The following is a 285849-nucleotide window of genomic DNA, read 5'->3' as shown; positions in this document are numbered from 1 at the left end:
TCTTGATATGGGAAGGGTGTTGGGTCATGTCCGTCTGGATTTGGGAAGGGTGCTGGGTCATGGCTGCCTGAAATCTGGAAGGGTGGTGGGTCATATCCGTCTGGACAGGGAAAGGGTGCTCGGTCATGTCCGTTTGGATAGGGAAAGAGTGCTGGGTAATGTCAGTCTGAATAGGGGAAGGGTGTTGGGTCATGTCCGTCTGGATATGGGAAGGGTGCTGGGTCATGTCCGTCTGGATAGGGTAAGGGTGCTGGGTCATGTCCGTCTGGATATGGGAAGGGTGCTGGGTCATGTCCGTCTGTATATGGGAAGGGTGCTGGGTCATGTCCGTCTGGATATGAGAAGGGTGCTGGGTCATGTCCGTCTGGATAGGGGAAGGGTGCTGGGTCATGTCCGTCTTAATATCGGACAGGGTGCTGGGTCATGTCCCTCTGGATAGGGAAAAGGGTGCTGGGTCATGTCCGTCTGGATATGGGAAGAATGCAGGGTCATGTCCGTCTGGATAGGGGAAGGGTGCTGGGTCATGTCCGGCCGGACAGGGAATTGGACTGGGTCATATCCGTTTGGATATGGGAAGGATGTTTGGTCATGTCCGTCTGGATTGGGGAGTGGTCCAGCGTTATGTCAGTCTGGATATGGGGATTGTGTTGGGTCATGTCCGTCTGGATAGGGTAATTGTGCAGCGTTATGTCAGTCTGGATATGAGAAGGGTGTTGGATCATGTCAATTTGGATAGGGGAAGGGTGCTTGGTCATGTCAGTCTGGATATGGGAAGGGTGTTGGGTCATGTCCGTCAAAATAGGGGAAGGGTTCTAGGCAATGTCTGTCTGGATATGGGAAGGGTGCTGGATCATGTCAGTCTTGATAGGGAAAGACTGCTAGGCCATGTCTTTCTTGATAAAGCGAGATATCCTTGGTCATGCCTTTCTCGATAGAGTGAGATATCCTGGGCAATGTGTTTCTAGATAGAGCGAGATATCCTGTGTCATGTCTTTCTAGTGAGAGGGAGATATCCTGGGTCATGTCTTTCTAGATAGAGGGAGGTATCCTGGGTCATGGCTTTCCAGATAGAGCGAGATATCTTGGGTCATGTATTTCTAGATAGATCGAGATATCCTGGGACATGTCTTTCTAGATAGAGGGAAATATCCTGGGTCATGTATTTCCAGATAGAGGAATAGATGCTTGGTCATGTCAGTTTGGAGAGAAATAAAGGTGCTGAGTCATATCCCTCCAATATAGAGGGATAGATGCTGGGTCCAGTCTGTCTAGATTGAGAGAGAGAGTGAGTGAGAGCGAGAGGGAGAGAGAGAGTATCAAAAGAGGGAGAGATGCTGAGTCATGTCTCTCTAAACAGAGGGAAGGGTATTGAGTCTAGTCTGTCTAGATAGAAGGAGATACACTGGGTAATGTCTTTTTAGATAGGGGGAAAGGATCTGTTTTATGTATGTTTAGATAGAGGAAAAGATGCCCTGCGAGTCATGCTTGTATGAATATGTGGAAAGATACCGGGTTTTTCCCCTTTGGAAACGGGCAAAGAAGATCGGTTCCGACTGACTGGATAGGGGTTAAGTCTGAATGTACTGGGTTATAATTGTCTGGATAGGGAAAAAATATTAGCTTACGAGTTTCGAGAAAAGGGGAAAGGTGCTAATGTTATTTGTATCTTTATAGTAGCAAAGCCACTAGTTCAGTATTTTCTAAATAGATTTAAAGGTGTTCCGTCATGTCTGTCTTGATAAGGAGATGCTGCTGGGTCATGTCTGTTTCGAGAGGGAAAAACTGCTCGGTCATAACTGTTTAGAGAAGGGGATAGGTACCGGGTCACGGATGGTTAATCTTTATGTAATACGAAATATTTTTTTTATTTTTGATGAACTGATTATGTACTTTGACCGATAGTTGATTGTTCGCCGTTAATTAATTATACCCCCGACAAACGAAGTTTGAAGGGGGTATATTGGAGTCATCCTGTAGTCGGTGGGTCGGTTTGTCGGTTTGTCGGTCGGTCCGTTGCAATTAACCTTGTCCGGAGCATAACTTAAAAACTACTAGATGGAATAGGATTAAACTTCATACAATGGTAGAGGATAATAAGAGGAAGTGCAATGTACAATAACCATAACTCTATTCTTGCTTATTACTGAGTTATTGCCGTTTGTTTCTTTACTTTACTTCCTCCAGAGTATAACTTGAAAAGTACGGGATGGAATTCATTGGAACTTCACACAATGGTAAAGCACAATGAGAGGAAGTGCAGTGTTCAAGAACCATAACAGCTTATTACTGAGTTATAGCCCTTTATTTGTTTGTTTTTTGCTGTCAATTGTTTTTCCAGATATTAACTTGCAAACTACTTGATGGAATTCATTGGAACTTCATACAATGGTAAAGCACAATGAGAGAACGGCAGTGTTCAAGAACCATAACTCTACTTTAGCTTATTACTGAGTTATTGCCCTTAATTTCTTTTTTTTGCTATCAATTTTTTTTCCAGACATTAACTTGCAAACTACTAGATGGAATTTATTGAAACTTCATACAATGGTAAAGCACAATGAGAGGAAGTGCAGTGTTCAAGAACCATAAGTCTACTTTACCTAATTACTGAGTTATTGCCCTTTATTTGTTTGTTTTTTGCTGTCAATTTTTTTTCCATACATTAACTTGCAAACTACTTGATGGAATTCATTGGAACTTCATACAATGGTAAAGCACAATGAGAGGAAGTGCAGTGCACAAGAACCATAACTCTATTTTAGCTAATAACAGAGTTATGGCCTTTAATATTTTTTCTTGTCCCGAGCATAACTTGAAAACTATTGGATGGAATTTAATAAAGCTTCATACAGTGACAGATCATAATGAGAGGAAGTGCAGTGTACGGGAACCGCAATTCTATTTCAGCTAATTAAAGAGTTACTGCCCTTTGTTACTTTTCTTTTCCGGAGCATAACTTGAAAACTAATGGATAGAATTTAATAAAACTTCATACAGTGATAGATCATAATGAGAGGAAGTGCAGTGTACAGGAACCACAACTAAATTTTAGCTAATTGCAGAGTTATTGCCCTTTGTTACTTTTTATTGTCCGGTGCAACACTTGACAACTACCAGAGGGAATGTAATAAAACTTCATACAGTGGTAGAGCACCGATCAAATTTTTAATTAGATGAGACGAAAAAGGTTAAGAAGGACTGGAAATGCCACGATGATTACCAGCATATCTCCAATTTCAATTTCAAATCAGTGTAGTGTTGTATGTCATAAATTGTATACAAAGACTCCACAAATGCCAAATGTCTATAAACTGTCTTCTTCATAAAAAGGCCATCAGTGATAACAGTTTAAATAAAGTTGATGGAAGAACCAAGTTGATGAATACATAAAGTTCAGGCAAAATGGTTTGTTTATATTTCACATACATATTTAGTGCTCTTTTGTTTGTTTCTCTTCAATCAAAATTTTGTCCCTCAGCATAACTGGAAATGCCATGTAAACTTGTGCAATGCACAACAATTATAAAAGCGTTATTTTCTAATTTGAACAATAACAATCGGAAATTGTACAAAACAAAAATAACCCCATCCATAACATATTATGTGTATTCCTTTCTAAATATGTTTATATAAACCATTACTTTTAAACTACTGGTATAAAAAAGTAACTTAACTCATTTAAAGATGGTCATAGGCAATCGTATATTCTGTGCTTTAGAACATCAAATATATCAGTATTAACATCTCAGTATTAGCATCACTGATATTGTTTAAAGCCTTTTTTCTAACTTTTAAAAACATAATCAAAAAATGAATAACTGACGATAGTCCATAAAATAAAGTTGTCATTTATAGGTTGGCTTTCCAAATAGGTGACTGCAATTTCATATCAGAACGGCGTTCGGGGGTATTAATCACCTTCAGTGATAGCTCTAGTTCAAGATGTTTTTTGTACTTGAAATAATTATTATATTCGTTTTAACTATTAGGTCCACAATGCGGGATTTCATCATTTGCATTGTTCTGGCTATTGGATTAATTTTGGCGTCTTGTGTACGTGCCGAATCTTCAACACGTTTTCTTTTTCACCATTGACTTACTGCGGACCAGCAGAGCCAAATCGTAAATGGCTTCAATGCTGCCGAATTCATCGCTGATAAAATCGACAAACTTGATTTTTGGGGTGTTGCAGGTGCTCTAGTCGAAAAATACAGCTCCTTTCTTGGTGTTTTGGGTCCATTTGTAGGACTTGCCTTCAGTGTCGTTGGTGTGGAGTCTCCTGAATTAACGCTACTTAAAAAGTTGTTCACACAAGTTGAAAATCGATTCGATCATATTGATGTCCAATTTGGACAGCTTCATCGAGAGGTCGCATTTTTTCATACGCAGGTACAATTCCAAAGATTGGAATCAAACATTAAGGCCCTACAGTCGAAACTTATCACATTGTCAAAGGTTACCAATTCAGCGGGCTACAAATTTGAAGCAAATGCGTTCAAAAACACATATGACCACACCTACGACTCATCTGGCGTTCAACTTTTTCAATGGATTGTGAGTGCTGGCCTGACAACTGGCGAACTCTTCCAAGAATTCTCGGTACACATCAACAATGACAGAAGAGAAACCCAGAGGTTTATGCTTGGCACCCTGAACCTCTTGATGCCATATGCCGAACTCAGTAACAATCCACACCAAGCTCTCAAACAAAATGAGGAAAAATCGATTCAGACAATTTAAGGACTAGATGGTGGCGATTGATAATACCATTGTACGAAATTATCATGCACAGATCAACAGTGACATCAACGACATCGCAGCAAATAATACGCAAAGGGTGCTGAGCAATACGGACTTCTCCAATCACCTGTACAGTATGCTTACCAAAAAGGTATCGTAACTCAACGATAAAGATTGGGTCAATTTAACTTTATTTACACTGCATGCAATGTTACCTTTTGACTGAATCGCTACCATTACGGCTTGTGCAATAAACAGTCCACCCAAAATAACATAAGAACTTGGGAAAATGCATTTAAAACAGATTCGGCAGTTTAGAAGTTGACCAACTCAAAGTGTAGCTAGTTACACCTGTGAGCAGTATCATTGTAAACATGTGTACCGAGTTGGAAATAAATATCTTGAACTGTTTAACGGCTGGGGCCTACATTAAATCTTTCCAGGCACAAGCAGTAATTACGTGGATGAAAACACAAAGGTTATGGCACATCTATTTTTAAACTAAACAGCTAAGGAGCAGACACCAAAATTAAACTATGTTTGATGAAGGTACATTAAACGCCAATTTTCAAAGCCATATTCGTTTGCTTTGCTAAACCGGTAATAATCACGAGTGAGGTGTTTACTCAGTTTTTACTGACTGCGCTAATGCGGTGTTCAAAAAATTCACGATGACGATATTTCAATTCTTGTCTTATTTGTATTGTCTTTTTGCGTTACATGCCTCTGGTTTGGTGTTTATTTGGCTTTGATCATTGCACTTTTTGAAAATAATCTTGGTTTCAGTTAAGACATGGACTACCTTGTAAGTTTATATTTTTTTTTCTACACATTTGCATAGCAAATTTTAATTTTATCCAAATATGCATTAGGTATGGCCAATGTTTTGCTTAATAGCAATGCTGACAAGGACACCAAGTCTATGATTGTTGCTGTGTGTTCTATGGAAAACAAAAACTTAATGTGTATCACTTTTGTTTCAGTACTACTGGCGTCACTGGCAAGTGATTGCCGCGGGAACGTATGGCCAAGACAATCTCATCAACCACGCATGTGACTACAACCAGCAAAGTAAAAATGGACGTTCCATAAGTGTTGCTAGTGTTGACAAGACCAAAAAGGCTATGGACAAGAGCCATCTTTCGGCTACTGTTCTTGGTTTGAGTTTGTAAAGGTATAGTTTTTTCCCAGTTTTTATATCATGTATTGTGTAGACAATATAATAAAGAGCTTGTATTTATTAACTGAAAGTCTGTTCATCAATTTAAGAACACGGGGTTATGTCTACTTCAATGATCTTAATGTGTTATGTTATTTTTCATTGTTTTCATTAATGCTTTGAAATATACAGGGACAAGCCCAGTAGTACAATCATTCAAACATAAACCCTGTACAAGGCCATAAACTAGATACCCAAACATAGAAACACCACGCACACAAATAAAATCACCACAAAAAGACCACACACGCGTGTAAAAACTTAACCTATGAAAGACTTGATAACCGCCTTAGAACGGTCAGTGAAATGCGCGTTCACTGGAATACGAGTCTACTGGGGGCTTAAACTAGTAAATATTGCCTTAACGACACACTTTTCCTCAATGTTAATCAAAAATTAAAAAATCAAAACTAAATCAGAGCAAAGAAGTTGATGCTGGTTCTGATTAAGGTTTATCTTTTTGGCAATAAAAAATATATTGAAACGAGCCAGAGAACGGGTGGTTTGGTCAAGTATGAGGACGATTACTCAAATAAAGTTTTAAAACAAAACAGTGTTGACTGTTCTAAGGAGGAAACTCAAACATTTTATTCGATAATGATGTTTTAATGCATGTGGCCATCTGCGATGTGTATATTGTGTTTCTCACGTTCAGTGTCCCTCATACATGGCGTTGTGCCATAAAACGCATCATATCGTTTTCAAAAAAAAATGGTTACTGGGCTTGCCCAGCTAGAGCCCATTTATATTTTATTCTTGGAGGCTTCAATTATCACAAGTTGATCTAAGCCTACATCTACATTCGTTGTTGCTTTCATTGCCAAGAGTAAGGCAAGAGTAAAAGTAAACCATTGTTGACAACTTTGACACACCAGTAAGTAATAGTAAACCGTTGTTGACGACATTGTTAAGTCTTTACAGTAAAACAACCGTCATATCGAATTGAGGGCTTGATGGCTTTGACATAGCAAGCCCTTAATTGTGTTTGTTTTAGAAAATCGAAGAGCTTAAAAGGAAAGGCCTGCATTTAGCATTAGAAGTGCACCTGTGAGCCAGTTATAATAAAAGATATACGTGTATGGGAAATACCTTATAACTTGTTACAGAAAGGTCATAAGCCATGCAAACCAGCAACGCCACTTCTACTGTACGGATGCTAGACATGGATACGACGGGCTGTCTGACTTAGCACGGAACCACTGCACCACCTACGCAGCTGTCGGTGTCTACTGCACTCAACGAATCGACATCCACTTACATGCTCCAGCTGCCAGGTTATACTCGTATACGGCACAGGGAGCTAACCGTGTTTACTTTTTTGGTTAATTGTCTTAAAAGAAATATAAAGACAGTGGGCAATAAACCATAAACAAAGGCAGATTTGTTTTCATTGTAATGTTAAACATACATTATTAAGATCATTTTATTAGACATTAAAGCATTGTTTCGAAACCTTTTCTGTTCTAACTTTATTTTTAATAGTTGTTCAAACACTCAATTGATTTTTGCAAAAATTGAATTGCAATTGTCATAAATGTAATATATAAATCTCAGAAATGCCAGCCGTGCGTAAACGTTATGTCAAAGTAAGTTTTATTGTTTTTAATGTTGAGGGCGAAACTAAACAGCACAAGGGCAATCAAGTTAAGAATGAAGGCCTTAAGAATCACTGATGGTTTATTTTGTCTTGGGCTGCACGTCTTCACTTTCAAAAAAGGGACTATCCACTGTGCTACGAAGGCTTACCCTTACCTTTACCATTTGGAATATTTAAGCTTTATACATTAATTGGTGATATCACGTGATAACATCGACTAGCCAATAATGCATAAGAATAAATTATATTAGATATACGTACCTAATAGTCCTTTTTTTTTAAAAACTGCGACAAATTTATTAATTGTAAACTACGTGGTACTTCAGTAAGTTAGTTTCAATGCATTGTACACATCGGTACCAAGTTTATGTCAGTTTTTGACAATAATCTTTTTTCCTGCTAATTCATCATATGGTTCTTTGCCGCTTTAAAGGGGACTCGTTCATGGTTCTTAGGGTCAGACATCGAACAAATTAGTTTCGTATAAAGTATAAAAAAATGCTTGTTTCAATAAATTAACATCAAATGTTCAAATCAGAGCTGTGTTTTTCATATTTATTGAGTAATAAGAAAGGATGCGTGCGTGTGCATGCATGCGTACCTACGGCGGTGCGTGTGTGTGGGGGGGTGTTTGTGCGCGCGTTTGTATGTCTTTTTCTTCACATTCCTAATTTTGCAATACAGTTATATTGTTTGACGAAGACCTCAAACTTATCACACTGCTATGATATGGCTGAATGATTTAATCATACAGTTAGCTTCAATGTACTCAATATGCAGGACATTCTATCTTGAAATTAAAGAGGACACGTAAAGCACAGTTAACAATCTGATTTCCATTTTAATGCACCTTATGAACGAAATAGTACATGTTGTATTTCATTATAACTGTGACTTAAAGCAAAACATAAGTCCAACGTAAGCAACATGGTTTACATTGTCTACAAGTTTTCGTCAGCATATATAACGAGTCATTATAGTTGTAATGAGAAGGATTTATCTGACATTGTGTTGGTCGTCAAGCGGTCGGCAATTTCATTCCTCTGGTTTTTAAAGTTATTTCTTTATTTACATTTTAGTGGGTCCTTATTTCCAGAAATATAGTCACTGGGTCATTTCGATCTTCTATTAAATTGTTCAAATTGCCTATTGTATGTGTGGTGTATGAAATCGACTTCGTTGATTGCATAACAAAACATCATATACCATACGACATTATTATTATTATTTAATATCGGTGTTTTAACTAATGTTTTATCTAAAAATTGAGACCTGTAATGTCAGTTCGTTATATTAGAATATATTATTAGAAAAAAAAAAAGAAGGATGCTCAAACATTCACTTGAATTGATGTAAGCGACATGTACCAAGGTTGTGTTTCTTCGTCAGGATATAACTATTCTTATTTACTCATATTAACAAGCTATCAAGAGCTAAAAGTGTTATAAAGAGGACTATATATATCTAGGGATTCAAAGGTACTGTTGTTTAAACGCTATCTAATTTCTCTTGAACCAAAATTATGGAAAATAACATTGATCACTTAGAGGTCACTGACCAAAACAAACATGGCGTCCCGCTCGTATTCCTGATGAAATATGAACTATTCGGTTCGAGAAAACCCGAGAAGCATGAATGGATCGGTCATACAGAACTGTTCAAAGCCATTGCAACAAAGATTGAATCTACCCACATAAAAGGTTTACAGAGAATTCGCAACATGTGGCGTATATATCTTGATAATTTAGATGACAAGGTGAAGTTAATGGCAGATGGGGTTCCCTTTAGGGGCAAACAGTTACGCGTGCTAGCTACAAACCCGGGTAGATTAGACGGGGAAATCACTGTACGTGTACGAGTAAAGAACATTCCACTGTCTGCCGATGATGGAATCATTACAAGAAGCCTTAAGCTGCGTAACGCTGAGGTTATACAAATTATCCGCGAAAAATTGCGAATTGACGGCCGTTTAACAAATTTTAAAACGGCGATAGGTTAGTCATAGTAAAAGCCTCCTCCCTCAAGGAACCCCTACCAAATTTCATGTATTTCGGCCAATTTGTAGGTCGGGTCATCCACTATGGCCAAAATAAGACTGGCAACCAGCTAGAGCTAAAGTGCACAAAATGTCTTCAAACAGGGCATAAATTCAAAGAGTGTGTCAATGAGTGGGTTTGCTCCAAATCAATCTGGACATAAGCAAAACGAGTGTCAATATGAATCAGCGACCGAATCCGACGGCGAAAGTTCCGAGAAAGAATCATCAGTTTCGTCAGATGAAACAACAGTATGTTCCTCTCCAACGCGAAAGCAGAGCTCTCCAAAAAAGCAAGCTGCTAAACGTCGGGTAGCCAGTCTAAACAGAACATCTTCCTCGAGAACTCCGAGCGCAGGTCAGCATAAAATAGAACAGTTTGTAATGATGTCAAATACTAGTAACATGAATGACACTCCCAATAAAGGCAAACAAGGACTTGCTCCAGAACGTTCTCCCCCCACTCCTACGGAGGTTTTTCACGATCAGGCAGTCTCTAAGAAGACCAAGAAGAAGTAAAAATAGTGTGTTTTAAAAAAAAAAGTATATATATATATATATATATATATATATATATATATATATATATATATGTATGTGCGTGTATGTATATATATGTATATAAGTACATGCCTATATATGTATAGATATTAGTACATAGGAAAAAATATTAAAATATCCATGCGTTTATGCATCTATATCAAAATGTTTATATTAAATGAAGAATATGGGCATTCCATATATATCAATGTAAAATATTGCACAAAGATTTTTTTTTAAATGTATGAGTCATTTTGCTAAGGTAAATTTAAATAATATAGAAAAATATTGCAACAAGTTTATATATTGCACTATACGAACTTGTCTTGTTTTGTTGTTGTTGTTTTTCTAATTACAAAACTTGACCGACAAACAAACTTAATTTGTTTGGCCTTACGTTTGTCCAATATCTGTACCGATTGTTCACTCAGGTGGCAAGTACTATATTGAACCCAGCTTTTTCAACTGTTCTAACTGACATTAAATTTGACGATACTTAAAACCTTTTAGCACTGAATGCAAAGTTCATCGTTATTTATACTAAATATTGCAATAAATTCATACCAAACTCTGTTTTGTACAAACAAACCATTATACATATTTTGTTGTGACTATATTACTGTTAAACCGAATTGTTTACCTTTTGATAGATATCTAGATACGAAACGATACCTCTTAATAAATTGTACTTTGTATATTTTTCTTATTTCAGGAATTGCAATGCACATATCAATATTTTTATATCAAAATACTGACTGGTTTTGCTATGTCTATCCTATTGATGTTAAACCAAATTGTTTATCTTTTGACAGAAATCTAGATTCACATTTCTATACACATTTAATTTAGTTCATTCGAAGTTCATTTTTCAACTGTGTACTAGGAATTGAATATGATGGTTCCTTTCGCAATTCTTAACTTTCGCCTTTCGTATTAAGGTTGCTACTCTAAAAGACTTAACCAACGTTATGATTTAGATATCCGTCAGCAGCCAATTGTATAAAAGTTGGTTAGATTTAACCGATGGTTAAAGTTGTCCAGCGGTTAACTTTAACCAAGTTGGCCATTTTATCCAAACCGTTTATCCGTTTGTATAAAGGCAGAAAATGCGGCGGCTAAGTTAACCAACTTGGACAACTTTAACCTAACCAAAACTTCATAAAAATACCCACTATGCACTGATAAACAATGTTCCGGTCAGTGCGTGTTTACCGCATTTTTCTGTTAACATCATAGACTTGTTTGGCATATACAACGACATTACGAACAGGTTGTTGAATTTTAATGAAAAAATACACATCAAATCCATTACACATCCAATATCCATTAAGTAGCGTAAACATGTACCTATTATTTTAATATACACCAATATATAGGGCTTATGGTGTACCTTTGAAAATGAAAATGACAAATGAAAATCTAATATATCATGGTACAGTAGTACCAATTTAATAAAATCGCACTTACCTGTTTCAAGTGCATATTTCCTCTTTATAGGGTTCTGTGCATCGGCAGATTTAATGACAAACTTCATTAAATCTGCCCAGCATATTAAAATGGTAAATGTTCAACCAGTTATCTGAAAAAACTGTCAACAATGTATACCCTCCTTCTGTAAAAAATAGTTTGATAGATATTACACATGCACCATCTCAATGGATTAGCTCATTCCGGAAACAGGGGTGTTGAACTTTTACTTTGCACAATATGGTTGATATTGCAGCAAATAAAAATGCATGAGCATGCAAACATCATTCATATAATCTTCTTCAATATTCCGTAACAAGTTTTCAGGGAATACCAGCTGCCAATAAATTGTATTTGCTAACCCGAAATAAAAAGTATCACTTTCATTAAAATGCAATGGCTTCGTCCATTCAAGTGTGTTGTTTTTGTGAAAGATGCCATCTAAGGAATGTATAGTCAGTTTCAACTTTGTCCTTGAAAAAATCAAATGAGTTTTGTATGGGGCCATTCCTTTTGATACAAATTTAATAAAATTATCATGTTTTTATATGTTCACATTAAAACGTTTAGTTTTACATGTTATTCTAAATAGCTTTGACTGTAATAGTATATGGGTATTATTATTCAAATTTAAACTCAGTTATATTATAGGTAACTTGTGGTATCAGTATCAACACAGAGAAATTATTAGTTTACAATTTAACCATCTCAGCATAATATGATTAATAACTTATATCTATATGGCCTTATATAAACCATTGCATGATTCCATTTCCACTTACCAGGACCACAAAATCAACAGACAAATATACAATATTATTTCTTGTCTTTATTTTCATGAAACTATGTAAATAAATTCAAAGTCATTGTGTAACAACATACTCATGTATTTAAGATTAATCAAATCTTCAATGTTAGTGTTGAAGAGACATGCAAATTTATTTTACAAACAACAAGTCAATAAAACCACACTCTAGCAATAATGTATTTATTTTATCATATTTGTTATAAGAATTTTGTTTAAACCAACCATATATCATTTAGACAAAATGTTCTTTATTAAAACCATTTTTACAGTAAATGCAGTCCTGTGTCAATATATAAAAATGTCAATTACTATTGTTTATTTTCCAATCCAGCCATTTACTGTTAAATGAATAGTTTATAAAGAAAACTATTAATAGTGAAATTTAAATATAAAATGACTTTTTTGGTGCATTCCTATTAAAAACAATAGTCAAACTAAACATTGTTTCAACATGACAAGTGGTATTTATTATTTTTTTTATATTACACTGTTGGTACTACCCATTAGGATGATAATTTGAATTGTAAGAAAAATATCTAAGAAAACAAATCTGATGATTAATTTATAAATTTACAATAAACATTTATTATTTAACCCTGTCCATTCAAGATAGGACATTGACAATTAAGCCCGCTGGGAGCATCAATTTGAAACATTTTCTATTCCTCTCATAAACTTTTAAGTTCCACTTTGTGGTGTTTCCTAAAACAGGTGTCTGTCAGATGAACTTGATCATCCAGTGGCTACAATCTAAAGAATAGTAAAATGAATATATATTTTAAATCATAACAATCATGTATGTGCGTTTAGGCATTTGAACACATTTTAAAGGTAGATGAATGATAGTTTTGCCAATGAAGGGAAAGCCCCTTTAAAACACCACGAAAAACTAACCTATATAAGTAACAAGAACTTGAATGTCAAAACATGATTTTAATGCAACGAATGCAAATTTGTCTCTATAATACCCCAATGCTCAATTTAAAACTATTTAATAAGCAATAAAGCAGAAGTATAAATATCCATGCTTAACATTTGAATGTTCATGTAAAACTCCATTTAAAATGTTCCCATTTCCCTTAAGTGGAGTATTCAAGACAATTTGACACCAGGCAGTCAGACAGACAGACAGACAAACAGATATTCAATATCCTACCCATATTATGTGGTAGGGTAGGCATTCTTAATAATTCCTATTAAGTATTGCTCTCACTTAATTATATGATATTTATGTTAACTGTCATTAGTGAAGGTTGAATTATGAAGAACCCAATTAGCATATATAAATATATATATTTTTTCTTTTATTTAAATGACTGTACTGAGTATACTGCTACATGTGTATATGTTTTGGAATATGTCTTGAATTTCACAATATAGTTTTGTTAACAAACTAACCTGATAATGCTATGTATATCCTCACTGCTCTTGATGCATTAGATCTGATGTTGGTTCCATTCCCTACTGTAGCAGACATGTGTAGAACTTATCAACACTGGTTCTTTCGACTTTGGCTGGTAAAACCACTCAACTGAAACATAAATTTATTATATACAATATGAGATAAATAAATTATCTATATTTTTATCTATGACATTTTATTTGAATGATACAGTAAGGTCTCAAATCACAATCATGCTTACAATTACTCATTTATATCGATGTTATAACATTTGTTTTCTATTTAGGCAGTGTCCATGTGTCTGTAAAATCGTCGAAATAAGTTGGGAATCAAGCTTTTTTTATGTCTGGTCCGCCATCTTTGTTTTGGATAAGTCAGATAACCATACTCCCAGAGGTCGGTTAAATTTTGTCCAAAAGTTAGCTGAATCACGTGCTGGTTAGGATAACTTAATTTTTATACAATCGGTTTTCGGATAACTTGACCAAACTAGGAAGATAACCAAAAGATAACCGCCGGTTAGGACTTATACACGTTTATACAATTGGCTGCAGAATCCTTACTAAACGTCAGAAATAAGTAATAACGTAATCAATTGTTAAATATCAATTAGCTTTAAAATGCAACATCATATAATTCACTTTATATCGCTTAACGTTCAAGGTTTAAGAGATAGAAATAAACGTGCACGTGTAATTCAATGGCTTAATAATCAAAAGGCAGATGTTGCTTTTTACAAGAAACTCATTTTACTGACAATATAGACCATCATGTAAGGGACGAGTTTAATAATTGGAGACTAGTACATAGTTACGGGGAATCAAACAGTAAAGGATGTTCTACTTTAATAAAAAATGACCTCCACTGCAATATATTAGACCAAATTTGTGATTGTAATGGTAGATAAATCTTATTAAATCTTAAAATACTTGAAAATACATATACACTAGTAAATCTGTATTCGCCGAACAAGAAAAAAGAAAGAAAAGACTTTTACTTAACCTTATCAAATGTTATTTCGGAGAAATGCTTAGGGATTAAGATAATCGGCGGCGACCATAACGATACGTTAAACATAAATGACAAAATAACAAAATCACAACAATCAGATGTTGTAACTGCTAAGAACTTCACACGCCTTATCAAAACTCATAAATTGTGTGATATTTGGAGAGTCCTTAATACAAATAAATGTCAGTTTACTTGGCGACGTAAGAATGAGACAGAAAAAAGCAGAATTGACTATTGGCTTATTGACCACAACTTCACTCCTCAAGTATTTTCAACAGACATCAGACCCGCAATAATACAAACAACAGACCACATGGCCATTTCACTAAAATTTAAACTACCTAATACACGTGGTCCTGGCTATTGGAAATTCAATAACTCTCTTCTCGAAAACAAAGAATACAAAGCCAAAATTAACAAGAGATGTTTGTCAAACATTATGCCCCCCCCCCCTCGAGCGCCATGTTGTCAGGATTATATGGACAATTGAATGAAATATGCATGGACCGAAATGACAGCTGATTTGTCGCTAACATTGTATGCCGTTAAGGCAGTTTTAAGATTATGACCATTCAAAGTTTGAGGATAGAGTGTGTTATGACCATGACCTTTGACTCTATGACCTCAAAATCCATAGTAGTCATCAGCTGGTCACCAAAAATCTAAATGTTAAGTTTGAGGGCCATGGGTGCAGGCATTGACAAGATATCACACAGACAAGCATTTTTCGTTCAAGGTCACTGTAACCTTGACCTTTGATCCAATGACCCCTTAAATCATAAGGGGTTATCTACAGGTCAGACACAACTCCAAGTCAAGTTTGAGGGCCATGATTGCAGGCATTGTCCAATAATCACTTGAAACATTTTCGCATTCAAGGTCACTGTGAACCTGACCTTTGACCCAATGACTCCTAAGATCAATAAGGGACATCTCCTGGTCAGGACCAACTTACATGTCAAGTTTGATGATCATAGATTCAGGCATTGTTGAGATATCACTGGGAGAAGATTTGTTAACTTTTTTGCGTTAAAGGTTACTGTGACCTTGCCCTTGGCCTTATGACCCCCAAAGTCAAGAGGGGTCATCTACTGGTCAGGCCCAACCTTCATGTCATGTTTGATGACCATAGGTCCAGGAATTGTCGAGTTTGCTTTCAAGGTCACTGTGACATTGACCTCTGACCCCTTAAATCAATAGGGGTCATCTACTGGTCAGGCCCAACCTCCAAGTCAAGTTTGAGGGCCATGGGCGCAGGCATTGTTGAGTTATCACTCGGGCAACCTTTTATCGTTCAAAGTCACTGTTACCTTGACCTTTGGCCCAATTACCCCTAAAATCAATAGGGGCCATCTACTGGTCAGGCCCAACCTCCAATTCAAGTTTGATGGCCGTGGGTGCAGGCATTGTTGAGTTAACACTCACACAACCTTTTACCATTCAAGGTCACTTTGACCTTGACCTTTGACCCGATGACCCCCAAAAACAATAGGGGTCATCTATTGGTCAGGCCCAAACTCCAAGTCAAGTTTGAGGGCCATAGGTGCAGGCATTGTCGAGTAATGACACGGACAACCTTTTACCATTCAAGGTCACTGTGACCTTGACCTTTGGCCCGATGACCCCCAAAAACAAAAGGGGTCATCTACTGGTCAGGCTCAACCTCCAAGTCAAGTTTGAGGGCCATGGGTGTAGGCATTGTCGAGCTATCACATGGACAACCTTTTACCATTCAAAGTCACTGTGACCTTGACATTTTGCCCGATGACCCCCAAAAACAATAGGGTTCATCTACTGGTCAGGCCCAACCTCCAAGTCAATTATGAGGGCCATAGGTTCAGGCATTGTTGAGTTATCACTCGGACAACCTTTTACCATTCAATGTCACTATGACCTTGATCTTTGACCCGATGAGCCCCAAAAACAATAGAGGTCATCTAATGGTCAGGCCCAACTTCCATATCAAGTTTGATGACCATAGGTCTAGGCATTGTTGAGTTATCACTCGGACAAGCTTAAAATTATTTTACCATTAAAGGTCACTGTGACCTTGACCTTTGACCCGATGAGCCCTTAAATCAATAGGGGTCATTCACTGGTCAGGCCCAACCTTCATGTCAAGTTTGATGACCATACGTTTAGGAATTGTTGAGTTATCACTCGGACAAGCTTTGGTCTACCGACGGACCGACCGACCGACCGACCGACATACGACATGCCTGTGCAAAGCAATATACCCCTCTTCTGCGAAGGGGGGCATAAAAATATTCTTAATCAGCAAATTCAATCGAATGTTAACCCTCAAGCAAAATAGGAATTTTGTAAAATAGAAATTAGAAATCAAACAATTCAATTTTGTAAACGTCTTTCAAGACAAAAGCATAATCATCTGACTAAATTAGAAAAAGAACTTAAACTATTGTACGAGGATAACGATAAAAAACCACATGAAACTAGCATACAAATTAACATGATCGAATCAGAAATAAATGATATATATAAAAGTAAGGCGACCGGTGCTCAAATACGCTCAAAAATAGACTTTATTGTAAAAGGCGAAACAAATTCTAAATATTTCCTTAATCTAGAGAAATCACGTCAAAGCAGAAAAGTTATTAATTCAATACTTGTTGATGGAGACAGAGTCTTTGAAACAAAACAATTATTAGATGCAGAAGTTAATTTCTATACGGATTTGTACACCAAAAAATATAAAGACAATGTGGAATATACTCAATATATAACCGATGTTAACATACCTACCACTTTGGAACCAAATTTATCTGATAAATGCGAAGGCAAAATAACTCACGAAGAATCGACAGCAGCGCTCAATGAAATGAAACTGAATAAAAGTCCTGGACTTGATGGTCTGACAGTTGAATTTTGTAAAGCCTTTTGGTCTATAATTGGAAATCTTGTCATTAATTCTTTAACGAAAGCTATGAAAAAGGCGAATTATCTTTTACTCAAAAACAAGGAGTTTTTTCGCTATTGTATAAAAAGGGTGATACCGAAAACCTTGAAAATTGGCGTCCAATATCCCTTTTAAATATCGACTATAAACTAGCGGCAAAGATTTTAGCAAAACGCATGTAATTAGTCCTACCGAAAATTATAAGTTTTGATCAGCAAGGTTATATCAAGAACAGAAATATAGGTTTCAATATACGACTTATAGATGACGTCATAGATTATACTGATCTTTATAACAAAGAGGGTGCGATTCTATTTTTAGACTTCAAAAAAGCCTTTGACACAGTAGAATGGCCTTTTATGGTCGACATATTGAAAAAAATCGGCTTTAAGAACTCGTTTATAAGATGGGTTAAGACTCTTTATTGCAATATTACGTCCAAAATAGCAAACAATGGATGGATATCAGACTCATTTTATTTACAACGTGGCGTTCGACAAGGCTGCCCTCTTTCTGCTCTTCTTTTTATTATAGTTGTTGAATTTTTATCAATTAAACTGAAACATTGCGAAACATATGAAGGTATAAAAGTAAAAGAAAACAACATTAAAGTTACCCAACTTGCAGACGATATTACTTTATTTCTTAAAAACCATATAGAAATACCTATTGTTTTAGAAATAATTGATACCTTTGGAAAACATTCGGGTCTTAAACTTAACAAGATGAAAACGTTAGGTCTCTGGATAGGTAAATCAAAAAATCAACCCGTCACTATGTTACATGGTGTACAATTTACTACAAAACATGTTAAATCTCTTGGCGTCTACTTTGGAAATAATAAAAATGAATGTGTAAACCTAAGTTGAACCGACAAAATCGAAAAGTGTAAGCAGCTAATTAACACTTGGAGTAAACGAAAACTTACATACTTTGGAAAAATAACGGTCATAAAAACCTTACTTTTCCCAAGCTTGTTTACTTAGCTCAAAATATTGTAACTCCCGATAATATTTCTACGATAATTAATTCAATGATCTTCGTGTTTTTCTGGAACGGAAAAAAAGATAAAATCAAACGTAAGACAGTTATTGGTAACAAGCTTGAAGGTGGTCTAGATATTCCAGAGTTCATGTTATTTTCTAAAGCCATGAAAATAAAATGGGTTATCAACCTTATCAGTACAACAAGCGCAAGCTGGAAAACAATACCATCTCTTATGTTTGACCAATTCGGCAAGAACTTCCTAATTTTCTACATGAACATTGACTCTATCAAGTCCTTACAACCACTTACAAACAAATTGAGCATTTTTTATAAAGACTTACTTTCAGTATGGATCCACTTTTCACAAATGTCTGTTCATCAAGACAAAATGTCTAACACATTTTATAATATTAGGAAGGAAATAATCTGGGGTAATAAATTCATAAAATGTAATAACAATAGTCTCTTCTTCAAAACCTGGATTGATTCAGATTTGATATTCATTAGTGACATAATTTCAAATAGCGGTGACATAGAAATACATTTAATTTTGAATAAACTTAAAAACAAAACAAATGGGATGGCAGAAATTTATACGTTAAAAAATTCTTTACCAGCTAGCTGGAGATATATTGTTAAATCAAATGAATCATTAAATATTAGAGATAACACAAAGCTAGAAATAAAGATTCAAAATAAACCTCTAACCGAAATGACAAATAAAGAATTTACCAGCTTTTTATTAGGTAAGTTTTTGAAAAACCATTCATTCATGGTTACTGGAATCGCAGTCTTCGAGAAAAAGTAGAATGGAATTCATGGTATTATATAAATCATAAATGTATTGTTGACAATAAAGTTAAACGGTTCAAAATTAAACTGTTACATAATCTTGTGGCAACTAACCTGAATTTATTCACGTGGAAATTGAGAGACTGTCCTTTATGCATGTATTGCCATGAAGTAGAAAATTTTGAACATTTTTTATACAGTGTTCTACTTTATCAACTTTTTAGAACACCATAAATTCCGTGTTTAAAAAATTTGGTATAAACAAACATCTCAACAACATAAAATACATCTTGGTAGGATATAAGATATACCAAAAAGAATATAATTGCGTCAATATTGTATTGAGCCAAATCTGCTACTGTATTTATAAAACATACTTCATCAGTGATAGGAGAGCAAAACACATTGATATTTTGAATCATTTATTTTATGATTTGCTTACTTTACAGACGTTCTTAAAGAAAACAAATGTGAATGTTTGTTTTCTGAATGAGTTTATTAACAACATTAAACACATTTTCTAACAATATATTGAAGATGTGTATATTCATGACAGTTCTATGTATCATTTTATATGTATAGCTGTACGATTGTGTATTCGTCTAAAGACATAAACGGACTGTGAGTAATTGCAGTTCCAAAGAGAAAAAAACATTAACTTGAATAATTATTAAAAAGGATATGGTTATATGTTTTACTCTAACAAAGAACAAAGATCAACTGCTACATCGAACAAACAGGCGCCCGTCGTTTCGTTTAATTTCATAGATGGATTGTACATCATTTCTCTGTTTCTATTGTTTCTCAACTTAATCTCTTCTCTAATTTAACCTCTGCAAACTAGCATTATTACATATTTTGATAGAAACAAGCGTCTGCGTTCTGTTAAGACACATGTCTTAGACATTTAAAACGTCGAACGACAGACATTATTTAAAAATGGTTGTGAAATATATTTCTCCAAGTGCTATATGCCAACATATGAGTGAGTGAGTTGAGTGAGTTGAGTGAGTTGAGTGAGTGAGTTGAGTGAGTGAGTTGAGTGAGTGAGTGAGTGAGTGAGTGAGTGAGTGAGTGAGTGAGTGAGTGAGTGAGTGAGTGAGTGAGTGAGTGAGTGAGTGAGTGAGTGAGTGAGTGAGTGAGTGAGTGAGTGAGTGAGTGAGTGAGTGAGTGAGTGAGTGAGTGAGTGAGTGAGTGAGTGAGTGAGTGAGTGAGTGAGTGAGTGAGTGAGTGAGTGAGTGAGTGAGTGAGTGAGTGAGTGAGTGAGCGAGCGAGCGAGCGAGCGAGCGAGCGAGCGAGCGAGCGAGCGAGCGAGTGAGTGAAGTATTTGCACTGAATGCGGACAACATTTTGATATAAAATACATTGATATGAATCCCACACGTCGTGTTGTTATAAAGTAGTCTTGTCTAGCGACAAAAAGTTTTCAGGTTCTAAATGGTCTTTCTGACAAAACATATGGCAATTAAAAAGGAAAATCTGCATTTTATGTGCATCACTGAACTGTAATAATGCAATGTGTCTACAGTTTGCCATCAACAGAGAATTAAAGCCTTAGAAATCACTTATTTATTGCTAATAGCACATTTTGTATGGAAATTGCACTTGTTTAGTTTCTAATCATTCTTGCCAGTCCTTAAATATATAATTTTAAGCTGATCTAGAAAGTATGGCAAACAATGCATGTGATTAGCTAGCACGTTATCATTGTAGTAATCGTTATTCACTTTGGCAACAAGGAAAAGTTTGATGCTTTAAGCAGATGAATTACACTCTTTAGTGTTGCTGATTGCTAATGACCAATAAGAATAAACTATATAAGGGGCAGGGTTTCCTATAAGTATTTTTAATGTTAATAATTACTTAAGTTTGATTCCATATTGAGGTTATGTATCAATTTGATATTTTTCAAAAATGCATTGCAGGAAAGATAAACTAGTTAAAATGTACAATAAAATATTTGCATACGTCTACTGTTATACACTTGTGTAACCTACCATTAAATGAATCTGAATTTCATTTAACATATACAGACCATTAATATATAACAGTATCTCTGATTAATTTAAAACACACAGCGGTAAAGTTAATTCCATCTTCAAAAATGTTTTCACTGTTTCAACCGCCCATTGTTCTCAAACAGATGAATCCTTTTTGAGTTGACAGGAAAGTGAGATACTCTTTAAAGAAATATGTATCAACGACATTTCATTTCAAATGTTATTCGATCTAGGCCATAACAACTAGTTGTATCACTTTGATTCTTTTACAAGACTTAACTTTTCACTATTCCTTAAAAAAGTGTTTCTACTTTGACCTTAATCCACACCTATTTTCAATATTAGCTATGGCCAATATTTTAAGTTTCCAATTTTTGCAACTGGCTTATATTTAGAGCGTCATGACCAGTATATTGTCAAACAGTATAATAGAACATAGCATTTATTTGACTTAAGCATAAAAAGATCATCGTCACAACAATATGTATAGTAGTAGTAGAAGTAGTAGTAGTAGAAGTAGTAAAAGTAGTAGTAGAAGTAGTAGTAGTAATAGAAGTAGTAGTAGTAGTAGTAGTAGTAGTAGTAGTAGTAGTAGTAGTAGTAGTAGTAGTAGTAGTAGTAGTAGTAGTAGTAGCAGTAGTAGTAGTAGTAGTAGTAGTAGTAGTAGTAGTAGTGGTAGTAGTGGTAGTAGTAGTAGTAGTAGTAGTGGTAGTAGTGGTAGTAGTGGTAGTAGTGGTAGTAGTGGTAGTAGTGGTAGTAGTGGTAGTAGTGGTAGTAGTGGTAGTAGTGGTAGTAGTGGTAGTAGTGGTAGTAGTGGTAGAAGTGGTAGTAGTGGTAGTAGTGGTAGTAGTGGTAGTAGTGGTAGTAGTGGTAGTAGTAGCAGTAGCAGTAGCAGTAGCAGTAGCAGCAGCAGCAGCAGCAGCAGCAGCAGCAGCAGCAGTAGCAGTAGCAGTAGCAGCAGCAGCAACAACAACAACAACGACAACAACAGTTATCGTTTGGAAAATCTTACATGAGGGTTGAACAGTTCTGATTATAAAAGTAACTTTTTTCTACACTTTGGATAATAATCGTTGCTTTAATTTGCTTGTGTCATGAGTCTTACACAGTTTACTGTTTTAGGAAACCAATTAAGCGCTCAATGTGTGACTGGCGTAAATATTCCCTTGCAGACAATTTCCTACGCTGATAAATCTGTAGAAAACCTTAAACTGCTCTGATGTGTATGCCTTTTAATGTACTGGTCGTGTCTAATCTGCAAACTAAATGTACAGAGTTTCCTTTCCTCAATGATTTTTGTCTTGAACTAATTGCAAAGTGCAGAAATGTTGAAACTCCTAGTTGGTCTGTTAACGTATATGTTTAACCCCTTATAGTACTGTATTTGTTAAGGTGGGTTCAGCGAAGAATTTCTATGTATAGCTAGTCAACTAACATGGTTAGATACAATAATGTGATGAAAAGTTGTTAATTACAAGTTTTAAGTTCTAATATCAATATCGGCAATGCATCACCCTTTGGGTTAAAATTAAGCGGGTATAAGTTATTACCACTTTAAAGGTACAATGCCCAACCCACTAAACGAGACACGAATCGCCACGAAACACAAATAACATAACCATTTCAATAGAAGTATCAATTATCACGGTGGAGTGGGGAACATCGAAGCACACACACACACACTCAGTGCCTCCTTCGATACCGTGGACCATGATATTCTACTTGATGTACTTCACAGTCAGTATGGAGTCACAGATTTGGCTCTGAGACACGTTGATGCCGTGTGTGTCAACACAACCAACATCGCAACTCTTTAATCGCCGTATGCATTGGAATGCAGTGAGGCACAGGGCAGTTGTCTCCTTCACTGGCTCTATCTCACATATGCTGGAACAGTATTCAATGTTACCCCCGATCCATATCGATCTCTTTATTCGCAGTTGACCCCATTGCGAACAACCGTTGTCGGCCTACTTCTGTTAGCAATGCAGTAATTACGAACACAGCACTTGAATATTGTACAGTGACAATAAACAGTTGGGAATGAAAACAAATTTAATAAGAACATTCCAAAAACTGAATTACATGGTTATGAATTACATAAATATTGTACAAATGAAATATATATAGTCAAAAGCTAGCAGGTGACACAGTTTGGTCAGTCAGTGTTCTAAGGTACTTACATGCATTCTCGGACAAATCTTTAGCTCGTAAAAAACATTGTGGCAATTTTATATCTATAAAATGTTTAGTAAAACACTGAAAAGTGATGTTTTCTTTTCATTAGTATTTCTGTTGGGAGAAATTATTATGCACAGATGGTGTTATCTAAATTATCAGTATAAGCTTCTGAGTAGTAGCTGTAATGTCTACTTCTTGCCACTCTTATTCTTCCCAGGTCTCTAGAGAGAATATTAATCATGCATTTATGTATTCAGTGGCCTCAGTCAATGTTATGCAGTATTATATGATATTTGCCGGCTTTCTTCGGCCATAGTGTCCGGATTTCTTCGGCCAGAGTGTCCGCTTTTCTCGGGGCCACTATTATGTAATACTGTCGGCATTTCTTCGGCCACTGTCCGTTTAAAACTGGATATATGAACCGAGCCTTTCTCAGGAAAGGGGGTGTTGGGATGAGAGATTAAGATGAGGAGAGAGATTAAGTAGAAATTAGAGAATGACTTTTGGACTTAATTAAATAGGTGTATTTTTAAACTGGAAATATTAATGAAGACTTTGTGTATGTGTGTAGAAATAAAATGTTAGACACTTAATGGTTTTAATTGTTTTTCCAATGATATATTGAATGTTGGCAGCGGAAAGAAAAGAAAACAATTCCTAAATGAGTAAAAGTCCACAACACTGATTGTGGTGGAAATACCGAATAATTAAAAGCACCGATTAAAGTAAAAAAAAAAACGGCGACAGCATGTTAAAATCAATGCAGAACCGCAAGGCTAAACTATAAAAAAACATGGCTTTCGTTAGTTTTTCACCGTAGATGCTACACAAATCCTTGTACTTGCATTATTCATTTTTGCACTTTTTTGTAATTCTATAGCAGAATGTGATCTTCACTAAATGCAACGTATTCGACGTGTGTTTAAAATAAACTAGTCTTAAACCGTGGAAAATCGACACTTTTAAACAAGCTCTAAATGAACTACATTGGTTACCGATCAAGGCCAGAATTAACTTCAAATTGATATGTTGCATCTTCCAGTGTTCTGTTAATGATGCACAAGCCTATCCTCAGGAACTATTGTCTAAACACACCCAAAGGAGATCATGTGTAAGGAAATTAGATTCAATAAAAGTGCAGTTTGAGACACCTTTGCACATGTCAAAAGAAATTCCTTTAATGAAAGAAGTTTTGGAACAGTTGGCCCTAGGCTCTGGAACAAACTGCCTTTAATGATAAGACAGTCTGCCTCTTTAGACATTTAGAAAATCCTGAAAACGTACTTTTTTAGAGACATGTATGCTTTGGTTTAGATATCTATTTTAACATTAATTAAACTGAACAACGTGCTTTTGGAGGTTTAGTGTCGTGTCATTCATATGCTTTAAAATGTGTCTTTAATCTTTTTTATGTTCTGATTTTATTTGCTTTCAATATTTATTTATATTGTGTCCTTATCAAGGTTTTATTTCCTATTTGTATGTAGAATACATGTTTGATACTGATGAACAACACTATTGAATGTAATGCTGTACAAAAGTAGGTGCTTAATTAAATAAAGCGGTCTCAGTTTCAGTAATATTCATATGTAAGGGTATTTTTACCATATTAATCTTATTGAATCCAACAATTTGGTACAACAAAATGTTCACTCAAGAAACAGACACTCATATCAAATGAAAGTCATTGGGACAGACAAGTGCATAATAATAATGGTGATACGATAGTTAGATAATTAAGCTAATCGGCTGTACATTTAAATCTGTGGCCTCTACCTTTGAAAATGTGTACGCGTAAGGCTTACCCAGTTGGTATTTATTTTGGGATGCTAGATCCAAAGTCAATGTTGCAGTAACTAAAAGTAGAACCATGTTTTCCGCTCAATAATTTGAGTAAGTTTTAAAATATAATGAAAAAGGCGGTAAGTAGAAAGCAATGTGATGACGTACCCTTGTCCTCGTCATTTCATTTTACGTCACGTGTCAAGGTCAATGACGCTGTCATTTCACTTAATTAGACAATTATATTCAGATCAGTAAATTAGAGTGGATGTATTGGTAAAACTAATCTAGAAAACTTAAAGGAATCTGCTTTTGGAATCCGTATGGTCAATTTGACACTGTTATGAAAACAGTTGACGCATTCTTTAGAGCGGTTTCGAAGATGTCTGTTTTGTACAAAATGTGTTCTAAAACTACAGTTCAGGGGAGATAACTTTGCAACCATGTATCCAATTGATTTTCTTATTGTCTAATGCACAATTTCACATTGACTTCTTTAAACGTTCAACGTACCAACTTAATCCTTCGATTGTTGTTTGAGTAATGCTCTAAATGCATCAAAGTGTGTACCCCTCGTCAGCATAATGCACAATTCCATTAACCATGATCATGAAGATGTTAGATAACTGTCCAAATTGTAGTCTACTAGCGCATTGCCTATGTTGGTTTAATGAAATGGCGTATTTTAATGCGTAAGATCCTTAAACTACTTACAAGACGTTTCAGACAATACTGTGATGTAATATAAATATCCTCTTTTTGACTAAGACAAAATACGGATAAACAAGATGACCCTAACGTAGTGCGTGTAAGACAACAATGTGATAAATATATGAAGCCGAAAACAAGCTGGTGCCGAGATGAGCTTGTTTGTCTCATCAGAAACCTCTTAAAGCACTAAGTAATTACCTCGGATTTCAAAGAATTTAGCACGGGTGAATAAATGTTAGATTTACGACTGTTTATCAGGAACCCAAGGACTCTAGTTACTTGCTTTAAGAACAACGCCATCACAGAGAGTGATTTTTGTCAGACACAGGTCAATTTGATGTACAGACGGGTTTTTTTCCAACCTGATGCGTTTATATCCAAGCGGTTATATAGCATAACGTCAATATTACCTGACAGACACTGATGTATCGTTAGATTTAATATTGCATCCTTATTTCGATTAACGTTGACAGTGGATTGTTTATTGTCGTTTCGTGACATGGATTCATTTAAGTAAACTATGTGTGTCTCGTATGATATTATTAAAATGTATTTATCAGGGTTAATCTATATTAATAATTTTAGAATACTTTTTTCATGAATAAATGTTTTATAATAAAGTTGGGAGAAATTTCATGATAATTTTTAATTGGTATATATGGCAAACTTTTCTGATCCTGGTTATTTCGGTAAATAAAGTTTCTATAAATGTTTCACCAAATTAAAAAAGAAAACTAAAGACTTAAATATATTTAAATTATTTTGTGATAATTAACTGTTGTTAAGCTTAAATAGGGCTCATTAAGTGTGCTCAAATTTTCATTTTTTATGAACCAATTACCAATGATGTCAATTTATTCTGTTAATGCTTTGCATGTTTCTTGATAAACAGACTTTTGCAAACGTGTGTATAAAATGTTCCTTTTTGACCACACAAGTATGGTACCAGACGACCTTTCCATTATATATGAACGTGATTACCTCGGCACTTCAACATTTACATTTATTATACTGATACTAGAACAATCTGTCAACAAGAGAATATTCTAGGGAGATATTGCTGTACAATTCCAAACATGTTTCGAGTCTGAGGGATTGTTGTGCGACATTGACGTCTGGTTCAGTGTTAAATTGGTAGACCACGCGACACGTAATGCAACTACTCTGACACCACCTTTACGAGTGGGATGTGTTTACCATGCCATTTGAACTGAACACTGTCACCACCTTTACGAGCGAAATGTGTTTACCATGCAATTTGAACTAAAAACTGACACCTAGGCAATATAAAAGCCATATATATGCAGCCCACGCGTCGTTTTATTAAAGCATGTTTTTTGTCTAGCGACTGAAAGTCTCCCCGATTGCGCATATTTTTTAAGATCACTTACAAATTTAGACAATGAAAAATGGCAAATGTCTCTTATCGTTTGTCATATATATCTTTTGGTGTTGTAAACTCATTTCAACTGGTATATGTCTACATTTATTTGCATCAACATAACATGAATGTCTTTGGAATGGGTGTCGCTGCATAAAGTGCTACTGTTAAAAAATGTCATTGGTACAAAATCGCTATGTGGATTATTTGACCTCTGTTTTGTTGTTTAAAACATTATTTGACTCAGAATGGCACGCTTTCAGATTCAAATCCATTTACAATTACATGAATGTCAGTTGATTAAAAATCAAAAATTCTTTATTGTTGTATAAGTAAGCTTTCATCTAACCATTATATATCCATGACGTTTAGAAAATACATATGTGTTATTATCTGTTGTTCATAAATGATTGCCTCGATAGATTATTTAATTTCATGAAAGTTGAAAGGGAATACATTTTATTCTGTAATATCGGATGTTTTACATTGTTTTCCTTTTTTTCTTGTTTTTGCATTACTGCTTTATAAAAGTTTCTATTGTTGTTTTAAGTAGAGTGTCCTTAATGCCATACAACAATATCAAGTGAAAGATTGCACTGATACGAGATTGGTGGTATCATATTGTATCCCTACATGTGCATGTCTTGTAAGAAAAAAATATAGAAATATCCAAATGAGCAAATTATCTCTTGTGGGTAAAAACTTGAATACAGTAAACCGAACTGCGAACTTTTGGAATTCGTCTATAGCACAATTAGCATTTTACATTCTGGTTGTATTTTACTTTGGTTCCGTACAGTATATCAACAAAAATGTAGTGTATTTCCTTGTGTTAGCAAAATATTGAAAATACTACATTACGGGTACTACATTTTTGGTTAAAATCGTTCTATTAATGTTAATTCATATTCTCTTTTTGAAAATATAGATGTAAGTGGTGCCCATTATCTATATAATGGCATTGATAGAGTATGCGCACTTTCATCATTAAACGTATAAGAGAACTGTCAACTTGTTCGTAGTACCATAACACTTATTAAGTTATATAAGTATAACATACCAAAGCATATTATTATTTGTACTTGAGGCGTCTTTTTGCCAGGAGGTTGTAGTGTTTTATTTGTATCTGAATTTTAGGGAAACATGTCGAACATCGTTCTGCTTTGAATGAAGAACTATGGAACAAGAATATCGTGAGATTATTATATTCCATAACTGACATAGTAAGCTGATTATTCATTTGGTTGACATGCAAACATATCAAACGAAGATATTTATTTTCATGACTGTTTATTACCTTAATTGTTTAAAGATAGCCCTAACCATTTCAAAGTCCTCAATGGGGATGCATCTGTAGTAAATATTAAAGCTATTTAGCTGATGATGCAAACCAGAAACGTAAGAACTTGGTCTAGGTGACCACAAATTATAAACTTATACTTACTTTCCATGTTCTACCACAAACACAATTTTGCACGATAGTTTCAGTTAATAATTCTATTTCGTTAACACAACGTATAAAGTTACGTTAATTCTTTGAACCTAAAAAAGTATTTTCCCCATACGAAAAAAAATATAAAGCAAACAAGCGCTTAGTAATCAAGACTTACAGTAAGAAAGCGCTTAGTTAACCAGACCTACAGTAATAAAGTGCTTAGGACCGAATTAAGAACAACCACACTCACTCACACTCATTGAGTTGATTCTCTGTAATTACATACCTGTTCAGGTATTTTTGAGTGAAAGGTATATCCGTATTCACAGGTGTGAGTGAGACTCAAGTGATTTGCGTGAGTGGGACATTTGTTAGTGCTCGGCTAGGCCACTTGAACCGCCCTCGAGGATTGGTTGTGAATACGAACTGAATGAGTGTAAGAAATAGATGTACATGACAAGTAGAAAAGACGGAATATATCAGATATTTGGAACACATAATGACATCCTTTTTCCCAGACAATATTTAAGAGACCGGGATCATCCATTGAAGTACATGTACTTTAATAACGTGGACTTCTATGAAAAATAAAATTTTCAAAAGGATGCGCCAATCACATATTTGTTTTGTTTCGTGCTGATCTTGAACGCCCAGCAAACATGATGGTTGCAATTTATCGATGGCTGCATAAAAAGGCAACTTAATGTACCTGTATGAAGTTAGCGGCTTAGTTGAGGGAAGTTGGTGGCCCAGTGGCCTAAATTTGTTATTTATTTCAAAGTAATTGTTCATGCGTTTAGTTTGAACACAATGAAAAATCAATTATATTGTATTCATACATTAACATAGCGGTCTTAAATTGTTTTCTATTTCAAAGCATTTTTATATGAGTTTGTTCTAAAACAATGCTAAAATGATTGTTTATATGCAAAATTTATCACTCGGAGCGTTTTTATTTTTATCTCAAAAAACGATCAAGCAGTTAAGCGGCCTAGCGGCGTGAGGTTAGCGGCCTAGCGGCCTAAAATTCCCAAAAACTCAATCCAGCAGCCTTAAAAAATGGGAGGAAATGCTGATATTCGCTAAATGATAGTGATTTGTGAATAGAAACATTAAAATTTTAATTTATCATTGTTTAAGAAATATATAAAGCAAGAGTATATACGATTACAAATTTAAATCACGTGATACAATGGAAAACGGGAACGTATTTAAAAAAATGTATTTGTACTGGATTTGTACTGGAGTGTTAGCGATGAGTGTGAATACGAACAGATCACTTGAGTGTCACTCCCCTTATTCCTAACGGGAATGTGGTTGGATTGTGAGTGTGAGTGGATGATCTGAATTCGGCCCTTAGTAATCCAGACTTACAGTAAGAACGCGCGTAACGATCCAGGCTTACAGTTTGAATGTGTGTTGTGATCCAGGCTTACAGTAAGAAAGCGTGTAATGACCAAGACGTACAGTGAGAAAGCGTGTAGAGATCCAGGCTAACCGTAAGAAAGCGTGTAGTGACGCAGGCTTACAGTAAAAATTACCATCGTTTGATATAAAATCGTGTTTTAGTTTGGTAATACATTTTTTTATAAAATATTAGCATCTAGTTCACAGGGAGAGACTAAAAGTGTTGTCTTGCAAACAGGGAGAGTATAAGAAACTATTTATGTCCGTTTATTATTCCTCTGCAAACAATTTTGATGTCTGTACAAACAGTTTTCACCATACCGACGTTATATAGGACAGCAAATGGTGCTCAGCGTCTGGTAATTGCCTTTTTTAGTAATTCACATAGACATATATTGGCCTGCCAACGGCAAAATGATCCTATATGATTAGCCAAATACCCCGTGAAATGGGGTACTGAAGCAGTGAGACATATGTTTCTAAATATTTGGTTATGGTTGACATCAGGATATAACTCTTGGAATTTATTACACTTGCATACTGTAAACAATTAAATAGCACGAGGGAAAATACATGAACAAGCATACACTTTGATTCCTTAAGGCACAGATATCAAGGTCAAACAAACGCAAAATAAGAGACACACCGCTAAAAGAGGTACATAAATTGATAAATATCATACTGTCGTTATTGGTAGATGTTTAGGTAAGCGCCTTGGCATGTTTAATAAAAAATGTTTGAATGTCGCAATAATTGTTACCTGTCCTAACAATATGTACACTTAAGCATGGATATATATATATATTAATTAAGAATTTAGTGTTTACTTATCCACGTTTTAAAAATCAAATCTAAATGAAAGTAAGGTTTGTTTAAGCCACATCACTTGCATTAAATCCCATCAATGAAGCCAATATATGTTTCTTGTTGGTATTTACTTGCTGTAAAACGTCTATTTTAAACTTCCAGACTGTCTGGCACGAGTTTTCCAGCGCCAATAATTCGGATGATGCACATTTTTTGCCAACAGTATTGTTATCTCACGTTGTTTATTGTCAATGAAAACAGTTAATGTTTTATTAATGTTTTGTTTTGTTTCCAGATGAATTCCATTTATCGTCAACACTGCATTCCGGGATACAAATAAAAAAACCTCTACAGTGGAAAAGAGGACCCGATATACGTATGTGGGAAGCATTGAAACTAGCGAGCGCGATGTAAGGGTGAGATTATGTCATTCAAATGAACGAAATAAAGCGATTTAATAACACTGCCCTTCCCAGAATTGTAAATGTGCAAGCAAGCACGTATGCCCGTCCGCTTCTCGAATACATGCACATTGTATTTTTTGCTGGATGCCGTTTCAATAAAGAATTTGAGACGTAACTTCAATTATCTTAAATATGAATAAATATACAAATGGCAATATATTGATCATTTTATATCCTCAACTTTGTGTTCATTTTTAATACTGATTTAAGTTCAATTCACTTGTATATTTAGCAATATAATGAAACCATTTTAGTTCACGACTAAATTCGACTAAGATCTTTATTCAAAGACCTTCCTGGTGTATGACTAATCTATCCACCCAAGGTAAATGAAGCATTAACTATGCATCAGTTGTGCTCAATGTAGTTAAATGACACTTTAAGATTTTATTCGAAAAATAACTGACATCTCTGACCATTTTTATTTTATAAAATATCAATGAAATTGGTGAACGTTAGTTTCCTGGAGTGAGACATATTTGTAGCAAGTCATACGCGAAGGTTCGGGTGCGTCGAAGGCAAATTCAACACCTTCCCATATAAGAAATGTCCCATCCACATAAGGGCCGCACTGATTTCACTTATCATGAATAATATTTGTTTAACATTATCAGTGTCTTCCATAGCCGAGAGTGTAAGAAAGATTCATCCCAACCAGAGCGTAGTGTGTTTTGCGAAAAACGAGGTTAACCGGTTTATCTTATTCAAGCGGTCATGGTAGATGGGGGTGGTCTCCCGACTAAGTTAAACAAAATATAGTTGAAATGAATTTTAATTGATTTTTACATATCAGTATTTTTATTTTATTTTGCCAGCGTTCAAGGTGAGGACTTCCAGCATGGTCAAATATTTGGATCTACTTATCTGCGGTTGGAAAAATCTTACACCTTCTTTTAAAAAACATAATTTCGTTTTAAGTTGAAAAAACGAGGGTCAGTATTTATTTCATGCATAGCGGTGAAAAAATGAAAAATATTGGTGAATGATAACATTTGATAAATTCACTCTGCAGACAAGTCGGGACTACTTTACCCATCTTTTATAAGATTTGCTTCCCTTGACTTGAAAAAGTACGTGTATGTAACAAGTAGAGGACATGTTTGTTATCGTCTGTAGTGCAGTAATAGACTTATTAGCCGAATCATATAGACTTGTCAATATCAAATATGGAATGGTTTTAATAAAACAAATATGTTTTGCGATTTATTATAACTATTAAAGAAGAATAAACTTACCATTTTACGTATGAACTATTTCATGGAACATACTTTCACAACTAACCCGCTTAGTAGGTATCGGCATGTATGCACAAGCATTTTGAATTTGAACAATTTCCTTCAACTGTTTACCTTCATCAGTTCAACAATTCATTTTTCTTTTTAAAATTATGGCGGTGAATCCATGTGACCAAATGGTTGGTTTCAGTGCAAGATGACTCATTTCTCATTTTGGCTCGGATTTAGCCGAAAATGAGGTACTTGTTCGGGAAAACCGCATAAAACACTTAAGTTTTGTTAAAATATAAGAAGATCATGCATTTATAAACGAATATTTTAATGATATGAGAACGAAAATAAAAATAATGATACGTTGCAGCTTCGATTGTTAAAGAGATAGGTTACAGTTCCATTTATAGGTTGCCGTCTTAACTGCAAATTCTTTGACTTAAAGGAAAAGTCAAAGAGTTTTCAGTCCAGACGTCATAGGCCAAACTGAAAATATCATTTTTAGGTAGATGTTTATAAAAAAATATTTAATATACCTTCTTTGCCCTAACATTTCACAGCAAATAGCAATTCGTCCACTTATACTTTCACGTATTCTGAATTTTCATCCTACTAATTTCGGCTTCCTATGGTCAGTTAAAACTCTTGAAGTGGGCTTAGAAGAACTGGTCATACGAACAGCTGACCGGAACTAAAACATCAGGCGACCAAATAGCCTGATAAAATATCATATGATTGGGTCGATGTGTATGCAGACGACAGGATAAATTACTTGGCTTATTTGTAACACGTCTAGATATTTTCCGGGGCAAGTGTCCTAGTTTATTACCGTGAGGTGCCAATGGCTTTGTCAAAGTGGATTCTAATACTAGTAACTGAGGGGTCGGGTAGCCTTCCCGCCGTTATTTGAGTTTTTCGCTTGTTTCTGGTAATCTGAAAATGGTTGCATATATTATCTTTGTTTTACAGTATTTTTACCCTATCTCTTTTTTGGACACTCTTGAGTGGAATCGGGTTCACAGCTGGTCGCTTCATTTAAATTTAATTTAATTTGGATTAATGAAACACATGAGTTAGAATGTTCACACGTAATGGTCTTCCTTAATTATATAAGTCATCATGTATATGCATACACACATATGACACATTTCCTGCAAGACTTGATCAATCTGAATCCCGTGTATCTGTAGTAAGGTGAGTTGAATGGTTGTTTGTCATACAGCAAGAGGGCCTTTGAAACTTCAATGTATTCATTGATACAGATACCTCTTAGTGTTTAAGGCCTAACTGTTTTCGGAATATTTATCAACCTATCGTAAAATCTTCAATATAATTATTGTAATCACTTTCAATAGTTCTAGTAAAATTGTTTCTTATTTAATACCATAACAGTATGTAATGTCAATACTTATTCAGTTATAAGGTTTCTATAAATTTAAGCAAAAAAAAAAACGAAAATAATATCTGGCTAGATTACATTTAGTTTTCAAATTTCTGATGTATGAGTATATGTTGCAAGCGTAGGGTCTGTATGATCCTCAAAAGGTCTTTTTCCTCTATCAAAATGTTTTCTGCAATTGTATGTCCTCTTTAATTTAGCAACTGTGAAATCCTCTTGACCACGCGCACATATTAACCCTTTACACTTAAATTTCATTTGTTTAAGATTAAGGGAAAGGTATGAAATAAATATAGAGGCCAGGTCGTACAAAGTTTGTACTACCTGTTACAGTTGCTATGGACTGTGCTTATCAGTAAATCTATTTTTAGCATATTGGCTGATTAGAAATCCCTCGTACAGGTGTAAATTAATATTGTTTAAGCTACATGCGAGAGAAATATGTTTCGGACCAATTGTTTACTTAGTCAAGGGTCATTACTAATATTCGAATCAATAAAATCTCAATTTCGTTGATATCTCTATACCTCATTCTAAGATAAATGTTCTTCGTTACACACGAATTCATATATTTTCGGAAATTCCAAATTTCCCCATGGAATCATATCACCAGTCGTAAGGTTTCGTGTTAATAGCCATGGAAAGCTTAACACTCTTGAAAAACTAATAAGAGTCAGTAAATATAATTTCCCTAGAGACAAAAAGACGCTGTTTGCATACAAGTATAACGCAACAACTCCAGACGGATACTGGCAAATTCTGTTTACGCAAGTTGTCCCTCAGTTGATTATTAACTGTTCATAGATACATTTTGTAGACAGAACAAATGATATTAGGAAAGCATCATTCAGAGAGGTTAAGCATTGGAAGTTAACATTAGATATGTTGATCAAATAGCTATATAACTACAAATGCCGGCATCGTTTGACTATAATTTATTTGGTTGCAAAACATTACGTTTACGATTACGGATTGTAAAGTCCTACGTCATCCAGGTACATATATATGTTAAATCTACAAGTGTAAATCGTCTTGCAACTAAAGCTCGTACAAGGTAATTTTAAATGTTTTAATCTGTACTGAAATGAACAAAATCACGAAAACCCTAACCCTAACCCTATTGTTGTCAACGAGCCTAGCAAGAGATTTAATGAGTCAAACGGCAACTTAAACGTGAACAGATAGCCACACATACCAGGACGAAGTAGTGTGTGAGGGGTCACCTTAATCCGATGAGGGGGAGTCCGTAAGGCAAATCAGTCTTTGTATAATAGGACATTTTCAGAGTGAGTGATTCTGTAAACAAAAGTTTGAGTCAAGAGACAGCAAAATGTGAGTAAATGAGAACCCTCTGAGAGAACAGCTTTGACGGATTCAACATGTCCAAGACACAGAAAAGAATATATATAAAAATATGGAGGTTGAGATATACAACCACAGTTATGATTCGTACATCGTTTGTATTTTTTTAATTATATACCTGCAGTCATTCTACTTAATCCTATGTTAAACCCAGCATAAAACTCACGGATGCAATTATAACAGAAAAACAAAAGGAGCTTTTGCTCCATACAATGTGACTTTCTGTTGTTATCTTACTGACTCTGATTGCCACAATCTAAATATGAACAATTCATGTTATACGATTTCACTTGATGAAATTATTCCAGATATTTTGTAACGTCAATTATTAAGCAATTTATCGCTACCATGGCTGTAATCACCTCTGCGTATTGACGGACAAAAGAGATCTGCTTCTTCGAGAAATGATGGTTGATTTGAAGGATCAGCATAGCGCCTTGACGACTGCCGACGGCGACATGCCTATATCGCCACAGATCCCGCCGAGGGTTTCGGGACAATCAAGTTAGAATATCGAACCTGATGGTCGAACAGAAGCTTCTCGGCGCCATGTTTAACCATATTTCCGACCTAAGTATTTCCCCACAAAAACAAATAAATGTTGAAATGTTTCTGAGGCAACTAACATAATGATTGATTGCCTGCAAATGTGTTCTGTCATTTTAACTGACCAATACATCTATCTTACAAAAAGTCGCTATATTGCACAAGATTGTTCATGGTATTAAACTGAGCGAAAGGACACAATATGAACTTTAACAGTGGATAAGGGTTAGGTCTCTTGTTTATAGCCAGTTCGATCCTAACAGTCATCCGAAAATAATCAAAGTCAGAGGTATTATTTCCCAGCGGAAAAATAAAATGACGCTCTCTGCAAACATTGAAGAAACAATTTTGATTTTTTGAGTGCTCTTACGATTAAGTTACCGCTTAAAACATTTGTCTAGGGCTTGGCTTATGCGGGTGTTTTTTTCCAGATAAATGCGACATCTTTACAGACATGTAATGTGATTACGAATACATTATTCAAGGAGGTGGACTTGGCCTTTAGTCAAGTTGATATTCGTCAAACAAGTCATTGATTTTGTCGACCGATGAATGTCATTGTGTATCAAGATCAGGCTAAAAAACTTTCGTTGGTTATTGTCTTGAATTTTATTGAAACACTGTGTTTATCGAATTATGATAAGCATGCTTATATAAGCGCGTGTTACTAAAAAAACGAAATTCCAAACAGTATTTAGAAGAAAAAACCGCGGATTGAATAGGCAGCAAATGGTGAACGCGTATCTGGAAGAAGTTGTGCGATCGGGCCTTTGATTAAACTAAGACGAAATATGACAATAAATATTCTCAATTAAAATGAAAATGTGACGCGCGAATGAGGTTGAAGACGACGACGCCTGGCAACATGGCCAAATATGTCTTCTATGCTACGCAAGCGGCAAACATAGTTAGTTTATATTATATCTGAGCACAGTGCTAGTCCACTACACGATCCATTAACTGAGGTAGAATTTAGAAGCTAGTAAATAATAAAGGCTGTTGATAGGGTTACTCCTATCATAATGCACTTAAATTAATGCTGTCAGCTTGTCAACGAACGAGTCCTACGTTCAGTTATTCGAATTAAACATTTTATCGTGATGTGATATACTCTGAAACAAATGGTACGACTTTATACATAAGCCTATAAGAGTAAGAGTATTCATTTGATTCCTGACACTTGTTTTATTTTCAACTGAATTTCCTTATCTTATGATAAATGGTGATACGGTCGTTAATAATATGGCCTCTTTGTGTATATTAATGAGGTTCGATGTATATTGTCCGGCTAGTCTAACAGGCTGTAGAAAAAATTATAAAACGCAGGAAACGACCGAACGATTGGTAATGGAATACTTGTATGTAATTTTTTTGCATTTTATTAAAATCGTCTCAAAAAATCAACACTTTTACATTTAATATTTATTATAAAGGACATCATCCCAAAATGTCAGAAATCGATGTTCGATTGTACAAAGGAAATAACTCTATTGATCAATCAGAATTCAACTAGAAGGATTTTATATGATTGGATTGTCAGTTCAATCATAATGCCGAGTTAATTTGATTACTTTTTAGAGGTTACCAAACATTTCCCATTTGTATTGCTCAAATTATTAGCTAAGAATATTAGTTTCAGGAATAGTTCCCGTAATTTTTTCACAAATAGACATGAGAGTGGCAATCATCGCTTTTAGGGAGTCTCTACATATTCTTAACCGTTATTTGGAAAAATACGATCGAGAACGTACAATTAAACATTTTTAGTGAACTTTAATTTGTTCATTTAAAATATAATAAAATAAAGTAAAAATTTTACGATGATCGTCTGTTTACTGACAACTTTGTCCTGTCTATCATGTCAGTTTTTATCGTTACATATTTAATTAAGGATTCTAGTAATTATTTTTTCGTCCAACATTGGGTAATGTTTTTCTGGCCGCCTCATTAACTTTACGATTGCCTTCAGATGGTGACGTATATAAGTGGTGGTTATTTCTTAATCAATATCGAAGACATTGAAGAATCAGGTTATATAAACATTAATTGCATTAATTGCAGTGTCGTTTATTACTTACGTCATTTGTTTTTTTTTAAAAAGGTCATTTCGAGATGAATGCTCTCTGATAAAAAGCAAAAACAAATCGCTTAGTTTATATAACTAGTTTCAGCTTCAGTTCCAGGATTTTTAGTGAAGGGATGGGATGACATGTGCGCGGTACTCGAAACATGTTCCCCCTTATAATGAAAGCGAAAAATATAGGTTTTACATGTGATTTTCATGATTTCAGGGTTTACTCACAATTTTTTGTTTGTTTTCTTAATATATTCTTTTTTGTATTTTGTGCATATTAATTATATCATATTGTCATAAAAAGTTCACATGAACGATTAAGGGGGTTAACGCGATGGGTGCACCACCCCCGCAGTACTCGCTTATGACCCATTCAGCACAAAGACATTGGTCCGAACAAACGTTCGGCAAACAAGCGGCATCCGTCTGTATCAACTGGTCTGGTATCGGCCAAATGTTTTTTTTTCTTTTAATAACTAGTCGATCACTGGATACCACTGTTTGCGAACAAGTTCTGACCAACGCCAAGTAGCCAAGACCACTTGTGCGGCAACATGAGCAATAGATCTGAATGTACGTGATTTGACAATGTCAATAACGTCCAGATAATTAATATACAGCAGTACAGCTGAAGATAAAAACGCAAAACAAAATATTCTAAGTGTAAAAAACCATTGTCTATCTACGTTTGTATATGTAGAAGGAAAGGCAGTTTGCAATTATTCTTCTTAAGAATTGTAGGAAACAGAGTATATGTGGTTGCTTGGTTGTTTCAAAGTAACATAATTTGTTTATTATCCTGAAAAGGTTCAAACATTGTAAAAGAAACATAGTGTAATATGAATATATAGGGTTTCATTTTAATTAGCTTTTTATCTTTGGTTAACATAAGTTAAGGCTGTATTATATTTACGTGATGTTTGCCGTAAAATAGGAAATTTTCGTTCAAAATTGTTGGTCAGAATCAACTTTTGATACTTTATCGTGCAAAACCAAGTTTATTGTCTTTCGATAAAAGAAATCTATCATTTCTAATTTTATTTGAATTCTATAGGGTATCTACCGATTACACTATAAAGCATGAATACCGTTATAGGGTATCTACCGATTTCACTATAAAGCATGAATACCGTTATAGGGTATCTACCAATTACACTATAAAGCATGAATACCGTTATAGGGTATCTACCGATTACACTATAAAGCATGAATACCGTTATAGGGTATCTACCGATTACACTAAAAAGCATGAATACCGTTATAGGGTATCTACCGATTACACTATAAAGCATGAATACCGTTATAGGGTATCTACCGATTACACTATAAAGCATGAATACCGTTCTACATTGTCTGTTGTGTTTTTTTGTTATACTGCGTTGAAAGAACAGATGTACCTCTTCGATCTAAATAGGTTTGCATATACCCAGATTTCAGAAGCGTAGCAAAATATTGACGAAACTGTCTTATCGAGTAAATGTAACCGTAGGTCAACTTGTAAACATTGTGTATAGGAGTTGTAGCGTCTTATTTTTTTGTTCTATGAGCTGTTGCTTTGCATAGAAAAACATTCCTGGACTAAATCAAAACCTACATATCTATATATATGAGTATTTTTAATTGTTCGTCTCCTAAATTTAATGTGTAAAGTGTTTATTTGTGCCGAATATTACTACTTTCGTCTTGTCAATATTAGGTTTAGCTTCATCTCATTGCAATGTGTATTATGGCTTTTTAATGTTGTAAGTAGCATTTTTCGATTAATTGCTAACAGGACAAGTTTATTTGCATTAAATAGTATAAGCATTGTCATACAGACATAAATGTCTGCATCTTCATATTAAGTTTGATTCAATTATTACCTTTAGATACCATGAATTGCTATATGTGTTTTAATAAGAATACTAAAAATAATACAGGTGAGCATTTTTCACACTGCCTCGCGAAATAAAATGCTGTTTAATACTTTATTTTGTGAAAAGGGGGTATTTTAACAGTTGTTTAATAAGGGTCTTTACGTAGATTTTGGATTGATGCTGTGTGTTACGTGGTTTTCAAATCAATAGCATTATAGAACGATTTTTATTGGTTAAACTTTTAGCGAAAAGACATGAAATGGGTAAAACTATATAACTCCGCTACGTGTCTCTCATAAGATGATAAGCACGTCTCGTGTATTACTAGCCTGATAACAGAGCCACCTACAAAACAATAGTATAAACTCCATGTACTTACATTTGATCCTGCTTAATTTACCTACGAATGCGAGAAAATATTGCAAATGACCATGGACATATGTTTGTATAATAAACATGAATAAACGATAAAACGTTGTCTTCTTTCATTGTATGTGCTTTCAAGATATTCATTGATAAAACGTTTCAACCTGTACGACCCTTACACTAATGTCATGAACTTGGAGTTATGCTGCTACCGAAACAAGTCGAATCATAACCGCTTGCCCTGACCGACTACGATGCTTTCGGACCTTTTCGAAAAGGAACTTATGAATGGTGGCTGAATGAAGGATAATTTATCAAATAGACATTGGAAATAAACAGACATTGGTCTTTTTCATTTAGATCTTTAATGGGTTAGTAAGTTAAATGGCCGTATGTCAAATGTTGGTATTCCTGCTGATGCTAATTTAATTACCTGATAAAATTTAAAAAAGGAGTTTCTTGCGGCTAGCTTCAAATGCAGTAATCATTTCCAACCGTTTTTCTATAATAATTTGATTGAAGGCCTACACTGGTGTATGTTAACGAACTAGAGTGTAAGTTTGAAAAGAATGGTGAAGCACATCAAATCACCGAGAGCATATCATTTTGTATTATAATTGCCCGTACATTTGTCTGCTGTAGACTAGTGTTATTTCGCTTATTGGTGTGCCGAAGTGTAAGCGCTCAGGGTATCGGTTTCCTCTTTAATTTGAATACCGAATCTGGCACGACCACTGATTTTAATGAAATAAAATGGCAACATGTCAATGCCTATAAGATTGAATAAGATTGAATAACTTGAGCAAAAGAAAGCAATGCACACAATACAAGACAGGCACGATAAGGCTTGCTTTAAGGCATATTGATACCATTCACCAATGGCGCGTTTCTAACGCAATGCTACTCTAACCAATTATTTCCATATATTTATTTCTATTTTTGAGTTGGAAAACCGTGTATGAAAATCAGAAGTAAAGTATGTTTAAAACCTAAGAATGCTGGATGACTACATGCTTATTGATAATGTCAGATGTACTTATGTTTAGCAAATTATTTATAATTTACAGGGGGTGCTAATATTGAGAGATGACCAAATTGGCGACCGTTAATTGAAAGATTATCAAAGACATTGCATTTTTACATAAACAAATGCAATTATTGGCCAATAACGTGGAATATATAAAGGCATTAAGGTCCTAGGTAACCGATCTGTTGGAGGTATGACTTCTTATTTACGATTCATACTCTGTTAATGTTGATTGGTGTTTGATTTTTTGTGTGGGTTATTGTCAACCGAGGATTTTTTTTAATGTTCTGTTCATTAATTAGACGTAGAACGAATCTAACGAATGCACCGAAAAATAGTTTACTGAAGTACATTTAATTCAGTATAATGTTCTACCACCAAGGCTTATGTTAAACAAGTGTAAAAGGTAGCGTAAACTTGTATAACAATCAAATGGAAATGGAAATTCGGTTTTCCCAATGTGGCAAATCAGATTTAAACACCACGACTAATTAGGGGTAAGCTACCTCTCTGACAAAGAAACAAAAAACACTTTGAAGATGAAATAAAACAAATGCCAGATAAGGCCTTGCGTAGAAAAAATAAACATTATAAGCTAATTTTTCATACAGTGGGGACACTGTGGGCATTAACGATGTTTACCTGCAGTGTACCACATGAAGTATCACCACAATTTAACTTGACTAAACAAATTTAGAAACTTGCTATAAAAGGTGTATTAACCGCATTTAACATCACACAAGAGTGTACCAATACAAAACAATCACCATTGGCCAGGAATGGAGTCTGGGCTGCATAGCAGGCGAGCAATCTATTCATACATACGTTGCCTAACAAATACATAACACAAATTACAGTTTAATAGCAAGAAATTAACAAACTCATTGTTAAATGTAAGACTACTGGACAGTTTTGTTTATATATTTACATAGCTCATAAAACTTTTATCTAACGCGATCTTTCGAACAAATATCACGTGATCACCTCAAAGCTCTGCCTTCTTTGTGTGTGATTTGCATATAATGTATTGTGATATTAATAGATGAAATGGTTCAGTAGAGAGTTCAACAACCTGACTTGCGATATCTACCTACGGTTCCCCAACAATCTGTGTTACACGTCATTTACGATTTGAATAAAAGTATGTAAAATAATTGCTAAGTGCACGGACAACACATCATAATGAAAAAACATTTGTTTGAAACCCTCGCTTTGTGTTATTAAAGTATTCTTGTCTAGCGACAGAATGTCTCCAGATTCCAAATTGTCTTTCAGAAAAAATGTAAATTTTAGGCAATGAAAGACATCGTTTTTTGTCAAAGATCATTGCATGTTTATTATATTGACGGCATCACTGAACCACAGTAAAGCAATGTGTCTACATTTATTTATCAAAACATACATGAACGACTTGTAAATCATGAATTTATTGCTAAAATTAGATTATGTCCGGGAACTGAATATCTTCATTTTCGAAAGAATTCTTGCTAGACTTTATACCATTCTCAATTGATATAAAATAATGGCAAATATGAGTGATGGCTGCGTAAATAACCATTATAGATATCTTAATATATTCTTACCAAATAGAAATGTGCATTGGGATAGGAATTATATACTTAAGATGAATATCTTTATATTGCTGTTGATGCCTGGAACCCATTCACTGTGTAGGCTTTAAATGTTCTTCAGACAATAAAAATACAGTCGTCGTGTTTACTTATTTAAAAATACGTTTATTGTTTTTGTTTCTTTTCCTTTTTTGCTATTTTATCAGATTTTTCAGTGTATATTGCTGCCTTTACACAAACCAGTAGGCTGTAGTTGCATTTCACTGGCGAATACAAACTGTTCATGTAAGATGTACATGCCAATATAGAAGAAACAAATGCATGCATGATAACACAAGCATGCTATATTAAAGTGACAATCTTATTCAAAATCAATGCATGCACATGAATAACAAACATATATGTAAGTGATAAACAATTAATAAAAACATTAATTACTGATACAATAGTGTAACCATGTATTTAATTGCTGAAAACGCAAACAAATGATTGGAGAGTGCTAAAATATTATAAACATAATAAACTAATCAGACGAGTTCGCACATTATTTAATCCACAAATCGTGCAGCACGGAAGCATTCCACAGTACATCGGAATAGCCCCGTCTCTCAGGCGACTACAGAATGCCTAGAGAGACGTGAGTTTGTTTAATATGATTTCTCGCTATGTCAATTTATTATGAACTGTTGATTGCATATGTCTGCTATAAATAGGAGAAGTGTTATATTTGCATTATTTTAGAAATGAATACTAAGTTTATGTATAAAATTTTGGCAACTGAGCTTGTTTTTGCAGTTTTCCACATAAGTTTTATTCATTTGCTACATTTCTACGATATATGTTCAGTTTTAAAACAATAAACACATCTGACAAGTAATCATTAAATGAAATCATTAAATCGTTAAATTCTTAATAAACTAGGTTCTGATAGGACCAGTCAATCTTACATGTAAGATGAACATGTCCAATAGTTGGAAAGGAACTGACAGAACGACCGACGTAACTGTAGTTTCATACGTTTAGCTGAAACTACTCGTAGTTAATTTTGACCTCGAAGAAAATGCGTTCACAGATGGCATATATCTCTACCCCAATGAAACAATTAATTCAATATCGATCATACTATTGGTTTAACCTCTTTATCAACAGTCCGGCTGGTTAGTTTTTCTGTGTATATATTGTCTGTCTGTGCTGTCTAGTCTGTGCTGGTTTGTACGTTGTTCGTCATTCGTCAAGTGTATGTTATGCCTTACACTTGTGACTTTTAACAGCGTCTTCATTTTATTGTTGGCTGCTTTGTCTTTCTTTGTATTTCCCATTGATTTATTATGAAGCTCGTATAGTTGCAATTCCTAGTTCTGACCATGGTATTTTTGCTGCGGCTCATATCGTCTCACCTTTCAGTGACGTGATTCCTCATTTTCAAATTGTCTGTACTGTTTAAAACGAGCTGAACAATATCCGTCATATCTCACCGTAATGACAATGGCACTATGGTATCTGCATTATACTTAGAGTGCTTCTATAATCTCAGGAGATGCCATAATAATACCAGTATTACCTGTTATATGTCGAACTTGAAATGTGAGTCGCTCTTTATTATGATACAACTATTTAAGTTTCATGAAAATATTAATAAAAAATGTCGCATACCAAAAAAAATATTTTAATTTCGGTGAGTTTAGTAGGGTATCCTCACTCTTTGTCTCAGAAAAAACAATAATGTTAACATCCTCATGCATCACATTATTCATTTTTCATCCATCTAATTAAAAAAAAAACAGAGCGTGTTTCGCCTTAAGCCATCTGAATTCAAAGAAATATTCAACCGTTTTATTGTAAACTATGTTAAGAAATGTTAAAGAATGTTAAAAGCTAAACGATACAGGAAAAATAGATTTCAATCTGCAAGACGAGCACTGTTGTAAAACACGCAATCTTACGTCAACGTTCCAGGAAAAGCCAAACATGAATGACGGAAAAAACACAATTTTGGTGAATGGATATGCTAAGCCATTGAAAATGGACCCGCGACGCAAGTTTATGAATAAATTGCATATGATGAAGACATATATTCATGTACGCACATTCAACCAAAATCACCAGCAGAAAAATATATATATATTCATACTCCTTCTGCTGGTGTGTGTATATAAACAGGATTTGGTACGCTTTTATATATTAACCAAGAACCAACATCTGCAGATTTTTGTTATCTCCAAAAGTCCAACATAGTGATTTATTTATATATATCAACCATACCTAGTACACAATTGTTTATTTAACTAAAATTATGGTACTTGATCTTCAATGTCTAACGATATGATCATTAACATGTATAAAAAGACGGGACCCGCGTACACTTAGCAGCATGTGTGCGCGGGAACTGCTTTTGGGGTACCAAAGCTTAAAAGTAAACAAAAAGAAACCTGTTATGTCCACAGATTTATTTAATTTACTTTTGAAAGATGGCATTAAACATGCACGGCTAATGTTAAAGGCGGGAGACGCGGTGGTTGAAAACCTGTCGTCCCTATTAAGTCCAAGGGTCCCCATTAGAGACCCTTCCAAGCGTCAGAAGAAAAAAGGGGAAGTAACTTAATACTTAATACTCAAGAGTTGAAGAAAACAGTTTAAACCTAGCAAGACAATTAATAGATGGATCTGTTTGTACTATTTATTCTGTAAGACTTTTACCACATGGAATCCTTGCAGACAGCTGGCTTCATAAAGTTAAGGTCACAAACTTCTAGCCGATCATCCAGTTAAGCAATTTGAATTAGGACGGAGAAGAGTTTTGACTTACCAAGCATCGGAAAATCAATGGTTGGGATGCCTTGGACTTCTTTGCTGTGTACTTGATCCTGCTCTCGAGCCGTTCCAGCACTTCCAGCTCATCAGGTGTAAAATCATCATCCTAGCAATCAGGAAAAGCTGACTGTATTAACTAGAAAATAATTTGACCCTACAGGACAAGAACCTCGCCTTGTCGCGATACACAAGTTTAAAAAAATCCTACCAAGTACCACAGGTGGTTACCTCTACACCTGCCAGCACTATACTATATATTCAAGCAAGGCATAGTTCATTACCCAGGGTGATAAAATTACTATAGTAACAAACAAACGTTTGGATGGGACTTCAAACCGAGGGTACTACACCACGAGCATGTTAGAGAACCTGGCTCCGATTTCTTGAAACTTCTTAAGTCCCTTATAACAGGATTAAGCTAATCTTATTATTTTTTGTTTTCGATAAATTGCGTAATATTACCTTCTTTAAGAGTTGTCATACTTTAGATAGAAATCATCTGTATGATAATCACACTAGACCATTTTTCATTTATCAAAATTCAATTTAAGTATGTATTTAGGCTAATTGAAATAAGCTACTTAAGCCTGTTAAGCCAACTATGACTGGTCCAACTACTAACACTCGTCTTGGGGTATTGCCCACTATGGGAATATGTGACAATGAGTATCATTATTCATCCATACATTTAACAGAATGTGAGGTCGGATGCTTAACCAACAGCTTCGTTGGATTTCCCGTTGCAATGACTGAAAACTCAGCAGATGATCAGTCACAGTTTTGCTAAACTGGCCAGTGAGCTGATTAATAATTGACTGAACAAATCAAAACAGATTCATGATGAAGTTACCTGATCTTCACTGAACCCAAGCAGTTTACACAGTTTGTCCAGGACACTAGCCCAGTTGTCGGAGATTGATGCATTGGATTGCGAAGGCTGCATAAGGAAGAACTCCTTCTCAATCTGGAAAAGTAGTGTAGATTAATACTGTGCCATGACAGTAGCAGCAGCAAAACAACTAGAAAGATCCTACTTCAAGGCCAGGTAACGACTGTCTTTGCCAATATGTCTGTGACTTAAATCCAAATTGATATTACCTTTATAAATAAGATGAAATAAAATATATAACTTAATATTATTAAATTACTTACAAACTTCATGTTTCCCAAGAAAGGGTATTTTTCAACGATTTTGGCAACACCCACATCCGGGTTGGTCCCGATGTATGTTCGCCTCTCCCGTAATGACCTCCTCTGAGCTGCAACAAATAAGCAAGGCAAGGTAGACTTACATACAAAGATGTGATGTTGTAAAGTTGTAAGTTTTTTAACCACAACGAAGATAAGTAGTCGTTAGGAACAGTAGTATAGGGGTTCACTGGGCCACTCCTGTCTTATCGAAGGTTTAAGTCCTGCAATGCCATAATACATTTAAACAGTAATGAGTCGACGATAGCAACATTAGTATCTCATTATTTGAAGAGTTGTTCTGGGCTATTCAGACTCGACAGGTAAAGATATTTCAATAGATACCTTTAAGAATCAGAGCCTGATCTTGATCTTTAACAGGCTTCTTCATTTCATTCAGCAGGAAAAGGCTAGCGTTATCCAGGCTCAAATCATCTTCATTTACATCATCTGTCATTATGCATCAATATACTATAGAAGCCATCAAGCTTTTAATAAATTATGCTTTCACTACAAGATGCCGGACAAGTTATTAAAGTTTTCAGTTTTAGTATTGTTTAAAATAGGTCAAATTAATGAAACAAAGTCAGTTATAATCTATTTGGTTAAATAACCAATGGGTAAGTTTGTAGAAGACACTCGTCTAACGGGAAGATTTTCATATCTATTGTTTTTATCATCAGCGCCATTAAAACTATGCAACAGATCTTGAACAGTTTAAAATTTAAAGTTGAACAGCCTATTAATTAAATGTATCTGTCTGCAGAAAGATGTGGAATTTTCTTGTGGGTGCAAAGTGGTTTAAGTGACATTTTAATACAATTCAAGACCATTTTGCACAGATGGACATTAGTTTAGTATTCATACTTCAATACTAGGAGAATAGCCTGAATGTGCATTTAAATTTATACCATTGACTCCTGGGATGATAGCAAACTTGGCCGATTTCACCATTGGGGGCTTCGGCACTTGTGACTTTTAGACTTGCTGTTCCACTTTCAGCGTATGTTGCGGACCTTCATAGACAGTTTGCTAGTGAAGAATGACTGCAAAAAGAAACAAACATTTACTATAATTATATCACCCCAGGAGTACTTTCTTGCTCTAATGGGATAAATTGTTAAAACATAAACAAGTGTTCTGTCATGTTGGAAAAATGCTCTTAAATTACTAATGATACATTATAATTAGGGGTAAAACGATGATCGAGTATTGTCGAAAGTCGATTATTTGTGTCCGAGGTCGGCGATAATCGATTTCATTTTTCCATAATCGATTATCGCTAATAAACGTCAAAGGGAAGTAACCGTGTTGTGTATGTACTGATTTTCTTTAAAACGGGAAACGGTACGGACTTATACGGGGTAATAAGGCAATTAGAAATCAGGGGAGCTAACTCTCGCAACATCCGTTTCAAATTGTCAGCTCCCATGGACGAACGTGTCTTTTTAAAGTGAAAAATCATCTTCATTGTAATATCAAATATAAAAAAAATTATCAAGTAAAATGATTATTTATTCAGCATTTCCCCATGTTATATCTTGCTAGAAAAATATTAAGTACATTTCAACATAATGTCATGATAATTGATAAGTATTTCATGTAAAAGATTGGAACATTTTTAAAATGCTACATGTAAATACATTTTGTACTACATATTTGTTCCAAATTATGTAATATCTGTTTTAAAGTGATGAAAATGCTGATAATTATGTAAATAATTTATCAGTTTATGGTTGATCTTTTTAATCAATATAAAACTACTGTCTGGTATATACTTGTAGTGTGGAAAAATCAAGTTTTTATTTCTCAATTATTTTTAGTATTAGTACTCCTAAAAACATTTTACTAAATTATCAATTGTTACCTGGAATGTATAACAAAACAGCATATAAAACATAACTGATTGTAATATGTTTATTTATTTAAAGACATGTATGTACAAACCAATATAGTTTTGGATATATTTGTAATATATTCACTTGTTCCGTTTGGATTATATAATCGATGATTGATCGAAATGGCTCGTCCGATTATTTTCGATGATCGATTATGACTTTGGTCCGATTTTCAATCCCTAATTATAATTATACTGTAGTACTTCCAAAGGTTTGTATAAATACATATATTTACCCTGGGATCCTTCAAGGATGGCTTGATGTTTACCGCAATGCAGGGGTATAGCTGGTACATCTTTTGGCCAAACATTGCGTATGTACCGCGGTCATCAAAACCGCCCACCGCCAACACATGATATGCTGTTACAGTAATAAACGTGTCCCACATCTGAAACATTTCCACATAGTTTGAATGACCAGTCAATATATACCCATAGCGATATGACATTAGTAATCAGTGTAGACTCGAATCATCAGGCAAATCTGTACAGTCTGATCAGGGTCACTGTGATCAAATTTATTATTTCAAGCTGAAAGTAATTTGAGCTAAGGACACAAGATTATTTAACAGGCCTGTATTAAATGGATCTAAAGTACAGTATGACGTAATTAATCACTGTTTCTTAGCAATTTCAACAATGCCATTGGGCCCTGTTACCTTGAGAACTGAAAAGGCCATAGGTGACATAAAACAGGCATTTTAGTATTCACTACCACTGGGGCTACAGTGTTATTAAAGGCCTTTGTCAATCTGGCAACCTACAAGTGTCAACCGAGATATTATATACCGGTATACATCCTTTGTCAACGATGCATATTAAGCCCCGCGAAAAGTAACTAATAAGGTATACAATAGAACTTACTTTAAAGATATCCCCTTTATCCAGCACCGTTTGTATTACGCTGTAGGTGGGTACATAGGATTCCAACGAGGCCAGTCCTGATAAGTTCCCAGTAGAGCATGAAGCCTGTGGCGATGTGGTTAGGGTGGTAGGTGTGGAAGTCCGAGCTGGGGTGACAGGTGTTGGAGGGCGGTCTGGGTTGGCAGGTGTTGGAGGGCGGTCTGGATTGGCAGGTGTAGAATAGCGAGGCAATGTTCCTTAATGTTTCTGTGTATTGGTTACAGGCTTATTGTCAATAAGGCCGTGTTCAACTCAGACAACTGTTCAAAGAAGAAGGGCTGCACCGGTTATTATTGAAATCTCAATATTCCGATTCATGATAAAAGACACTAGAGGGCAATATAGATTGGGACTAATAAACAACCTTGTCAGAATACCCTGATTTGGGGGCAGGCTTAAACTGTGCCTTAAACATAATTTAACCATTCTAAATGTTCAAATATTCCCATATTGGTCTGTTTTTGAAAAGCGTAGCCTTATTTGAGCAACTTCCTTACAGAGACGTCGGTCGCCGAAATTATTTTGTCTGGTGAATTTCCCTTTGTAACGGTATGTTCCCCGACCCGTGAAAACCCAGAAAAGACGACGATATAGCCAGTGGATAAAAGTGTTTGTTCATAAGCATTTTTACAAATAACTGGAAGTACACCTAACACGGAACATAGAATTCTGAGGCGTGATAGGTAAGCGAGGGTCCTTGCGGATGCACTGCCTTTTCATACCGTTTAGTAACTTTAAAACTATAAAACTGGACGTTTGATCGAATACGCCTAAGAGTTTGCATTGGTAACTAATGGAAGCTGTGTATAAGCGGACCGTGTTGTGGGAACGGCTCTGTAATAATAAAAAAGAAATTAACAGAACTATGTGGTCTAAGGGAGGGGGTCATTCTTCCATAAGCTGATGCGCGCACCGGAACTGAGAGAATGCACTAATGCCTTGCGTGTATGACAATCTGGTATTTATGGAACTGGAGACATTTAACAATCTATCAGCTTCGTCGAGTAAATCACTGACAAGAACGCCTGGGGGATTGGATCTGGGCATTGCTTCGCGTCTGGCGCCGCTTGCCGAAACTTGCCCCAGCGTTGTCGAGAAATATAATCACATATGTATTACATTTAGTTTGGTGGATATGTGGCGAGCTTTGAACGTGATGTTGTTTGATAGTATACACAATAGCAGAGGCCTGTGGAGGTGTATTACTGGTTTCGATTTAGTCGTTTGCTTATTAAGAATATTAACCAGTCCAAGATTGTCTGACCACATGACAAGTTTGTTTTTTTTTCGCAATGTGTTCACTCCATAAATAAACAGCCAATAAGACCGGGACTAGCTCTAGGAAAGCCAAATCTTTTAACAAATATGTGTTTTTCGATGACGCGGTCCATTGAAAGAAAGCCCATTGACCCCGCATGTAGCAGGCTGCACCTAGGCCTACTGACCCTGCGCTATCAGTCCATTGCAACGATCCACTCGAATGCCAAATTGATTCTGGGATTCTGACCTTACCATTAAAATTTGAGAGGAATTTGAGCCATAGCAATAGATCTTCCTTTAATTCGACTGTTAGACGGATATTAAAGCGTTTTCTTTTAACATTGGACATTGCGTCCTAAAACCGGCGGATAAAGGCACGCGCACCACGCACTGTCTGAGAGGCAAAATTTAATTTCTCTGCCAAGGACTGTAATTCCCGCAATTGAACTTTTTTCTTTCTAAGCATCGAGCATATTGTTATTTTTAAATCATCCCCCTTTTCCCGGGGAATACATATTGTCATAGTGGAGGAATCTATTAATAGGCCAAGAAATACTAAACAAGTTGTTGGCCCTACAGATTTTTCTTCCGCAATAGGGACGCCGAGCGTATTACAAATCAAATGAAAATTACCCAAGAGTTCCGTGCAATGGTTAGAATTGGCAGGTCCAGCTAAAATAAAGTCATCCAAATGGTGATCAATTGTGTTTAAGCCAGAAGCATCGGATACTGCCCAAAAAAAGGTTGAAAAAATTTCAAATAAAGAAGTGGCGTAGCTGCAGCCGAAACATAAACATTTGTCGTAGTAAAAGTTGTCCCCGAGTTTCATACCAAGCAAGCGCAAGTCGGCTGGATGAATAATCATTAATCTAAATCCTGATTTTAAGTCACGCTTTGCCATCAATGCCCCTTCCCCAAGATTTAATATCATGTCCGCTACGGTGTCAAACGAAGTATATTTAACCGAACAAAGACTATGGTCAATCCCATCGTTCACGCTTTTTCCCTTGGGGTTCGACAAGTGTGTTTTTAGGCGGAATCCCCCACTAGACTTGGCAACAACGCCTATTGGGGAAGTACGAAAAATAGCTAAAGGCGGTTCCTTAAAAGGACCGGCCATACGTGATAATGAAATTTCTTTGTTTATAATGCCAAAAGTTTCCGAAAAATGAGTTTTAGCCGTCAATAGGTTTTTGGATTCCATTCCTAACCTTGGGCCGGTATAATTCAGCCTAAAACGTTTTGCGCGGCCCCGCGACCCTCGATGCTGCCACAGATTGGGCTGCTGCAGGGTACGGGCGCGTGCTGCTGGCCACATGGCTTCAAGGAGGGGCCCGTTTCCGCAAATTCACACGATGCATTGAAAAGTATATGAAAAGAAACGAGGAATAATTAATCTTAAACCAAGTTTAGGAGAACTGGTATGTGACAAAAAAATTAACAGACCCAAGCAATCATTTAAATATTGACTATGATGGTCATGGCGAGGCACAATGGGAAAATAGGGACCTATCTAAATCGCCGAATAAAAACCTAAATTGCGCTCAATCAGCTTTAATTGATGAAATATAAGGTGTTTAAACAAGTGATGAGACAATTATTTTAAAACACAGAGGCGATAAAACCGTCATAAAATTAAAAACAAATTTGATAAAAAATGTACAGGCTACCTTCTCGAAAGTTGTAGAAGAAAAGGGGAAGTAACAAGGTAAACGCTGACGTCATCGGATAGATTCTAGAGTGATAGACTGGTTACGGTAGTATAGACTTATATGGTAAAAGGAACTGTGCGCCGAGATAACGCTGGTTACATTAAGCTGTAACCAGTATTACCGGAATCAATATGGCTGACATGAACGCTCCCATAGACGACTAAGAACTACGAAGACGTTATAGATTCTCGGCACAGAGTATTGACAGACTGGTGGGACTATTGGACAATAGACAGAGAGGTTCGACTGGACGAAGCCAACTTTTGACTGTTCGTCAACAAACAATTATAACCCTGGGGTTTTATGCCTCGGTTGTATTTTTACAGTTGATAGGGAACACGGTTGGGGTTGGCACTGCGACAGTTTCACGGACAGTGAATGCTGTAACGAACGCTCTTTTTGAACTTAGGGACAGGGTCATCAGATTTCCTATTACAGATAATGAGCTGCATCAGGTTAAACCAGCTTTAGTTTGTTCATTTAAATTATAATGAAATGATGACAACTTTGTCTTGTCTTGAGACCTGCCAGTTCTTATCTGTGGATATCTAATTAAAGATTCTTGAATAAGTTTCTCGTCCATCAGTGGGTAATTTTATTCCGGCCGCCTCATTAAGTTTACGATCGCCTTCAGATAATAACGTATATAAATGGTGATTTATACTTAATCAATATCAAAGACATTGAAAAATTAGGTTACATTCATTCAGTGTTGTTTTCTTAGGTACGTCATTTGTTTTTAAATAAGGTCAATAAGGTCATTTTGAGTTGAATGCTCTCTGATATAAAGGAAAAATTTCGCTTAGTTTATATAACTAGTTTCAGGGGCAGTTCCATCATTCAAAGTAAGGGGGTGGGGTGACATGTGCACGGTACTCGAAACCTGCACCCTGTTTTTCCTGGAAGCGAAACATATAGGTCTTTATTTTCATGTGATTTTCATGACTTAAGGGTCTACCCCCCCCCCCCGCCCCAACCCATTTTTTTTAAATAGATAATCTTTTATTTTGGCCATATTAATTCCACCATTTTGTCATTAAAAGTTCACATAGACGATTAACGGGGTTTACGCGATAGGTGCGCCTTCCCCGCTGTACGCGCTAATGGCCTAGTCAGCAAAAAGGCATTAGTCCGAAAGAACGGTCGGCAAACCAGCGGCATCCGTCTACCACCACTGATCCAGTACCGGCCAAATGTTTTTTTGTTATAAATAGTCGATTACCAGATACCCGTGCTGGCGAGCAGGTTTTCACCCAGTATTGTATTTTTCAAGTCAAGTAGTCAAGGCCACTTTATGTGGCAACATGAGCAATATATCTGAATTTACGTTTTATGGCAATGTTTATGGTAATTAAGTTAATTATTACACAACAATACAGCTGAATGGAAAAAAGCGAAAGCAAAACGATATATAATAAGTGTAAATAACCATCGCCTTTTTAAATTTCTATATATAGCTGAAAAAGCAGTCTGCAATTCTTCTTTTTTAGAACAGACTACATTTAGTTGTTTGGTTATTTCAAAGTTACATTTGTTTTTTATAGTTTAAATGCTCCAACATTTCCAAAGAAACATAGTGCAAAATGGATATTTAGGGTTTTATTTTGTTTAAAGTTAAAGTTTTATTATATTTACGAGATCTTTTACGAAAATAGCAAATTTTCGTTTAAAATTGTATGTCTGCATCCGGGTATTTATAGAAGTACAAAGGACGCATTTATTTCTTGTATTAATAAATTATATATATTGAAGTTCATCACCGAAATCTATTTTACAGTAGTTGCATTTCCTTTGACTGGAGTAAATATTTGTGAATCACCCTGTTTCAGCGGGAAACTTATCATTTAATGTTCTGATTTTGTCATTGAAATTGTTAAAGAAGCTTGAGATTTAAAAAGTAAGGTTCCAATTGAAATTGGTTTTCAGATTGTTTATAATTATATTCCTTAGACATTTCCAAGTTTGTATAAATTCATCAATTGATTTTCGTTTGGCTTGTTTAATGATAACATTGGGACTATGTGCACTTGCGTTATTCCATACATTTGAATAACAGTTTCATTAAAAATTATTTGACATGTTTATACCATTTGAAGGTGTTGATAAAGTACCGGTCTAATAGCTTGCAAAACTTAGATTTTCATTATTACTTGTAGTAATAGATGTCCAGAAATTTATCGTTTTTGATTTTATTTGAATTTCTTTACGATATCTTCTGATTACACCATAAAGCATTCATACCGTTGTAGAGTGTCTGTGTTTTGTGTCCTTCGAAAAGACATATTGACCTTTTCAGATTTCAATACAAGCTGATTTCAGATGCGTAACAAAGTGTTGATGAAACTATGTTATCGAATTACTGTAACTGTAGGTCAACTGGTAATATTTATGTATTAAGGCTATATAATGTTGATAATAGCTCATTTTCATTCTTTGCTAACAGGACAGTGCCAAAAGCGTAAAATATTACTAATATTTTCTTACAGACGTAAATAATTGCCTCTTCCGTACTAACTTCGATTCCATTAATACTATGGCGACAGGTGAGAGGTTTCAACATTGCCTGGAGCACTTTCTACACTTGAAAAGATTGATAAATCATTATTGTCACTAGATATACAGGACTTGATAATTTGGTATAAGTTATGTATATGATGAAGAATTTTTCTGTTATGCCATTATGTAGTTATTTTCTAAAATAATACATATTGGGATATTATCAAAAGCAGCAGCAAAGTCAACGGAGTACAAAAGAGGGGCTTTTTTTCTTTGACCTTAGTTAATCAGTTAATTTGTGTAAATAAAAATATATTTTTTTATTGAAACTTTATTTTAATTTAATAAGTGATTCTTGTTTAGATAAGAGGTCAATCTAGCATTAGGAACCGAAGTAAATTATTTGTCCAGGTGACTCAAAACAGTAATATATCTGTAGTTTATACAGTCATCTTTACACATCATCGTTACTGTTGTTTTTTAAATGGTTTAATAATTCCTTTAGTGTCCACATTTGAATCATACCCGTTGTTAAAATTATGTTAAATAACTTTTCATATAGCGTTAATATTAGCAGAGAGATACTTTTGTCAATCTTTTAAAATTCCGACAATCTTTGATTAACATTTTCCGTTATTTAGATTTTGAATGCTGTTTGATATTTTATTTTGTGTAAATGGGGCATTTTAACATTGCTGTTTCAAAGGGTCTTGACCTAGATTTTGGCCTTTTAATCTATTGTAACGCTGTATGTTAAACGCGGTTTTCAAATATATAGCAAATATAACGATTTATTTGGTTTAAATTTCAGTGAAAATGCATCAAATGGGTAAATACTACGTACCTCTCATACAACTATAAAAACATCTCGTATAATACTAGCTCGATAACAGAGTTATACAGAGCCCCCTACAAAACAATTATATAAACTCCATGTACTTACATTTGATCCTGTTTATAGGGACACTCTTACCTACGAATGCGCAAGAGGTTATAATGACCATTGACATATGTATATACAATAACAATACATGATAATAATTTCACCGAAGGCCTACACTGGCTTATGTTGAAGAAACAGTAGGTAAATTTAAAAAGAAAGGTAAAGCGAAACAAATCTCTGAGAGCATATCATTTCGTTTTATAATTGCCTGTGTATTTGTCTGCTATAGACTTGTGTTATTTCACTTATTTGTGCGCCGTATAAGCGCTCAAGGGCTTCGGTCTTCTTTTTAATTAAAATACCAAATCTGGCACGACCACTGATTTTAATTAAGTAAAATGGCCACGAGTCAATGCCTTTCAGTCAAACCAATCATTATCATACTTTTTCCTATGTTTTTAGTCTGAATATCCTATATGAAAATCACCTTTAACAAGACATACTTAGAAATAAAGTATGTATAAAACCCAAGTATGCTGATTGATAACAGTATTTATAGCAAATTGTTTATAATTTACTAATTAGACACAGTATGCTTGTATTTTTTTAATCTTAAGTGGTGATAATATTGAGAGATAACCAAATTGGCGACCGTTATTGAAAGAAAATCAAAGACATTGCATTTTCGCATTAAACAAATGCAATTATTGTCAAAATGCTTGTGCATACATGTACGTGGCTAAAGTTTGAAGGTAGGAATGATCAACTCTATTACTAGCTCCTGTGGCCAAGTAAATATTCAACCGATACCTACTAAGCGGGTTAATTGTGAAAGTATATTCCATGAAATAGTTCATACGTAAAATGTTAAATTCATTCTTCTTTAATAGTTATAATAAATCGCAAAAGAATATTTGTTTTATCAAAACCATTCCATAATTTGATATTGACAAGTCTATATGATTCGGCTAATAAGTCTATTACTGCACTACAGACGATAACAACCATGTCCTCTACTTGTTACATACATGTACTTTTTCAAGTCAAGGGAAGCAAATCTTATAAAATATGGGTAAACTAGTCCCGACTTGTCTGCAGAGTGAAAATATCAAATGTTATCATTCACCAAAACTTTTCATTGTTTCACTGATATTCATGAAATAAATATTGACCCTCGTTTTTTCAACTTTAAAAGAAATTATGTTTTTTAAAAGAAGGTAAATGATTTTTCCAACTGCAGAAGAGTTATTCCAAATATTTGGCCATGCTGGAAGTCCTCACATTGAACGCTGGCAAAACACAATAAAAAATACTCGTATGTAAAAGTCAATTAAAATTCATTTCAACTATATTTTGTTTAACTTAGTCGGGATATTCCTCCCCCCCCCTATCTACCATGATAAGTGAAATAAGTGCGGCCTTTATGTGGATGGGACATTTCTTATATGAGAAGATGTTGAATTTGCCTTCGACTCACCCGAATCTTCGCGTATACCTTGCAACAAATATGTCTCACTCCAGGAAACTAACGTTCACCAATTGCATTGATATTTTATAAAAAAAAAAAACTGGTCGGAGATGTCAGTTATTTTTCGGATTAAATCTTAAAATGTCATTTAACTACATTGAGCACAACTGATGCATAGTTAATGCTTTATTTACCTAGGGTGGATAGTTTAGTCATACCCTTAAACGACATGGAAGGTCTTTGAATAAAGATCTTAGTCGATTTTAGTCGTGAAACAAATAGATCTCATTATTTTGCTACATATTCAAGTGATTTGAACTTAAATCAGTATTAAAATGAACACAAAGTTGAGGAAATAGAAAAGATCAATGTGTTGCATATTGTAAATTTATACATATTTAAGATAATTGAAGTTACGTATCAAATCTTTTTTGAAACCGCTTTAGCACAAAACTACAATGTGCATGTGTTAGAGAAGCGAACGGGCATACGTGCTTGCTTGCACATTTACAGTTCTGGAGAGGGCTGTGTTATTAAATCGCTTTAATTCGTTCATTTGAATGACATTATCTTACCCTTACATCGCGCTCGTTAGTTTCAATGCTGCCCACAAACGTATATCGGGTCTGCTTTTCCACTGTAGGTGTTTTTTTATTTGTATCCCGGAATGCAATGTTGGCGATCAACGGAATTCATCTGGAAACAAAACAAAACATTAATCAAACATTAACTGTTATTATTGACAATACACAACGTGAGATAACAATACTGTTGGCAAATGTGCATCATCCAAATTATTTGCGCTGGAAAACTCGTGCCAGACAGTCTGGCAGTTTAAAATAGACGTTTTACAGCCAGTAAATACCAACAAGAAACATATATTGACTTCATTTATGGGATTTAATGCAGGTGATGTGGCTTAAACAAGCTTTACTTTCATTTAGATTTTTAAAACGTGGATAAGTAAACACTGAATTCTTAATTAATAGATGTAGATCCATGCATAAGTGTACATATTGTTAGGACAGGTACACAATTATTGCGACATTCAAACATTTTTTATTGAACATGTTTACTCATCACTTTTTGAGTTATATCCGTTTCCCCATAGTGTTTACTTGAAATGTTCGCCAATATGTTTAGCGTTGTTACCTTTAATTTCAAACACTCTGCTAAACATCATGAAAAGAAAATGTCATATTTTATATTATTATCTTAATCTTAAAAATGAGCTCCCTTTCCTTCTATGTTCTGGTGAGATTAATTGTTTTGTGCATACATGCGCCTTCTTTTCATGTATTTTTACCATAGTTTCTCCTTTGATCGTACTCGCACTTTGATCTTGAAAGTGTTCTGTTGAAATAACTTTTGTTTAAACAAACTCTCTCCCCCCGTCGGATGATATAGAAACGTGCTTTTTTTCAAATGGTAGATTCATCTCTTTAATAAAATTTTAGGGTGTAGTTTACAGAGAGGCTTATAGTGTCGTATTGCGAACAGGGAGAGGAAAAAACTAATTATATTCTTTTATTGTTTCCCTGCAAACAATCTGGATGGCGATACAAACAGTTTTACACTTTAACGGCGTTATATATGCCAGCAAATGGTGTTCGGCGTATTGTTATTGCCTTATTTAATTATTTACAAAGACATATATTGGCCTAAGCTGCCAACGGCAAAAGGAGTCAATATGATTAGCAAAATACTTCGATAAATGGTGTACGGGAGCAGGGAGACAAGTCTTTCTAAATATTTGGTTATGATTGACATCAGGATACAACTCTTTGGATTTAATACAACTACAAACTGTTAACAATTAAGTAGAAGGATGAAAATTACAGGAACAAGCCCATTAGCATACAACTTTTCTTGCATTTCTTCAAATCACAAATATCAAGGCCCAACAAACACAAAATAGGAGACACAACGCTATAGAGATACATACATTAACTAATATCAAAACGTCGTTATTCGCGACTTTACGGTTTCCCATAATCCCTTGCGCGCGCATGACTTCCGGTAAAATGTAAATAAGGAACACGCTAGCAAATTTGAAGAAATACAACAGCAGAGATGCAGTTAATCCAATCAAAGTACCGCCTTTCGATATGGTGAGAATAAAATGTATATAAATAGTTCATATTTGTAGAAGAAATCAAAGATTTAACCCATTGTACACGATCACACTCTAGATTTATTAAGTGTGTGGAGTAAATTTGCAGAGCAGATTTCGTATATGTCGAGTTCTGAATGTACGTAAATGAAATTGAATATTTAAAAAGTAATCCTGTCACCTGTGTAGTCTTCTGAATGATTTATAACTAGTTAGTTATGTTTAAATATTATGATGGCCACCGGGCTAGTCGCATACACTCAGGCCTGGAATTAAATCGGGGTCCAGATTGTCTTAAAACCCATCCATAAATAAGTCTGTGAGTAACTTACCTTTTTTTATAAAAAAATATACTTTTTATGTTCCATTCCTTTCTTTACAGATATGATTCAAATGTGCTGATGATATCTTCTGAGATCATTACTTTCAATGAAGAACATCACTACAATTGGTTGGGCTGCTAGATTGGTAGCAACGTGGTGGACAGCTAGTGCCTGTTGAAACACTATTGTTGGTTGGACATCTGTTGCTTACTGGATCGCTATATTGGATGGACCATACGTGTTGGCTGAACAATTATAAATGGTTGGACCGGAAGTGTTGGTTGGACCATCATCGTTGGTTGGACTGCTTGTTTGACAGAATGTGTGATGACAACTAGTGTTGTTTGAATCATTGTTGGATAGACAGCTATTGTTTATCAGACAGCTATAATCAGTTGATTTACAAGTTTTGGTTGAACAACTTTCAATGGATGGACAAGAAGTGTTGGTTTGACCACAAGTGTTGGTTGGACTGCATTTAATGGATGAATATCTAGTTGAGCCTGATTTGACTGCAACGAAGTGATGATTGAACCGCTATTGTAGGTTGTCAGGTCATATTGGTTGGATTCCCATTGCTAGTACTTGTTGGATGCTAGTACTTGTTGGTTGAACTGTTTTTTGACTGTTATTATTGATATTCATACATATATAATATGTTATGTGCTAAGTATTCAACACCTTTTTTTTATTATTAGTATTATCATAAGAGATATTATTATTTAATAATCATATAAATATATATATAATTTAATATTTTTATGTCCTTGTACTTCATTTACGTTTAACATTTACGTTTTACAATGTGCATTATAATGTTTTATTATATATATAATTAAATAAATATTAATATTTTAATTCTATACAACCATTTGTTTTTGTTTTGCTATAATTTGTATGAAAGTATCAGACATTTTCTACAGAAATAATAAATTTCTTCAAATCACAAATATCAAGGCCCAACAAACACAAAATAGGAGACACAACGCTATAGAGATACATATATTAACTAATATCAAAACGTCGTTATTGGAAGATGTTGTGGTAACCGCCTTGGCTTGTTCAGTAAAAAATGTGCTTATGTCGCAATAACTGTGTATTTGTCAAAACATAATGTTCACTAGAGCATGGATCTTCATGTATTAATTATGAAATTTAGTGTTTATTAATCCACGTTATAAAAATCTAAATGAAAGTAAGGGTTGTTAAAGCCTCATCACCTGCATCAAATCCCATAAATGAAGCCAATATATGTTTCTTGTTTGTATTTAATTGTTGAAAAAGAACAATTCTCATTTGTCTCTGAACGTCTATTTTAAACATCTAGACTGTCTAGTACTAGCGTCCCAGCGCAAATAATTTTGCTGATGCACATTTGCCTTTTGTTATGACACGTTGTTTATTGAAAATGATAACAGTTAGCAGACCCGATATACGTATGTGGGTAGCATTGATAACACTTCAATTCCGAGAACGGTAAATGTGCAATCAAGCATGTATGCCCGTCCTCTTCTCTAACATACGTACATTGTTGTTTTCTTCGAGAGGCCGTTTCAATAAAGGATTTGAGTCCTAACTTCAATTATCACAAATGGCAACTTTTTTTTGTGGCTTTTTCCCTCAACTTTGTTTTCATTTTTAATACGAATTTAAGTGCAAATCACACAAATATGTAGCAAAATAATGAAACTTTGACAGGAAGATCATTTTAGTTTACTTTTTACAGAATTCAAATGTAATTAACGCTGGTGAATGTAAGTTTCTTGGACTGAGAAAAGTCTTGTGGAGCGGCGTAGGCGTAGGTTCAGGTGATTCTAACGTCTAAGGTAAATTTCAACTCCTTCCCGAATAGCATATGTCCAATCCACATTAGGGCCGCCCTTATTTCACTTATCGTGTATAATATTTGTTTTAGATTATCAGTGTCTTCCATAGCCGAGAGTGTAAGATAGGTTCATTGCAACCCGAGCGTAGTGTGTCTTGCAAAAAAACGAGGTTTGCCGGTTAATATTATTCAAGCGGCCATGGTAGATGGGGCTTTTTCTCCCGGCTCAATTAAACAAGATTTAGTTGAACTTTATTTTAATTTGTTTTTACATACGAGTATGTTGTTTTTTTTAAAATGCCTTTGGGCAAAACGAAGACTTCCAGCATGGTCAAATATTTGGATCTATACGTATCTTTGGTTGGAAAAATATATCTTACACATCTTTTAAATAAATTATTTCATTTTAATTGGAAAACAAGGGTCAATATGTCAAAGAATATAATTTGGCTTAACTGACAAGATCAATTTTAGGTAGATGTTCATCTATATAGTTAATGTACCTTCTATGCCCTTACATAACACAGTAAATATGCATTTAGTCCACTAATAGGTACACGTATTTTGAATTTTTATCTCACCGTTTATGACTTTCCTTGGCCAGGTCAAACTACTGAAATAGACATCTTTAAACGAATAGCCTCAAGAACTGGTCACACGAACAGCTGACCGTAAGTAAAAATCACGCGATAAACTAACCTGATAAAACATCCTATGATCGGGTCGTTGTGTAAGCAGACGACAAGAAAAATAACATTTTCGTAACACGTCTAGACTTTATCTGGGGCAGAGATCCTAGTTTCTTTTCATAAGGTTCCAATGGCAGTGTCAAAGTGGAATCTAATATAAACTGATGGTTAGAGTAAGTTTCCAGCCGTTATGTGCGATTTTCGCTATAAAAATATGGCATGACCAAAATCCGTGAATTATGGCTGTCTTAAACGATCATTAACTTCAATAATTTGAAAGAAATGTAAAGAAATGTAATATACACTGTTGGAAGACAAAGAGCAAATTACACAATAACCTAGGTGCAGAATTGCCTATGTTGATCCATATTGTTATGAATTGTCATGAGTTGAGGGACCCTGTGGGACTATGTGTTACACGAGAGTGAAGGACTATTGTTGGACCGCGTTAAATTTAAAAAAAGGTTATTTGCTTCCAAAGCTGACCAACAATACAAAGGTGTAGGAGTTTATTAATATGTATTAAGCTAAATGCGACAAAAATGTTTCAGAACATTTGTTTACTTAGTCAATGGCCATATTTAGAATCCAATCAAATGAAATGCCAACCGATACCTCGGATGAACTTGTTTCAACGGGGTACACGTTATAGTTTTGGTATGTGACTTTGCATGATGATTGATATTTGTACTTAGCCTCCAGATACTCCAGATGGCAATGAATATTGAATTTTCATATGCCTTATACCTCATACCTGAGCTTATATCGTTGATAACACTTTATCTCATTCTAAAATAAATGTTCTTCGGTACACACGAATTCATAAATTTACAAAAATTTAAATTGTCCCCATGGAATAATATCATCAATCGTAATGTCTCTGGTTAATGGTCATGGCAAGCCGAACACTCATGAAAAACTAATAAGAGTCAGTAAATATTATTTCCCTAGAGACAAAAAGACGCCATTTGCTAACAATTCTAACGCAACAACTCCAGACGGATACTGTCGATTTCGGTTAACGCAAGGAGTTGTCCCTGAATTGAGTATTAATTGTTCATTAATACATTTTGTAGAGAGAACAAATGATATTAGGAAAGCATCATATAGAGAGGTTAAGCTTTTGAAGTTTACATTCGGTATGTTGATCAAATAGCTATATAACTAAAAAATGACGGCAACGTCTGACTATTATTTACTCGCTCAATACGTGAGTAAACTAATTATTCACTTACTTATTCATTTCAAAATACAACAACACAACAGTTTAGGATTGGCAATGTATTTGTTGAACATGTGCACAGGAAAAGGCAGTACTCGGTTGCTGGAAGATTGTTTATAGCGTCTAAGCACATCTGGATCGTAACCTTGGTCAATCGTGGCCACGTCTGTCCTTAGAGTCAGCATCGTCAATAACGACTAGTATCTTAGAAAACATCATGAAACAACTGGAATGAAACTAAACATACGTTAAATCTTAGATCATAAAAGTAACAAATACGTTACTAACTTATGTTAGGCAATCAAACAGTGGAACTCTGTAAATGAAAACAAATATATATATATTAATAGAACACATGTAACAGCAATACCAACCTGAAAATAGGAATGGGATTGGCGGAAAATATGATCAAATTTATATCTTTGCTTTCGGACCTTTAAAATAACTTCTTATTTCACCAAATACAAAACCTCGAGTGACGAAAACAGAATAGTTCCCCCTTTATATCCGACAAAACACGAGGAAATCATGTTACTAGTGTCCCGCCAAACTACTCCACCTAAGTACTGAAGTATTACGAGTACTTGAGCCAATCTCCTGAAATCAATAAAGTATATATTTTTCAAAACGTGAATAATTGTATTTGTTAGGTTGCAAAACACGTCTTTTACGAGCGTCTCCTTGTAAAGTCCAACGTCATCAAGGTATATGTAAATTTGCAAGTTTTAAGCGCCTTGCAGATATTGCAGGTATATATATGAGGAAGCTCGCGCAATTTTGGTTTAAAAGTTGTAATGAGATGTACAGAATCACGAAAAAGTGCTTTTGTTAGAGTCATCGAGCCTAGCGAGATTTTAAATAATTCAAACGGCAACTTAAACGTGAACGGATAGTCACACATACCAGGACGGGTACAAGTACTGAAATAGTGGGGGTTCTCACTTTAATCCGATAAGGGTGTGTCCTTAAGGATCATCTATCTTTGTATCATAGGACATTTTTATAATGTGTGATTTTAAAAGGATATATGTGAGTCAAGAGTTAGCAAAATGTGAGTAAATGAAAACCCTAGGAAATGGTTCGCAATATCTCTTTTGTTTTGTACTAGTGATAAAGAAAACCGATATGTTATACTTTTAAATTTTAAAGGCTGTTGTCTAATGGGTATTAAAAACCTCTGAAGGTTTCAACATGTACAAGTCATACACAGAAGAGTGTATACGTAAACAAAACTATATTGAAGTTTAGATATACAACCACACTAATGATTTATACATCGTTCGTAGTACATACCTGCAGTCATTCAACTTAATGCTATGTTAGACCCAGCATAAAACTCACTGCAGTTATAACAGAAAATAATATGAACTTTTGCTTAATACAATGTGACTTTCTGTTGTTTCCTAACTTACTGTGATTGTCACAACATCCTTCATAAAACAATTAATGTTAGACGATTTCACTTGATGAAATTATTTCTGATTTTTGTAACATTAATTATAAAGCAATTTATCACTTCCAAGGCTGCAGTCACTGCGTACTGACGGTGAAAGGAAACGGCTTCTTCGAGAATCGTTGTTTGAGGGATCAGCATAGCGCTTTGAAGACTGCCGACGACAACATGCCTATGTCGCCACATATCCCGCCGATGAATTTTGACCGATTGCATTGGAATATCGGAATTGGAGGTCGAACAGAAGCTTTCCAACACCATGTTTAATCATATTTCCGACCTAGGTATTTCCCCACACAACTAATACACATATTTCGGGAAATGTTTCTTAGGCAACTGATCAAATGCATTTAAAAGTATTCTGTCATTTTTAACTGACCAATACATCGATCTTACAAAAAGTCGCTATATTGTACAAGATTGTTCTTGGTACTTATAAACTGAGCGAATGGACAAAACATACACTCTAAAAGTGGACGAGGGCAAGGTCTCTTGTGTATAGCCATTTCGATCTTAAAGGTCATCCGAAAATAATAAAAGTCAGAGATATTATTTCCCGGGGGATAAAAAAAATGACGCTTTCCGAAAGCATTGACGTGACAAGTTTTTTCAAGTGTTCTTACAAATAAAGTTGCCGCATAAAACATTTGTCTAGGGCTTGGCTTATGCGTCTTTTACAGATAAATGAGACATATTTGCAGACAAAGTAATGTGATAACGAATTCATTATTCAAAGAGGCAGACTAGGCCTTTTGTCAAGTTGATCTTCGTCAAGTAAGTCAATGTTTATGTTGACCGAGGCACCTCAATGTGTATCAAATCAAGCCAAAACACTTTCGTTGGTTGTTGTCTTGAATTTTATTGAGTTAGAGAGAAATATGATTTACAAGCTTATATAAGCGCGTTTCGCGAATTGAATATGTCGCAAATGGTGAACGCGTATCTGAAAGAAGTTGTGCGATCTGGCTTTTTATTAAACTAAGACGAGATATGGCAATAAATATTCTCAATTGAAATGAAAATGTGACGCTGCCAACGAGGATGACGACGACGACGCACGGCAACATGGCCAACTATGTCTTACATCCTATGCAGGCGACAAACAAAGTTAGGTTGTATTATATCTGAGCACAGTGCTAGCCCACTAAACGTTCCATTAACTGAGATGGAATTTATAAGCTAGTAAATAACAAAAGCTGTTGATTTGATGGAATCCCATCTCAGTTTTATAAATATATCTGTTCCGATATAGGACCTTTTTTGTTTCATTTATTCATTAGAATTCTGTCAACTTGCATTGTTCAAGAGTCTTGGGGCAAGGAATCATATGTCCTGTGTACAAATCTGGACCTAATTCTGTACCTGGGAACTAACGGGGGATATCTATAAGAACAACCATGTTCAAAACATTTTCGGGTGCTATCAATAAAAGGTTATACGCTTGGACGGAAAGCAACAATAACATTGATGTATGTCCATCTGGGTTTTGTCTTAACTATTCAACAGTCGATAATACTGTCTGTTTACAAGCAATGGTACAGAAATTTCAAAAAAAGCGAAGGCGCTTTTACTGTGTTAACGCAGACTTTCGTCAGGCTTTTGACAAAATTAAACAAGTTAAATTATTCCAATCAGTCAAAAATGATATGCATGGTGATTTCTAAGGGTTCTTAATGCTATGTTTAACAATCTAAATTCCCGTGTTAAGACACCAGGTGGTGTAACTAATTTAATTCAATGTTATATCAGTACAAGACAGGGAGATAAGTCAAGTTCGACAATCTTTGTCCTATTCATAAATGAGTTATCTACCCATTTACGGGAAAATTGTGACTGTAATAAAATACAAGATAATATATGCTTAGTGTTTGCAGATAACGTAGCTTATTGTGCAGAAACTGTTTCCAAATTACAACAACAATTAAACGCTGAAATAATTGTTTTTTAAAGAAATGGCGGCCCTCTACGAAATTATGAGAAATTGTATTTTCGCTGTGTAAATGTTTTAAGCAACTACTGTTTATAAATACATTGGTCTACTGTTTAGTCCACCATTATCATGGACACCAGCCTAAGACAAATTAGCAGCTCAAGCTACTTCGGCAATTAAATGTTATCAAAAACCTTTTGGTTATGTAACCTTGTGAGGCTATATCTATATTAGACTTTTCGGGTACAATATTTATTTAAGTATAGCAAACATTATAACAAACAGTGAGTATTTTAATAACATAGAATAGACATAATACAATTGTAAAGAGAAAGAATCTAACCAGGCCAACAAAAAATGTTCCAAATGTTTGATACTATGATAAAACCTATACTATGTTATAGGTCTCAAATTTGGGGCTATGCATTTTGTCCTAAGATTGAATAAATACAAAATGATTTTTGCAGGAAGCATATTGGTATAAATAATACTACTAATACATATATGGTTCTTGTGTGAAAGATTGCCGTCTCTGTATCTTATTTTTTCTAACTGATTGAGACATTTCTGAAAATTATTTCGACTTTTTAGCAATTCCAATAGGTGGTATCCTAAACAAAGTCTTAAGATGAAGTTTGGCGTACTTGCTGGACTACTTATATTAAGAATATGATATTAATGTATATATTATTAATTGTTTAAAACAAAATTGACGCAAATCCATTAACAATCGATCTTTTCAATGCTTTCGCTGGAACTCTTTTGTGCGTGGTGAAAATAATGTGCGTATAGAATGTGATAATTCGTGGTTGTCGCGGATATGCGCGCAGTGATTTAGATTATGGTTGTAGTCAAATCGTTCTGTAAGTTCTGAGTAGTGTGCAGCATTATTTCTTGAATGGAGCGTGAAAACTTTCTGATTGTGCCATTTGAAAAGAGAATGAATTAATTTGGATTTTAAATATTGCCACAAGACAGGATTTTATTTTACTACAGACGACGGTCTTCCCCAAGGGAGATAATTGTGAGATGATAATAAAAAAGGTGTTTCATACGGGTACTCGTTTTATCTTTGCCCGTGAACAAGATTAGAATTCCCAGCATGGCCAAAATGTTGATCTACTTTTCTGAAGTGGGAGTAAAATGTTTCTGTATAAGACTATAAATACGTATACCATGCTTTCTTTATATGTCGTAAATATAATTATATACAAACTTAAAACTGATTTAATTGGAATTCTAATGGTACGGAATTTTAGAGTTAGAATTTTAAATCGGACATTCCTTTAACATGGATAATTGAGACATAAAAACGACAAAAGTATTTAAAGAAATCACAGGCCTCTGCTGTTTTACCTATCTCTTTGTTTTCAGTGATAGCCAGCCAGTTGAGCACACCTCATCCGAGCGATTCCTCCGTGTCGCATTCTTCCTAATATTGAAAGAGGTACTTAGCAAACCTGATTGCACTTGATACACATTTAAGGTTTAATCTTTTTTCTTATGTTTATGAAGTATGCACGCGAACAACTTCCATAATCGCAAGAAGAAATACGATCAATAAGTATGTTAACATTTAAAATAATGGCTCATTTCAATTAAAAATTGGCAGTGTCTTCTGTAATTACTGCAAATTCATCTCTTGCAAATATTTGTATAAAATATGGTTAACTTACGTCGCGCTAATCCAATCGGAGCACACTATTGAAATACGCAACTTGCTATTGATTCACTATTAACACAATTCTTCATTCGATTCCTGACACTTGTTTTATTTTCAACTGATTTTCTTGATCTTACGATAATTAATTGTACGGTCTTTGAAAATATGGCAACATTGTGTATATTAGTGAGATTCGATCTACAATGTCTATTAAAGAACTTGTATGCAATTTCAAATGCCCTTTCATCAAAAATTTTACATTAAATAATTTCAAAAATAATTATTATAAATGACACCTTCATAAAATGTCATAAATGGATCGTACAAATAGAGCAGCTCTGTATATCAATCAGAATTCAACTGTAAGGAGTTTACATATTTTTACCGTCGCAATGAACGGATTGTCAGTTCAATCATAATGCCGAGTAAATGTGATAACTTCTTAGAGGTTACCAAATATTTCCTCTTCGTATTGCTCAAGTTAATAGCTAAGAATGTTAGTTTCAGGAATAGGTCCCGTAATTATTTCACGAATAGTCATAAGAGTGTCAATCATCGCTTATAGGGTGAATTTTTCGTGTTCTTACCCGTTATACGGGAAAATATTATCCAAAACGTAAAATTTGCATTTTTCAGTGAACTTTATTTTGTTCATTTAGAATAAAATTAAATAAAGTAAAATACAATATGTACAATAATAGTCTGTTTACTGACATCTGTGTCCTTTCTTTCTACCTACCAGTTCTTATCTTCAGATATTTAATTTTGGATTCTTGAATTAGTTCTTCCAACTTTGGGTAATATTCTTCCGGCCGCCTCATAACCTTTACGATTGCCTTCAGATAATAACGTAAAAAAGAGGTGTTTTATACTAAATCAATATCAAAGACATCAGAAGCATGTTATATTAACATTAATTTCATTAATTACAGTGTCGTTTTCTTAAGTACGTCATTTGTTTTTAATAAGGTCATTTCCACCCGAATACTCTCTAATAAAAAGAAAAAAACGCTTAGTTTATATAACTAGTTTCACGGGTAGTTCCAGGATTTGAAATAAAGGGGTGACATGAGCGCGTTACTCGAAACATGCACCCCCTTCCCATGGACGCGAAAATATAGGTCATACATGTGTTTGTCATGATTTAAGGTTCTACCCTCAAACATTGTTTTGTTCTTTTAATAGATTTTTTTTGTATTTTGTACATATTTATTCTATAAATCAGTCAAAAAAAGTTCACATGGACGATTAAGGGGGTTAACGCGATGGGTGCACCTTCCCCGCTGTACTCGCTAGTAACCCAGTCAGCACAAAGACATTGGTCCGAACGAACGGTTGGCAAACCAGCGATATCCGTCTACTACCACTGGTCTTGTATCTGTGAAATGTTGTTTTTTCGTCTTTTATTAATTAGTCGATCACTGGATACCACTGCTGGCGAACAAGTTCTGACCCAGTATTATATCTTTCAAGTCAAGTATTCAAGCCCACTTTATGCGACAACATGATTGTGTTTTTTTGTTTTTGTGTTCTATGTCTTTGGCGTTTACCCAGTGCCATTAAACCGGGTTTATGTTTAACCTTTTTGTTACTGAGCTTGTTTCTGTAGATTTTCACAAGTATGAGCAATATATCCGAATTGACGAAATATGGCAATGTCATTAACGTTTAGATTATTAAAACACTTTGATGATGCTATAACTTTTGCCAAGCGTATTGGAAAATATTCACAGGATTTCCCTAGAATGATTCTCGTAAAGTTTAAAGATCATAATAACAAATTTGAACTGTTCATGTTTAGGTATAAATAAAGGCTGCAAGGAGTCAGAATAGCTAACGATCTTACGCGCTATTAAAAGATACAACTGGATGGTCTTAAAATGTCTGATAAAAGGGCGACTTTAAGAAGGGTACTTAAAATGGTTGTGCTTGACAATATTGTTCAACCCCGAGTATTCAGGCCTACAACCAAGCGTCAAGATCAACAGGTACAGCCAGTTGAGCAGGACGGCATTGAGAGCCAGCGAGACGCGGAACCAGCTTATGTTATAGACTAGGGGGGTGGTCAACGCTCATTTGTTAGGAAACTTAACGTGGATTTGTTTTTCATGAAATGCTGATTTTACACAATATTTTTGGCGTTTGACATTATATGACTCCAAGAAACATGATGTCTTGAGTGTAATGATGTTCAAGATATTCTTCCTGGTTATTTTTGTTATTCTTGGTCTTTAAAAGCTGGTAGAAATATGGGGGCTGTAGCAATTTTCATAAAAGATTACCTTACTCAATATGTTAGACGTATTTATCTTAACGTCTTAAGTGAAGATTTTATTTACGGAATATTGTAAGTAATCGATAAAGATAGATATTGTCCTGATAAAGATATTCTTTTCGTGTTATTATTTAATCCAGCACACGTGTCACGTTGTTATACTGATAAAACAGTAAATGATTTATCTAGATTTGAAACATTGTTGTGTAATAGCGGATGTATTTTTCAGGCATACGAGTTGAGTTGTTGCTTTGGTGTGATCTTAATGCAAGAACTGGTATTATAAATGATTTTATTAACATAAATTTAAATATACCAATGTTTGCTCTGCTGTAATCTATTTTTGAGAGTGGTGTTATTACAATGAGACATTCGAAAGACAGTACTGTTATATTTTTTTTATTTTTCTCTTAAAAGTTTTGTATAATTTTCTCATTATGTATATCAATGGAAATATTGGGCTTAGCGTTGTGCATTATTATATATTTAGCCATAGCTTGTATGAGATTTGTAATAATTTTCAAGTAGACGCTAACCCTGAAAGTGATCATATGTCATTAGTTTTGTGTCTTGACAGTATGTTAAAACCTGACTAAGACAAAACTATAGTAGCAAAAGTTGTATAGATGAAAGATGTTGTGGGCATTACCAAGAATTGTTAAGCCAAAGTATACTTAATAGTGAATTCAAAGCTGTTGATGATATGTTAGAAGATTCTGATAATTGTCCTTAAGTGAAGAATTCCAAAGTTGAATTTTAAATGTATCGAAAGATTTTGTTAAGCAAACAAGGAAACCAAGTAAACTTAAAGTAGGTTTGAACTGGTTTGACAACGAATGTAAAGAACTTAAACGAAATGCTCTACGTAGTCTTAGACTGCATAGAACAACACAAAGCGTGGCAAATTTATTTGATTATAAGTAAGCAAGGTCAAAATATAGGTGTGTTTGTAAATCGAAGAAATTACAGTGCCAAAAGCACATTGGTTTAGATTTAGAGAACTCCATGCCAAATCCTAAACAGTTTTGGAGTAAAATAAAGCGTTTAATGGGCAGACAAAGAACTGATCCTGATATAAGTGGCGAGGAATGGCTGCAGCATTTAGGACTTTATTTCAATCTGATACTGACACTGAAAATATAACCCCTATTATTGACAACTTCTTTAATGATGTGGATGGTGTATTTTTTTATGGAACTCTTTTGTGCGTAGTGAAAATAAATGCTTGAAAGGTGCGTGAAAACATCTTTATGGTGACATTTGAAGTGAGAAATAATTAATTAGCATTCTAAATATTCCAAATCCACAAGACAAGGTTTCTATGATGCTCAGACGACAGTCTTCAACAAGGAAGGTTATTACAATGTGATGAAAATGAAAAAGGAGTTTCATATGGGTATATATTTTATCTCTGCCCGTGGGCAAGATAAAAATTTCAAGCATGATTAAATCTTTGGATCTAATTATCTGAGGTGAGAAAAAATCTCATCTTAAACTCTAGGACTGAATCTTTTGAGGTAATAAAGGCAGTGAATGACTTGAAGCTAAATAAAGCTTCAGCCGGAGAGCTATTGCCTGAACATTTTTAATATGGTCTTTTCCAATTATAACTAAATATGCATTTTTAACCACATATTTACATCAAGTCAGTTCCCGGGTATAGCCCTTTTTTATGTATTTAGCAAAAAATATATAAGTATTTCAAATAGAAGAATTACCAATTATACTCAGGTTTACTCAATCTCGGGGTACCAGGCAGAATTTAGTATATTTTGTTATAAGCAAGTATTAAAGTACAAAGAATTAGAAGTTATATGTTGCTTTTATAGGTTTTAAAAAGCCTTTCATTCTGTTGATAGGTCAAAATTACATTCAAGCTTATTTAGACAAAATGTCTAAGGAAGGCTATTGTAATTCAAGCAATTTATAAAGATGTCAAAATGTGTTTTAGATGCAAGGATGAAAACAGAGTGTTTTGACTGTCCGAGTGGTTTAAGACAGGGGTGTAATATAAGTCCAGTATTGTTCTCATTTTATATTAATGAATAGTATAGTTATATTGATGTGGTGTGCATAGTGTTAAGCTGTCCGCTTCGGATATTGAAGTGCTTCTTCTTATGTTTGCAGATGGTGTTGCTCTGTTATCTGATACAGTTGTAGGTCTACTAATACAACTAAATGCGCTAAAAACATTTGGGCATATAATAAGTTGCTAGTTAATTCTAGCAAAACAAAAATGTAATTTTTAGAAGAGGTGGGCAGCTGGCAAGTAGGTCAAAATGGTAATATGATAATGAAAACATAGATGTTGTATCAGGGTTAACTTATGTTGGTTTATATTTGAGCTGTACATTGTCATGGTATAAAATGGCAGGGAATTGTGCTCTAAAAGCTAAGAAAGCTTTATATTGTTTTAAAGGCATTGCATCTTTACCTTTTGGGAAGTCTTCAATGTTTTTTTTTAAATGTTTGATACAAAAATATCACAAAAGAATATATAGGTTGCTGAAATTCGGGGATTTACTTCAACGAATGCTATAGAAAATGTCCAATTATATGCATGTAAAAGGTATTTAAATGCTTCTTTTAAAGCTAAAGTGATGCTGTTTTAGGTGATCAAGGTTGTTTACCTTTTCATATATATGCTTCTCAACGTTGTCTTAAATATTGTTTAAAACCTTTTAAACTTCCTGATGACAGATATGTAAGGTTGTGTTAAAATATGTTAAAATTGTATGATAATCTAGGTCATAAAAATTGGGTTAGTGTATTGCGTATGAATCTGTTTAGGAATGGTTTCGCATATATTTGGGAGTCACAGCATGCAATAAATGAAAGTGCTTTTTACAGAATATGCAACTAGATTAACAGATCAACATCTGCAGTTATGATCCCAACTTGTTCTGAGAATATGTAACATTATAAATTTACATATGTGTAAAATCGTGTTTAAAAGCAAAATTATTGTGAAATGTGTTACAGTTGATAAATTTCGTAAATGTTTGGCAAATTTTAAATGTTCATCGCATCGCCTTGCTATTGAAACAGGCACGCATCAAATGTCCAGTGTATAGAAATATAAGAGAAGTCTACATACCATCAGTTTCGCAAAAACTAGCTATGTATTTGTTTTATGCAGACAATTTTAGAAACAATTTATCAATAGTTGATTAATATTTATGATGCGATAATAACAACTAATATTTTGTGAAGCATATGCTTGGTCAAATCCACGTTGTTTATATGTATTTATGTATGCATATCTGTACATGTGCCGGAGGCCTTCATACAATAACATTTTGAATTTGAATACACAACAGATACAGCTGAAGGGAAAAAGCGAAAGCAAAACAAAATATTCTTAGTGTAAATAATCATTGTCTATCTACGTAAGTATATGTAGTGGGAAACGCAGTTTGCAATAATTCTTCTTAAGAATTGTAGAAAACAGAGTATATTTGGTTGTTAGGTTGTTCCCAAGTAACATATGTTTATTAGGGTGTAAATGCTCAAACATTTCCAAAGAAACATAGTGCAAAATTGATAATTAGGTTTTATTTTGTTAAACTGTTTATCTCTGGTTATTATAAGTTAAGGTTTTATTATATTTACAAGATGTTTGTCAAAAGTAGTAAATTTCGTTCAAATTGTTATCTGCATGAATTATTTATACTTTATAGCATTCGGGTGTTTATAGTAGTGCAAATGGATGCATTTCTTTCTTGTATTAATTAACACATTCTTGAAATGACACGATATAGTGGAATTCATCACCAAATTCTATTTTACGGTAATTTTATTTCCTTTGACTGAATTCAATATTTGTGTATCTTCTTTTTAAACTAGAAACTTACAGTTTGATGTTTTGATTTTTGTCATAGGACTTCTTAAAGACGCTTTTAGTTTTATAAGTCAAGGTTCCAACTGAAATTGATCTTTACATTGTTTGTAATTAAATTCTTTAGATGAATTATTCATAGTTTGTTTGACTGGTTAAAATATAACCTTAGCCGTGTGTGCACTTGTGTCATTCCATACATATGAAAAAAACAATTTCATCGAAAATTTATTTGACATGTTTATACCATTTGAAGGTATACTGTGTGGATAAATCATGGACTTATATCATGCAAAACTTAGTTTGTCATTAATACGTGATAAACACATAACGCTTACATACCGGTATACTTTGTCTAGTTTTAGTTATTCTGCATAGAAAGGACAGAGTGACATCTTTGATCAGTATCAGGTTTTCATACACGCAGAATTCGGGAGCACAGCAAAGTAGTTGTTGAAACTGTGGTATCGAGTATCTGTTACTGTACATCATGTGGTAAATCTTATGTATAGAGTATGTAGCGCCTTAATCTCTTGTTCTATTAGCTTTTTTGCATAGATAAAATTCCTGAACAACTAAAATCAATACCCTACGTATTTATAGTTATAAGTAGTTAATAACCTAAATAGAATATGTACTCAGAGTGTTTGTCTGGCCGAATATATCTACTTTTGTTTTGTCAATATTTACGTTTAGCTTCATCTGAATGCAATATGTATTAAGACTATTTAATGTTGTAAGTTTCCATTATTTGTTAACAGGACAGTGAAATAAGCGTAAAATAATCTGCATCTTCTATATTAAGTTCGATTCCATGATTACCTTTAGCAACTATGTATTGCTATATGTCCTTTAATAAAAAAATATTGAAAATAATACAGGTGAGAGGTTTTCGATCACATTGGCTGGCGCACTTTTTACACTTAAAAACATTGATAAATCATTATTGTTCACAGAAATACAGGTCTTGGTACTTTCGGTATAAGTAATGTATACGCTAAAGAATATTCCTGTTATGCCGTGATGTAGTTATTTTCTCAAAAGAATATATCTGTGGATATCTTTAAAAGAAACAGCAAAGTCAATGGAACAACAGAAGAGTTTTTTCTTTGACTTTATTAAATCACTTCATTTATGTAAAACAAAAAAATATGGTCACTTGTTGAATAGTTATGCCCCTCTTCGAAGAAGAGGGGTATATTGCTTTGCACATGTCGGTCGGTATGTCGGTCGGTCGGTCGGTCATAACAAATCTTATCCCAGTGATATCTCAACAATGCCTGAACCTATGATCATAAAACTTGACATGGATGTTAAACCTGACAAGTAGATCACCCTTATTGATTTTAGGCTTATTAGGGCCAAAGGTCAAGGTCACAGTGACCTTGAATGGTAAAAGGTTGTCCGAGTGATAACTCGACAATGCCTGCACCCATGGCCCTCAAACTTGACTTTGAGTTGCATCTGACTTGTAGATTACCTCTTATGATTTAAGGGGTCATCGAGTCAAAGGTCAAGGTCACAGTGACCTTGAACGAAAAAAGCTTGTCTGTGTGATAACTTGACAATGCCTGCACTCATGGCCCTCAAACTTGACATGTAGGTTTCTGGTGACCAGCTGATGACTCTTATGGGTTTTGAGGTCATAGAGTCAAAGGTCATGTTCATAACACACTCTATCCTTACACTTGAATGGTCATAATCTTTAAACTGCCTTATCGGCATCCAATGTCAGTGACAAATCAGCTGTCATTTCGGTCCATGTATATTTCATTCAATTGTCCATATAATGCTGACAACATGGCGCTCAGGGGGGGGGGGGGGGGGGGGGCATAATGTTTGACAAACATCTCTTGTTTTTTTTCGACTTAATAAGTGATTCTCGTTTAGGTACTTAACACAATGGCCCCCGCCAATATTAATTCATCGCTGTTTATCACTCCTATCTTTAGCTACTAAGCCAGGTCAAAACGCCATAACGTTTATTTTCATTGGAGCTTCAGTACCGTTACCGGCAGGTGTCGATTAGATATTGTGAAAATAGATGGAACAGTCAATTGCTTTAGCACATGCTAAGAATGGCCCTAAGACTTGAATATTATTTACCAAAGGACCTGCCTTTTGCTAAACTAATACGTTACTTGGTACCATCGAAGATCAATCGGCTACGACCAAGGTCAACCGCTAATTGTTATTTTAAGTACTGTCCAGAAATTAGTTTAATTACCTTGTTTACCATAATCCTGTTAGGGGGTTTGGTCTAGTGAAATCTTACGTCGCTTAAACTATTGATTGACAAGCTCCATTTTGTGGCGATAGCCAGTAAAATACTTTGTTTATTGACAAGTGAGGTTAAATGTATCACATGATATCGTTTAACTATTTAGGGGGATTAAGAAACAGTTATGAATGATCAACTGCAATTGGGTTCAATTGGGAAGTATAAAAAAACATTAGCTTGACAGGAAAAAAGTTAGTTTATAGACAGAGTCTGAGTCTGTCTCTGGTTAGGAGTGTGGGTTATATTCTGCAAAGTAGTTAAAAACTGAGAGAATGTAATTGGGTTTAAATCTTCAGGTCTACCGACCGAGTAAAGGCAGTCTGCCAGGTTATGATCTGAAAGTCAGCTTTGCTCTCGTTTGATAGAACAAATTAATTGGCAACTAAGAAATAAATATTTGCTAACAATAATACGTGTATCATCGGACGTGGTTGTTTAGACTTTATGAATAAACGATTGAACGGCATAGTGTATAGGAAGGGAATTCGAGCGAGGGTGCTACTGTACGAAGTCAATTGCAAGCTAGCTTCAAGATTCCAAAACAATAATTTGTCCATGTGACTCAAAACAGTAAGTTATTAATTATGTAGTTTTAAAAATCATCTTTATTACTTTTGTTTCTTGAAAATCGGTTTGGTAATTCCTAGTGACCACACTTTTTGAAGTATACCCGTTTTAAAAAAAATGCTTAATAACTTTTCATTCAGCGGAATTCTCTACAAATGTTTTAAATTCTCGACAAACTTTGAAGGATATTTTCCATTATTCAGGTTTTGAAAGCATTTTATAATTTCACTTTGTAAAAAGGGGGCATTTCAATATAGCTGTTTTACTAGGCTTTTTACCTAGATTTTTTTACTTATCAAATGCTTTTTGTAAAACGCGGTGTTTATATAGCAAATAAAACGTTTTTAATTGGTTAAGATTTGAGCGTAAAGACATGAAATGGTCAAACACTTAATAACTCCGCTACGTACTTCTCATAAAATGATGAACACATCTTGAGTAATAACAGCTCGATAACAGAGGCATACATCCCCTGACGGTAGCTCCAATGGTTCGGATACGTCTGTCGCTGACGTCCTTGCGGGTGGATTCACGAAGTAGAAGAAAGTTTGTCATCACTTTCAAGCTTATTGAAGTCCTCGACAAAGATGCACGCCTTGTTATACATATTAATGTCATTTTGGTTAGTGGCGGAGTGAGTGGTGAGCTCGAGTGTTTACCTGTACTTTTCCTTTAGACCCTTTGTACAAAATCTTCCATTAAGAGGGCAAATTTACCCGTCTATTATGTTAAAGCCGTTGTTTACTACCGAGGCTTGATAAAAAAAAAAAAAAGCTGTGTTACCACTGTATGTTGAAAAAATGTGATTATAGCAACTGCACGTGAAGAATTACGACATCCCCTGCTTGATTAGCTCCCCTTAAATTTCGGAGCAAATTTACCCGTCTAGTGTTGAAGCTATTGTGGTCTACCGACGCTTAATGAAAAGGTCTAAGAAACTGTGTTACCACTTTTTGTGGAAAAAACGTACTTAAAAACACTGCACGAGAACACCTGCGACATCCTCTGCTTGATTAGCTCCCCTATAATTTGTACACATAATGTTCAATATCCGGGGGTCGTTCAATAAAGGTTTTAGTCATAAACGAGACGGTTGGTGTTGTTTTTTAATCAAAATCAGATGTCTCCCCCTGTGGTTGTCTGAGTTCCATGACATTTGACACAGAGAAATAGAAAACAATATGAATTGAAAAGAAAAGAATGCTTGAAACAGAAACAGCGGGGAATACACAAAAATACCTACTGTTGCAGTATTTTCCATTTTTATTGAGTTTAATCGTCTGCTGAACTCTTCAGTTTCTATTTGCTGCTGTAAAAATAAAATGGTGATGGATCATCAACCCGGCCTAGACACTGAAACTGTCATAGAGTGGTACAACTCCAGACTGAACAAATGTGTTCTTCTATATGTAGAAAGGATCTATCACAGTTCTTTATCTGCTTGCTGGAGTACAGATAAGTTGTTGATATTCAGACAGAGTAGTCTTTAAATGTGCATTTGAAGAATTGGCAATGTTCCCATTAAAATATCCCGCTTTGATGAATGATGAAGTTGTATTTTTAGAACGTCATTTAGGTGTTTGAAGAAAACACTGAAAGGAAAATAGTGTGGTTTATACACATTGAATAGAGACAATGGTGGTGATATGATGGCAATACCAATACACTCGATGTCAACTGTCAATCTCTCAATCAAATTGTGTTGAATCTCTTTGTGGGCAAGTATGGCAACTTTGACTCTGAGGACGGTTGGCTGTGGTCTGTGTTTTATCTCAATGTAATGATTTTGTAGTGAACTTGACCATGTTTCCTGCAGAGCAAGGGTGTCTTTTTTGGAAGAAATAAATATTTGATAGACGTATCTTGGAAATGTGGATAATAACATTCACAGTTGTGACTGGCAATAAGCAAGTTATGAACGTCTTCTTTCCACTGTGGTAGAGATTCTGCTCTTGTCATGATTTCGAGCCGTTTGTGGACACACCGTTTGTATCACAGTATATAACAGAGGTATCAAATTCTGTGTCAATGAGTTTAGGACATTTTCCAAATGAGACTCTTGACAGTGCCAGGAATGCCAAACCTGGTTTAAATATGCGCGTCAACGATACAACAACTTGGTCCGTAGTTAGTTTAAACTACATGTATTTTATTTTACAACTCTTGTGAAACAAGTTGTTGCAACATTGGCACGGTGTAACGCGACAGTGTGGTCTTGTGTTATGGGGGGAAACCAGAGTACCAGGGGTAAACCCACTTGTCCGGCTTGGTGACCAAAAGCCAACTCACGTACAACCACTCCGAGAATTGTCGAGAACTGTACCAGGGTCGCCTAGGTGAGAAGCGACTTTGCTAACCGATGCGCTTACCAGACAAACTGGTCCATTGTTAGTCCTTGGGTTTTGCGTATGGAACCCAGGCCAAAAGGAACGGGATTAGATGACGTGCGATCTGTACAATTTATGTTTGTGGTTACAAAATACTTGACCACTCAAAATGACGATGATTTGAGCAGGCTTAAACATGCACTCTGCACACTGTGTCAGTGCGGTGAACACTTACAGAGGTTAAAATGTAGATTTTGCTTATGCTCTGTACAAATTGTCGCTTATGTAGAGGTGTTTGGAAAATAATATAAATTTGCTTGGAGTCATACTGTATATGTTCATATGACCTATATATGGCCTTTAATTGAGAACTTAATCAGAGGCGTTTTTTACATGTGCTCTGTGCTAAATCTGATGAACGTTTGTGGCGATTAATTTCAAAATTATGCAAAAGGTTAAAGACATATGGAGCGGACACTAAATATAGTCATATTTGCTATGATTTTGACCTCTTAGTGTGACCTTGACCTTGAACCGAGCTTGTTGTTACATGCGCTCCGCACATCGTCTTAATATGGTGATTAGTTGTGGTGAGTTATTTCAAAATCCGTCAAGCGATTTAAGAATTATAGATCGGGACACGATTTGTGAGGGACAGACAGACAGACATGTTGTAGCATGCGCTCTGCAAATTATCTCAATATGGTGAACATTTGTGGGGAGTATTTTCAAAATCCTTCAAGGTGTTCAAAACATATAGAGTGGACACGAAAAATGGTCACATGATAATCATATGACCTTTGACATCACAGTTTGACCTTGACCTAGAACTGAGCTGGTTGTAACATATGCTCTGCACATCGACTCAATGTGGTAATCATCTGTGGCGAGTCATTAGAAACTCCTTCGATGGGTTGATGAGATATGGAACGGACACGAATTGTAGTCATATGAACTTTGAACTCTATGTTTGACATTGACCTTGAACAGCGCTGGCTGTAACATGCGCCCTGCTTATCGTCTCAATATGGTGAACATTTGTGGCGAGTAATTTCAAAATCCTAATTCATATGACCTTTAAGACATAAAGAGCGGACACGAGTCATATTAAAGCACATAACCTTTTATCTTTATGTATGACATTGAGCTTAAACCAAGCTTTAAAAATGCGCTCTGTACATCGTCTCATAAATATATTTATTTTGGTTTGAAATTAAACGTATTTACGATTATTACCATATATGGTGGTCATGGTCATGGTCGTTCCGACTATTGCCATATATGGCAATGGTCTGTGAACTAACATAGGTAAACGGCTAGTATAAAAGCCGTTTATACACATACATTCGTCATGTCCGCCCGGTTAGCTCAGTCGGTAGAGCGTTGGACTGTGAATCGGACAACCGGGTTCGATTCCCGGGCGGACCAGGTCACTTCTGTTGTGATTGGTTATGAAATCCTTTCTACGACCATTCGCACTGTACCACTGGCATCTACAGAAGTTGTCAGTTCCTTGCAGAAGTGAAGGCACCTAGTACTGGTTAACCGCACAGGATAGGTGTGAGGTGGTTAACTCATTCGGAGCTCCTCGGCCATTTTATCGAAAACAACCTCGGATGTATGCCGGTACATCTGTTGAAGTAGTTCGTAAAATTTTGAATTATATCATTAGTTAAATGTAGTGTTTTAGAGTTGTATTTATTGATCTAAGTTTAAATTTATTGTCATTGAATTGTATTATAGCAAACATAATGAAGAATCCCAAGAGTTAAGTCACAAAGTTTAACTGCTAAATAAAATTACTACGCGATCTACTTGCAGCGGACTTAAACGTACCACTTTTTGAGTGTGTAAACCATCCATATACATCCGAGGTTGTTTTCGATAAAATGGCCGAGGAGTTCCGAATGGTGGTTAACTGTCACTCTGGGACCCTTCAATGTGCTCACGCCGGGACCCGGAGTATAAACTACTAACCCCATCCACGCATTCGTCATAAATAAAATAGCACAACCCCATTTCTTAAACCTAATCAATAAACAAGAACTCAATATAGACTTATGCTTAACAAAAGTTATAGACAAGAAAAAGGACCCTAACATTAACCGCCAAATAGTAAATGAACACATCAATAGCAAATATTACAACTCATGGCAGGTCTTCACGGATGGAAGCAAAGACCCGCACCTCCATTTGGCTTGGGCCGGGATAGTAGGCTTATCTCAAAATATGACACCCCTTTTTGAATGTGGGTTAAAATTTGACTTCAGGCTTTCTATTTATTCTTGTGAACTGGCGGCAATTGACCTTGCACTACAAATGCTGCTCCAGCAAGCAGAAGCAAACAATATACACAACAAAGTAACAATACTATCAGACTCTTTAAGTGCACTCATGTCAATGAAAACAAGCTTTTCTAGGTCACGACCAGAAATTTTACAGCAAATACTTAATAATACTACACTGCTTCATGATCTAGGAGTGTCAATAACATTTGTCTGGATTCCTAGTCACATAGGCATCTTAGGAAATGAAATGGCTGATAAAATTGCAAAACAAGCATCAAGGCAAGGTTCACGAACAAACATCAAAGTAAGCGTCCCTGAAGCATACAGCTGGATAAAGAAACTAATAAAAAAACAATTTTGTAAGAGACTTTGAAGTATATAAACTTGAGCACAATTTTGAGTATGGGGAAATTAACACTACAATCAAAACATATAGTACTAATACACTAAAAGATAAAGTATACACACGACTTCGTTTAGGAACCAGTATGCTAGCTGCTGAGAATTATACAAATACTGACTGCTGTATCCAATGCGGAGACAAAGAAACATTCCATCACATTTTCTTTAAATGCCCAACTTATATGGAACAACGAGAAAGCCTGAAAATAGAACTTCTGAAACTAAATATGTCGGTCATCGACAGGTATCATCTGCTGTTTCCCGAACCTGATATAACAGAGAAGGTAAGGGAATCAGTGTTTGCATACCTGTCGGGAATAAACTACCTAAACAAAATTTAATACCACACAAAACAAAAGGTTCTATAAGAAATAGGGTCTAAATAGCACAGCACTTATTAAACAACATATGCAAAACATGTTCATTGTATACGCCGTGTACCTGTTGTTGGGACCCTTTTTGAAAAGGGTGGTAATACAATGACTGTTTTAACATCAATAATAAGCACAAAGCATAAATAATAATCTTCAAAAAATAAAAAAGCACGTTCATTGTATACGCCGTGTACCTGTTGTTGGGGCCCTTTTCAAAAGGGTGGTAATACAATGACTGCTTTAACATCCCAAGGAAGCAAAAAACATACATTAATAATAACTTGAGAAATAAAACAAAATAAAATAAAAAGCACGTTCATTGTATACGCCGTGTACCTGTTGTTGGGGCCCTTTTCAAAAGGGTGGTAATACAATGACTGCTCAAACATCCTAATGAAGCTTAGAAAATAATTCCCTATAAGTAAAACTTTATCTTAGTGAGGGGCATCACGATCCCCTCCGGCGCCTTGCTTAGAGATACGTTCATTACAAACAACAAATATGGCAGGTTTACCTGACAACTACAACCACATTATATTATATTGAACAAGAATGAGCATAGAGGGAACGAAACGATAACCGGCACCTTAAGCGACACACACGATAGCGATTCACACGATGAACGAAATACTAAGCTAACAGCCAAATGTATATAGAATATTTATTGTTTTACATATTTTACCTTTTGGAATTACCGAAACATACGAATGGAATTCATGGATTTAAGCAGGTTATTTGGAACGATGAATACCAAATCGACTATCCATTATTATCAAGCCCGGTAAACAAACATTTCATCCATGGAGTTATGAGATGAACGCGTATAAATTGGATCTCTACTACTTTTAGTAGCTATAAATTACTGATTTTCAATCTACATTATGGTGACAAAACATTTCTTTTCTTTTCTTCTTTCGTGTTCACATGAAAGGATGGATATTAAGGAGTATGATGATATACATCGATTTAACCATAAATTATTAAATGCAAGTCACCATAACCTTAAACGAAACCAAATTATTTTTCGGGCGAAGTTGTCAAGAAAGAAAACCAATATCGGTATAAACTGTATAGAGACATTTTGAGTTAACAATTCTACCGATTTAAACCGTTACATCCATAGTGCTATTAGAAGTCCATGATGATTTTACATGCTATGGTGATGGTGTTGTAATATAACGCTTCTGGTCCAGGTTTATTGTTAGGAAAAACAGTTTTTGATCCTAGCCCTAATTCATTCATTCACTTAAAGATATTGAAATTTTGAAAATATACATGGTTACGACCTATTGATAAAAAAGAGAAGGCACTGGACCAGGGGCTACATACCTGTGTATAGAAAGTATACTATGTATTTTTTTTATCCCGCACATACATATTAAAATGGAAAAAATCGGCCGCAGGCATTTAAAAAAAAAAACCAAAAAAAAACAAGACAAAAAAAACCTATATTATTAATCATTATTATTTTTAAAACAACCATAATAACCCTCTCTATATATGTACATGTACATTTAAAAAAACATGTAGGCAAAGTAATGTCAACGCACTCTCTGGTCTTGAAGAATTTCCAATAAGTAAATAGTGAGGCAATAGTCGGGCATCGACAACAAAGTGGTCAGTTCATATATATATTAGAAATATTAATACATATAGTGGGCAAAAAGTCCTGTTCTCACAACACTTTCTTGTCAATGAACTGACCGTGAGTCTTGCCCATCCTTCAAATAAATACCATTCTTACACGTAAATGTTTTTTAAGATACAAGACTGGAGAAATGAAACCATATCCAATATTCAGAGCTGTGGGACCTCCCTAGATGTCATTCATCGCAGGTTTCGCGGCATTTTGGGTAAAAAATTACTCCTTTGACGAATATCCCATCAACCGATGGGGATAAAACTCCCCTTTTGGCTTCAAAATTCTGTTTAAGTCACACTTGGGGATGTGACGGGGTCAAGCCATAATGCAGCCATTATAGGGCGCGGGCAGACCTATATAAACTCAACAACAACAACAACAACAACGCATTCGTCATTCGAGGTTATACCGGGCAGTAGACAAGAGATAAAACTGTTAGTTTTTCCCACTCACCCACCATTTTTTTAGATGTTGTATGGGCGTACATGATATTATCGAATTTTGAACATATTCATAACGTTTTTCAGATAAACGAGTTTGTTTCGTTCTGAAAGTTTGGGGAGGATGACAATGTTTACAGAGTGAATGCGGCGGTTTCATGAACTTTTACCGAAGTCGCTTTGTGCAAAGCGAATTTTTGACCTCATGAGACCACGTTTCGAACAAGTTAATGATTTAATCAAAATTCTTCTATAATGTTTCATAAATGGACTACATAAAATGATGTTGCTTCTAGTATGTTCCCAATGTTTCCTAATATTTGATCTAGTGACCCCATTGTACCAATATTGAAGGAAAAAGAACATGTTTATATTATGAAAATGTGTGTATTATTTACCATTCATTGTACAAGGATATGTGTTTAGTATTAACCATTCACTGTACAAGGAAATATGTGCAGTACTAACCATTCAATGTACACGGAAATATGTGTAGTATTCATCGTTCAATAAACAAGGAAATGTGTGTAGTATTCACTATTCATCGTTCAATGTACACGGACATATGTGTAGTATTCATCGTTCAATGTACAAGGAAATGTGTGTAGTATTCATCGTTCAATGTACAAGGAAATGTGTGTAGTATTCATCGTTCAATGTACAAGGAAATATGTGTAGTATTCATCGTTCAATGTACAAGGAAATATGTGTAGTATTCATCGTTCAATGTACAAGGAAATGTGTGTAGTATTCATCGTTCAATGTACAAGGAAATGTGTGTAGTATTCATCGTTCAATGTACAAGGAAATATGTGTAGTATTCATCGTTCAATGTACAAGGAAATATGTGTAGTATTCATCGTTCAACATACAAGGAAATGTGTGTAGTATTCATCGTTCAATGTACAAGGAAATGTGTGTAGTATTCATCGTTCAATGTACAAGGAAATATGTGTAGTATTCATCGTTCAACATACAAGGAAATGTGTGTAGTTTTAATCGTTCAATATATAAGGAAATGCGTGTAGTATTCATCGTTCAAGGTACAAGGAAATTTGTGTAGTATTCATCGGTCAATGTACAAGGAAATGTATGAAGTATTCATTGTTCAGGTTACAAGGAATAGTGTGTAGTATTCATTGTTCAGGGTACAAGGAACAGTGTGTAATATTCATCGTTCAGGGTACAAGGAATAGTGTGTAGTATTCATCGTTCAGGGTACAAGGAATAGTGTGTAGTATTCATCATTCTAGGTACAAGGAAAAGTGTGTAATATTCATCGTTCAATGTACAAGGAAATTTGTGTAATATTCATCGTTCAATGCATACGGAAATGTACTATTTATCCTTCAATGTACAAGGAAATGTGTTGTATTATTTTTCATTCAGTGAACAAGGACATTTGTAGAACTTTACAACTTTAATTTACAATATCAACATACATCACAATAAGCATCTATTACTACATGTAGTTTGCATACTTGACAAGCATCAATAAAGCCCTACAAGATCATGTAAATGCAAACAAAATATCAACTAATTTCATCTGTATATGATAATGCAGTGTAAGTCTGTTGCATCAACATGATGATTGACTTGGTACACCTGTAAAATCAGGTCAAAATAAATGCAATATTGAAGCAAAAATATTCACGACATATAAAGTTCTATAAAACTACAAAAGCTCACACAATAGGCAGTAAATTTTACAAACATTAATCAGTCTACAAATATAACAGAATGTGACTTCTTAATTATCACAGATAATAATATAATATCTAATCTATACTTGATATCTAATCTATACTTGATATCTAATCTATACTTGATATCTAATCTATACTTGAGTACGAATCTATACTTGATATCTAATCTATACTTGAGTACGATTCTTTGAGACATAACACAATTAATAACAACAGCAAAATCCAAATCTGACAAAGTTCTTGACATTATATTTTGACAATACACTGGCCCTAATTTCTCGAAACTTCTTAAGTCCTTTATAACAAGATTAAGCTAATCTCACTATTTTTGTTGTTCTATAAAATGTGTTATATTTACTTCTTCAAGAATTTTTAGAAATTATGTAGGAATAATCTGTATGATTATCAGAATAAACCATTTTTCATTTACCAAAATCCATTTTCAGTATGTATTTTGGCTAATTGAAATAAGCGACTTAAGCCTGTTAAGCTTAAGAAGTTTCGAGAAATTAGGGCCTGGAGTCTAGAGGGACAAGCCAAGTAGACTGAATGTTGACCAAGTAAAAGACTTTATATCTAATTAATTAAGGAACAATTTATTTTTCAGTTGTATGAATGAAGATCGGTTCTAATTCATGGGATAAAACTATTACTGATGTCAAGCGCCACAACAACAGCACCTAGCTAGGAGTGAGAGCCAAAGCGTGCCTGGTTTTTAGTGGCACAAGAGGTATTACTTGACAATTGTTTTCAACACCAAGGCTGTGATAATACCTCAACTCTTTCTATGAAAACAGATGAGCTTAAAAGTACCCTTGGTTGGTCTCAAACCTTGAACATTTTAAGTGGGAGATAGTATCTAATGATCTGTGCCATATTACGACATAGACAATATATACCCTCAAAGTAACAGTCTTGTCATATTACGACATAGACAATATATACCCTCAAAGTAACAGTCTTGCCATATTACGACATAGACAATATATACCCTCAAAGTAACAGTCTTGTCATATTAGGACATAGACAATATATACCCTCAAAGTAACAGTCTTGTCACAAATTAGTGAACATTAGTCAACGAATCAATAAAAAATATTTCTGTATACAATATCTAGTTTATATTCCAAGAGAAGATAAATCTAAATGAGTCTAGGATTGCTTCACATGGATATTTTTATTTGACATCATAAATTAATCATAAATATATGCATTGCCAAAGTTGATTGCTATTTTATAAGGCCATTCTGTTCTTATTGACAATTGTAAACTATATCAGCAACATAAACTAAACAACAAGTGAGTTAAAAAAAACACAAGGCAGTTGCAAATTTGTGTAATACATCATCAATTTTCTTTACATTTAATTCAGTTCATTGGCAAAACAATTTTTGAAAGTTATGCAACTATTAAGGTATTATCATAGTGAACCTCAGGTCTTTAGTCCTGTGGAACAGAGCATTAATTATCCATCCATGTATAGTGGGGGACAACTTTGTTTCATCATATGGTCTATATGTCTGAATTATTAATGTTGAATAAGCACATTATTGACATTACAGAACAAAATAAGCAACATGATAACTTGCTCAATCCCTATACTTAGGCATAAAACATATTATGTGTGTTTGCAGTTTCATGCCCCAAAAGGTATTTTTCTATTTTCTTTTATAAGGCAAACATTTGTAGTTACCGAACACTGACAATGATATAAGAAGAACATCTTTTCCATCAGTATTAGTATCACATGTATTGGTTAAAGCCAAAAACATTTCATTTTTATCTTTGAATAGCAAAAAAATCAATAAAAGATATTTGTCAAGGCAATAGAAAGGTTTAGGGTTGGGGCAAAAAAATATAGAAGTTGGGAAAACAAAAACATTTTTTTACACCTTACAAGTTGAGCAAATTGAATAAAATAACTAGAATAACTACTACAATGTAGTATCAACAAAATAAATGAGTAACAAATATAAACATAAATCATAAGCATACTGATACAGTAGCTGTAAATTTCAGAATAACAATTATGATAATTACCGCTGACATGACAGATTCGAATATCCTTCACTTTGCTTTGGCACAAATGTAAACAATTACAGACCCCATCAGCAGTGTATTGCACAATTACTGTTTAGTAAATATGAGGTGGAAATACTTAAAACACACAGATCTAGCATAATTTCATTGGAAAAAATATAGCATTCATGCATACTTATAAAACCTTTTACGTTTTCTCAATCAAAAAGAAACTGCATAATACAGCCATTTAACAGCAACTGAATTCATTTTTTTTTTTGGTTTTATGTACATAGAAGCTCTCTCCTTGTATATAGGTACCTGGCAAATACTTGGGTTGATAAATCACCATTATTAGGCCCTACATGAAGGTAAAATAAACAGAAAATCACTAGGGGGCATTACATTCTTCTGTGTTATCTACACATGATTTCGTATACATATTTGTTTCACTATTTCTGACAACATACATGTATTATTAGGTACTATGTTCACAACATTGAATACAAATACCTTGATCATGATGTAAAACTTTCCTAGATGAAACAATCAAAACACTTTAAGGTTGACATTTTGGCTTCATATTGAAACTATCTGGAACAAACCCACCAGCCTAACATTTTACCAACATTTTTTTTTAAAGCCACAAGGATGAAACACCAACAAACACTGAATAAAGCCACACACAATGCCACAAAACAACATACGTTAGGCAAACATCAACATATGGTCATTGGTCATGTTGAGGTAACCACACAGTCATTGAAAACTAAGTACAAACACATGAATCATGATCATGGTATATTTATACAAGCCTATGTTTGGCCAAAATGTGGTGGTTGTCAATCAATTATCACAGAAGAGATATAAGGTTTTTAGAAAAATATAACCCTAACAATGATGACACTTAGTCAGGGGAAAAGTACATGGTCCAATTAACCAATAAATATGTACATGCATTTTTAATCTGCTGATTCATGGAGCACTATCATTGTATTATTGTTAAGAACAAAACACAAATTTGCAACCAGTCAAGTATCATTTTATAGCTATAGAATTTTAAGTTTGAAATATTTTTAAAGCTTTCACCGAGAGTCTTTTTATGATATAGGCATAATGTTATTTAAGAAACAAATGAACCAAATTGTTATATACTCATAGTGAGGTTATTGTTTGTTCTCACCTTCATTTTATACATCATTTAATACAGGAGAGTCATTACGCCAAAAATGCTATCTTAACATATAATGGTCAATCAATATAAATCAAACATAAAAATTATCTTGAAAATTTATATCTCCCATACAATAACCTCTCTGAGGCCTTTTAGATGGGGCAGACCATGAATGATTACTTTTACAACCAAACATCAGTTACAGTTATTTGTATCAATCTTTATGAGGCCTTTTAGATGGGGCAGACCATGAATGATTACTTTTACAACCAAACATCAGTTACAGTTATTTGTGTCAATCTTTATGACAGGCTTTCATAACAATCAATATGGCATTCTAGCAATTTTAAAGAGATCAGTTTTATTTACCAGACCATAAGGCGATTACTAGTAATAGTTGATTAGATTACAGCAGGCTTTAAACCAGTCTGATACCCAATTTCATTACATTTAAGTAGAACCTTGATATACTAGCATGAGAGTATGAGTATTATAATTATTATAAGTATGATAATATGAGCAATAAAATAAAACAATATTCTTGTTTAAAGAACTGTAAAGGCACATTTTGTCTGAGAGAAACAATCCTGAGCAAAAGGAAATAGTGATATGTTGGTATATATTGAAATAGGTTGGTACATGTTTGGTATAAGTTGAAATAGGTTTGTACATGTTTGGTATAAGTTGAAATAGGTTGGTACATGTTTGGTATAAGTTGAAATAGGTTTGTACATGTTTGGTATATATTGAAATAGGTTTGTACATGTTTGGTATATACTGAAATAGGTTTGTACATGTTTGGTATATACTGAAATAGGTTTGTACATGTTTGGTATATATTGAAATAGGTTTGTACATGTTTGGTATATATTGAAATAGGTTTGTACATGTTTGGTATATATTGAAATAGGTTTGTACATGTTTGGTATATATTGAAATAGGTTTGTACATGTTTGGTATATATTGAAATAGGTTTGTACATGTTTGGTATATATTGAAATAGGTTTGTACATGTTTGGTATATATTGAAATAGGTTGGTACATGTTTGGTATATATTGAAATAGGTTGGTACATGTTTGGTATATATTGAAATAGGTTTGTACATGTTTGGTATATATTGAAATAGGTTGGTACATGTTTGGTATAAGTTGAAATAGGTTGGTACATGTTTGGTATAAGTTGAAATAGGTTGGTACATGTTTGGTATAAGTTGAAATAGGTTGGTACATGTTTGGTATAAGTTGAAATAGGTTGGTACATGTTTGGTGTAAGTGAAATAGGTTGGAACATGTTTGGTATAAGTTGAAATAGGTTGGTACATGTTTGGTATAAGTTGAAATAGGTTGGTACATGTTTGGTATAAGTTGAAATAGGTTGGTACATGTTTGGTATAAGTGAAATAGGTTGGTACATGTTTGGTATAAGTTGAAATAGGTTGGTACATGTTTGGTATAAGTGAAATAGGTTGGTACATGTTTGGTATAAGTTGAAATAGGTTGGTACATGTTTGGTATAAGTTGAAATAGGTTGGTACATGTTTGGTATAAGTTGAAATAGGTTGGTACATGTTTGGTAGAAGTTGAAATAGGTTGGTACATGTTTGGTATAAGTGAAATAGGTTGGTACATGTTTGGTATAAGTTGAAATAGGTTGGTACATGTTGGTGTAAGTTGGAATATGTTGATATATGTTTGTATACCGTATGCTGGTATATGGTGGTATATATTCAAGTATGTTTGTTTGAGCTTGTTAAACAAAGTTTAAAACTATTTAAGTTCCCCTGAAACAAAGCATGGTAAAATAAAACTTGTAAGTTAGGAAACATATATACAAGTTCACAGTATTGTGCAATTATAATTGCGTATGTATATATAAATAAATATGTAAGAAAAACTGATGTACATGTAAAATATGTGGTTATTACTCTGTTATGCCTGAGGTATCAGTTTTTTCAACCAAACCTTGTGTATGGTTTACAGGCTAAAACAATGTACCAGTATCGATAATACACAATTACGTAGATAACAAAGATGTTTATTTTTAAACTTCATATCAAAATAGCTTCTTCTGGAACATATGGTGCATTTCTAACAAATGAGCAGAAAAATACATTTAAGTGAATGTTTTCATGATGTTGACAAAACATTAACATATCAATAAAACATCTGTTTACCAAAGAATCTCAGACATGTAGGACAATATAATCATAAATTTTAGATTCACTTTGATGCAGATCAAGCACAAAATATCAATATTGACAAAATCACACTAACTTCTATACAAATCTAATACCTAGTTTGAATTAGCTAACACAAAAACCCATATTTGAAGCCACAAACACTCGGGTCTTGGAATGTTTTCTCACTGGTCTTAATAAAATATCCACAATCAATATAAAACTTATCAAGTTATAAATCATTCTTTACATTTCACATTTGCATGTAAACAAAAAAACTTAATTCATGAATTTCCTAATCCTTAATTTACACAATGTAGTATTATTCTTATGCTTACACGTAAACCATCATATTTGAATTTCAATATTCCATCATTAAACAACCAATTAGATCATTCATTATTGCCTTAACGAGTGCTTAACAAGACCAAACTTAATATAAGTTTTTGACTCTGGTATTCATAATAATACTTTAAGTCATTTCCTAACTCCAGTCATGTTTCCAATGTCTGTAACTCACTGGTCATTTGATATGATTAGTTCATAGGGTTTGAAATATTTTAAATTCAGTTACTAATGTACACTCTTGTGTTAAAAAATTTAAACACCTTTTATTTGACAATAAAATAAAAAATAAAAATTGACTTGTTAGGAAAAGACACGTAACATTTTATGAATACTGGCCTGGGGACAATTTTATTAAGAATCTTACAATCTTAGGAGGGATTTCCTTACTTGGAGAGATTTTCAATAATAAATGTTTCTAAGCTTGCACTGTTGAAAATTTGTCCTAAAGAAATCGCATTACAATACTTAATAAAGCAGCCCCCTGTCTGCTTTCAACAATACATCATCACAAAATATAGGGACATTTTCAACTGTACTCATATCTACTCTTGGACTAGTAAATTAAGAGCAGAGATCAATATATATATAAAATAACTCTGAATTACATAATGTCATGGACGCCAAGTCATAAACCTGAGATAAATGCTAAGTTATTAAATTAATTTGGTCATTGCACAAGTAAAACAATCTGTTCCAAGCATTTGACAATAGTTTGTATAGTGGCCACAACTGTTCAATCGTCCCCGCCATACAAATCTCTGTTCAGAAAGCACAGCTGACGAATGAAGCCGTCGTTGGGGTGTATTTTCCGTTTTGGCCGTACAGCGCGCACAGCTTCCAGGATATTCATGTTACATTTCAGCATCAAATATGCAATAACAATGGTCGCCGATCTACTTACCCCTTTGAAACAGTGAACAAACACTTTGCCTGAAACAAAGACAATTAAAACAGGTCAACAAACTAACCTCACCACCGTAATAATATCACCATAGATATCAACGATTTCTTTCAAATTCATATTTCTGAGTAGTTACAATATCTATTTAAAACTAAGGGCCCTATTAATCAGTTAAGGCCAACTTAATTTGATTTTCTAAGTAATGCTTTTAACTGAAATTGTGAAAATCATTTAAAATATAACTGCAATTCTTGATCTTATAATGTGTCACATACTATGATATATGAGAAATTTCTTTAAAATAATTAGGAATGACTCTAATCATGATTTTTACAAATTGAACCTCTTACCATCACACCACATTTCTTCATTGAATATATCAAACAATTAACAAGATGCTGCATTTTTATTAAAAATATAATGATATAGTACTTAATTTCTGTATTTGATTACTAGATTCTTAATCCATTTTGTCCAAAAATGCAAACTGAATGTTTGTTGAAACTTCTTGACTTATCAAGAAACAAATGAAACAAACTTACCATCAGACTTTAAGGCCTTGTCAATGAAGTCTACAGCAGCTTTAAAGAAAGGCATCATGTTGAACGTGGGTGAGTCAACAGCCTTCATGCCGTGAAACTTGATGCCAGCATCACGGTAGAAGCGGGCATCTGTGTCCGTCTCCCGTGGTCCTTTACCCTGTGAACAGTTGACCATGTGAGTGATACCCAGCTCTTTAAGGTGGGCCTTGTCACGCACTAATTGCCTGCAAACAATAAAGTCTAAGCATAAAAGGGTAATTATAGTATATTAACTTTGCTTTAATTAGAAAAAGAAATTGAAAAGCATATACTGATGGCCAAGCGCATGCATTTGATCATTCAAATATAACAAAAATCCTATTAAGCATTTATTTAGGAATGTTTAATTTTATTATAGCAGACAATGGGTCAATTGTTCAGAACTTTTTTAAAATTGTTAATTTTCAAATCTTTACTGCCCTTTATTTTATTTGTGATCTTCAGGATTCCTAGAAAGAGACTAATGTTTCATAAGTTCATGTGCTTATTTAAATATTTTTTCAAACTATAGTAAATCATAAAAATTCACTCCCAAAAAGTATCTTTAACATAATTCTAAACTGTAAAGTAAACCTGAGACGAAAAGTGCGCCCGGTGCAGGGCTTGAACCCACGACCGCCAGAACACTAGCACAGTGCTCTTACCAACTGAGCTTACTGGGTGGCTGGTTCTTGACCGCACATACTACAACTATCAGCCCGAAATGACCTCTATATAATACACAATCATGCCAATATAAAATTCAATGGAATAGTAGTGTTTTTTGTCTGGCACAGCCAAGGATTATAATTCAAACTTACATGTCCCCCATGAATATACCCGGATAAACCTCATCATAGCTGTTAGATGGAGCCTGGGGCAGCGTGAACATCCAGAACGTAGGGGCTGCCCCACTGGACGAGTTGTCGCCATGGAGACGATCATCTGTGGATGTGATCAGGTACTCTCGGACTCTATGGTAGAGCTTCTGGGAGTAAGTCATCTTTACAAACCTGAGACACAGAGTTAATTATAATGATCATGTACAGGTATTTAGAGTTGAAACACAGTAAAAGTCCAGTACCAAATCTGATTATGTATCTCAATTATTGGTTCATGGGAAATTAACAGTTAAGATAATCTTAGATTAAGACTTTATTCCTATTTCAAGTGTGTACATGTATATACACATGTACATAACTCGGCCAGGAAACAGACCTTCATGAAGCGTTTTGGTTATGACTTTGGTGAATGTTTATTTCCTTGTCCATTTTTATGAAATTTGGATAATAAATAACCTTGACCATCATTATATATTCAATATGTATGGCGAACTCATTAATAAGCTTACCTTGAATGCAGGTGAAAACATAAATGAGCAAAACATGTTCGCTATTTTTCGGAAGCACTTACCAACATAATCCTCTTCCTTGCCCCTTTGGGAGAATAAAAATATATAAAATGTCGGCTATTCAGTCGACCGACAAAGCTAAGTGTACGAGTTACGGAGGTTGCTCAATGTTTGTTATCTTTTTCCCAGGTAATATTCAGATCGGGGATCAGTCATTGCATTGGTCAGGAAGTACTAGTGAGGAGAAATCCCCGCTTGATAATTATTACACGTGCGTTGAACTTGCGATTTTCCAATAACCCATAATATTTTTAGATAACCCTTAAACATTTATATTCAGTATCAAAATTTACATTTTGTGTTTGATTTTTTTTATAAAAAATGGTATTTTTGCATTTGATCTCTCTCTCGCTCTCTCTCTCTCTCTCTCTCTCTCTCTCTCTCTCTCTCTCTCTCTCTCTCTCTCTCTCTCTCTCTTATTTGAGATACGATTCCACAGGTTGGGCTCTCCCTTTATAGGAGAATTAGGGACTCAAGGGAATACGCCGTACGCAGAAAGTTGTCTTCAGTCGGTACTCATTTGGATTCTATATTATTTTCTAACGCAGATTTCTGGTAGAAAATGAAGATGTGTCATGCTCATGTAGATGCAGTGGACAATTCTAATTATATTGATAAAGATGTTGTTTTTAATGAGGCTAATCACCCCAGCATTAGTAAAATCTTAGAACAAAACATTACACCCAGCTCCTTCAATTTTACTCATGTAGGGCAATCAACAGTCTCAAAAATTATACAAAAGTTTAATGTAAAAAAAGCTACAGGTGTTGATAAAATATCAATTAAACTACTTCAGCTAGGACCACAGTCGTTAGCCCCATTTTATACTGATTTTATAAATAGCTCTAAAGACAATGGCATTTTCCCAGGTCGCCTAAAGCAAGCTCAGGTTACTCCAATTTTCAAGAAAAATGATCCTCTACAAAAGTCTAATTACAGGCCTGTCAGTATTTTGCCTGCACCCTCAAAAATATTTGAAAAAGTTTTAGCCGAGCAACTATCTGAGTATTTCGAACCTATTTTTAATAAATTTCTTTGCGCATTTAGAAAAGGCCATGGTTGTCAGACCACCCTTTTAAAATTAGTTGAAGACTGGAAGTCCGCTCAGGACTCAAAACAATATGTTGCTGCTGTCCTTATGGACCTGTCAAAGGCTTTTGACTGTCTGCCCCATGATATATTACTTTGCAAACTTAAACTGTCTGCCAGCTCACTGAACTTATTAACATCCTATCTTACTCAGAGAAAACAGCAAATCAAAATAGGTCACATTACAAGTAGCTGGGCTGAGATAACCAAAGGTGTGCCACAGGGCTCGATCCTTGGTCCTTTACTCTTTAACATATTTCTCAAACTTCGATACTCTGATATCAGTCCTACAAAACGAAAGTAATGTCCTTATCAACTGGTTCTCTGTTAATTGCAATCAGGCAAATCCTGATAAGTTTCAGGCTGTCGCCATAGGCACTAAAACGCACTCTAAAAGAGCAAGCTTAATATTAAAAATGCTAATATTGAATGTGATGAAGTGGTAAAACTTCTTGGAGTCAACTTAGATTTTGCCCTTACCTTTGAAAACCATATTAGCATCATATGTAGTAAAGCTGCACAACAACTTAATATATTGAAAAGATTAGGCAGAAATTTGTGTATATTAAGCCGCCTAACCATTTTTCACTCTTTTATCTTATCCAATTTCAACTTCTGTCCGTTAACTTGGCACTTCTGTTCAAATAAAAGCACAAACAAGATTGAAAAAATACAAGAAAGAGCCCTTCGTTTTGTTTATGACGACTACTCCAGTACATATGAACAACTTCTAAATAGAGCAAAACTTCCTAGCTTGTATATCAGAAGAACTAGAGCAATGGCTATAGAAACTTTTAAAATCTTGAATAATATTGCCCCACCTGTACTAAATGATTTAATTAAAGTGCATGATGCCGGTTATAATTTTAGGTATACAAACTTATTAGAAGTTCCCAGAGTAACAACAACTAGGTATGGAAAAATAGTTTTAAGTATGCTGCTCCGGTCCTGTGGAACTCGCTCCCAGAAGCTTTTAGAAATACAACAAACTACAATCAATTCAAAAGCTTGATTGCACATTGGAATGGACGGGACTGCAGGTGTTCAATGTGCAAATCAAATTAGTTGCTTTTTCTACAGGGCCGGACATCATCTTTGTCTTTATGTTCAATATCTATCTTAATTTATATCTTGCTTGTGTTGTGTCTTTTGAGTTTATTGTGTGTTATGTGTTTCTGCTTGCCTTAGCTTGTTCAAGTGTTCTAGCTGCATGCTCTGCTCTTTTTGTATAGTTGCACGTTTCTTGATTTGCTTTTACTGCTTAATTTTGCTTACTAGTACTTGCTATGCAGTAGCTTGCTAATAAAACTCTCTTTGTATATGCTATCGTCATTGTCATACCATGCTTTATTATTAATTGTGCTCTTGTATGTGTTGCTGTGAAGGAATTGCTGCTCAGGTCTTCCCAGATCTGATCTGAGGTGATATTTTCGTTTAGACTACTTTTAATCTGCTTTTTGCAACTATTTTGACTATCAGTTTTTTATTTCTCTTTTTCTTAAGTGTCTCTTAGGCCTCTGGTCTAGAGCAGCAGATCTTTCACAGGTTTAACCTCTTTTACTTGCTTTGCTATGTGATATGTGCTTATTTAACAATGCTCAAAATTATTTTACAGCTTTCTTACCATGATATTGTGGTTCAACATGTATATTATTGTTATAGTCGGTTTAAAAGCGCATAATTGTCGCTTATGTTATATTGTTATTTCTGACTTGCCGACTTAAAATAAAAATTTATCTTATCCATCTATCTTATCTAATTATAGCCACTAGGGCATACCGAGGTGGCGCCCCTCAAATCGATCAATGGTCCTTTATACTAATGTTAGGCAAACATTCTCGGTACAGCGAGATTACAACATGTAGATCCTTAGTGTGTCGGGCGGCGCATGTTTCAACTGGCGCCTCTCAGTTCAGGGCCGCCTTTGAACTGCTAAGGTGGTGACTTTTTTGTATCGTTTTATTGTCTCTTCTGATTTCTTGCATATTAAGCAAATAGGTGTAAAATAAAATACTATGATTTGGTGAATAAAATGGTAACTTGGTGAAAATACATCCCTTTTCACCACGTTCTATGATCAGCTTGGTCAAAGAATTGTAATAACTACTAGAATATATTTATCTCAAAGTATGTGTTTGAAATAATAAATTTTAAATACAATTTTGCTTAGACAAGCCTTGAGAAAATAAGAAAAAATATATAACCAATCAGCACAAATAGTTTATCATTACCAACGAACGTATCCGTATGTAACAATTCAAATCGACCTTTGCCCATTTTTTATATTTTTTGTTATCTCATTCTATAATACTAGTAATGTAAGGATGTTTTACTTGTATTTATTTGACAAGGTTATCGAACGTAAATACTAGTTAATGATTTTGATTTTGCACAGTTTCTTCAGCAAATATAGTTGAATATAGTTTAATTTTCAATACACATGCACCTAGATAAAAAAAAGTTTGATAAGGCATAGGAAATTCGAAATAAAAATATCATAATGGTAATCTGGTAACTTATAACAGGGACCAATAACACATCTTACTCACAGCCCATGTAAATGAATAGCCATATATGGTTTTCCGGCATATTTATTAATGACGTATCCCTTACTAAAACATGTAATATCTATATATAGTCTTTTGAGTACTGTAATGAGTACATGTATATAAATAGTTTTTCGTAAATCAAACTTTCAGCAGACCAGTTCTATTTCCTATGAAGTTGTAACGTTGATCATCATTTGACGTATTTTGTGATAGGATTTTTATTATTAATTCAATCAAATGAACTGAATGGACGGAAATTAACCCACTACGCGGGAATATTGACTCTGGTAAAGTGACGCAGGTGGATTAAGCTTCACACACAAAAAGTACTTCTGGGACAAGAATATTGCCTATGAAGTTATCTGATACAGGCATACTGTTGACTGGTTGACACTTTACAGAGCCACCTCCAGCAAATCAAGCAGTTCAAGGTAGAATGATTGGTTAAGCCGGAATCATCTTTTGATGACTAAACATTACTGTTTCCTTGGCCTCCTCTGGTGTAATTTCTTCGTATTATTCGTTTTTATTGTTAAGTTTGTCGTTTGATAATCACTTTCATTTCGTGTATGTCCTTACACAAAGTAAATGGTTATGCGACTCGCGGTGTCGCACTAAACGTAATTGTTAATGGTTGTTAGTGTGTATATATATATATATATATATATATATATATTTACATTTAGTAACGGTTTGATGCGACAGTTTTCCGACTGCTTAAATTGGCATCTATATATCCATTGATGCTGCGACGCATTCGCATAACCATTTAGTATGTGTAAGTTCATACTATAACATTCTTAGTTTTTTAGTGGTCTACAAAGTATTTCGTCAACTGACCACCAACTTGTCTACCCACTGTTAAAATCTACCGCTTCACCTGATTAAAATCAATAACGGTTGAGTGCTAGTTTACTGAAATAACTGTATTGGAAATCTTGAGAAGTACTGATTAAAGTTAAAAACGACTGACTGATGATTTATTCAATATATGAACAGCAGCTTTGAAAAATAATGCACTCCCATTGGACAAACTGTAATGCTGCCACTAAGCTTTCCACGTTGCTGGTATAAGCACTGTCTGAAAGAATGAATACTAGCAAGGAGTGTTGTTTTGACAATTACGTCTGCAGCAATGTTGTCTTCTTTTAAACTTTGTTCGACAAAAGGGTAATTCCAGCGTGCAAGTGCAAAATATTGATTGTTGTGTCTAAAAGGATTCAATTTCCCTTAGCGGATACGGGGGGGGGGGGGGGGGAATGAAAAACCCCCCCCCACGTACCAACACTTTAAACCAAATAAATTTCGGTTCTGAGGGAGGGGCGCAAATTACCTCCCTAAGTTACGCACCCTCTTACATCGAATCCTGGATCCACCCAATTACTTGAGACAGGAACATGTGAATACTTTTTTGTTTGTTTAATGCTTTTTCATGAATACTGTATGATACAAACTGTTTTGATTCTTTCAGCATTATTTGTAGACATGGCTGAACAGACGACCAACACGTGTACCTACAGGGAAGCCAAGGACTTCGTCATGACGGCTGCACACACGCCCAACCCCAAGACTAAGTTACCCAGTGGGGCCCAACAGAACGTATGGATGTGCCTCATGAGCGCGCCCAATGACAACTATAATGAAGTTTATCCCAACATTATCCTGGGAGATTAGTAAGTTATCGTTACTACTTCTTGTAAATGTCGATAAACAAGTTTGAGTAAATCTAGCAAGATCCATCTCCCTGTCTTAAAGTTTGCGTACATTCTTTAGTTTCACATTACAGTAAATAAGTGAACAAGTCAACACAAGTTTCTGTGCTACTTATTTTCGTTGAAATGTCGACCACGTATAAATGCTCGTGATTATACATTTTTGGCCGGTGCATTGGTACAATCGGATAGGTCACTCGGTCTTGAGAATTCATAATAAACTATAAAATTGACCTGATTGTTTTCTTATCTCTTTCAGCAAATATGCAAAAGACCCAGACAAGTTACAAGAGTTGGGTGTCACCCACGTGATCAACTGCGCGTGCGGGAAAAAGTACAACATGATCGACACGTCTCAAGACTATTTCCAGGCGTCTGGGATCAAGTTCCACGGGATAGCAGCCACTGATATTATGACGTTCAAAATGACTCCACATTTTGAGGCTGCAGTCAACTTCTTGAAAGAGGCATTAGAATCAGGAGGTCAGTAATTCTAAACTTGCTCGGCCTATGTGTTAGCACGCGTATCTTTAATTTTAGAAGAGAGGTACATGAAGACGAGTGGGCGGTAAGTCTAGCATAATTAAAGTTACAGTCAAACGCTTGCTATTGCAGTTTTTTATATTTGTTCAAATGTCACTGATATTACACTTATAAAGAAAATTGGTCCCTTGTGGTGCTCGAACCCATAACCTTTGACGTAAGAGCCGGACTTCTATATTCATAGACGACGTTTAACCTCGATGCTATGCCATCATTATGAACATAAATATCTTTGTGTGTATATATAGGTCTACTTCTGTGTGTTCATCTTTTCAGGAAAGGTGTATGTACACTGTATGTCCGGCGTGAGCCGCTCGACCACGATAGTTATTGCGTACTTATTGTCCGTAAAAGGCGTCCCTCTGATGACGGCGCTGAAAATGATCAGGGATAAACGAAAGATCATGCCCAACGATGGATTCTTGAAGGAGCTTGTTACTTATAACAATAGCTTATTTGGTGGTGATGCTACGGATGAGTAATGAACACAAAACACTAACTTAACATTGACCTTGAGTCTCAAGGTCAATCGTATTGGTAAATGGGGCCCGATAGAGATTGTATAGTAACACTGCGTGTCTCAGCTGTAACTGTGTCACTTAGCTCATTTTTTCAAACTCCATAAAATTATAGAACGGCATAAAAAGGTGCGTCGGGTAATGCATAGGACGGTGTTATGTGGTCTCACTTCAAAGGTCAAGGACACACTTAGTGGTCGATGGGACCATATTGGGATTTTATATCATTAACTTGGGTCTTAGCTGTAAAATTGTCCCTTAAACACACTTTAATAAAACCCCACGGAATGGTAAACCAGACTAAAGGAGTGTCGCGTAGAAAATTGTGATCTCACCACAACTTAGGTCAATTTCTATGGATTCTGATAGGGATGTCATAGTGATATTGTGCGTCTCAGCTGAGCAACTTGGGCATGTGTGTAGCGTATAGATGCATGCTTTAAAGTCAAAGGTCAATTTCACTTAAATATTTATGTTGTCGAATGAAATATGCACATGATGATATTTTATGTGTGTTTGAGCTATACCTACATAACACCTTGTATGTCGTTATTCAAAATGTACTGCTAGTACAAGTGGCATTATTCGCCTGACAAGTTCCATCTTGTATAGTATGTTTTTGTGTGTGTTTATATACATGTACATGCAACTATCTTTGTGTATACTGTATATAGGCGTATGATTCCAATCTCATTCAGCAAATTACCGGTATGTTAATCAAACTGTCATCTTTATATGCAATATGTGTTTACGCTTTATTACATGTAATTTATTTCCATTTATTTATTTTTTTATTTTCTGATATCAAATGTGTTATTTTTGTCTGTTTTTCCCTTGGCCATTGCCTACAATAAACAAAACACGTTGTACGTGTAAGGGTTCTTGTGTACACATGTAGTGAACCATTATCACGACAGAGTGACTAAGATTACGTTATTTTGTCGTCACGTTAGTCCATCTATAAAGCTTATTAAAAAGTAACTGGGATTTAGTTTGAACATATCTTATTTAACATATATTCTGGTAATTGTAATATATTATATCTACGAAGATTGTGTATTTTATGATTTAATCATGTATCCTCGTATCAACCTCGCATATTAGCTGAGCAACAATATTCACGTCTTGATCCCAGACACTTGTAATAGGTCATACAATAATACGCTTGTGGTTGCTTCGCTGGTAAACATGAGCCATGTACATTGTGACCTCTTATCTTCATAGTTTTTATTATCCAGATCACTTTTTTCTGAACTGTAAAATATATATATGGCTCTTTCTTTTTGATCATGATATATCGGCTACCAATAAATCACCGAGGATTGTAGTATTTTCTCTGAAAGTTAATGACCATTGAATAGTTTAGATAGTTGCGTTCACGGAGTGCTGTACATACTGTATCCGGCTGTAGCCTAGGCGAAAAACACGACTACTCTAGTTGTTCTTGACCTAATATTTTAAGTTCAACCAATATTTTACGCGTATCACAGCCACAGAGCTAAAAATGGCGTCCTCCGAAGAACTGTCAATAGAAATGTTTACATGTTCTATATGCAGAGAAATCTTCAAAGATCCTGTAACAATTAAATGTGGCAATAATCATAGGTATTGGTTTTGATTATTCGTATGTCGGAAAATGCATACTGTAGCGTGGTGCGTACGATTACTAGAAAATAGTACACTTCCTACTTTCGTTTCGCAGCTAAGTTGATTGGGTGGAGTAATGAAATACATGTTCGGTCAAATATATTCTGTAAAAGATGAATAAGAAACAGTTGATGTGTTGATCTTATCATACCATTATATCTTAATAACTTATGATTTTTACGTCGACTGTTCAATGAATAAAGAGAGCTATACTACTCACCATACAGTAGCGATGGAGTCACTCTTGCATGTACTGGAAGCACCTTTAAGTCATTATCTCAGCAGTGCAAAATTTACTTCATTGATTTTTTATATATATATATATATGCCCAAATATCCAATTAAATTTATTTACCAAACAAGATAACTTTATCTTGTATATATGCATGTAACAACTGTCAACATTTAAGTCAAAATCTCAGGACATGTATTTCATTGAAACTTTACTGAATGCATGGCTGGGAGTAGGATTTGTTATTGGTTCCAGAACATACTTAATTAATTAAATTAGATAACTCAGTCATGTTTTTAATGCAAATAATTGCCCTATCTTATCCAACATACAAATTCTTGTTAAGGTTTTGGATTTCAGCACACATCTATACTGATATCTTAGCAACTATGTGATGTATGTCATTAAGACTTTATACAACAGTACTCAACTATCCAACTTACCTGAATTAGCAAGTTATGCACCAGTCAATTGTAACCACGCCACCCCCCCCCCCCCCAGGTCTGGGGGTATACCGGGGATACCCGGGTAAATGGGCCATGATTTTACCTTCCTGGTGGCCCCGCAGTGCCGGGTAAATGCGGTGGTTTTGTCTTCGCGCAAAATATTGCGGGTATTGGGCCTTACCTAGGGTCCCTTTAGTGCGGGGGGTTTTAGCGGGGATTTTACCATCAGTTTGTCCCTGCAGAGCGGGGATTTTACCCGGGGTTGGCTGGACCGAAAATCAAAGTCTGTGGTTACAATTGACTGGTGCATTAGAAAACTATATTTTGTAAATGATGGCCCTTTCTTATTTGACTTAGATATTCTGGTTAAGGTTTTGCATGTAACCAAATTTAAGTCAATATCTCAGCAAACACATCATGTATTGCATTGAAACTGTAAACTTTAACATGGGTTCCTAACCATTCAACCTTCTTTATCAAGCAAGTAAGATAACTCTATTTTGCCTATAATGCAAAATAATTGCTCCTTCAGTATTTGATTTAGAAATTCTGGTTAAGGTTTTGCATGTAAGCACATGTATGTAAAGTCAATAACTCAGCAACTACTTGATGTACTGCATTGAAACTAAAACAATTAAGTATAATAACTCTTGCTTGCATATTCATTATACAAAATTTGCCCATATATTATTTGACTGAAAAATTCTAGTTACGGTTTTGCATTTAATCTATTATTACAGTGTTCTATGCATGTTTCAACAAAACTTCGAAATTCTTAACTTTAAAGCAGGGGGATAGTGGAGTGTGGTGAATTCAACTTGATCAATTTTTCAACAATAAAAATAACCAAATAGATATAAATCGGCAATTCACATATAACAATTATGTCCATATGAATTCCAATCAATGCAACAGCAAATACAGAACATCAATGTCCACATCAGTCTATTTTAATGTAAACAATAATGGCCTTGTATGCACCATATCCATTGTGAGGTTAATGTTAAAAAAGAAATTTGAATGGTAAAATAGATTTACGTGGTTTATATGGGAATGGCATTCTGCTTGGATTAACATGACATCATTTACGCAATGGTAATCAATGATACAATCACCAGCCACTCGATTTGACAAACACATTGTCAATGACCTTTCTTTAGCAATAAATAATGAGTTGCAGAAGATATAACGCTTTCTCAATCATTGTGTAACATAATAGAAATTGCTTGCATGCCCTCCAGTGTTCCTAAAGCATAACATTACAATCTGAATCTATAGTTGAATCTTGTGTGCGTGCAAAGATCGCTAATTTGAAATATATTTATAAATATATAGATCTTATTTACGCATCATATCATGATCATTTATTTATCTTATAACAGTAGAATTACAGCTCAGTGCAAAAAAGGCTTTTGCATTAAAATAAAAAGATTATTGATTATGCATTGCAGCCTAATTTGCTTTTGATATGTATAAATATATTGATATGTATAATGATCTTTGCCTTCAATTTGTATTTAGCTCGTCCATTTCTTTTAAGAAAACAAGATGAGATATTGTGATAGCTGATATCTTCTGTGTCATTGTGATAGCTGATATCTTCTGTGTCATTGTGATAGCTGATATCTTCTGTGTCATTGTGAAAGCTGATATCTTCTGTGTCATTGTGATAGCTGATATCTTCTGTGTCATTGTGATAGCTGATATCTTCTGTGTCATTGTGCAAAAACTTGCTCAAACATTTTCCAAGATAAACAGAATGATGAAACTTAGTACACATATTGCCAGAGACATACGCTCATGTGAAAAAGGCTTATAACTTTGACCTTAATAGTTGTTCAGTAATGTTTCTTTTGAACATAAATAACAGACATCTGTAGTAAGGCATATTCGAGGTGTCAGATGGCTTACTGCAACATACAAAGAAAGGTGATAAAAATTATTGATTAAACGGTTAGCCAAAACATGATTAACCAATTGCAAATAACAACAATAGTCCAGACTCTATCCATAGTATCATCTGGTTTTACACACTCCAAAAGAAACTAATTGCTTAATTAAACAAGAACATTAAATCTGAAATTCCAGAATACTCTCAAACTAATGTCAAGGTGTCTTTTGATACATAAAAACAACATCAATTGAAATATTAAACAATTAGCAATTTTAGCAAAATGAAGAATTATGCATTAAAAATATTCACAAATAATTTCACCTCAAATTTGCCCAACTATACATACACTCTACATTGTCATCTGCTTGTTGGGCTATTGTTAACTGCTGTTCTTGAAAATTTCAGTTTTTGTCGAGAATGTGTGAATCCATTGATGATAGACGCCAGGCCTCACTGCCCCACTTGTCGTCAGGAGATTAAACAAAAAACTTTATCTACAAATAAGAACATGAGCACACAGATGATGAATAACAAGCTGCCTTGTTTTGGATGCAACGAAAAGGTAAGCATATGGTCGTATTAAATTCTTAGCTTCACCAGAGGGACCTATAACATTTACTGCGAGTGTCTATCTGTCTGTCCATCTGTCCTAAGAAACTGGATGCTGCAATAACTCATGAACTTTGCAAGCTAAGGTTTACGGAACATGCTATGTGAATAGAGGGCCAGAATATGCACATTTGTTAGTAATGTCGTATAGTAATCACCCTTTCCACAAGGGAAGTTGATGTTGTTGTTTTTTCAGATTCTCATTACCGAGCTCAACAACCACTTTACAGACTGTGATAAGATAGATAAAAGCATCACATACTTCAAACCTGTAAAGGAAACTTCACAAAGAATTCCAACGTAAGTTAAATTTTGCCGTTTTTGACTTGTGAAATTAAATGATTTATGATCAGTCATTGCTTAACTACAGGGCATCTTGGAATAATTGGGAAAATTTGTAATATTTGGTGATATTCAGAAGAAAAAATGATCAACAAAATCATCATTTTGGGCAACATTTCTCTGTGAAGTAAGTGTACTTAACAATGAATGTCACCCGAAAGTGCTGATAAATGCATTTATAATAATAATATAATTTAAAAATTTAAGTCAGGCTTTCTTGACAGCGATTTTATATCATTTGGGATTTTTATTGGAATTGCGGAAAAAAATATATATGGGGCATTGGGAATAGGTCAGACATTCTGACCCGTGAGTTGGCAGACAAAAGCCTGAACTATGATTATTTGAATCGTAGGAAGTTTTGTCACTGGGAGGTCAAGCTTTTTATTTTGAGGGAAATCATCAAAGCTTGTTACCTTGGAAGAGAATGAAAGTAAAACAAAACAAATAAACCAACAAAATATTTGGGAAAACTGAGTGATTTCATATAATCTTTCAGAGAAAATTTCCATGTACACTCCTGTTATATAGGATAAATAATAAATGTAAATAGAAAACTGACGTAAAGCCAGAAATATGTATTTATCCTTATGAATAAATATACTTATCCTCATGATGACTTTCAGAGATCTTCCAAACAGAGCTACCTTCAAATGCCCGTACTGTGATCTGGGCAACCTGGACACCAGGGGCTTGAGGGAGCACTGTAACGAGAAACACAGATATGACTCAGCTCATGTCGTATGTTTATTTAGTCTTACGGATGTCTTGTAACTCATTTGATATTAAATGGGCCTACTTTTAAGTTAAACTCGATGATTTATATCTCCTGGGGGTATTGTGATTTCATGTAATAAAAATGTTTTGCAAATTTAAGACCTAGTAAAACATTAAGTACTGTATTAATTTTAATGATTAGATTCTTTGTCACAGACTGTTTACCTTTCAAAATGACCTTGTTTATGTAACCTTGTCAAAAATCAGCAATTTTGTCCTTGTTAAACTTAAGTTTTGTAACATTTATTAAGAATATCAATAGCTCCCTAAAAATCATTTACACTAATGTGTACAAAACAAAGATGGCACATTACTTAAGTATAAGCGGAATATTCTCATATTCAGGTGTGCCCTGTGTGTGCCTCTATGCCATGGGGAAACCAGCGCCAGGCGAGCTCAGACTTCATGGCCCACCTCAACATGAGGCACAAGTTTGACTATGAAACATATGTCGTAAGTCTTGCTACACTCTGGATTGAGCTTACAAAATGAATTGTGATGTATTACTGGTTTTTGACCCTTCAGAAAAATTCTTCACCAACATTGAATTTGAATTAGTTTTACTTCGGGGGTGGGTTATATTGTGCTGCTGTTACTTTCACTGCTCTTATAGATTTTGGTTCCCGTATTGCATAACGAAAGTTATGTACCCTGTACTGGGTTAAACATTCCTGAAATGATGTCACAACATTATGTTTATGACTGGATTTTCCAGTTAATGCCAGTTAAATTGACATTTTCAAAATTTTAGCATAATAGAATACTAAGAAGTTGAAATATGGGATGAATTGCAGTGTAAGATCAACAAGTGTGATCAATTGGTGAAATAAATCTTGCACCAATTTTCAACAAATGTCCTCCATAAGTTTATAGAAATTGCCATAATGTGGCACATATCAATATGATATCATCTAAAACAAAACATCATTTATAATTTGAATGTGACACATTTATGACAGTTTTGTTATGGAAGAAAAAGCAGTGTTGACTTACATGTGTAATGATTTATGCTTAAGTATCTGTGTAGGTTTACAAAGTTAACATTTATTTACAGGATTATGGCCAGGATGAAGATGCAATGTTAAAGGCGGCCATTCAAGCATCCCTGGAGTCTTGAAGCTGGAAGTCTTGGAGACAGATACATATGTAGATTCCCAAGCTGTCTTGCACTTTGTCTTTCAAAACAGAGGGACCAGTGAAGTCTCCCGACGTTGGACTAAATTTATCAGCATAATTCCCCTTGGGCTATTTTATGTAAACAATAAGCTCACCTAGGACGTGCGCTTACAAGTCAAAACTTCCTCTTTCTACTATTTCACCATAATCACGTCCTAAAAATGTCCTTAAAATCAAATGATCATCTTACCTTTAGAATTTCTTTACTTTGTTTCCCTGTGGTGAGCTAAGAGGTTTACTGGAATAGCCTTTATTGCTATTGTACCTATTTATTGAAACATCTGACATAATATTGCAATGGTTTCATAAGTGCTGTGATTATAATATATATGGTCAGTGTTTTGTAAAACAATAGAAGCAACATGATGTGATTCAACAACTGAACAATTCTCTTGGTTCAAATCTTGTTACATTTTTAAGGTCCGAGATACTTTTCAATTATTTTTTTAATAGTCATGTTAAATGTCTTTCATAGCTATTCTGATCAATTTTATTTATGTAATATGCATTTTAAGCCAAAATATTAAAATCCCATAGTTTAATTAAGTTGATTCAGAGCTTATAGCATATTTAACAAGAAGTCATGCAAAATTATTTTAATTTTCCACTAATGCTTGCGAACCATGGATTGTTTTATCACCGTTTTATAAACGTCCCCCCCCCCCCCCATGGGTCTATTTTCATTTATTGTAATTTTTATATTAATCACTTGTTTCTAATTGTTATCTATAGTGAAGGTCATGTGATATGATAATGTTAGGTGTAGTTGTTTTGTGGCACTGGATTGCTCAAGCTTCATACGGATACAAGTATTCAGAACGTTAACTTCTTATAAATGTGCTTTACAGAAACTGTAGATAGCGTGACCTTGAACCACCACAGGCAGACATGGGTGTTGTAGGTGACAGTGTTTTGGCATTCTCATTTAAAATAATCATGAAAAGGGAATGACACGTTCTCTTAAAAGCACCCATGGCCTGAGCTGTTCACATCACATCATGTGGACCGCAGTTCTATTTTCAATAATAACAAGAAACTATGATGTCATATTGTTTGCTTTCATCATATTAATCAAAGGACCCATTTCTGCCTGTTGTGGATTTCACAATTGCTGTTTCATATTTTAACACATTAAGGGGAAAAAATGAACAATTTACTTGAAGAAATATTATTTTAACCAATGTTTTTGGCCAATTCTTATCTTTGTGAATTTCAAAAAATCAAAGGAGCTGGTGAAATAAAAACAATGTACAGTAATTTTTTCCCTTTAAACTCTTCCCTGAACTTTTCATTTACTTTAAAGTAATTTTAATGCACATTTTCCCTTAAAAACACAGGATTTCTTATAAAGGCTTGTTAGCTTTGTGAAATAAGACTCTGAGTATAAAAGAGACTAATTTTTCTTGAATTTCCCTGTGGTTTAGGGAAGGATATGACAGTTTATCAGTTATCATATCATTGGTATGTTTACCTAGAGCTGTTTTCATATCTTAGTTTGAGCTTTTAGAAATCTTTCAATATGCTTAATAGTTCTTACAACTGATCTAATCATGTTGAATAGCATGTACTATATATAAGACTGTGTGAAAGAGTTATTGAACATTATTACGGATGAAAGTAATAAGAGACTTAAGGCTTCTTTACAGAATGAGTGTGCTTTTTTCCTTACCCATGTGCTAAATTGACAATCTTCATACAACGCTTTGGTTGCAGCTGTTTTTTAGACTAAAGTTCTTCTTAAAAATGATTTAGTTGTTGATGTCTCTATCTGTGCCATTCTAGATGCTTTCATAGTCCCATGTCCATCCAGTTAACTTTTCTCTTGGCATAACTAACACCTGGGTTAGGAACAAATTGTTCCCCTTTATTGCTGGTAATGTTTTGAGGGAATTTCTTTTTCCATTACTGACTGCTTGTGCTGACCTTGAATGTGTGAAGTCTATTCATATTTTCTACCTTTGACATTAATTTTTTTTTTGTCAGTTACTTTTTAAGCAGTGTTTTCTATAAACTAAAAAACTGGTTACAGTGTTAGATTGTTGGCAGGGGGCTTTTGACAAATAGGTAGGCTTTCAAGTTGGCCCTTTTCCACTTTTCCCTACTTTTTTGCTAGGTTCCTGCTTTTTCTTTAACAAAGCCCTTCTATCCCTTCTTTTTTGTAAAAATAGTCTGAGAACTAATAGAAATGATTTTTTTATTAAATCCATTGATTGAAACTATCTAAATCTTGATTTTAATTAGAAGCCATTTCTATTATTTTCAAGTATTTTTTAATAATTAATTCGATGCAGAAGGTCTACAGTACTGCAAGAGGGGTTCTATGATGAGAATGAGTGGTGCATATTGACAAGTCAGAGACACCCATTCCAGGTCCATCTCCACCTGTGGCTGAATCATCTTGAAGCACGAAAATAACTATATGTGTATCATAATTGATGAATTGGTTTAGTAGTCATTTATTTGCAACAAAATGCTAAATAAAGAGCCCTACTATCCCTACATTTTGCTCTTAATAGCCCTACTTGACCCTACTTTTTCAGAAAAATCCTACTTTTGTCCCTACTTTTTTGTTATTGGTCACTTGAAAGCCTGAATAGGTGGTTGTGTGTTTATTTGACGTAATGTTAGAAGGAATTGATTACAATGAACATACATTGACTGTCACTTCTCTTATGCACCCAAACAACCAGATTAATTAGAGCTTAATATGATTATGTTTAACTCACCACTTAAGCTGATCTAGCGTAGTATGAACATGAAGGCCAGTTGCTCCTACAACGCTAGCCCTTGCACGTCTCTAACATCCATTACTGCCTCTGTTATCTTTTTATTGTAAGGTAAACACAAATTGTTTTATGTTTGAAAATAAAAATATAAAAAAATTGTTCATTTTGAATCCCTTTAATTTCCCTGTACACACATGTAGCCAGGTGCTGGGGGCATCCCCTGGTGACACTTGTCAGGATCCATCCACCTGATGGACACAGACCTTCGAAACCATTGCACTCTGCTAAAATAAACCCTACATGACACTGGAACAGTATAACAGACCCTGCAACGAAATCCTGAGCCAGCTATGGCCGTGTCAATTTCTATTACTGCACTATTGGTGCACTTCCTGTAAAGATTAGTTATCTTTCATTCTGCAAGAACGTATATCACTAGACCAAGTACTATAACTGTCCTTAAAAATTGCCTTAATCAATTACTCATTTATCATAAGAGCAGGCAAGAGTTGCAATGGAGATTTCTGCCAATATGATTGAAGAGTTACTGGTATCATAAACTATTGAGAAAGAACTTGAGTGTCTTATTTTAAATATTGCTCATTAATTTATGTTGTTGTCAATTTTTAGCCAAATGCGCAGAAACAAAAACTGATTTTTTTGTGTTAACAGGATGAAATGAAAATGACTTCCATTTAACTCTCCATAGAACTAAAGCTGCATTTTACTCCCACAAGTTAGGTCAATTGACTTTGTATCGTCCCTGAACATGGGCGCACTCAGTGTAAAGCTACTGGTCCTGTTCTCACTGACCACGCCACAAGACAGTTCCTGCATCAGCTTCAAATGAGGTACACTCTGTATTGACTTTTATAGGAAGAACCTAATAAAAGATGAAATGGATTCATTTTCTTTAAAAAAAATATTGCAACAAGATCACCTGTGCATTTATAGATTATAAATTCTCCCATAAACCCCTCGATCCTTCACCGCTACCCTGCTGTTTGCTGGGGCTTTCATGGGGTGCTGATTGCTGAGGCTTTCATGGGGTGCTGGTCATTCCATGGGGTGCTGGTTGCTGGGGCTTACTTGAGGTGCTGCTAGTTCCATGGGATGCTGGTAGTTCCATGGGGTGCTGGTTGCTGAAGCTTTCATGGGGTGCTGGTAGTTCCATGGGGTGCTGGTTGTTGAGGCTTTGATTGGGTGCTGGTTGCTGAGGCTTTCATGGGGTGCTGGTGGTTCCATGGGGTGCTGGTTGCTGATGTTTTCATGGGGTGCTAGTAGTTCCATGGGGTGCTGGTTGCTGAAGTTTTCATGGGGTGATGGTAGTTCCATGGGGTGCTGTTGCTGAGGCTTTCATGGGGTGCTGGTAGTTCCATGGGGTGCTGGTTGCTGAGGCTTCCATGGGGTGCTGGTTGTTGATGCTTTCATGGGGTGCTGGTAGTTCCATGGGGTTCGGGTTGCTGAGGCTTTAGTGGGGTGCTGGTAGTTCCATGGGGTGCTGGGTGCTGGGGCTTTCATGGGGTGCTGGTTGCTGAGGCTTTAATGGGGTGTTGGTTGCTGGGGCTTTCATGGGGTGCTGGTTGCTGAGGCTTTCATTGGGTGCTGGTTGCTGGGGCTTTCTTGGGGTGCTGGTTGCTGAGGCTTTCATAGGGTGCTGGTAGTTCCATTTGGTGCTGGTTGCTGAGGCTTTTATGGGGTGCTGGTTGCTGGGGCTTTCATGGGGTGCTGGTTGCTGAGGCTTTCATGGGGTGTTGGTTGCTGGGGCTTTCATGGGGTGCTGGTTGCTGAGGCTTTCATTGGGTGCTGGTTGCTGGGGCTTTCTTGGGGTGCTGGTTGCTGAGGCTTTCATAGGGTGCTGGTAGTTCCATTTGGTGCTGGTTGCTGAGGCTTTTATGGGGTGATGGTTGCTGGAGCGTTCATGGGGTGCTGGTTGCTGAGGCTTTCATGGGGTGTTGGTTGCTGGGGCTTTCATGGGGTGCTGGTTGCTGGGGCTTTCTTGGAATGCTGGTTGCTGAGGCTTTCATGGGGTGCTGGTTGCTTGGGCTTACTTGGGGTGCTGGTTGCTTGGGCTTTCATAGGGTGCTGGTAGTTCCATGGGGTGCTGGTTGCTGAAGCTTTCATCGGGTGCTGTTTGCTGAGGCTTTCATGGGGTGCTGGTAGTTCCATGGGGTGCTGGTTGCTGAGGCTTTCATGGGGTGCTGGTTGCTGGGGCTTTCATGTGTACTGTTTGCTGAGGCTTTCATGGGGTGCTGGTTGCTGGGGCTTAATGGGATGCTGGTTGCTTTGGCTTTCATGGGTTGCTGGTTGCTGGGGCTTTATTGGGATGCTGACTGTTGCGGCTCCAATGGGATGCTGGTTGCTGGGGCTTTCATTGGGTGCTGGTAGTTTCATAGGGTGCTGGTTGCTGTGGCTTTCATGGGATGCTGGTTGCTGGGGCTTTCATGGGGTGCTGGTAGTTTCATAGGGTGCTGGTTGCTGTGGCTTTCATGGGATGCTGGTTGCTGGGGCTTTCATGGGGTGCTGGTAGTTTCATAGGGTGCTGGTTGCTGGGGCTTTCATGGGGTGCTGTTTGCTGAGTCTTTCATAGGGTGCTGGTAGTTCCATAGGGTGCAGGTTGCTGTGGCTTTTGTGGGGTGCTGGTTGCTAAGGCTTTACTGGGATGCTGACTGTTGGGGCTCCCATGGTAAGCTGGTTGCTGAGGCTTTCATGGGGTGCTGGTTGCTGTGGCTTCCATGGGGTGCTAGTTGCTGTGGCTTTCATGGGTTGCTGGTTGCTGGGGCTTTATTGGGATGCTGACTGTTGGGGCTCCAATGGGATGCTGGTTGCTGGGGCTTTCATGGGGTGCTGGTTGCAGGGGCTTTCATGTGTTGCTTGGGCTTTATTGGAATGCTGACTGTTGGGGCCCCAATGGGATGCTGGTTGCTGAGGCTTTCATGGGGTGCTAGTTGCTGTGGCTTCCATGGGGTGCTAGTTGCTGTGGTTTCCATGGGTTGCTGGTTGCTGGGGCTTTATTGGGATGCTGACTGTTGGGGCTCCAATGGGATGCTGGTTGCTGGGGCTTGCATGGGGTGCTGGTTGCAGGGGCTTTTAGGGGTGCTGGTTGCTGGGGCTTTCATGGGGTGCTGGTAGTTCCATGGGGTGCTGGTTGCTGGGGCTTTTGATGGGTGCTGGTTACTGGGGCTTCCATGGGGTGCTGGTAGTTCCATGGGGTGCTGGTTGCTGAGGCTTTCATGGGGTGCTGGTTGCTGGGACTTTCATAGGTTGCTGGTAGTTCCATGGGGTGCTGGTTGCTTGGGCTTCCATGGGGTGCTGGTAGATCCATGGGGTGCTGGTTGCTGAGGCTTTCATGGGGTGCTGGTTGTTCAGGCTTTCATGGGGTGCTGGTTGCTTGGACTTTATTGGGATGCTGACTGTTGGGGCTCCCATGGGAAGCTGGTTGCTGGGGATTTCATGGGGTGCTGGTTGCTTAGGCTTTATTGGGATGCTGACTGTTCGGGCTCCCATGGGTGCTGGTTTCTGGGGCTACCATGGGGTGCTGATGGGGCTTCCGTCTGATTTCTCCAAATACAGCCAGGGTACAACTGAGACCAGCATTTATTGCAACCCCAATATCATTTACCATTAAATGGATTCTGACAAACTTTAAACACTTGGTGATTTGACTATATACCCAATTTGAATAATTTCTCCCATATCTTTTACAACCACACATCAAAGATCTATACACAAATTATTTTCACTACCCACAAAAGAGTTCCAGCCAAAAATACACTCTAACTTATTTTTTTAAATGAGGTGGGAGAAAAAGCATCTACCATGGCCAACCAGCCACCACACAGGGTGTTCTGTGGAAATGAGGTTTACTGAGTTTTACATGAGCGACAATGGAAGATACTTTAAGCCGTATATACAACATTATATCTTATGCATAAAATAAATTTGATAGAAAATATACACTTTCTTTAATCTCTTTCCTGTTATTATATTTTCCAGCATCAAGACATTGCTGCAAAAACACTGTTAAATCAATATGTACTGTAGATTGTTTGAATTTGAGAGGTTTATATTTATGATATTTAACCTCTAAAAAAGCTGCAATAATGTGATGTCTGGGGTTGTCTTTGTTTAAAAACTAACCTTGGCCATAACTCAAACTGTTCTAAATATTCATATGAAACTTGGTACACATGTTGCCAGAGTCAATATATGTGCACATCAAAAGCAAGGTCCATAACCCTGGCTTTAATAATTGTTGAGTGATTCCCCTTGATCGAATGAAATAAACCAAATGAAAAAATAAAAACGAGCAATGGGGTTCGCTCCTACGCACTCTTCTATACTAATCAATCAGCCATGTGTTCAGTAAATGTGTTTGTGGGGAGTTTTTGCTGTTTGGTTCCCTGCTTGCAGTATATACGCTACATCGCAACAGGGAAACAAAACAAAAAAAGTTTGCTGGCATTGGGTAATGTTACAATTTACTGTCGCAAGGCTGGTCACAAATTTTGAAACATAGTAATACTTCAAATAACCTCTGACAGACGAAGGAGAAATAATATTTGAAATATTTTATTGGCAAAATAATGTAATAGCATAGCACCTGAGTACAAGAAACATATTTACATGGTAAAATGCATGCTATATTCTGGAATAAACTGATATATCAAAATATAATCATATCATTTTGCAAAAATAACAGTAATCTGAAACAATTTTTAATAAATTCCTTTTATCTTTGGAAGAAAATTGAATGTATCACAGAAATAATACAAATCCTAGAAATTGCAACCATTATGAACACATCACAATTATCTTGATCAACCTTATTCAATCCTGAACTAAACATATTATTAATTTATTATCAAACAACTTGCTCCTCAATATAACACTGATACAATTAGTAATACACTATATGAGAAAACACAAAGTGAAAGCAACAAATCCAATAGCTGTTTGAATTGAAGCAACTTAAGGCTGTATTATAAAGCATAAAGTTAAGATTATATGTAACACCAGAATTTTGAACATTTTTCGCAAGCCCTGTACTAGTTAATTGCTAACTGGGCTTGCTCAAATGTTTTATTTTATATAGCAGGACTTGTTTCAGTTTGAAAATGATAAGCACTAACAATTTATAAGGATTTGACTTGTTCATACAAAAGGCTTATTTCAATGACTGCATAAGCTTGGCAGTAAGACACACCAATAGTCAAATGACATGAAATTACATGTAATACAGTATGGTTGCATAGTACTATCAAATTATTTTTCAGCCGGGACAGCAATTAAAATACATGGCTGTGGGTGCCATTAGTGACTCCCTAGTAAAGTGACATGATAAAGTGAGGCAAGAGGAATGTTAGTGAGCAATATGAAGCACTTTTCTATATACCTATAGATATATATATAAGTGAGTGTCTCTTCCTCACCAATTTGGGGCTATTCACAATGATTAAACACATAAATTTTTCCCAAATTGAAAAAAAATATTTTTCCAATTTTGTGTTTTAAAATTTTAAAAAATGGACCCAAACTTTTATTGAATGAAAGAGTTGTATTCTTTAAGAAACAAACTATGACTCATTCTATTATCATTTCTTATGCTATATTTTAAATTATTCTTGTACATTTCTTAGATTCAAAACGACACTTTTTTCCCAATCCGAAAGACCTCAACTGCATTTCCTAAATGGTTAGAAAAAATGAGTTAATATTTACCACACCCTCACTGCAGTACCAAAAAGCTCATGTTAAGATGTCTGAGGGTGCAAATTTTAATAATGAGATGTAAACTTAAAGCAAGTTATCTGGCCATCTTCAGTTGTCATGTTAATAACGATCTTAAATCGCTAAAAAACTAGCACCTGGCTAGTATCTCCTACCATTGAGCAAGTAATGATAATTTAATAATTGCATTAAAGTATGAACCTTTAACAACTATCCTTAACAACAACACTTTATCTGGATAATAAAACATTTTAAGGTCTGGAAAAACATTAAGACCTAAGTCATAGTCAACTTGATGGATGAAAGCGTAACAGTTGTATATGACACTTTTATAGAAGCAGATATAATACAACATGGCCTCCATATTGCCAACCGAGTTAAGAACAGATATTTTTTGCCTGTTTTTATCAGATGACTAGATTTTTAGCATATTTTTTTCTCACTTAAAATCATTTTTGAACACAATTGACAATAGGCCGAACCACCCTGATATACCGTAAATGTCATAACTGTTCGACCAATGGAGAGATTTACTAGTCACATGACAATGCTGCACAAACAAACACACCTGGACTTTGATTCAATATATTATCTTGTTAAAAAATTAGTCATTATCAGGGGCGGTTGTATTCTGATTAAGCATCATATCAATTAAATTCAGGGTTGTGTGTCTCCTACATTAGTTTGGCCCCTGTCCTGCTCGCCATTGTCATGACCACCCGACCCCCCTGTCGCCCCAAGGTTGTCATGGGGTCCTGAACCTTCTGTGTTCCCTCCGCTGTTGCCAGGTAAGATGGGCTGGGTGTCGTATTCCACATTTGTAGATTCATCAGTTTCTCCGCTACTGTAGGTCTGTAAAGTATACAGAATACAAGTATTAACTCTCAATAACAATCAAACATATTTTATTCATTTGTCAAAGGCTGGAATTGAAATTCACATTAATGACTCTTTATCTCCTAACCATTGTGCAGAAACTATGTGATAATTTTCAATATGTTGAAACTCCCACAGCTAATAAAGTCTATGTATGTCAAAGAATTAACATGCACTTGGATGGACCATGAGTTTTCTCTGTAAACATCAGGTTCTGGAAACTATCTACATACCAGTAGGCTAATAGTTCTAAACAATAGTATTTCTTTGACAGTTGAGATTTTCAACTTATTGTGGAATTTACATGTACATATAAAATTACGGGTTTTTATCAATCAGGTGCTTGAAACATACCAACACTTTCCAACAGGTAGGGACTATTTAAATAAATACCAAAGGTTGATCAGTGTTTCCAAATTACGTTTTACCTCTGCTGGGAATTTCTAAGTGCATATGATATGCACAGAAAAGTAAGGTAAAATGTGTAATAATTTTTTAACAGAAAAACATAACTTACAGTACACTACGTTTAGCAGATTATTTCCCCTGCTACTAATACTTCTCAGACGAACAAGGTACATCATAAGTGTAATAACACATATAGGTATATTTGTATGCTCTGCTTAACAAGGTTATAAGTTATTTTAATAACAAATTAATGATTCAGATTTATTTTTCTGGTTTAAACATTCATCTTTAACACAAATCAAATCAAGGAAACGCTAAGGAAAAGATTCTCAGTTATGTTTTTTATTTTTGGGCAGTGTCCCAAAACTACTACTGTCAAACTAGACTTTGACCTCTTATATACATCATTTCGAAGTAAACTTATCAGTTAATTTTGCATTATTCAAACAGAGGAGGAGGCTATTATAGAGTAAATGTTTATTCAGACATCTTCAAAATTCTGGAGAATATAAAAAAAACACGCAAAAAATTTCAGAGAGCAACACCCTACTACTGTACCATTAAAAACCCTAACACAAAATTAGTTATGTACCTGTGATTCTCTGTCCCACATGTTTTTCCTGATGCCATATATGACCGTCCCCAACAGTATGAGCACACCAACACAGATGAGAGTGATCTCCCCTACTTCTATGATCAGAAGGGGCGTGAACAGCAGCCGCTTCAGCTTAGCAGCACTCTTGTCATCTATCACAGCACTCTGGAAGGTCACATCACAAGATTTGGGCAAGACAATTGGCAAAATGGGGTAACTGACATACACAATTGTTTCTCATATACTCACTTTGAGAAGAAGAAAAACTTTTATTCATTTTCAATAAAACAACACATACAATATGACCCTTGATTCAAACAGTTCTTCAAATTGATGCTTCTGACTTTGGGCCAAAACTCCGGTAAAGTTACCTAGATTTAAGTGGAATATGTATCAGTAAAACTTAAGATGTGAACTACTTATTGCACACACACACACACACACACACGCACACGCACACGCACGCCCGCACACACACACGCACGCACGCACGCACACACACACACACACACACACAAGTTTTGAGAACAATGATTTTTAAGAGTTTGACACCTTCAAATGTTTAAGACATTATTGTTTCACAATTTGTTTTTCAATTATAATGTTAATCCTACAAAAGTATACATGTATTAGTTGCTATTAAACCTCATGTTGTTACCAAAAAATGGGCATCTTCTTAAAGAACATGAAAAAAGGTGTTTTTCTTTGGGAACATAACTAATTTTTGCACTGTAATATCGATCATGGGTAATCCTCTACCTCATTCAGCCAGAAAATAGGCAGGAACACAGGCTTGATGTCCAATGTCTCGCTGAAAGAAAACACCACAGAATCTGCAAGAGTTGGCAATTCAATTTACTAATTTGCAAAGATGAATATTTTACCAAGTTTGAAATGCAGCAAAAATGTGTTTTTTTTCATGTAATCTACATTTTAGCTAAATCATTGACAGTCTAAAATCATTACAAAATATTAATACAATTTAGGATAATTTATGTTGCTTTCTACACCTCACAAAAGACATAAAACACTTACGTGACATTAGCTATAGGTGTGAGGTACACATTGATTTGCACTCTTTTTTCAGCTCGCAAAACCAGCCCTGTGTACTGTGAAAGGTAAATAATTAACAGATTTTAAAGTGCAAAACAGTTTGGGCATTTTAAGTGTATCTTTCATAAAAAAATAATATATATATAATTTAAGTATGGCAAAAATCTAGACAAGATGCTTAAGTGCTTAAAACACTTTTTTATGTAATTTTCAGCTGGTTGCATATTAAAACAATTCAGATCTAGCCAAAAAGTCCTTCAAATTGACCAAAATGCATACTGGACTCAAAGTAAAAAAAACTACTAAATTTGACAGGGGAACATAGCCCTCTTTAAGGAAATAAGCCTAGGTGTTATCACCAAAAACTGGTTTAATTTTTTGTACAAATCTCAGATGAAACATAAACAAGACGTTAACTGCTGAAGATTTGGAAGTAAAGAGGCCATTTTAAACAAAAAGCAACATCCCCAGGATAAGTATTTTATGTTGATAAAAAAACTCCTTTTGAAAAAACAAACAATTAGACACTAAAATATTCTTTGACCTTACACCTTATCTGGTCAGGAGCTCTTCATGTATTGAAAGCAGTGGTAGAAGTTTATCATAAATTGTTATAAAACCTGTGTACAATGTCAGTTGGGAGACAAGGTTTCCATCTAAAGTGGCAAATGATTTTTTCACCTTCAATTTTTTGTCCTAAAACATTGCCATATACCTGAACAAATACATGTAGGTCAAAATCGTTTACAAATAATTCATGAAAAAACTACTGAAAGCAATCTGGGCCAATTTCTTTACCAAATTTTTGGTTTCTCAACACCAACCTTTTTAATTTTACAAAACCTGTATTGGTTACACACTGGTTAATCATGAAACCAGAGCTCTAACACAAACTTATTAATATTGTATTTTAAACCAATTTAAACACAACAGAGGGCTAGCTAATGATACAGTAACAGGGCCCACTTGAATATAGCATCTGAGTCACAACCTCAAATATCTGAAATATTACGAACTTCACAGATGACAACAAGTAACTTCTTACGTATCCTGAACTGTGTTTCCAACATCAATACTGGCTAAATTTCAGTTTTTACAGCATTACACGTATAGTTTATCAAAATTAGGATAGTAACATAATTTAACACAATTCAATCCCAACTGAGTAAAAGAAGCCAGCCAGTGTGTATCCTCAACTATGTTTTCAACATAAATACAAGCTAAATTATATTTTTTTCAAGTATTGTATATAAAAATTAGGATGATATCACTCTAACATTATTTCACTTTCCATCAAAGGTTATTATTAAAATGGGCCCCAGGTTCTAAAATAAATCAATGACTCTGCCTATTCAACCAAAATATTGAGTAAAGAAGCCAGCCAGTTCAGTTCAAGTGTGTAAATGTGGCATCCTACCGGCTCTAGATCGAGTATGGTGTTATGTTCCTCTTCGTTGGGGCTCAGTCCCGTGACAGCCTCCAGGTAGCGCTTGTCTGTGAACAGGAAGTGGGGCAGGGAGACAGCCACCGGCAGATGGAAGAAGTCCACTGGAAAATGGATAGGAATGCTTGCTTATAAATGCTGTTATGAAGAAAGAATAACCTTCATATTCTACAGATTCCTGTTTCATAAACAGAATTAACACTACACTTTAACTTTAAAGTAAAGCTTTAACTTTTCTACGTATTTAAAGATAATTCAAGTTTTTTTTTTCATTTAAGCCAATTACTCTAAGTAATATAGAAGTATTGGTAAAAAAAGACTTTCAGCTTTTTTTGCTGAAATAGCTCTAAAGAGCTTTTGTGAAGAACTACATTTATTTACTAGAAATGCACAGCCCGTTAAAAGCTGACTTTTTGTTGTAATGGCCCCCAATAGGGCAGCATTTGCAAAGAGATTAATATGTTATTGTACCCGGTAGATTAACTTTGCAGCACAAGCACGCAATAAAATTACATTTAATTACTGCTGATAAAAAATAAGTAAACTAAAAGATGCACTTCAAATGTGTGACCATCTATATTAAAAAATAAAACATAAACATAAAGATATACTCTTCCACAAAACATAATATGCAGTTAATTCTTTATAAGGAAATATTGCTTATTCAAAAATGCAGCTGTTGGGAAGCTTTTGAAAAAAAAATGCAAAGAAAAAGCAAGCTTTTGCAACATTGGAGAGAAAGCGCAGCTTCAGCGAAAAGAAAAAGCTGGCTTTGAAGCTGTGTTTTTATTTGGCATGGCTAAACCCATAATATAACAAGCCATGTACCTGACTGGCATGGGTAAACCCATTATATAACAAGCCATGTACCTGACTGGCATGGCTAAACCCACAATACAACAAGCCATGTACCTGACTGGCATGGCTAAAGCCACAATACAACAAGCCATGTACCTGACTGGCATGGGTAAACCCATTATATAACAAGCCATGTACCTGACTGGCATGGGTAAACCCATTATACAACAAGCCATGTACCTGACTGGCATGGGTAAACCCATTATACAACAAGCCATGTACCTGACTGGCATGGGTGAACCCATTATACAACAAGCCATGTACCTGACTGGCATGGGTGAACCCATTATACAACAAGCCATGTACCAGACTGGCATAGGTGAACCCATTATACAACAAGCCATGTACCTGACTGGCATGGGTGAACCCATTATACAACAAGCCATGTACCTGACTGGCATGGGTGAACCCATTATACAACAAGCCATGTACCTGACTGGCATGGGTGAACCCATTATACAACAAGCCATGTACCTGACTGGCATAGGTGAACCCATTATACAACAAGCCATGTACCTGACTGGCATGGGTAAACCCATTATACAACAAGCCATGTACCTGACTGACATGGGTGAACCCATTATACAACAAGCCATGTACCTGACTGGCATGGGTGAACCCATTATACAACAAGCCATGTACCTGACTGGCATGGGTGAACCAACAATACAACAAGCCATGTACCTGACTGGCATGGGTGAACCCATTATACAACACGCCATGTACCTGACTGGCATGGGTAAACCCACTATACAACAAGCCATGTACCTGACTGGCATGGGTGAACCCATTATACAACAAGCCATGTACCTGACTGGCATGGGTGAACCCATTATACAACAAGCCATGTACCTGACTGGCATGGCTAAACCCATTATACAACAAGCCATGTACCTGACTGGCATGGGTAAACCCATTATATAACAAGCCATGTACCTGACTGGCATGGGTGAACCCATTATACAACAAGCCATGTACCTGACTGGCATGGCTAAACCAACAATACAACAAGCCATGTACCTGACTGGCATGGCTAAACCCATTATACAACAAGCCATGTACCTGACTGGCATGGCTAAACCCATTATACAACAAGCCATGTACCTGACTGGCATGGCTAAACCCATTATACAACAAGCCATGTACCTGACTGGCATGGGAAAACCCATTATACAACACGCCATGTACCTGACTGGCATGGGTGAACCCATTATACAACAAGCCATGTACCTGACTGGCATGGGTAAACCCATTATACAACAAGCCATGTACCTGACTGGCATGGGAAAACCCATTATACAACACGCCATGTACCTGACTGGCATGGGTGAACCCATTATACAACACGCCATGTACCTGACTGGCATGGGTGAACCCATTATACAACAAGCCATGTACCTGACTGGCATGGGTAAACCCATTATACAACAAGCCATGTACCTGAATGGCATGGGTAAACCCATTATACAACAAGCCATGTACCTGACTGGCATGGGAAAACCCATTATACAACACGCCATGTACCTGACTGGCATGGGTAAACCCATTATACAACAAGCCATGTACCTGACTGGCATGGGTGAACCCATTATACAACAAGCCATGTACCTGACTGGCATGGGTAAACCCATTATACAACAAGCCATGTACCTGACTGGCATGGGTAAACCCATTATACAACACGCCATGTACCTGACTGGCATGGGTAAACCCATTATATAACAAGCCATGTACCTGACTGGCATGGGTAAACCCATTATATAACAAGCCATGTACCTGACTGGCATGGGTAAACCCATTATATAACAAGCCATGTACCTGACTGGCATGGGTGAACCCATTATACAACAAGCCATGTACCTGACTGGCATGGGTGAACCCATTATACAACAAGCCATGTACCTGACTGGCATGGCTAAACCAACAATACAACAAGCCATGTACCTGACTGGCATGGCTAAACCCACAATACAACAAGCCATGTACCTGACTGGCATGGGTAAACCCATTATACAACAAGCCATGTACCTGACTGGCATGGGTGAACCCATTATACAACAAGCCATGTACCTGACTGGCATGGCTAAACCCATTATACAACAAGCCATGTACCTGACTGGCATGGCTAAACCCATTATACAACAAGCCATGTACCTGACTGGCATGGGTAAACCCTTTATACAACAAGTCATGTACCTGACTGGCATGGGTGAACCCATTATACAACAAGCCATGTACCTGACTGGCATGGGTGAACCCATTATACAACAAGCCATGTACCTGACTGGCATGGGTAAACCCATTATACAACAAGTCATGTACCTGACTGACATGGGTGAACCCATTATACAACAAGCCATGTACCTGACTGGCATGGCTAAACCCACAATACAACAAGCCATGTACCTGACTGGCATGGGTAAACCCATTATACAACAAGCCATGTACCTGACTGGCATGGGTGAACCCATTATACAACAAGTCATGTACCTGACTGACATGGGTAAACCCATTATACAACAAGCCATGTACCTGACTGGCATGGGTGAACCCATTATACAACACGCCATGTACCTGACTGGCATGGGTGAACCCATTATACAACAAGCCATGTACCTGACTGGCATGGGTGAACCCATCATACAACAAGCCATGTACCTGACTGGCATGGGTAAACCCACTATACAACAAGCCATGTACCTGACTGGCATGGGTAAACCCATTATACAACAAGCCATGTACCTGACTGGCATGGGTGAACCCATTATACAACAAGCCATGTACCTGACTGGCATGGGTGAACCCATTATACAACACGCCATGTACCTGACTGGCATAGGTGAACCCATTATACAACAAGCCATGTACCTGACTGACATGGGTAAACCCACTATACAACAAGCCATGTACCTGACTGGCATGGGTAAACCCATTATACAACAAGCCATGTACCTGACTGGCATGGGTGAACCCACTATACAACAAGCCATGTACCTGACTGGCATGGGTAAACCCATTATACAACAAGCCATGTACCTGACTGGCATGGGTGAACCCATTATACAACAAGCCATGTACCTGACTGGCATGGGTGAACCCATTATACAACAAGCCATGTACCTGACTGGCATGGGTGAACCCATTATACAACAAGCCATGTACCTGACTGGCATGGGTGAACCCATTATACAACAAGCCATGTACCTGACTGACATGGGTGAACCCATTATACAACAAGCCATGTACCTGACTGGCATGGGTGAACCCATTATACAACAAGCCATGTACCTGACTGACATGGGTGAACCCATTATACAACAAGCCATGTACCTGACTGGCATGGCTAAAGCCACAATACAACAAGCCATGTACCTGACTGGCATGGGTAAACCCATTATATAACAAGCCATGTACCTGACTGACATGGGTGAACCCATTATACAACAAGCCATGTACCTGACTGGCATGGCTAAACCCACAATACAACAAGCCATGTACCTGACTGGCATGGGTAAACCCATTATACAACAAGCCATGTACCTGACTGGCATGGCTAAACCCATTATACAACAAGCCATGTACCTGACTGGCATGGGTGAACCAGCAATACAACAAGCCATGTACCTGACTGGCATGGGTAAACCCATTATACAACAAGCCATGTACCTGACTGGCATGGGTAAACCCATTATATAACACGCCATGTACCTGACTGGCATGGGTGAACCCATTATACAACAAGCCATGTACCTGACTGGCATGGGTGAACCCATTATACAACAAGCCATGTACCTGACTGGCATGGGTGAACCCATCATACAACAAGCCATGTACCTGACTGGCATGGGTGAACCCATTATACAACAAGCCATGTACCTGACTGGCATGGGTGAACCCATTATACAACAAGCCATGTACCTGACTGGCATAAGTGAACCCATTATACAACAAGCCATGTACCTGACTGGCATAAGTTAACCCATTATACAACAAGCCATGTACCTGACTGGCATGGGTGAACCCATCATACAACACCCATTATACAACACGCCATGTACCTGACTGGCATGGGTGAACCCATTATACAACAAGCCATGTACCTGACTGGCATGGGTAAACCCATTATACAACACGCCATGTACCTGACTGGCATGGGTGAACCCATTATACAACAAGCCATGTACCTGACTGGCATGGGTGAACCCATTATACAACAAGCCATGTACCTGACTGGCATGGCTAAACCCATCATACAACAAGCCATGTACCTGACTGGCATGGGTGAACCCATTATACAACAAGCCATGTACCTGACTGGCATGGGTGAACCCATTATACAACAAGCCATGTACCTGACTGGCATGGGTGAACCCATTATACAACAAGCCATGTACCTGACTGACATGGGTAAACCCATCAAACAACATGCCATGTACCTGACTGACATGGCTAAACCCATTATACAACAAGCCATGTACCTGACTGGCATGGGTGAACCCATTATACAACAAGCCATGTACCTGACTGGCATGGGTAAACCCATTATACAACACGCCATGTACCTGACTGGCATGGGTAAACCCATTATACAACAAGTCATGTACCTGACTGGCATGGGTGAACCCATTATACAACAAGCCATGTACCTGACTGGCATGGGTAAACCCATTATACATCACGCCATGTACCTGACTGGCATGGGTGAACCCATTATACAACACGCCATGTACCTGACTGGCATGGGTAAACCCATTATACAACACGCCATGTACCTGACTGGCATGGGTGAACCCATTATACAACAAGCCATGTACCTGACTGGCATGGGTGAACCCATTATACAACAAGCCATGTACCTGACTGGCATGGGTGAACCCATTATACAACAAGCCATGTACCTGACTGGCATGGGTGAACCCATTATACAACAAGCCATGTACCTGACTGGCATGGGTGAACCCATTATACAACAAGCCATGTACCTGACTGGCATGGGTAAACCCATTATACAACAAGTCATGTACCTGACTGGCATGGGTGAACCCATTATACAACAAGCCATGTACCTGACTGGCATGGGTGAACCCATTATACAACAAGTCATGTACCTGACTGGCATGGGTGAACTCATTATACAACAAGCCATGTACCTGACTGGCATGGGTGAACCCATTATACAACAAGTCATGTACCTGACTGGCATGGGTGAACCCATTATACAACAAGCCATGTACCTGACTGGCATGGGTGAACCCATTATACAACACGCCATGTACCTGACTGGCATGGGTGAACCCATTATACAACAAGCCATGTACCTGACTGGCATGGGTGAACCCATTATACAACAAGCCATGTACCTGACTGGCATGGGTGAACCCACTATACAACAAGCCATGTACCTGACTGGCATGGGTGAACCCATTATACAACAAGTCATGTACCTGACTGACATGGGTAAACCCATTATACAACAAGCCATGTACCTGACTGACATGGGTAAACCCATTATACAACAAGCCATGTACCTGACTGGCATGGGTGAACCCATTATACAACAAGTCATGTACCTGACTGGCATGGGTGAACCCATTATACAACAAGCCATGTACCTGACTGGCATGGGTGAACCCATTATACAACAAGTCATGTACCTGACTGGCATGGGTAAACCCATTATACAACAAGCCATGTACCTGACTGGCATGGGTGAACCCATCATACAACAAGCCATGTACCTGACTGGCATGGCTAAAGCCACAATACAACAAGCCATGTACCTGACTGGCATGGGTAAACCCATTATACAACAAGCATGGGTAAACCCATTATACAACAAGCCATGTACCTGACTGGCATGGGTAAACCCATTATACAACAAGTCATGTACCTGACTGACATGGGTAAACCCATTATACAACAAGCCATGTACCTGACTGACATGGGTAAACCCATTATACAACAAGCCATGTACCTGACTGGCATGGGTGAACCCATTATACAACAAGTCATGTACCTGACTGGCATGGGTGAACCCATTATATAACAAGTCATGTACCTGACTGGCATGGGTGAACCCATTATACAACAAGCCATGTACCTGACTGGCATGGGTGAACCCATTATGTAACAAGCCAAGTACCTGACTGGCATGGGTGAACCCATTATACAACAAGTCATGTACCTGACTGGCATGGGTAAACCCATTATACAACACGCAATGTACCTGACTGGCATGGGTAAACCCATTATACAACAAGTCATGTACCTGACTGACATGGGTAAACCCATTATACAACAAGCCATGTACCTGACTGACATGGGTAAACCCATTATACAACAAGCCATGTACCTGACTGGCATGGGTGAACCCATTATACAACAAGTCATGTACCTGACTGGCATGGGTGAACCCATTATATAACAAGTCATGTACCTGACTGGCATGGGTGAACCCATTATACAACAAGCCATGTACCTGACTGGCATGGGTGAACCCATTATGTAACAAGCCATGTACCTGACTGGCATGGGTGAACCCATTATACAACAAGTCATGTACCTGACTGGCATGGGTAAACCCATTATACAACAAGCCATGTACCTGACTGGCATGGGTGAACCCATTATACAACAAACCATGTACCTGACTGGCATGGGTAAACCCATTATACAACAAGTCATGTACCTGACTGGCATGGGTGAACCCATTATACAACACGCCATGTACCTGACTGGCATGGGTGAACCCATTATACAACAAGCCATGTACCTGACTGGCATGGGTGAACCCATTATACAACAAGCCATGTACCTGACTGGCATGGCTAAACCCATTATACAACAAGCCATGTACCTGACTGGCATGGCTAAACCCATTATACAACAAGCCATGTACCTGACTGGCATGGCTAAACCCATTATACAACAAGCCATGTACCTGACTGGCATGGGTGAACCCATTATACAACAAGCCATGTACCTGACTGGCATGGGTGAACCCATTATACAACACGCCATGTACCTGACTGGCATGGGTGAACCCATTATACAACACGCCATGTACCTGACTGGCATGGGTAAACCCATTATACAACAAGCCATGTACCTGACTGGCATGGGTGAACCCATCATACAACAAGCCATGTACCTGACTGGCATGGGTAAACCCACTATACAACAAGCCATGTACCTGACTGGCATGGGTAAACCCACTATACAACAAGCCATGTACCTGACTGGCATGGGTAAACCCATTATACAACAAGTCATGTACCTGACTGGCATGGGTGAACCCATCATACAACAAGCCATGTACCTGACTGGCATGGGTAAACCCACTATACAACAAGCCATGTACCTGACTGGCATGGGTAAACCCATTATACAACAAGCCATGTACCTGACTGGCATGGGTGAACCCATTATACAACAAGCCATGTACCTGACTGGCATGGGTGAACCCATTATACAACAAGCCATGTACCTGACTGGCATGGGTGAACCCATTATACAACACGCCATGTACCTGACTGGCATAGGTGAACCCATTATACAACAAGCCATGTACCTGACTGACATGGGTAAACCCACTATACAACAAGCCATGTACCTGACTGGCATGGGTAAACCCATTATACAACAAGCCATGTACCTGACTGGCATGGGTGAACCCACTATACAACAAGCCATGTACCTGACTGGCATGGGTAAACCCATTATACAACAAGCCATGTACCTGACTGGCATGGGTGAACCCATTATACAACAAGCCATGTACCTGACTGGCATGGCTAAACCCATTATACAACAAGCCATGTACCTGACTGACATGGGTGAACCCATTATACAACAAGCCATGTACCTGACTGGCATGGGTGAACCCATTATACAACAAGCCATGTACCTGACTGACATGGGTGAACCCATTATACAACAAGCCATGTACCTGACTGGCATGGGTGAACCCATTATACAACAAGCCATGTACCTGACTGACATGGGTGAACCCATTATACAACAAGCCATGTACCTGACTGGCATGGCTAAAGCCACAATACAACAAGCCATGTACCTGACTGGCATGGGTAAACCCATTATATAACAAGCCATGTACCTGACTGACATGGGTGAACCCATTATACAACAAGCCATGTACCTGACTGACATGGCTAAACCCACAATACAACAAGCCATGTACCTGACTGGCATGGGTAAACCCATTATACAACAAGCCATGTACCTGACTGGCATGGCTAAACCCATTATACAACAAGCCATGTACCTGACTGGCATGGGTGAACCAGCAATACAACAAGCCATGTACCTGACTGGCATGGGTAAACCCATTATACAACAAGCCATGTACCTGACTGGCATGGGTAAACCCATTATATAACACGCCATGTACCTGACTGGCATGGGTGAACCCATTATACAACAAGCCATGTACCTGACTGGCATAGGTGAACCCATTATACAACAAGCCATGTACCTGACTGACATGGGTAAACCCACTATACAACAAGCCATGTACCTGACTGGCATGGCTAAACCCATTATACAACAAGCCATGTACCTGACTGGCATGGGTGAACCCATCATACAACAAGCCATGTACCTGACTGGCATGGGTGAACCCATTATACAACAAGCCATGTACCTGACTGGCATGGGTAAACCCACTATACAACAAGCCATGTACCTGACTGGCATGGGTAAACCCATTATACAACAAGCCATGTACCTGACTGGCATGGGTGAACCCATCATACAACAAGCCATGTACCTGACTGGCATGGGTGAACCCATTATACAACAAGCCATGTACCTGACTGGCATGGGTGAACCCATTATACAACAAGCCATGTACCTGACTGGCATAAGTGAACCCATTATACAACAAGCCATGTACCTGACTGGCATAAGTTAACCCATTATACAACAAGCCATGTACCTGACTGGCATGGGTGAACCCATCATACAACAAGCCATGTACCTGACTGGCATAAGTGAACCCATTATACAACAAGCCATGTACCTGACTGGCATGGGTGAACCCATCATACAACAAGCCATGTACCTGACTGGCATGGGTAAACCCATTATACAACAAGCCATGTACCTGACTGGCATGGGTAAACCCACTATACAACACGCCATGTACCTGACTGGCATGGGTAAACCCATTATACAACAAGCCATGTACCTGACTGGCATGGGTGAACCCATTATACAACACGCCATGTACCTGACTGGCATGGGTAAACCCATTATACAACAAGCCATGTACCTGACTGGCATGGGTGAACCCATTATACAACACGCCATGTACCTGACTGGCATGGGTGAACCCATTATACAACAAGCATGGCTAAACCCATTATACAACAAGCCATGTACCTGACTGGCATGGGTAAACCCATTATACAACAAGCCATGTACCTGACTGGCATGGGTAAACCCACTATACAACACGCCATGTACCTGACTGGCATGGGTAAACCCATCATACAACAAGCCATGTACCTGACTGGCATGGGTAAACCCATTATACAACAAGCCATGTACCTGACTGGCATGGGTAAACCCACTATACAACACGCCATGTACCTGACTGGCATGGGTAAACCCATTATACAACAAGCCATGTACCTGACTGGCATGGGTGAACCCATTATACAACACGCCATGTACCTGACTGGCATGGGTAAACCCATTATACAACAAGCCATGTACCTGACTGGCATGGGTGAACCCATCATACAACAAGCCATGTACCTGACTGGCATGGGTAAACCCACTATACAACAAGCCATGTACCTGACTGGCATGGGTAAACCCACTATACAACAAGCCATGTACCTGACTGGCATGGGTAAACCCATTATACAACAAGTCATGTACCTGACTGGCATGGGTGAACCCATCATACAACAAGCCATGTACCTGACTGGCATGGGTAAACCCACTATACAACAAGCCATGTACCTGACTGGCATGGGTAAACCCATTATACAACAAGCCATGTACCTGACTGGCATGGGTGAACCCATTATACAACAAGCCATGTACCTGACTGGCATGGGTGAACCCATTATACAACAAGCCATGTACCTGACTGGCATGGGTGAACCCATTATACAACACGCCATGTACCTGACTGGCATAGGTGAACCCATTATACAACAAGCCATGTACCTGACTGACATGGGTAAACCCACTATACAACAAGCCATGTACCTGACTGGCATGGGTAAACCCATTATACAACAAGCCATGTACCTGACTGGCATGGGTGAACCCATTATACAACAAGCCATGTACCTGACTGGCATGGGTAAACCCATTATACAACAAGCCATGTACCTGACTGGCATGGGTGAACCCATTATACAACAATCCATGTACCTAACTGGCATGGCTAAACCCATTATACAACAAGCCATGTACCTGACTGACATGGGTGAACCCATTATACAACAAGCCATGTACCTGACTGGCATGGGTGAACCCATTATACAACAAGCCATGTACCTGACTGACATGGGTGAACCCATTATACAACAAGCCATGTACCTGACTGGCATGGGTGAACCCATTATACAACAAGCCATGTACCTGACTGACATGGGTGAACCCATTATACAACAAGCCATGTACCTGACTGGCATGGCTAAAGCCACAATACAACAAGCCATGTACCTGACTGGCATGGGTAAACCCATTATATAACAAGCCATGTACCTGACTGACATGGGTGAACCCATTATACAACAAGCCATGTACCTGACTGACATGGCTAAACCCACAATACAACAAGCCATGTACCTGACTGGCATGGGTAAACCCATTATACAACAAGCCATGTACCTGACTGGCATGGCTAAACCCATTATACAACAAGCCATGTACCTGACTGGCATGGGTGAACCAGCAATACAACAAGCCATGTACCTGACTGGCATGGGTAAACCCATTATACAACAAGCCATGTACCTGACTGGCATGGGTAAACCCATTATATAACACGCCATGTACCTGACTGGCATGGGTGAACCCATTATACAACAAGCCATGTACCTGACTGGCATAGGTGAACCCATTATACAACAAGCCATGTACCTGACTGACATGGGTAAACCCACTATACAACAAGCCATGTACCTGACTGGCATGGCTAAACCCATTATACAACAAGCCATGTACCTGACTGGCATGGGTGAACCCATCATACAACAAGCCATGTACCTGACTGGCATGGGTGAACCCATTATACAACAAGCCATGTACCTGACTGGCATGGGTAAACCCACTATACAACAAGCCATGTACCTGACTGGCATGGGTAAACCCATTATACAACAAGCCATGTACCTGACTGGCATGGGTGAACCCATCATACAACAAGCCATGTACCTGACTGGCATGGGTGAACCCATTATACAACAAGCCATGTACCTGACTGGCATGGGTGAACCCATTATACAACAAGCCATGTACCTGACTGGCATAAGTGAACCCATTATACAACAAGCCATGTACCTGACTGGCATAAGTTAACCCATTATACAACAAGCCATGTACCTGACTGGCATGGGTGAACCCATCATACAACAAGCCATGTACCTGACTGGCATAAGTGAACCCATTATACAACAAGCCATGTACCTGACTGGCATGGGTGAACCCATCATACAACAAGCCATGTACCTGACTGGCATGGGTAAACCCATTATACAACAAGCCATGTACCTGACTGGCATGGGTAAACCCACTATACAACACGCCATGTACCTGACTGGCATGGGTAAACCCATTATACAACAAGCCATGTACCTGACTGGCATGGGTGAACCCATTATACAACACGCCATGTACCTGACTGGCATGGGTAAACCCATTATACAACAAGCCATGTACCTGACTGGCATGGGTGAACCCATTATACAACACGCCATGTACCTGACTGGCATGGGTGAACCCATTATACAACAAGCATGGCTAAACCCATTATACAACAAGCCATGTACCTGACTGGCATGGGTGAACCCATTATACAACAAGCCATGTACCTGACTGGCATGGGTGAACCCATTATACAACAAGCATGGCTAAACCCATTATACAACAAGCCATGTACCTGACTGGCATGGGTGAACCCATTATACAACAAGCCATGTACCTGACTGGCATGGGTAAACCCATTATACAACAAGCCATGTACCTGACTGGCATGGGTAAACCCACTATACAACAAGCCATGTACCTGACTGGCATGGGTAAACCCACTATACAACAAGCCATGTACCTGACTGGCATGGGTAAACCCACTATACAACAAGCCATGTACCTGACTGGCATGGGTAAACCCATTAAACAACAAGCCATGTACCTGACTGGCATGGGTGAACCCATTATACAACACGCCATGTACCTGACTGGCATGGGTGAACCCATTATACAACAAGCATGGCTAAACCCATTATACAACAAGCCATGTACCTGACTGGCATGGGTAAACCCACTATACAACAAGCCATGTACCTGACTGGCATGGGTAAACCCATTATACAACAAGCCATGTACCTGACTGGCATGGCTAAACCCATTATACAACAAGCCATGTACCTGACTGGCATGGGTAAACCCACTATACAACAAGCCATGTACCTGACTGGCATGGGTAAACCCACTATACAACAAGCCATGTACCTGACTGGCATGGGTAAACCCACTATACAACAAGCCATGTACCTGACTGGCATGGGTAAACCCATTATACAACAAGCCATGTACCTGACTGGCATGGGTAAACCCATAATATAACAAGCATGGCTAAACCCATTATACAACAAGCCATGTACCTGACTGGCATGACAACAAGCCATGTACCTGACTGGCATGGGTAAACCCATCAAACAACAAGCCATCTACCTGACTGGCATGGGTGAACCCATTATACAACAAGCCATGTACCTGACTGGCATGGGTGAACCCATTATACAACAAGCCATGTACCTGACTGGCATGGCTAAACCCACAATACAACAAGCCATGTACCTGACTGGCATGGGTGAACCCATTATACAACACGCCATGTACCTGACTGGCATGGGTGAACCCATTATACAACAAGCCATGTACCTGACTGGCATGGGTGAACCCATTATACAACAAGCCATGTACCTGACTGGCATGGGTGAACCCATTATACAACACGCCATGTACCTGACTGGCATGGGTGAACCCATTATACAACAAGCCATGTACCTGACTGGCATGGGTGAACCCATTATACAACAAGCCATGTACCTGACTGGCATGGGTAAACCCATTATACAACAAGCCATGTACCTGACTGGCATGGGTGAACCCATTATACAACAAGCCATGTACCTGACTGGCATGGGTGAACCCATTATACAACAAGCCATGTACCTGACTGGCATGGGTGAACCCATTATATAACAAGCCATGTACCTGACTGGCATGGGTGAACCCATTATACAACAAGCCATGTACCTGACTGACATGGGTAAACCCATCAAACAACAAGCCATGTACCTGACTGACATGGGTGAACCCATCATACAACAAGCCATGTACCTGACTGGCATGGGTGAACCCATTATACAACAAGCCATGTACCTGACTGGCATGGGTGAACCCATTATACAACAAGCCATGTACCTGACTGGCATGGGTGAACCCATTATACAACACGCCATGTACCTGACTGGCATGGGTGAACCCATTATACAACAAGCCATGTACCTGACTGGCATGGGTGAACCCATTATACAACAAGTCATGTACCTGACTGGCATGGGTGAACCCATTATACAACAAGCCATGTACCTGACTGGCATGGGTGAACCCATTATACAACAAGCCATGTACCTGACTGGCATGGGTGAACCCATTATACAACAAGCCATGTACCTGACTGGCATGGCTAAACCCATCATACAACAAGCCATGTACCTGACTGGCATGGCTAAACCCATCATACAACAAGCCATGTACCTGACTGGCATGGGTGAACCCATTATACAACAAGCCATGTACCTGACTGGCATGGGTGAACCCATTATACAACAAGTCATGTACCTGACTGGCATGGCTAAACCCATCATACAACAAGCCATGTACCTGACTGGCATGGGTGAACCCACTATACAACAAGCCATGTACCTGACTGGCATGGGAAAACCCATTATACAACAAGTCATGTACCTGACTGACATGGGTAAACCCATTATACAACAAGCCATGTACCTGACTGGCATGGGTGAACCCATTATACAACAAGCCATGTACCTGACTGGCATGGGTGAACCCATTATACAACAAGCCATGTACCTGACTGGCATGGGTGAACCCATTATACAACAAGCCATGTACCTGACTGGCATGGGTGAACCCATTATACAACAAGCCATGTACCTGACTGACATGGGTGAACCCATTATACAACAAGCCATGTACCTGACTGGCATGGGTGAACCCATTATACAACAAGCCATGTACCTGACTGGCATGGGTGAACCCATTATACAACAAGCCATGTACCTGACTGACATGGGTAAACCCATCAAACAACAAGCCATGTACCTGACTGACATGGGTGAACCGATTATACAACAAGCCATGTACCTGACTGGCATGGCTAAACCCATCATACAACAAGCCATGTACCTGACTGGCATGGGTAAACCCATTATACAACACGCAATGTACCTGACTGGCATGGGTAAACCCATTATACAACAAGCCATGTACCTGACTGGCATGGGTGAACCCATTATACAACAAGCCATGTACCTGACTGGCATGGGTGAACCCATTATACAACAAACCATGTACCTGACTGGCATGGGTGAACCCATTATACAACAAGCCATGTACCTGACTGGCATGGGTAAACCCATTATACAACAAGCCATGTACCTGACTGGCATGGGTAAACCCATTATACAACAAGCCATGTACCTGACTGGCATGGGTAAACCCATTATACAACAAGCCATGTACCTGACTGGCATGGCTAAACCCATCATACAACAAGCCATGTACCTGACTGGCATGGGTGAACCCATTATACAACAAGCCATGTACCTGACTGGCATGGGTAAACCCATTATACAACAAGCCATGTACCTGACTGGCATGGGAAAACCCATTATACAACAAGCCATGTACCTGACTGGCATGGGAAAACCCATTATACAACAAGCCATGTACCTGACTGGCATGGCTAAACCCATTATACAACAAGCCATGTACCTGACTGGCATAGCTAAACCCATTATACAACAAGCCATGTACCTGACTGGCATGGGTGTACCTGACTGGCAAGCTGAGACGTTGACGAGGCCTCCTCCCAGGCAGTTGGTCTGTGGGGTGCAGTATCCTAGATTAGCTGGGTTCTCTGTGGCATTCTGGAAGGCAGACATTGGCCCTGAAAACCGCCACAGCTTGATTCCCTGGGGCGACTTCACATCCTTACTGTAGACCCCTGGAACACTCCTGTGGTACAATAATCTACAATTATTTGCTGTGTTTGGGAATATCTGTTGATTTAGTCAGGTTGAGCAATGGTCTTAAACTTAAGTAACAACAATACACTTATAATGCTCTTAAGTACAATGTTATGGGAGAGTTGGGTCTTGTGCTGTTAAGGAAACAAGAATACCAACATGTCGAACTTGATGATCACCAACCACTCTCAAATGCACCATCCAACCAATTATTTTGTAAAGAAACAAGTTGAACTTAAGAGGAATGATTCAGGATTAAAAGATTATCTAAAACAGCCGAAATTTGAGGCTGAAGGCCAGACACCAGTAGATGATTGCAGGATCACAGAATTGATTAACGCTATCACTGAAAATTTTATCTTGATAAATTCAACAGAATATTCCTGATAGCCATTGTTGTAATGTTTATTAAAAGGACTGAATACTCGGGTGAATACTGTCTGTTATTTTTTCACAGTGCTTGCTTAGGTAAAATTCAACATTGATTGTTTCTTAATCATGTTTTGGACCAATTTTCGATCCCAAATATTTTTAATCATTACCATCATTACCTGCAGACATCTGAGGAAAACGAGTATGTAGTGGTATCCTTAGGTAGGTATGGTGGACCAAGGGTACCATCTGAAACATCAGTAATAACTGAACAACTATCAGTGCCAGAGTTACCAACCATGCTACACATGAGTACATAAGTTGCATGTAAACATCTTGAACATGTTTTTTTTAAATTTTTGCCAAAGTTGGAAGTTTTTGCATAATGGTGCTATTGATTACAAATCTATCACAATATAGGACATGTTTAAAATCATTGCTTACATGACAAACCTTACCTGAGCCATTAATCATGTTAGCCTGTGTTGTTGTCCAGAAATCCAGATGACTGCAATAGAAAGAAAACAATGTACATGTAATTGTATGTCCCTACAGGATATTTTATTTATGAACATACACAAAGCTAGGGTGTAAGTATATCATGGTAAATAAAGTAAGATACAAATGTTTATGGTAGGTAAATATACAATGCCTGGTTCAAACCTAAATATACCTGGAGCCATTGTATTTGTCTATAACTCCAAGTTTGGAAATATCCGATTCTCCGGTGTATACAGTGTAAACTCCATCATTCGTAGCATTTTTCTGAAATACACCAAATTTGTTTTAAAGGATAACATTGGTTTTGTGATAGTGTAGTATAATATAGAAATGCATGAGGTCAGAAGGTGCGCTCTTAACAAATTGATGGCCATTTGTTTGCTCATTCTATCTATATATTACCAAATTATTAAAGTCACAATTATGGGCCATGCATGCTACACATGTCTGTTTTGTCGCTGGTTACCGGTACATGTAAATATCTTGAACATGTCTTTTGTTATGACCAATAATCAAGTTTTTGAGCATTAACACTGACACCAAACTATGACCCCAAGGCATTCACGATACCACTACTTTTTACTTTCTAAACACAGACTAACATAAAACCAATCCCAAGATAAACCACTTACATTCATGAAAAAGCCAATGTAATCTGTGTAGAACCAGTCTGGGTCGATGGCCTTGGTAATGTTAAGTAATTGGTCGTGGTAGCCCCAGATGATTTCTCGCAGGGGGCGGGTCATGAACGGGTGCTCATCAAACACCTGGGTCAGCAGGTATATAACCTCACGAACCACTGGTTCCTCCAGCACAAGAGCATTATATAGGGCCTTAAAATATAGAAAATGAGGCCCTGTAAGGAGGGGAAGCATGAAAGCTGCTCGTCTTACACTTCAATATACAGGTACACATGGACCTACCTCAAATACACAAACAGGGTCTTTCATTTATATAAACAAAGCGAACCTCTCATTTACAGGTTATTTGGCCAATAGGATGCTTGATATAGCACAGACTCAAACTTGCCTTCAAGTAGTCGAGCATTGTACCCGGCCCCAATTTCTTCATATATCCTAAGCGCACCACCCTTAAGCATCTTATTTCATTAGCCAAATTACTTACTTAAAATTAGCTTTTACAAAACAAAAGGTTTATTGTGGTTGTGTTCAAGTGACATACAGAACATATACATACATATTTGAATGTATTCTTTTTTTGCTCCAAAGTATATAAATGCGCCCAAAATTACAAATTGTGTTTTTATGCTTAAAAAGGATAGTCCCCATCTGCTGTCTGTAAGGGCCCTATTTTGATCCCTGCTTTCAATGCAACATTTTCTTCAGATTTTATTTAGTAACTTTCTTTAACATGAAATTAATTTCATGTAAAAGCATATCACATTGATCTGTTGTTCAAAATGTCAAGATATATTTTGTATTTCCTTAAATCAAAGTTGTATCTTAAATGCGTTTAAGATTGTACAAAAAATTGGGGCCTCACCTAAAATCAAACACATCATAGGGGCAGACCATGAAAATGAATTAATCTGACATCAAAGGAACTTCTTGGTTATCCCATAATAGCGCACTGTGCACGGCCATTTCATATGATCAGCACATGCCATTTTAATGCAATATCACTTATTCTGTGACTTAAATTGGCAATGATATTTGGAGGTAAAATGAGGTTGTTCAAGTATTGTGAAAGCCAAGCACTTACACTGAAAGATGGAGTAGGAATAATAAATTGATAACTTCCTTCTGTTTATGTAATTTATTGCTTAAGTATCTGAAAAAAATATTTCCCTTTTTCATCTAAAACAATTTTGTTTATTTAATTTAGTTCAATGTTTTATATCATGGAAATACATTGAAACAACACATGTAATAAATCTATCATCAGGTTTGAGTAAATACCTAATAGCTTAATTCATTACCCCCTTTCTCATTTTGTTTCCCTCAAAAAAAAAAAAAACTTGCAGCATAACTGCTGTTTTTTTCCATTGAAAAAGATATCTAGCCATTTTGATATAGAACACCAAGAATACTAAAAGTTTACCCAGTAGACAGGATTTGCTGTCACAAAAATGTCCGACTCATTGTGTCCCTGTGACATGTCTGGCAGGAAGTGGAACGTCCGATTCTGCCTATATGTCACTGTCCCATTGTCATTGAACTTTATATCATACTTTGTTCGCTTTTCGCTGAAAACAAGGACATGATATTGTTAAACTCAAAGTTCATTTGCTTTTCACTGAAAATTAGTACACGATTTTGTTAAACTCAAATAAGTATAAATCTATATTTCAACTTCGTTTCCTGTAAGTGTTTCACGAGTAAGGGGCCAGTGTTTCATTGAAGATCTTGGGCGTTTAAGGGAAATTATCTTGGTGTCACATTTTTGTCATTTTGTTTATATATTTGTAAGAACAGAATTTCTGTTTGTATTTAAGTTGAGAACACACTTGAGGAAATGAAAATAATTAATTGTAGCCATTTGTGATGTCTAACAGAATAAAGATTATAAAATTTATGACTGAAATACTTTAATGAAACAGGCCCATGGAGTGTATTTGATGAATTTAATGAGTTTTTAACAAAACAAAAATGATAGTGATTTGTCAGCTGAAAATAATTTTCCTGCTTTCCAAGTACTATTATGATAAAAATGCTTTAAAACGTCACCATCTAAACAATCATTTTTCAATAAACCCATCAGCCTAGCCTACCCAGGGGAAGGGTTACATAGGCAGAGCTGCCATTCAGTAGGACTAAAATAAGAGCTCTACTTTAACACCTTAGAAATGGTATGCTTTTCCAAATTTGCTCATAGTTAATAAAAGTAAGTTAGTTTATCAATAGAAGAGCATGGAAGCTTAAACCATGTATACATTAGTTCAACTTTGTTCGAACAGTTCATTTCAGATAATGATTTTCTATGCAATGACATTTTACAGAAGGGCACTCTCCACATGGCCAAAAAGCTGACTGGGCCATTCTGTAAGTGTAGAACCCATTTGGAACTACCTGAAAATGTAGGGCTGACTGAGCCTAAGTGTTAAAACCATATGGATCTTACTGAAAAAGGAGGGCTTACCAGACCTGCCAGTAAATTGTTGGGCTACCTGGGCCTTCTTGTAAGTGGTGGATCCATCTGAACCTAACTAAAATTGTATGACTAGCTGGGCCTACCTGTAAGTGTAGTGTCCATATGAACCTACCTGTTAGTTTAAGGCTAACTGGGCCTACCTGTATGTGAAGTGTCCATGTGAACCTACCTGTTAGTTTAAGGCTAACATGGCCTACCTGTAAGTATAGGGCCCAGCCTGGACCAGGTTGGGAGGCTTGGTGCCAGCCAGGACCTCGTCAGGGTTAGTCAGGTTGAACATGTACACCTGTAGGTAGATGGGAACTGGTGGGTCCAGCCAGAACTCGTACACAGGGCCTCCTTCCTTGATCACAACTGTCTAAATAAGGAATAGAACAGTGAATTTTAGGTTATGCCAAAAATGGGAGGGCTGAAAAATGTGAAAATTCAAAACCTCAGCAAATCTAGGAACTGACCTTTTCCACTTGTTTCTTGATAACCCACTCCAGCAGGGGTATAAGACATGCCCCCAGGATGGTCAAACTCCAGCCAACAGCACACGCGACAGCCACACGCTTCTTCACGGACCACGCCATAATACCAGACTGAAACTAATGTGTCCTACAATAATTCTTTATTCTATTTGTCATTAAGATTGAACACAATGTCAGAACTAATCAAAACTATTACCCGCTATGTCAAAAGTAAAGTATAAGACCTTTCTGACTAAATCAGTAACCATTCTAAATGATTGGAAAAAAATAATGAGTCCAAATGATTGCCAAAACTTTGACATTTTTACTTACAGACTACAATCCTAGATGTTTGCAAAATGTTATGACAATCATTTAATATACTTTTAACACACATGTTAACATAAAAAACACAGCCAACTCAATTCAGCTGGTACTTACAATTTTAGTGAAACTATAGCAGTCCAGTAACAACAGATTTTGATGATAATTAAAATAAAATAAACTCTCACTTATTTCCAAAATTATACTCTAAAGAACACAACAGACTGTAAAAGGAAAATATTTTAGAACAGGAATACTCAGCTTGAAGTGGAGTATCAAATTATTCCAAAAATAACATCTCAGAACACAATAGATGAGAGGGAAGTGTGAAGTACTCTGTACTCTGTACTTACAACTGATGTACATCAATTGAGCTTTGCCCCACCTCCTCTTGATATATCCATCACATGAACGCTAGACTAGGAGTGCTTCTCCTCTGTATATGGAAAATCATCTCTTCAATATAAACTTGATATTCACATGAACATTTTGCAAAAAAAATTCAAGTTGTTAATGATTGATATGCTGCGTCCAAAATCATTCGTGTCCAGATTGTATTGTAACAGTAACATTAAACATATTTTAAACTGCAAAATTTTCATTTTGATTTCATGCTTTCCAGTGGTTTATTGAAGTATAACGGTGAATTATACCTCAATAAACTCACCATAATTGAAACAGTGAGTTTAAGGAAATATATGTGCACTGTTTTCTTAGATTTAACCAGTTTCATTGTAAAATTTGCAACATAAACACATACAAAGCCGGGAAGAAAATGCAATTAAGTGATTTCCAGAATGACTTCATATGGTTTAAAGTTCTCAAGGTTTTACTATTAATATTTATACAATTTTGCTTTTCTTTTATTATAAGCATAAAATAAAAAAGATTTATTCTTTTTGAGTTTAAGATAGCAAAATATATCACCTTGTGAACACCAAAAGTAAATAGAGCACTGGTAGCAGACCAATCCGGAAATATTCATTTTGATTCTCACTCATTGAAATAAATTGCATATCTTAAACTGATACAAACAATCATCCTCTATCAAATTAAACAATATTCCTGCAACACATGTACCAATCTGGTATACTTCAAATGAAATCCTTATTAATATTTCTATTTTGTGACCATCCTATTTATTCATGATAAAGATAATTTTATAACTATAAAAAGAATTTAAAGAAATCTTAAATATTATTCCAAAGTATTATACCTTCGTAGAGCAACCTTCACATAAAAACTGTGATATAAATGATGCCGATCTCCTCAATTGGTTGTTATCACAATGTATTAACCCCTGACTGAATGTGGCTATGTTATCAAAATTAGCTTATCACAAAGATGTATTCATTGTTATATAATCAAATATAAATGGTATACATTGTATTTATAAACAGTCATATACATGCACATTTGTCATAACTTGACAAAGGGGCAAAATATGATTACACATCAGTGGTCAAAATGAGCACATGGCCACCAGCCATGTACTGGTAAAATGCTTTCTTGATTTGCTTAAATTCTGGGTTTCATACAGCAGGGCTTGTTCAAAAATGTAATGCCAAGCAGTAGTATATGATTTCGGGCTTGTTCATCCAGAATACTAATTTTGATGACTAGCATATATATATATTGTTTTTGTCTCACTATACAGCGACTTATTTAAAAATAAAAAGATAAACAAACACAAACTGACAACAAAACCAAGGCTTTGGAAATACCTCAATATTGTTTCTTAGAAAATTGTTTCCAGCTTAAAACGCCTTTCTGCTGGATTGCATGGGTCTGACTGTAAAAAAGTGAGTCCTTGATTTTGATAATTTGCCTCAATGCTAGAGATTTAGACATTCCTAAAAGCAAGAGTGATGTTCATGAAGTGGATTTTTTTTCCTACTTTACTACCTGCTAATAAGGTCAGATTTAAAAAAAATATGTAAGTGTGTCTGAATATCATTTTCACATGTAAAACAAGTGTCATTATGTGTAGGTCAACATTTACTACAGTGCTCTTAAAAACAGTCATAACATTATGTGTATTTCCCTTGCAATCAAAAAGACATATTCAAAAGAAGAAACAATTAATGGTCAGTAAAAAAGGCGTCAGCAGAAGAAAAATATATGCGGTGCAAAAACTAGTGTCGGCCGGGAAACCTGAGACAAACATTTTTTTTCATGCCTGACTGAACCATTTCTCCTGTATGCAGTTTTGCACTTGGCTTTAGTTATACATGTTGACTTGATCTTTAAGATTCAGACTATACTAACAAAGTTAATCTTTAACAAACAAAAACAATCACAACTGCACTACTTTGACTTTTCTATTTGAGAGGTGACTGAGGTTTAGTTTTATTTTCTTATAAAATGTCTTTCAAACCCATAACTTAAATATAAAAATTATAAGAATGAAGTGAAACACACACAAATATTTATGTTGTTAATTTTTTCTGTCATATTCTTGAATTGTTCCAAATCATTATGATGACCCGTAAGGAATACATTAGTTAATATCAAAGGCCACTGAAGTGACAGTCTTATTCAATGTACATGCATTGAACATAAAATAAGTTCCTTCAAATGCAGCTAGGAAGTTTTTAATAACTTAAATTTACCCATTGAAATTGTAGCCCCAAAACCATTGAGTATGAAACTCTTATGCAGCATGTTAATACTTTAGTTTTTGAGTAATATGGTTGACCAATAATAGGGTCATACATTTGTAAATAAATGAAAGCACAAATTGGTTGCATTTTCCAATTAATATACTGGAAAACCTCTGCCAGGTGATCTCGACAAGTTTCAATAATAGCATCAGCGAATAGTCAGTAGTTTTCTACCATATTAAAGATTATCCAAAGCAGATATACAGTAATAGAACTCAACCTTAAAGTTAAAACTTGGTTCTTGTACATATCTTTAAATAGAGGGAAAAAGGTTACACAGTCATGTCAAACATTTCAAAATTCCCCCAAAAGAATAAGTTGAAATATATAACCGTGCAGACAGGAAATTCACCGGGGATGAGCAAAAAAAGTCACGTGACCACAAATGCAAACACCAGTAGTATTTTGGCTCGATTGATCGTCAATCAAGGTAAGTTTCTTATCGATATTTTTGTTATACGCGAGAGTTCGTTCAAATGACATAGCGCAAAAAAGAATGCATTGTTTTGTCTTTCAATCGGTGTATTGGTCACCATTCATGTCTGCATAGTTTTCGAGAACACTTCGATACAAATTGTGTCCATGAATGCAAACACACGTAGGTAGTGTTAAAATGTCAAATATTAAGATAAATTGCCACATTTTTTCAATTGTTTTGACTTTCAGTTGTTCAATAATGATTTTTATTTGTTTTATAAATATTCTGTGCGATGCAATTTGCACAAACAAATGCATTTTCTGAAGAATTTAAATTTGGCAAACGCACGTTGGCATTTTCATAAGGCAAACGCACGTAGTCTACCAAAAATGACAAACGCACGTAGGCATCTTATATAATAAAAAAATGAGTTATCGTATATGTCGAAAGCTTTTAAAACTTTTTATTCTTTTTATATCCATAACTATTGCTGTAAGATTTTTGAATTTATATTTAATTATTATTATGATCATAATGCTTACGGTCATATGCATAAGGGAAAGTGAAACGCTTTATGTCGTTTTACTTAGCTAGATAAGCCATCTTTTAAAATTTTAATAAGCGTTTGTTTGCGCGAGACGTATTTTTATGAAAATGCTTTTACAGATGATATTCTTTTAACAAACTACAATTTGTGTAATATATTTTGCGAAGTAAATCAAGTGGCGCTTAATTAATGAATGACAGTGTCTGTTTCAGTGATGTCATTTGTTTGCCACGTTTGTGGGAATGCGTTGAAAACGACATGGGGGCTGAAATTGCATGAGCGCCGCAATGACGGTGTAAAAGCATTTACACGCTGTTAGAAACAGTTATACACAACGGAGAGCTTGACGCGCCATTAATAATGTAAGTGTATTCTAGTATTAAAAAATGCTTATATTATTCTTGTTTTATTCTATATTATTCTATAATTAAGCAATTATCTACCAGTCACAAGCTCAGGCGTTTTTATTTAAGGTTACCAAAATATTGCAATTACAGTATTTTAATTGCATACCTTTAAAGGCATACATGTATTTATACAGGTCAGCACCACACATGGATCCAATAAGCAGTTTCTGTGCCCGAAATGCATGCAGGAGGTCACCACACATACGTACCTGAACAGGCATTGGCGAGGAGAAGATGGCACGACATGTTATACGTGCGACATGTGTGGGATTTCAATGGAGGAGATATAGACCTGAAGGCTCATATGGACGGCCATACTGGCGAGAAATCATACCAGTGCGCTGAATGTGGGAAATGTTATCGGCATAGAAGTAGATTGTGCAAGCAAAGGTTATTAAACACACCAAATAAAACATCAAATTTTAGATAATAAGTATCTTTCATGGCCGAGAGTGCAAGGTTCATCCCAACCCGAACATAGAGTGTATTGCGGAAGCGGGGTTTACCGTGTTTCCGCAAAACACCCTGCGAGAGGGGTGGGATGAACCTATCTTACACGAGCGGCGATGATCCTGGAAAAACCTGGAAATCTTTTGTGCGTAGAGAATATAATGCGCGTATAGATTTGTAATAATTCGTGGTTGTTATGGATATGCGTGCAGTGATTCGGATTATGTTTATGATATGATTAAATATTTATAGTTCTTAAAAGAGGACAGCGTTATTTCTTGAATGGAGCGCGAAAACTTGTCTATTGCTCCATTTGAAGCGAGAAATAATCAATTTTGATTTTTAAAATTGCCACGAGACAATGTTTCCATGATGCTACGCGACAGTCGTCTACAAGGGAGGTAATTGTGTGATGACGATTAAAAAAATAAATTCCATACGGGTACTTGTTTTATCTTGGCCTTGCCAAATTTTTAGGTCAACTTATCTGATGTGGAAGAAAGTAGAATCTCAGGCAGATCATAACAAAAGTATTGTTTATTAATATCGTTATGTTATTTGATTACTTATCTTTGATTTTATCTGATTATCTGTGATCGCTTTTATTGTCAATCAATTTATTCAATGTATAAAACTAATCTAAGATATACAGTTATAGAATAAATGAAGAATATTTCCATCATAATGTCATTATTTCTGTAAAACAGCACTTATACATACAGTTTAAAGAGTATTTTCAGTGATATAAACATTGTTCCGGGTAGAGCATACATTGTCATTGTATCATCGCAATTCATTTTATGGTTATCATTATCACAATATCTGTCATTAACAATTATCATGACAGTATTATCATCACAACATGAAGAATGGTAAAATAAAAGGTTCATTAAAGATGTTTAAATTATGTTCAAATTAAATGTTTATCCCCATGCGATCTGTTACAAGCATCTTAGAATCGTTACGTCTGGCCCGCTCCCAGCACACACCCTTCTGTAATGCATTTCTGTTTATCAAAACAGTCCCGTACTGTACTGTACTCCGACTCTTTGTATCAAACGTGTGGTTCCTGAAATGTGACATTACAACAGCTGTTCTAAATGTTCGAAATAAACATTTAACAAGCATTGTTAAGTTAGATAAGTCTGTATACCACCAGTATGGCCGGATGAGAGTTTGTTCGAGAACTCATATTTCCCGCAACACTCCCGCATAATATCGTGTCAATGTTTGTTACGTATCAAAAATTTATATAACTTTCATTATGATGGATATTTAATATTAAAGCGGATAAATATCTTCAATTAAAGGCTAACGAAATATTCGTTTGCTCCTTATTATAAGATGCCTACGTGCGTTTGCCATTTTAGGTAGACTACGTACGTTTGCCAAATTTGAAATACTTCAGAAAATGCATTTTTGTACATATTGCATCGCACAAAGTATTCATAAAGCAATTAAAAACAATGCTTGAACAACAGAAAAACAAACATTTGAATTAAATGTGGCAATTTATCAAAATATGTGACATTTTAACACTACCTACGTGCGTTTGCATTTATGGACACAATTTGTATCGAAGTGTTCTCGGAAACTATGCAGACATGAAAGGTGACCAATACACCGATCGAAAGACAAAACAATGCATTCTTTTTTGCGCTATGTCATTTGAACGAACTCTCGCGTATAACAAAAATATCGATAAGAAACTTACCTTGATTGACGATCAATCGAGCCAAAATACTACTGGCGTTTGCATTTGTGGTCACGTGACTTTTTTTGCTCATCCCCGGTGAAATTGTGCATGTCTGCTGCATAAATGTTGTGACAATGACCTTTGAAATAATTCTTTCAATATTTTATTTAGATTTGAGTTTGACCTTGACTGTTTAGTAAAAGACCTGGATCTTTCATAACAAACCTTAAATATCAAACATATACATGTACATATATGCCATTCTATTTTTATACTAGATATCATTTAAAACACAAACAAGTTTAATCTTAACAAGCATTTACACAGTTAATTCTTGCTGTAGCACCCATTACAGGTCCGTGCACCATCAGAGTATGATTTCAAAAACTCGAGTTGTCACAATCCCCAGAAGTCTACCTAAATGGCTGTCAACCAGTCTTTTGGCAATTTTATGACTATGGCATTATGACTTCATACAGGGTTACAAAAGAAATGTCAAAATAATAAAAAATATCACTGAACGCTCATTATTGTAATGCTAGTGGGTGCATTAGCTATTAAAGAAATCCTGCAGTAGTCCATATAAACAGCTGCTTCAGAGTCTTTGAAGGTTTTTGATTTGGCGACTCTACTCGTCCATTATTATAACCCACAAGTTTGTTGTTTTCCTAGCCAAGAATGACAGATCCCAGTGGTAAGTATATTGAGCGGAAAGATAACGGGCACCTGCTATATGGTTTCAAAATGGCAATGCTTTATTGACATAAGTCGATCTAAATTAAACTAATTATTTGTGTTTCATAAAACACGGTAAGTGTAAGAAGTAAAAGGTATTGGCTAAAATAATTTAAGGGTAACTTTTGTGTTTTAATTTAACAGTGAAGTGTTAAGTATTGTAGAGTAATAGTTGAAGAATATATTTTACATTGATGTTGAATAGTCGACTTGTGGCGTTAAGGGAACAAAATGAATATCCAAATGTTAAAAAAGTTCCCTATACATGCATTATTGTGGCTAATCCTGCAGTAGTCTGTTAAATGTCACAAATATTAATTCTTTAATTACCATTTTCGATACAAACAGATTGAAGGCGATACTATTCAGTTGCCGGACATCATTGCCCAGATTGAAAGATGGCTATAATGAACAAGAATATTTATTTGATGTTAGGCTATTATCTATGAGTACATGACTGTGGATGTCAAATTTAACAATTTGTTATTTTCAAGTGTTTTTGGTGGCAGTACTTGGAATTCAATCACAAAATAATCTGTATCTTTGATAGAAAACGCCTTGTACCTTTCTAAATAAACTTGTCAATCAATTTGAAAATTATAAACACAAAAAACTATAAACTGTAAACCTTTCCAATGTTTGTTGACATTTTGATTACCTCCACTTGAAGAGTATTCAAAATGGCGTCAGCAGTTGGGCTTGGTTTCTGCTTTGCAGCCGGCATTGTTTTGCGCCTGTCTTTGTTTAGAACTGATGTTGCTGATTGGTGTGCATCAAGGGTAGAGGTCTCCAATGCTCTGACCTCATGGCAAAAAGGTAAGTTGGCTTTGACAACGAAACATTGCAGTTGTTACATATTTTCGCGATTTAATATTTTGACAAGTTGCAAATTTCAACTTTATGTGCACCTCAGTCCTTTACCAGAAGTGCTCTTAAATCAGCCTTGAAGCGTGATAACGAAACAGTAACTGTGATCAGATTAAGGGCTTTATTTTTTTTTCAAATGTAAATGTCAAATGTCTGATTCATTGATTTTAATAAAATGGCATACTAGTCCACCAAATATTGTTGGCTACTATTAAACACATATTTATTTATGTCATTATGCCAAAAAACACGTTCAGGTATCATAAAACAGTAACATGTGTGTAAATCTGTAAATCTGGGGCAAATCTGACATGGTGTACATGTATTAAACAGTTTTCGTGACCAAGAATATATTTATGTGCAAATAATGACTGTATTGACAAATTCAGTCCAGTTTAGATCACTGACGGGTATATATTGAACAATTTTGTCATGTTTATTCAACAGCGATGCATAATATTACTATATATTCTTTCGCCCAGTTTTAAATGTTAGAGAGTTGTAGCGTTACAGGGATACATAAGAAATGTCAAAATAATAAAAAGAATATCCCTCATCGCTCATTTTTGTAACTAAATGGCATACTAGTCCATATAAACATGAACAACCGCTTCAGAGTCTTTGATGATTTTTGTTTTGGCGACTCTACGCATCCATATCCCACTTGTTGTTTTCCTAGCCATGAATGACAGATCCCAGCACTAAATATATTGAGCGGAAAGATAATGGGCACCTGCTGTATAGTTAAAAAAAATGGCAATGCTTTGTTAACAGATGGATCTAAATTTGTGTTTCTTAAAACACTTAAGTGTAATAAGAGAAAGGTATTGGCAAAAAATAATTTATGTATAATAATAATAATAATTATGTATAATAATAATAATAATAATGTTAACTTTTGTGTTTTTATTTAACAATGCAGTGTTAAATATTGTGGAGTTACAGTTGAAGAATATATTTGACATTAGTGTGAATCAGTCAACTTGTGGTGTTTAGGTGACAAAATGAATATCGAAATGTTTAAAAAGTTCCCTCATACACGCATTATTGTGACTAAATGGCGTACATGTAAGCTCTTCCAGCTTTCCCAACAAAAACTTTCCCTTGAAAAAAAAAAATTAACAACTTGTCAAATTGACACCTCGGCCAAGATCATTGCCAAGTTACGGCACAAAAGACTGGCATCCTACTAATCAGTATTTTTTGTTAATTTTTAAGACATATATTAAAATGCTTTGAACAAAATATTATAGAATTAACATTTACAAATTAATTATCTATAATGTATGAAATGTTATGACATTTTGGTACGAAAATTAACATTTATAACAATTTTGCAGTAGTCTGCTCTTACACCCAAAAGCCGACCTGTTGGGCAGTCTGATTGGTTTATCAGCACCTCTACTTTATAAAGGCTTTAGTTTTCACAAGCCAGACGTAATATTCCTTCTGTTTTCTCAATTAAAAACACCGACGTTTGACAAGACCCTGAACAATAGCGTATTTCCCAAAAATTTAAAAGTAGTAGCAACCATCAAGTTTTTGTTTACATTGAATCCATCATTGTTTTTTACTGAAAATGCAAGGGATTTAGAAATTCTACTGCTTTTAACCATATCTACCAGCTTGAAGATCCAAATCTACCTCTCTGACATTGCTAGAGGTTCACATGTCTAACAATGGGCCTTGTGGTTGCTTTTACTATCATCGTTGCTGGGGTGATGCCATCACATTGCCATATCTCTGTAACTGGAGAGTTTAAGCCAACATGTTCCAATGAATTTTGGTATACATATTGCCAGAGAGAATAAAATTTAATACATTTAATACATATGTGAATGTACGGAATTATACTGTGTATAGGACACTTGCATAGATAGGACGCAGCCAAAAATAAATGTGAAAATAGAGTAACAAAACAGAACAACCATCTACATAGATAGATCAAAATGTCAAACTCGGTAGCCACCATATTTGTTTTGACAATTTTATTGAATCACGAATTGGTAATGGATATTAAATAGAACAGCGCATGTACATAAATGATAAAATATAATAAAATAACAATTCAGAATTTGAGCAAGCCTGGAAGACATCTTACCAGTGCAGGGCTTGCGGGCTTATGTTTATTTCGACCACTGGCTACTTTAGGAAGGCAGAGATATTTTTTCACACCTCCACAATTGGCAGTGCACAATGATGCCATTTCACAGTTTGCATGTATATTATGCCCCCACAAATATGGGAGGAGTAGGGGGCAGATTTGCCCTTGTCAGCTCGTACATACATCCGTGTAAATATGCGTTCGTCCGTGATTCCTTAATTATAATGTAAACATGTGTTGCTAAAAATTCCAAAACAATATTACCTAGAGTCATGAAACCTTAGGGGAATGTTAATGGGGTAATGAAGTTTTGCACCTGTGGTTTCGTTTCCCGCTGTACTAAGTAAAACAAGAGTTATGGCCCTTCAATTAGCTTTAGTTGCCATTTTTGGAATGATGTTGCTCAAAACTCCAAACTATGTTATCTACAATCATAAAACCTTAGTGGAATGTAAATTGGTTGATAAAGTTTTGCACTTTGGGTTTTGTTTCGTGCTGCACTTAGTGAAACCAGAGTTATGGCTCTTGAATAAGCAAACAATGGCATTTCCAGACTTATGTGACTCAAAACTCCAAAGCTATTTCACCAAGAGTCAAGAGACCTTGGGAGAATGTTATTTAGATGGTGAAGTTTGCACCTGGAATTTGGTTTCCCATTGCTCTTTGTTTGTGGAACTCATCATTTTGATGCACATTTATGGAGAATGGAGAAAATAATGGACCTTGCTTTTGTGATGAATGGGGCATATTGGGGCATCCATGTCCAATGGACACATTTCTAGTTTATTATTATTTTAATACAGAATCATTTTATGTGAAATCTATCATACACTATGAAGGCTTTAAAATAATTAACTATGATGACTTGTTCTCACATTGTGCTAACTGTACCTGATTATTCATTGCCGATATAACTAATTTATCAATCGACTTGAGTAACTGTACCTGATTATTCATTGCCGATATAACTAATTTATCAATCGACTTGAGTAACTGTACCTGATTATTCATTGCTGATATAACTAATTTATCAATCGACTTGAGTAACTGTACCTGATTATTCATTGCCGATATAACTAATTTATCAATCGACTTGAGTAACTGTACCTGATTATTCATTGCCGATATAACTAATTTATCAATCGACTTGAGTAACAGCCCTTTGAAGTTTGGAGTTAACAAACACTTTTTCTTCCATTTATTTCTGTTTTAAAGCAAATTCAGCCAGAAATGGACTACGAAAGAAAATGTCTGAAGTTTAGTACTTTTGTAGATAGGACACAGGCATTTATTTTTTTATTGAATTACTGGGTATAAAAGTGCATCCTATACACAGTATAATTTGGTATGTATATAGCCAGGCTAGCCCAACTGAAACAGGTCATGTTCTGCAATAATTATTGACTGTCTAAAAATGTGTCCTTAATGGTATGAAAACTTTTAAATGCTTTAATATTGATAGCTGTCATTACTTCATATTTCAGCTCTGGATGGTATTGCTCTTCAGGACAATGACATCTCTCCATACCAGGGGGATATGTTCCACGAGGTTATTATTCATATGAGTCTTTATAAAATATTAATGTTCATATGATGTGAATGGTCATGTAACACTTGATGCATTTTTCATCTGTTTGTGACTTGGCAGAAATTCAAAAGCTTAACAAGGAAAGTGGGCTGCATGTCAATAAATTAAAATACAAATTGCTTCTAGTCAAGGTTTTAATAAAGAAAAAATACACATTGAATTCAAAATAACTTCGTATTTTAGACAGTTCAGAGTCTTTCATGTAATGCAATTTAAAATTCAAGATTTATTTTGCTTGTATTATTTTGTAGGACAGCGTGTAGGACAGCGTGTCTTTTTCAGTCATAAACAATTACTGCAACTTAAACCATGAATAACAAATTCTTATTACAGACCCCAATTATGCTGAGGGTTTTCAGTTTTGTGACGAAGCTTCTTGGATCAAAGATCAATTACTTCTTTGTGGTGAGTTAATGTCTTTGCCCCAATTTCGCGAAACTTCTTAAGTCTCTTATAACACGATTAAGCTAAGTTCACTATTTTTGTTGTTCTATAATATTCGTTATATTTACTTCTTTAAGAGTTTTTAGAAATTATAGAAGAAAAATCTGTATGCTTATTAGACGAAACCATTTTTCATTTATCAAAATCCATTATTAGTATGTATTTTGGCTAATTGAAAGAAGCGAAATGAACTTTACTGCTATAAAAAATACAGAAATATAAAAAATACAGAAATTAAAACATTTTATCCAGGTTATTCCTGTATGAAAACATTTTAGCGTCTTAATTTATTCTGTTTCATATAATGTAAAGATCTTTGATTTATTGGAGAAGTGGAAATTATTTTGATTGCAGTCTTTGCCTTAATTTTTTTTCAGCACTTGACCTTTCGGGCAAGTAATTGAAGAAAACCACTTACCCAAAAACAGTTTTACTTGCCCAAAATAATTTGAAAAAAAACAACAACAACAAAAACCAACAAAAGCCAAATTGTTAGTGTCATTCCCTAAAGGATAATGTTCAACAAATTGAAAACCAGTCATCTTTATGTCATCATTTTTTGTCATACTGCTTCTTAGTATTATAATTTTCTGCTTTTTTTCCGCTTTTTTGGCTAAGCACCCTCAAAATACTTTAAAGTGACGCTCTTATTCAAAATCAATACATACACAAATATAACAAACAACAATTTTGACTGGTAAACCTTTAACTACTTACTAAATAATGTAATTATGGAAAATATTAATTACTGAAAACAAGATTGTAACCGTGTAATTAACAGCAGAAAACGCAAAAGAATAAAATAATCGGTGAATGCTAAACGATTGACTGCGATTGACTATAGTTTCCTAAGGTAGAATTACTGTGTTTTACGCACATTTCCAAATTGAATTTGGTATCCTTCATAAAAACCATTGTTTTCAACATTTACTTATCCTTTAAGGAATATTAAAACAATGTTATTCATTGTGGTATATATTATTTGCGGGAGTGAGAGTGCATCTTTAAATTCATCATTTTGTAACCAAAAACAAAACACGAACTAGAGAAGTATTTAATTAATAAGCGTCTAAGAGTCGGGCAGAGGCTTTGACTTAGATGCTTATTAATTGAATACAACAAATATTGAACATGCGAAATGCTGTGGCATCACCAATTCATGCGTAAATATACAATAGCCAATATTTAGAACGTTCATACAGGATGTGTTAATTGTTGCTAAAGAAATTATGAAAACTGGGTGGTTTAAATTGAGGAAAAATGCACTTGCCAGTTTGGGCAACCACCTGGGAATTTTGACTTATCCGAAATAGTATTTACTTGTCCAGGGCTTCGTACAACCCAGTTACGACGAAGACTGTGATTGTAAGGTTTTTTTTGCATTGTATTTAAATGACTGTTGTGTGTCTATTCTTGATTTGTTTTCTTCAGTTTATTGATGTGCTGAGTGGTCTGGCATTGGCGAGCATTGGTCATCACTTTGGCAGATATATGGTGAGAAGTTTTTTTTCAACATTCTTGCGCATGTATTTAATTTGATTAATAAAGTTATTATTTACACTGATCTCATGTCAGGTAATCCTAATTCATTGATTTAAACACTGAGGTTAATTTTCAGAAATTAACTATATATTTATATTTTGGGGACTGACATAAATTTTCAGGTATAAAAGGGATAGCTTAACAATATAATTCAAAGGAAAAACTTCTGATTTATGCCTCTTGTGCAAGTCATAGTTAATCAAAATAATTTTTCATTCAAAATATGAAAATCCACAAATTTTAAGTACCCTTGAAATTTCATAGTATATAAATCATATGGATTTTACTTATCAGCTAGCGAAGCAGTTATCTGAAGTGAAGAGTTACGCCATTGGTGTGGAGAAGATAATCTTGAAGAGAGATGATGTCAGCACGATCTCCATGGCACTGGTTGCTGCGTAAGTATTCAGTTATTATGCCTTTATATTTTAACAACATTTGGCATAACTACATAATGGCTGTAGTCTTTTGATGGGTGAATTTCGAGCAAGTTGGGGACACATATTAAAAAGTTTTCAACTAAAATCAAAGATGTTTCTATTTGTCTTCCTTAATTAAAATAGTATGTGTAGCTATCTTAAAGATATACGAGGGTTTGTCAGGATTTCTTTCTTCATAATTTCATATTTTAGGACTTTTGAAATATTATTTATATTTTATATTATGGGGGGCGGGGAATATAGATTTGCTCTTGTCAGTCAATGCGTGTGTCTGTGCCATATCTGTGTGTGATATTATCCCATCTTGTGTCATTCAAAACCCCAAACTGTTTCACCTAGAGTCCAGAACCCTTGGCAAAATGTTATTTAGGTGATAAAGATTTGCATCTTGTGTTTTGTTTCCTATTGCACTTTGTAAAACCAGAGTTATGGCCCTTGAATGAGCAAAAAAAAAAGGCATTTCAGGACTTGCGTCTCTTACAACTTCAAATCCATTTCACCTGGAGTATGGGAATATTATTAAGGTGATGAGGTTGTGCATCTAGGGTTTCGATTGCTGCTGAACTTAAGTTTAACCTGAGTAATGGCACATGAATTTCTGGACTTGTGTTGCTCAAAATTCCTATACTCTATTACCTAGAGTCATGAAACCTTAGGGGAATGTTAATGGGGTGATGAAGATGTGCACCTGGGGTATTGCTCCTGCTGCACTAATTAAAACCAGAGCTATGGCCCTTGAAATTGCAAAAAATGGATTTTGTTTTGCTTAAAACTCCAAAGCTATTTCACTTAAAGTCAAGAAACCTTGGAGAATGTTTTTTAGATAATCAAGTTGGGCACCGGGGGCTTTGTTTCTTGCTGCACTTAGTTAAACAAGAGTTATGACCCTTGAATAGGCAAAAATTGGCATTTCTGTCACAAAGTTCCAAACTATTTCACCTAGAGTCATGAAACTTTGGGGAATGTTTATCAGGTGATGAAGTTGTTCACCACAGCTTTTGTTTGCTGCTGCACATAGTAAATCCAGAGTTATGACCGTTGAATAAGCAAAAATTGGCATTTTTTATTTTGTGTCGCTCAAAACTATAAACAACCTAGAGTCAAATAACCTTAGGGAAATGTTGTTCAGGCCATGAAGTTGTGCATCTTGGGTTTTGTTTGCCGCTGAACATACTACAATCAGAGTCTTGACCGCTGAATAAGCTAAATTTGGCATTTTGGACTTGTTTTACTTGTGTGGCTCACAACTTCAACATTTTTAGTCATATACTCATGAGATCTTTTTGGAAGGTAATTGATGTTATTAAGCTGTGAAACTTTTAATTTTGATGCACACATATGGAGAATGGACAAAATAATGGCCATTGCTTTCATGATAAATGCAGCAATGGGAGCATCCGTGTCCTATGGAAACATTTTCAATTTTTGTACTATGGCCAATTTTCTTCTCCAAAAAAGGGAAAACAAGGGCCCTGCATAAACTAAAACTAAACTTTATACGTTGTATGATTTTCAGCCACTTCTTGAATCCGTACAGTGTAGCAGTATGTCTGGGGCGGTCAACAGCTGTCATCAACAATCTGTTCATCTTCCTCACCTTCATGTACATGCTTAAAGGTGGGTGTCACTGGCCTTGCTAGATCCACAGGCTTAGGTCATAGTTCTATGTAAGAATCTTCCTGATAAGCCAATGTATATTTTAACATAAAATTGCAAATCTAAGTTCATGTATGGACGGCTATATAATGGACACAGGTCTTTCTATGCTAAAGACGTCGTTTCCACATCTAAAAATAGATCATAAGTGGTCTATCAAAGTCATTTTAGATGATCTGGGTTTTTTTAGCTTATCAGAAGATCTTGTCTGACATAGCCGTCCTTTTGTCAGTGTCGGCAGCAGAGCCATGAGAAAACATTTACTGGTCATAACTGTAAGATATTCACATGAATACATGAAGCATTAAGGCCCATTACTCTGACCCATGTACAACTGTGGAAAACAGATGAGCGTTTTCAACCACTAGCAATGAACTTGTCTACCAAGGTATTAATTATATTGATCTGACGCAATCTGCAAAACCAGGCCACAGGTGAATGACGTTATGTGATAAATCACGGGCTCTTTAACATGCTGATGGGAGACAGTGGGGTTTTTTTTGTCTCCTTATTAAATTAAACTACTGTCATGCTTTAAAAACCCATGACTTACTTAGTTACGTCATATTCACCCCCGCGGTTTGGTTTATGCAGAATGCCTCACACAACATATTAAGGTGTGTATGCATTGGCTGGTTGAGTAAATTTCAGTGAACAGTAAGAACACAAGGAATTTATCCACGGGCTGGTTATTGCATAATTAAGCTCCGCCTACTGAGTCTTGTTATCATTTTGATATGGGAGTTAATGTATAGACGAAAACACAGAAAACATCTAAATCTTGGGAAAAATATGAATCATTTATACCTCTCTCAAAATGAGATATGTCTTGGTATGAATACTGTTTAAAAACATTAAAAATTAATGGTACCGTAAAGGGTACTGCAATTAAAACATAATTTACATGGTTTTTATTTCATGATTAACATTGGTATAATACACTGATTAACACAAACAATGCTAAATATGAGTTGACATGACAGTTTTATGTATGAATATTACATGTATATACTATTCAAATGACTGACTAGAAATATTTTCTGTGGATGATATACCCCACAAATCCCAATAGTTTACAGTATAATACAAAGGTAGGTTCTTTTGGAATGTATACCGATATGTTCATCAAGTTAGACCATGCCAAATTTATTCTATGTTTAGATTCATCGAGCTTATGATTTTCTTGAGCTTGATAATAAAAACATAAATACGAGTCAATAATGCTATGTATTCTTTCCTAACGATATTCATTTGTGAAATCAAGTATCAAGGATATATTTGTTTTTTCTTTGACACTTCATTTGTTTCTTCCTGCTGGATAGGTAGATTTTGAAATTGGAACCTGGTGCTAAACTTATAATTCATTTGGTATAGACCAATAATTCTTCCTGCTATTTACAGCTATCAGTAACTTATGGCCCCCTTTTATTTAAATGGTAAGCCTGGCTATAATTTACAGCTTTCATAAGCTTTGTTAACATTGCCATTGGCGGTGTTCAAATTGCTGTCTGTATTGTCTATGTGGCCATTCTTCAGCACAATATCAGACTTTTCCTCGTCAATGTACACCTCCTTCTCCACACCTCGTCTATGTCTGAAAATAGTATTTCATCATACTGTACATTATGATAACAAGTCATTTGCAATTGATTTTATTGTAGGGCATTATTAGTGCAGCACTGTCTATTTATAAAAGCAATAACACAAGACATAAAAATATCATTAAACAATTACATTGTCTTTTTTTAAAACCATTGTTCCAGTGGATTGATAATTTATCAAGTTTATATAATCCATATCTTCTATGTATAACCTCAACTCCTTGAGAGCGCGAGTAGTCTAGTGGTATAGATGTCTACCATTCACCATAGAGGTTGGGGGTTTAATCCCATACAGGTGTATATTCTCATGGCATCATGATGAAGGCGTTATTGGTTCTTACCTAGGAAACGGAAACGAGGGAAATTCATATCAATCAAGCTAAATAAGTAAGTAAACAATTAACCCCTACCCCTTGAATTGGGCGGCCTCTTTGGCGGTGTCTGGAAGTTTCTGGTTGAGTGTTTCTGGGAGGAAGAGGCACAGTACCCCAGCCAGTATGGACATGGTACCAAATATGGCCAGTGGCAGACCCTTACCAAAGTCCCCTCCTATCAGCTCGCCCTGTTGGGAAAGAGGAAGATTAACATGTATTTAAGTTAACTTTTGTAATTGTTTTTAAGGGTGCTCATCACAGTTCAGTTTTGGATTTTCTGAACATGATATGAAAAGGCTGTGGGTTTTTTGTCCACGTAAAAATAACCTCTTTATCTAAAAATAAATTCATCCAATCAAAGCCATCTTAGTCCACTTAATAATTGTAGGCATTGTTTCACACATAGATAATATTGAAAGATCTCAACATCTCAAACAGTGTTCACAACAGTTGTAGATTCGAGCTCCACCATAGTCACAGTCTATTAACTACTTAAAAACAATAGTGAATCATTTTTGCCTACAGGTGTATTCAAAAATAAAGTATTAATCAATTGTATTAACTACCATGCCTCATTGCTTGTATTGCGTACCATTTTTGCGATGTATGGTGCTACCATTCCTCCAAACCTGGCGACACAAGAGCTAGCTCCCATCCCAGCATTGCGAAGCACGGTAGGGTAGAGCTCCAGGGAGAATATATAGATAACAGAAAATGCTCCCGTCGGGCCCAGCTTACCAATCAGGGATAACACCAAGGTGGCTATGTGCAGGTCTGAAATGTAAGGCCAATCGTGTAAGTTATCATGAATGACACTTACCTTATTTACTGTGTTTGGAAGCAAATGTAATGTTAACTTTGAAATATATATGATAATGGTGAGTTAACTTGTTTGGTGAGAGTGAGATGAGTGTATGAAATAACCATTTAAACCCGTGACAGGATGTAAACTTTGACAAGGACCACAAATTGCCCATTAGTTTCAGGATTTCTTTCATTCATTTTAAGTGTGTACATAACTCAAATGATAACAAAATAGTATTATACTATTTTTTTTTACTTTCACTTCAAATAAACAAGTGTCAACTTTGTAATCAACAGCTCTGTTACCTTCCCCGCCAAACACAACAGTAAATATTGTCCCAATGCACGCAAATCCCCCTAGCCACATGAAAAACACATGTGTCCACTTCCGACCCAAACAGTCCAGCATGGGAATGTTTACAAATGCCGGGAACTCGATGATGGCGAGAAGGAAAAAGTTGAGGTAGAAGTTTCCCCCGATGGTGCCAGCGTACATGGTGACTCCATAGTAGCACATGCTCACAACAATCCTGTAGAAGATTTACACATGCCTTACAGAAACAAATAGATATAAATTCATGACTCTGACTTGTATAGTCTATTTGATGCATGGCCTAAGATTATGAGCCATAACCTAAATATCTTATTCCCAGTAAAAAAAAAAATCAGACCTCAATTACATTTTGAAATGTTTTCTATCCATACAAATATTTAGGAGTAATATGCAACTGCAATGAAATTGTGAATGAAAATCCTACCAGTTGAAAAACAGGATCATGGTTCTGACGAAGAGCACCTTGTTATTGAACAGCTCCCACAGTTTACCGCCAGCCTGTTTCTGCACAGTGTCTGAATCAAACAGCTTCTCTGGTAGACTAGCTTTGTTTGTGTGTGCCATCTTCTCTATGATAACTCGTGCTTCCTCTGTACGTCCCATACTGATTAGCCAGCGTGGGGACTCCACGATTAACCTGGGAGAGTATAAAGGGGGAAATAATTCATTTGAAAGATTCATACAGAGTTTACCAGTGCAATTCCTTCTCTGGCAGCTTGGCTTTGTTTGTGCGTGCCATTTGTTTGATGTTTACTCCTGCTGTATCTGTATATCTCATGCTGATTGTTACAAACAATTGTAACTTTATTCCTGTCCCTGGAAGTATAGCATAGCCAATTTTTCTTTAATAATTCTTGCCATCTCAGTGTGTGACCCAGGCCTGAGCGCAGACTCCACTGCCAACCTGAATGGCGGATAATTCATTGTATGCTTCCTGTAGGAGAACTCAGTAAATGTCATTCAGAGTTATTCCGGAAATGTGATTATCTGAATACATCTTGAAAAAAATGGAATACTGTAATAATGGAAGAACTCCTTTTGCAAACCTCTCTAATTTCAATAGAAATTCAGAGTAGAGAAAAATAAGAATTAATGCTTTTTTTAGGTGAAAATATATATTGGAATCAGTGATATTTCATTAAACACTTCAAAATAAGCAGTCCCAGCCACGATCAAGCGAGTGTAGTATGCTTACCACCAGTACGAGAGGTAAAAAGCACACGGTGCAGCAACAGCCAGCTGGATATACTGCCAGTGTTGGAGCAGCCAGGAGACTCCTGATAGGTAACACAGGCCGACAGTAAACCATGCGTGAATTACAACACCCGCCCACACACGCTTCGACGGCCCAACCACCTCCAGGCCTAAAATAAAGGGCTGAACACGTGGACTGGGAAATGTTGTGTACATGATATATTTTCAACACAGGAGCATATTAAGAAAAGCAAAAAGGTTTTCAATTTAAATACAGTGTCTTCATGAAATGTATAGTATTCTTATCTAATTTAAACTACTCTTTTAATCTTAGACTCTGAAAATCAGCTTGATAACTAATACAATAAATATCAAAGATAGCGTCTTTACCAAAAAAACAGCTATGATCAATACCTATTCATATTTAACTGGTAACTTGTTTTTATCAACCAGGTAACACTCCGTTCCTTCAGCTCTTGTTACTTACCAAGCACACAAGAGGCCATGAAGACCCCATGACAAGCAGCCCCCACCAGAAACTCAAGGACGAGGTACACCCAGAAATTTGGAGCCCATGCCACGCCAAGGGCTGCACCCAGTTGTAACACAGCTGCAATGCAGAGGGACTTCTTGCGACCTATGCTGCAAAAAGTGTCACTTTTAGCAAATATGTTACATATCATAGGAGCATTTAGTTGGCTTAGAATAAGACTACTCACTCTTTTTTTTTTGAGCTTGTACTAAATATGATAATAAAAATATGGCCGAAAGCTGACTTACATATCTGCAAGAAGGCCAAAGCCAAGGTCCCCTACCAGCACCCCAAAGTAATACGCCAGCTGAATATGGGATGTCTTTAGAGCATCCTCACATACAAAATTTTGCTGTAAACATTAAAAACTAGAGTTACTCCCATTCATGACGTTTCATTGAAAGAAAATATCAAACAGCCTGTCTTACAACTCTGTAAGATCAACTGATGTATTAGGCTAAAATCTTTTTGTTATGAATAAGTAAAAAAAGTATACATTTAATATTCAAAGTACAATACTGTCATTTGAAAAGACTTAATTGATAAAACTTACTGCAGAAGTGAATGACTCCTTGAACACCTCTCTACTGTAGACCCACTTGGAGCAACGCGTTAGGGTACCATTGTGTGTGATGTTCCCTGCCCCTGGTCCCACCCTCGGGCTATCCCCCATCCCCTGGTAAAGGTTACACCTGTCATATGTGTACTCTGTGTCAGGAGGCACATACATGGCCACGAGTCGCTCGTGTTCTTCTGACTGTATCATCCAAGTGTCATTGGGGTAAACATCATCTGGCAGCTGGCATCTGAATGCAATGAGTAATAAGTGTAACTGTGCCAATAGTTACTGATGTTCTCAGCTATTGACAGCTGTTCAAACATTGTTACCCGGTACTTCTGGTGACAATCATCATTGAGTAAAATGTTTTGGTGGCACTCCATTGATGATTTCTGACTACTTATTTGGTGACTACCGATTACTGATTTCTTTGATTATTACTGTCAAAAGACCACTTTGTTGATCACAGACTACAGAGTCTTGGCGTAACCATAAATCCATTTAATTACATTGTCCTTGTATTTTTAAAGAGAAAAACTGATGCTCATTTTGGACAAACCGGTGTCACTGTTATGATGTAATTGTTTATTTCTTTGCTGCACTCTTATTCCAAAAGCATGATGTCATTTTACCAATGGTAAACAATGTTTCAAATGTTATGTATTTTAATTGTATTTTTAGTTTAAAACAATGAAAAACATACACGGAAAGTGTTAATATCAAGAATACATTGAATGATCATCATGGATTTGCAAACTTGTGCCTGAGCTTTCTTACTGCATAAACGCACACAAAAATATGATTAATTCATTAATTGTTAACTTCATCTATAAACATTCCAACAAGCAAGAAGAGTCATCTTAGACTCATTGTTTGCATTTGACTTTAGACTTATTGTTGACTTGAGCTTTCAGTTTTTATTGTGAACAACTTGATATAGACTTATTGTTGATGACTGGATATAGACTTATTGTTAAAAACTGAATATAGACTTATTGTTAACAACTGGATATAGACTTATTGTTGACAACTGAGTATAGACTTATTGTTAACACCTGGATGAAGACTTATTGTTAACAACTAAGTATAGACTTATTGTTAACACCTGGATAAAGACTTATTGTTAACAACTGAATATGGACTTAATTGTTAAAAACTGGATATAGACTCAACTCAACTCAACTCAACTCAATATTCTTTTATTATATCACAGTTTACATTTAAGTAAAAGCATGTGAAAACGCAATATATATATGTTAACACAGGTATAAATATGTGGGTTAATGGCGGCTACACAACAGGTTTAGAGTTTATCATTATACAAAACAAATATAATTAGTAAGTAAGGGGAATGTGGTTAGTTTAAATATTATTATTATTTATTTTTTTATAACAAAACAAATTCATTTATTTGAATTAGGATACAATATAATCGATATAGTTATGAGATATCAAATGAAAAACTATATAGTACATGATCAGATTCGTTTAAAGTGATTAACTAAGATTTTAACAAAAATTGCTGTTTTCCTTAAGGTATCCGGGTTCATACAATTTAAAACTTCACTAAAGTGTAAGACACTAGGTCTTGAGTAAAAACGACTACTTATGTATTGTTTTCTGGTAGGATTAAAAAATGGACATGTAAGTAAATAGTGCAGTTCGTCACCGATATCGTTTAGATTACAAAACGTACACTTTCTATTGTCATGTGGTACAGCATTCTGTCTCCATCTACCGACTTCGATAGGGAATTTATGATTACTAGTGCGGAAATGCAAGAATGTAAAACGTAGAGATTTGGGTAAAATATTAAGGTACTCCTCAAATTTAATATCAGACTTAAACAGAGAATACATTTTACCCTTAGACGAAAGATTAAATTGTTCAAAACAGTTTTGCTGAAATTGGTCTACAAGGTTAGATTTCACAAGTTTACTGATATATTTTACAGGTACTCTTGTTTGGTTATGCCAAACGTATGAATAACCCGTTGAATCAAGTATTGACTTGATGTAACTGGTCCAGGCTGAAGTATTACTATGTAAAATGCCTTTATATATCAAAAAACTTATTTTCGAGTCATGGGATGAAACGAGTTTACTCCAGTAACTAATCATTCTGGTTTTAACTATGGTGTTAAGGGGGTATCTACCCAGTTCCGAGTAGAGCATGTACCGTGGAGTACTTTTTCTAGTATATGTAATCCGTCGCAAAAAATTACAGTGAAGTTGCTCCAACAGATCAAGGTTTTCAAAACCCCAGACTTCACAACCGTACGTTAGAATCGGGACAATGGTAGAATCAAAAAGCTTCAGTTGTATGTCCAAAGGCAAGTCTAGGTTATTAATTCTAAGAAATAGAGCATACATTGCTTTGTTAGCCTGGCTTATTAAATATTTACGGCAGTATAAAAAGCTACCGGTGGACGAGAAATATACACCTAGGTATTTGTATTCCTTGACTATCTCTAGCGCTTGGTTAGCAATGCTAAAGTTAGATTTCTTCAGATTTCTGGCACCAAAGACAATTATTTTAGTCTTTGAGAGGTTAATATTTAGTTTCCATTGCAAACAGTAATCTTTGAAACAGTTTTTTGAAAATCACGTTCATTGTCTGCAAAAAGTACAGTGTCATCAGCATACAAGAGAATAAGTAACTGAAGGTACATAATTGTCTCATTAGCATCTACTTCTATAGAAACACTAGAACATGTTCTTTTAAGGAATTCTTCTAAATCTTTAGGTAAATAGAAAATAAAATCGGAGAAAGATTTTCTCCCTGACGAACTCCACAAAAGCTTGGGAACATAGGAGACAGATGCCCATTGATGGAAACGCATGATTTTATATCATTATACATATTTTTTATGACTGTGAGGATTTTACCTTGTAAGCCAATTTGCATTACCTTATGCCACAGGCCAGCTCGCCAGACAGAGTCAAATGCGGCAGAAAAATCAATAAATGAGCAAAACAGTTTCTTTTTCTGGGCCCTTAGTTTACTTATAAGGAAATGCAATGTAAGAATATGATCGCAGGTTGAATAATTTGCGCAAAATCCGGCTTGGTTCTCGTTTAATAAGTTATTATTATTTAGGAATGTGTTGATGCGTTCATTAAGGATAGACGTGAATAATTTGCCTAAACAACTAAGAATGGTAATCGGCCTATAATTTTGGGGGTCGGTAGGAGAACCCTTGTTTTTAAAAATTGGCTTTATTGTCCCGATTAGCCATGCATCCAGGAGAATACCAGTCTCAAGAATTATATTGAAAAGTGTACAGAAGGTTGGCACCATATCGGCGCGCGAGGCTTTAAAGTATTCATTGATAATATTATCAAACTGCGACGATGTTTTACCATTCTTACTTTTCAGTATCATTTTGTTAATTTCGTCATGTTCTATTGGCCTATTTAACAGATCGGTTTCGGCGCTAGAGAAGCTCGGGTGGTTATTATCCGATATATGATCATTCGCGTCAACGACGTCATTGATTTTTTTGAAATAATGAAAAAAATCGTCTATAGGGGGTGACTCATGTTTAGATACGTTGGTAACCTTGTTCAAGTGGTTCCAGTAATCTTTAGGATGTTTTGAATGGAGTTCTCGAAGTTTGTATTCTGCTGTATGCTTGTGTTTTGCGACATACGTATTCATTGTAACTTTATAATGCTTACTCGCAGTATGTAATTTTTCTTTGTTCGAAGTCGATTTATTCATATTATAAGCTTTCCGTGCTTTATTGTATAGCGACCGCGCCTTCTTGCACTGTAAGCCAAACCACGGCCTTTTCGTGCTATATGTATATTTTGTTGGATAGGTGTTATTACTTATTTTTTGAGAGAATGTTTTAAAAGCCGATTCTTTGAACAGATTAGCAATATCTTCAGTAATTGTATTGAGGAATAATCGCGTATTTGACCGTGGGGGATTACGCAACCGGTTATCAATAGATTCTTTGTCGGTACTGTTCAGGTTGAACACGAATTCCTCGCTTATTGTTGACAACTGAATATAGACTTATTGTTGACAACTGGATATAGACTTATTGTTGACAACTTAATATAGACTTATTGTTGACAACTGAATATATACTTATTGTTGACAACTTAATATTATACTTATTGTTGACAACTGAATGTATACTTCTTGTTTACTGAGAAACATTATGTGACCACAGACTGTAGTTGTTGTTTTGATCAGTAACTTCAGCCAACATTACTTACCTGTGCTCAGGGGTGTACAGCAGAACTATGTTCATCATCATGTAGCAGCCAACAGATATGGCAGGAATACAAAGCAGAAAGTAGAGCCTCTTTTGGTAGAAACCAAACTCCCCCAGTTCTCGTAAAATGTCATCAAACTTCATGATTCCTTGTGGATGCTAATTGCACTGATTCTGATTGTGATTCTGTTATTTTCTTTTATGTTTGTATTATTTAGATTCCGTCAAGAATGTTCATATGTTTTGAAAATGTGTCCATATTTGCAATTCTACGAATTATAACAAAAATTCACACTCATTCTAATAAAGATTGAAAAAAAAATTGCCCACATGAAAAGCACAGTTGGGTCCGTGCATACTCTTTGGACCTTAAGTATGATTGAAACTGATAACTACTGTGTGTCATGTCTTCTAAGTATGGCTGTTTTTGTTTTAATCTTATACTTAGGTATTTGTATGATATAATAAACTTTCATACGTTCATAACCTAATTTTCAGACGTGATCTATCAAACCATTCAAACACATTCCTTTTGTACAAAGGAAATGAAAGTCTAGAAAGATTACATTTCGACAATATTGATATCATGTCATACTTCTTTATTTACATTTACTTGAGCTGATTGTAAGTCAGCAACTCTTGCAAACTTTTGTATGTTTAATGGTTAATGATGAGCCTGGTCAGTTTGAGCCAATTATGGAAACATAAGACTTCAGGATTTGTTCTTACTTGATACATGTTGATTGACAATGAAGAAGTCCACCACTCTCTTTTCTATGTACGTGTATTTTGTTTCATCATGATATGTTATACCCATGTTGCAGTGAGAGGAAAAGAATTTGGAATACAATCTAGAAAATTGCAAAAAATGTTAAAGTATTTCCTTTTTCTATTTTGTGCTCTGTGTTTTGTTTATAAGGCTGTGTTACATTTATTGGGCTGTTGTGTCACATTGATTAGGCCGTGGCGATACTTTTATTGGTCTGAGGTTTTACATTTTTGAGGCCATAGGATCACATTTATTGGGCTGTGGCATCACATTGACTGGTCCGTGGCATCACATTTATTGGGCTGTAGTGGAACTTTTATAAGGGAAAGGCATATGATTTTTGGGCTGTGGCAACAATTTTACTGGGCGTGGCCAAACTTTAATAGGGCCAAGACAAAACATTTTCTTGGCCATGGCATCATGTTCATTCGGCTGTGGCAACAATTTTTGGGGACCATTGCGACACATTTTTCGGCAGTGGCATTAATTTTATAGGCCGTGGCAACAAATATTATGGGCCGTGCCATCACATTTAATGATCAGTGATCTACTTACTTGAGTTTCAACGATAAACTATAAGACAGTTCAAGTTCACATACTACAAATTAAACAATCCGTTTGAACAAATTGTTTAAATTGAAATACATGAACTATAACTTATACTGAAATTAAGCATAATAGGAAGTATGAAATGGCAATTTGATAAAGTAGGTTTTAGGTATTAGATATTTCATGATTTAGATTATGTGTATTTCCAGGCAATGGTGTATTACTGTAGTAAGATATGTCTAAATGTTTGTTGATGAGTTTTTATCAATTTAGTAAATTCCAGGCAGAATTGAAGCAAGATGTTATATTTTATTGTTAAAAAATAAAAAAAATATCTGTATTTCCAGTCAATGACTTATAATAGTAAGTTGTACTATTCCATTGGTTTGTCTGTTTTCTTTTAATCAAAAAGTTAGGGTTTTGTGAAAGCCATTGTCATCTGTATCCTTATTGTCAAAGTGCAAAAACCAAATCTTGGCCATACCTTATAAACCATTTAAGATAAATTAAACTAAATACACATGTTTCAAGAAAGTATTTCCATATCTCTGACTTCAACAATTGTTGAGTTATGTAATTTTCTTTTTAACTGAAAGAACAGCAGACAACCTTAGGCAATCACTCCACAGCACTGGTGTTTTTTTAAAGTTTCATCTTGTATTTTTCCAGGTAACGTTGTTTTGTGCCTGGCGTGTATCGCGTTCGCTGCGTACCAGTCTCTGTATCCCATAATGCTCCTAGTACCAGCGGCCATCTTCTTTCAACAGGTAAAATATTTCAAAGACAAATTGGCCAAGAGGTTGGCCAAGTTTCATGAATATTTGAAAGAAATGTAGCCTCTGAAGTATTATTTGACCTAGTGGCCTACTTATGAGTCATTAAAAGGGTGAAAACTCTCTTTAGATTGAATGTCAGTCCATTAAACCTTGTTAACTCTCCTTGAAACTACATTATCTAGCCAGTTTAAATGAAGTATAGGTTTTTTGCTTTATTCAGTTTATTTTAAGTGCTTAACCAATAGTAAAGGGTCACATCATGCTCAAAACTTGGTCACTGGGTAAATTGTTTGGGAAGTCTTGCTAAAAGTCTACACCTTCTACCCACACTCATGAAACTCAGGTCAAAATGTTTGGCTCATTGATACCTTGGTTAGTTTCTGGTTTACATTAAACCTTGGGCTCACAAGGTCAGATGAGGGTCATCAGTAGGGAATACCATTCACACCACCTTACCAGGAGTCTATGGAATGCATGTGCAGAGATATATACAAAATAGGTTTGTTGACATGCAGACTGCTACCAGTCCTATCAGTGTAACTATTTACATTTGTAGTCTAATTGTTTAAGTTCGTTGAACCTACTTACTCTCCACTCCTGTATGCCACTTCTCAAAGGGAGCTGTGGACAAATCCATTTAACTCAAACTGTCTTGTCTAAAATTAAAACATGCATGCTTAAGAAAATAAAAGAAAGTATGGCTTTTTCACATTTATTACTTGTGAGACTTATAAATTGTTAAATGCAAGCAGAACCTAAAACTATGTACCAAAATCTGTTATCATGTAGGTTAACAAAGGGCAGTAAACCATTATGAAATAAAGCATGAGAAGGCGATGACAGAGTCATGGGAGACAAGACTATGTCTAGAACATACCTAACCTACATTTCAGCCATGAAATGGCTCACTGAGTGAAACCTGGTTATTAGAATGAAGAACATCTTTCAGGCGGGCCGGCGGGCGGGCAGCATCAAACTCACCTATGAAACTGAATAATTTCAGTAAGGGTTGACATATTTTGACCAAACTTGGTCTATAGGAAGAGTTTATGGATACCTTTCATGGCATTGCATTTGGAGTCCCTAGGGTCAAGGTCAAGGTCACTGTTACTAAAAATAGGAAAATGGTTGAAACTGAATAACTTTAGTTAGGGTTGACATATCTTGACCCAACTTGGTATAAAGGAAGAGTTTATGGATACCTTTCATGGGATTGCGTTTGGGGTCCCTAGGGTCAAAGTCAAGGTCACTGTTACTAAAAATAGAAAAACGGTTGGATCTGAATAACTTTAGTTAGGGTTGACATATCTTGACCAAACTTGGTTTGTACGAAGAGTTTATGGATTCCTTTCATGGGATTGCGTTTGGGGTCCCTAGGGTCAAAGTCACTGTTACTAAAAATAGAAAAATGGTTGAAACTGAATAACTTTAGTTAGGGTTGACATATCTTGACCAAACTTGGTATACAGGAAGAGTTTATGGATACCTTTCATGGGATTGCATTTGGGGTCCCTAGGTTCATGGTCAAGGTCACTGTTTCTTAAAATAGAAAAACAGTTGAAACTGAATAACTTTTGTTAGGGTCCTCATATCTTGACCAAATTTGGTATAAAGGAAGAGTTTATGGAGACCTTTCATGGGATTGCTTTTGGGGTCAAAAGGGTCAAGGTCACTGTTACTTAAAATAGAAGAGTGGTTGAAACTGAATAACTTTAGTTAGGGTTGACATATCTTGACCCAACTTGGTATAAAGGAAGTGTTTATGGATACCTTTCATGTGATTGCGTTTGGGGTCCCTATGGTCAAGGTCACTGTTACTAAAAATAGAAAAACAGACACAGGCTGAAGTTCTTCTGTCAATCTTTGAAAACCTGTTTTTTTTGCATTGCAGCATTTCTTGTTATATAATAAGTTATGATTGTATTGTACTTCTTAGATATATCAACGCTTTCTTCTTCAGAGGTCAGACAAGTCACAAAGGTCAGACTTGCCTCAGTTTTTGACAGGATGCAGTGTGACAGCCATGACAGGTCTTGGATTGACGGCGGCACTTTTCCTAGCCTCCTACTTTATCGAAGGCTCCACACGATTCCTGCCTGCTACCACTGGCTTCATGTATGTGGTCATTATGATTTATATATCAGAACTCAGTATGAGCTAGGGGTAAGATTGGTCCCAGGTATGAGTTTGTTCAGCTCTAATGTCCAAAGGCCAGAAGAGCCTATGTGATGGCGTGGTGTCTGTTGTCTGTGTGTTCGTAAACCATTGCTTATGAACATGATAAAGTTTTCAGGTATGAGTGTGTCTCAACTTATACAGTAGTTAGATATCCATGAAAGCTTGGTTCCTTTTTCTTTTCGAAAACCAGCCAGATCCGCCCATGCTTAACTGGGTTATGGGCCTTGAAATTGTCACATTGCTATAATTGAGCTTGTGACATAAATTAGAGCTTTCATGTTTTATCCTATGTGTACTGAGCTTACACAGTAGATAAATATTGACTTAATCACAGTTCCTTTCAAAAACCAGCCACAGCATGCATGACTGAGTTATTGACCCTTGGAACTGACTTTTTTTTTTATAATTGAGCTTTTGAACAAAAAAGTGTGTTGCGTATCTACTCACTGAATTATGGTCCTTAAAATCTGCAACATTTCTTAGAGCCTCCATATTCATATTGTACGTTATATGTAACAAGTCTGAAATGTTAGTGCCATTTAACTACCAGGAAATGTTCCAAGTGAATTATTAGTATGTTGCCTATTACCCATATGTATATGCTCTAGATAGAAATGCCCAAACAAGCCATAACATTAGAGCATCTAGGCCTTCGTGGGCCTCTTGTTTTATTATGGTTTAACAGGCCAATGAAATGTATATTAGAAAGGTTTCATCAATGTCTTTTTTACCATTTTAATAATTATGATGTTATTGCTTAAAACACACAAAAATGGCATATTTGATGTTGCTCCTTACAGCCTGGGTGTTCCTGACCTGACCCCAAATCTTGGGGTGTTCTGGTACTTCTTCACAGAGATGTTCGAGCACTTCCGACCATTCTTCATCTGTGTGTTCCAGATCAATGCTTTCCTCTTCACCGTGCCACTTGCCATCAAACTCAAGTAAGAATGATGAAGTTCTGATAAGTTTTTAAAAGCATATTGTTAAATGTTTTGTGATTATGCAATATTTTTTTCCTTTATTATAAAAATGCAATAATTGTGGTTTGACACTCAGTATAAGTGTTTATTATGTGATCAAGCGCACTGTGATGGAAAAACTTTACATCAAACTTCTGTTCATGTCGTTGTTGGCTTCTTCTCCTCTTGTCTCACAGAGCTGATAAACAAGGGGCCTGTCTTATTGAAGGGTCTCTCTTTCCGCCTCTCATTTTCTATGATAGATATATATTCTGGTTCAGTTTTGAAATATGCTTTAAAAAATTGACATGGAATTATTGAACTATATTATGTATATTTCAGGGATCACCCGGTGTTCTTGGCATACATATTGGTGTTTCTCATGTCGATATTCAAGTCCTATCCCAGCCATGCTGATGTTGCTGTCTTCGTTACACTGTTGCCCTTGTGGAAACATATATTTAGCTGTAGGAACATGTTATTTTTTAGCTTGTCCATTTTTTTGAAGACGTTGTCACAGCCACGGTTTCATCGTAGTGTGAAATGTTTAACCTTTGGAATTACTCAAAATCATTCAAGACACGTTTCATTTGAACACATGTTGCCAGGGTCAATGAACATATGTACAGCAAGGCCGTCTGCTATGGGTTTAATAATTTTTAGAGTTATGACCCTTTTGCAACTCAACAAAGATAGGCAAGCGTTAGTGTTTGTACCTCTGCACTCTTCATCTGAAAGAGTCCGTCAACGCAGGGATCAAGTAAGGAGGAGACTCGAGGGGGGAGCCAAGTAAGGAGGAGACTCGAGGGGGGAGCTCCCTTATTTGAGTTGAGATGGATTTTTTTTCTCAAAAAAAAACATTGAAGAAAATATTATTTTAAATAAAATGTTTCCCCAGTTATAAAAAACTTCTCAGTGTTGGTAAGTCTAGCTTAATATATGTAGTGCAATGTAATGAACAATGCATGTCGATTACATGGTTTGAGCACTGATCAAAAGAGTTTTGTTGTCAGAATATTCATGGTTGAACTAAGGCACATCTTTTCTTAATAATAGCTAATCAATGATCGGTTGAACAACAAAAAACACTTTCTGTTTAATAACTAAACTGTGTCAGTGTTATCTTTATTATAATTACAATATGGTGCACATATTCAAACTTGTTCTCTTATACTCTGTCACAGACAAAGGATAAAACAAACGTTTGCATGTATTTTCATGTTCATTGCATTTTTAAGAAATTTTAAAGATATAAATATTGTATTTTCAGACATGCGTAACACATTCATTGTAACCAACATGTTTTTGTCGTGTACCGTGCTGGCCCCGATACTCTGGCACCTGTGGATCTATGCCGGCAGTGCCAACGCCAACTTCTTCTTCGCCATTGCCTTGACCTTCTCCACTGCTCAGGTTTGTAGGATTTAAGCCAAGTTTTTGAGATTAACAGGGTGCTGCAGAAGGGGAACAGGGTGCTGCAGTAGGGGAACAGGGTGCTGCAGTAGGGGAACAGGGTGCTGCAGAAGGGGAACAGGGTGCTGCAGTAGGGGAACAGGGTGCTGCAGAAGGGGAACAGGGTGCTGCAGAAGGGGAACAGGGTGCTGCAGAAGGGGAACAGGGTGCTGCAGTAGGGGAACAGGGTGCTGCAGTAGGGGAACAGGGTGCTGCAGAAGGGGAACAGGGTGCTGCAGAAGGGGAACAGGGTGCTGCAGAAGGGGAACAGGGTGCTGCAGTAGGGGAACAGGGTGCTGCAGAAGGGGAACAGGGTGCTGCAGAAGGGGAACAGGGTGCTGCAGAAGGGGAACAGGGTGCTGCAGTAGGGGAACAGGGTGCTGCAGTAGGGGAACAGGGTGCTGCAGTAGGGGAACAGGGTGCTGCAGTAGGGGAACAGGGTGCTGCAGTAGGGGAACAGGGTGCTGCAGTAGGGGAACAGGGTGCTGCAGTAGGGGAACAGGGTGCTGCAGTAGGGGAACAGGGTGCTGCAGTAGGGGAACAGGGTGCTGCAGAAGGGGAACAGGGTGCTGCAGAAGGGGAACAGGGTGCTGCAGAAGGGGAACAGGGTGCTGCAGAAGGGGAACAGGGTGCTGCAGAAGGGGAACAGGGTGCATAGGGAGAAAATGAACTGTGTATTTAGCTGTGAAGAACTGGAACATAATAAATTTATGCAAAAGGGTTCAAATGAAGATGCCTAGGTTCAATTATTACCTAATTTGGTCCAAATGTGTGTGGGCATAATATCTCAGACATGTTTGACATCCAGCAATATCGCTACAGTCACCCCAGAGTTATCACCCTTTAATTTTAGAAATCACCTAAAATTGGTTTTGTCAGATCAACTTTAGAAGCCTTTGTCCAATCATCACCAAATATGGTCAGAATGTGTATGGGCATAATATATCGGACAAGTTTGCTAACCAAGATATGTAGAAGGTACAAGTTCATTTTACAATGCTTCTGTAATATGACCCTATGATAGTGATAAACAATTTTTGTCTGACATTAAAAGCCAAGATAAAGCACAATTTTGTTTGTTATGTACCTGGGAAAGGGATATATCTAATTGTGTTGAGGAATTTCATACAATTAGGTGGTTGCAACAAGGTTTACTTGTATGATATGTACAAATACATGATCAAAACTAATATTGAATTATTTCCTGTGCAGATAGTGTTCACAATCATGTACTACAGAAAGTTCCAAAAAACCAATGCCTCATTCGAATGTAAGGGTTTGAGTTTCAACAAATGTTATTTTCCATTTCAGATATTCCTTTTGACCGATTTACTGTTTGGTTTCCTGCGCCGAGAGTTTGACCTAAAAAATGGTGTCAAACATAAGTTGGAGGATGGAAAAGATGCTCAAATAGTCATGGAGTAAACATTAAAACCTTGTAAATGTGTTACCGTGGTTACTGTGGTGACTTTGTCATTGTCTGGATCTGTATATGGCGTTCTTTTGTGTAGTAGTACATGGTTTTATGTTGTAGCATTTAGGAGAAAAGAACCTGTGTTAATGTGTTATGAATTACCTTAGCACTTCCAGAAAGTTACGTCAAAACTTACAAAAAAACAACAATGTGTGATGAATTGGTCAAATCATATCATGTTTCTTATGAATTCCATGACTAGTTTTGTTATTAGTTACACATAAATGTTCAGTGCTGTGTGTGATTGTTACTGATTGTTGTAGCTTGTTGCTGATGTGGGAAGTGATGTTCAACTGACTCTTACTGCTATACATGTACATCACATTGTATCATTTTGAATATCAATGTTGGAATCAAACATTTGTATGAGATCAGTAGCCATGTTAAGAATGTATTTTGAAGGGGTGTCACCTTGATTCACCTGTCACCAGAAGACGCCCGTTCCAGCCCAACCACGGGAAATTGCTCATAGTCTTTTAAAATGGACACAAGAACTTATTTCTACCAAGAAAACAGAACTCTGGCTAGATGTCAGCTTGTAGAAAATGATTTTTTCACTTAATTGATATTTTTCTTTCAATTAATCTTCATTTTCCATGCTGTAGTTTTAGTTTTGACGCAATTTATTATGTTATCATTGTGTAACTGTTTTTGAACATGTTTACTCTGAATATGCTGGATGCAAATGTTGTAGAAAATTCACCTTCACTGTCTGTTGTTCTTTCTATGATATTGTCATGATTAAGTGTCTCTTATGATTTTTTATAACTATCTTTAAACAAGAGTGCCTGAGGAGAGAACGTCCATGCTTGTTTGTTGTTTTTCAGTCGAAACCCTATTTAACTCAACATTTAGTGATGCAAGAGATACGGGCCTTACAAAACATGCATGTTGTCTCAGACAAAACGTGTACCAAATTTCATTTGAATATTTCAAATAACATTTTTGGCTATGACCAAGATTAATGTGATTTTCAACACAAATGACAACAACGTCGCCAAGGCAACTCTATTCCTAGACTTTGTACAAAAAACCTGATCATTGGATTTGTATGCTTGTTTACTGTGTGTTTCTCATTCATCTTAGGCAGAAATTACTTATTTCAAAACCTTTTATATATTGTATTTATTTGTGTTGATATTTCTGAATAAAACTAAAAATCAGGACATTGCTCTAAAATTGTATATCTTAATTTATTCCAGGCTTTTGCATGACATTGTTACAGTTTGTGGTCAATTTTACAATCCTTGAGTTACGTGATTTTAAGTGTTAATTGTTCAAGTGAACCACCATTTTTTTGTCACTTGCGTAGATGGCAGACATATAGGAATCATAGTGTTGCCCATGGCTTCATACTTTCATGTCCATGCTCCACCTTAAACATTTGTTATCAGATATTCACCAATGTTTATTGGCATGTTTTAAACTGGTGTTCCATTACATCCCTTGAGGTGCTGGTTTCCAGCGAATGACCTGGCAAAAACAATTTCCCATGCATTTCTCAAAATATGAGTGGAATAGATGCAACATTGATTTAAAGTGATAACTTTTTTGATCCCATGTTGAATTTATCTCATAATATCTGCATTTACTATGGCACATAAAATATAACAACAATGATGGTCACTCATGGCAGGCTTTATATCAGATTTGTGGAAGTGTTAAAATATTGATTGTTATATTTAAGCTTATGGTTTCCATTGTCCATGTCACCTACAGACCTAGGTTTACAAATGTCCATGTAGACCTACAGACCTAGGTTTTCCACTGTCCATGTAGACCTACATACCTAGGTTTTCAAATGTCCATGTAGACCTACAGACCTAGATTTTCCACTGCCCATGTAGACCTACAGACCTAGATTTTCAAATGTCCATGTCACCTACAGACCTGGGTTTTCAAATGTCCATGTAGACCTACAGACCTAGGTTTTCAAATGTCCATGTAGACCTACAGACCTGGGTTTTCAAATGTCCATGTAGACCTACAGACCTAGGTTTTCAAACGTTCATGTAGACCTACAGACCTAGGTTTTTCATTGTCAATGAAGACCATGGACCTAGATTTTCCATTTTCAATGTAGACCTACAGACCTAGGTTTCTGTTGTCCATGTAGACCTACCAATCTAAGTTTTCCATTGTCAATGTAGTCTTACAGACCAATATATTCCACTGTCCATGAAGTTCTACAATTCTAGGTTTTCCATTGTCAATGTAGACCTATAGACCTAGGTTTTCCACTGTCCATGTAGTCCTACAGACCTAGGTTTCCACTGTCCATGTAGTCCTAAAGACCTAGGTTTTCCACTGTCCATGAAGTACTACAGACCTAGATTTTCCACTGTCCATGTAGACCTACAGACCTAGGTTTTCCACTGTCCATATAGACCTACAGACCTTGGTTTTCCACTGCCCATGTAGACCTACAGACCTAGGTTTTCCACTGTCCATGTAGACCTACAGACCTAGGTTTTTCCACTGTCCATGTAGACCTACAGACATAGGTTTCCACTGTCCATGTAGTCCTTCAGACCTAGGTTTTCCACTGTCCATGTAGACCTACAGACCTAGGTTTTCCACTGTCCATGTAGTCCTTCAGACCTAGGTTTCCACTGTCCATGTAGACCTACAGACCTAGGTTTCCACTGTCCATGAAGACCTACAGACCTAGTTTTTCCACTGTCCATGTAGACCTACATATCTAGGTTTCCACTGTCCATGTAGTCCTACAGTACAGACATAGGTTTCCAATGTTCAAATAGTTCTACAGACTTAGGTTTTTCCACTGTCCATGTAGACCTACATACCTAGGTTCCACTGTCCATGTAGTCCTACATATCTAGGTTTTCCACTGTCCATGTAGACCTACAGATCTAGGTTTTCCACTGTCAATGTAGACCTACAGACCTAGGTTTCCACTGTCCATGTAGACCTACAGACCTAGGTTTCCCACTGTCCATGTAGACCTACAGACCTAGGTTTCCACTGTCCATGTAGACCTACAGACCTTGGTTTTCCACTGCCCATGTAGACCTACAGACCTAGGTTTCCACTATCCATGTAGACCTACAGACCTAGGTTTCCACTGTCCATCTAGTCCTACAGACCTAGGTTTTCCACTGTCCATCTAGACCTACAGACCTAGGTTTTCCACTGTCCATGTAGACCTACAGACCTAGGGTTCCACTCTCCATCTAGACCTACAGACCTAGGTTTCCACTGTCCATGTAGTCCTAAAGACCTAGGTTTTCCACTGTCCATGAAGTACTACAGACCTAGATTTTCCACTGTCCATGTAGACCTACAGACCTAGGTTTTCCACTGTCCATATAGACCTACAGACCTTGGTTTTCCACTGCCCATGTAGACCTACAGACCTAGGTTTTCCACTGTCCATGTAGACCTACAGACCTAGGTTTTTCCACTGTCCATGTAGACCTACAAACCTAGGTTTTCCACTGTCCATGTAGACCTACAGACCTTGGTTTTCCACTGTCCATGTAGACCTACAGACCTAGGTTACCACTGTCCATATAGTCCTACAGACCTAGGTTTTCACTATCCATGTAGACCTACAGACCTAGGTTACCACTGTCCATATAGTCCTACAGACCTAGGTTTCCACTGTCCATGAAGACCTACAGTGCTATGTTACCACTGTCCATATAGTCCTACAGACCTAGGTTCCCACTGTCCATGTAGACCTACAGACCTAGGTTACCACTGTCCATATAGTCCTACAGACCTAGGTTTTCACTATCCATGTAGACCTACAGACCTAGGTTACCAATGTCCATGTAGACCTACAGACCTAGGTTTCCACTATCCATGTATACCTACAGACCTTGGTTTTCCACTGTCCATGTAGACCTACAGACCTAGGTTACCACTGTCCATATAGTCCTACAGACCTAGGTTTCCACTGTCCATGTATACCTACAGACCTAGGTTTCCACTATCCATGTAGACCTACAGACCTTGGTTTTCCACTGTCCATGCAGACCTACAGACCTAGGTTACCACTGTCCATATAGTCCTACAGACCTAGGTTTCCACTATCCATGTAGACCTACAGACCTAGGTTACCACTGTCTATGTAGTCCTACAGACCTAGGTTTCCCCTGTCCATGTACCGGTAGTCCTACAGACCTTGGTTTTTCATTATCAATGTTGTCCTACAGACATAGGTTTCCACTGTCCATATAGTCCTACAGACATAAGTTTTTCCACTGTCCATGTAGTCCTGCAGTACAGATATAGGTTTTTGTGTCGCCTGAAAAGACGACATATAGGGGTTACTTTTGTCGGCAGCAGCGTCGGTGGCGGCGGCGGTGGCGCCTCCAATTTTCGCTTGTCTGGGGTATATCTCCTAAACTATTAGTGGTATCAACTTGAAATTTCATATGTAGATAGATTTAATTGAGGGAAAGTGCAGTGCACAAGAACTGTTACTCTTGCTTTCATATTTTTAGAGTTATTGCCCTTTGTTATTTTTCATGCTTAAAGTTTTGTCCGGGGCATATCTTGTAGAATATAAGAGTTATCAACTTGAAACTTCATATGTAGATAGATCTCATGGAGGGCAAGTGCAGTGCACAATAACAGTAACTCTTGCTTTCTTAGTTTTTAAGTTATTGCCCTTTGTTAATTTTCATGCTTAAAGTTTTGTCCGGGGCATATCTTGAAGAATATAAGAGGTATCAACTTGAAACTTCATAGCTAGATAAATCTCATTGAGGGCAATTGCAGTGCACAAGAACCGTTACTCTTGCTGCCATATTTTTAGAGTTATTGCCCTTTGTTAATTTTCTTGCTTAGGTTTTGTCCGTGGCATATCTCGTAAACTATAGGAGGTATCAACCTGAAACTTATTCCGTAGGTATATCTGATTGAGGGAAAGTGCAGTGCACAAAAACCGTAACTCTTGCATCTATATGTTTCGAGTTATTGCCCTTTGTTAATTTTCATGCTTAAAGTTTTGTCCGGGGCATATCTTGTAGAATATAAGAGGTATCAACTTGAAACTTCATAGCTAGATAGATCTCATTGAGGGCAAGTGCAGTGCACAAGAACCGTTACTCTTGCTGCCATATTTTTAGAGTTATTGCCCTTTGTTAGTTTTGTCCGGGGCATATCTTGAAGAATATGAGGTATCAACTTGAAACTTCATAGCTAGATAGATCTCATTGAGGGCATGTGCAGTGCACAAGAACCGTTACTCTTGCTGCCATACTTTTAGAGTTATTGCCCTTTGTTAATTTTCTTGCTTAGGTTTTGTCCGTGGCATATCTCGTAAACTATCAAATGCCACCTACACTTGAAAGTTAAATGGCAACATCATTGTCTATAAATGAATAAAATGCCAATCTAACAGCTATAATGTTAACAGTAAATAATTCGTCAGGCGACACATCCGACTCGCGGAGTTCTAGTTTGATTGTCAATGTAGTCCTGGAGACCTAGGTTTTCTATTTCCAATGTAGTCCTACAGACCTAGGTTTCATTGTCAATGTGTGCAACAGAGTTAGGTTTCCATTTTTTTATATAAACCTACAGACCTAAGTTTCCATCGTTCGTTGTTAATTATTCATACATATCACCACCATATATGATTGGCAGACCAATATCTTGGGACTTTTTGTTCAGAATCCACTCTGAGCCAGCTATTAATACTAGGTTAATATCGGTATGAAATGATCTATTCATCTTGTCATTTTAAATATTTTCTGTACCATTCTGACGGGAACAATATATAGTGTCCTCTGACCTAATGCATGACCCATATTCGGGCTAGACTAGCTAACATCCCACACTGTCAAGTTCAACACATGCAAGATTGACCAAAACAGCCAATAAGATGGAAAGAAGCAACTATGTCATAAAAACAGTTTAAAACAAAACGTTACAACGAAGTTTGTTTACAAAATTTTATTTAATGAAAAAAGGAAAAAAAATTCTAGATCATATGTTTGTTAACATGTATTAGCAACAACTAGAACACAACGATACTCCACAATCAGTAACAAACATTTACATGTAACATACATGACGGCACTAAACTATATTATGTACTGGGTACCTTAGAATGAAGTATTTATGTATATTACTACTGCTAGTACCATTTCAAATATTCTTTCATTGCTACCTTTCAATTAGTGTAAACATAAAATGATTGTGGCTTTGGTATGATAGATGGTTATAATCCCGTTTAAATAAATATATATATATATAAATGTATATTAATTCTTCGTATATGATATAACCACCAGCTTCCGTTTTTACATTACATCTACCATATGTTAAACATCACAGTATATAATACAGTAAAGATCAGTGCCAGTCCTGTATAAAAACAAAGGTCATGAACAACAGTACATAATAAAGTTGGTGCCAGTTCTGTAAAAATATAAAGGTCATGAAAAACAGTATATGAGACAGCGATAAACAAACAACTAGAGCAGGAAAGACGTGGGTCATAATACGCCCTAATGTGAGACTATATAGTGTGTAAGTCATGTTGTGTAAGACAGGTCTATGTTCTTGTTTCCAATACTCAGAAATGGGAATTTTGGAAGCCTGGGGACCCAAACAAAATTGTACCATTTCAAAGGATGTCATGTCAAAGAATATGTAAAAAAAAAGTACTGAAAAATATATTATTAACAAGCTACTTAGACCTTAAAAGATTGCAATTTACGTCATTTCATTGTAAGTAAAGCACATAATTAAAACTGTGATTACTTGATTCTGAATGTATTTTCTGCCCCGTATTTTACATATATGTAATCAGCAAGCAATAAACTTTCAAATGAAACCAAAATTGTACCGAGTCACCAGGCGTCGATGTTTGATGTTACTGTCAATGGTTACATAAATTGACAAGCTTATTTGATCATTAGAAGACTCCAGTGTACCTCCCATGTTTCCATAATGAACTTTGGCCAAGATATCACCTTTATCTTTTACAATCAAATATTAAGTCTATCAGAATAAAACAGATGTTTAAAGCATTTCTACAAGTGATGGTGCATTGTTATGAAGCAAAAGAAGTACCGTTTAACTCAATTCAAACATACATCAGCTGATTATCAAGCTGTGATGTTTATAAATAGATCCAAGTAAAATGGTCACATTCAAAATATAAATGGTTGTTAACAGTAATTGACATAATATTGTTCGAATATATCTTAAGAAATTCATTTTTAAACGTCTGAATTTGCAGTTTAAAACAAAATTGATTAGTCATGGATGTGAAATAAGCTCCAGTGAATAAAATAAATATGAATTTGAGACCACCTCAAATGCCACCATGTATTATTAGACATTATAAAATCCTCACTTTTAATTTTAGTATATGTATTAGCTGTTAGTTCTCTATAACTGTATAGTTAAACATTAGTGATGAAGTCCAGCAAACATAATACTCTGTGTCTGACTAAAATTTAACAAAATATATGGCAAACAGATTATCTGTGTGATTTTCAAAAATGTACATTGTATATTAACTGGTTATGGGAAGGATTTTATGAATTACAAGATACAATTGACACATCAAAGAACAAGAGTGAGGCAAGCAGTAACGCATCATCAAGTTTTGAAGCAAATACACGAGTGTAGTTAAAGTAGGCACTATATCTGAGTAACTCTGTTATTGTAGATGAAAAATAATTCATTTAATGCATATTTCCTGGTCGAAAAACAATCACCAGTCCATGGATGAATCTACATTTTTTTTGGTTTAATCTCCACTAATTTATGCATAATAAGTAGTAGACTGGTTATGATTCTACGCTACAGAATCACTACTTCATCATACAAAATATACATAACCTGTACAATGTTCAAAATCACTACAGAAGTTTATAGATAGGCTAAAATCCATGGACAGTAAGTTTTCTCCGTACAAAAATAGACAAATGTAATGGCATCCTTATGGTTTTACCAAGTGACTTTAAGTAAGCAAGACAATTTTAAGACGATAAACATTTTCATGGCAAGAAACACTAAAGACAATAAGCATATCGCACTTAAGTAAAGCATATAAACACTATTGCACAAAATATCTAAGCCACATCATTATTGAAAAACAAAATGAGCGCAGTCAGATGCAGTTATACTTAGTAATGACATGGTTTTTCACCCTGACTTCTAGTATAATGTTTCCTTTTTTACAATGGCAAAAAAACAAACAAACTCATAAAAATATTATATAAAAAAGTGGACATCAATGAATGAAGAAAGTGAGTATCAGTGTTTCACACGGTGGATTTCATTAAAAAATAAATAAATGCAAAAATCCAACTTGTCACTAAAATAATACGCGGGTCTATAACATCTTGTACAAGACAATTTTAGATCAATCACCAATGTCACGCTCTTACTTTTCAGCCATGGGACCAGTCAAAATATCGCATGATCTAGAATTTAAATGATAACTAGAGGAGAGTCGAAAATTAAATTTAAGTTTCAATTTGTAAATTCAAATAAACCCTTACTGTAGGCATTCCATCCAACCTACCTGGTATTTGTTTTTAAATATATTGCATAATAACCAGGAATAAAAGTTTTGAAAATTGATAGAACCATACTGTGAATTAGAAAGCCAACAAAGTACAGCAGGTATTTAATAATAGAGGGAAGATACAGGATAAATATCACATGTTCTATATCACTATCAACTCCAACATGAGACTTGCATAGCTTACTTTTGTATATCTGAAACAGGCGGGCAAAACAAAATCAACGTATTGGAAGACGCATCAGGCATAAACACAAAGAATTATTGTTCTTAAACAAATACATGTGACTACAAAATACACCTTTGTTCAAATTTGTTACAAAGAACCTCAATCAAACATTGATGAAAACCTACACAATCATGTCTGATGGGACAACAACAAATTCTAGAGAATGCAAACACAGAAGATGGCATACATTGCGTGATGCATTCCTGGACAAATATATCACTGAACAATGTTGGTGCTAAGATGAATCAATAAAATAACATTTACATCATAAGCATTATAAAAAATAGCTTGTTCTCAGTTACATGGGCAGTATGGCCAGTATGGCTCTTCAAACCCTGAACAGACTTATGTTGGTTTGGACAAAACAAAGCCAAGTACAAGGCTAACATGTAAACAGTAACAGTAAAGAGAGAGGAACCAGATCAATGAGGAACAATTACAATAAAGCTTAAATTAAAGAATTTCTATAGTTTGTGAGCAGATTTCTGTGCTTGTTAGAAATGTTACATGAAATCTGTGTTAACCATTTAGTTGAACCAGATGCACCGCATGTGTGAATGACTAACATGAATATCTACATCCGATAAAATCAAAATTTCATATTTAACCAAACGAAATGATCCGGTTATGACTCCCTTTTATACACTGCTTTTTATATAATAATATAGATTTTCTTAAATATATATATATTAAGTATATGCATATATGAGTAAGGTCAGAACACTTATGTTGTCTCGTATCAAGCTTGTTGACGTGGCTCAGTTCTTCAGAAGTATGCTGAATACAAATACACATAGAACAGTAAGTTAATGGTCATCATTCTGAAAAAGACTGACAAATATAACACAAACAATCATAGTCTTTAAGAAGCACTTTGAATTAAACAATCATGAATAAATAAATAAAGAGACATGATTTTGTACACTGATTTATGTTTATAACATAATAATATAATTATATTTAAGAATGCCATGATACAACAATGAGCATACAGTTAACAAATAAATAACAATGTGTTACTAATTGAAGCAAAAATAGACTCTATTATATGTTTAGCCTCAATTCATTCCAGAGCAAATAGACTGAGCCATTTCTGGCAAAGATGGCAATTAATGAGGCAACAATATGCTCAGAGTACGTATATCTTTGTGCATGTTAACATTCGAAGCCGGGTGTTTTAAACATGTCAGCTGATGTTGTCCCATTAGTGTGTTGTCACTCAAACGCCTTTATCCCATCAGCGTGCATTTGGTTGATATTCAAATCCTGTGGTTTTCGGCTAGGGAAAAATCACATCACTTTGTTTAAAACTATTACAGCCAGGGTGATTTTGTCAATATTCAGACCCCATAGTTTCAAACATTTTCCGCCTGGGTAATGGCATTTACCTCCTCAGCGCTGAGGCCATTTTTAAGCGTACGTCTCACTGAAAAACATTCAAACAAAATATTAATCAACATCTGAGTAGAACGACTTCATACCCTTTATATGATAATAAAAACAGTTATTTCTGAAATGTTAACTATCTATGTATTCTTTAGTTTACACTGTATTATTTGTTAAAGGAAACTACAGTATTCATGTTTAAATATTTTAACATTGTTAGTAATAACCCCATGCACATTTATTTCACAAAATCAGATCATCTGAAATCATATAGAAATAAGTGAACAAAAATAATAAACAACACATATTAGTATAAGGTTAGCATAAAATGTTTATATACATATTTTACAGTAACTGTCAGAATTAAAAAGCTGTCAATCAGTTTACTCACTTCTTAGATATACTTTTTTATATACAAAGCAGTTCTTTATTATATATTTTATCAGATTATTATTTAATCGGGATGCAAACTTGTTTTCGTAATTTCATCCAAAATGTGTTCTTTGATATCTTAATTGTTTGATCCATTTATTATAATACAAACGATTCAAATGTGGCTGGGCTGAGAGAAACAGTCTATAAGTCAGACCTCTGAATGGTAAAAGGCTTTTATATCACTTTGACAACATAGAACCAGGCTGCCGCAGACCAAATGAGTTTGCTGTTGATTTTCAGTAAAAAAGGGGCATTACTCTTCAATGATAAATTTCAGAGTTATGGGCCTAAAATACATTTGGGTGTTGTATCTGGCCACATGTGTACCAAGTTTCATTTGAAAATCTTTACAACTATTTCTTAGTTTTTTTCACTCTGAAAATGAAGACACAAAGACTAAAAAAAAATACCTGAACTTTTTTCTTCAAAAAACAGTCAAGATATACATAAATGTCAATTGCTTACGCTTACATTCACAAGTATGTCTCAAACTTTATTGGTAATGAAGTACTAACCATTTATTTTAGACTCGACACATCTCAATAAAGCAATGTTAACATCTATGCAGCTAATCTTAGCAAAAAATCAAACACAGTACATGAACATCACATTGAGAGCGATAAGGTTTTATCTGCATATTTAATGTCAAATAGAACCTTTTTGCCTCCATCGTTATTCAACTACTGTAACATCATAACATAATTGCTTCTGTCTAGTAGCAGTAGGTATGTTTTCTGAAATATTTGTATTTTCTTGAATATAGGTCCCAGACATAGTTTTCATTGTTTTGTCTCAGTACCAAAATCATCAAGAGGTATTAGATTAACAACTATCATTATCTTGATGTCTATATCTTGCAAAGTAAATCATTCAATATATTTCAAGAAAAAACAAACAATAACTGATAATACAAAAGTGTTTTCAACTGAATGCTAATTCAAAACAAGTGCGATGTAGAGCAAACACCAACACTAGCCATTAAGTTATACAAGGGGCATAACTAGTTATACAAGGGGCATAACTAGTTATACAAGGGGCATAACTAGTTATACAAGGGGCATAACTAGTTATACAAGGGGCATAACTAGTTATACAAGGGGCATAACTAGTTATACAAGGGGCATAACTAGTTACACAAGGGGCATAACTAGTTACACAAGGGGCATAACTAGTTATACAAGGGGCATAACTAGTTATACAAGGGGCATAACTAGTTATACAAGGGGCATAACTCTTCAAATATTAAAGCCAGTGTTTTTGGCCTTCCTTAACGAGCATATAATCTCTGGGAACATACGAACCAAGTCTCATTTAGATATCTTTAATTGAGTTTAAGTTATTGCAGAAGTGAAAGTTTTTGCACTAGTATGCTGAGGATGACAACGACACAAGCGCCATAAAAATACATCAACTTTTCTGTTCTTGAAAAGAAAGGCTAATAATAACTTGAAAAGGCAGGCTAATAATAACTCGTCTGCCATAACACATACATTTTAAATTATGTATTAACACTGAAGCAATGTGAAAACAAGACGAGCCAACATCGAAAATAAACACGTAATAGAGCTTTTTTAAAGTGGCAACATAATTATAAGCCAAACAGTTTTATGAGCCCAACAAACTACGGGCTTCAGCAGGTAACATGTCAACTTACTACGCTACTTATGTAGTAAAATACTGTTCGAAGACTGAAAAGTAGTAGCAGAAGTTTGCATGAATAGATATGTGTCTTGGACAGACCTTAACTACGCTTACTGGATACAGGGTATAATTTAACTGATTTCTTTCCTTTTAAAAAACTGACAGATTTATCCAAAAAGTGAAACAGATTGTATTAGTATGAACCCCAAATATCAAGGTGAACGTTTTTAAAAACCTTGTCATTGGTTGTTACTGAATTGATTGACATGAGCATTTTGTTTTTAAATTATTATCCACCGATGCCTGAAAAGGTTTTGACAATAATTACAACAAGAGGCCCAAGAGGGCCTATGCTCTACTGGCATGGCTCTTGTGGTCATTTTCAATCCAGAGCATGTACGTATGAGTAATAGGCAACAAATATATAGTTCACTTTTTGTGTTTGGGTAAGCTGAAAAAGCTGCACGTTCAACATCTGAAGACAGAAAGTGTTGTAAGCAGATTAGTTGCATGAACTATTTAAATATGTGCCAAGTAAAGGTAATCTGAGGGTAAAAATATTTGCTTTCAAAACTGTACTCATGGTCAAATTTCATTTCAGTAATTTAAATAAAAAAAAGTTGGTCAAGGACATCCGAGGACAATATTGATGCTCGTTAACATGGTCAAAATTCCATTGCTATAGCTTTACAAATTAAAAAGTAAGTCAAAAGGGGTGGGGCCAGCTTTTGCCCAAGGGGCATTATTTGAAATGTTTTGCTAGCCGGTCATCATAATTATGATGCTCCACAACAAATATCAAAGGTATGAGCCTTGTGGTTTGAAATAAGATTTTGAAAATATTTCTTAAATAAGTCGCTAGGAAACTTGATCCCACGGGCAGTGCCAGTTTTGACCCAAGAGATCACTAAATTAAGCCTTGTTCAAAATAGCAAGGATCTGCATAGCTGTTTCAGACAAAAAGGTTTTTAACATTTCCCAATTTAAGTATACCAAACCTGTAAACCCGGGTTGTGGCCAGTAATGACCTCAGGTAAGCAATTGTGACATGTTAACTTGGCTAAAAATAGACTTAGCTAAAAATGTCATTTTTTTATACTTTCAAGACCCATAATCTAGTCATGCATGGGCGGATCTGGCTGGTTTTCAAAAGGAACTGAGCTTTAATGGCTATCTAAATACTGTACAGGTTTCATCGAGATACAATCAAAACTGAAGACTGTTTCGTGTTCACAAGCAATTGTTTACAGACGCATGGATTTTTTTTTACTTTTAAAGCCCATAATCTAGGCATGCATGGGCGCATAAATGCACAGACGCATGGATGCACATACTACGTATACATTACCATCGCATAAGCTCTTCTGGCCTTTGGCCAGCAGAGCTAAAAATCATAAATACCATGAACATTTTTATAATATCTATTTATGATTCATCTTGATATCATAAGTGAAGTCTGTTTATATAGCCATATTGGCTCCTTACTAAGAACTTCTTTTAATTGTATTTCCCCTGTAAAATTAAGACAAAGCACTTTCATGACACAATAAATAAAAACTCATCTTCTAAGCAATTTAAAATATCCAGCCATTTTATAATGTCTGCATGACAAATATATAGATATCATTCTGAACAGTTTCTAATCTAAATGGAACTTGCAACATTGTCTAAACTATACTAATAGAATGTGCAATAATCTACTGTTGCAAATCAAAAAGAATTACATTGTTACCATAGCAACCTCTGTGGATTATTGTAAGCATGATCTTTTATCAGGAAGCAGAAAATCCAAATAGTTTTGGTAAAAATTAAAACTCCTTTCATTGCTATCATAAAATCATCAAAACTTTAAATTTAAATCTCACAGATGGTTGCTATGGTAACAATGTTGCCATAGTAACAGAGTGCACACGGTATCCATGGTTACCTAATGATCAGTATCACTATCCCTATCCCTATCCAAGACTGAAAACAACACAACTTGACATTATATGTCCACTCTGGTGCAACCTTAGAGCAGATATCTTCAGGGCCCAGTTTCAGCAAAAAAAAATATGAAGTCACATATATCAGGCCAAGCCAGAATTTTTAAACTATCTGATAATATAAGATTTCTGTCAAGAAAATATTTCATTATTTACTCTCTCTTTTCTTACATTGTTTATGAAACTTGGCCCCAGAGCCACCACGGCAATAACCCACTTATGATATAGAGCCTCATAAAATGTGCTATTGCTTCAATATGGTAATATTGTTCACTAGTTCACTGTGTTAAGGAATGAGACATATAATGGGCACAAATAAACACACACATATTTACATGCACAACACACTTGAACATCTGAGGCTATTTATATCTCCTTACTAAGAAGGGGAAATATGATTTTTACTCAGACTTCAAACTCACACAAAACACATACAGCCTGTATTCACTAAGGTCTTGAGTCTGAATTTAAAAATCAGAAATCTATGATGAAACTTGGATCAAACCTGAAACTCAGTAACAGGTTAAACCCAGGCTCAGGTAAATCTCAGGCTTAACTTCTCAAACATAAGTAAAACTCAGACTCGAGTGAAAATCAGACTAAACCTGAAACTCAGACACAGGACATTAGTGAAAACGGCCCAAGGTTTATCTCAAACCCACAGGACAAACACAACAAACATGTGATGAAAAGAATGACGATAAAAAGTCAACACACTGGAGTTGTGGATGTCAATTGATTGTGATTGGTTGAGAGACAATTAAAAACTCAAGAGTAAAGGAAAATATTGCTTCTGCTGATTCAAATAACGTACATAGTCTGTGCCTCAATGCAGATATATACGTATTTTTTAAAAATGATTTCATAGAAAAAAAAGTGATACCAATAATACATATTCAATTCAGGAAACACAGATGTGCATGGTCTTGAAAGTGAGATGAAAATGACCAAAATTCTAGCCGTTCATAACATTGCATTTAACTGCAAAGTATCAATGACAGTACACATATTATGTGAAGCAAGGACTTTACGATGATTAAGTTTCAATTTTAAAAATGTATAAACCGTATTTGTGGGGCACAGACTATTGCTCACACGGGGAAAGTGTAAAACTCTGCAGAGATTGCATTAGTTACCTATGAATTGTTCATATTTCAGTATAGTTGTAAATGTCTCATGCTAGCTGGAAATATGAGAAGGGCAAAGTCTAAAAGTGTTGTTTTTTTCCTATTAAAGGTACACTCAGCATGAAAACACATATTTAAAAGCCAGTTTATGTGTGTGTGACAGCTAAAAAAATAGAAACACAAAAAATAAACATCAGTGCTGCGAAGCGAACGGCAACACTAGTATGCTCAGGCACCACATGTATCAAGTTCAAATATATTTATATATCTTGAACACTGTTTGAGTTATGGCTAAAGTTACAGTTTTTGCACACCTATGACACTGACAACAACACTAAGGCTTGAACATATCTAGACTTTTATATATGATATATAGATGAGCTAAAAATGAAGATTTTCAAGTGTAATACGGATTCTGTGATTGTAATCCTTGCTAAAAGCAGTGATTCTTTTTAATCCTTGCTCAAAGTTGTGACTTGATAGTGTTCAAATATAGCTGCACACAGTCCTGGGCAGTGATGGGTTTTTCCTGTCTAACGGACTACAAGATTACATATACATTGCAAGATATCCTACATGTAGATTATATAAATACATTCAGTGTTCGCGTGAAAATGCACATTAAACTCCTGCCCTGTCTGTCAAATAATGTAATGATCCGAAAACCAGAAAAAATATCTGTTTATACGTAACACTTGTAATAAATCCACGATGAGCTAAAACAAACTCAACACCCAAACTAATTTAAGAAACTGTCAGGAGCAAAACATGTTTTATTTGTTTCTGATAAAAGTTTCATGAAGGCAATTATGTTTTAAAATCTTTTAATATGAAAAAAATGAACATTTAATAGCAAAAGAGTTATAAAATGTTTATAATTATATTGAGACAGAGGCAGGAGGTGATCAGAAAGCCTTTATACATGATCATGTAGATTACAAGTTCCTTATACATCTCAACTCCTACTACATCTCTCTATACTTACAAGACTTGCGGTTCCGTTGGCCCTTCTTTCGTTCCCGAGGTGCACGTGTGGACGGTGTGGTTGCTGTACGTACGCACGCCTCGAGTATCTCATCGTCACCGGTGTCGTACATCTCCGAATCAGTGGTCAGACAGCCACGTGACCCCGACATGCTGCTTCTTTTGAGGCTTGCTGTGTCTGGGGGGTGAAAAAAATAGAGATTGAAATTGGTCTTTATTCTAGGGTAAACAAGTACGTATTCCAAATCAGCTGAGTTCGGGAGTGAAAAAAGCCATGATTGAAAATAAGTATTAAATCATAATCAATCATCCTATATAATTGGATAATTGTATTATGATGCATCTTTATTTTTGTCATTGCGTTGTTTTTTTTCAATTAAAAGATAAAAAGATTCTATGAAATAATTTGTTCTGTTGTTTTACCCTTTTTTTTTTACATGTACAGAGAACATTGTGATAATTGGTTCTAACATTATGCAATCAATAATCAGCAACCTCAATCGAAAACGATGTTTCGATAATATTTGATAATGTTATTGTTTCTTTAAAATACTGCAACGATGTTTCGATAATATTTGATAATGTTATTGTTTCTTTAAAATACTGCATTGCACGGTGGCTGAAACAAATCTTTAATTCACAAGATTTCAAGAATTTGTCAATATAGTGAAAAATTTCCATCTGACACCAACAGGACAAGTTTAGCCCTCCTTATTCTTTAAATAGTCAAGCTTAAAATGCAATACCGTATAAAAAGCTAAAGAAAAACCCATGATAGTCCAAGGCCCACCAATTCACAAGCAGTTGGTGCTAACTGTGTTTCACTGTTTTCAAATCCAAACAGCGTACCTGCGGGTCCCATCCTGCTTCTTCTCTGTCGGCCGGGAAGCCCTCGATCATCAGAACTCGTGTAGCCATTGGCAAGAACACGTTGTAGGGCATCCTCGTCCTCAGAGCCCTTCTTGGATGAGCCCTTGGTACCCTTGAACTTGCCCATCTGATGGAAGGGGAGAAAAGTTTGGTATTACAATTTCATACACATGGGATTATTTCAGTTATTATCAATAGTTTAAAAGCAATGAACATTAACATTTTAAGAGGTGTCTTCGAGATTTTCATTCAGCACTTTTCAAATTCACACATTTTTTTATTTTACATGAATAGGGTTCAATACAAACAAAAATTAACAAAGAATTGCATATTAGTGTTTTTGAAAGGGATAACAAATTTCCATTAGTCATTTGTTCACAAAATATTTGATGTGATACTTTAATGTAAGCTTGCTCCTTGTATAAAAAACTTTCAAAAACAAAACAAATATAAGAGTGAAAGCAGAAAAGGTTTCTCCTTCTTTATCTAATGTCACTTGGAACCTTTTTCACTTCAATCTTCGAAATGGAGTTTTATCAATCCAAATTTTAAGAGCACTTATCACAATCCTCTTTTTATAAACCAAAAAAAATCAATCAAAATGAGACAAATTTTAAATCCGACTGTGGAACATTATTAATTGCTTAAGTATGACAATATATTCTAGCCGTGCTAATCATAGATGAATATGATAGAGCCAGGCTTACACAGTTAAATACTTAAGATAAATGGCACAAAATAATAATTGAATAAGTTGACAATGTACAGACATACAGACACATGCACACACATGCAAAAGTTGAAAGATGAATAATACATGTACACATACAAGACAATTACACCAATAAATACCCATAGAAGACCTGTATTTTTCCATTGATTTTTTGTTTGGGGCTTTTTCAGCAAAACTTAGGAATTAAATTTTTGTATTTTGGGGACTGTTTCTTTTATTATTGAATTATGTTTTTTAATTTATTCTGGAACAAAATATATTGTCTAAATATTGTTGAAAATATACTTTTTTCAATTGGGATGTAGCCAAATTTCTGCCTCTGCTAAAGAAAGTGTAAAAGCCCTGATATTTTATCTTCAACATACAAAACAACATGGATTTAGAGGGCTATTAATCTTAAGTTTAAACAAAACTTTGGATGATTATCCAGTATGAGTATTCCACATCCAACAATCATCGAAAAAATCCATAAAACATAAAACAACCCTTTTATAATCATGCAAGTACTATCATTCATAGAAATTCTTATTCTTAGGAGTTTGAATGACTTTAGTTACAGTAAGGAGTGAACTGGTAATTAGAATTAAGAGTAAACCAATTTAGAGGGCGATACACCAACTGGTCCATATGGCTAAGATTGAAAGACCATACAGCCAAGATCGCCCATTTGATCCAGAGTTTAATCTGACCAGTATTGACTTTTAAACTGGAGGCTTATGCCTAGCATTCTTGGCAACATCATCCACCAATCTCGTCGCAACATCTAAGCCGCATTGGTGATGGACCATATAGTCTATATACCAACAAGTTTATGAATGATAGTACACAGCCTTTCAGACACCACATTAGACACCTTACAGTAAACAAAACGCCTTCACTATAAAATAACAAACATGATGAATATCCTACAGACGTAGTCAAAAATGACCAGATTTCCTAAGTTTGGTGAACGTATATTTGACATTCCATGTGAATTACTTGTGAGATAGGGAAAAAGAAACATGGTTTATATATCATTTCCACAAAGGAGATTTTAATCAAATACATGCCAATTAAACTAAATGGAAATTTCAGTTGCATTGCACATATTTTGTTAACACAGAGGGCCGATTGTTCAGAACTTTGTTAATGTTGACAATGCTGTTATCGTCATCATTGATAACTTTCAAATCTTTACTGCTCTGGAAGGTTCATGGACACACTTGCAATCTGAATCATTTTGATCTGCAATATTTCTAACAGATTTGAGACAAGTGATTCAGCTGTACTTGTTTCATTCAAATATGTCAGTTGATATGAAATATTTCACCTTTAACAGTTAACAACGATGTCGTTAATGATGTTGTTAACTTAAAGTTCTGAACAATGGGCCAAGTGTGATGTTGTTTAAAGATGAAATATAATGTCCATGTTAATCATTCCCTATGTACATCGATGTCTACATGTATGTGGTTATGACATATAACATCATGTCTCAAATCCAACCTACATAATCATTCAGTTCCTACAATGAAAACATGAGAAAAAAAATTACAATCAGAGATGAATGTATTATTTAATGTTAATAATATGATCATTATTTCAAATAAATGTAAAACCAACGCATGAGTAACAAAATCGTGACAAGGAAATTACCTCTCTCAGAAATAAGCATAAGTTTATAAAATTACTTCAATGATTTTTTTTGTTAATAAAATTGTTATTACCTCAACTAAAACATAACTCCTAGAGATGAATATCAAAACTAATGATGATGAAATTAGCCTTTCTTAAAATGAGCATAACTTTATGAAACCACCATTCTTCCTACCGGCTACCTATATATATGTTAACACTTGCCTGCTTTATTTTTGTGTCAATATTGGTGGGTAATGAAAGCTGTGAATAAAAGTTAAAGACAATGTACAACAGTTTTCTGGCATTTTTGTTTGTTTTGTTTCTATTTCATGCCATTTATTAATCAGTTACAGCAGTTTATAAGCTAAGCAGGCCACAGAATCACAAAATCACTTGAGTCAAATCTCAACACATTTACAACTTCTGAGGATTGTATCATTCAAAACCTAGTATGTTTAACTCTTTTTCAAAACGTAATTAATCATAGAACGTGATGATAAAATCCTTTCGGCAATATTTCAAAGAAAACTTGCTTTAGAGCGGAAAATGTACTCGAGTAATTGATAAAAACATTCAGTCATTCTCGATTACATTTTTTGCTGTAGAACATTTTTTTACCAAAATCTTAAATCCACATATTCTATAAGAGATTGCACTTTTCTACAGTGAAAAACATACAATTTTATAAAAAAAACTTTCAATATTATGTGGTTACAGAAGTTAAGTATTTTCGTGATATTGGGGCCAGTGCAATTCCCGCCAACGAGTATCTGTGTCAACACCAACACGGCAAATGCTCATCAACTTTTCTCAGTTGCTCAAGGGCAAAAACTTGACAAATACTGAAGGCAGAGTTATGGGACTTGGTAGATATGTATATGCATAGCGTCATTGGTAAATTTGCTAAGTTTTATGATAATGCCTTTTATATACAATCGGACCCCCTTGGCTCGAACTCGCTTGGCTCAAATTCCTTGTTGGGTTGAACTAGATGTAAATGACTGATTTATTTACACTGAAGGTTAAAAAATCCCACTTGGCTCGAATTTTTCAAGGCTCAAGGTATTTTCCCTGGTCCATAGGAGATCAAGTAATTGGGGTTCCACTGTATGGCAAAAAAGTTTGCAAGATGGGACCACACTAAGGCAAAGATCACCAAGCCTATAACAATACCTCAAACAATAAGAAACAACAAATAAACAAAAAAGGCCAAAGAAAGGAAAAGCAAGGCACAGTCAGAACATTAGCTGACATGGAAGTTCAGAAGCTTTTCTCTATAACAATAGAGACTAACCTAGACATAACAGAGAATAGAAGCAAACTGTCAACATCTATCTGTCCAACACATCCTTAAATAAGCACAGCATCACGAATCTAAGGAAAGCTTTAAAAATGTCGCAACAATCTGCCACAGAGCACTTACATCGACAATCATCTTCCCTCTCGTCTTTTTTCGTTCCCGCTGGTTTGCCTTCTTCTCAAGCTGTTGTATGACTTTCTCCCGCGTTGTTCGGTATTCAAGGGCGAACTCGCTGATGGTTTTACAGAATAAGTTGATCTTCAGGTCCTTAGCTTGGAACACTGGTAAGCCCATCCAGAGTAATAACTTGTGATACCTAGGGAATAGAGCAGACATATGTCATGTAGGAGGTTCAGAGGGGTAAGAGTCGTGTAGTAATAGATAATCAAGAAGAAAACTAAAGCAGTTAGTTAAGACAGAGTTACAAGACCTGTAATGTGGAGAAGACTAAATGTGTGTATTGTCCAATAACAAGTTTCAAATAGCATTAATGATTTTACATACTGCTGACAACAACAATAATACAAATGCTTTAAAAATACTTGGATTTCTTTCTCCAAGACCATTCCAAGGGGGAATAAACATAGCAACACTATTTTACACAATTGTACCTGTTTATAACCCGTTTATGAACAATCTGAAGGATCATGATACGCTCAGCTGCATCCCGCAAAAACTCTGACATCCTGAAAATATAATAAATAGAGTTTTATTTCAGGCTCCAAAAAATTCTGCCATAAATAAATATGTGGCTATTGCTTAATGCATGAGAGCTTGAAAGGTGTTGAGATGAATAAATTATTTCAGAAACTTTTGTTTGAAGAGCAGTTGATAGATATTTGTTCAGTGTGATTCAGATTCTAAACAAATGATGTCCTTGGCCGGCATCTTATCACCCAGACTACAGCAAACTATCATGAGATCACAAATTTCAAACAAATACAAAGTGAGTCTCAAAACTAGAATTAAATTTCTTCAACTTGTAGATCTTGTTAAATGAGGAGAATTTTTTTCAGCAAACCTCTTTAGTTTCAAATATATATCTTATCATATACAAGAATAAAGGATTCGAAAAAAAAAAATACTGTACGATACAATCATTCATATGATGGCCACATGGTTATCAAGTCAAAATCGCTGAAACATTTCAAGCCGTTGCTTAAAAAGTAATCTTAATTACTGAAATGAAGGTGAAAACAATATTTTGTCTGGCTGTACTCACTTGGACTTGAGCTGTGAGTTAGAGGACCCGTCGTGTTTGATGATGGCTCGCAGGTTGTCCCAGGAGGCTTTACAGTCACTCTCCAGTTGGTCCAGCTTACGCTTCAACTCATCCCAGTCCATCTACAGGGAAAAAAAGGTTTAATATCTTGACATTTGGACATTTTAAAAATGAAAATGATTCATAGCATGAAAACGAAGGATGTTTTGCCTAAAAGAAATCAGGTCGCTAAAAACACAACTGCAACAAATACACAATTTTACAAAATGAGAAACAGTATGGGTCCAAACAACTTACCCTAACGAAGCCAAAATACAGCTTTGAATGAGATCAAATGTCTTGAACCTATACTGTATTCAAAACAATGTAGCTCTATTAGTCAAACTCACCCTAGAGCAGTGAAATAGAGGTTTTGTTCTCACTGTTAAGACAACTACTGTGAAATCATTAATGTTCGTGGGCATGAAATTTCGTGGTTTGCCGAAAAGAAACAATTTCGTGGGTACTTGAATTCGTGGATTTTCATTAACCCTTTACTTCATAGATACGCAATTTTACTTATCTATCCATAGCTTCATAGATACGGATCTTAACGTTTTATCCATAGCTTCATAGATACGTAATCCTACGTATTCGTAATGTAGGGGCATTTATTTTCATACCTGATGCTTGTTTATGCGCTATAAATTCATATTCATGAAGTATAAACATCGATAAATACAATGCACTAAAAAAAACACTATGTTACTATTTAAAGAATTTCGGAAAATCGCGAAATAAGGTCACTGGTATCAAAGATGCGTAAAACGTTGACTGCGCAGGTTTGTGGGCATTTCTGTCTCGTTTTCCTCGTGGAAATTTACACAATACTGCAAGTTATAATTAACTACCAATAATACAACTATATTTTATTGATCACGCGCCTGACGTCACAGGTCATGGTTCGAAAACGTGTCAAAATGTCGGCCATGTTGGATAAACAAAAAATCATCTGGCTTGTATAAACAAAGGCCATAAATCATTATATGGGACATATGTGTCACTTCTGTTTCGCTAATCCGGTCATAAAAATGCGCATCTGCTTCTACAAATTGAAAGTAAGTACAAATGTGTTATAAAATAATGACTATCCCTATTGTTAAACTTTGACATGACCCAATTTGACATCGATCAGCTGTTGAAACACGTGTTTTCGAATACACAAGAATGCAATGTAGAGCTAATTTCTGCCCTTGTTAACTTCAGTTTAAAACAACATTCCTGAATAATGTCATTTATATTTCAGTGTTTGTCTGACGAATCGGAACATTCTGGCTTCAATTAAAATGAGTTTGAGACATTGAGTACGACGTCGAGAATTCAGACCTCGGCGTCACGCACACAAGGATACGAGAAATGAGGATTTTTAAAATCAAACCCAAATGACAATACATGGACATGCAATAAACGATATAAATTTAGTAAACAATAACATGCAGGCCTCATTTAGTAGTTGAATAATAACTTTATTTGTTCATTGTAGTGTTAAATAACCGAAAGTTATACGTACTGTGACTGTTGATCAACTTTTTTTTCCTTCTGTATCATATATATAAATATACCGTGCTTCTTTGTTGTGAACTATTTTTTAATTCTGTCCATCTTTGTTTCAATTCAGGTTGCATTAAATGAATTATAAAAATATGTTGTTTATATAATATTTCGTGTTGTGTTTGATAAATAAAAGTGTAATAAAAATTAATTTTCATCAAATTTGACATATTTTTCTGTTTGTTTATGAATATCATGCGGAAATAATTTAGATAACAAAATAAAATTTATATGACTGGATTGGAAATTTAATTCTCTATAAACTTTACATTGATGACTTATTGATTAAACCAAAAGAAATACTAAGAAAATAGGTTTGTACTACATTAGGGTTAAAATTCCAATAATATCAATAATCTCCTATGAAGTAGGGGTACTGATATGAACTGATAAGCCATGAACTGGCAGCCTGAAATGGCTTAGGTTTACATGAAGTAAAGGGTTAATGAAAAAAAAATCGAAGATGCGATCGTCCTAGATCGTCTGCATAATATCCACGCGCTGGCCCGTGATTTTCGTCTTCTACGTCATTGGTTTATGACACTCGCTTATGTGGTACGACATGCCAATTAGTGCATATACCCATGTCACTTATCGATTTAATTGGGAATAAAGGTAATAATAGAAGATGTACCCTGATCATAAATACAGATAGGGGAAGCCATTGAATGCCAATTAAGAATTTTGCAAACTGTGAAAACACCGAAAAGGTGCGTATATTGTCACGTTCGGTGCTTTGTAACCTTCAATGTACTAGTAATCGATTAATTATTTCATTAAATAAAAAAATCGAGTATGGACACTCATCACGGACATCTTGTAAACTTGGAGATTTTCATTAACAGCACATGTTTAACCACGTGCTTATAACTGTCATTTGCTGCATAAAACACATTTAATCGATTTGGTTCATTATTTGTTAAAGGCAGTTTAAGTTATAATATATTAACAGAATAATGATCGTAAGTTATACTGTGAGACAGGTTTTAACACTGTATACTGCGACCTCTGTAAAGAATATACTAGAGTATGTACTTAACAAGGCAATTGAAAAAGTGAATAAAGGGTTTATATTTCGTGGGATCTTGAATTCGTGGATCACCCAACCCACGAAAACCACGAACATTAATGCCCCACGAACATTAATGATTTCACAGTATACCCCATCCCCTCACAGACACCCTAGTACTAACCCTAGAGCAGTGAAATAGAGCGTTAAATTCTTACTGTTAGCCTACTATACCCCACCCCCTCACAGCCCCCCTAACACTCACCCTAGAGCAGTGAAATAGAGCGTTTTATTCTTACTGTTAGACAACTATACCCCACCCCCTCACAGCCCCACTAAAACTCACCCTGGAGCAGTGAAATAGAGTGTTTGTTCTTACTGTTAGACAACTATGCCCCACCCCCTCACAACCCCCCTAAAACTCACCCTAGAACAGCGTGTAATGGTTCCTATCTCTGAGTACAGATCTGTGCTATCCGGGAACTGTTCTATGATGATGGTGCACAGGTGATGCAGGATGGAGTGTTTGTGCACAGTGTCCTTCACCTCCGGAACCTTGGCCAGGTACTCGATACTGAAACCTCGCACCTACAAAAAGATGTTAAAGTTAACAATGTGATTATTGATAGTGTTGTTAACTTTTAACTGCGTACTATTTGCTCAGCTATTTCAATGTGCTTGTACAGTGTACAAGTACATCTTAAACAGTTGTCTCAAAACATGTTACGGCAGATCACAAGTGTATCCATTACACTTTCAGTCCAGTAACTTTCAAAACTTTGAAAGTTGATAATGATGACAATAACTACATTGTTTACTTAGACCAAGTTCAGAACAATTGGCCCTATATTTTCAATATATGAGACAAATGTCTATCATGTAGGGAGCGCTAGATGTGATACCTGGGCTCCATTGAGGAAGTTCCCCACAGTGAGTATGGCAGAGAGGATGTAACGGTACGTCTTGTTCTCATGGAGTTCGTCCATCCCCTTCTTCAGGTCCATCAATGGCTCCGCAATTTCCTAAAAAAAATGCACAAACTTGGTTAAGTTTGTATATGTCATAAACTTTGACATTGAATATGACATAGAATTCAATTGATTTTAATGTCACTGTTTCAAAAGGTAGCCAAAGAGAAAGATTCTGACAAAAACGACCGCCAGAGTTTCAGTTTAAGTCATTTATTGGTTATATAAGATCGGTAATTCAGCTGTTTGCACAATCATGTAGGCTTGTATAAAGACATTTTACACTATTCCCTTCGATCATTATTTTTGATTTACTAATCAATAACATCAGCAATCAGGCACAACCCAACTAGTATTGATACAGTAGTTCAGAAAAGTAATAATAAACTTTAAATAATAAGAATGTAAGAATTTCCAGTTGGCATATGTACATTAAATATTTTATGATAAAAACAGGATATATGTGTAGCTTAAAAATAATTACGTCCACAGTTGTTATTTTCTTTTAAGGTTTATCTCCTCCTCAAAAAACTGTTAATAATACAACAATACCATCCACACAAAACCCTGACATGACTACATACCGACTCTATATTCTCATAATCCAGCTTGAACAGCCAGACATTGAGTCGTGACGAGAGCTCACTGATGGAGGACAGGGTTAGAAGGAACTGTTCCGCGTGTCCCAGCGGAATATCCGGGTTTGCTAGCTGGGCTTCCAGGATCTTTGCTTTCTCCTCGTCCGTCGGGATCATGGAGGTCAGGATCTTCTACAATGAGGGAGAGGAAATATTTGACTGATTGCTACATCAACGGTGTAATGTTTTGCTAAACAAAGGAGGCAGACTTATTTGTTTATAAATTCGAGACTTTTGTTGATGAAACAATCTAAAATTGAATGTTTGCGAAAGCCTTTCAGCATTTATCGAATCACAAAATCTAGAAACTCATGAAATTAAAGTGCCTTTGATCATCAATAAACAGGATAAAAACTATGGTTTCAAATGGTGTGTGAAGATCGATGAAGGCTGCTGTTTGTAATATTCTCATGGATACACACTTGTACACATGTCATGACAATGTACCCAACAGTTGGGGTCTTACAAGATTCAGGCCCTAATTTCTCAAAAATTCTTAAGTCTCTTAAATCAGGATTAAGCTCAGCTCCCTATCTTTGTTTTTCTTTATTTTGTGTTATATCTACTTCTTTAAGATTTTTCAGACATAAAATAGTAATTATCTTTATGGTAATTACAAAAAAAATCCATTGATCAAAATCAAATTTAAGTATGTATTTTGGCTAATTGAAATAAGCTACTTAAGCCTATAAACCTTAAGAAGTTTCAAGAAATTGAGGTTATAAGTCTTACATATATATGCACCTAAATCATCTTGTTGTTATACATATACAAAGTTAGACCCCTAAACAACCCATTCATGATATATTATATATCAAATAAACATTTTTTGTACGGAATTGCAAAGTTATAAAATACATTACGATATAAAATGTGCTAGGGTAAGAAAAATTGTTTCTGGTTATGTTATGAACTGTATGAACAAGACACAATGGGTTCACTTTTCAGACCTATATTAAAGTTAACAACATTGTTAATGTCAAAGTTGCTATCTTTAATACTCTGGAAGTTTCACTGAAGCACTTTTGATCTGCATCGCTTCTTTCAAATGTTGAAACATGTGCTATAGCTGTGCTTGTTTTATTAAAAAGTTAACTATGATGCTGTTAACAATGTTGTTAATTAAACAAAGTTCTGAACAATCTGGCCAATATTTCCAGGAAACAACTGTATTTGGATCACTGCTGATGTGCCTTGGATAATTACTGATGTGTAGATGCTACATCTGTTTGTTATGATAATTAGATACATACAAGACGTCTTACAGCAACCTGGGAACCACAATCAGGTGATTAACCGATAATAAACAACAGTTTGTATACATAACACTGCAATCAGACTAGTTCACATGAAATATGGTAGTCTTTTTCAAACAACAATAATCTTTTTTTCATTTCTAAGCCCTTCTTGGCTTCCACAGCAACAAATAGAATACACTTTAAAACTGCCATTAAGTGAATTATTCTTCACAGAATTGATACTGTTATTGCTAGCCATACTTTCTTAAACAAGAGCATCTCAAGCAGATACAACGCAACACTCATCCATCTTTCTTTGTCAACCAAGGGACACAACTGTACAGTGATATCGCCAGAGTTACGGGTCTTGTTACAAATGTAACTGATACTGTCACTGGTAGTCGGAGTACCAAGGTTTTTATTTAGGGCCAAGGAAAAAGAAACTACAACATTAACGTTCTGAACCGCAACACCAAGTACATGACAATACCTCACTTCTGTTTTTTTCTTTGAAGAACAAACCAGCTACACACAGTCATAATTCAAACAAATTATAAACATAAAGAAGGATTGTTCATGATATGGCATACGATCTACAACTTCTTAAATAGAATATCATAGAGTCACTTAAACATGCTCAAGAAATACATCGGGCATAACCAATCATCAGTACTTAATGAAGGGCTGTGCCTGGAATATTCATTAAAGGTGTTTAAGCGACTTTGTTACATAATAAATTACTTCCCTACAGAGAAGAACAAAGTCTTGTATGTAATATTTCTATCAAGATTCTATAACCACTACCATATTTCAACCTTCGCAACAAAGTACCTCAATTCCCTCCTTGTTCATGATAGAGTTATCCATCTTGAGTATGGCAGCTTTGATTGTCCTGGGAGGTGGCAGAACTGTTAAACCGATGTTGATCGTGTTGGATCGCTTCGGATCAAGAACAGTAATCTCTTTCTTTCCAGTGGCCTCTTGGCGCTGCAAACAATGATAAAGATTTGAATTTGTTTTGAAAATTTGTAGACGATTATTTCCAACACAATAAGTGAGTAATTGCTGTATATTGCTGTATATTTAAACTAAATGAAAGCATTTAAGGCACTGCAACAGAAAATGTCTACTTATATTGTCGAAGCAGCTTGAATATGTATCTCGATTCCTGAGCAGGAGCAAAGTTATCTATAAACTAAATATATATATTATATATTCATAATTGAAGCAGTTTACAGAAATTAGAGTTCTAATAATAAATTCTACCACTATATTATAAGTACATAATACATAAAAAACAAGTTTTATAACAGTTAAATGGATTATCAAACGACTGCCAAGTTACCCTGTAAGTCAAATCTGATAATTACAATAAAATATAACAAATAAATATACAAATCTTTCATCAGATGTAACGTACTATTCTCAAATACACTCATGTATTCTACATTTTCATTGTAATTTTACCGAACTTCTTTCGAAAATAGCCCTAGAATAATGTACTGTTGTTCACTACGTCTCGTTGTTGTTTACTTTTTCATTCAGTTATACATTTTGAACTAACAATTCATCTGATGTTAGACTCGTAATTAATAAAATATTAATTGTTAGGAATACAACAATCATGCAATAACAATTTCATAGCAATTTCAGTAAATTCTGCCCAGGAAAAGGTCTTATCTTCTGAAAAATTCTGTTGCCATTGGGATCCAGCCTTGGTTAAACTTTTCTCTGTGTTTTATTACAAATGGGGAAAAATGTCTAGCATTTACTGAAATTCTCATAAAGATCTTAACTTGTGTGCCATTTTGAGTATTCTTGTACAGGTGCTATTTCTAATTTTACCTTCCATACACAATTAACTTCTGTTTATCTTCCAAAGTTTTAATTGAAATATACACTAAAAACAGGTTAGCTTCAAATTATAGCTTAAAATGACACAAATGACGGATATAAGTTGTTACTACATTTATGAAATGTGAAATTCTACTGTTTTGCGAAAGAATTGAACAATTGGAGAACCACTGTGAGGTCTACCTCATTTAATTGTTATACTAGCATTTCACATTTCATAAAAGGGTTAGCAACTACTCAAACAACATATTATTCCTACATGCAGCTTATACTGATTGATATATAATATCAAGGTTCCTATAAATGTGTAGGGAAGTACAGAACAAGGGTCGAAAGGTCAAGGACAGAAAAGCTTCATGGTTCAGCCATTTTGGGAGAGAGGTTGGAAAAGTATACCTTTTTCATCTTCTTTTACGACCCCAATGCATAATGATTTTAAGACTTTATCATATACTATGGGGCTATCAAAGAATATAGATTTGATTTGGGGGAGGAAAGATTGAATGCAAGGGCAGCTAGGTATTGGGAGTTGGCATAGTGATATTTCCGTTCATATTGGATATACATGTAGAAAGTCTGGGTATATTGTATGCATATAATACACAGAAAACAGGGATGGAAATCATGGGAGAAATATTCGTAACATTTTATTAAAGAATGGATTATTAACCTTGAGTTCTTTTATTACTTGAATGGCTATTTATTGAGATTTACCCTCTGAAAATTTCTTTGCAATTACTTGCAATCTAGTTTCCTCTGGATATATACATTCCAATCCAATATTCTTAAAAGTAAAGGCATGACCCTTTTACACCCCCCCCCCCCTCCTTCCCTCCCATACCTTAAGTTGTAGAAAAACCTTGAACTTCAAATTCAGACTTCCGTTTTTTATTCCATCCCTGGATTATCACTGGGAGAAGTAGATATAAATTATAATACTGTATCGGGTATAATAGTTGGGATAGTATGGGTAATACTGGTATATGTTTCCAGGGGAAGAGGGCTGTATATATAATATAACGTTGCATGTTGGTGTGATTGTCTTACCGTATCCTACAATCGGAAGCGTATACATGCACAATAATGATCCAGCGTTGAAAAACAAGCATGAAAATAGAATAACAACAGAACAGCATATATTAATTTCACTGTCAAAACATTCAACTTCATGAATTACATAATTTTATTTTGAAATATTTTGCAAAGTCTCATTATTTTAGGAAAGTATCAGCAACTTTTTAATTATGATCTGAGGAGAAAATGTGACACAAATCTATAGAAGAATGTGTGAGTTCCGACATGATACTTGCAGAGACACTACATTTGAGGCTATGTTATAATATGACATAATCAAAATTAAACAAGATTGCTCCAGAGTGAATGCCAACGTCACCTGTTTTTGTGTGTTGTTGTTTCAGTCAAGCAATAGCTTAACCAGTATGTATTCCAACACATGTGTGCAGAGAAACTTTCAACATGTTACTTTTTGTATACCAAGTTATTTTCTGAATATCTTAAACAACAATATGAGCTATGGCCAAGGTTACAGATGCCCATGGCATCACCAACTGTGCACGGCAACACCAACTGTGCATGCCAGCACCAACAACAATCCGGCTATGAAAATGCCTCAAATATTTTTAAAAAGTTAATAAAAGTTTGGAAGACATAGTAACACCTCTAAAGACCTCGTCATTATAAATACTGCAATTCAAAGAATTTAATCATTAAATAGTAAAAGCAACTAAATATACTCTGAACTAGTCTTAAATGTTAAGTTACTACATAGAATTATCCACAAAAAACACCATGCATTACAAAATGTCAACTTGTTTTCATGAGATTTTCATGTTTACCAATAGCAATACTACATAGAGAGACAATAGAATAAGATTGCGAACAACACACAAACAAGTCAGTATATTACATTCAAATCTACAAACAAGTTTTTACAAATTTTAACATTTCAGGCTTTTGTTTTTCAAGCCAAGCCAAGATCAATACCTAATGAATTTTGTTTCCAAATATTCAGATACACATATCATCTCAAAGACTCTCGCCACAAAAATAATATTTTCAAAATTTCTTACATATATGAATATGGCCAAAGTGACACTTGTCTGTACAAACATAACTATCTTTATTCATGTAAGTTTCATATGCAACTAACATCTTTTGTCATGTTCTTTTGAATCACATCTTTAAACTGTTAGACACAATGTATAAAACAAGGGCCTGTTTCAATCATAATCTTAATCATAATCCTTACGCTGCTTAAGAGAGCTCCAGGACGCAAATAATAATCTATACAATTAATGTTCTTCAGAAATTTTTCAAAACGGCGTTACACCTGGAATATTACAACCTTTAGCATAACGATCTTTATGGAAACAGCCCCCTTGTCTATAAGCTTAATGCCTTAAAACATTTCTTACAAGAAATTGAAGACCCAACAATTTATGACTTTTTTCACTTCTGAGATCAAGCCCCAAGACATTAAAACCTTATTTTTGTGAAGAGTCTATGAGAATATCAAAGGCCACGGCCTGACTTTGACAGCAAATTCTTTAATCTTATACCCACCTTCTGTTTCAGCTCAGCCTGCCGAGTTTCAAACAGGTGCTCCAACTTCTCTGGGTCCACCTTCACCGGTACCATGTCCTTCCAAATTGTCACCCCTTTGGTTGACACATGTGGCTGTTCAGGTTGAACAGTTTTCCAATGGAGTTTCAGGGTCTTTTTGTTCTTTTTAAGATTAGCCCCAGGGGGTGGGGGTAGGTCTATGGACATTGTCTGTAGGGGTAGAGCACTGCCGAATGGAGGGGGTGGAGGAGGGCCCCCCATGGGTGGTGGGAGTGGTACTCCCATTATAGGTGGTGGGGGTGGGGGTCCCATACCAGGTGGGGGTGGGGGAATCCCTGGAACGGGGGGAGGGGGCGGAACCCCTTCACCAAAGTCTAACTTTGGAGGAGCAAACACATCTTCATCATCTGTATCTTTTAAGTCTGTAAAATCCATATCGTTAATTTTTAGAGACCGATTAAGCCGTTTCTGTAATCTCTCCCACTGGAGGTCACTTTCTGTCAAATTGACATCAGGTTTATGAATGACTGGCTCAACCCTAGAAGGTTCATGTTTTTTATTGAGACTTTCGAGGCGTTGACTAATAAGCCCCGACTTATCTCCCGCCGGCCCTGTTGTTTTCTTTGGTCCCTCTTCAATGTCGGCCTTACGCCCGTGTAACCGCTCTAACTCAGACTTCACCTTATTTTTATCACCCTCTTGCTTATTATCCAACTGAGAATTTTGGTTATCACTTTTATTATCCTGCACATGTTGTCCTGTCCGATCGTTAACTACAACACCACCCTGCTGCTCTTGTTTTTCAAATGAGCTCTGACTCGTGTCATCGTCTTTGTGCTGCATTTTATACATGAGCCAGCGGTGATTGTTCGACATGCCCTGTTCCTGCTCATCCCCGTTCTGCAGCTGAGATTCATTATACGAGTTTTCTCCCCTTGAGCGACCCAGGTCGTCTGTAGACTGGTAGCCGGACTCCTCGTGCACACGTGATGGGTGGATGTGCTTGTCTGGAGGCTCTCGGCCCATTTTTTGGTTTTGTATGTCTGCAATACAGAGGAACAAGCCTAAGTCCATCTTCTAGGTTTAGTTGTTATCAAAATTGTGAGTAATTTGATGAAGTAAATGTACGAAAAAGCAAACAATATATAAGGCATTAACAAACAAATTACATGTTTTTAATTCAAAACACTATAACAATGCAAAAAAGCCTCTGCTTTTTTGTTAATCAGCGAAACATCTGTGAAATGTTATTGAAATAAAGCTATTCAAGTGAAAAAAATAATAATAAAAAAACAATCCATCAGCTTTAGTTTAAAATGTGCTATAATCAAAACAAAAACATAGCTTCACTTCATTCCAGAATAAAACATTGGAGGAAGAATTGTTGATGAGGGACATTCAGTTCCATGCAGAAATAGTGATATTCTCGTGCAACAAATAACTTGCATTCCTTGATCCGACCGCTGTGACTGTACACTGGTAGAGAGGACAGGACATGTGTAGGGACTCCTTACTTGTCCACATTACAACATTTCAGACTTGACATAATAGTTGGTGGTTACTATACAACTAACTGGTGACGTAAACACAGTTATTGTGACGACTGGACAACATACTCGGTGCTTTGTATATTAAACTATGTACAGGGTGATGAATAGTATTAAAACCCTTAGCTCAAATCACAAGACACACTTTAACGCCACCAATGAAGCTGGTTTTTTCAAGACAAACTATTTGAAGTTGATATACAGCCGAAACCAGTTGGCTCAATATCCCAGGAACCGGCCAAAATACTTTGAGCCTCGCGAATATCGGGCAAAGCGCGCATACTTACAAAGAGTCAAACAAAATCGGTCCTCAGCGTACAGTTCCAGCCAAAGAGGAAATCGAGCCAAGCGATATTGAGCCTATTTAATATTGGTTACCATAAACATTCCAATAGTTTTAACTGTTTAAATTTTGCAACAATTTTGTGATCTTTGGCTAAGTCATGAATTTAAACCTAGTAAAATAATGATAAACAACATGTTTGCTGTTGACCTAATAATATTGCCATTCATTACAAGCTTGAGTCAAGAAAGTCATTTTATATAAAGGAATACTTTTTTCTCAAACAGGTTCAAGGCTATCTCATCACCCTGTTGCTCTATGTGTCAACTACTGTGTGTATGCTTCTGTTCTACGACCATTTCTTACCCAGAGATTCGGCATCACTGAGCGAACTCAATGACGAGTACTGTTTAGTGTCGGCCCGTGTTTCCACGACAACAGGCATGCTACTGTTACTACTACATGTACTCGTGGAAGAGGTGCTTGCTATGGACATTCTATCACCGGAAACCGTTGACAACTGGGGTGCACCGATTTCCTGTGCTCGGTAAAAGTCGCGCTGGCGTGCACGCCGTTCTCGTCTATTGCGGAGTGAATCTGTGGTTCGATTAAACAGGCCACTTGTTAGTTGCTAGGCAACACAGGAACAAATCGAAAGTCAAGTACAGCCAAGCAGGTATAATGTCCCTTGAAACCTGTGCACAGTTTCACCAAAAAATAAGTTTGGAGCTTTTTTGGCCATCTGATTGGTTGTTATTATTACAGTATTTAGATTATAAGGTCGAGATTGGGTAACTATTCTTTTGTATCTTTTTCATTAAACCAGTCCCAGTATTGCTAGTAAAGATTTGTTTGGTTTAGTAAAACCACCAACAAGAAAATATTTTTGATTATTGGGCTCCAAAATGCCAGAGTGAATGATTCTATCTGTTTTAGAGTTAGGTAATAACTATGTAAAGTTTCATGAAAACTAGAAATAGAAATTATACATGCTTGACTGCGAAATAAACAAGTAACTGTATAAAACAACATTCAAAAGGCTGCATTTAGTGTCAAAACAAACCATCATAAATATATACTAAGAAAGTAACATGTATGACAATCAGTAGATTTTAAGCAGGAGTTAGAATAGAATATCATGAGCTAAATGTTTTGTTAGCAAAACAGCATTCTGAAAAGAAATAATTTCAAAGCAAGTTGTGAAAATGTAGAAAGTTGTCTAGCCAAGTCCACACGGCAGAAGCAGGAGGAGAGATCAGTGAAGCAGAAGCAAGTTTTACAAATTTTATTATAATTATATTACATTTTTTTTTACTTCCTTGTTAATTTAAACAAATTATTACAACTATTAGTTTTAGAGCCATTCACCATTTACACATGTACACTTTGTATATTGATATGGAGCAGATACAGGGAGCACTTTTTTCATGAAATTATAGATGACAACATTTCTACATAAGCTCACAAAAATTCCTAATGACTAATTGTAAACACCAACAGTATATATACATGTGAATGTCTTAGCTTAGTGACCTTAGGCATGAGAGAATAATGATTTGTTAATGAGTATTAATGCTGACAATTTTGTTTACAACTGTTTATATAATTGTTAACTCTCAGAAATAAGTTTTGAACTTGTGTGAAAGCAAATCCAAGTTTGTAATTAAGCCAAACAGTAAAATCTTTGTTTCCACTTACATTTGAAAAAAACAAGGTAGGTAGGCATAAAAAAACTTTTTTCTCTTTTTTGAAAGCCAGGATTCTATACCAAACCGACCATATATCAATGAATATCACTCTTTTAGAAAGTTTTAAGTATAATGTTTACTCAAATTAAATTGCCTCTTTAGGAAAATAACCATCAAAATGCCAAAAAAGTGTAGGGTCAGGTTAAGGAAAAAAAAAGGGTCCGTTGGGTATGTGAAAACAAAGAAAAAAATGAACACTTTAGGAGTGTAGTATTGTTCACCAACTGAAGGTGTGTGAATCTAATTGCAAGATGTGTAAGCAACAAATGTACTGAGTGTTTAAATAACAAGGATGAAAGGCTCTAATGTGAACAAAACTCTCCCGAAACCATGGTGTGATGACAGAAAATGGAACACCTGTATAACGCACTACAGAGAAGTATAGGGCAAATTGTTTCCATGAAATATGGTATAAAACATTAAGGATGCTCTGTCATTTCTGTACAATGTAGCTCAACCTCTAACAAATAGTGGACATTACATAAGCAGTCGTTAAATACAAAACTTAATTCAAAAAATTTTGAGCCAAATTCAAATCTAAAGGCCCACATACTTTGTATCAGAATTGCAACAGAAGCACATTTCAACGAGAGGTTTTTGGCCCAGATAAGATTTGACCAGCCTTATATGGACAGACTGGGATTTGTAAAAAATACTATGTACAGAAATGACTAAAATTCCTTAGTATCAGTGTGCTCATGTCTCTGCAAAATGGGATCACCTGGTTTAGAAAGCTGCTTTCAGCTACGGACGAAAACACCCCCTCCCCCAAAAATTTCCATTTAGTCCTTTATTGGTTTTATTAGGTGTGTTATTTAGAAGCTCGCGCATGCTTGTTTGCTAGGACAGAGACATTTTGCAATTGATACTATGACAGTTATTATTTTTGGTCTTCTAAATTATAAATTCTTCACATGGCGGTGCCCGGTTTGTTGACTTAATGATTTAGAAGATCAAAAATAAACACAAACTGTAACCTCGATCTATCCCATATTTGCATGGCTTGGACTGCATGTGTACAGGTAAGCTGAGTGGGAGGGGCAATCTTACCTGCTTGTGAGGGAGAATCCTTGTTTTCTGAACTTACTGCCTCCACTAGAGTCACAAGATTCAAACAAACATTACCAACACCTTCAACGTTTTTATCTTCTTTTTTGAACCATTCCCAGATGAGTCATGGTTGTTAAGTATAAACAAAGGTACAACATTTAAGCATTTATAATTATTCTGTGACGTTATTCCATTAACAAGCACTCTTTTAAAAGCATTTCAAAGTTTAGTTCAACTCAAGCCAATACATTTCAGCTGAGGGCAGGAAAGTAATCTGACTTTTGGATCGCATATATTGTATTAAAGCAAATACGGTCAACCGACATGTTGATTTCACAGCTGTAAGCTCAACACCATGCATTTTCTCTTACAATCAATTCACTTATCAACTAACTAGTTTTCTTCATAAATATTAATAACGGCTTATATTTAACAAATAAAATAAAAAAACTCAATGTTTTAACTCAAAGAACTATCATAACACAAAAGAAATAGAAAGGAAGCAAACATGTTATACTCACAGGCCTTCCCGGAGCCATTCATGTACGGTTCCTCGGCGGTATTGTCGATAGCGTGCAAGTGGCGGAACCTCGCCTTGTCTGGCATCTGGTCTATTTGCTCATGTTCTGCCGGCATCAAGGCTCCTCGCCTGATATACAAACACAATCATTGTTATATTGTTCTTAAAAAAAGAAAGATTCATTCTACTCCTTTAAACAGTAATGTTACTTTTAATTTGTGATACTGACCCAAAATGGTCCTGTGCCTACCATTCCATTACTACTGTATTCTATAAGCCACACTCTCTGCTTCACAAGTGTAATTTGTTTATACTTTAAAAAACATCAATTAATGGTTGCGCCATGAAAACTTCATAAAATTCATTTTTTCTACTGTGTTGCAGTATGATACCCAGGTTAGGAGGATCCAGGATCGATTCCTGCCCACGCAATGTTTTACTACATTTGCATTAAAATAATTTTTCTAATTTCCTTGCTTGTCATTATTTTTGTTACCTTAATTTTATACTATAACCCATGTTTTTCAAAATTTTCAGAAATTTCTGACCTTTGTTTGCATCAAAACTGCAGCTCATGGGCCATTAAATCACAAAGGGAACTGAATGGATTTTTATTAAAGAGAAGACGCAGCAATTGTTTTTATATTTTCAATACCTTATTGATAAAACAAACTGTACTATCATGCCACACAACTTCGAGCGGTGAATGTGATAAAGCTTCCATCTGATTCTTCATTTAATGTCACTTAGAACATTCTGGCCATCACACCACAACTTACTCATCCAGCCTTGCTTTTCGCTTCAAATAGTCCGCAGCAGCTTTCCTGTCAACATCCTGCAGCATGGGTGCGCTGTTCTGCTTGCTCATTCCCCCCTGTTCACCCTTCCCAGGCATCACCCCTGTAGAGAACCGCCGACTCTTCCTTTCAGCGGTACCCCCCGCCTTGATCCGCGGAGTGCGTCGGAGACTGTCAAGGTTCCCAACCTCATCCTCCTCCCCGTCTTCAGCCTTCAAGGCAGTCTGTAGGGGAAACAATTGATTATTAGTTTGCTATGCCATAATACTTATATGAAAAGTATAAGTCCCATACATAAAATGGTTAGAAACTGAAACATAACCATATTTTGAGAACACACTGCAAAATACTGTCCTCACTCCCTAAATACCCCCCTCCCCCCTTCCTCCACACCTCCCATCAACCATACATCTGATGTTCCCCACCAACCTCATACTGTTGGAACTGCGGTAGGAGGTCCCCCTCTCTTCCTCTTCATGTGTCAATGGCTGATTAAATCTTAAACTCCACACCTACAATCCCCCCTCCCATCCCCCACACAACCTGATATTCTCCACCCACCTCATATTGTTGGAACTGTGCTAGAAGGTCCAGGTCTGCCCCCTTCCTCTTCATGTATCGCTGGGTGATCCGGTCCATCCCCAGCTCTTCAAGGGCGTCTGTCACATCATAGAATGTTTCCTGGTCCGGAACTGCGTTCAATACCTACAAAAAACATAAAAAACAATATAGTCATAATATTTATTTTTTTAGAAACACTATATTGCCTACAATGTCATTTCTAAATGATCTGGATTTTTCTCTTTTTTCAGATACAGTGAAATAACTCGACTTTATAGAAAATAAATGGATATCTGAATTCATGTCCAGAAAGGAACAACTGAGTGCAGCTCAAAAGCATTTTGTAGAAAGCTTTGATGAAATATAATTACATCTACCACATCCGACTACATGTATGTTGTTTTTCATTAAGGCTTCTTAAATCATATCAATGCTGTAGATTGCTTAAACAAAGTGAGGGTTTTATTTTCAATTTTTAATTTATCCGGTATGAATTCAAAATATTCAGTATAAAGTTGCTTTCCTATGATTCAATAATGGCAATTTTTAAACCTTGAAAATTGGCCCAAACAAAGCCACATTGCATTGCTCATGTGTGCTGATATTGCTGTACCTTGTTGATAAGAGTCATAGCGTACACAAGCAGCTCGGAGTCGCCGCCGTCCTTCTCATCCAGGATAGACATCACGTTAGTCCACACCTTCACCACTGAAACAGAATATGTATAACATTACATGGGGCTATTACATAAAGAAAAAAAGAGCATGCTTGTCTATTGTTGTTTTAGTGGAACAAGGGGTATAAGAATTATTTAAGAAGAGTTATGCGCCTTGCCATACAAATGCCTTAAGTCTCATGCACCAGGAGTACCAAGCATTATTTAGATATTTCAAGTAATGTTTAGCTTTGGTAAATGTACAGTTTTTGCTCAACTGTGAAGACTTCATTACCCACGACACCAAGACTGACAATACCTCGACTTTCTCAGAAATCAGACAAATTATGATGAACCTTATATCATGATATTCCATGGCTTTACCACTGAATGTAGGGATAAGCTGATATAGAGACATATTATTCATCATCCCCATTTTCGGTACACAAATTTACACAACAACTTAACATTTAGGGAAAGTACTGTCCTTCATGTCGGTAGTAGAAACCATATGTATGCTAGTTAGCCTGAAGCCCTAAAGTATTAAAGTTATTGCTTTTGTTCAAGTGGTACAACATCAACAAAACAAGTTATAGGGCAAACTGATATCAGCAGTGGAAATGAGCACAAGGCTGCAAGCCCTGGATTGGTCAAATGCTTTCCAGGCTTTCTAAGATTCTGTATTTGATATAGCAGGGCTTGTTGATTTTTGTTTATGCCAAGCGCAAGGGTAATAAATTGGGCTTGTTCATCCAAAAGCTGAATTTCCATGACTGTGATATACAGTGGAAACTCACTAAACCGGATCTCCACAAAACCGGAATCCTCGGAATACCAGACTTTTTCAGAGTCCCGGTTTTTCCCTTCTATTTTCAATGTAAAAAAATCCCTACAAAACCGGAACCCCGGAATTCCGGATACCGGACAAAAAAATCGAGAAAATGTGTTAGTTAACTCGATAATCGATAATGATGATTGTGCTGTGGATTGACTGTCGCGCGATAATCAAACTTGAGAAAAGAAAATTAATTGAACCATTAATTTGTTTGTTGCAGAAAATAAGTGTTATTAAGTGATCATTTTGGAGGGTTGTTTTATCTAAAGTTTCAAGTTTCCTTTATTTCTAAAGACTTCTATGATTGAATCAAATTAGAGTGGTGCGTTAATTAAACTATTAAACATACTTAACAAGCATTAAATTCGTGTTAATTACGTTAAATTATGTGTTTTTATTTAATTCCAGTTTTCAACTTCCCTTTAAAGGTTCACTCAGTTTAAATTTTTAGTAAACTTACTCCGTACATCAAATCCTCACTAAACCGGAATCCTCACTAAACCGGAAATTTTGCCCAGTCCGGACCTTGTCCGGTTTAGTGAGTTTCCACTGTACATACTTCTTTTCTTGTCGACCGTGGTCACTCCCCGTACAAGGTGTTGGGCGTTGGTTTCTGTGTATTCCACAAACACCAGCAATAACTTCAGAGCCGTCTTCACCACCAACCGAAACTAAAAGAGATGTTTTACTTAAATAAATATACATAACACATGATGAAATACCCCATTTTCTTACCACCTACCAATAGGTAAATATGAATGATGCGGTAACGCAATGCAATAGATACCTTCATCCTGACCTTGCCCTGTATAATATGGAGAGAGCACTGTATCATCAACAATCAAATTTTTCAAAGTTTTGAAATCGATAGTATAATTTCTTAGGGAGGTTGTGAAGATGAAAACTGTTTCCTATACATTAAGCGGAATTCGTACATCTTCTGAGATTCTGTACGCTCTATATGGACACTTATGGACAACCAATGGAATAACACATTCCTAAATCTTTTGGCTTGTTATCACATTTAAATGATTTGATTGGTTAAAAGCCACTATTGGATGAATACTGACCAATCAATAAGCAGTCTGACCAAATCCAAGAAATAACTAGTTTTGCACAATCAGCTACATGTTAAATAATTTTAACTCTGATGCAATATTGCACACACCAAGCATGACTTACTTTTAAAGCATTGTACACTAACACCTTAATCTTCTTATAATCATGCTTGTTGGATCATAATGAGATTGTATTCCTAGACAAGGTAATGTGACCGAAATCTGTCAATCAAGGGGTTTCCTAAGTCCCACTTTCAATGACTATAATAGGATAACAGACCTTTTAACCTAAATAGGATTAATAATCGATGATGTATTTGACACTGGTCTAATATAGATCATAATGATTGATAGGCTGCCAAATTCTTTATTTACCCATTGAAGAATAGATTTCCACTTTTTGAGGTTGTTTCAAAATACCATCTAAACTATAGCTCTGGTTGTTTAAGGAAAAAATGCCCAAAAAATAATTTTAATGAACATAACAACATTATCTGTAGAACACCAATAACTTGAACTTTAACATATACTTAGAAGCAAGTTAAACCCCCCAATTGAATATAATGGACCATATAACAAGAGCCGTCGTAAGACAGGGCGCTCGATTACGCCGATTTCACTTAGAATACAATAAGGATGTAATAATACCAAGTTTGGTCTCTTTATGTCAAACCTAACTAAAATTATTCGATGACTTTGATGCTGCCCTCCCACCAGCCCTCCCAAACAATGACGCAAGTCATTCAAATAACTTGATTTCCCATTATGAAAATGTGGTTAAGAATATACAAAAGAATCAAAAAAAATCAAGGGCCATAATTTATATTTAGGCTTAAAACGGAGTTATGTTTCTTGTTGTACGATGGTCGTAATTAATTTTGAATTTTATCAAGTGCATTTAATGAAAGGTATAGAAGTTTTTTTTATTAAAATCCCAACTTGCCCTTAACTTTTACTTGCCTAAAACTTTAACCTAAGTCAATCAGGGGCCATAACTTGTATTAAGGATATGGAGTTATGTAACCTCATTGTGTGATGGTCCTGAACAATTGTGTGAAGTATTAAGTCAATTTAATGAAGGGTATAGAAGTTATTAAACAATATCCCAACCTGCCCTAAAACTTTAACCTAAGTTCCATAGTCAATCAGGGGCGATAATTTGTATAAAAGATAATATGGAGTTATCTAACCTCATTATGTGATGACTCTGAACATCTGTGTGAAGTATTAAGTCAATTGAATGAATGGTATTGGAGTTTTAAGTGAAAATCCCAACTTGTCCTAAAACTTAAACCTGCCCTAAAGCTTTAACCTAAGTTAATCAGGGGCCATAACTTGTATTTAGGATAATATGGAGTTATGTAACCTCATTGTGTGATGGTCCTGAACAATTGTGTGAAGTATTAAGTCAATTGAACAAAGGATATAGAAGTTATTAATTAATATTCCAACTTGCCCTAAAACTTTAACCTAAGTTCCATAGTCAATCAGGGGCCATAATCTGTGTAAAGAATAATATTGAGTTATCTAACCTCATCATGTGATGGCCCTGAACAACTGCGTGAAGTATTAAGTCAATTGAATGTAGGGTATTGGACTTGTAAGTGAAAATCCAAACTTGCCCTAAGACTTTAACCAGACGCCGACGCTGACGCCGACGCTGGGGCGAGTAGTATATTCTTCGAATAGTCGAGCTAAAAATTGATATAAATATCTTAGTTAGATACACGTTTACTATGTATTGTGCTTGATGTACCAACCTTTGATGCAAGTAGAGAGTACAGCCACTGTATGGTCTCATTGTGGTTGATGACACCGTTCATACCATCAACATACAGCATCACCTGGCCAAGAGCTGCAACATACACACATACAAACATGCAAATAACTTTAAGGTAAACTGACTTTTGGTTATTGGCTCTGACTTTGTTTATGTATCACAGATAATGGGAATCTACCCAGCTCATCAAAAACAGTTGCATTTGAAGTCTGGGAGCAAACTCCTAAGAGCAATTCACAACGCTTTATGTGCAGCTTGTCAACTTCATCCGTGTTGTAAAATCCCCATACTGCTGAACCATAAGGAATGATAATTACAACAAGTGAATCAAATACAGATAGTTTTGTTTTAAAATCAACATTAACATGGACACAACTAAATATTAATATTAAACAAGTGAATCCCTTAAGAGATTATTCATTTAAAGTCAAAACTCAAGTGTTACCTCTGAGTATGTAGTTCTGGTAGTTCTGGTCGGCCTCTGCTCCGACCTTGATAAGACATTCCAGCCCATCGTTGTTCACAAACTCATGCACCAGGTCCTTGTCATCCTGCAAATAAACAACAATGTCATTTAGATTGATTATAATAACAGTAATTCCACTATACGAGTATAACAAACCTAGGTCATTTCTGTCCTGAATGTATCCAGGAGTGTAGACTTGTGTACACTACCAATCTCTTACATTACCATTCTTATTTTGCCTTACAAAGAATGATCAAACAGAATTGTCATCTGACATTGAAATCAAGTTAATAGATGCTTAGTAAATGTAGAATAAATATAACCTTAATGTCTAGTTTCTATACACAATATTCAAGTCTATTGTATTCTTGCTATTGGTAAAAAGTGGCCATGCTACTTTCTTTTTGTTTAAAAATCTTTTGAAAAGAGCGCCATGAAGCGAGCGCCAGCAATCGTCTGTCCAAACAAGGGGCATAACTCAATAATAATTCAAGCAAAAAATATGCACCTTGCTATAAATCTGGTATTGTCTCTAGCAACATGTATAACAAGTTTCATATGAACATGTTGAACATTTTTGGAGTTATGGCCAAGGATGAAGTTGCAAGACACCATTGACACTGACTACAATGACCCCGCCAAGGTTATCACTATTGCTGGGCTTTTTTCTTCAAAAACAGACACACTTATAATGGATTAAAGATATAGAACTAATTTATATTAACTTCCAAAGGTTTTTCTTTGGAAAGGGCTTTGAAAATAATTATCAGAGATAATTAAGTAAAAATCAAGTGAATGCAACAAAAATATACTTTTATACACAGCATGAAGTTGCTTAACAACATACTTCAGAAAAGAACATCCTAAGTTAACAAATTAATGGGGAAAAGGTGGAAAAACTCTCCCAAGGTAAGCCCAGGTCTTCACTGCTGAGAGACAGGTATTTTGTGGGGAGACCCGGTAATTGTCTTATCTGTGTTCGTTGAGTTAGTGGTTGGAAAAGCTACATGAAGGCTGTTTTTTTCAAAGGGAGTTATTTTTTATCTGCAGATGCTTGAAACTAGGGTGCATTTGGGTAATGGCAAAAACAAGGATATGGTTAGATGCAGAATCTGGTGCAGCAATAGTGATAACTTTTGATAACAGACCTTGATAACAGACCCTAAACTTTGTTCAGCCTATATTTTGATTCATATCCGATATGTCATCACTGTAATGGTTATATGTATTATATACTGTTTATCAACCCTAGTAATGTTTTTTAAATGAATACACATAAATATGGCTTGCATATTTGTGTACCTTGTTTATAACTACAAAATTATATAAATTACCTTCCACACAAAAGTTAAGCCCACATTTTCTTACGTTCCGCACCTTTAAGCTTGGTGATAATCATTGTTCTTAATCATTTTTTTAAACATCTGATGATTCTCAATTTGATCGCTGTATTATTTCTAACATTATTCAAATAAATTATCTGTATGTGTCTTAAATGTTTTGTTTCTATTATTTTCAGACAGTCTAACGAAGGAAGTTGGATACAATCAAGATAAAAAAGGCAACAAAAAAATGAATAAATATTTCTTTATCTTTTTTTTTAACTCTAGAAATCAAAATGCCAATTTCAAATCTTAGATCTCAAAGGTTTTATTTTTGCATTTCCTGTACATGGCATATCCTATGTTTAGATATGTTACCGAAAATACACCAGATAAAAATGTGCATCTATTTTAGAGGTCTTGGCAGATGCTGACATGCAATTCCAAAATTTATTACCCATAAAATCAGTTGATCTAACAGACATTAATACCAATGATACAGTTCAACGCACCCTTCTGACTTTGTATTCATATCCACATTTTTTTCTTGAGGGTTTGTATTTGTAGCACTACTGTAACCACATTCTTTTTTAAAGAAGATTTGTATTTGTTGCTATGCACTTTTTTGAATTCATGTAGAGGTTAGGCAGATGGCTTGCATGACAGCTATCATGTGGGTTTCTGTTTAAATAAACTCAACATGTTTAACCTTCAACATGGCTGGTATTTTATATTGCTCTAATTTGTATCAAAGAATGGTATAGCCAACTGGATTTTGTGGACATATATAAACAATGAATGAAATCAATGATGTACGATCATAAGATGGACTTAAGTCGCATATAGAATACCACCCCTGTTCTTCAGCAGGATCATGTGTGATATTTGTTTATTCCTTTAAGTTTCAATTTAAAGAGGCTTTTCTGAATCAACATGCACAATTTCTACACCCTTCTGCCATAAATATATTTTGTACAAAAGCAAACAACAACAAATGTCATTACAATATAATTAAAAAGCTAAAGGGATAAATCATGTGTATTTTTACTTTAAAGTATACAATATTTACCCAACTATTGCAAAATACGAAATGATATTTTAATACCTGAAAAATCTGTTTGCATGAGAATAATTTAATCACAGTTCCTAATTACAAAATAATAATAAGGAAGTAACAAATTACGAAATAATATCTCTGTACCTGAAAGATCTGTTTGAGAGAGAATAAGGCACGGCGTAGTTCCCGCCCACTGGAATTCAGCAATTTTTCTGAAAATAAACAACAAAATAACATTCAAACCATTTTCCACACTTTCACAAACAAATAGAAAGAACGACCGACTATCTTAACTTTTTCTCAAATACATCATTAAGTGACTTGCACTTTTTTGTACCAGACAATATGGGATCAAGCAGTATATTTAATACAGAGGTTCGAACAGCTGATCATTTTCAACCCTGAAAGTTGCCGGTGGGGTCTGCTGGAGTTAGGTTATCATGCCTAAAGCAGGGTAAAGGATCTAGGACCCCCTTTTAGGAATACGTCTCAAGCCATATACATTCATATCCCAAGAAGCTAAGTTCCTACTATTTTTTATGCAAATGTCAAAGCAAAAAACAATCTTTACAGCTGTACGAAAGTCTGAAGTTAAAAGCTCTAAACCCTGATTTTACTTGAGAAGCCCTGAAAATATGATAGAACAATGCCATATTAGTGTTTACCCCCACTTCTCTTTCAATGGAAGCATCGGTCAGGTTCTGATCAAATCATGTATAAAGCTTCCAACAAAAATGACCCCCAATAATAATAACTAAGAGTTCTTGTTTCTGAAGCAATAGATTCATTATTCACTTCTGTTCCTACAATAATTAATGTATAAACTTGGTGATTTAACAAAGCCTTCTAAAATAACAAACCAATTTGTTATTTTAACTCGGACAAAACCTATTATTCTATCAAACAGTTTTGCATTCCTGCTGTACCCGTATGTATTGAAGACTAATATTAGTCCAGGCCGAATAGAGCACTGGGGGTTGTTTAAATCTCGTCAAACAAATCAGTTCATTGATTACTGTCCTGCTATTCAGTTTGGGTAAATTATTACACAATATATCACTTTCACCTGGCTACGATTATCTATCATTATTTCCTTATCAATTATGTACATACAAATATTGGCGTATTATGTGGGCTTAACAAACAAACTTATCAACTCCAGTAGATGAAATTTGGATAAGGTTCCTCTTGTGGGAACACAATCACAAAGTCAACGAAATATTTTCATTTTCTGGATCAGAGAGACCCTACAGGAATGCACAGCTGGACTATGTGGTTTTTAAGTTTACTTTATGATAATTAATGTCACTACCCCTTCAAAGGGAAAATCATTGTACTATATCATTGTTGATATGATTTCAAGTGAAATTTGAAATTTGAATGATGGCTCAATATTTATGTTCTGGGTCTGCCACATCACAGTCGCGAACAAGGGTTGAGGACACAGTGACAAGGCACTTCAAAGAAAGATAAATGGCCCAAGGATGAACTTGCAATCTTTTATGATAACAGAGCTTATAATACCCTTCTGCTGTAATCGATGCATAGTCAAAACCCAAAATTGAAAGTCTATTGCAGTGGTCGAAATAAGCACAAGCCCCCAAGCCCTGCACTGGTAAAATGCTTTTCAGGGCTTGCTCAAATCCTGGGTTCAAAAATGTAATGCCAAGTATATGAATTAGGGCTTGCTCATCCATAAGACTAAATTCGATGACTGGTATTTAAGCAAAATATAATAAATTCCTACAAAGAAATAAGTCCATGATCAAACAGAAATGACCTTGACCTCTTGTGTTGTCTTATATTTGGGTTCTAATGAAGGCGTCAAGATTTCCCAGGTGTAATTAGTACAATGATTGACAACATATGGTGGAGATATGGAAATAGTTCCGAGTTTTACCCTCCCATCTTTCACCAGTGGCCTGAATATAACCCTGTTTTACTACGCCAGTGATATAATCATGGTGGTAGGCTTTGTCTCATAACTATCATAGGATTCAAGAACTCATTATTACCCATGATGTAGTGATAATGTCATTAATGGGTGCCAATGTCCACTCTCTTATTAGCAAATTCTGTTCTTCTTCCATGATGGCTGCAACACTTACAGGAGACAAATAGACAGAATAGAATATTTTGCTCTTACACAAAGTAACACTGTCTGCGTACTTCAATATCAGCAATAATAACAAACAGATCTTTCATTAGCCCTCACCTGAGCTTAAGGAACTTATGTTTTTTTTCTCCATGTGAAACAAATCCAGCAAGGCCAACTTGTTAATTTACAGTTAATGAGGAGATTTCAACACACCCTGTCTCACCTAGAGGATTCCATTTCTGGAGGGTGGGGTGATGATTGGAAAAACAGCAACATTAAACACAATACTTCCTTCTTTACAGTCTGAAATCTCTTGATATTTCCAACCCTTCTTACATTAGGCCTACACTTGTTACTCAAATATTTTTCACTGTTTTTGTTTCGGCTTTTCAATATGAAATTCAGACCTATTCCATCTAGAATTCTAAACAATAAGAGGAGTAAAGGGTATCACATTTAATGGGGTTAATGCCATGTTCCAAACCTCACATTTTGTGGGGTAAATTGCATGTTCCAAAACCTCACATTTCATGGGGTTAATGTCAGGTACCAAAACTTCACATTTCATGGGGTTAATGCCATGTTCCAAAACCTTCTCACATTTCATGGGGTTAATGTCAGGTACCAAAACTTCACATTTCATGGGGTTAATGTCAGGTTCCAAAACCTTCTCACATTTCATGGGGTTAATGTCAGGTACCAAAACTTCACATTCCATGGGGTTAATGACAGGTACCAAAACCTTCTCAAATTTCATGGGGTTAATGTCAGATACCAAATCTTCAGATTAAATGGGGTTAATGTCAGGTACCAAAACCTTCTCACATTTCGTGGGGTTAATGCCATATTCCAAAACCTTCTCACATTTCATGGGGTTAATGCCATTTTCCAAAACCTCTTTCTGTATCAATCTGCTACTTTTTGTACATTAGAACATCCCTTATTTATGGGATTTTCAAGGGCTTTAATTGGGGGTTTTCTTGAAGCCTTCATTATGTAGAAATAAATGTTTAAAATGGTGTTGACAGATAATTTATAATTCATCAGATAATTCTTGTCCAAAGTATCAAAGACATATTTATCCACTTACTGGCCAGTTAAGTATGTGTTAAGTGCAGGAACAAGAGTCATGAACTGATAAACCAACAAAGCAAGTGTCCACGCCACTAAACCAAAATGCCGGTCATCAATACACATCCGATTGACCATCACATCTACTTGACATTGCTCACGGCCAGCATAATAGGGCAATATTACTGCTTACTTCTAAACCTCATAGTTATTGCAATAAGAAACAAAGAGTTGCTTCAGATGAACTGGATATTTCTTATCTTTTTTAAAAACAAAACATAGAAAATTTTATTTTCACATTTAAGAAAAAAGTTTATAATAAGCAGCAGGAATTAGGTCAGATTTTGGTCCTAAATTAGTTAGAAAAAACATAATGTCAAATGCCTGTCTGAAATAGCACTTTTCTACAAAGTAACTATGATGCATAAATTTCAAGTACATGTTCTATGATACATACTTCTAATTTTAACATTATTGACAGTGAAATCAGCAATGAAATGTCAAAATTGGAATTTTAAGTCGCTAATTTGTTTAATCTGGTTTTCCAATTCAGATCGCATGCCTGAACACCTATATAACTCAAGTGCGTATAATCCGCAAAGTACATACAAATAAAGGTAAACATACTGTAGCCAAATCACATTTTAAACCCACCTTACGTAATACTTCAGTAAAAGATACATTTAAAACCCTGTCATTAAGACATGACATTGGGAGTTTTATGAAACCAACTAATGGAATATTAATGACTTGTATGTTTTATTCTGACATCGACCCTGGTCGTCTAACAAAAATAAAGAATTTTGTCTTGACAAAACAGTCCTTGAGTCGATGTAACTCCAGGATGTTTTTGCTTGTAATATAATGGCAAGATTGGTACTGCCTAATCATAGTCAGAGAACTTTAAAAGTAGTGTTGTTGTTTTGTCTTCATACTATTCTGTGCTGTACTACAGTTGCTGGTTACACCATCATGTTGATGACTGTCCTAGATTCTCGGTGACACTCACCAGTCCCAGTGTTGAATAACCTCATAGGCTACTGGGCCTGCTCTAATAAGTTCACTTCATAATAAGTGGGTTATAATTTTTCTTCATAATTTGTGGGTTATAGTTTTTCTTCATAATTTGTGGGTTATAATTTCTCTTCATAATTTGTGGGTAATAACTTACATGTAATGAATTGTGGGTAATGATATGACAACATAAATTGTGGGTAATAATTTTCATGTCATGAATTGTGGGTAATGATATCACATCATGAATTGTGGGTAATAATTTTCACGTCATGAATTGTGGGTAATGATATCACATCATAAATTGTGGGTAATAATTTTCACATCATAAATTGTGGGTAATAATTTGTTCACGGCATGAATTGTGGGTAATAATTTTCACATCATGAATTGTGGGTAATAATTTTCACGTCATGAATTGTGCGTAATAATTGTCATATCATGAATTGTGCATAATTATTTTCACATAATGAATGGTGGGTAATAATTTGTTCTCTTCATGAATGGTGGGTAATAATTTGTTCTTGTCATGAATGGTGGGTAATAATTTGTTCACATCATGAATGGTGGGTAATAATTTATTCACATCATGAATAACTTTCATGTCATGAATTATGGGTAATAATTTTCACATCATGAAGGTATCAAAGCCTAATATAATTTTAAGTTGTTTTGTACGTTTTGTTAATAACCTCACAAATAATGGATGTGTAAGCCAGCCAGTTGAGTGTACCTCTCTATTCAAATAGTAACTATTGGTACAACATGGTCCCTAAGTACAAGGTCCTTGAACATTTAGTTCTTACCTATCACAGCATGTACTCGGACTGTCAGCTGGGTTCGCAGGATAAGCGCGTTCTTCCGCCTGCAAACAAGGAAAGAAAATCATGTAGAAATTTACATTTGGAGCATTTCAATTATGACATGATTTACAATATTTAATGTTCAAAAACCACATTTCTTTTCAAATCAGTCGAGCTTAACATCAGTCTCTTTACACCTTTTCTTGCACAATAATTCTAAAGCTTCTAATTTATCATTTTTTGTTGTCTAAATGTTATGACAGAAAGTGAAATGTTATTGTATCATAATCAAAAGAAATAATACAATGTATCATATAAACCAAAATATTACTCATAGTTCTTATACAGCTGAAATTCTAGTCATATTGTGTTGCATGAATACAAAACAAGAGTTTCACATTTCAATTACAATATATACAGTTTTTATTGTTTTAAATAAATGAAGACATTTTAATGATTGATGATTTCACACAAAATGCAGACTGGTGTCAAATTAAACAATGCATACAATAGGAAAGTGCAGAGTTCATGCAATTTCATGCTTGCATACAATTGCATGACTCAACTTCATGATAATGCACGTACATGCAGGTTTCGTTCTATTCAAAGGAGATACATTGTCAGGTTCAACTTCAGTTTGAAGATGTGCCCAAGTTTAATGAGACTGAGTAAGCCAGTTGGCCAAGTGAATTATGTGATCCAGCCTATTTAAATTAATGTTTTGACATAAGTTAACTTCAAACACTTTTGTTCAAGTGTGTGTTTGATGGTAGACCAAGATTAGGAAGTATTCAACATGAAGTAACTAGAATAGAGCTATCAGATGAACAGTAAATGGATCCTGGAGGCCTAGCTGGTGGTTGAAATAAGCACAAGCGCTCAAGCCCTGCACTGGTAAAATGCTTTCTGGGCTTGCTCAAATTCTGGGGTATATATAGCACGACTTGTTCAAAAATGTAATGCCAAGCACTATTGTAAGAATCCGGGCTAGTTCATCCAAATGACTAATTTCGATGACTGCCTAGCTGGTGCCCCCTTACTATTTTTATCAGTTGAAATGCTTTTACATGTAGTGAAAAAAAGTACAAAAATTGGAACATTTATACACTAGCATAAAATATAACAAACATAAACTGCGTAAGCTTTATCTATCATATTTTTGGTAATTTATTTTTATAGTAATCAGTAAGAAACACTTTTACAAATCATCCCAACATTACATGCAATCACCAGGCATCAAAATTTACCATAACGGCCAATGGCATGATAAAATGAACACTGTAATGGTACATGGGATGACTTAATATGTATGAACATTTTATTGCGATGTAGATATTCTAATTTCAATGTTTCCCATTTGTTTACGCCGTAATGACTTTTGGGTTATATATACTTTTTGTTCTTTTGAGAATAAATAGCTCACCATTTATCTCGACTACACTTGATACCCTTTAGGCTTTTTTACATACATATACTATATACATGTCGTCCTAGTACAGCTGGTGATGTATGAATCTGTTATGCATCTTCATCATTCACAATTTACTTTCATGATAGATTACATAATTCATTCTCTGATGAGACCTTGCCAAAGGATACCGCCATGTTTATTTATGTGAATCATCAGTGTAAATGTGTTTTTACCATGAAATATAAAAATGCATGCAAACTTATGAAACAAATAGGATTTCCAATACATATGTTATTATCATCAATCTAGCTCCTACAGGGGAACACAATGATGAAGCTGATGTCATGATGTTTATAAAAAAAACTTCCAAAAATATTGCATAATCACTTTTGAAGCATATCTCACTTAATAAGAGAGTGAGTGGTCTAGTGGTATAGGTGACCACCTCTGCTCACCCAAGAGGTTGTGGGTGTGAGCCCCAGAAGGGGTACTAATACATGGCCTCTCAAAAAAGGATACCATAGTCCTGGTTTCTAGCAAGGAAACATACTCCAGACTCTAGAGTGATTTATATCAGCTTTCAGCTGTTTTTGCATACTTTATTAGTTTGAACCTCAAACATAGTTTATAAATTTGAATTACATTATTGATAGAAGTGAAGATAAGAAAGGAGAAGGAAGTTCCCGGCCAGGTTAGATCCGCCAGATCTCATGACTTCCAGGTTAGATCTGCCAGATCTCATGACTTCCAGGTTAGATCTGCCAGATCTCCTGAGTTCCTATCTCCGACCACATCCTTCTCAACCTATCTTCTCCATCATTGATAATTTTGATCCTATTTCCAAGTACATAGATAAAATATTACCAGAAATATTGTACTACTTTTGGTCTCAGAACACAGATGCAATCACATAAAAAATGGATGGAACAATTCAATAATAAAGTTTACCCGTGACTAATATTTTTTCTACATGATATCAACAAATTTCAGTCTTAGACATAACTCTGTGTCAGGCTAGTGATAATTTTAAGTCAGTAGACCTTAATGGCAGATGTCATATTGAAGGGAATAAGTTGTTAACATTAAAAGTATTCAAAGTTTATATCCATCAATGGGTTTACAGCTGAAGGCTTAAAATGAACCATTTGTTGGGTTTATATTATAAACATTCTTTATTGTTATGATATACAGGAGTCTATGGGCATATTGTCCTAGAGATTTGAAACAGCTGTTTAATCTAAGATTATTTATCAAAGGGGATCAGTTACAGCCATTTCTTCATATCTTTGCAACAGAGAGTGTAGCAATATTACACCATTTGACTGCAACAAGTGTGGAGTGAACGCCAATGAATTATTGGTCTAATTTATTTTAACAAGGGGCATAACTCAACATTTGTTAAAGCCAGAGTTATGGGTATTGCTGTATATGTGCCTATTGTCTCTGGCAACATGTGTACCAAGCTTTTTTTTCATCATGACCATGATTAAAAAGTTTCCTTCTGAATCAAGAAATCAAAGTAGTAGTCAAGCACAATAAAATATGGGAGACTTACTGTCAAGTATATTCAAATGCCTTATGGTAGACTGAGCTGTGGTGCACTATTCATCATAACATACACTTTGTGGAAATGTTAGACTAAGTTCATGCACTGTTACAGTAATATTCTTATAACTAAACATCTCAGTTGTATGTAACATGCACTTTGAAGACAATCTACTATTTGACAGGACAGGGACAGTTGACTAGATGCTGCAATTGAGACTATTGTAGCTCAAGACATTACTGTGGCATTACCAGACTTGTCATACCCTGTTTGTACAAATTACAGAAACATACAGTACGTTTGGCCGTGTTATTTGGGTCAAAAGTTGTTTCTTAAATCTTTCCACAAAATATTGACAAAGGCAAATCTATATTGAATTAAAGCTATAATAATAATGACTTTAACTGTATACATAATAAACAACTTCTGACCCGACTAGCACACCAAACATTAGCTTGCAGGACAAGGACATTTACCTTGGTTTTGGACTGGCAGAAGTGTAACTTAAAGCAACAAAATTCAAATAAAATACAAGTAAAAGATCATTTTGAGAAGAACGGTGATTTTGACTTAAAAATCTACAAGAAGAATGGTGATTGATCTTAACTTAAAAGTGGACAAGAAGAATGGTACCAGATTGATGTAGGTTTATCTCAATAAAAAGGAGATCAGCACCAGCTTTGTCACACTTAATGCTGGAGAATTCCAAGAAGAATATAGGCAAAAACACCAATGAGTCACCGCCAATGTGTAAGAAAGAAGTTATTTCTATCCAAAAAAACCTTCTAAGTGGGTGACCAACAAAGGTCAAAAAGACTAATTGTGGCCCCAAGGGCAAGATATATATAAAATGTAAGGTATGCCTAGCACAACAAATGACTGTGTTGTTGGCTAACTGATGTAGATAAACATCTGTCTGCACCTTCAAACAGAAACAACGGTAGCAGGCAATGAAAATATTGGGGCATTGCTTGAAAATATTGGGGCATTATTTTGCTTTTGATCTGATCAAAATTGGCCTTAAAATCAAAAGTAAAACAAACAAGAGTACACAGTAATATACTGTAACAATAAATCAACCCTGACAGTAGGCAGAACGTGGTTAATTTCAAAGTCTAAAAGTCCCCTCAATATCTAGAATGTTCAAAATAGGGAGCTTAGGGGGGAGGGGGGGGGGGGGGGGGGGGGAGGGGGCCATTCGATGTAATAATAAATTTCCAAGACCTGACATTTACATTCTAATTATGAACACAGATCAAGCATATCATTTGAAAGTTACAAGTGTGACCATTGAAAGTTACAAGTGTGACTATAATGGTCTTGATCAAATTTACTGTTATACTAAGTGTTCCTGTAAATTCCCCCCCCCCCCACACACACACACAACCAGTTTAAAACATATCAGGATATAATGAGCATATCATACCTAACCATCTAGACTGCACTTGTCAATCATAAAATGTGTCCATTTTCACATGTTTACAGCCTTATAACAAGACATGATGATGGCTAGGACAGTTAACATGCTGAAATGTTATAAATCCTTGGGACTGCACATGTGTGGTAAAAAATCATTATTCAGGTCAATCAAAATTTCTGAATCAAAACTTAATTCAGACCTCAAATGAACTCGTGAATTGTCTAAATAAAACTAAAGTTGAACAGTAAGCTATACTTTAAAAATTTACAGCGGTCAAGTGATTTTACAACTATTACTTGATATATGATACAGTTAACTGCCAGACTTTCTTCAAGATTTATTTCCTTTGGCTAAAGAAGGTTTTCCCATAATTTGGAAGCAAAAAATATTTTTCTCAATGCAAATATGAGTGATCCTAAAACCAATTTCGACGCTGAGTATTCAATTATTCCTTGTGTTATTTCAGGCCTATAAGACCACTGAACATAGTATTATAGTGCTGGTCAAATGCCCATAAATGCCTTTAATCGAATTCAAACAATTGCATAACAGGGCTCTAAATACCCATTTAAATAGCGATAAAACCTGTCAACAACCCTAAAACTATTCAAACTAAATCATAAAACTCCTCCAGATATATCTATGTTGCAGACAACATCTAAACATTAGCTCACTTTAAATCTCTAAGATGACACCATTTGTACTATTAAAAGGAATTTAGCACAAACTTATTTAGAAGTCAATAAAAATTGTAAATCTTTACACAGTTGATGTTATCAGCCTGATAGCCTATTGTCAAGTGCTCTATCCTCTAAATCATTTACTCGGTCTGCAGGGTATTGTCATTGTCTTTATACAGATCAGAAACTCCAAGGTGATGATAAGATAATGATGACATCTATTGTGCCTGATTTTTTGTGTGTAATTTAATTTCAAGTGGCCGATTCAGAAGAGTAAAAAAAAAATTATGCAGAATTAGAAATGAACATAAATACTGATGGAAGTGTTCGATGATTGTGTCTGTGATGATTGTCGACCATAAAAACATGTGGACAAACATTTTCTGGAAAAGAACATGTATACATATAATGTAATAACCAGAAACAAGAATAAAATGCTTAGTAACTCTCTGACGTCGTTACATTTACATACAAGTCATAAATTATGAATCTGTAACAGACAAACTGTGAGGCAAGTGCTGATGACTTCATCCTAATTACTAAGACACCTGAAGACAGGTGACATTTCCGCTATTACATGAATCAACCAGCTCTGCAACTTCAGCACGCCATTCTGCAACACCCATAAACACAATGACTCAAAGAGAAGCAACAAGTAGTTTCTTGGCAATCGTCTCACATTCCATGGCGACTTCTAACCAAAGCACAATGTTTATTTCCGATTTATGCAGTTCCTTATTGTTTACTAACAGGTAGTCATTAATGTTGGAATGAACAACATTGCTTCTCAATGAGATGAGATCAAAGAAGAATGACAATCATGACCTTGCTATTACACAAGTCTTAAGGACAGTGATTTTTTTAGAAATATTTCCACTGCCTGAGACTTCAAAATCCAAGAACATGCCAAAATAGCTAACATAATAACAATTACGCATGTTTGTTTGTTTTCAAAAAGTTTGTTGTTTTTTATCTTTCTCAGAAATTTTGTCTTCCAAATTGGGAACATGAGTTTTTGGGGAAACATGACAGGGTTTTTTCAAGAGAAAACTGCCTTTAAAAACCAAGAAAAATCCCCGAAGAGATAACAGAAAACTAATCAAACATAATCACAGAAATAACCTTGTAGAACAGTTTAAATAATACAAGACAATATATATATATATAATTCACATTATTGCTTACAGCACTCTGAACAGCTGTTTTGGCAGTAAAGTGGAATTTCCACCCAATTATGTTTCTAAGGTATTGTTAATGCCAATAAAACTAAAGTCAAATATAGCCAGTTCTAGGTCAGTGTGGCTAATAAACTCCATTAATTACATTCCTTTGAGCACTTACAGTTGTATTACAGATTTAAGATATAAGGATAATATATCTATAATATCTACTAAACATAATATATGCAGGGTCACTTCAAGAGATGGGTTAACTCTGAAAATGAAAGGGAAAAAACCAAACCATTCAACGATAGATTATATCATCTTTATATATTTTCACACTGCACACACAAGACAATGAAAATGATGTGAGGGAAGATTTATGTCAATAAAATGAAGTCATATATCTTGCTGTACCCTGACTTTTAATGCCAAATTATCTAGACAGACACTCTCTCTGTAATTTCCAATTACCAGTAATTTATGTCCTTTATGTCATAAATGCTTTCAATTCTGGGTTTATCCGCTCCTTTCATCATAAGATAGGCATAGCAAAAGTCAGAGACATAACAAACAGGTAGTTTCAGAAACCTAATCTTATAACAACCTTTGAGGTCCTAGGTTCAATGCCCAGCTAAGGCAACACATTCTGAAGGACGGGATTTCTGATCTCAAGGACTCATACGAATTGTACTGGACAAGATTTCTGATCTCAAGGACTTGTGCACATTGTACTAGACAAGATTTCTGATCTCAAGGACTCGGACACATTATACTGGACAAGATTTCTGATCTCAAGGACTCGGACACATTATACTGGACAAGATTTCTGATCTCAAGGACTCGGACACATTATACTGGACAAGATTTCTGATCTCAAGGACTCCTACACATTATACTAGACAAGATTTCTGATCTCAAGGACTCGTACACATTATACTGGACAAGATTTCTGATCTCAAGGACTCGGACACATTATACTGGACAAGATTTCTGATCTCAAGGACTCCTACACATTATACTAGACAAGATTTCTGATCTCAAGGACTCGGACACATTATACTGGACAAGATTTCTGATCTCAAGGACTCCTACACATTATACTGGACAAGATTTCTGATCTCAAGGACTCGGACACATTATACTGGACAAGATTTCTGATCTCAAGGACTCGGACACATTATACTGGACAAGATTTCTGATCTCAAGGACTCCTACACATTATACTGGACAAGATTTCTGATCTCAAGGACTCGGACACATTATACTGGACAAGATTTCTGATCTCAAGGACTTGTGCACATTGTACTAGACAAGATTTCTGATCTCAAGGACTCGGACACATTATACTGGACAAGATTTCTGATCTCAAGGACTCATACACATTATACTGGACAAGATTTCTGATCTCAAGGACTCGGACACATTATACTAGACAAGATTTCTGATCTCAAGGACTCGGACACATTATACTGGACAAGATTTCTGATCTCAAGGACTTGTGCACATTATACTGGACAAGATTTCTGATCTCAAGGACTCATACACATTATACTGGACAAGATTTCTGATCTCAAGGACTCGGACACATTATACTGGACAAGATTTCTGATCTCAAGGACTCGGACACATTATACTGGACAAGATTTCTGATCTCAAGGACTCCTACACATTATACTAGACAAAATTTCTGATCTCAAGGACTCGGACACATTATACTGGACAAGATTTCTGATCTCAAGGACTTGTGCACATTATACTGGACAAAATTTCTGATCTCAAGGACTCATACACATTATACTGGACAAGATTTCTGATCTCAAGGACTCATACACATTATATGGGACAAGATTTCTGATCTTAAGGACTCCTACACATTATACTGGACAAGATTTCTGATCTCAAGGACTCCTACACATTATACTGGACAAGATTTCTGATCTCAAGGGCTCATACATATTTTAGTCTGGACAAGATTTCTGATCTCAAGGACTCCTACACATTATACTGGACAAGATTTCTGATCTCAAGGACTCCTACACATTATACTGGACAAGATTTCTGATCTCAAGGACTCATACACATTATACTGGACAAGATTTCTGATCTCAAGGACTCATACACATTATACTGGACAAGATTTCTGATCTCAAGGACTCATACACATTATACTGAACAAGATTTCTGATCTCAAGGACTCCTACATATTATACTGGACAAGATTTCTGATCTCAAGGACTCATACACATTATACTGGACAAGATTTCTGATCTCAAGGACTCCTACATATTATACTGGACAAGATTTCTGATCTCAAGGGCTCATACACATTATATGGGACAAAATTTCTGATCTCAAGGACTCGTACACATTATACTGGACAAGATTTCTGATCTCAAGGACTCGTACACATTATACTGGACGAGATTTCTGATCTCAAGGACTCAGACACATTATACTGGACGAGATTTCTGATCTCAAGGACTCATACACATTATACTGGACGAGATTTCTGATCTCAAGGACTCATACACATTATACTGGACAATATTTCCTTCCAAGGACTCATACACATTATAATGGACAAAAATTCTGATTTCAACTTTCTCACTAAAAGCAGGCACTAGTGTAATTATGAATGTCACCAAATTTCATTGTAATCAAGATGAAATAATCTGGTATAAAAGTAACCTAAAGTCAGGTTATCAATTTTTAAGATACATACTGGTCCTGGAATCCCTCAAGGTCTTCCGCCTGTTCATCGATGGTGGATTCGAGATCAAGGTAGGTTGTGTAGTCGCCCTGTGTGCCATTATGGTATCGGTATATCTGCAGCGCACAGTCCTCAAGCTGAAATGTCAGAATATTTATATACATAGATGAAGCTGTACATCAGTCCCATGGTATAGTACACTATGACAAGATAAAAGGGTGAATCATCATATCTTCTGGAGTCATAAAGGCACTGCTAGTATGGCACAGGCTTTTTGACAACATTCTGAGCTAAAACTCTTGACTGATCAAGTCTTAATGTTGCTTTAAATTTTAAGTTTGGACTCGATAAAATTCAACAGTATTTTAATATCCTACATTGTATCACGTTATCCAGAGCTTTAATTCAATTAAAACAAAATGTTTTTGAAAGTTTAAGATCAGTAACTGGTTTTTTTTATGTTAAAAAAAGTTTCTGTTCAAGTTTGAAACTTAAAATGAAAAAAATAACAGGCTTTATAGCAAAATAAAGTGTTTCATTCACATAACAATGTTAATTCAGATGAAGGTATATTTACCAAATTGTACCAATTTTTGAAGACATGTGAACTTGTTGAAATAGCAAGTGAGCAGTTTAAAGAGTGTCGGTGTTCAATTACTTAGATAATAGCAATGACTTAATTTTACCATTATTATGTCCCGCTGAAAGCAATTAATAGCAGGAAGACACAATCAACACAATAAGTCTGAGAAGGGAGGTCAACTTGTGGTTTCCTTAGTGATGTAGTGATCCTTTACTAGTTTTTAAAAGGCAGCTTATTAGGCAACAAAACTATTTGATCTGACATGTATGGTTCCACCAGGAAAATAAGATGAATGTTTTAACATGTACAGAAAACACTTAAACAGATCTGCCAGATTGAACAGATTTGCCAGATGAAGTCTAGCATTAAAGTATTAATACAAGAGCCCCACTGAGCAAATCTGCAAATGTCAACAATAGTTATTTTTTTAGTCAAAAGATTGGAATAACCGAATAATTATTGAAGGTAGCGATTTGGGCCTTGTTGTACAGGTGCATCTCTTCTCTGGCCACATGCGGGTCAAGTTTAATTTGAATAATGTTTTTCAAATTTGGGCAAACTTTAAAGAAATTGCTTGCCTGTTCAACACTATGGCTATGACAATAACTCAAACATTTCTTCTTCAACAACCTAAACATACATAACTTTTTACATAATTTCAGACAATCCATTTGATATGAGCCTGGATCAGCTATTGATGATTAACAGTAAAATATGACCTCTTGGCTATCTAAATTGTATGATAACTGCATCATAACATTTTTTGATACAAACCAGCCCCTAGTTTTGAACAGGTAACAAGATATAAAACATCCCCTGTGGAGACACCTGTGGGCATTAACATCCCATAATATTCACATGAATGCCCTGAACTGCCCACATTGGTCTACCTGTACCCTTCCTGTATACAAAATACTTGACTTTATGGCTAACAAATGTGTGTATTGTCCGTAAATAGCTGACTGCTATTGATAACATAATTACAAGTGCCCTGGTTCATGTAAATAATATAGAAAATGTACATGGTTGTAACTGTGTCATTGAACTAGACTTGCCTGCAGTGGAATGCCAAACAATTGTTCATCTTAATACCAATATACAAATATACACCCCCCCCCCCCCCCCCCCACATGTTTTAAAGAGATAGGCCTACAAATGATACAATGAACTTGTATACACATACAGACTTTAATATGTTCGGTTATTAACTGAATGTTGATATCCGGAATATGAACTTTTATTTGTTTCAACTGACATTTTAACAATGTTATCCAAACTCAAAATTAGACATCGCCAATTCAAATATTAATGAACTTGGTCACAAACGTCAAAATGCCATATTTTGATGGTCACTTCGAACGCAAATTAATAAAAAAAAATAATCCTTTAAACACTGCACCAGTCGTTCATTTTAAATCCTTTGTAACTTATTTCTACGATACGCCTGTTTTTCACCGGTGACAAGTAATCCGAGTTGAATATACACAACTTTTTTGTTTCCATTCAAACACTATTCCCCACCCACTTTTGTTTGTTTACACTGGTGACGTCCCGTTTCGCACTTACTTTATGAGGTGCTCCTAAAAGTCTATGTACTCCACCAATCTGATTTACTAACGGAACGTTTATATGGAATGTAAATGTCGGCGGCCTCGTCGGTTCAGGAAAATTTGTGCTCGAAAACGGATCTGTATCATCCAAATATTGCACTCTACATGCGAAGGTCGCCATGTTGGATATACTGAACACATTGACCTTCGACCCGTATACGTTTATTCATACGCGCCGGTTAACATTTGCCGGCAAAAATAACGCCTAGTTGAGTTTCTAGGCAATTAAATGTTCTAAGCTTGAAAATCCTCCTTATCTATCCCAGTTTATTTTTATGCCAGTTTAAGATCTTTCAGGCCTACTGCTGTTTAATCAAAAAGCTACTACTCAGTGATTCATTCAATGCGCGGCTGTTGAGATAAGTTCTGCGGTACGACAGGTAAAAATAGGTAACGCTTTTGATGTCACCGCTTTGAATAATTTGTGGGCGGGATGACTCCAAAAGATACTCAGTGACACTTAAGATTTAGATTTTACATTATATATCTAGTTTTATTCTGATGTCATGTATATACACTTCGTAAATCTAATTCGTGAAAGAACTGCACAGAGTTTAAAAGCTCGCTGATTGGCGATTTGCACGTGCATTTGAAGATCTCGAAATATTCGAATATTTTGTTTGTCGATAGAAATAGAATAACTACATGATACATTTCACTATAACTCTTTGCAAAAGAAGTCAAATTTACCGAGTTCGCGAATTATAGTCAACGTCTAGTGAATGGAACATGCCCGCAAGAGTAAGCCCCCTTCTATGTTCATAAAAAAAATACACTGTGCTTAGACGGTTTATAAAGGTCTGCCTTGACCCGGCGTTACGCCATCACTATTTGAAATGTTTTATATGCAAAAATGACATGAGATGGATGTAACTGCAATTTAAAGTCACATCGAGTTGGCTCTTTTTCGGGATATTATGTACCCTGTTTAAGAAATCTTAGTCGTAGACCACAGACGCTGCTTCATTCGAGTGCTCAGGTACGAGCAGAATCTATGCGGTCAGAAATTTCCTTTGATAGTTTTATTGAAACGCACGCAGTTACGACGTTAACAAGTGTATGTTTCCACTAACCCTGCCGACCCTATTTATTCCTTCCGATTTTGCACTTTATTGCGGTAGTGCGGATAAAGGTCGGTTTGGTTCAGAATACCGATTTTCAATAAAGCCCTGGAAACAAAGAACTTTTTTTTTTTGGGGGGGGGGGGGCTTACACTTCAATTGTACACTTCCAGGCGTAACCTCGCTTATGGCGTAAACATAAACTGCGTTTCAATAAAACATATTGTAAGTACATGTACCGCATAGATTCTGCCCGTAACTTTACGAGTATACCTGAGAACTCTTAAGCAGCGTAAGGTTAATGATTAGATATCTTTTTAAAACGGGGCCCTGTGTAAAGTGAGAAACCCAAATGTCCGAGTACTGCATTATACTGCCGAGCGCCAGGCAAGGAAGCTACTGACAATACACGGTTAACGTATTTCGGTATGACGCGGTCCGGGATCGAACCCGGCACCTTCGGTATACAATGGTGATGCTATAGATAAGCTATCTGGGCGGTCGGCAATTCACTCCTATTGTACCAGATTGATTATTGATCATCGATCAGAATTATTGGACACTAGAAACACAACATCATTCTCGCTCACCAGAGTGATGATGCTTTGCGTACCACAGATTTATCATGATCGAACCTTTGATGAATGAGAATGCACAACATAGGAACGACCCCTGCCAACAAGATGTATTGCATACAGAGTTGTTCTCAGGCCTCGACCCCAGCCCAATCCCCAGGCCATTCGATAGTCATAACACATATTCCATTGCATTGAGTTTTTCGAATACTAGTGTGTGGGTCTGACATGGGCATGGACGGCTACCCGGGTGGGTACCCGCGGACTAGAGGCGCTTTAGAGGGTATCCGGGTAGAATCTAAGTACCGGTAGCCGAGCAATACAGCAATACAATCTCATGTTTGGTGTTTTTATGTATGTTGTATGCTAGCCTTGTCGCCTGCTGCTTGTTTAAGTGAATGTAAGCGATGTTTCTTCTCTCCATATGCTAACATTTACATGACGTGCCCCCAGATTTGTCACCTAGCTCAGTTTTTTATTTAACAAACGATAAAATAACACTTTCAATCGCTTTGAGGTGGGAAATGTGTAAATGTATTTTATTCTGCAGCGTGGAAAGTATATGCGGGTACCCTCGGGTAATTGATAATCGGGTACCCAGGTCAAATATTTCTAGCCGTCCATGCCGTGACTGAGACCCGCCACATTCGGTCAAATTCAGGCACTTATACTCACATACCTTATTTGTGTCGACCTGCAGGTTATCGAGCATCTCGTTGGCGGTCTCGTATCCCCGGAAGCTCCTATCGTCTTCCTCCCGCGCGCCCGGTACCCGGATAAACCGCTTCTTCGGCTTCTCGCACAGCTCCAGGATGTCGCCTGAAATACCAGAGAGACATCTGCTTAGCTGGGGCTCAAGTGAAACTATTGAACAAGGATTCATGTGTATGCAGTAGAGATGCGGGACCGAATAACGTCCAACACTTGTACACCGACTGTTCCAAGGTCATGGGCTATCGAAATAAGGTCAATTATTTGTATAACATAGTTTTCAGGTTGGTGCAACATATTAATATTACAATATCAACGTATAACCATCTAACCCGAAACAAACTTTTCCATGTAAATATAAAATGAACTTACTAATAACGACGAGACCCTTCTTGCGTTTGAGAAGATCCCACATCTCCTTGCCGGTCTGGCTGACGTTACCAGCGGTGGCTATCCTGGGGAGCGGAGATGTGGACTTCCGGCCGCCCTCGCCCGCAGATCTCCTGGGCGGGGCCGCCAGCGGCGAAACGGAAACAGGCTCGTCAATGTCAATAAGCTTCTCCTCTGCGAAACAGAGTATAGAAGTAATCTTAATGAATACTAATATTATTCTTATGATAAGCAACTTACTTAAATAGCAAAGATTTGTCGTTTAAGAAGTGTTTGCAAACCCTAAATATCTCCCTTTTTTAAATTACATCTTACTTTCAATTGCTCTTACCAAACTTATCTTGTAAATGATTTATTACGTATTATGTTTTTATCAATTTAAGCTTTATCTTAGCACTATTGAACCATGTGACTTATTGTTGTCAATGACGATGATAAAATAACTTGAATGCAGTTTACTTTCTTTCTCTGTAAATTCCTTACCAGATTTTTGTGGCCTCAGGGGCGAGGGGTCCCGGGGAACGGGTGCGTCCATGATGTGTTTGTTCTGACGGACGATCTCCTTAATTCCCACCCCCTTCTCAACAAACTCCTCTTCGTTCGGACTGAAATTGAGGAGGCTGTCGATGTCTGCCATCTGCCCTATGAGACCTGTACGTTTTGAGTGAGTTTTCTTTGTGCTCTGTTTCGAAATTTGTTGTTCTCTCGGAGCGCCGTCGTCGGGAACGATATCCGGAAGTGAACCTCCCGATGACGCCATCGACTGGTAGGAGGTGGACTGAGGAAGTTGCTCATCCGAGGGTATTTCCTGCACCTCGTTTGATTCGATGGACTGCATGGAGTTCCTGATTGTTCCGTCCTCGGTGTGCGCGGAATGCATGGACGGTATTGATTCCGCGGCGCTCAGCTTCGCGAGACTTTCGTTGGAGACCACCATGCTGTGGGGTCGCATGTATTGCTGGTGGTCCCTGTCCAGCAGCCCCTCTTGGGAGCTATGCCGACTGCGTCTCTTGTCGCGGGATCCCGGTCGGTTCGGGGACCCCTCCTTGTTAAAGTGGTGCGAGCTGTCGCTAGCATGCGGGTCGGATTCCCTCTTCGACCGTGGCCGTTTTTCGTCGAGCATGTCCTCACGCGAGTTATGGCGTGAGCTATAACGCGAGCGACGTCGATTTGGAGACTCATCGCGAAAGAAATGTTCCGGAGATTTGACGTCGACCCTACGTTGACGTAGGTATTCATCAACCACAGCGGGATCCTCGCCAGCATATATTCGACGCCGGCGTTCTAAGTCTTCTTGGTCCTGTCTCTCTTTCTCAGCGGACCTATTCAGCTCCGATTTCCTCAGTTTCTCCTTATTTACCGGGTGGTGCGAACGGTCCTCGTCAAATACACTGCTCTCGAGTGAGAGCTCCCTTGAAAGGTGGCGATTACCACGCTTCCGGCGGTGGCCACCAGGTGAAAGGACATCTTCCTCCGACATGTGCTGCTCATAACTAGGCGACATTGGTGAATGCTGCTGGGCGTACTTCTGTTCACGGTACTTCCCGCCGCCCTCGTGTCCAGCACCATTGTGCTCCTGAGCTGAAAAGTACTCCCCTGAATCACTTTTGGGTAATCCGCCCTCCGGGTGCCTATCTACCTTCAGATGCTGATCCTGTACGCTTGGTGGTAATTTCTGCTTCCAGCTTTGAACTTTCTCAATGCTGTCTCTTAGAGAGAGGGTATCTGGCGTCAATGCCGTCCGCCCGCTCTGTTGCGACTCCTCATCATCCAACAGCTCACGACTCGACGTCCGTTTTTGTCTTCTGTGGGGCTTATCATCCAGAATGCTATCCCTCGATGAAGACCGCCGGTAATCTTCTGATTCATTTCTCGACCGCCTCTTTTCACCCTCGGACTGTTGCGACCGTCTCTTTTCAACCTCGGACTGTAGCGACCGTCTTTTTTCAACTTCCGACCCGGATCGGCGGTTTTGTCGAGTCGTTGGCCTGGCGTCCTCCGCTGGTGACTCTGTACTGTCCTGTTCTTTTATCGGCGGCCGTGCCGGTGTACTGGTCTTGGGCCGCCAATGCGGTCGAGGACCGTCCACGGCCGATCTCAAGTCCTCCTCTGTCTGATAATGTTTCAACCGACCGAGCGGCGCCGGCGTTGGCTCGCCGTACACAGCCTTTCTCCAACTTTTCTCGTCAGGAACTTCAAGATTCTCTGCAAACCGCGAGTCTCTGTCAGCAGGCGCTTCATTTCGCTGTTTCACAGGTTGACTGTCATCGTAGACCGACTTTCTCCATCCGCGCGTTTCTGCCTTCTGTTTTGGCGGGTCATAATCAAAACTTGTCCCTTGTCGTCTGTTGTAAGGAGGCGACATAGGGGAGTTAGCCTGCTGAAACTTCTCACGCTGTTTGTAAAAATTATCCCCTGGGGATTTATCTTCTGCTGCCAGAAGAGCCATTGCCGCCATTTTTGCAATATCGTCCCTCGAGGCGCGGTTTTCAGCACCACCCTGTCGTGACCTGCGAGGCGGCGCTTGCTCGTCTAAGTTAGTCTGTGTAGCACAATCCACTAGGCGCCGGCGCTTTAACTCATTTTTCCTCACACGAGCGTCCTTTTGTGGACACTTTACCCTTTTTACTCTACTTATTGCGGAGGACATATCTCTCGACCGCCGTTCTCGTTTACTTGTGCCGGGCTCCGGTATAGGGGACGTTCCCCTGCTCATAAGATACCTAGCAACGTGAGGCTTGTCTTCTTCCGGAGCGCTTTCATCAGAGTCCGTAGAGTAGTCTTTAGGAGGCGGTTGAACTGGCTCCGGAAGCGTGTCCCGGGGCGCCTCTTGTTTCTTTGCCACCCCATATACGCCCTCCTCCCATTTCCGGCGCGGACGAGGCGGTGATTCCTCGTATAGGTCCGATCGGGAGGAGTTTTGCCGCTCGACTCGGTTCTGCAAGCTAGGCGACCTGTTGGTTTCTGACCCTCGCCGGTAGGTCGAATAAGGCGAGGGTGATGCGCTGCTGCTATAGTCGTACTGTCGGGGTGGCGCCCGGATACTTACTGGCGACGTCTCTCTACTCGCGCCGCCATAGCGACCACGTGACGAGGTGCGGTCCCACGAACTGTACAGCGACGGATTACTTCCGCCATAGTCTGATAAATATCCTGATCTGTTTAAACTATTGTTAGCACTATAATCACTTCCACTGCGCGATGAATATTTATCCATACCGCCGCCACCGCCGCCATAGTCCCGCTGTTGCGCACGGCGGCTTGTCAACGGAGTGTAACTTCCTCCCCGCGAGTCACCGGGGTTAATTTGTTTGACACGATCCATTACGGAACCACCGGAAATGTAAGGAGTTATACGAGGCTCGTAACTCGATTGTCTGTAACTCGTCCGAGGTGCTCCGTAAGAGGTATTTAAATAGCTACTTCCGCCGTAGCCGCTGCTGCCGCCGTATTTGCTGGTCCCCGTTCCGCCGTAACCACGGCTGGTTCCCATGTCGTAAGACTGAAAATAAAAAGACAATAAATGTAAAAAATCGTGGAAAGATATTTCTTTCAGTTGTATACATTATCACTTCGTATAACAAAGCATTGTGCATTTGATATATATATCAGTATATTTTATTAGATTTTTTTAATCTAGAAAAGTAAACAAATAGTACATTTCTAAACATTATTTTCGTTAAGGTCGACGATTTATAATCAAAGAAAATATTCCAGAATCAATGTGCGTATGCATTGCACAGTATGTAATATGTATGCAGTTGCAGACGAATGCCACATGCGGGTGTTGGGGTCTGGTATAAAGATGATATCATACGTCGTTATCGGGCTTATAATGACTTGATGGGTCGGAACAGCTTCAGAAGTTTCAGTTATGATAATAACTGATCACTGATTAATCGGAATGAAGGGCACGGCTATTATTTCTATATTGATAATTATGGTCAGTAGTTTGGGGTTATGTTGTGAACGGTTGTTCAGGTTATTTTAATGCCCCTAAGTGTACATTGGTGACCTGCAGCAATGTGAATAAAGCTGAGTTTAAACTTATTTATTTTACAACGATTGTGAAGCAAGTTATGACAACATTATATTAATCACTCTCGTTGACACGATGTTACACAAGGGTGTGATCTTGTGTTGTGGGTGAAATCGGAGTACCCGGGGGAAAACCACTTGTCCGGCTTAGAGACCACTAACCAAACTCACATGCGCCCAGGTCGGGAACCGAACCCGGTTAGCCTGGTGAGAAGCAAGTGCGCTAACCACTGCGCTACTGCTATAACCACTGCGCTTACCAGACATCGTATCCATGCATACAACTTGGATTAGTTGTCCACTAGTTATCTTTGCCTAGCTTGCATATTTAAACGAGTTGATTGTATAATGGTAACAATTAAGATAACTATATCAATAGACGGTTAAACTAACTTTTATATGCTTGGTTGCAGATTGTTTCTTTTATTGTTTTCATATCCAGATAACCTTTCGGCCAAAATACTCAAGAATCTGGAATGCATGTTTGCACTCGAAACCTTGCATGCGGCACGTCTAAGCTTAATGCATTATAATGTATATTTTTTTTAAACTTATTTTGAAAACAGAACAGTCTGAGGTGAAAGGCGCAACCCGAAAGAGACATGAGGCTTCGTTAATAATGGTAATCAAATATTAAATAAAAATCACTGTTTCATCCAAATGTGTTTTCATTTAAACTCAACCGTGCTAGAGTTTCGATTCATTTAATAGTGTTGTTACAAACGTGTGAGGACTAGTAATTGTTTATTTTCGTTCATCGCGTGAACTGTTTCCACTACCCAAGCTTGTTTACCTTATAATTGATGAAATGGTTATCTCGGCTTCATTTATTTATCAAACACTGAGTCATTATCACGTGAAAAACTCTGCCTGATAAGCCACGGAGGCTGCCAATTCCAGTACTTTACCATTAAACACCTATAAAACTGAAATGTTGATTTGGTACATCATAAATAAATAAATATAAATTGTCAAATGTTTCACAATGCTTGGCGTGCAATATGTTTTTTGCTCACATGTGTATTGGTGTAAGAGAAAATGCTTTGCATTATTTCCCATGTTTCATCTTTTCTCTTAATGTGACGACGGTTTTCCTTTAACATGATACACAATTAAAACATCGACAAATGTATAATATTGAAAATGATTTTATTTTTTGCTTCAGCGTTGACGTGTGTAAAAATACATAAAGTGTATGTATGAAAACACCTTTTTTCCTGCACATATACGATATTTAAAATGAATTGTAGTATGCTTGAGTTTAACTAAAGCCCAATAAAGATTTAATTAAATGAACCAATTATTTTTCAGGGCGATGTCGTTTTACGCAGACTAGCAGTGCAGACGAACAGAAACCGGACGTGGCAGACGTCTGTTGCACCCGCCTGATGACGTCATCCTGTAAACAAGCGTCCGCACTGCATTGTGCACGTAGTCTTGCCACAGACCCGGAAAATGCTATTTTCACTGTTTTTCGTTAAAAACTATTTTGACATTGCGCTGCTCCTTGTAATGCAAAATGTATTTCTAGGCGTTCTTTCGTGGACATGTCAATTCTTTAGTCTTCATCCTAACAATATGTTAAAAACATAAAATATAACCCAAATTGTTTTATTCATTTCTTAGAAGTTATTAGAAACAGTAGAAAAAATAAATATGAAAAACCTGATTGTTAAAATAGTTTATACTTTATATCTCATATAGCCGTATCAATTGTTCTTTTTATATCACGTATGCTAATGCTGTCCCGAAGGGGGACCTTATGCTTTTATTAAATAAAATAGTTAAAAGAAATGTGGGCTGCACAAAGTTTCATTACGTAACAATGTGTCCATGGCACCAGTCATACTCTGTAACAGAGGCAAACATTGTAACGAGCTTGACACCGGCCCGTGCATTCTAACCTCCACATGATGTTGATGAATTCACTAAAATAACGCAAATTTCAATCAAAGTTAATATTCAGTTTCCAACTATCTATTTATAAGCTTACATTTTCCATCATTTTCCGTTAAATGAGTGAAGGTATTTTAAATGCAAAGTGCTTGTTATAATGATAAAACATTATCACAAATTCTCATAAGAGCTTTATTGTAAAAATAAATTGAAACAGTAGGGGTTTCAAGGATAAACTAAAACAAGAAAACTTCATCAAACATGTTGTTCTACGTAGAAGCAAAATGTAAAATATCAGTCTGTACATCACATTTGTGACTGGTGCTTTTCTAGACCAGATTTCTAGTTGCACATGGATATAGAGCATAATCCTTGATTTAAGTGTATGGTCGTATTTTATTTCACGAGTGTCATAGAAAAAATCGTTGCTTGAGTAGAAAACAAATTCTATCTTACACTGAAATGAACAATTTTACTGTTTCTTATATGCTTATTTTCAGAGTTTAATTTATATTTTAATTCATTTTTCATTATACCCTTTTTAGAAAAGATGTTTTACAACGCCGCTACCCTTAGGACGCCCCTGACCCAAAGTTTTGACATCAAAAAGAGTTTTGTTAAATACTTGATTATCAATTCTTACTCCTGTTCAAAGATTGTATAAAGATTCACCAATGAACTTTTATTAGTTGATCTTTGATCAAAATCATGAAAGTTAATGCACGAACGTATTTTTTAAATTAAACAGGGTATGAATACATGACCAATATAAAACTGGTCGCTATTTGCCAAAAGTAAATTCTGAAAGGACTCGATGTGTTAATACAACAAATGTGAATGAATATTGGATTTCAAACAGTTTTAGAGTTTGTTTAATGAAACATGCAAAGGTGACCGGTACGTAGTGAAGACGGTGTATTAAGACAATAATGCGGTTTTTGAGCATCAAAGTTCTTGAGTAATAATTGTACCAATATATAATGTACCATCTACACCACGTGCCGGTCACCTTTGGAAACATGGGTACTCTGTCACCAGTCACTGTCAGAGACCAGTCAGATTCTCTTGCTTTCCAAAAAAGAGTGAAGATCACGCTTGGCTATTGACATTTTTAAGCGGGTAGGGAAAAGAAAACGCATCAGTTGATTGTTGTGTGAATTTTCCGGGAAGTTCGTACTAGAAAGTCATACAGATTAAAAATATATTTGATTTATGATATACGATAACAAATTAATGTTCGATCATTTTTTTAGTCTAATTCGTAATGGTCTCAAAAGCAAACATCCAGCAACAAGTTCAAGAAAACGTTTGAAAAACAGGATTACCATTATTAAATGAACGGTTTATTATTTTCTAAAAAAATACCTTGATTTAAACATATGAAGCCTTTTTTAATATAAAAATGGGCAACATTTACTTGTTCAAAAGTGGTGAGTTTATTTCTGTTCAAGGTAAAGTAACTACCCTTGAATTTAAAAGTAGTTCTTAAAGTTTTTATATTAACTCCTTAGTTTTCATTGATGTTTTTTTCACTCGGTTGTTATTTCACTGATAACACTCCATATTTCATCGAAAAGCATGAACGAACTTCATTATGTTATATTCTTATGGTTTATAATCAAAAGCTAAATTTCCTCAGCATAAAAAAATATCAAAAGTTGCGGAAATCAAAAACTGCGACAAAAAATTTTCAAAAATATCTGTGTGTTATTTTTAAGTTAGAAGAATTTAGACATGATTAAATACCTTGAGGAAATCTTATAAACGAGCGTTCGACGACATATCGTAGGATCAAGAATGTCAGTAAAAAAGTCAGCGGTTGCTACAAATAAAATTGAAATTTGTACTTGCAAAAACGAACGAACTTTGCCTTAACTGACCATTAAAGGGTCGAAAAAGTGATCGTTCGCTACTTGCGTAAATATGATGGTCCAAGTGTAACTACACTATTACAGACGGGATTCCCTTGAGCCAGTGTAAGTTGCAAGTGTACAGGTAGGAATCTGCAGACTACCTGTAAACATGTCTGAACCCCGCAGCCGGTTTCTGTCAAACTTTCTGGGTAATTATTGCACAGTTTAACTCTGTTATCAGGATTTATCTGATTTCATTTCAGTGGGAAAATGTAATATGTCCACTTTGGCAGAATTTGAGTAAAAAAATCCAAGATGATTATACAAAGATAATGACCGTAAACTTACTCACTCTTATTTCGAAAAATTTTGAATAATGAAAGTCACAACAAAACCCCGTTTAATCTAGCGATTTTCTTATTTTCAAATACATCTTTTATTTTGAATGAGCAGAAGCAAAACCACAGAAATGCTCCATTTTTCTTTTCATGACGTATTACCGTATTTATTTCACCCATTTGTTTCATTATTATTTTTTCATAATAACCTACCGGTGGTGATTACAACTCGTTTTAGTATTAAAGTTAGTTAGTATTTAATGTTTATTTGTTTTCATTTTATTTTTGTTATATATTTTATAATCATGTTGCAATTTTTTTTATAAACAGTCTTAATATTTTTCAGTTATAAGTGCAAGTATCAAATCAAGTTATAATATACCTTCATCCTCTATTATATAAATCCGAAATCGAAACTTGTTTATTCGAACATTATATCCAAACACTTTTGCAACTCTCGGTTGTTTTGTTTCTTATGACATAGAATGCGGAAACATTCCGAAATAAGACGGATAGATCATACGAATTATCTTTGCCATCAGATTTAGTCGGGTTTTCAATCACTTGGAATCGGAAACACATTTCATGCTGATTCTTGATAATGTATAAACCCGTCTGCCTTGGTTTCCAAGATAAGACGCCATTACGTAAAACATGCTGAGTCACCTGCGAGACCTATTTTTTATAGGATGTTCTGCAATAAAACAAATATTTTTCAATAACATATCTTTGACAAAATCATCTGAATCGCCTCATCAAGACCAATCCGTTCTCATTTTACTGAAGGAAGAGTTCTAAAATAGCTCGATTTTATTACTTTTTTTCGTGAAAGATATGATAAGTATAATGTCAAAATACATATGCCAATGATTATTTTTATGGGAATGGAAATAGATTCAAAAATCAATCTAGGTATGAATGAAAACTACTCGATTCCCAAGAAAATTGATGCTCAGGTGAATGTGCTTAATTTCCATGGCAACCGTTTTACCCTTGAATGTTTATTTATTTACATATCAGCTGTTCGGTGTTTGTAAAGCAGGATGAGTAACATGAAAGAAAAAGTCTGCAAGTAACTGACACTCTACTAGGGGAGATAATAGATCATACTCCAACTCTTTCTAGACCTCTGCTTCTACATACCGTGATACAGATACACGGCTCTAGTTTGCAGAACTGCAACAGTCCAATCTGGATAAGAATAACGTTGATTTTTTAAACATAGCCAATACACTCAGCACAACCCTTTGACCAGTTGAACCCTCTTTCATGAGATCTATTCGTATTTCGATTTGTCTATTCGTTCTTTCAAAATGTTCGTTCGTCAAAGTTTTTGAAAGCACGGGGAAGGGTTTTCATTCTATTCTTGAATGAGTTCATTGTGTAGGTAAATCCAATAGATTGATAACATATTCTTCAAACACTACACTTACTTTTTAAAGCTGAAATTTTCGTCCAACACTGTGGACATCATCAGAGCAACTGGCCTGACTACCGCTCACTCGCAGCTCTGACACTCGGGACTTCCCGCCGAATTTGAAACTGAGGGGGCAGTTATGAACCGGGACGAGGGGGCCTTCCTTTCTGGGATTTACAACCCACTTTTCGCCGGATTACGGAAATTCGGCGGGAAGTCCCGAGTGTCAGAGCTGCGAGTGAGCGATAGTCAGGCCAGTTGCTCTGATGATGTCCACAGTGTTGGACGAAAATTTCAGCTTTAAAAAGTAAGTGTAGTGTTTGAAGAATATGTTATCAATCTATTGGGTTTTCATTCTGTTTTAGTCCAATTAACCGTTATTATGTAAAATGTAAAAGACCATTGCTCCCTGAGGACAAAAACGACAAAAACAAAGGACAACAATGGTGTTCATTCAGTGTCTGTCACCTCAATACTAGCATAACAATGTATGCTTCAGTGAGCTATGTTCGATCAAGATTCGTTTTAGGAAACATATGTCCCTGTCTTGGTGAGTGAGTCCACGGAAGCTGCCCTTGAAAAGGTTGATTATAATTAATCAAGAATACTCTACACTGAAGAAAAAGATAATGTTCCACCTTTTCTATTAGTAAAGGGCATACGAAAGAGACAAACATTTGGCTTTAGAAGTCAGGTTGACAACCTCTGATTTCTTTTGTCCATACATGTGGTTTCCAATGCAAGATAGTTCAACTTCGCCCAAACTCGGCAACGGCATCGGTCAAGCTAATGTTTAGTGGCCATACGCTCACTACCATCATTTTAACTATGTGCTAATTCAATGTTTCATACATGTTACTTAGTGATAAACTTTATAACAAAAACATTGCCAATTTATAAATCAGGTGGTCTGTTTTTTATTCATTTTTCGATTGATTTATTCCATACGTTGTAACGTTTTTGACAAGATATCGATTTGCATCAGCTAGTATCGGCCTGGTGTCAATCACGGATCTCAACCTTTTGAATCCGGAAAGATACCAGTTTACTGACTCGGGTTCAGCTGCCAAGGTGGAGATTGTTTTCCGATTTTTTGCGTGTTTTAGTCGTGTTTTTCCAGTAGATATGCCAGACAATCAGTCAAACTAGACACGTACGTGAGTAATACTGATTCTAGATTAATCTGAAGTTCATTGTTTTGAGACTCTGAAATAATTAGTTAGTTCCTGAAATACACCATTTTCACATTGCCTTTGTTCTGTCACGAACACCCCGATGCTATCTTTCATTTGGTTGATCGTTGAAAATAATTTAAAGATAACGCTTTTAAATAGACTCGATTACTTTTAAATTATTCAAATGAGACCACTATTTTATAAATCATATACACTTCCAATGTTTGACTTTTGTTTCAGCGTATGGGAAAGTAAGCAATCACATGTGAAGAAAATAACGATGAAGCAAAGAAAGCTGCAAAAATATTCCTTCAGGCCTACCAGAACTTCATCACATGAATTGTTTGAATAATAAAAATGGCTTAAATTTGTAAACCGTTGCAAGTATCGAACATCTGTATCGGTATATCAACTATTACATAAGCTTACACCGAGTAACATACAAGACATCATTACGATATCTAATATTTCAACATATCAATTACGAATATCTTCGAGACAAGATATCGCTCATATTAGGTATAAAATACAATACAAGAAACGCTCGTTTGCATTTTGCACTGGAAACATTTGGAACATCTAAAATTGTCACAACATATAACGCCAGTTGTAAGAAACTCTTTTTACATCATCAATTGCAGCAGAATTGAATTACTGATTTTTAGTGTGTGTAAATATTGTTTACATCAACACCTACATATAACATTATGCATATTTTGTTATTGCTATTTTTAAACTACTGCGCAGAACAACTTAAATGCATTTTTGTTGTTGTTGTTTTAAATTATGTTTGCTATAATCTGGCTAAATAAAAAAAAATTGAAACTCTCGCAGAGTTTAGAACTGTTATTTGTGAAGTCAGTGTGTTAATTGTATGATAATATACTGATAGTTTCCTATTCTCTGTTTGTTAAACTTGCTGAATGATATGATATGCATTCATTAATGTGTAATTACTGTCTATAATGTTGTATATAATTGTATATGATTTCGTCAATTTTTGGAGGAATAAAAGAACCTATCTGTAGATCGCCAGAATGGGCTCTAACAAATACGTGAAGTCAAAACAGAGCCGCAATATGTCAAATATCCGCGTATTTTTATACAGCACTGTTATACGAGAAGTGTGCTGCTTACATCACTAAATAATCATTTAATAATCAGACATTTTGTTTAAAAATAATGTGAACGGGCAATATACGTCAAGGAAAATGCCGATCAATATGGACTTTAAAGCCCAAGTATGATTTACTGATGTAAACTTATTTTTTTTTTGTATGTATTTCCAAAATACTGCTTTTAATCTTTTTGACATTTTTTAACCCCTAGGATGATTGAAAGAGCTTTTCTTGCAATTACAAAATGCAACAAAACAAAATATAAAATATAAATAAAGTGCACACATCATCACTTTGACACTTGCATATCTAAGGACAGTCTTACATCCCACGTTTCTTATGTTGCTTTTTATACTAATGATTTCCATGATTTGCACTTAGAAATATCAGTTTAAATATTTTTTCAACAAAATAATATTATTTCAACTGTTATTTTCATAAACCTTTTCAACTGACAACTGAATTATATTAAACTGTAGTAAAGGGAGGTAATAAAATAAATAGTATAAATTCGGCGATTTTTCACTAAACAACATTGATATGTTTTTTATTTGAAATTGCTAGCATCAACATTTATTTCAGGAACAGATTATTATTCTTCATTTGGGGTTTTACCGTTTTCCCAAACATTACACGAGACTCTATCATAGTTATATACGTATTTTTTTCTCTTAGTATTTAATCGTAAGTGGCACTGGGACTTTAAAAGTCAAATATATTTAATAACATAACATATAACATATCGAAAACGTAAGCAAAACTAATTTTAATTTTGCCAGACTATCATTTTTTTATTTGTTTATAATGAATATATCAATACTTGTCATACTAAAAAACATATACGTACATGTCGTATTTTAAAGTTTTGAGCTAAACTTCATATGGACATGGTTAAGAGTTTAAATACATGTAGTATATACATTTCAATCTAATTTTCATTCCAAACATTGTATTGTAATTCATGGTTCATTATTTAACTAATATCATGAAATATTTAGGAAAAAAGTAAGAAAGGACAGTGCAGTATTAAAAGAATTATCTTATACTTTGAAATGTGCCATGGACACTATGTTATGCTATAGATAATGGTCATTGTATTCTTCATCCAGTTTTGTAAAAATATATTGCCTCAAATTAAGTTGCATACCATTGGAAACCTTTATGTCATAAATAACTAAGGTACGTTATTAAACATGCAGAATAATTTATTATATTATATTGTGTATAAATTATAAATATATTATTTGATTAATTTCGAAAGACTGAAATTGAAAGTTCAGAAAAAAGTACCATCATGTTAATTACTGTACCTCATCCATTTGAAGCAGGCTATCCAAATACAAATTGGTACACTTTTTAAACTTAAAATCAAATTTATAATTAAACCAAACAACTCATTTAAAAACTGACTAACAACAATTAATGACACATTAAAAATACATAGACACAATAAGTTCATGTAACACCACTGATTAATTCCCCGATTAACAAGATATACCACCGTGTACATGTGTTCAGGCACACAGGTAGACTCTGGCGGAAAATGAGTTTTTTCTTCCAATCTCTTTGTAATGAGATAAGCAGGTTCCGAGGGGCTATGTGCAAATTATGTTCAAGCTCACTTTCAGCTTACCTTTAAGTTAATGCATCTATTTTCTCATGATTGAGTTTGTGTATATCGTGTTTTGAAGTGCAGTTGTACCCCGGGAGATGTTGTTTTCATTTTAGAACATATGGCAGAACGCAGCGTGTATAATGGAGCAACTGCACTCAGATTCGAGGATAAAATAAGTGAAGATTAAAAATAGTATACATTTCTTTTCTAAATTTCAAAATAAAATGATGTTTACGGATTTTGCGCGTATTCAACCTTTATATAATTAGATCTGTATCCTTTATAATGGCGTCGATAGGTCCTTAAATTCGAAAAAGGTGTCTTGATATTGTTAAAAAAAGAGTACAATTCACGAATCGGCATTCAAGAAACCTTTTCGACGTTCAGGACCTGATGGCATGATTCAAGGCAACAAGATTACGATTTAAACGGTATTATAATGTGCATTCCGTGCAAGGCATATTTGTTAAGATTAATAAAAAATATCTTTAAAAAATACTCATTTTCTTCTCGATTTTGAGAGCACTTACTCCATTATATCCGTAAATGCTACGGCTCGATTCTCCATCCAGCTGTTATGAAATTAAGGAGAAATATTATGGTTGCACCTGAAGACCAAGATGTGTCTTGTCTGTAATTGTTATGAAATAGAACTGTAGCACTATACTCGTTGATATACGGTTGTGTACAACGCATTGAATCTTGAAAGCTGAGGTATCACATTGCTTAAATAACACATGTATACTTCGAAGTTTCAGCGTATTTTTCCAATTCAAAAATTGGCCGGGTTTGTCTTCCACGTATACCCAGTTAATTTTAAAATACCGTAGGTATATGACCTGTACTAGTCACATGACTTTCACATGCTAAATATACACACTATAAACTGGAAACCAATATGCGCTATTTTTAAACGGGTGTACTCAGCTGAGATGTGTCGACAAAAATGTAGAAAAAATAATCATGTAAGATTATGTATCGTCGGCATCATACTTGCTCGTATTAACAATTCTATTCTTGTTTTGAGGTAATAATGCTTTTGTCGATTTTGGAACAATCTGGTGTCTAGTCCCTTTAAAGCATTATGCTACATGTGCATGCAATTCATGTTCCTAAACGGTATTATTGGTGAGAAGGCGTCCGAAAATCTACTTTTAACATAAATTTCAGACGCATTCAAGTGAATTTAGTGTTGAATACTTGATCAAACCCCAAAGCATTTCCTCCTTTGGGATTTCAAACAAAAATATGCACTCCATTTCAATCATTTTTTTACTTGAATTGGAAACTTCGTGAAAAGATAAAACCTAAAATATAAAACTTTTATCTTGCATGGAATTCTCAAAATTGAATCTGCCATTGTCAGCATTAAATAAAAACAACTTACAAAAATTCGTGTGTGTGGTGTGTGTTCACAAATTTAGAACCTCCAAGACAGAAGCCATCCCTCAATGGTGCCACTTGTGTATTTAGAGAACCTGCTTATTAGATTTTAGAAAATGTTGCCATAAAATATTGATTGCAAAAGAGTCCGTATCAGTTTATCAAAAGTATGCCATTTTTTCATGACTCGGGGCAGAGAAGTCAAATCGGGTACAGACACTGCGTCATTCAGCAGCACGTTTTCTACCAAATCATTAAAAAAATATGGTGTCTGTATTTTAATTATGGGAACCTACCTGTCAGTTTCGTCCCAATCAAAATTCTCGATACCGGACCCAGGCAAAGATAATTACGACAAACGTGATGAAATCCGACCTCTGAAAAACTGGCTTCTCAACAGCTGCAGTCTAGTTTGTTAGAAAAGTAAAATTGGACGACGAGTTGGCCTTAAATAGGGAAATAATTAGCGTTATTCATAATAAGTGTGTCAAAGGCATACTAAAACACACATATCACTTTGTTGTAAAGGATCTCGTTTTCTATCATCAAGGTATATACTCGGTGTTTTTTTTCCTGTCTCTCAATTTTTAGTCTGCAAGAAAATCGTCTGCGAGCTTCGTCCCAATTAGATAACTCGGCACCGGACCAAGCCGGAGATAAATACGACAGATACGATGAAAGGCTCACACTCCTCCATAGCTTGCTTCAAACGATCTTCCTTAACTGATGGCGTAGCATTGCAGTTATTGTATTAAAGTTGACATTATTCGTATAATGTGTGTGAAAGACAGAGCACTGCTCCAAGGGATTGTATTCCGTGTCAGCAGAAAATTTAGAGCCATACATAGGGCGCTGTTCTGCGTTTTAATTATTGCAGTTGTTAGGTTTTAATACTGGTTGTTTCAAATTTACTTTTCGCCAAATAAAGGACTTTACTGCAGCAGTATCTTATGTTTGTCTGGCAATATTCTTCAGCAAAACATCTGTTTAAATGAATCTATGGAATGGTCATCTGAGGTCCTGTAGATTATTTTTGTTTGTTGCTTGACGACCCCCTTTGACCAATGTTTTAATGGTATATAACAGGACGTTCATAAACAAGATAACAGGAAATATGATTGATGACTATTCTGTGGCAAAGAAAATAACCTTCAGAATGACAATGTATAAGAAACAAATGGCCTTCAAAGTGACAAATTTTAAGAACAGTCACATTCAGAGTGACAATGTATGACCTTCAGACTAGTGACAATGAATAAGAACAATGACCCTCAGAGTGACTATATATGACATTCAGACTAGTGACAATGAATAAGAACAATGACCTACAGAGTGACAATATATGACATTCAGACTAGTGACAACGAATAAGAACAATGACCTTCAGAGTGACTATATATGACCTTCAGACTAGTAACAATGAATAAGAACAATGACCTACAGAGTGACTATATATGACCTTCAGACTAGTGACAATGAATAAGAACAATGACCTTCAGAGTGACTATATATGACCTTCAGACTAGTGACAATGAATAAGAATAATGACCTACAGAGTGATTATACATGACCTTCAGACTAGTAACAATGAATAAGAACAATGACCTACAGAGTGACAATATATGACATTCAGACTAGTGACAATGAATAAGAACAATGACCTTCAGAGTGACTATATATGACATTCAGACTAGTGACAATGAATAAGAACAATGACCTACAGAGTGACAATATATGACATTCAGACTAGTGACAATGAATAAGAACAATGACCTTCAGAGTGACTATATATGACATTCAGACTAGTGACAATGAATAAGAACAATGACCTACAGAGTGACAATATATGACATTCAGACTAGTGACAATGAATAAGAACAATGGCATTCAGAGTGACTATATATGACATTCAGACTAGTGACAATGAATAAGAACAATGACCTACAGAGTGACAATATATGACATTCAGACTAGTGACAATGAATAAGAACAATGAATAAGAATTCAGAGAAACAACGTATACTAACAATGACCTTCAGAGTGACAGTGTATAAGAACAATGACATTTAGAGTGACCTTAAGACTGGTAACGATGTATTAGAATAATGACCTTCAGAGTGACAATGTATTATAACAATGACCTTAAGAGTGACAATTTATCAGAACAATGACCTTCAGGGTGACAATGTATAAGAACAATGAATATTAGAGTGACAATGTATAAGAACAATGACCTTCAGAGTGCCAATGTATAAGAACAATGACCTTCAGAGTGACAATGTATAAGAACAATGACCTTCAGAGTGACAATGTATAAGAACAATGACCTTCAGAGTGACAATGTATAAGAACAATGACCTTAAGAGTGACAATGTATAAGAACAATGACCTTCAGAGTGACATGTATAAGAACAATGACCTTCAGAGTGACAATGTATAAGAACAATAGCTTTCAGAGTGACAATGTATAAGAACAATAGCCTTCAGAGTGACAATGTATAAGAACAATGACCTTCAGAGTGACAATGTATAAGAACAATGACCTTCAGAGTGACAATGTATAAGAACAATATAGCCTTCAGAGTGACAATGTATTGTTTGTACGACATGGCCAACATCCAACCTTAAAGGGCCTAGACACCAGATGATACAAATCCAAGAAAGAAAGAAAATTGTTAAAAAACGTACATCAAATTGACATCGTTGTGAACAACGCATTGAATCTTAATTACTGATATATCACATCGCTTACAGGGCATGCAGTTTTTCGCAGTTTTTGCGCATTTTATTCTAACTTGAAATTTACTAGGGTTGTTAACAACGTAAATCCAAGAGAGTTTGAAAAATAGCGTTGGTATATTTATCTGTACTCATAAACATATATGATTTAAACTGGAAAAAAAACATTATGCGCTATTTTAAACGGGAAAACACAGATGAGACTGTAGCTGTTTATTTTAGCCATCTAAAGTGGTAATGTATTTTCGGCCTCCTAGTAGCTCGCATTGACAATTCTATGTTTGTTTTGAGGAATTACTATATTTGTCATTTTTTTAACCATCTGGTGTCTAGCCGCTTTATTATGACTTTTAAGAAGACAAATCACTTTTCCCGAGAAAGGTGCTGAACATTTGTTAGAAACCTTGGCTTCTTGAGTGTTAACGATGCTATTTTGATACGTCTGCTAGTGACTTTATTTCTTACCGACATGACATATACTTATTATAGACTTGTCCCTAGTTGCATGAACGGCTGCAAACAATCGGACCAAATTTGAGCGCGATAGGGTTGAACATTCCTGCCCATTCGAGTAACAGTCTTAATTTAACCTAGTGACCTAGATTTTACCGGATACTATACAATTGTCTATTGGTATATCAACACAATAGTTATGTTCCTGTTTGATGAAGATTGGGTAGATATCCTGGCACATGTCTTTCAACTGAGCTCTTTCCATCAAGTTGTGTCCATATTTGAATCCGGTTCATAGTTCATATAGACCATGGAAGCAACATCATTTGAGTAGGGAGAACGAGATTTTTCATGTGTTTTTTAAATATATTTTATATTGTTAATTTGAGTATATACATTTTCGAGATAATGTTATTACATGTATACGTTCAGGAATGGATGGTTCCTTGTTCAATTCTGATGATGGATTGATATGACTGTTGTTTTTTTTGTTGTTTTTTTAACAAAGGAACTTATTTGTCTGTTTCTTATTTTTTATCAGATAATTTTCCTGGCATTGTTAGATTTATAATGATTTAATCTTCGTTTTCATCGTAGATTCGATACAATTCTCAAATGTTAGATACTTGAAATGGTCATTATTTATACCATAAATTGTGTATAAGCGTTTTATTGATCAAAACTGTAAAAAAACATATTTACTCTGAACCCGTTTATTTGTTCTATTTTTTACCCTTTAAATACCATTCCTAAGAAAGTGTAACTGTTTTGTTTTATCAATTCATTATTCCATACACTTGTTTTACTAATGGGTTAAGGGGATTTAATTTCATCCTAGGAGGTTTTAATCTTATAACCAAGACATGCTTACATTATTAATGAATGCTCCCAGATGGTTCGATGTATCATAACTCTTTGGTGAAATTCAGATTCAAGTATTAATTATTTGCAGTAATTCGGTAGCGTTTTATGAAATAATTATTTCAGCCTCCATAATTCGAGGTATCAAGCTATATATATTTTCATTTAACATTAAATATGTCTATGCCTGTCAGTTTAAAGCGGCAGATTGACCGTTTTGACAACGTTCTTTGTTTTGTTTTTGTCTTGGGATGAGCCGTTTTTGCGTAAATATCTAACAACCAGTGATATAAGTCTGCTTACAAAGATCACATCGTTGAGTTCCATTTTTCCGTTCGAGAATCTATTTTTTTTTATGGCAAAAGGGTTACTTTTAAACCCTATTAAATACATATATTATCATTTTTTGAACATAAATATGAAAACCTGACGTCTGATTTTTGTTAGCGGTCTTATATCACTGCTTTCCACGCATCTTCACAAAATTGACTAGTTCCAAGACAAAAAAATAGATAGATAAAAGTTGTTAAAACGTTCAATCTGTGAGGGTGCATCGATAAGACCACCGTATTCATTGATTTATTTAATCCGGTGTGCTACCCCATATGTTATAAAAGATGAATTATTATTAATAAACAAAGTATACCAATATGACACGGCGTAAACAGGACAGTAGCTCATACAAGAAATAGACATCTTAGTTACTCTTAGCATTAGTCATTTTTTTTTACCCTAGATGAAGTATCATAACCTGAACCTCTGAAGCTTTTGTCTTGACAAATTTATTATGTCTTAAAATGAATATTGTATGTCATAATGATAGAGAAGTTATGTATAGATTACACCACCTAAAGGGTGTCCCCTCTAACAGCAACTCCTGAACCCATCCATTCAGGTTGCATTTTGACGTGAAAGCTTTTCCTTTTCAAATTAACTCTATTTCTACATTTGAGTGGGAATGGTTCCTGAGACGAATTTATCGTGCATTTACAAAGCATGCTTGGCATTGCTTAGCGATGTACAGTACCGTTTTTGACAGCCCCGTGGCTTATCAGACAATAGTTTGATTGAAAATTGGCAAATGAACACTTAAATTAAATAGAAAAACAAAACAAAAATGTACAAGTTTTGTTCACTACAGCTATGTATCTCAAGACGTCAGTTGAGAAGTGCGAGTGGGTTAGAGTTGTCCGCCCGGCTAGCTCAGTCGGTATACCCCGTGCTAGTGGGTTAGAGTTGTCCGCCCGGCTAGCTCAGTCGGTATACCCCGTGCTAGTGGGTTAGAGTTGTCCGCCCGGCTAGCTCAGTCGGTATACCCCGTGCTAGTGGGTTAGAGTTGTCCGCCCGGCTAGCTCAGTCGGTATACCCCGTGCTAGTGGGTTAGAGTTGTCCGCCCGGCTAGCTCAGTCGGTATACCCCGTGTTAGTGGGTTAGAGTTGTCCGCCCGGCTAGCTCAGTCGGTATACCCCGTGTTAGTGGGTTAGAGTTGTCCGCCCGGCTAGCTCAGTCGGTATACCCCGTGCTAGTGGGTTAGAGTTGTCCGCCCGGCTAGCTCAGTCGGTATACCCCGTGCTAGTGCTTCCTCGATGGTGGGATCGAGCTTAATAACGGACGCACTTTTCCACTTAAGGTTAATTAATAAACACACAAATACTTAAGTATCTAGATACTCACGGAGCCATAGCGCTTGTTCGATGAATAACCACTTCCGGAACCACCTCCACCACCGTAATCCCGCGCCCCTGACGGCTGCAACAACAACAACAACAAACGGCAATTAGGAATTCGCCACACCCAGATCAACACAAACAGACGACACTGTTTAATAAATCTTTGGATTTCGGTAAGTAGTCTTAATTCCTGCTGAATATTGCGCAATCCGTTTATAGCACACAAGTACAGTTATAACAATACACCTGTACTATAACGAAACTGATGTACGTGTGGATAATTATATACGAGCTCTCAAATGTACATATTATACTGCTGCAACGAAAACTATTACTACATAAAACGGTGCTTGCACAAAGTATTCAGTATTGTACGTCTAGCAGGACAGATGAAGATGAGAATACCCTGTAAATGACAAAGTTCATAACAATGTTGGCATCAACATTATACCTACCGTAGTCTCTATAATAAACGTGAAGCTATTCGGCACAGAGATTATAAAGCTGATCTATATATTCGTAATCATCATTAAGTTTGCATTCTTTTCAAAGGCATAGACGGAAACATAATTGCATTTTGTGCCGATCTTACTTCGGTTTCGTTTTATTAGATATCAAAGTTGATATACACATATTTATTAAATTTAAACTGCATGAATTATGCTTGAGTTCAATTATAAGGCAGTATTCAAAATTCAATCCTCTTTTGAGTGTTGTATATACCCTGCGTGCATTTTGAAATTATTTCCACGAATGGGTTTCAAACGTTTAAAGATAAGTTATAAAATTAACATATTTTTTGTTTGAAAACCATCATCCATGATTGTAATGGCAAAAAGCGAAGAAACACACTCGATATAAGTACAATCATACACAAAGACAAATACGTGTATACACATACACAATTATACACATACACAATTATACACATACACAATTATACATACACAATTATACACATACACAATCGTGCATCATACACTATACGAGTACACAGTTATACACAATACAAGCGGAACTAAAGATTTAGCCATCACAAACTGCAATAACCTTAAAGTGTATATTTAGAAAATATGGTATTGCAAACAAAAAATATACGGAATAATACAGCAACATATATACGTGCTGATAAGCGCAGCCCACCAACTTTTCAGCGAGCATACAGGTGGATTACATCTGACACTATCAAATGCATCATCTCAGATATAATGAGGGGTCTCCGGTCTCACATCGGTTTAAATTAGGAACTTTCCCGTCAACAGAATGAATCAACCTGTTGCTATAAAGATCATGTTCTAATATTTAGCTCGGTCACACAGAGAATTTAAGGAATCTTATTACTTTTCTATTATCACTGACTTTCGGAGCAGCCGCCGTTCATGATATAAATTTACAGCATCGAATTTCTTAAGATTTTTTACGAATTAATATTGTAGAGCACTTTGAAGTCAATAACATAATTTGAATAATTTGATAAAACATATATCAACAACTTTTATCAAGCAACAGTCACGGTACGGATTTATATTGGTTGATCTTATAGCATCTATATTTGCAGGCATTATACGGAAACCTCTATAAGGTGATTATACAGTAGGACTATCTGCTTCTTAATTGCGTCTACAAATAATAAAGGAGAAGATCGGCACGTTCTGAAGAGCAAACATACGAAACCTCTTGAAAGAATACATCGAAAATTCCGTATGCACGTAAAAGCCACTTGAAATATAATCAACATAAATTGCTATCGTTCCAAAGCAATTACTGTCGTGCTGCTACAGAATCAGATAATGAGATTGGCGAAATATACCAGATAATAAGACAATGTATTTAATAGCTTATAAATAATAATTTACTTACATGTTTACCCGAACACTTTATTCCAAAACAATCAGTTTTTATAGCGAACTTTAGCGAAACTTGGAGTATAAAACTTGCAAAAGCAGCTTCATCAAGAGAAAGTCTCTGGCAGTTATCAATTCAGTAAATCAGATTGTTAAAAAGCTGATCTCGTTTCAAAATTTTGCTTGTAATTGAAATCAGACATCAAAGTTACCCAGGTTTGATTAAGCTAGCCTTATTACCAGGTAAGATTTTCATATTTTTTCTTGGCGTGGTATTTGCATTTAGTAGAAGGAATATCTCTACAGGTATCTATGTTAATAACACTCTACCATCATAAAAAGTAGTTGTTTATAACTTCAGTCGGCGTTACTTTCGTCAGAGTTGTTTGTATGTAATACTAATTACGTTGTTTTGAAGAAGCAATGTTAAAATAATGAGCATTCTAATAAAGAGTACATTGCTCTGGAAATGATATTAAGAAGACTTCATACTTGACAGGGGGCCGTTTGGGCGTCATGGGCCAATGGGACAATGATCAGCAATCTCATCACGAGTAGGTGGCAAGGTAGATTGGAATATTGTCAAAGCTGACTCACAGATCTTGAGTGTCTCGAATTTTGGCCCGAAGTAGCTTTTTTATGAATACTTTTAATGACAGTCACAGGCATACCCTTGAAGTTTGGAAAGGGCACAACTCTCTTTCCGAAGCAACAATCGCATATCACCTTATAGTTGACAGGCGCCCTATTGGGCGACGTTGTGTTATGACTAATAACTATGATTCACAATCTGATCATGTTTACGTAGGTGGCAGTAAGAAATAGAATATTGTCATAACAGACTCACAGACCAGGGGGCCACGATTACGAACACTCTCAAGTTAGAATCCAGACACTTGTGACATAACTGCAATTCTCCAACTTTCTTGGTAGTTTCGATACTGAAACTTGCTGGATTTAATACCTTTTCGAAGTTGTACGATAATTATGCCCCACTTCGAAGATGAGGAGGTGTATTGCTTTGCACATGTCGGTCGGTCGGTCGGTCGGTCCGTCGGTAAACCAAAGCTTGTCCGAGTGATCACTCGACAATGCTTGCACCCATGGCTCTAAAACTTGACCTGGAGGTTGGGCCTGACCAGTAGATGACATCTATTGATTTTAGGGGTCACCGGTCAAAGATATAATAAACCGCAAACCCGGTAATTCCTGTACCTATAGTCATCTTACTTGACATGAAGGTTGGGGCTGACCAGTAGATGGCCCCTATTGATTTTAGGGGTCATCGGGCGAAAGGTCAATGTCACAGTGACCTTTTACGCGAAAAGGTTTACAAAGATTCTCCGAATGATCTCAACAATGCCTGGACCAGTGATCATCAAACTTGACATGGAGGCTGAACATGACACGTAGATGACCGCTATTGATTTTAGGAATCATAGGGTCAAAGGTCAAGCTCACAGTGACATTAAATGCGAAAAGGTTGTTTTATGACCATCAGACATGACAATTGGATTGGGGCGACCAGTTGATGACCCCTGTGGAATTTGAGGTCACAGAGTCAAAGGTCAAGGTCATAACTCATTTCGAACTAAATTCGTCAGATTTTCTTATTCCCTGCTGCTAAGAGGATACATTTTTATCTGCAAATATCAGTCATCATCTGAAAATGATAAAAAACAATTGTACCTACTGTCCTCACACTTTGAACGGTCATAATCTTAAAACTGCCTCAAAGGCATCTAATGTCAATGACAAATCAACTGTCATTTCGGTCCATGCATATTTCATTCAATTGTCCAAATAATCCTGACAACATGGCGCTCATGAGGTGCATAATGTTTGACAAACATCTCTTGTTCACATTCATTTTTGTAAAACACGGAAAAAAGATGATTCTTTGTAATTTAATAGAGCGCCTCTCTGAGCCTTAAGACTGTTGGTAATCATGGACCAAGGGGCCAAAATCACGAACACTGAGAGACGAGCCTGAAAGAATATAATTAGAGGAGGCAGTTATAATAACAAGAAGTCCAGAATGGCCCTAAATCGCTTAACTATTTGGGAAAAGGGTTCTAAAGTAATTGGTTGGAGAACATACTGTACACCGCCCGCCCGAATGCTATTGATAAAACATTAACACATCATGTTTTTAAACGAGCGTATATAAACATGGAAAATATGTATTCGTTTAAAAAGTTACGAAGGGCAGCACATTGTTAATAAGTTAAGTGTTAACAGTGATTGTAAAACAATACACGTATCATGAAAATTCCTGATACTAGTATATAATTTTGAAATCGGGCAAATGGTTTCTGAAAAAAAAGTTTTCAATAAAATCAAACAGTGAAAAGTAGCCCCGCCTCCTGGTGGCTATTTTTTTTTACAAATCAACATGAGGTGACGAAATTTGATATATGGTCACCTATGGAACATTTCTGTGCATTTAATTTAAAACAGAGCCAGAAGATTCTGAGGAGAAGATTTAGACAAATATTGAAAAGTAGCAAAACCTTTGGTGGCCATTTTTTACGAATCAAGATGGGTTCAAGGAATTTTGATAGAGGGTCACCTAAGGAACATTTATTTTAAATAGGGCTAGCAGAATCTGAGGAGAAGATTTTCAAGTTATCCACATAGACATAAATTGAAAAGTAGCCTCGCCCCATGGCGGCAATGTTTTTTTAAGTATCACCATTGGGTGAAGTATTTGATAAAGGGTCATCTAATGAACATTTCTGTGCAATGATGTTGAAATCGGGCCAGCGGCGTCTTAGAATAATATTTTCAAAGTTTTCTATTTGGTTGCCTAAGAGCAACTTTTATTGAATGAATCTGGAAGAGGACCACCAACGGAACATTCCTGTGAAGTTTTGTTGAAAGTGCCCCAGTGGTTAAGGAAGAGGAGTTGTCTGAAGGAAACTGTGGTAGACGGACAATCACCCTATCAAATTAGCTCATTCTGAACACTTTGTGCTTAGGTGAGCTAAAACCTAAGTCAGATGGCTTAACAGTTTTTGCTTACTTTGTTATGCGACTAGGTTATTATTTTGTTCTGAAAGCAGGGGACATAATTCCAGACAGATATCAAGTTGAAATTGTATCTTTTCATAAAATACTATGATTTCTCTAACTGTTTAAATCCACAAGTAGAATAATATGGCAAATGAATCAAAATTTCATAACTAAAAACATACTGAACACACATAGTTAGAATTATCATTAGTTTGTTAATTGAATAATGCATTTCAAAAATGTACACTTATTGAAAATGGTCTAAAATGGTCTTAAGTTAAGTAGTTCACTGGTGATATGTTTTGATCAATTAATATACTTTATTTTCATCACTATTAAGTCATATACATTTGTTATGTTAAAATACATGTATTTTTTCTTAAAATTCGACTAGGAACATTTAGGAATTCGACTAAAAAGAGTGAACTACAGTCGAAACCCGTTGGCTCGATATACCCGGGACCGGCTAAAATACTTCGAGCCTCGCGAATATCGAGCCAAGCGGAAATTCGTACATAGAATTTAAACAAAATCGGTCTATAACATCCATTTCGAGCCAACGAGGAAATCGAACCAAGCGATATCGAGCCAGTGGGTTTCAACTGTGTTTCTTTTTTTTCTTAATTAATCTCTATAGACCACCGGAAAGCATTAATATATCAGGATTACATGTATATAACAACACGAGGAAGAATCATTGACAATATTTATATTCTGTTTAATCTAGGAAAAAAGCTTGACGTGCTTTATAAATGCACGAACATGCGTCATAAACAGACAGTGACTATTCTATAGTTATTAGCAAATAGCAAAACGTAATGCGTGTTTTATGTGTGTAGCATTTCAATTATACTGTATCTAGTTAACCGTATTGCCTAAACTATAAAGCTTTATGATACAATTATTTTCTAAAAAGTCTACGTCACGGATATGCGTGTGGTAACGTTAAATAATAGCATATTAACTACGATGACTAATTTACCATTGTTGGGATTTCTCCGGCTATTAAAAGCAAATTTCCTGGAAGAAAAAGATGAAATGACAAATAGTGATTTTTTTGTTTCTTTTCTCACAAACATTTATTGTGAAATTGAAAAATATTTTTCTTGGCTCCATCTTTGTTTGTTCTCCATTTGCCGGACCATGAACTTGTGAACCTGGACAGTAAGTTAATAAGTCGCTTAAACTCTTTGGAAACATAAAAACAACAATTAACAGCCATGCCTTAGCTAAACCAACGTTTGAAGCAGAGCGCTGTAAAAGTAAAAGGCCTTTAATTTATGACCAAAGCCGCGAGTTTGTTCATTTCTGGTCATTTTTTAAATCCCGCAAAAGTGGGACACACCTTTGTTATTCAGATGATTAATGCGTTTTACCTGAAATTTAAAGTAACTTCTGAACATTCCAGCAAGATAGAAGATTATTCGTGTGAGTATACGCCCACAAATGCCAGATTGTGAAAATCCTGCTTGGTCTGTCGTCATTTACTCAAACTGAAAATAGTTAAAACATAATAGGATTTACTTATATGTTCTCTATTCAGAACTTCCCACCTCAATTACACTTTTTTATGTTTTTTTGAAAAAAAAAAAGGTTCTGTATTTCAGACAAAAAAAATGAATTTCTTGTTCTAAAGGGAGAAAACTATTGAAACCATTTGACGTCAAAGACCAGGCTTATGTTTCGCCTAATTGCATTATTGTTATTGCGCCCAGGTAAGCGCTGTATCTGTGCCGTATGTTTATTTTTGTTGCAGCCAAGCCCTTACAATATGTATGTCTGCAACTGGTGCCAAAAACTTGCCACAGAAAACCTATACTTATCTCACGAAAAGCTACATGGACGGAAATATACGGATGTGAAGCAGGGTGGCGGTCCTAACTTACATCTGTTTCACTCTAAATATACTCGGAAACATTGATATCTTACAAAGATTTCCCATTTATATTTTGTTTGTTTTTATCAAAATTCTTGAATGGTGATAACATTTATAGTAAAATATTTATTGACGCCAAGATCCCTCACCCCAGTTATTCTGTTCAATAAACGATTTTCTGAGTGGATTTTGTATTTATGGTACATAATGGAAATTTATTGTCAGTTGTATCTGAGTATAATGTAATTATTTTCCGAGCATGTGGTGTCATGGCTGTTGTTCCTTGTATTGACTTTTAACAATCAAAGGTAGGTAAACTCTCTGAAAGTCTTCGAAGCTCCTGGAACAGTTACTTCCGCCTTTGATAAGCCAGGTATGAGAAGCTAGCATCTTATTCATGGGTGCTAATACACAATCCACTTTCAATTGAAAATAAGATGCCGGATGACAATCATAACCTATGTTTGCTCCTGGTGTAATAAAGATGCTGTTGTTATCATTAAACACACAGAAAAGGTCACTATGCTTTGCTATCATTGTACAAATCGCGTCGCTTTAAAAACCTTAAAATATTCTGAAATATGACGGCATGGTTTTTGTCTGACACCATAACGCACAGAACTTGGATATTAAGAATGTAGCATAAGCTAGAGGTCATTTACCAAGTTGGTTAAATTGCAGCCCTTGATCACATCCCGAGCTCATTATTTCTTTAATGCAAATAAACTAACAGCCCTTGTTTGAAACATGATATATAGAGAGAATGTATTTGACGAGAACACATCGTTATGTATCTGGGCTCCCCTTCTAAGTGTGTCACACCGTGCCTAATTACTGGGGGTATCAGGGATCATAGTTTTTAAAAGAACTTACTTAAGCAAAAAGAAAATCTGAAGAAAAGTAACCCTGTCTGAAACCAGATGGCAAAGCGGAGCATGTTGAGCAAGTTTGAAGCACCAGCAAGAGGTCCTTTACCAGTTTTGTTAAAATCATGACCTTGGGGTTTTAAAAAATCACGCCGACAACATAGCAAAATGCCGAAAAAAAAATTAAACACGATGGCGATGGCCGAGTCGATAACGAATAGGACTCTAGATCTGAGTGCCCTGTGTTCGAACCCCTGTCGGAGCTACGTCAATGAATAGTACTGGAAACCATCCGTGAATGGTAAAAGGTTCTTAGTCAATGTTTATAGCAGATTAACTAAGTATTCGTCTTGTTTGTGACTAGGAGGACCAGGTTCGCTTTGCTATCATTTCCCGGGAGGGCAATTCCACGCCCCGATTTTTTAAAGTTCTTGTGCGTGCCAAACTTATATATAAGCTTATTATACGTAAAGCCAAATTTCTTTCAGAATTTTATTATGTTATAAAGGATAATGAGTCCTGGTCTTTTGGACCCGCTTGTTGATAAAATATGTTCATTTTTAGAATAAAAACTGGTGCATGTGTTTCGTCTAGTGTTTTAAATTATGTTTCGAAACAGTAGGTAAAACATATGAACCACTATCGGGTTAAGATCCCCCACCCCTTCTAAAATGTTTATCTTTCAGTTTTGGAAAGCAATATTGATGCGACCGCATCTGGACATAAGAAATATAAAATAATGTCATTTTACTTACCTCTCAAATGTTTAGGATTATAACATCCTTTTCATGCTTTTAGTGCATTTGCACAACTTCATACATTTTGGCTTCATTAAGTTAGTAGCCTTATGCATTATTCTGTGCATATTTTACGTAGAGATTTCTAAATTACTTCATTTGTAATGACACAAGACAGGAATCTGACAGGGATGCCGCGAATTTGTATTGCATGTTCAAGTTTGTCGTTTATTCCATGCACTTACGATTAACGGTAAATTAATTCAGATGATAATGAAAACCCCTTTAAACTGCATAATTGCTGAGAAACTATTCTTGACTTCGTGTATAACAATTGTACTCGCGTTATTTAGAGAACGAATTATTGTACATTTTTTGGAAGGATGTTTCACAGCTTTCTTTTCCATATAAACCGCCGCCCTAGAGTCTTGTGTGTTGGCGACTCTACGCGACCATATCCCACTTGTTGTTTTCCTAGCCAATAATGACAGATCCCAACGCTAAGTATATTGAGCGGAAAGATAACGGGCACCTGCTAGATAGTTAAAAAATGGCGATGCGTTGTTGACAGATCGATTTGAATTTGTGTTTCATAAAACACTTAAGTGTTATATGAGAAAGGTATTTGCTAAAATAATTTAGGTTTAACTTTTATATTTTTATTTAACAATGCAGTGTTAAATATTGCGGAGTTACAGTCGATGAATATATTTTACATTAGTATGTATCAGTCGACTTGTGGCGTTTAGGAAACAAAATGAATATCCAAATGTTAAAAAAGATCCCTATACGCGCATTATTGTGGCTAACAGCTTCCTTCTTGCTTGATCTATCGTTCCTATGTTGCATCGATTAACAGTTTATGCGAATATTAGTGTTCTGATTGAGAATTGTTTATATTTATATATTAAATCTTTATTCGGAAGTTTTGAATTTGTCAACTATACGTTGTTTTTCATAGAAATCCAATATGGCTGCCGCTGTTTCTGCTTCAGCGGGTTTGGCCGTTTTTTTTGGTCGTTTATTGGCAGCCGGCCGAAAATGGGCCGCTCTGTTTTGACACCGGCCAGAAAACGACCCGGCCAATTTTCGGCCAGTTTATGACCAAATCCCTGGAAATTTTTTGGGAGATGGCATTCTTGTTTAGATTTTCGTTGAGACAGGTCCCTTTTTTGTTTTCTTTGATTAGTTTATACACTTTGATTTTTGCGGAAAATGTTTGATAATTTTACAAAGATTTAATATGAATAACATTTATTCTGCGGCTGTCATTTTATTTTCTACGAAATTGGAACATTTTGGCATTTATTTAGATTTAGAAACTTGATGATTTGAGACTTTTTGATAGTGCTGACACTTTTGTTAATTTGAGACACGCTACCAAAATATTTGAAGAAGTTGTTATTTTATTTCACCTAATAAAATAACTTGAAATGTTCGAGCCGCATTCTTTCTGCAACCTGAAGACGCATCCTAACAGCTGTGGCGCAACAATATATCGGAGTAAAAATAGGAATATGTTACACCAAAATCTAACATATCAAACAAAACAGTCCAGGGATCTGATAAAAATAGGCAAGAGCTTAGCAGCATTGTACACCATTATTCAGACAGGCTTTGGGCCTAGAAAGTTGAATACCACAAATAAGAGTCAATGTTGATATTATTTTGTTTTAACCTTGATCTTTTCTTTTGACTCTTTACAGCCATTGGGAACACAGTTTGTTTTGTTAAATTTAAGTACGTATACCATAAAGCTGCACTCTAACAGACATATTTATTGTCTCAGAATCAACCGTCAATTCAGTCATATAAGATTACTCACTGTAGAACAGATCTCAATTGTTTGAATAACTGCTGAAATTTTCGTTTTTCTTAATGCGTAAGCAACGCTTTTCGCCATAAACAACAATTTCCGAATGTAAATATGAAAACTGCGATCTGATCTTTGGCAGCAGTCTTATATCACTGGTTTTCAGACATTTTCACAATAAAATGGCTCGTTCCAAGACAAAAAGTAGAATTTAAAATAAAATGTAAAAACGGCCCATCTTTGAGAGTGCAGCGTTATACAAAGATTCTATTATGTGTCATATTTCAGAAACTATAAAGATCCAATGTTTTTGCTTTATATGAAATTTGACTTGAAAGTTGATTTTAATAGGGAATAATGCACTCAGGAATTCAGCATCAAATTCTGTTCGCGATATGACTATTTCTTTAGAATTTAACTCGAATAGACAGAAACCGCTGTAAATGCCCCCATTTGGGCATATGCTGATGGATAATAAGATATGCTGAATAAAATGTTATATAATATGCGAGCATAGATATCATACGCTACTGTGGCCTAATATTAAACAACACAATGGCTGAATCGATCGTTTGCTACGAAATCCATTTGTTAACGTTGACTTCCAACTGATCTTGACCTCAGATACATTTTAAGAGGAACACACGTTTCCATGGTGCCTCAAATTAGTATGTGAAGTTTGAATGAAATTCGCAATTATTAAACGAAAAACATTTTAACTGACGACAGGAAGGACAAAATAAGTAAAGGAGCTGCTATGTGTGTGTTAGTGTGTGTGACTTCAAAGTTACAGAATGTGAAAGTTTATGTGTTGGTCATTCCTGCTCGGAAAAGAGCCTCCATATAAGACATTTTGGGGAAAACGAAATATTTGGTATAAATGCGTAGGACTGTAACATCACAACATTTTAACCATATAGTTTTCGGCTCAGTGGGAGGGGCCGAACATCAGTTTTGTCCCCACCCTTCCCCGTCTAACACTAAATCCTGGACCCGCCTCTATATACATTGATGTTCCGTTAATTTTTTTTTTCAAATGGACCATAAATGAAACCCCTTCCTACACTTAGTTGTCTTAAGAGCTAATTAATGGCAATATCGGTGAAAATATATCAGTATAAAATACTTTAATGAACCATTTCAGACAAAACATAGGCAAGTCGTTCATGGTGGATCACATTCAACCGCCAACTCCAAACTACGTTTAAACCATAGAGATATCGGTTCTGCCGGAGCGGCGTACGTCCAAACTTTCATCCCGTAGTACTAGTTGTCCCCCTTCTTACGTCAAATCCTGGCCCCGCCCCTTTGGACATTAATGAACCATTATTTAATGTAAAAATGGACTTTAAAGATTAAAACTAAACAACAAACAGAATCTTAAACACAACGCTACATGGTTTGTGTGTATTTCCGTTGAAGGTATTCATACAGAATAAACAGTAAGAAGGTTGCTATAACTTGGCAATAATTTGTTCATCGGAACACATAAAGCGAGTTATAGTTGTCAGAGTTAATTATTACCAGACGCGTTATTGTTTCTATATACACCGGCTGTATCGGTACCGTACCGCTGTCATTTGCTTCATTAAGACATTTCTTCTTTGAAAAGGAACAACGAGGGGATTAAGGTCGATTAACAATATAATTAAACATACATTGCTTCTTATATCTTGCCAGCATGGGTTCTGAACCTCATATTCGTCAGGAAGAAGGTATAAAACGACAACGTAAAGCCAATTTACACAGTTGCGAAGTACTTGCTGACTGGGTTGATGTCGCTGTAGTAAATTAAAGCTGCACTCTCACAAGTTGACAGTTCTGATTTTATTGGGGGGGGGGGGGGGGGGTTAATCTCCGAATCGGGTCATTTTGGCATCTATGCCTACACTTCAGTCATATAAGATAACTCACAATAGAACACATCTCAATTCTTTAGTAAACTGTCGATAGTAACGCATTTTGCCATACACATCAATTTTCAAACGTAAATATTATGAAACTGTGATAACACTGGTTTCCAGGCATTTATGCAAACATTGGCTCATTCCAAGACAAAAGTTTAAAAAGTTGTCAACACAATCAATCTGTGAGGGTGCAGCTTAAGAGGGTCTCGCTCACAGATTTTTTTAGAAGTTGCTTGATTTTTAAACTTTGTTGAAATTTAGTAGTATGCTTACTTTAACGAATAAATACCAAGCAGCAAACAGCAACTGCCTGATACTCGTAACATCACACCTTTGTATGTCCGAGCTTTAAATTTATAAAATTAAAATAAATTTTAATACCGATATACGAACGCTCGTGCCAAGATAGACAGAATCTGTATAAATATTAACAAAAGAGCTCTATGTTCAACCTTAGCTATTCTATCATTGAATCAAGTATTGTATTCACATTTCACACGGGATTATTGTGTTACATGTCCAACCCTATAAAACGTGAACAAGTCTCTTGAAAGCAAAGAAAGCTGCCAGAAAGTAATACAATATATGTATAACTATTTAGCTAGAATACCGTTGTAAGAAAAAATCTTATTCATGTACATGTTATATAAGCTCCTTTGTATGTACTGTCAAGTACTTTGCTAATTATATCTGTAGCTATATACTCTTGCATTTCTTGGCTTGCATTCAATGTCAATGTTATATGTGCGCAATATGCAATATGCATGTCTCAGAAAACTTTTTGACGTGAATCAACCGTTGGTGTTCGGATGTCCTTGCTTCTGGTCCAGGTTGAGTCACACCAGATGTTGGCAATTACCAGAAATATTCATTGATGCGGTGTCCAAGACATATATACACTATTCCTGCTCCGTCATCAATATTCTTAATTTTCTCATTATCTTTCGGTTGAGGTAAAAATCTCATTGAGGTACATCGTCCTTATTAACAGCACAATTCTTCTCTTTCTTTTTCACGTTATTAATATTATTATTATTATTATTATTATTATTATTATTATTCCATTATATTGCAACTTATCTTTGCATTACACTCAATTCATTGGGTTTTAATTCAAGAAAATGTATACATGGGTAAAAATTAAAAATACAATAGGTAAATGGGCTAAATATCTTAAACCTAAATGTACATATCGTCTTACCGTAGGAGCAGCTACTCCGGCGCTGTAGTCGATGGACCCGCGACGACTGGAGGCGGCGGACGAAGGGCTATAAAGGTCAAAGGTCGGGATGACGTGTGACGAGGGACTGAGGGGAAGGCTGATGCTGGGTATTGCCGGTCCCTGGTTGTACTCGTAGGCGGGCTGGCGGCTGAAAGATCCTACACCGGCGCTCAAGTCTACCGACGAACGGCGGCTACGGGGAATACCACCTATTCCAACGCCGGCGGAAAGGTCAATGGAGAACCGTCGGGTGGACATGTTTTTTGTTCACTAAACCGGACATTGATCGTTTTGTATTATTTTTCCAAAAAACTGGAAAACACGTCAAAGTCCAATATATCCGAGTAAGAAATAGAACAATATCACGCGTTTTATTAATCCTTTGACACACAGTAATAACGTTTTGAAAGTGGCACTTTTCTTGCTTGCAGATATATTAGCTCCTCACAATTCTCCGCTGTCTTACATAGGAGATCGAAATGGGGGGAAAGAATGGCAAAATAATGTTTTAGCGCGCGCGAGGCTGACAAATCAGCAGACGATACAGAACAATAAACAGTCTATCACGAAAATGTATGTACATACAATAAACAATATACGTACACGTGCTAGCCAGCTAAAAAGACCTAGGTGCATCCTATGAGAAACTAACCTTTTTTTCGCTATCATAAAAATATTCCCAGAAATTTAGCACGGTACAGTCATATCAGTTGAACATCTTTAGATTAAAGATTTCACGGGCTGCCAAATTTCAGAACTTTTAAGACACTAACTTCTTTGCCATAAATTTTGATAAGATATAGCGATGTATCCGTTTGAACAGCTAACTATTGATAATGGAAGAAAAAAATCAGCAATTCACGTTGGATTTCTGGAAAATCTGTCAGGCGTTTATAAATCCAAACATATGGGTGGAATTAGAAACAAATCAAATGGAAGACACGTAATTGTACTAATGAGCATTGGCACATTAATGATTTACTGCGTCTAATAAGAGTGCATATTTTTATTGCAAGAGAAGTCTCATGACAATAAGTTGTGGTTATAGAAACTCCTGGCTTAACTCTGTAGTACTTTTGGTTTCAATACGTAGTTAATTAATACGTAAGTGAAACATGCAAAGTTATAATTACAGTCAATACTCGCTATGTCGAACTCTGTTATCCCGATGCTTCGGTTATGTCGATCTTTACTTTGAATATTTTGGGTTTACTTAGACATGTTTTGTTTTTCGGTTGTGTCGAATGTTGGTTATCTCGAAGTATTTTCCGTGGTCCCAACGACTTCGACATAGCGAGTTAAGACTGTATATTTACGTAAGATGTGCTATAGAAATGTTCTACCTGTTTAGATGGTGCCCAGGTTAATTTATTTACATAGGAAGAGAAAGAATGAAAATGAATACATTGTTTAGCTTCTCGTATTTTTCCCTTACAATCTACTTTAAATAGATAATACTTTTAATAAATCCAGCCAGGGGATTGATCAATAATCTGAAGTAAAGTCGTGCACTATACATGTTTGGATTCAGTGTAAAACTGGTTTTCATTCTGGTGAGAATGTATACCACCTGTGGGCAAAGAAAGACACACCACCTGAGGAACCGACCAACCGTAGATTGTTTTTCTCTGGGAATTTCCATGATCTGAAGACATTTATCTTGCCCCAGTATCACGCAAGCACTTCAGTCATATCTCAAATTCATACTCAACTTTTTTTCAGATTAAAACATGAACTCAATATTACTAAAAATAAATGTTTTACTGTTTTCATAAACATAATTTGTTCAATAATCTAAAAAAACGTTTCTAGAGCACGAAATCTACATGAGTAATAACTCTTTTTAAAGTTAAAGCCTCAAGTTCACTTACGTTTTACTCTAGAAATATATTTTTCTATCAAATATTTAACAAACTTTTTATCACCATACTTAATGAGAAAATGCGTTTTTTTTTTACAAACCGATTTTCTTAAATCATGCTGTATGCAATTCTGTGGTAAAATGATTTGGGATTCAAAATAGAACATGCAGTTCATAAGACTTATACATTAGTATACCATCTTAATACATATATTTATAATTGTTTTATTAAAATGAAAGTCAAGTTCTAAAGAAAATAACATTTTATCGTAACTTGTTCATAATCAGGAAGTAGAAATTGTTGGTTAATTTACATATCTAGGTGTTGGGTGGGGTTGTATGAATGCGGAGGTCTCAGAGAAGTGCATAAGAACTTTTGTAAATGTGTTTTAAATGTTAACAATCCACTTACACTTTGGCCTTGTATGGAGAATTGGGTAGATTCCCATTGTACATTGAACGCCAAATTAGAATGGTGAAATACTCCACTCAGTAAAGCAAAACTACTGTATTTTAAATGCTTTATTACTTGATCAAATTTATAATGTAGATAACAACGTGTCCAGCACGAACTAGGTGTCAAGCGTTCGTGAGACCCTTCTATCTGGTCTCAATGAAGTATGGCTTTATCCTGGTTCTGTGAAAATTGAATGTTTTGTTCCTGTTCTTCGGAGTAGACTTCGAGAAATTTATATCAGTATTTGGAGTTCTGAGTTAAAATTATCCTCTGCTCTAGATGTATTCCGTAAAATTATAACTAGTTTTGGACAATCAGCGTATCTCAGGCGAAAATACAAAATATAGAAATGTTATGGCTAAATTACGTTTGTCTTTGCATAAATTAAATATAGAGATAGGTCGACATAATAAAATTCCTAGACATGAAAGAAAATGTACATTGTGTATTTTAAATGATATTGATGACGAATTCCATTTTGTTCTCAAATACCCTGTGAATGCGGGCCTTAGACGCCTGTATATTCCTTAGTACTTTTATACTCACATTAGTTTGATGAAATATATCTTATTGATGCAAAGTAGTAATAAAATACTCATTAGAAAATTAGCAATGTGTTGTGATAAGGCGTTCAAACTTCGTGATTCGTTGATATTATTTATGTGTCATGGACATTTTCCATCTTATTTAATAGCCGGGTAGAAACCCATATTTTGTTGGCTGTAATTTCCCCAATGTTTTGTTATGTTTGTACATCACACATGTTTGCATCATTTTCATTGTCCTTACGATGTAACATAATGCACTTTTATTACACATAATACGCAGTCATATGTATGTGGTTATATACATAACCAATACATTATTACTGTCTGGTCCATCTATGTGTTAAAATGTTGCATGCCATATATATGTATTTGTATGTATATGTGTTATTATCACGATAAGCTTGTTATGCTTAAGTCTAATACATATTCTGTTCTGTCACTATTTGCAGTGAGAGAAATTATTTTAACTACTATTGTTAGTAGTAATTACTTACAAACACTCATAACTTATTTTTTATCACATTGGGTCAATAATAAATGAAGTTTGAATACATATGGATTAACGCAGTAAAATTGTTTTATGTATTTTTTTTTGCAAGCTTGACACATACTTATGGAGTGATATTCACCATCTATGTACAAAGATATGGAGTGATATTCACCCTCTATGTACATACATATGGAGTGATATTCACCCTCTATGTACATACATATGGAGTGATATTCACCCTCTATGTACAAAGATATGGAGTGATATTCACCCTCTATGTGCATACATATGGAGTGATATTCACCCTCTATGTGCATACATATGGAGTGATATTCACCCTCTATGTACAAAGATATGGAGTGATATTCACCCTCTATGTGCATACATATGGAGTGATATTCACCCTCTATGTGCATACATATGGAGTGATATTCACCCTCTATGTGCATACATATGGAGTGATATTCACCCACTATGTGCATACATATGGAGTGATATTCACCCTCTATGTGCATACATATGGAGTGATATTCACCCACTATGTGCATACATATGGAGTGATATTCACCCACTATGTGCATACATATGGAGTGATATTCACCCACTATGTGCATACATATGGAGTGATATTCACCCACTATGTGCATACATATGGAGTGATATTCACCCACTATGTGCATACATATGGAGTGATATTCACCCACTATGTGCATACATATGGAGTGATATTCACCCACTATGTGCATACATATGGAGTGATATTCACCCACTATGTGCATACATATGGAGTGATATTCACCCACTATGTGCATACATATGGAGTGATATTCACCCTCTATGTGCATACATATGGAGTGATATTCACCCTCTATGTGCATACATATGGAGTGATATTCACCCTCTATGTGCATACATATGGAGTGATATTCACCCACTATGTACATACATATGGAGTGATATTCACCCACTATGTACATACATATGGAGTGATATTCACCCTCTATGTACATACATATGGAGTGATATTCACCCACTATGTGCATACATATGGAGTGATATTCACCCACTATGTGCATACATATGGAGTGATATTCACCCACTATGTGCATACATATGGAGTGATATTCACCCACTATGTGCATACATATGGAGTGATATTCACCCACTATGTGCATACATATGGAGTGATATTCACCCACTATGTGCATACATATGGAGTGATATTCACCCACTATGTGCATACATATGGAGTGATATTCACCCTCTATGTGCATACATATGGAGTGATATTCACCCTCTATGTGCATACATATGGAGTGATATTCACCCTCTATGTGCATACATATGGAGTGATATTCACCCTCTATGTGCATACATATGGAGTGATATTCACCCACTATGTACATACATATGGAGTGATATTCACCCACTATGTGCATACATATGGAGTGATATTCACCCACTATGTACATACATATGGAGTGATATTCACCCACTATGTACATACATATGGAGTGATATTCACCCTCTATGTATATACTAGTACAACATAAACAATAACCTTCATTTCATTACTTGGTTTATTATTACGTGTATATCGTATGTTTTGGGTTTGTATTCTTAACGGGAGTACAGGAACTCTTGATTTAACAAAGTATAAACATAAACTCATTGGAACTAAATCTAAATGTGTTTTTTTTCATAATTAAAGGAAGTTTTGAAAAATCTAAACATATCAAAACATAACTATTACTAATATTTCCATACCGTTCCGATTAAATGTATTATTCTACATTTGAATTCGTTTATAATGTATTAACTTGTACAGTGTTAAATTCATATGAAAAAACATAATCATTCACCGTCCGTTAGTTAAAACAGTCATCAAAAGCCTGGTTATACTGTAAAGGTCCGTTGTAGGCGGCGGATGTGCGTTCATAGTGTAACGGTCCGCTGTAGGCGGCGGATGTGCGTTCATGATAATATTCCGTATAAAACGGAAGTACGTTCGTAATACGTATGTAAACTCGCTTGGTTATATGCAAATTAGCAGAACCCGGTATCTGTGTGAATAGAGAATTTAGTGTATATAAAGACAAGCGGACCCCTTCAGGGTCGAGCATGCTTTTCCCTGAAGGGATCTGTTGGTGTTTGCTTCACGGTCGCACGCTACAAATGGTGGCAGCGGTGGGATGATGACAACTGCCAGAACGGAGTTGCATTTTCCCTGAAGGGATCTGTTGGTGTTTGCTTCACTGTCGCACGCTACTAATGGTGGCAGCGGTGGGATGATGACAACTGCCAGAACGGAGTTGCCTTAGCCAGTCCAAGACTCGGGACGAGGAGAAAGTAATGTAATGGTCCGCTGTAGGCGGCGGATGTGCGGTAACGGTCCGTTGTAGGCGGCGGATGTGCGTTCATAATAATATTCCGTATAAAACGGAAGTACGTTTATACGTTCGTAATACGTATGTAAACTTGGTTGGTTAAATGCAAATTAGCAAAACCTGGTAAAAAAAACTCTGTATGAATAAAGAATTTAGTGTATATAAAAATAAGCGGACCCCTTCAGGGTCGAGCATACTTTTCCCTGAAGGGATCTGTTGGTGTTTGCTTCACGGTCGCACGTAACTATTGTGAGTTTTAAACAACAAGTATTTTCCCATTCTAACGTACCTGGCATATAAAGGATATAGTACTCCGTATACAGCTGCGTTACACGTGTTTTATATAACATATAACAATTGTACGCAAAATTTAAAATGTATGCTCTCTACTTCTTTGGACAAAGTAAAGCCCCAAATTTCGCATTCATAATTTTATATTAAACCGAAAATGGCATCAAATAATTGACATAATATTTTAAGTTTTAAGTCATATGCTTTGCATTTATACAATAAAATGTTCACAGCTGTACTGTAAGGGCCTTTCCCACCATCTGCTCTTGGTTCAATATAAAACTTCCAGTACAATTAATTTAAGAATCTAAATGGTTAAAATTATCGACTACTTCGATAGATTGTCGACTACTTCGATAGTTTGGCTATGATAGGTCGAAGTACCAGCTTGGCCGGCGTATTCCATCTCGTTTAGGGAAAACACATGATTTCGGTATTTGATGTATTAACTTTTAGAACCCATGCATTGCAATAGGTTGTTTAAATGATTTTGGGCTTAATCAGACGATTTTCGTTAGATGGTCATATCATCAGCAATTAACAACATTATTAATTACGATATCATCAATATTTAGACCAGAGTTAATTTGCCTTGTAAACACGATATGAACAATTTTAGCCACAATGGATTGCGAATTTGCGGTATACGATATATATCTAAATGTTTTTCATAATCATTACTTGGTATATTATTACGTGTATATCGTCCGGAGTATTTTGAACGGGAGTACTGGAAGTCTTCATTAATCCGGCTTTATGTTTAAACATTTTGCTATTGAGCTTGTTTCTGTAGCTTTTCGCATAAATATTCATTTCATACAGTATAAACGTAAACTGATCGACAAACATAACATTTTATCTGTTATTTTCATTGATATAGATAAGTCGTATGTTCGTGAAATACACATCATTGTTTGTTTTTTATATCAACTTGTTTATGTCCTATTATGTTCAGCTTTGGTGTATGTTTTTCATACACATTTTGATACTGGCATAATTCGTGCAGTATTTATCAACCATGAAAACATCTAGATAGGTTGCCGTCTGGATAGTTGGTTTATTATTTAAGTGAATTTTCTTATCTTCCAGCTCCAAATAAGTGATACGAACAAAATAAAAGCTGCGACCTTAAGTCTAAACTATAACGGACAATTTCAGGTTATTCAAATTAGTAGTAGTTTAAGTGTTTTTAAGATCTACCCGCACCCATTCTCTGTAGTAGACCAACTGTATCCTCCGTGTGGTGTTAAATCATTCGGAACCCATCTGCAATTTTCCATCGAAAACAATGGAAATCGAAAATGGCCGAGGAGTTCGAAGTTCCAAGTTTCAAGTTTCGAGTTTTATTTGTATAAACTTGATGATTTTATGAACAGTAAAGCAAAACCCTAAAATTAGCTCCATTTTCTAAGCTCATCTTGTCCAAACTCAAGTACATTTTATTTTCCTTTATATCTTTATTTTGATTTTGCATAATAAAGTCCTTATATTTTCTTTTGGCTACGTTCAATATTAAAAAAACCCTGTTAATAGGTAAAGAATGATTCATTATTTTAGATTTACATCAAGCTTTGGCTAGATTCATTTGTAAGATATCCAAGAATTTTCAAATGGTGTTAAATTAGAAGTATTGCGAGAGTCCACTGGTCGAGTATTTACCATGAGTACAAATGGTGTACCAAAGATAAGTGATAAGAAATATTACAATTAAAAAACTTATAATCATAAAAGGCGATCTGTCCCAATAATAGGGGTATCGCATATTATAGAAAAACCAGTAGCTTACACAGAGATTTGTCAAGTTTCAAGTTTTATCTAGTCATGTCAAAACATATGAGCGTTATTATGACCATAAAAAATATTGTACATATAAAGAAGTAATTTCAAAACTAGGCATACACTTTTGAATACCATAGCATGAAGAAAATGGTATAATTTAAAGTTTTATTTGTTAACAGGTAATATATAAAGAAAACTGTTTTCATTACACTGACACTTTGCCCTACAGATCACCATGACGGGTAGGTTGCATTGACAAATTTTGTCCGGGTACTACATTTTTGCAATTCATGTAGCGCGGGAAGTGGCTTTGCTTTGTCATCAGTTTGAGGTATTTGGCTCATTATCAGCGCAGATGAAACAGGTAGGTCTTTTTTGCTATTTTTCCTGGGGAAAGCATGTGATAAAATGAATCTGACACTCGTCATCATATCATTTATTGAGTTGTATTTGTTGCGCTATGTAAATATTGTACATTTTCATCTTTGTATTGGTAACGCAACGTAAACATTGTGTATATATTTGAATGCCACTATGTTAAAGGTCCTAGACACTCTTTCCTTTCAACCAGGTATCTATGTCTGCCCTTGGATGGTTAGATATGTACGGTAAATCGATTTACTGATATAATTTATTAACTGATGAAAACGATATTTCTTTATACATCGTTTAACTGTAATAATTCTAAGCATGTACTCATCCGAAGCCAGCCGGAATAAATTCTTATTCAACTATGAAATGTCCTTAAATGTTGTTATTGTTATAAATTCTAGTCTGACGTATTCTATCAAAACTGGAAAAAGGAAGAGTATTTGTAGATTAATTCGTGCCTTCTCCTAATCAAGTACATGTATATATATATATATGTATGTTGTAAACATTTGTAAATATTGTGTTTGTCCTCATCGGCCGTATGGCTTAATAAATTTGAAAATAAACCTTCTTCTTCTTATAATACACACATTTATTCAATTCGTCCAGAAAAGGTGCTTGTTATCGCGACCAAAAACAATCCTGAACTCGTTGAATGAATTTGTGTATTATTCACGTAATTTATGTGTAAAACTGGCAACTTTGGCTGCGGCCTTAGCGACTGTCATAGCCTCATAGCAACCCGTATAAGAGAACGATATGAGCTGTTTATGAAAAAGAAGGTCACTTTTAGGTCATGCAAGAACTTTGTCAACAACGCTTTTAATGAACAACTTGTACAATTCCATGTCGCCCATATTTTTGAGAATATAGATGATATATATTGGGCTAACGAACATCATTTGAAGCAAGTCATTGACGAGCACGCCACCAGTAAAACAAAAACCACCAAAAAAAGTAATCCACCACATGAACTCTAGCTACCGTAAACTTGTTTACAACATTTGTCAAGCTAGAAACACATATAACAGAAATCAGAACTTGCCAAACTGGAAAAGTACAACACAAAGTTCAAAAATCGTAAAACCAAGTTGAAAAGAGAATCCTTGGCTGTTCATTTCCAAGAACAGTGTAGTGGATGACCAAAATCTAAACATTTCTGGCCGACATTTATCCCACATAAACCTACAATTAAATCGGATAACCCAATATAACTCAAAGACAAGTGAGAAAATTTTGCTTTGATCAAAAGCTGGTTGGAAATTAAATGAACTAATTTTGTTTCAATATATTGATATAATATTGATAATGAATGGAAAAATATATTGATATTTTAAATTCAAAACAGGAACCGAAATATATCTGATTCCTCTCAAATTCATCAATGCTGACAAAGATACTTTACAAGTGTTATCAGAAACATGGCCAATGAAATCATGCGATATTGATCATTTCCAAATAGTCCAAATAAGCTTTTACAAATATCCCCTATTTATAAGAAATATGACCGCTTTATACAAAAGAACTATAAACCATTCAGTAGTTTACCATTAATGTCCAAATTATATGAACGGGTCATACGCCAGCCACTGATAAGACATTTTGATTTTTTTCATCTTACAGAACAATATCTGTATATCAAACAATCCTCTTAAGGCTGGTCTTCCTGGCCGAAGACTGGAAAAAGGACTCTTAATAAGAACAAATATGTAGGTGCAGTTCTAATGGACCTCTCAAAAGCATTCGACTCCCACTGCAATTATCTCATCTTAGAAAAGCTTAATGCATATGGTCGCTCAGCCCCAGCATGTAAACTAATGCACAGCTATCTTACAAACAGAAAACAACAGGTCAAACTTGTTCAAAATACAACTGAGTGGCACTCCATCCTGAAAAGGCGTGCCACAAGGATCAACATTAGGGCCACTAGTTTCAATACCTTTCTCCGTGACATCTTCTACATAATCAATAAGGCAGCCTTGTATAATTATACTGATTTCAATACTCGTTTTGTGTGTGTGTTGAACATCCTGATGTGTTAAGACCACTCTTGAAAAGAAAGTAACATATTATGATAGACTGGGTTACTTCCATTTTAATGCAGGCTAACCCTGACAAGTTTCAAGCAATTTCAGTTGGCTCAAAGTATGTAAAAGAAATAAAGCAATTCAATATACTTAATCACACGATTGTTTGTTAAGATCAAGTGGAACCTTTAGGCGTCGAGGTAAATAGTTTATTAAATGTTGATGTTCATATTTCTAAAATATCCAAAGAAAATCAGCTTAGGAACTGTATATCATTCAAAGACAATGCATTTTGTTGACAAGCAATACAAAGCTTATTATCTTAAAAATCAGATCGATTGTCCTGTTGTTTTGCATTTATGTAAAAAAAACCGACGGAAGAAAGATTAGAAAAGATTCAACACAGAGCTTTAAACATGTTTTTTAAAGATTACACATCAACCTTAACATATAACGATGCCAGACATGGTGCTTCCTACAAATTTGCTATTTAAAATGTTTACTAGTATAATCCTTAATTTATATTCTTCAAAGAACTAACCATTATACAGTGGTATGTCTACTAGCGGAACAGTGCACGTGTGGTTTGATCGTACAGCCGGGGAAACTTGTTGATGTTATCATTGTCACGGATAGGTCCGTGTCACGGCACTGTGTACAGTGTTCCAATCCATCTTACCTTTTTGTTATTTTCTAAACGTTTATAAAAGGCTTTTAAAAATAGTTATTTTATGTATTTTTGTTATTCATGTCGGAAAAAAGTTCATTGAACTAACATTTTATTTTTCATATACCTGACTTACA

At 36.0% G+C, this 285849-nt stretch overlaps 8 protein-coding genes across 22 annotated transcripts; 3 read left to right on the top strand and 5 right to left on the bottom strand.

The window, feature by feature from the left end:
* Nucleotides 1-86781: 86781 nt before the first annotated feature.
* On the bottom strand, nt 86782-95816 carry LOC128243438 (dual specificity protein phosphatase 3-like). Its single transcript, XM_052961225.1, has 4 exons — nt 95679-95816; nt 95087-95278; nt 94248-94471; nt 86782-93734 (listed from the first exon to the last, which is right to left on the bottom strand). The coding sequence occupies exons 2-4, from the start codon at nt 95266-95268 to the stop codon at nt 93538-93540; spliced, it is 603 nt and encodes a 200-aa protein (XP_052817185.1). The 5' UTR covers nt 95269-95278; nt 95679-95816; the 3' UTR covers nt 86782-93537.
* Nucleotides 95817-99386: 3570 nt separating this feature from the next.
* Nucleotides 99387-102956, top strand: LOC128243231 (dual specificity protein phosphatase 3-like). Its single transcript, XM_052960848.1, has 4 exons — nt 99387-99745; nt 100786-100987; nt 101286-101509; nt 101846-102956. Exons 2-4 carry the CDS (start codon nt 100800-100802, stop codon nt 102049-102051), a joined length of 618 nt encoding a protein of 205 aa, XP_052816808.1. The 5' UTR covers nt 99387-99745; nt 100786-100799; the 3' UTR covers nt 102052-102956.
* Nucleotides 102957-103534: 578 nt separating this feature from the next.
* Nucleotides 103535-112110, top strand: LOC128243230 (E3 ubiquitin-protein ligase RNF166-like). The gene is made up of 6 exons (XM_052960847.1): nt 103535-103692; nt 106712-106868; nt 107112-107215; nt 107884-107998; nt 108380-108487; nt 109089-112110. The coding sequence occupies exons 1-6, from the start codon at nt 103592-103594 to the stop codon at nt 109149-109151; spliced, it is 648 nt and encodes a 215-aa protein (XP_052816807.1). The 5' UTR covers nt 103535-103591; the 3' UTR covers nt 109152-112110.
* A 1297-nt stretch (nt 112111-113407) lies between these two features.
* LOC128243012 (cell division protein ZipA-like) lies at nt 113408-114105 on the bottom strand. Its single transcript, XM_052960478.1, has 2 exons — nt 113926-114105; nt 113408-113677 (listed from the first exon to the last, which is right to left on the bottom strand). The coding sequence occupies exons 1-2, from the start codon at nt 114103-114105 to the stop codon at nt 113408-113410; spliced, it is 450 nt and encodes a 149-aa protein (XP_052816438.1).
* A 2390-nt stretch (nt 114106-116495) lies between these two features.
* LOC128242686 (lysosome membrane protein 2-like) lies at nt 116496-150772 on the bottom strand. 4 transcript variants are annotated; one of them, XM_052959939.1, is made up of 15 exons: nt 150747-150772; nt 143556-143638; nt 142882-143016; nt 142624-142784; nt 141377-141521; nt 139948-140148; nt 139488-139579; nt 139273-139322; nt 138994-139063; nt 138250-138431; nt 122016-122146; nt 120581-120654; nt 120305-120356; nt 119543-119710; nt 116496-118518 (listed from the first exon to the last, which is right to left on the bottom strand). In XM_052959939.1, the coding sequence occupies exons 3-15, from the start codon at nt 142999-143001 to the stop codon at nt 118324-118326; spliced, it is 1641 nt and encodes a 546-aa protein (XP_052815899.1). In that variant the 5' UTR covers nt 143002-143016; nt 143556-143638; nt 150747-150772; the 3' UTR covers nt 116496-118323. The 4 variants fall into 4 exon arrangements, with proteins under 4 accessions (XP_052815899.1, XP_052815897.1, XP_052815900.1 ...); XM_052959937.1 differs by having other exon boundaries at nt 150683-150771; XM_052959940.1 differs by having other exon boundaries at nt 142882-143010; nt 150683-150771.
* A 15-nt stretch (nt 150773-150787) lies between these two features.
* Nucleotides 150788-177709, top strand: LOC128242685 (phosphatidylinositol glycan anchor biosynthesis class U protein-like). The gene is made up of 12 exons (XM_052959936.1): nt 150788-150934; nt 154574-154638; nt 155011-155082; nt 156553-156615; nt 156958-157061; nt 158620-158720; nt 170373-170470; nt 172440-172594; nt 173458-173601; nt 173962-174086; nt 174890-175032; nt 176383-177709. Exons 1-12 carry the CDS (start codon nt 150799-150801, stop codon nt 176494-176496), a joined length of 1320 nt encoding a protein of 439 aa, XP_052815896.1. The 5' UTR covers nt 150788-150798; the 3' UTR covers nt 176497-177709.
* Nucleotides 159725-168727, bottom strand: LOC128242684 (organic cation transporter protein-like). The gene is made up of 10 exons (XM_052959935.1): nt 168387-168727; nt 164152-164404; nt 163847-163950; nt 163554-163708; nt 163068-163236; nt 162297-162509; nt 161845-162068; nt 161327-161508; nt 160771-160922; nt 159725-160353 (listed from the first exon to the last, which is right to left on the bottom strand). Exons 1-10 carry the CDS (start codon nt 168527-168529, stop codon nt 160206-160208), a joined length of 1743 nt encoding a protein of 580 aa, XP_052815895.1. The 5' UTR covers nt 168530-168727; the 3' UTR covers nt 159725-160205.
* A 4749-nt stretch (nt 177710-182458) lies between the features above and the next one.
* On the bottom strand, nt 182459-275484 carry LOC128243349 (FH1/FH2 domain-containing protein 3-like). Of its 12 annotated transcripts, XM_052961065.1 has the most exons (33): nt 274813-275483; nt 267789-267905; nt 261558-261632; nt 241481-244499; nt 240980-241171; nt 240576-240715; nt 236080-236204; nt 230571-230597; nt 227141-227199; nt 222296-222363; nt 219752-219857; nt 219287-219381; nt 217028-217139; nt 215592-215686; nt 214979-215122; nt 214400-214641; nt 213622-213749; nt 213101-213145; nt 210669-210899; nt 208473-209515; nt 204867-205022; nt 202744-202929; nt 202094-202213; nt 201618-201779; nt 198593-198714; nt 197982-198056; nt 197494-197686; nt 196293-196331; nt 193700-193847; nt 192852-193028; nt 190682-190719; nt 188768-188801; nt 182459-186718 (listed from the first exon to the last, which is right to left on the bottom strand). In XM_052961065.1, exons 2-31 carry the CDS (start codon nt 267894-267896, stop codon nt 190682-190684), a joined length of 7470 nt encoding a protein of 2489 aa, XP_052817025.1. In that variant the 5' UTR covers nt 267897-267905; nt 274813-275483; the 3' UTR covers nt 182459-186718; nt 188768-188801. The 12 variants fall into 12 exon arrangements, with proteins under 12 accessions (XP_052817025.1, XP_052817027.1, XP_052817024.1 ...); XM_052961067.1 differs by lacking the exons at nt 188768-188801; nt 190682-190719 and adding an exon at nt 191876-191922 and having other exon boundaries at nt 274813-275484; XM_052961064.1 differs by lacking the exon at nt 188768-188801.
* Nucleotides 275485-285849: the final 10365 nt, after the last annotated feature.

This window comes from Mya arenaria, chromosome 8, assembly GCF_026914265.1.
Source record: "Mya arenaria isolate MELC-2E11 chromosome 8, ASM2691426v1".
NCBI lineage: Eukaryota > Metazoa > Mollusca > Bivalvia > Myida > Myidae > Mya > Mya arenaria.
The sequence above is the reverse complement of the archived record's forward strand: the minus strand, read 5'-3'. Positions and strand labels throughout refer to the sequence as shown.

What these genes read in the sequence shown, in the direction of transcription:
- LOC128243349 (XM_052961061.1), bottom strand. Translation starts at nt 267,896, where the DNA reads ATGACGACAGACCAAGCAGGATTTTCACAATCTGGCATTTGTGGGCGT. An exon ending in GAAGTTACTTTAAATTTCAG is followed by an intron (nt 261,633 to 267,788) that starts GTAAAACGCATT and finishes TTGTTGTTGCAG; the next exon opens with CCGTCAGGGGCGCGGGATTA. An exon ending in CCAACGGAACCGCAAGTCTT is followed by an intron (nt 186,719 to 192,851) that starts GTAAGTATAGAG and finishes AATGTTTTTCAG; the next exon opens with TGAGACGTACGCTTAAAAAT.
- LOC128243012 (XM_052960478.1), bottom strand. Translation starts at nt 114,105, where the DNA reads ATGGAACTACCAGCACCCCATGAAAGCCTCAGCAAACAGCACCCGATG. An exon ending in AGCATTCCAAGAAAGCCCCA is followed by an intron (nt 113,678 to 113,925) that starts GCAACCAGCACC and finishes ACCCCATGAAAG; the next exon opens with CCTCAGCAACCAGCACCCCA.
- LOC128242684 (XM_052959935.1), bottom strand. Translation starts at nt 168,529, where the DNA reads ATGAAGTTTGATGACATTTTACGAGAACTGGGGGAGTTTGGTTTCTAC. An exon ending in AGGAGTCATTCACTTCTGCA is followed by an intron (nt 163,951 to 164,151) that starts GTAAGTTTTATC and finishes TAATGTTTACAG; the next exon opens with CAAAATTTTGTATGTGAGGA. An exon ending in CACCATACATCGCAAAAATG is followed by an intron (nt 160,923 to 161,326) that starts GTACGCAATACA and finishes CTTTCCCAACAG; the next exon opens with GGCGAGCTGATAGGAGGGGA.
- LOC128243230 (XM_052960847.1), top strand. Translation starts at nt 103,592, where the DNA reads ATGGCGTCCTCCGAAGAACTGTCAATAGAAATGTTTACATGTTCTATA. An exon ending in GTTTTGGATGCAACGAAAAG is followed by an intron (nt 106,869 to 107,111) that starts GTAAGCATATGG and finishes TTGTTTTTTCAG; the next exon opens with ATTCTCATTACCGAGCTCAA. An exon ending in TTGACTATGAAACATATGTC is followed by an intron (nt 108,488 to 109,088) that starts GTAAGTCTTGCT and finishes ATTTATTTACAG; the next exon opens with GATTATGGCCAGGATGAAGA.
- LOC128242686 (XM_052959939.1), bottom strand. Translation starts at nt 143,001, where the DNA reads ATGGCGTGGTCCGTGAAGAAGCGTGTGGCTGTCGCGTGTGCTGTTGGC. An exon ending in ACATTGGCTTTTTCATGAAT is followed by an intron (nt 139,580 to 139,947) that starts GTAAGTGGTTTA and finishes GGTGTATTTCAG; the next exon opens with AAAAATGCTACGAATGATGG. An exon ending in CCATACTCGATCTAGAGCCG is followed by an intron (nt 120,655 to 122,015) that starts GTAGGATGCCAC and finishes TACCTTTCACAG; the next exon opens with TACACAGGGCTGGTTTTGCG.
- LOC128243438 (XM_052961225.1), bottom strand. Translation starts at nt 95,268, where the DNA reads ATGACTTACTCCCAGAAGCTCTACCATAGAGTCCGAGAGTACCTGATC. An exon ending in GGTATATTCATGGGGGACAT is followed by an intron (nt 94,472 to 95,086) that starts GTAAGTTTGAAT and finishes TATTGTTTGCAG; the next exon opens with GCAATTAGTGCGTGACAAGG. An exon ending in CAAGGCCTTAAAGTCTGATG is followed by an intron (nt 93,735 to 94,247) that starts GTAAGTTTGTTT and finishes TCTTTGTTTCAG; the next exon opens with GCAAAGTGTTTGTTCACTGT.
- LOC128243231 (XM_052960848.1), top strand. Translation starts at nt 100,800, where the DNA reads ATGGCTGAACAGACGACCAACACGTGTACCTACAGGGAAGCCAAGGAC. An exon ending in AACATTATCCTGGGAGATTA is followed by an intron (nt 100,988 to 101,285) that starts GTAAGTTATCGT and finishes TATCTCTTTCAG; the next exon opens with CAAATATGCAAAAGACCCAG. An exon ending in AGAGGCATTAGAATCAGGAG is followed by an intron (nt 101,510 to 101,845) that starts GTCAGTAATTCT and finishes TCATCTTTTCAG; the next exon opens with GAAAGGTGTATGTACACTGT.
- LOC128242685 (XM_052959936.1), top strand. Translation starts at nt 150,799, where the DNA reads ATGGCGTCAGCAGTTGGGCTTGGTTTCTGCTTTGCAGCCGGCATTGTT. An exon ending in CTTCATGTACATGCTTAAAG is followed by an intron (nt 158,721 to 170,372) that starts GTGGGTGTCACT and finishes GTATTTTTCCAG; the next exon opens with GTAACGTTGTTTTGTGCCTG. An exon ending in CGGCCATCTTCTTTCAACAG is followed by an intron (nt 170,471 to 172,439) that starts GTAAAATATTTC and finishes TTTCTTCTTCAG; the next exon opens with AGGTCAGACAAGTCACAAAG.